This window comes from Apteryx mantelli, chromosome 17 (genome assembly GCF_036417845.1).
Source record: "Apteryx mantelli isolate bAptMan1 chromosome 17, bAptMan1.hap1, whole genome shotgun sequence".
Lineage (NCBI taxonomy): Eukaryota > Metazoa > Chordata > Aves > Apterygiformes > Apterygidae > Apteryx > Apteryx mantelli.
In genome coordinates, this window is record NC_089994.1 from 12,414,472 (window position 1) to 12,629,674 (window position 215,203).

A 215,203-nucleotide genomic window follows, 5' to 3' on the forward strand; every position below is an offset into this window, starting at 1 on the left:
TTCTGTTTCTCCCACATCGCTTCTGTGCGTTTGGGGTTTATGTTGTACTCTTTAATTAACCCAATCATTTTTCCCAGGCTATGAAAACCATTTTTTTGCCTTATTTTTCCTTGCCTTTCAAAGGCCTTTTGCTATAAGGTGCTGAGCACTGTCAAAATTGGCAAAGTTCCTGATGGATTCTGTAAGACAGAGCAGTAGTGCTCGGTGCAAACAGATGCTTGAGAGCTTTCAATCAATTTGGCGAAGAGCTTGGACTGCCTCCTGCCATTGCCTGAGCCTGCGTGTGTCAGCAGGGACCAGCGCAGGGAACACTACATAGTCCACGCTAGGATGCCGGAGCAAATTTCCCTTACAGGTTGCCCCAACAGGACTGTTTTCTGCAAGGCATGTTGGTGGTGCTCCTGCAGTAAAGCCCTGGAGTGGAAGAGGCAAATCCAGCCAGTCTCACCCTCAAAAGCTCCCATGCGTATCTCTGGGAAAGGCTTGCAATGATTACAGTCCAGATCGGCTCTGAAGCATCTCTCACACCAGTTGGTGCTGGCTGCTGCTGAGACAGCAATTAAGGAGGGTTGTTAGAGCGCTGGCCATCCAGGCGCAGTGGGACACTGACAGCTCCCTGCTTTGATGGTAAGTCACAGTGTCCGATTGTCAGGAGCTTGCAAATGAGTTGTACTTTGTGCTGGGGTTGCCAGACATGCCACATCGCCTCCACATAATGATCATCGAATACTTGTTCATGGAAATCATCTTCTTCCTCTCTCTCTCTCTCTCGCTCAGCCACATAACCCTTAAAAATGCTACTGCTGCCAATGGCGCTTTTCCTAGGCGCTTACACACTTTTTCCCTCTGTGTTTTCTGGTCTCCTCCTGCACTTAGATCCTCGGTGCCAGTGTTGAGGCTGTCAGCTTGGATGAAAGTCTAACATGTCAGCAAATGCTTCTAGCAGCTTACCTCATTTCCGACCATTCACAGTTACTCTCCCCTAAAAATAAAGATTAAATTACTGCCTGCTCCTTTGCAGCGTATCTGAGAGCGTCTCACCAAGCATAGCCACCACCTTGGCGTTGTTTCCAACACCTGCCTGACCTTTGGGTTTGAAATTCTCTAACTCCGGGGAGCAGAAAAGGCTGCTTCGTCAAGAACAGTCATTGGCTTTATCTGCAGGGAGCTGAAGGAGATTTCATTAGCCATTTTAGCCACGATATCAAAATTTAAGAATTTGTTTCAAAATTTTACTGTTTGCCATAAATAAACTAACTTCAGCTGCCACATGACAGGAAAAACCCTTTATCAAAAAGCCTAAGGCTGGTATCACACAAGCCTCTTTTCCCTCCTCCTTCCTCTAGCAGATGATAGCTCATCTCTAGGAAAAATAATTCATTCTAATTAAGTAAGTTGAGGAATATCTCTAAACTGAGCATTAAATTTGAAATTTATTATTCTTGATGTACAGGACATTAAGGTTGTGGTTCACACTGGACTTTAACTCATCGTTCATCCACATTAACATAGAGCGCAGCAGCAAACGCGAGACTAAGCGAATACACAGGTTTGACGTTTAAAGCCACCACTGAATCCACATGACAGCTAATCACTGCGTAGAGTATTTCGACTGTGTCTGATATGTGCAGCAAGCCATACTGGACACTAGGGCCTTCTCCAGCAGTCACCAAACGATGACCCCCCCCACACACACGCTTCCTCCCCAGCCTGCCCAGCAGCGCTCTGAGGTCACCCCCAGTCTCCGCTCCTGCACACCCAGCAGCTACAAACGGTCTGCAATCATCAGCAGCGCTGTCGTCTTTCTAATTCTCCTCTACCTCCTCTTGAATTCGGAAATTTTAGAGCCATGCAACCTGCATTGCAGCGTGAATTTTTGTACGTCAGCTCCTCTGAATTAGCTGGCACCCATTCAGCTCCAATGCAACTCCCATTGGGAGCCTAGCACAGGCTGGACCAGCAAACCGATAATTGACTTTTGGAAATCATTGCCACAGGGAGCCGAAGGTCAAATGTGTGAATGGATTTTAAAAGGCACTAGCTAAATTAATGGGAGACTAGGATAATCAGCAGTTATTAAACGGTGGCCCTGGATACTAAGCTAGAAGGACCTTTAATCTGATCTTTTTCCAGACGTTCTTATACTCCTGAGACCAACCTTTAGCAGACTGCTCCACAGCTGACTTTCTGCTGGGTGCTCTCGCTGGCTGGCAAATGGCCGCGTTATCGGCCAGAAATCTTTCCTTGCTCAAAACAGCCCTGAACCTGCCAACACTGCGCTCCTGCGAAAAGCAGGTTCCCCGGTGGGAACTGCTGCACGGAGCTTGTTTATTGAGGTGCCGCAAATAGGTCAAGGATGTGCCCTCTCCCCCCCCCCCCCACAATGAAGGCAGCTAATTAAATGCACAAATCCAATAAAAATAAATATGCCACTTTAATATGCCGGTCCAGCTGTTCCCCAAGATAATAGGATGCGAGTCGGTTGCTGTAGCTACGAAGATAATGGCAAAGAAAGCCAGACTGGCCCTGGAGAGAAATAGCACTGACACCTAGTCCCACTGCCATGCGTGCTGTGAGATCCCTCCGCTGCCCTGGGCCGCTCCGACGCTGTGCCTTCACCTGCTGAGACACTAGCGGCACCTCTTCCCTGGCCATTAGTGCTCTTTCCTTGTTTCCTTACTGCTTTTGGCCTAGTACTGTTCTCATAACAGTGACTAATGGAGCTTTTGGAGCTTCCGAGGGGTTTGCCGTGCGGTAGGACTGATCTTCCCACCACCATCACGTGCCGGCTCCCACCGGTGTTACTCCTATTTGCTCCACCAGCGGTGGGAAGCAGCTGGGGTGTTGTGACCCCGGCCCGCGAGCTGCAGCGCCCGGCCCCGCTCTGCGGCAACCCGCCTGCGCCGTGGCACAACGGCGAGCTCTTCCTCCCCGCGGAGGGGAGTGGGGAGCCACGGAGTTCATCCGTCACATCATTGCAGATCAACGCGGAGGAAAATCTCCTCGGCTGGGCTTTTGCCACTTGATTTGATCACTCTACACCGTAAGCAAAAAAAGGAAAGGCAAATGAAAGCAGCGATCGCACTCAACACGGGGTTTCCGCAACCAAAGGGATAAAATCCTCCCGCCATCGCCTTTTGGCTAACACAGCAGGCTGGGCTGGGCTGCGGAGGCGGCTGCGCAAGGAGAAGAGCAAGAAGGACCTCCCTCCGCGCGACGGAGAAGGTGCTGCGCCGTGCCGGCAGCGCAGCCGGGACCCAGCTGCTCTGATGTGCGCGGGGCCGGGGAGGCTGCGAGCCGGGAGCCAGGCCTCCGCGCCGGCAGCACTTCCCAGCGAAGCCTTGGGCGCACCAGTTCAGAAAAAAAGAAAGAAAAAAGGAAGAAAAAACCTGGCTGCGGGGCGGCGGCCAGCCCGGGGCAGGGCCCGGAGCGCGGCGCGGCCCTGTGGTACCTGCGCGGAGGCAGCGGCGGCGGCGGGCGCAGGGCGCGGAAGGAGCAACGACGCCAAAGGCCTTGAAGCAGCCGGGCTGGGCACCGCTGGGGCTCCTGCGGCGGGAGTCGCGGCCGCCCGCCTCAGCCCTGCGCGCCGCTTATTGCACGCAAGGAAAAGACAACAACGCCATGCTGGACTTCTTTTTAAGCACTATTAATAGCAGCTGCCGCTAAACAAATAATAACCCTTCCCCGGCCTTTTGTGCTGCCTAGAAGCCGAACCACCACCCCCCCCCCACACACACACACACGCAGAGTTTGGGGTGGGTATTTGAAGCTGAGGAGAACGAAGCACCTGAGTTCTCTGCTCACTCACTTTGCCACCACGGTAATTCCACCAAGTCCACAGGGGGGGAAAAAAAAAGCAAAACAGGCCACAAGTTTTTTGGGGGGGAAAAAAGGAAAAAAAAAAAAGAAAAAAAAAGCAAAGATAAAACAAGATGCCACGAGTTCCTGTTTACAGCAGTTGTGCCGAGCGTGGGACACAGAACTGAGCACATCCATACCACAGACAGAAATTAAACAGAAAATTGAACGTTATGATTCAATTCTCACCTAACAACAGCTGTAGCAAGACCAGAAAATGGAATTCCTTGGCTTAGTTGTCATGACGATACTCTTAAAAATATATTTGCCATATGATAAACTCTCACTGCCTCCATGTGACTAAAGTGTACACTTTCCACTTGCTGATGCTCCGGCCCCATCTGCCCCTATATTAACGTAGAACTTGCTTCCAGAGCAATTCCAAGACCTAGAGATTATCCTCAGCTGCTGAACGTGAAGGCAGTAGGCATAAATGTGGCACTTTGTAAAGCAGTTGCTATAATTAGTTTTTGAAAATAGCTCTACTTTGGCAACTTCTCAAACTATATCATTTTATATATATATATATATATATATACACACATATATACACATATATATATACACACACACACACATACACACATATTGTATATACATACACATATTTTTATATATGTATATATACTTACATTTTTCATTGCTAATATACTTGTTAAGCAGTGAAAAGTATTAATGTTCATAGCAGGAAAATTAAATGCAAATGCTATCACCCTCCTTAAAAAAAAAAAAAAAAAAACACCCTACCGTATCCTTTTTTTCCCCCCAGTACCACTACTTGTGTGCTGGCCTCAGGAACGAGCCTTCTAGGATGAAAATGCAGCACATTCCCTAGGGTATAAAACTGTTACTGAAGATGATGATACTTTCGGCCTCATTCTTAAAACTCACATAACATGATTAAACAGTAATTTAAGGGAGGGCAGGGGGCAAAAAAAAGCAAATTGGGTGTCTCCGAAATTCAGTGTCATCTTTATTTTACAGAAGTCTAATAGTTAACTGGGCATTGGGGTGGGGGCAGGGGAGGGAAATCTCTACACGTTCTCCTCTATGAAATGCCTCACTAATTTATCTCCCCTCATTGCCTTCACAGTAAATATGTTACTAATAGCTATTCCAAAATATTGAACCAGAAACTAGAGAAAGTAAGGCAGTAAATGATTTATTTAATCAGTGTCCGAAGGGGCCTAATGCAGTTCAAAACTGAAAAAAATGGGGCTATCGCCTGCTGCCCCGGCAGCGCTGGCGACGAATGCGCTCGGCCCCAGGTTGGGCTGGTTTTCGTGCCTGCCTGCGATCGCAGTGACAGCTGCTGTTAAACACCATTAACAGCGAAAAAGTTCTAACAACATGAGACAGCGAGTTTAGAAAAATTAATTAGAATTTAGCTAAAACTAACCAGAACATGGCAGCTGACGGCAATAGACGCCCAGCGGCGCCGTCCCACCGCCGCCATCCAGCACGGCCCCGGCGCGCGCCTCCCGCTGCACGAGGACGCCGAGCTGGAAGCAGCTCGCTAAACTTCGTCAGGGTGTGATTCAGCGAGCGCTTTGCTACTATTATCATCGGTCTCCTCAGCTGCAGCAAGGGGAGAGCAAGAAGAGCAAGGCCCCGGAGGGCTGCACGCGTGCGGGCGTCTCGCTGCCTCCGGGCGGGTTTCGTGCTCAGCGCCGGGTCGCTCCCGCAGCCCCAGACTGCCAGCACACGTGCTTGCTCTTCCCGGGCTAATGCCAAACCGCGTCTCCCCCCACGAGCCGCGGGAAGAGGCGGCAGCGCTCTCAGCCACTCAGCCCGTCCTAGCCAGCTGCCAGCACGCGCAGGAAAAAACGCGCGATGGAGGCTCAGACACGTGGAAAACTTTCGAACCGTTCCCGACAGACGAAGTGCCGGCTGCATTGCACCGGACTGAACAACTCTTGGACAAAGCAGTATACAAAAGTAACAGCAATCCCCACGTTTTCTACCTTAAAACACAGAAGATCACTTACTTAATTCCCGCTTAGCCCGGCTCCGCTGCCGGGTGGCTCTTCGTTGCTGCACTTTGCAGACACCGGCCGAGGAAAGGAGCTGTTATCAAAGCCTTCGCCACACTGATAGTCAGAAAAATGTCTCATAAAATAGACCGAAAATTCAAAATAAAAATTAAACTGGGACATCAATAAAAAGCTTAAAAAAAAAAAAAAAAACTATTTTGCTTTTTTTTTTTTTTTAATGACTTGAAAGAGCCTAGAGAAAAAATAACATCATGGGGCAGCCCCGTGTCAGGTCCGTCAAGGGCGTTCTCCTGGTTCAGCTCTGTCCCACCTTTATGTTTTCATGTTATAAATGAGCAGTCAGAGACCAAAGCACTTGATTCAGAATTAATTGGGACAAAGTTAATGTGGGAATAACTGCCACAGCTAAGGGAAAAGGAAAAAAAAAAAAAAAAAAAATAGAAAATAGCATGCTACCATGCATGTCGGAACTGATGGTTTTACTGGAGAAATTATTATTGTCAGTGATTTATGGAGAAAACAATCCTGTGGAATGTATTTTAAGGCAGTAGCTTGGCCGGGAGCATGATAACGTTGTAAACCATAAGAGGAAAACTTGAGCCATTTAAAAACAGCTGGGGAAAAACGAGAGTGAATTACTGCTTTCTCTCCCTTCCTAGTTATTTGTTGTCTTAAATAAATAATATGTGTGTATGCATTTGTAAATATATTTCTTTATATTTTTTTTTTAGATGGATTTTACAAGTGGAAGAGCTCGGAGTGTTGCCATATTAAAGAATTAAAAAAATAAATAAGTAAAAAAATCCCGTGACTGTTTACAAGCACCAGGCAGCGCGAACCAGCAGGAACCGCGCTGCTGCAGAAGATGAAGGGCAGCGTGCCGCAGCCGAACGGCAGGACCCCGCAGGGCCGCGGCGCGCGGGGACGGCAACATTCCCGCCAGAAAGCTCCCTCCGTGGCCTCCAGAGCTGCCGGCCCTGCTGGGGCAGTCGTGTGCCTGCAAGAGGTACGTGCACACGCGTCTCAGCGCTGCAGCTCGCCACGGCGCCCGGACCCACCGCGGACGAGTGCCACGAGCCAGCGCCTCGCAGCCGGCCGTTGGAAGGAGCTGACCGGGCGGCACCTCCGCTAGACCCACGCTCCGGCTGTTCCGCGGATGTCCGGAGGACACCCGAAGGTCTCACCGCACAGCGAAAGGCAGCGGGAGCTGCCTCGTCTTTCGGCGGCGACAGGCGAGAAGCTGCCCGAGCGGTTTGTCCTGGGAGCTACGCGCACCGGTGCTTTCCGAGCGCCCCTGGGGAACGGTTTGAGCTCTTCCCAACCCGTTTGCAGGGTCTGATGGCTCCTCACTGGGTAGCTCCTGTTTAGCAGCGGTTCAAGACCAGACCCTCGCATGGGGCTGCCCTTCTTCCACACCTACGGATTGCAAGCGAGCGGAGCTGCCTTTACAGTACTGGCTAACGCAGGGAGAGAAAGGCCACAGTGGGACCGCCAGCATCCCGCAAGGCCAATAGCCTCATCGTCATCATTTAGTGGCAAGGTAGTATTTTTCATAGACCTTCACCCTCCTTAGGAGAGGGTAATTATCCGTACTCTTGGTTATCAGGGAGCATCCAGGACAGCTTTTTCTGAACTCCTTTTTAGGGTTCAGGTCAAAGCTCATGTTAAGTTAATGGAAAAGCTCCCGCAGACTCAAACAGATGCTGGAACAGGACCTAAAAACCAGGTGGCAACTTTAACCAAATCACCACACTGAGCACTTGCCATCGTCTCCCTTTTCTAAACACGCCCAGCAGCTGCGGCAGGCTGGGTTTTGTGGGTGCTGCATCCTCGCGCTGCCGTGCACACAACCGCACGGGTGCGTTTCCCCACGGTCAAGTGGCCCCAGGCAGCTCCGCTCCGCACAGCCGCTTCCAAATGTTTTGTATGATCCCTACCGTTACCTACTGCTGCAGGTCCCAGCGGGGAAGAACGCAAGACCTTGCTCTCCTGCTCGCAGATGGATGTCTCCTTGCTGTAAGGCATCTTCATGAAGATTTAAACCTCCGAGTCTTTCACTTGGCTCAGATTAGGAAGAACTGCAGGCCAGACCCAATTTAAGCTAAGTGCCAAAGGATAAATCCCTGTAAACGAAAAGTTATCTTTCTCTGAGCAAGCAGAGTGAGGAGATGTCCCCATGGCTAGTTATCCCCAGCACAACAGAAAGCAGCTTGCACTTTGCCAAGAAATAGTAGTATATGTACTTTGTAGCGAGAGCTCAATCATACAGGGAAAGACAGCATTAAAACCAAACTGTGTTTCTTTTCCTTCGATCTGCTTTAGGTGTCTGCCTCGGCACGAGATGACTGAGATTCTCCGCAGGGGCAAACTACCGCTGCTCCGACGCCCCTCGACGTACCCGCGCCCTGCGGGCGACGTGCCCTCTGCCCGGGAAGCAGAGCCCGGCAAGGCGCCGTCCCCAAGCCACACAACCCGCAGCAGGTCACCGGTCTCGCTGTCCACAGCCCCGCTCAAAGCCTCGCTCATCTGGCGTCTGCAAGCGCAGAGCTGGTCCCGCTCCTCCTCCAGCAGCCGCAACCCGGCTTGCAATGACTCGCCCGGCACTTAGAGCCGCGGGCGCGTTGAGGGCTGGATTCCTGTGCCTGGCTCTGCCTCTGCAAGCGGCCGCTGCCAGGGAAGCCCAGCGGCACGGCAGCCGAGGGCTAGGGACAAAACCGGTCGATTGCCTTGCTAGCTACACTGGCTTTCCTAATAACAGCAATAAAGCTAAGCTATGGAAAATGATGCACATGAAATGGTCAGGTGCTCTCTACAATTGCTTTCACTGAAAGGCTGTATGGAAAGCATCAGCGACCTGCCCAAGCTCTGTCAGAGAACTCAGAAGTGGGAAAGACCTCTTTGGGGCAGGTCGGGAGAAGCCCCGTCAGCGCCGCTCCCGGCTGCAGCAGGACCGCTCTGCACACCGACACGTCGCGGGAGGCTCGCGCCTGCTGAAGGGAGACACGACTCAAAGTCTAAGGTACATTTAAGCAGCTTTCTAGGAAGATCTTTTTCTCCTCTTTTAAAAATATGATTACCATCCACTATTGTTATGAGACCTTAGCCCAACATTTTTCCTGCAAATCACTGAGCAGGCTGGAAGCTGAAGAACGGGAGCGTCTGGCTGACACGGAGAGCGGCAAAGTCATTTCACCCTTCACTGAACTCCTGCCACTTTCCCGGGTTTGTCCCTCAAAAGCTTCGCACGGGGGCCGCGGCAGCGCAGGCTGCAGGGACGCCGCCGAGCCGGCGTCCTCCGAGGACGGGGAGGGAGGGCAGCGTCCTGTCCCGTCCCAGCGCAGGGCCGGCCCGGCCGCCTCTGCTAAACATCTGTCCCGCGCTGCTGCAAGAGCAGGTCTCTGCCAGAGCAGCTCCCCGGGAATTTTCGCGGCCTAACAGCCCCCTCGCTAGCGAGCTGTCGGTGAGTAGCATGAGTTATTTTAATGGCTACATCACTTCAGACAAAGCCGCCACCATCTGCTCTACCCTCTAATTACAAATGCAGGAAACATAATTCACAATCAAATCACATGAAAAAGGGAAGGAAAATGAGCGATTAAAATGCACATTTAAGCCCAGCAAATCAACCTTCCCTTCCTAGCTGCAGCGCATCCACCGCTGCCCTCGCCCAGCACAGGCAGGGTCAGATTTAGTCCAGCAAACTGGGGATTTCGACCTGCTGTTTCACGGCCAGCAGCTCCCCCACGCTGGGTCCTTCCCACCTCCAGGGACGCTCTCCAGCTCCAGCCTGCCGCTGCATTTTCTGGTGCCCTGCTGACCCTCAGGATACGCTTTTCGGAGCGAGCGGTTTACCTTTCCACCGTCATGATTCGAAGTCTCCTCTAAAAGACTCGGGTGCCTGTCGGAGTCAGGGTCGGCACTCGGCAGCGGCCCAGAGCCCGGGGAGGGCGCTCGGCTCTGCTAACGGAGAGGGAAACGTCGCTCGGGGACCTCAAAGCTCTGCAGGATCTGCAGCGCCTTTCCTTGCGGCGCACTGCCGCTCTCGCACGGGCTGAGTCGCCCTCTGCTCTTCCTTCCCTCCAGCCCCGGCCCCAGGCCTGGGGAAGTTTCTCCCCCCCCCTTTTCGCGGTCCTCAGCTCCCGCACGGGGCTACGGGAACGGCCCGTGGCAGGGTCCCGCTGCCCCCTGCCGCTGCGTGACCCCAGAGCCGAAGCCTCACGCACGCGCAGACCCAGCCTACGCGTATTGCAAATATTTGTCTTAAATGTACGTATGGATGTGACAGACATGCTACGGTCCGGCCAGCCCCGTGCGCGGATGGGGAGCCCTGCAGCGTGCTGTGGGTCGGAGCAGTTTCGGGGGGTTCATTCAAACTCGCCTCTCTGCAGAGCAAAGCTCCAGCAATGCATGAGCTGTCACAGACCCAGGCTGAGCCAGGGTCCCTCGCTAGATCACGTTGCTAAATAATTTCTAATTTTCCCTTTAAAAATTCCCTTTGAAGGCCTACTCCAGTAACTGTCTTCCCCTGCCTGCCTTGCCTTCCAAAGCTGTACCACAAGCTCCTCATCAGCAGGGAGAGCACAACGCGCTGATATTATTTTGGAAATGTTTCAAGGCTTCGCAATAGTTTTACAATACCTTGCAGCAAAGCAGCAGATGGGATTCTGGATTAATCAATACACAAAGCAGAGCCAAGTATAGGATCACAGAGCTGAATTAGAACAAGAAATAGTAAATCAAAGGAAAACAGAAGTACTATCAGTCCTGTGAAGCAAGAAGCTCTGTAACTTGTTCGGCACCCTTTGCAAGTCCTTACCGTGAGGTCGGTATATTGGAAAAGGAGATGTTTCTCCTCCTGCACCAGGCAGCTGATGGGATTTCACAGCGCGTCACCTCACCGGCAGCTCCGCAGCCTCCTCCCTCGCCGAGCAGCGTTCACCACCAGACACACAACGGCTCCTCAGCAATTTGCGAACAGGGCTGAGACAATTCGCAGCTCTCAAGGGTTTTGGGTCAGAGTCGTGACAAGGTCTCAACGAAAAAGCCGTGGGTCACATCATCACTGCTGGCAGATGGGAGCCGGTGGCCAGGAGATAGACTGGACCATTAACAGCTGGGTGACCTGGCTGCAAAGCGTGTGGCACCAGCTCCACGCGTCGGAGACGAGGCAAAGGCAGCCTGGTCCCGGCCGGCCCCAGCTGCCTGCACGGTGCAGGGGCACCTGCGACCTCTAGTCCGCTCTCCTTTACAGTTACAATCTCCTTAATCAGGACCTGGAGAGACACCATGCCGCATCTTGCCTTTCCGCTAGAAAACCAGAGAGGTCCTAGCCGGGACCGATGGGATCTGTTCGTCCCCTTTTCTTAATGATCCTGGAGAACAGACCTTGCACCCGACACCGCTCACATCAGCAGTCAGCGCCCATCACCTCTTATCTCACGAGAAAAGGGTTTCTTTTTACCTCGTGCAGGTTATAAAAAACAAACAGAAGACGTACAACAAGTTATATATTCAAAAGAGATCTTTTTAAGTGACAAACTGCAGCTGAACTGTAGCTACAGTTATTATATAGAAACAGACATAAAAGTGTAATGTGGAATAACACATTTTATCACAACCATTCAATGAAATACTGAGTCCATGCAGCTTATTTATTATCTTACTACAGCTCTGACAGATCTACCACAGTTTCAGATTAATCTGGAGTTTTATTATATAGTTATTTTAATCTCACTTTGATAATGGGACCCCAAGCAGTGATAAAATAAAGTAAGATCAAGTTTAGATATAGCAATGATGAATGGTGTTAGAAACACCTAAAGCAGAAACAGAATCCAACTATCATCTCCTCTATTTTTGCTCTATATTTTATTTATACTCAGTAGAAACCCATCAAGAGAGCCTTTATGATGCAGTATATGAGGGATTGAAGGGGTAGTTCCTACCGGGTGGCTGGGATGAGTGTTTAATTGGATGTTCCTCTTTCTTTCCTTATTATTTATCTTTATGAGCGTTTCTCACCCATCATCAGTTTGCAAGCCAGAAGAGACCATCAGATCATCTCTTCTGAACCCATCACTGAATATCAGGCATTACCCTGCTTTTACATACTCAGACACACATTTTGCTACGGTAAAGCACTTGTTCAGGCAGGAGGACATCAGAAGATCCCCCTCATAACCACTGAAGGAAGGTTAGGATCCGTCATTTTTAGCCGATGCACAACTTTCACAAAAGGTATGAGAGCGACAGCACAGGAGCCCAAACCTGTCTGCCGTGCGCGGAGCCGACCGCAGGCTCGGGCGGCACAAGGCCCCAGCGTGCCAGCACCAGCCCGGCCCTGGTGGGGCAGCTACGGGATGGACGAGTCGGCCAGGCTCTTCCCAACCACCGCACAGCGAGCAGAGCCTTTCACGGGGGTTTCCGGCACTGTGATCTCTTTCAACACTTGCTCTACTCTCCCTGGTTACGTCACATGCGTTGTCTTGCCATGAGGTTTTTGGAGAGGGAACTGCTTCTTAGATTAAGGGGATCTCCGAAGCATATATTCAAGTGCTACCCTGAATCAGGATATTCTCCTAAATGGGGACCTAAACGTCCCAAATCTTTGGGACAAGCTTTAAAACCATATGAAGGAAATGCCACACGCGGCCACTTTCGGAAGAATCAGGACAAGGTTGCCCGCTCCAGTTTGCACAGCAATACAACGTGGGTAAGGAAAGCACTCACGGCCATGGGGTTCATCACTGATGCCTGTCACACACAAGTCACCCAGCCCACAGGACAGTCGCAGTCCACCTTTTCACAGCCCCAACGTGCAGTGCGGGAGGCAGCTTGGAGGAAATCAGCACCGTGGGCTACACGTCTGGCCACCTCCTTCCCCTGCCTCGCAGCTCCTGCCGAAGCACCCTGGCAGACGGCCCAAGCAGGAGAAAGGGAGGACGCTTGCCCAGGCCACGCAAGCGCACCTCCTAGCACCTTGCACCACGACGTAGCCTGGCTCTGGTTTTCTTTCCTCCCTGCCCACTTTTGGGCAGCCCCCTCAGCCGGTGAGCAGACGTTACCCGCAGCCCTGGCAAGCAATCCTCCCGTACGGCACAGCGGGATCGCAGCGGGACAGTCCCTTGGGCACGTCGGCCACGAGTCCTGGCAACTCTTACGTTTCCCTGATTTGCTGCGGAATTTAAGGCGGTTGCGCTTCTCCGTGCAGGGGTTCGTGATCCAGCTGGGGCAGGCACGTGTGTTTCCCGGAGGGCTCTAGGGATCGAGGCCCCCGTTTAAGCCGGTCGCTGACGGTAGCTGCGTTATATTAGACGAATGCACATAACCAGGCACGCAGGGGCTGCGCTTTGGCAGTAGCCGAGCAGAGCCGCCTGGCCCGGTCTGCACTGTCCTCTAGTGGCCACCAGCTCCCATTTACTGGCCCAGCTCACACCCAACAGGGCGGGGGGGCTGCCCCAGGCAGCTCGGGGTCAAACCTGCCCTCGGTGCCCCAATTTCAGCCCAGCGCCACTCTGCCCTTGCCTTCCCCATCGCACTGCACCCTTCCTGCACTGGGCCCCCCCGTACCTCCTGCTTGCCCCCTTCAGATGAGCCTGGGACCGTAACGACTGCTACAGAAACCTGTGCTAGCCGTCGGCCAGGCTCTGGTTTCATCCTTCGCCCCCAAAGCGGAGTTGGGAGAGGGCAGTTACCACTATTTCTCCCATTCTTTCAAAAGCTGGGTGCTGTCCCCGTCCCCATCCCAGCAGGCAGCCAGCCCTGCACGGAGCAGGAAAGGGCTGCTCAGCTTTCAGGGGGCAGCTAGATGGGAACGGCCACCCCGATGGGAACGCAAGCCCCAGGCAAGTCCTCCACACGCTGCTCTGGGCTTTGCAACCTGATGGGCCCAACCCGGCAGGCTCCAGAGGAGCCATGTAGCCCTCTGAGAAGTTCATCCTGGTCCCCAGCACTTCTGGCTCTCTTCAGGTTACACCAGTAATTCAGACTGCGAAGCCCAAAGCCCCAGTAAACCTCGGCATAAACTGTCAAAGCCAGCAAGCACCCCGAGGAGGGGGAGCTGGGGGCCCAGCCTCCCACTCTGGCATGGAGCACGGAAAGGAATTTTGCTGGGAAAACAATCTCTGTTGCTGAATATGAAATAAGGAAAAAGTTTTAAGTAAATTGGGTCATAAATCTGCTGATAAGCTGAAAGGGAGTGAAAGTTCCCATCAGCACTCGTACCCAGTTCCTCCAAGATAACAGGAGTTCATTCACTAATTACCTTTGAGAAACTGAGCCCTCAGCCAAACATGGTCCATAGGAAACATTTTAACCAGGCAGGATGCTTCGGAAGTCCTCTTAACAGCAAAAAGCTTCACAGCAGAGGGCTGCATTTCTGAAGGAGCTACAATTACTTTAGACATGATGTACCGAGCACAGGAGGCCAAGCAGTGGCACAGGCTGCGAAGCAGAGGACCTGTCAGTGGATCTGTTCCAGCTCCCCTTGGCTTCAGCAAGGCTCGGAGCAATCCCATGGAGTGCATGAGGCTTTCGAGTGGTCGGACACCTTTCAGGCACACATCACACACCGTCGCTGCAGGCCAGCCCACAGATCCAGCCAGACACAGTTAATTGGAGCCGCTCCGCTAGGCTCCCCGTTAGAGCCCCGTGGCACACGCTGTGCAACCATCCAGCAGTAACAACCCCCACGCAGACATCCATCCCTGCGGCCGTCTGCTCACGGCTCCCAGGGCTCGCACAGCCGAGGCGTTGTGCTTTCCACCTGCATCCCTGTTTGGGAAGGTTCCTGCAATAGCATCGTCCCCCCAGGGCTGAGCACTGCGGGGAAGGGGGGCTGCTCCTCATCTCCTGATCTGGACGTGTGGTTAAGGTGCCTGAGGAGGCCCCTCACCCTCGCCTCCCCCAGTGAACCTGCCCACGTAACACAGCAGCGAACTTCACCTACGTCACCAGCTCGCGGTAAGGGCCGTGGCCCAGGTCTCAGGTGGGCCTTGGGGGAAAGGCTGCACACCAGCAAAGAGACCTTCGCGTCTTCCAGAAGAGGAGACCAAAGACCTTCCACTTGGGAACTGCAGTTGTTCATCATCGTGCCCCTGTCTCCAGTATCACAGCACGTGGTATTGCCTACCTCCAGCTGAGAGGACTAAAATGTAAATCCTCACTCTCCCATCCTGTAAGAACTGATTTGGGCAAAAGGCATGTGGTGATTCATTCGCTTGCTAGCTCAGAGCAACTCTTTCCCAACAGCAGCACAAGAATCCCCCTTGCCACCCACCTAAACGTTTGATAAAAATTAAATCCAGCCACCCATGATTGATGCTTCTCCTCACATAAGCACTCCAGCCCCGATCTGGATAATGTGTAGCGTTATTAAAGCATCAATTATCTTTAGCGCAAGCGGAGCTACATTAGCAGGACTGCAGTCTGTTCATTTTGATAAGGTTTGTGCTGTTCGTTTATCAACAAAATGGGGATGCCAGCAGGCCAAGAAGCCTTCAGCTTTTAACTCAGGCTGGACTTGATGCTCACATCCTCTGCGTGCGCATCATCAACAAGAGCCTCCTAGTCGCTGGGTCTATTTCTCCGGCAGAGAGGAAGGTTGGCACTACAGCCTGCGAAGAGCTAGTGCTCATCTTTGGCAGGCACCCTCCGGCTATAAAACCGAGAGTGAGTAATCACACTTGTTCCCCGGGCCCCAGCAGTGTGCTTATGCCTGACCGACAGCACTCCAGATACCCAAGCAAAGTGGCCAGAGACCTCAGCCTTGCTCCTAAGTGGTCCATGTTCCCAAACAGCTCAATCTTTACTCCTCTCCTGTACATATGGGATGCTCACGTAGAAAATTACGGGAAAGCAAGGCAGTTACCTCTGAAGCTAGCCATAAACTTGTGCAGCTGGAGGCGCCTTTGGTCAACTCTGAATAGAAGTTTCCATCTGCAGTTTCTCCCTTTTGGCTCTACCCAAGGGCTCCAGCTCTCTCTCCTTTTGCTGATGCAAGCATGGCCCACGGACAGGGCTACAAACCTCTGCAGAAAAGCAATCCTTTATATTAACAGACCTAACATTTCCTTCATAAACTAAGATAGACTCTTGGCTTATTAATAACAGTAAATCTTTCAGTCCGATAGACTTTGGTTAATGAACATTGACTCCGACAGTGCTGGAAAAGACTGGTGTCAGTTGAACTGATATCCTGAGGTCCCTCTTTGTCCGGGCAGGGCTGTAAATTACCCACGATCTCATTTGCTTTTCAAAATCAGGCAGTAGAAAACACAGTGGTTACGGCTCCACTGCAGCTTTCACTACCCCAGTGCTGGGAAACAGTTTTAATGCTGATAGCAGCTGGTTAGTAAAGCCAAGCATTTCTTAAAGGTTTATTTTTGAGCACTTGGAGCCTGCGGTTCGGGCCCCTTCGGAGCTCAGACAGGATTTACCAGTTCACTCACCGTCCAGCTCCCGTATGCCGGGAGGAGGGGGACAGGCTCTAAGCCCCAGCTTAGATGAACTTCAGAGGAGCAGAGCTGGTCCCCCAGGTGGTTAGGAAGAGAGGCAGGGGGCACCTGTTGGGCAATTCTTAACTCAGCTGAGATGCTTGGATGGATGCTGTGAATGAGAGATATTTTACACACACAAGTCTAGCTTCTTGGAGGACCGTCAGGGTCCTGGCCTGCAACCAAGTGTACTTATGCCCAGCCGTGCTGGAAGAGGGCAGGCACTGACACTGACTCTGCCCCGGAGCAGGGATCCCTTTACTTGGGGCAAGCCTGCTCCAGGCCTCCAGCTGGCACAAGCGCTTTTCCCTCTATTTCTGGATTTAAACATACACCTCCCTCTATTCCCCCAATGAATATCTTTAAAGTAAAAATCTAAGCTGATTAACACACACGCCGTGGTCACCTGGATGTTTAACTCACAAGATAAATCTCATCACACTCCAATGAGCGGCTCTATCTTTTACCTTCAGGCTGAGATGACTTTGAACAGCCTGTAAATGAGTGGAAGCTCAAGAAAATAACCAAATGTAGTCTGCTGCAACACAGAGAGGCCTTATCACCATCCTCGGATGGGGGAAATGAGGCAGTAAGGGGTAGAGGAGGGACTGAGGCAGTGTTTTCATAAAACTGCCTTTTGTGCTCAGTGAAATAACTCAACAACAAAAAACAAAACCACCCTCTCCCTCCTCCCACATCTGATAAAAATCAAATAATAACAGGAGTGACTTATGTGCTCTCTGCCTGGTACTTGAATCTGGCCTTCCAGTTAATATACACTATGATTAAAGCATCTATAATCTGCAGTCTGTAGAGACCTGTGGAGCAGTAGCAGCAGCGGGTGTGCAGCCTGATAAGGGTTGTTCACTCAGTGCAGATGAAACTTAATATTTATAACTGCTGACTTTTTTTCCCGATGCCTCCTATTGGGGGGAGGGAAGTCAAAGTTTAAAGATAAAAGCTTGATAAAACCTAGGTGGAATGTTTTTCAAGGACAGGCAGGGTCTTAAAATTATCTCCACGAAAAGGCTGGTTTAAGACAGCTTTTTAGGCAAGCACAGCACCAGAGATTGGGGCTGGAGTCTTTAGAAGACCTTCCAAGCTTTAAGCTGTGTTCCTCCAAACAGGGAGGCTGTATGAGTTCCTGTACAGCAACCATAGGCAGCGCGGCTGTGGCTGGGCCTGCTTCGCATCACCACAAAATAATTACTGAGTCACATCAGGTCAGTTACACACACTTTAAGTCAAGCACTAACATGATTTCTAACTTGGCACCTAAATATGCAGCGAAATCTGAAAGCATGCAGTGTTAGCCTAGCCCTCCATCTCAACACCTGTGAGAGCTGCAGCAGGCTAGCACACAGGGCACCGGGAACGCACCTTTGAAAACAAATAAAAATAATAAATTCCCTTGCTAGTCCAGGCAAGTCAGTGTTAAATGCAATGCAGTGCTTAGGATCTGTGGTTGCTGAAATGTTAAAGATGCAGGTGCCTTCCCAGTCTTTGTCCTGTTTGTAAGCAATATCCACTTATTTCTAGTAGCATCCCTGTTCCAAGCGTACAGACAATACTTTAGTCTGTGGCCATTTGGTCTGAGATACAAGGCTCTGCCCACAGGCAGCAGCAGGACATAGCACAAACCAGAGCCTGCTGCTCTCCCCCAGTGCCCAGCAACTCAGTCTGCCTCACACACAGCCTGTTTGTCCGGCCTAGGAAAGCCCAGGATGACAGACAGACACGCATAGCTTGAGCAGCTGTCAGGATGCCACGTTAACAGAAGGACACTGCTCACCATCCTCCAGATACAAGAATCCAGCCAATCCCTCATTTTCAACACCATGAGAACTTGACTGGCCAATGTCCAAATAGTTTAATTTCTATGCAGTATAAAAGAGTCACAATACTGCAGAGTGTCAGTATTATGAAAGCTTTGAATAACGTTACCCCTCAGTAACTTCACAGACATAACTGAGCCAACCTGAGTAAAATAAAAAGATAGAGAAGTGTATTTTTATATTTCCAAGGTATATAATTTAATCTGAAAGATGGTACATGTACATACATCTTTCTAAGGTACTTAGGTGGTCCTCAGTACTTTCAGAGCACTTCAAAATGTTTGATAAACACATACACACAACATACATATGATATAGGGAAACACATTTTAGAGCTGAAACACAAGGCTTTGGGTGAACCTGAACTGAGGTCTCTCAAGTTGTAAGCTAGCATCTCAACCATTCTACCTTCCTACCAGATACCAGAAGTCAAAGGATAAAGAAAAGCAGGTTGGCCAGGGAGGAGACAGACCTGCTCTTTCACAAAGCAGAACAACAGAGAGTGGGATCTTCAAAAAAGCAGCTAAGGATCCTGAAATCCCCCCACTTGAATTCAAAAGACAGTGGGTACAGCTCTATACTCTGGGGACATGTTCAAGACATGAGAAAATGATTTAACTGCAAATATATAGTCCTTTACCTATTTATTGTTTGGATAGTATGAAGAAAACTGGATGAAGAAAACCTAGTGCCTTTACAACAGCTGCAGTTTTCCTAGACTTAGGCAGCCTTGTCTGCCAGAAATTAGCTTGCTTTGGCTTCACTTTCTTGACTATATTTTTCTCCTTTACAAATTAAGATTTCAAAATACTGTAAGCAGAGCTAAAGTCTAGTGAGACAAGAATAAATTATTAAAAATGATAAGAGGAAACAAGTACTCAGTGAGTCTGTCTATTCTTAACAAGGAGTGCATCTGGAACCAAGGCAGAATGCTTAACATCTTGGGAAACACTATCAGAAGGAATTTCTGCATCACTTCTCAAAATATAGGAAAAATTCAAATTAACAAAGTCACCTAGCATCAGTGGACACTAGTTAAAATTTGATTGGCACCTGGGTACACATTTGCCACGGTTCCCACAACACTGCAAGCTGCAAGCAAAACTACATTAAGCTGCTTATCATTCTGAAGCAAAAAATCAAGGATTAGACCTACTTCCCACTGCTCTCCAGTTGAACAGGTAGATCCCTACAGCAATCACCAAGATTATGCCCATTTCCAAAGCTCATTTTCAAATTAGGCAACTTTACAGCATGAGACAGATGTACATGAAGGAACATATGCGACACGTCATAGATGCAATTATTGAGCATAATCCGTGAGTTGTTTTTGACAAACCTAAGCTTCCAGAGTCTGGAACATGGGAACGTTAAGACCAGTACATGGAAGTTAAACATCTCTGAAGAGGTGAGTGTAAAAGTATATATAAAATATTTATAACTAGAATATCACCAGGTGTTCACAGCTATACATTGAGGTCACTTGCTACAAGTAGGTTGCCAGCTCTAGTGTAAAACTAACACAGCTGGAAAACAAGAGCAGCTGTCAGAAGCCACACCTTCCCTCAGTCCCATATGAGGGCAGCAGGATGGTCTGTCCATGTAGTCACTGATCACAGCCAGCACCAGCCGCCTCGGAGAAAAGCGCTGGAATCCCAGACATGAACACCTCCAGAAAACTTCGCTCCGAGGGAAAGTCCCTCCCAAGCATCAGGCAGCAATATGCAAGAGTGAGAAACAAGCAGCCAAGAGGAAAAGTCCATCTGTGGGTGCTGGCAAAGGTCACTAAAGAAGGCACCATCTTTCTCAGGCAGTCCACCTCTCACCACTTGGAGATATTTCAAAACCAGAAATATCCAGTAGAACACGTGTGCTCTGTGCATGTCCCCAAGGTCAACCAGTTGTGCAGATGTGTTTATTAGAGATCATATCACTCTAAGGTAAAGTGCTCTGCAAAGATATCATTCTTCTTCCCAAATAAACCTCTCACTGGCTCAAACTCCAGGGGCACATCAGTGGTTGTTTTCTTTACTTCTCTATCAAAAAGCTACAAAGAAAAGAAAGAGAAGACATTGGCAAAACTCAGTAGAAGCTCTTCCTCCTGGTTGATATCAGTTCTCACACTAACTTCTAAAAAGATCTAGCAATAAGTCAGGCCTTTCGGCCCTTTTATATAAAAGCCAGCCCTGTCACCATTGATGCCTTCTGCTCCTTCATTTAACAGACATTTCCCTGGCTCAGGGTAACCAAAAGTCAGCTGAGTTCCCTCCCCAGCAGCAAGGCTGATGAAGGTGGCTATGGAACGCAGGAACCAGTCCCTTTTCCTCTTGTTCCACTCTTTAATGCAAGCACAGCAATGCTACCTCATAAGCAGAGAGCTCCAAAAGCCCTGAGATGTCGTCCTCTATTTCTGACAGCGACTGGTTCAGGATAGCAGCTGCTTGGGCCACATCTGGGTGATAATGGTTTTGTAGAGACTGCAAAAGCAAGACAAATAGGAGATGCTCTAATGAGCAAAGGATTAACAAACACCCACTTGACTTCCTCCACAGGTATCTGCCTCTTTGTTAGTCAGATATTCAGTGACCACCACATTCTGGCAGAGGAGGCAAGTTTACTGTTCTGCACTACTATAAAGCTCCAAGAAATCCAGATTCCAGCCATCCTTCAAGCATATCAAAGATCCCTTTCCACCTGGGACACATCCAGCTCAATATAGACAGATTCTTCCACAGACCATTCCTATGGTGCATGACACAGTTCTGCCACCTCCCATGGCCCTGATGCTGCATCTGAACTCCTCCTCTCTCTGCTTCCAGGTCCCAATCAACACTCTTGTTGCTGCTTCAGCCCCTTATGCAAAACCCTTGTAGTATTTAAATGGGAAATGATAATCCTGCCAAATGGTTTTAGGGTCACTGTAAAAATTTAACCAATTCCAGCCTTCCTACACCATCCTAGAAATAATCCACATGAAAGGTGAAAGCTATGATGTTCTTTAACATTTTTAATGCCATTTCTACAGAATGGCCTGGCTATAGCCAATTAATTTCCGTAAGGGCTCAGCAAGTTCATCTCTCTCCTCCAAGGCAAATGAAAAGCCTTACATATTTGCAGCTGCTTCATGAGTTTCAGCTGCATGGTCAGACAAGTGCTCACATATCACATACTAATTAGCATGTACTAATTCTGCAGTGTGTGAAATCATTTGCCTCCTGCACTAACACAGAAAAGGGTGCAAAGTAACATCATGCACAGATGTGCTTTTTTAAGCTTACGTACCTGTAGCTCCCAGAGGGAGCTTTCCAAAGCCCTGCTTTCAGATGGCTCCTTCTCCTCCATAATATATGGATCTTCTGACAAATCTAAGGAGAGGAAGACGCAGGGCTAATATCTCCTGCACGATGTAAATAACTCCAAACGGAGCACAGCAGAGACCCAGAGCAGCACTGCAGCCAGAGCTGTTTAAGACAATGTTCCCGACACATTTAGGATCCAACAGCAAGCTACACACCTCAGCAAGGCCCAAGAGTCACTGAAGCTCTACAGAATCACATTATTTTTAATGAGCACAGGAAGTAAGACACAAAGAACTGGAATGGTCTGATGCAAAAGACATCTCAGGCAACTTTAAACAGTCATTACTGATGTTCAACGCTAATCAGTTAAACCATGGACAGATGAAGAATAACTCAGGAGCCTGTTAAACCAATGGGCTTAACAAACACTGTAGGTGGAAAACGAGAAGGTATCGGATTTCTGCATTCAGTTTATTTCTCATTTCTTTGCTTAATAGAGCGTTGAGGTGAACAAGACAAGCGCAGTGTATGGTCCGGCTGTCTCAGCCCTTTAACACTTGGAGGTAGCCTGAATCAGTGTGCCTGGCTCCAAGCACCGTGTGCCTGGAGAACCACACAGAGGGCATTCTGCTTTGAGGCAGGGCAGCCAACAGTGAGGCCCATGGTCAGAGAGAAACGACACAGATGGGTGTTCACAGTCAGATGGAGAACTTGAAGGAGCAGCCTGCAGGCTTTCTGCAAAGCCAAGGGACAGAGGCATCCTTCTAAACCTTAGAACTGGGGCTGGGATCTCTCCTTCTCCTCCAGGGGAATCAATCCTGCTCTCCATGCTATCTAAAGGCAGGACACAAAAATCCCCTGCCCACCTTCCCTCTTACCTTCTGGCCCATTAGGTCTGTGTACTAACACTTTGCATGCTGGGTGCCTCCGAAAGAGATTACAGATGAAGGGAATGACCATGAGTAGAGCTTCGGGAGGAGCAGTGAGGGCCAGCCGGGAGAGGCGCTTTATAAATGCTGCTACCAGGTATGCCGGCAAGTGACTTTTGGAGAGAAAAGAGAAGACACCAGCATGTAAAAGTCCAAGCAAGTGAGCCAGCAATACCATCAACCCAGACAGCACATCAGGTAAAGGATCAGCAGGACTCTTCATATTTTTGGACTATGGAATGAAGAAAGGTTGTAAGCAAAGATACCCGGTTCCAGGCAGTAATACATCATCTCGTGTGCTGTCTGCAACAAGTTTTGCGCAATTCCTACTTAATGTATGAACAATCTAAATCATCCTGTGATTCAATCCAGATGTATGGCACCATCCAAACACATGCTGTAGCCAAGCACAGCTCTTGTACTTGACATACGGTCACTCACATTGCAGTTTTTATTCAGTCATTTTATAATTCTGAGCACTTGGGCAGGCAACCTTAATTATATTCTTCTAATGCATTTTTATGGGTTTAATTAATACAGGGACTGTGGTGTTAAATTTATGTAATACTTCCAGGACTAAAGCAAGCAGTGCATCTGTCAACAGGGACATAAAGCTGCTGTAATGTATATGTGCAGGATAGTTCTTATTTCCATGGTAAAAATGCAAATTTATAACAACAATCAGCTGATACAGGCACTTCCTTCAGGTCAGAGGAGCTGGGATGAAAGACAACAAGTTTCAGCCACTCAGCCTTCAGCCCTGGGGCTCACTAGACCTGCAAGGCTCAACAACAGCACCCAACAGTACACTATCATATCTTATTACTCACCCCAAAGTACACTACGAATACAAGGAGGTTTGATATTAAGCGTCTAATGCTGAACTGTAAAGTATTACTCTTGGTTTATTTTATAGCTTATGAAATGATGGCAACTGAAGTATAACCTTGAATGACCAGTTGCTTATCTAGTTTCTTCCCTGTGTATAAAAAATTGACAGCATCAAGACAGGCTGTCAAACACTTTATGTTTCAGTGTTGTATCTTTGCAAAGACATCAAATTATCAACAGCTTTAGGATCCCATGTCTATTAAAAAAAAAAAAAAAAAAGACTGCACGCTATTTTTCCATATTCATAAAGTCAGAGAGAAGAATCATCACTTATAGCCAAATGGAATACAAATCAAAATACATCCATAATCATTTGCAGATCAAACTCAGATAACATACTGCATTTTTACTTTCTGAAACTAGATGGGCATGTGAGAAATCTTCAAAAATAGCACATGCAAAATTACACAACACTAAATCACACTCTTGGATTCAGTTTTCTCAGTAAACAAGACTCCAATCCAGTAGGCACACTGAAAACATTAAATCCAGACATGTAGGGGACTATTCGAGAACAGTCTCTGGCCAACAGAAAAGCAGAAGAAAACATGTGAACATATATAATAAAGCTGCTACTTACGATGAAGACAAAAACAGATCAGCCAAATGGAAAAATCGGGCTCGATACTTCACATGATATATAGAAGGGTCTAAAAGACTGTACAGCTTTTTGTAAAAGTCTGGATATTCCCTGTTTAAAAAACAAAAAGGAAAAAGATAGCATCCATTGCTGATTAGTAATGTACAATGGGACTGCATTGTGCCTAAATGTCTCTGTGCATTCGTTATAAATGACCCCAGACCATTGCTGTGCTCTGGAGGCTCTGTTTAGCTTTCTTTTGCTCCCTCTCCACAGTCATCACTTGAAAACATGCTGTAAGGTGAATTTCCTGCTCTTGCAGTGCTGCTAAGCTTTTTTAGGGATGTGAAGCTATATCCACTGACTGCAGTGGTACAGAATCCAGTGAAAGGCATGCCAAAGACTACAGCTTTACTGTGAGATCAGGTCAGCCAAACAGATTTTCAAGCGCCAAGCAACCACAGTCTGGATGAGAGGGTATTTAGGCTCAACTGAAAAAATGGTCATACTATCAAAAGAGTTCAACATCCGAACAGCTGAGCCTCTTGTGAGGAGTTTGGCTTTCTCTTGGGGGAATTCCAAAGCCTGAAGACCTGGAGAATCCATTTCAGTTCCTCTTATATAAAGACTTAAATGCAAAAACCCACATTCCTTTAAACATGATGTTCTTTTTACTTACAGATTATGCTGATGAATCAGAATAAACAATCCATTTAAGGCTAGGAGACTGATTGCTCCACCTGTAAGAAAGCAAGCAGATATTAACACAATAAAAAAAAAAAATCATCACCTGCAACTTGTTTTTGTTACAAAACCATCACAGAAAGGACACAGTACTCTGAGAACCTGGAATTAGTGCCAGTGTGACGGCTGTGAAGGAACAAAAGTTCATCTGAAAGCTTCCAGAGGCTCAGAAGTTACTTATAAAGATTAAGTTGCAGTTTAGAAGAATAGACTCTGAAGGACAGAGACACAAAAATGCTGCTCTCATCCCCAAGAAAGCCACACTGGGGAACAAAAGTCCTCCTCAGAAAGGGCATTTCTGTAGGAAACTGCACATTCCATGTCTGGATGCAGTGCAGACAGCAGCAGTGCTGGCTGAACTCTACATTTAAAATAAATCACTTCATTATTCAACTCTTTCCAAAGCTTTAAATATGATCTTCCTTACAAGGAGCAAGAACACTGACAAGCACAAGTAAAAACTTCTCACTTCCAGGGACAACCCTAGCTCCTTAGCTTAATTCCAGCCAAAGGTATAGGGGTGGGTCTGTGTGTGTCTGTGTGTTCTGTCCTGAATCATCCCCCAAAGAAGCTGTGGTGTTGCCTCCAGCAGTCCTTCCCGTCATATCTATGATGCTGCAGAACCCCACAAAAGATGCAAAGCCAGTTTTTACTCACCTATGCCGTAGGCCACTGTCAGGAAGTCTATCATGAGAGTGGGTTCATTCATATAAGGCAGAATGCAGTCATGCAGAATAACAAGAACTTTTTTGTAAAGGCCAGTGGGTAGCTGTGAAGGACCAAAAAAAAAAAAAAAAAAAGTCAAACAATCACTGCAGGGAGAATTCAAAGAGCAACAGCAATACATGCCTGCAATAGGCAAGACGGAAACAAAAGAGAACGTGCCAGAACAATATAGTATGGCGTGCAGCAACAGTTCCCAAATGGGAGAGGTTACAAGTGACAACTGATAATTAAGTTAAATCACAGAAGTGGGCGCTCACAATTGAAAGCGTGATCGCAGCTCAGAGGGAAAAGTGGGAGGAAAGCAGTGAAAGGGCTTAGGAACCTTTAACTTGTAAACAGAGGTCTTTATACTGCAAGTCACTCCTTAGGAGCAGACTTGTTCAAGGTGGAAAAAAAGGCTGAGAGTAAAGAGAAGAAATAAACCATATATGAGGTCATGCTTCTGGGCAGAAGAATGATGGAACAGAAAAGGTGACTGGGCTGTAAGCAAAAACGGAAACATGTTCTTATCTAACACTCAAAGCACAGCAGGGTCTTACAAGGAGCTCCATGGAAGGCCAGGCGCAGTCTCTAAGGACAAGCCGTTAGAAGGCAGTACAGAGCAGTGACAGAACTAACACTCACCTTGTGCTTCAGAAAACTGAGCCACATCTTTTCAAACGCCTGCTTGTGTGCCTTAAAACAGAATTGCAAACAAGAGATTAAGCACATTGATGTAGATAAAGTTTTACTTTAAGTAGATAAAAGTTCAACTCTGAAGCATCAACTGAAGTTACCTGCAGCTTTGACACTTTCCACTCCTCCCGGTTATCTAAGAAGAAAGACAAAACAGATGCTGAACTTGAAAAGGATGTTAAAAAAACCCCAAAACAATAAGATGACCCTTGTTTTACTCAGTCCCTTGAAAAGCCTCATATTAGTTATTACACATAAAACACATAAAATTGAGCCACGTAAAGCCACATAAAACTCAGCAAATACAATTTTAACCTCAGGCCCAATTACATACTTGGCTAAGAAGGGACTAAGAGCAAGAGGAAAAGGAAGCTACCCTCAAAGCAAGGTATCTAAAAATATGGTCTGAAGTCCTTGTCTCAACACAAGGCCATAACAGACCCCAACTTAAACTGAGGAATGTGGATTTTTAATACTGTTTAGAATTATCATGATCACAGAAGCAAACATATTTCATTAGCAAATGCTAATAAAGCCTTTGTACAATACAAGTCTTAGGCATGCTTTTCCCTTTCATACACAGTTCATCAGGTGGAGCTCACTAACCTTGCTTCACCATAAACTTGACCATGTCACGCTCTTTGTTTGGCATGTTAATGGGTGAAATGAGGGAAAATATGTTCTGCTGGTAAAACGGCAGTGGCCTCTAGGAAAAAAGCATACATTCAAACATGAAGTCCCACAACAGATGACAAAACATGCTGGATTTAATACTGCTCTATTTCCCAAGCACTGAATAGATTTAATTAGGAAAGAAAGGGAAAGGAAAAATGCTGATGGCTAAACTACATACTGTTTTCTTCTCTATTTCTCTCTTGTTCTAAAATATTACTCATTTGCCTAACACAAAACATAGGTCTGAACTAACTCTAGTTTAACAAAACTGGCGGATCCAATTAAAGAAAGGCTATTCTTGTGCATCAGAGAGAGAACACAATTAAAAGTTCTGTTTGTGCCACCCAAATCACTAAGATTTGATTAAAACAAAAGCTACAGCCCAAACCATGAGATTTTGCAAGAACAACAATAGATGTTTCTTGAACTACCTCAATTTCAGACTGAGGACAATCTTACCCAAAATTGGCACACATTGTGAGCAAGAAAGATGAATGCATTCAAATGAGCACTCATTTCTCTCGCTTTCAAACTCTTTCCATATACCACCAGTCCCGCATTTCACCCACAAGATAAACCTTCCAGAGCAAAAGTTTTCCAGACCCACCTCAATGGCAACACTTTGTTACCTCTTTTGTCTTCTGCATGACTTGTCCAATACTCTCAGTGACTGCCTTCATCACAAAGTACCGAATGTCATCATACTCCATATATTCTTGGAAGCGAGAGATCAGGAGTGAAGCATCCTCATTTAAGGGAATTAATCCATCAACAACTATCTAGCAGAGGGTTTGTAAAGGAAAACAGCAAGTCAGTCTCTTACAGAACTGCAGCAGACAGCAAGCTGTGATGGCTTAGCACATCCCTCTGTCATTCTGAAATGTAGCTAGCAGTGCTGCGTCCTGCTTGCTCCAGAGCACATGTGCACAAGCTGTTTTGATAGACCCTCCTCATCTTTCAGATGGGCCCCTCCTATCAAAAACAATGTTATTTAGAAATAACACAGTGGCTGAAGCAGGGGCAATACCTTCCCCCTCATATCCCAATGGCAAGTAAGGCCAGTGAGTGTGACAAAGCCCAGAGCTGTTACCTCATATACGGGCAAGAGTCCAGCTTGTCCCCACACAGGGCAGTTGCTCCCACATTTGCAGGATGTCACCTGAGCAAGGGCAGGTGCTCCCAGGAAATTCTAGGTCTCAGTGTTCCCTCTGTAACCCCGTATCTTCTCCCCTGTGAAAACCTCCCACTTTGAAATTTTAGTCCTGGAGAATGTGAACACTACAGGTTTCTTGTGCCATGGAGCAAACAACAGCAGGAACTTCTGAGTTCTGCAACTTACCTTAAGAAGTTCACGAGGAAAAGTGAAACCCCCCTTCCACTCTGCTTCGACCAAAGGATGTTCTGCCTCCAACTCAACAAACTTCATGAGGGTACAGAGTGATAATTCCTTAAAAGAAAAAACAAGAAAGAAAGAAAGAAAACACACCTCAACAACAAGGGCTGGTGGTCAGACCCGAAGGAGGCAGTTTATGGGTCTGCACAGAGTCGGAAGGACGAACTAAGGTGTTCTTCACCCAGAGCTGCAGCCCCTTCCCGGCAGGCTGCTGCGCCGAGGTGAGCTAGAGCACTGGCACCGTCCTGCAAGACCACGGCATCGCGCCGCCACAGCACCGAAGCGGCCCGCGCCGAGCGGCCGCGCACCCACCTTGACCTGGAAGGAGCCGTGGCCCAGCAGCTCCGACAGGCAATCCAGGCAGCTGCTGTACCGGTGCCGCATCCAGACCTTGTACTTGTGCTCGGCGCTGCAGGCACCTGCGAGGCGAGACGCAGGGAGCGCGCTGGGCGGCGGCGGCGGCGGCGGCGCCGTCAGGGGCCTGCAAAGGGGCCGCCGCGCCGCGCGGGCCGGGCCGGGCGCTCGCCGCGCCGCCGCGGGACTCACCGGCCAGGGCGGCCTCCTCGGCGGGCAGCCGGCCCACGAACAGCTCCCCGCGCTCCAGCAGCGCCCCGAAGAGCCGGCGGCAGGCGCGCACGGCGCAGGCGACCGCCTCCTCCTCCTCGGCCTGCGGACAGCGGCGCCGTCAGGCGGCGGCGGCGGCGGCGCCGACCCGCGCGGGCCCCGCCGCCGCCGCCGCCGCCCGGCCCGCTCCCCCCGCCCCGGCCCCGCACCGCCAGCAGCTCTAGGATCTCGAAGACGCGGTTGGCGCCGCCGCGGCTCCCCAGCACCGCGTCCACGCAGGCGGCGACCGCGGCGGCGTGACCGCCCGCCTCCGCCATGCTGCCGCCGCGCCGCGCCACACCGCGCCGGCGGAAGCGCGTGCCGCCGGGGGGCGGGGCGTGCCGCCGATGGGGTGGGGCGTGCCGCCGATGGGCGGGGCCTCGCGACCCCACCGCCCCGCGCTGCGTCGGGCGAAAAAAGCGGTATTTTGCGGCAGGAAGCGGCGGGCGCCGCGGCGGGTACAGACGGGCTGACACGGAGGTGTTATAAAAATGTACACTTTATTACACCTTCAGGTAGGATACATCACTAGTCCTTACAATCCTACTGGATCAAGTACAAATGCTTATGTTCATAAGTTATTTACAGGTAGACTTCCTAACACACTCCCGGGAGAGAGACACATTGAAAGGAGGAAAAAAAAGTGATTTTTATCTTCATCAACTGACCTAAACAAGAAACAATTGCCTCTTTCGACACCAAATCGGACCAGCACGACGATGCAGGCAGCAGCGCTCCCGCGGCTGCCGCTGTTCCCTCACACACGACTTCCATGCACATAATAAGAGCTAAACACTTAAAAGTAAAACTGGGGCTAACTAAGCAATGTTTTTGGATGAGCAACAACATACTGTACACAGTGTCAGTTATCTGTTACCATTGCATTCACTTTGCATTTTCAACTACTCCATTGCCAACATTATTAGCTTTTCTGCTAGTAATGAGGTTTAGGTAATGGCACAAGACAGTGGTTCAGCAGGGTCAGGAGAATATTTGTTCATGCACAAAGTTAAAAAAACAACAATGCCCCCCATATTTGCAGACCTGAGGGTCCGAGAAAAATACAATGCAGGAGAAAAGAGGTATAAAATTAAAAAGAGAAACAAAATCAGGAACTCTGCCTGACCCAATGTTACATTCGTGATCTTAACAGAACGGGGCGTCTATCCTACTTAAAACAGAGGACTTAACCGAGTATTCTTTCTTGTTTAAGCCATCTGGATTGCTGGATACCTAGAGGTGTGTACATATAGCAATAAGAACAAAAGATATGTTTTCCTTGCCTGTAAATAGGCTCCCCTCCTAAAATAGTAAAAAGATCACAGAATGAAAAAATAATTTTAAAACCACTTCAGAAAAGGAATGTTATAAACTTGTCTGAATTTTACATGTCATGCAGTTTTATGGCCAAAGTAAAACAAATCCATTCAAGCCACCAAGAGCTTTTTGATTACTCACTCTGCTGTTTGCAAACAGAGTTTGCTTTTCAGCAATTTTATGCAAGAAAAGTAAAGAAAATCCCCACAGTTCTATGCAGCTTTTTGCTTGGATTTTTTTTTCCATAACAATAAGGCAAACTGATTTGGAGGAAGAGGCCATGCTCTATTCACATCCAAAATACCCACCTGAAGATACATTCATCATTAGCTTTAGTAAAAGAATAGTACAAAAGTTAGATCTTATTCTTTACACAATTGAAGAATTAGTCTTAGATTTAATTTCACTATTCTCCCCTTCCCCCAGCCCCCCACCCGCCAAGCTGAAAGCAGAGTAGAAAGTACTGAACATTTAAACATGTTGCAAGAGCAGAATGAAACTGAGAGATTAAACTTCATCTGTTTGAGATTTTCCTTTATGGAAGTCCCATGAGAAACAGCTATGGACCATTTGTTTAGCTGTATCTACTGAACAATTCTTTTACAAAAAATGGGCTACACTTTAATACACATCTACTATCAACACAGTATTTACTCAGTTCATGCCTAAAATATCCATTATCTTAAAGTGAAATATGAGAATGAGCGCACAGGTTGGGTGCTTCAGTAAACTGTACACAAAACTACTAACAAACATTTTAAAAGACTTACAAAAATGGAGAATGAAACATTTTTTTTTCCTTTTAATTACATATACTTACAGGTTTTCACATTTATTGGCTAAACTTTTCAGGGAGCACTTCAAATATAAATTAGTTCCTCCAGAGGTATTTACCTCAAGCGAGAACAACATGCAGCTTTTATAGATGGAAAATACTTTGCTATATTAGCCACACTTGGTTCTTTGAATGGCTTCACCATGGATATTGAACACTAATCCAAATTATAGCAAAGAACTGCATATTCCCACAGGCAGTTTATGGTATGCTAACCTAGATGAATTGTACTGACATTTACGGCATATCACCATTTTACTTTTGAGTAGCTGGGCAGAATTTAAATGTAAGTAATGTTTGCTTTATCTGGTTTGAATGAGCACAGAGAACACTGGCAGAATGTATCTTGTACAGATTTTGAGTGTTAAACAGTTGCTAACATGCTGAAGTTTTGTGAGAGTTTCCATGTTTAAATGTTCACCAGCAAAATCCTTCTGTTAAAAAAAATAAAGGTGATTTGTCTTCATTTGGATGTTTGAAGAAGCTTCTCACTTTGCCATGGCTTAGCAAACAAGAAATGCTGTATTTCCCTGCTTATTGCGTTTTAATCACTAGTTCAACTTGGTTTAGTAGGTGCCTTTAATCTGACAGTAGGCGTCCTCATTTGTACTTTTGCTTGCTGATTTTGGGCTTCAGACGTTGCTGGTGTCTGTGCAGGATTCTGTACACCTGGAGCCTGAATCTGGGGAGATGCTGTTGTCACAACTTGCTGTTGAATCAGTTTCTGCTGGACGACTTGAGCAGTAGCAGTTGTTGCAGGAATCACTTGAACCTGCTGCTGACCTGCTGTTGTCTGAGAAAGCGTCACAGTTTGGGGTTGAGCTTGAACCTAGACATTAGGATGACAAGGCAATTACAAAAGGATAGCTGGCATTAAACAGTGTTCATAAAATTTCTGCACTACAGAAGCGCATCTTATCTGTATGGGAGTTTGTTCTCTTGACTGACAAGCATCCCAGACAAAGCAGAAAGATGTCTGTTGAAAAATAATCTAAGGGCTTTTACTGACTAGAGGGGAGAACTCAACTTGGGATGACTGACGAGGTTTCTACTCCCTGCTGTCTCCCTTGCCCTTGCAGCAGTCACATCTGAGGTGCTTATCAGTCAATTTAGAGCACTTTATCATCATTATAAGATAAACAGTCACAGATTTTGTTCTGCCTTAAAAAACTGCACTGTAAACTGTGAGAGATTAAAAGCTGATTGGCTCAGATTTCTGTGCACTGCGGGCAATAGCTCCATCAACCATCCAAAGTTAAATCATTCCTGCCAATCAATAACATAACAAGAGTCATGCCTACTGCTAATGGTCTGAAAGACATTGTTTTAAACAGTTAAATGAGCTTCCAGGTAGTTAGTTGAAGGGACACCGAACTGTCTCATCCTTCTCTTGCCCTAGCCCCATCTAGTACCACACCACATTCAGAGCAGATACTCTACCATTCTGACTTTCGTGAAGCACTTGACACAGCTTTGGGAACTGGAACAAAGCAATTTGTAACCCTCTTTTTGTCCCAATTTTTGTAAAAGAATTCACTCAGTTGACATTTCATTAGTTCACATTAGTTCAATTCTTTGCTATGTGACTATACATCACAAAAAAATTTTTTTTTTAATTTTCAGCTCCAGAAAAATACTAAAAAGCTGTTTTCAACTTATCTAGAGTGACAAACAAACATTGCTCTAGCTAGTAAATTTTTACAGACTAGAGGATATACAGCAGCTGACTCAGTAATCACATGATTCATTTTTACAGGAGGGAAAGATACTTGCTACATTCTCCAAAATTACTGCATATGGTACATATAAGGAAAAAAATATATATATTCCCAAATAAACGAGCTTGCTATAAGGATCATGCCTCTAGTGCCATATTTGTCATGAGCAAGACCTACCTGTTGGGAAACTGAAACCATCTGTTGAATGTTGGCAACAGTAGCCTGTTGCTGGACCACTTGTGGAAGTTTTGCAACCTTTAGTGACATGAAATAAAGAAAGATGTAGTCAAAATAAAAAATGGCTAATAGCAACAACACACCATACCATCAAAACTGTTACTAAGTTTCCAAAGTCCAGTTCATGGTAAGCTGCAGGTTGTCATTTTCAGTAATACCATACTTTTGTAAAAAAACAAAACAACAAAAAACAAAAAAAACCTTTTAGATTAGTGTTTTGAGGAACTTAAGTAGGATGGGAAGAGTCACATTTTCACTCTTAATTAAACTGCAGTGTTAACTGCAACATACTTTCATTTCCTCCACTAACTATATAAAATTAAAGGAAGCACAGAAATTCTAATGGCCTACTTTATCTTAGATATACTTCTGAAAGAGTAAGGTTTCCAATTCCTAATTCCTTTACTTGTCCCTTGGTTAGACTGATCTGGTTGTGCAGAAAAGAAGACAGCTGTCAGGAGGCAGCAGCAGAAAATGGGAAGAACTCTGGCTGAATGTTCCCTACTAAATACAGTTGGAATACACTACTTAATAAAAAAGAGTGACATAATTTACTTCTTTCAAAGAGGAAAGGAGAACTTACAGGTCAGATGGTTCCTCTGACCTGCTAACAAGGTTGCAAATTCAGCATCAATGAATTTTATTATAAAGCCAATTTATACAAACATATAACTAGAATTAGTAAGAGCAGGGGCTAAAATGCTAAGTCACCTGTCATCTTTACTATTCTCCAGTCATGGCAGAGGTTAAAGGTGTAAACCTGTGTTACCTGTACCTGAATCTGGGCCTGCACTTGTTGGGTTCCACCTGGTTTCTGGGTTTGGGAAATTGGAGTTGTCAAGAACTGTGTTTTAATGGCAGGCTGTGTAGTATAAGTTACTTTCTGTTGCTGTGATGTCTGCTGTTGGGCTTGGACTGTAACTTGTTGAGCATTTATCTGCAGAAGAGGAAAAAAAGCATTGCTGTCTACAACATTTATATATATTTAAAGAATAGGTATGTAACTGATTAAATTAATTATATTTAGTTACTGAAACAAAATCCTCTCAAGCTTAATAGTAGTAAAATGAGTACTGGGAGAAAGCTTTCATGCATTTATACAAGCACTCTGAATCATTTAAAGCATTTACTGAAAAGGTTCTCACACACACACACACACTTCATGCAGGAATACACCTCTGAAAAACCTATAACCTACAACAAAACCACACTGATGGCTGATTGATAGCAAAGTCCATGAAAAGATGACATTTCAAGAAAAAGCATATTTTGCATGGTGTATATCATAAAAGGTGAAAATCTTTGGGAATTTTCCATATTTGGCTATATTAGAAGAGCATAAAGAGAATCCTAATCTTTGCTACTTAAAACGGAAAACAAACAGAACAGTTTGTGGCATGAAAAATCAAACCAAACAATAGTCTTATAGGAAAAATTATTAAGCACCTGACAACACACATGAAGAAACTGTTCTCTGTACGAGAACCAATCTCTTCAGCTATACTTACAATCCACCCACAGAAATGTTAACTGACTGTCTAGGAGCGTCGTAATTCAGAACTGAAGCGTTACAACTACAGAAGCATTACAAAGCTCAAAGAAAGAGCAGACAGTAAATACCTTTTGCTGCACAGTAGCTTGACCCTGTGCAACCTGAGGCTGGATAGCTTTCTGTTGCTGTGCTGCTTGATGATGCTTAAGTTTTAGAAGCTGCTGGACATGCAGTGGCTGTGCAACTACTGTCTGGCCTCCTGAAAATTACAAAAATAATTAGAAATGTTAAGAGCCTTCATTTTACTGCTTCATCCCAATAACCACAGCTTGCAAGCACAGACTGTGTTTTTTATAGACTTACACATCTGCATAGCTCTTAGCACCAATAAGCCACTGATTTTAACAGGAATAAGATATATGATTTTGAGAATGGAGTAAAAACATTCTTTCATCTAAGGGCATAAGTATGCTAAATTGTGTTCTAACTGTAACAGCTACAGGAAAAATTCTGTTCATACTACAGGAGATAGTCCTGAAATAAATACAAGTTTTCGTATCTCCATTTTAAATTTAAAAGAAGTGATGAAATTACTATGGCTTTATTTTAAAAACTGTATCTGATTGCCTTCTCTTATGCACAGATTTAAATTTAAAAGAAAAGGGATTTTAAATTATACTATGTTTTAGCAAGTCTCTCTACCTACCTGCTGCCTTCTGTGGCTGCCCAATAGCAACACTAATTCCTGCGACAGTAACAGGGAGTGTGGTGACTCCCGCAGATGACACAACAGCAGCTGGAACAGACACCACTGGAGGCTTTGCCAAAGCAACCTGTGCTGCTTGTGGAGTTTGGGCCTGGATCTGTCCTTGCGCTTGGAGCTGGGAAGCAGGAACACGAGTCTAAGCAGTAAGGAATGAAGATTATTGTACTGGCAAAAAAATATTTGCTGCATATAACAGGTTGTTTTAAAACGATAGTTGTAAATGTTTCTGAATATAATTTCTCCTTTATACTAACACCAGCTGACATTGTGTCTAAAGTGTAGGTGCACTTAAAAGCTATTTGTGTTAGTTGTATCTTTTGTACTGCATAAGTAAAGGGCATTTGTGTACACAAATGACCAGCATCCAGCTCATTTAAATCAGCAAAGAGAATTAGGTATTTAAGACCATTTCTCAAAGTCAAAAACAACTTACAAGACGAGCAACTTGCAGGTTTGTCACAGTAGTGCCTGTGAGAACTGCGCCAGGCCGAGGTGCTGTAACAGCAGTGAGTTGTTGAGTTTGCTGTTGCTGTTGCACTTGTACTTGTGCTGTTTGTTGTTGGGCCCCTTGCTGTGTCTGCTGTGCTGCCTGCTGCTGAGGAAGCTGTAGTTTCTGCTTCTGCAACTTGATCAGCTGCTCCTGCAAAAATAAAACACTTTCGTTGTTTCCAATTTTTTATATAACTACCAGAATAGGAACAGAGATGAAGCTGCAGCTTTCAAGGAGAAGCATTCTATGCCAGACTTTAATTAGGAGCAAAGAGCTAAGAATGCAGCTCCTTTATACAGTGGGTCGCAATGCTTTATATCCTGACTTACTGCAATAGTGGTACTACTTGAAATGGCTACTGGGCTCCCTGAGTTCATGAAATTGTAGAAGGATCAAATTTAAGGAAGAACTGCCTTTCATTCTAGTCCAAGAAAACGGGTTACAATAAACATCATTAATGATGCTTGCAGTAACAGTGAGAGTAACATCCCATGTTACTTCAGGAACGTTTCCTCACCTGTGACAATTTCCCTACAGTTTTTATTTGAGCTGGAGACTGGGCTTGTGCCTGAGCTTGAATCTGTGGCACTTGCACCTGAGCAGCCTGCTGCTGCTGTTGCCTGAGAAGCTGGAAGTGCGCAGGGGTGATTGTTTTGCCAGAGATCTGGACTGTTGGCGTAGCTGTGAATAAAGAGAAAAAAAAAAAGGTTCTGAAGGAAGAATTTCAACATTCAATTTAATTCACTGATTTCAATTGAAAAGCTGAGTTGTTAAATGCATATTTTTCTGCTCCAGCACCGTTTGTGGTCTGACTACAAATAAGAACACATTAGCATAAACATGATGAAAAAGCAGAGTAAATAATAAATTATATATTCCTTTCTTCATAATGGTTTTTAGTTGAGGCAGTCAATTCCAACACTGTACTGCTAGTTTATTAATAATCATTTTTTTAATTGTAATGCCTGCAGACCAAGCAATTCTCTACTGCAACACTTTATCCAGAAATACTCACTGGAGAAAAATGTAATTTGAGCAGCAACAAAAAGCAAGTTAAAAATTGTAGCATTGTTTAATAGTGCTGCCAGCAATTACAGACTTTCAATATCATGGCTGGTCAAGTGGTGGTCAAGTAAACTATAAGAATTCTGAGGCTTTTACAGACCCTAGGGAAAAAAAAAAACCCTAAACGCCTGGTTATTACCTGGTGTGACCTGAGTCACCAAAGATCTTGCCTGGGTCTGCACTGGTGTTAAGTTTGTAGTTACTACTGCGGATGCTGTCACTGATGTTACCGCACGAACCCCCTGGGTAGATGCTATCGTCACCAGCTCGGTGGAAGCAGCAGGCGCTGCTGCAGTTCGCTGCTGGGTATGTACCACTTGTGCAGTTGCGGTGCCTCCCGAAGTCTGAAGAGGAACAAAGTCATTATTGCTCACAGTTTTCACACCTCACATAAAACTACAGAATCTTCTGGAAACAGACTGTACAGTTTTAGAAACAAATACAAAAAATAAAGCAAAGTAGGCCCAAATCTTTCTAACATACCTATCTGGTCGGATATGTATCATAATCAGCTTCTTGTTAAATCTTTTTCAAAGAGGCTGATCACCGAGACCTTAACCACACTACAGAAATTTGATTTTACTACCTTTCATATTTTTATCTTCTACAGTCTTATACCCTTAAAATAATAATAAAGATCATAATTAACAAAGCACAGAACAATTATAGGCTGGAAATGACAATGACATGATCCATTTTCTATGACAGCACTCGTTTATGAACCATTTTTAGCAGCACTATCAGTTAGGTACTATGCTCTGATAAGCTGTCACTGAGCGTTCTGATTTTTTTGGCAGGGAAGAGGGGTTGCATACAGAATCACAAGAAGCACATGAAGTTGGCAAGGAACAAAGTTTCTGATAACATGGAAAGCTAATGCAGAAAACAGATATGCTGATACAACTTGCAACCAAAATCAGACCAGGGACACAACTAGCATTGCAATCTACTCACAGTCAGTGTTCCGGGTATAACAGGTGAAGCCAGGCGTTTATTGATGGGCTGAAAGGTAGCAGCAGGGACTCCAGCAACTGTATTCACTATGACATTTCCACTCACTGTAGCTGAAAACAACCCAAGATTAAACATGAGATTTTAAAAAATAAAAATCTGAATGTCCTCTCATCTCCAATGCCCAATTATAAAGTCTTCTTACCAGTCTGTATACTTGTCCCAGTAACTGCTGTTTTGATTGTGCCCGCCTATTTAGAAGACAATTGAGGTAACCGTTCAGAAAACAATAAAAAAAATGAACATAGCTCTTATGCTTCTGTGCTGTTTAACGCAATGCTCTTTGCCAGAAGTGAGAATTTAAAAAAAATACAATAAAATGCATAGATACTTCTATTATTGCTCAATCATTTTACTTAATACAATTTATGTATGTGTTAGGGGTGTGCCACACAAACAAGCAATTGGAGAGCAGCTGAATGGTAAATTTAATATCATTTGACATCCTCTATAACAAAATAAGGGAGTAATATGTTACTCTGGCACACTGCAGGTAACAGCTCACACACAAACATCACTGAGTAGTTGACACGTAGTGACACTTGTGGGTCATAGCCCTTTCTCTCTCTCTTTAATAACTGCTGTACTCTAGACCTTCAACAAGCAAATTAAGATCACCACTGCCTGCACACATTAGCATGCAAATAGGGTGGGCTCTAAAAATACAAGCCTCAGACCTGGCATCAAATTCATTAAAACAGATTCTAGGCTTAAAGAAGCCATGAAAATTTTGCATATCTGCACTAATGCATCCTACAGTGGTTGCATTAGGACCTACAATGGTTGTAACATTCCACTTCCCCAGCAAAGTTTAATTTACTCAACCTTTGTTTTTAGCTACTTTAGCAAAATCTTTTAGCAAAATTATTTTATGCTGTTAGCCACTAAAACCATACCCAAAAGTCTCTTTATCCTCCAAGTTCTCTGGATAAACATTTTTTATTTACTGTGTAAATGTATTTGCTCAGACTTCAATTAATGTCTAAACTTAATGGGATATAAAACCTTTGCAAAGGACATGGCTTTTTTTCACTCTTGAATGCCAAGGTCTACGGCAATCACGATATGAACACAGTCTTAATAAATGAGCAAAAAAAGATACCTGGCATATTCAAAACAGAAAAACAGTTTTTGTTTCACTATACCAACCTAAAATTCTCACCTTCCGAGCAAAAAAATCCCATGCAAATATGATACACAAAGAAGAACTGAAATTACTATATCAGAGGCACCACGCCTTCCCTTTCTTACCAATACTGCTGTGTTGGCCACAGTAGTTACCGCAGTCTGTACTACCGCTTGCGGCTGCTGAACTACCTGTGCCTGAGCCTGTGGCTGAGGCTGGGCTTGTGCTTGCTGTACGGCTGGTTGCTGAGCTTGCTGCTGGCCAGCTTGTTGCTGCTGAGGTTGGGGGCCTGTCTGTTGCTGTGCCCTCTGCTGTTCAGCCAAAGCCTAGGAAATCAAAGTGTGAGCTTCACAGTCTTCAAAACAGTGCACAAAACAATTAGGATGTATTTTTTTTTTAAAAAAAAAGCTTTCATTCTAAGCATGTATTATATATGTGCATGCAGATAGAGCATACAAATCTGACTTCACTGTAGCTTTCTAACTCCAAGTTACACGGTCTAACTAATTTCAAACTACAAGCTGCGCACTCGTGGTTTTATGGCTTAGAACATAACACAAGCAAGTGAATTTACCATCAACAAGCCAGGAAAAGTATCTTCTGAATAATAAAAGAAAGGAGAATACAAAGCAGGCAAGAATAAAACAAGGGTGGAAGGGTTTTTTTTTGTTTGTTTGTTTTTTAATGTATTTTTCAAAAAGGTGCTTGTAACTAAAAAATATGAACCTGACATACAGGCCCAGGGAAAGGTCCTGCTTCAAGACTGGATATTCAAACCCTACTATGCATGCAACTTGCACCTGCCCGTGACACCTACTGTACCAGCAAACTTCTCCCAGACGTCAGCTTTTCTCATACTTCCTCTACCTCTTGTCTAGTTGTTTAATTACTGCAGTTATACATATAGCTGACTGTACCTTTTTCTCTTTTGCAATACGTTCTGCTCGGAGGGATGCAACTTGAATCGGAGGAAGTGGTTTATCATAGTTGATTCCACTACAAACAATGATAAGAAAACAAAGCATGCAATATTTTAGAAATAAAAACTGAAAGTTAAAAAAAAACACTTTTTATTTAATCTGTAACTCCTTTAAGACAGAGTGCCCACCTTTCTGCAAGCACAGATGCATGCTTTGGATTCTTCTGGAAAGGATTCATGCCAAGTCTGAAATTGAGCAAAACTGTATTACTAGAGACAGAAAAACCTTAAAAACAACATTTAATTTCACATGTTTTAGAAGATTACACTGCAGTTTTGGTGAGGTTTTCATGGTATTCCCATCAGTACTGGAGCCTGCATACAGATAAACATTTTAAGGAAGACTTAGAGTAAATATTAAATGAATATAGTAAAAGTTACTGTAGGAATATACATAGAACAGAATGTGCTACTAAACGACATTAACATCAGAATGTTTGCAATTCAGGCAAATGGAAAGTATAGTTTATAAAGTAGATGAAAAAAAAAACCCAATCACAAATGAGTGCCTTTTTGCTCTTAATCACACAAAAGAAATTAATGCCATGAGTAAAAGTTAACCCAGATCCATGAAATACAATGGTGTTCCAATGACACAAGGCCAGGACACAAGGAAAGAGTTCAAGAGCAGAGAAAGAAAACAGTAGTTTGAAACAGAATGTGAAATAACGGCTGGTTGTGAGAGCAATTCAAAACACAGTATCTTGAAGATCTGTGGAAACAGGGAGTTTGGATGATCCCAGTTAAACTTACAGAGGTTTGATAGGTGGACTTCTTTTCCCTGCAATCATTTTCATCATCTCAAAATGATTAGTATAAAGTTGCGTGTGGGTGGCACCCTCATCTTGAGCATATATCTGATTGGTGCGAAGGGGGCGACTGTTTTTAGTCTAAAAATGAAAACAAACCAACTTTTAATTGTGAACACACCCACACTGCATTTTGTCTATGTATAAACACATGGTGCGCTTGTAGATTATTTAAAAACGTACTCCAACATATCTATCACAGACTGGTTTCTGCCTCGTGTCACTGATAACTTACTGTTACACAAAACTCTATGGGAAATATATAAAAAAAAGCAAAATAAGGAGCAGTTCTCACGGTCACACTGGCATCAGCACTTGGGGACATACAAAATGGCAAACTCTAATTTGAAAAAGAATCTTTGCTTTAGTTTAGATTTTGCAAGCTTAATTCAATACCCAAACCAAGAGCCCATTAGTTTATAGTTATTCATAGCGCACATGTAGTATAATAAAACCATCACTGCACTGCTCTCCTAACAAAGCTATGTTAACATCCAGCACACCATGCCATTCTAATATTTGGCTTCTCCTAAGCAGCAACTGCCAGTCAGGGACAAACCTGCTTATTAGTCAGAGAATGGGACTATGGTCAGAAGTTCTAGACTCTACACCCAGTTCTATCACTAAATTGCTGTATAGTTTGGAAGAAGTTGTTTATAATCACTGAATTTATTTTTGTTTCTGTAGCATATTATCCCCATTTACAAAGAGGTGCTTCAAGCATTAAATTCATTATATATTTATAATCCACTTAGATCCTATCATGGAATACATTCTTACAGATCTTAAGTATCATCATAATAATCAGGGTAAGTTACATGGTGGTTGTTAGATGGAAAAATACCCACTACAGTTTAAGTGAAATCACAAACTTCTTGTATGATTTAAAATTTATCTATCAAATCCAAAAGCTGAAGTCTGGTGTCAATCCACTGTATCAACAAAGAAAGGAAAAATAAATTTGGAATTTTAATTGATGCTTCAGAACTCAAGTAACACTCAACATGGATCTCATATGAATTATCTGCCCACCTCCATTGCTGCTAAATACCACAGTGTCTAGATTTGATTTTGAAAGAATACCAATGCACACCTTATAAATACTTTTTGTCTTCTTTTTAGGATTAGCTTCGTACATTAGCTGTAAAATAAGAAGGAAAGTTAGATGATCTTTTGTGGAAGATTTTGTTCAGGTGCTTTTTCTTTTCAAAGAAATCACATAAAATAAGTGGAAATCCTGATGAGGATAATTTTATAAACTTTTAAAAGTTATTTATTTACACTGTTGAAACATTTAACAAAAACAAGTGTTTACAGAGATAAGGAAAAAACTCTACAAACTTAAGGTATAAAAGACGCATCATTTCTATGTAAACTCACCTTTCCTTCTTCCCTTGGAATAATGACATTTTCGTATCTGTTTCGGCATTGTTTTGGTGAGCGATAGACTCTGCTGCACGAGTTAACAACATCACTAACAAGGTCCCAATTGGGAGTGTGTGCTGGTGATACAACGGCAAGATTTAAAGGAAGCTCCAGTAGCTGCTTCACTGCCTAGAAGAGATAAAGGTACAAAAACTTCAGATGACAAACCATTCCAATCTTCCAAACCTACCCTTATCTGCATGCATCCATACACCATTACTACAACGACACAAATAGCTTGCAGCTCAGGCCGTGGGTTCACCTATGTTCACAAAGAATAAGTAAGCGTAAAATGCTGTTATGCAGACTAATGTGCAACAAAACACTTGGGGATCGGTATAAGAGGGGCATAGAGCTGCCATTCAAGTGTTGCCCAAACATGGGCAGAACTTTAGTTGCATTACCCAATGTCCAAACACCACAACTAATGTAGGACATAACAGGAAGTGGTCCCTAGAACAAAACTAGGACATATTCGTGCATTACGTAGTTTAAGTTTTAATTTATCCTTAAAGGAACACAAGTGATACACAATCTGCTTCAAATTATGTTAGCAAAATGGCAAACTAGCCATCAGAAATTAGAAATGACCTTGAAGAGACAATGTGCAGAAAGAGCCATTTCTGAAATTAGAAGCTAAAATACAATACATTAAAAAAGCAGAAAGCGCAGGTATCGTCTAACCTGCAGAAGTGCCCAGTCTTCACTGATCAACCACTCAGGATTATCCTGTCCAGCCTCAGCAGCTGGTTTGACAAGAGTCGGCAAAGGCTTTGCAAACTGTGTCTGTTGTTTCAACAAGATGTTTTTCTTCTGCTCTTTGCCCTCTCGTCTCATTTTCAACATTCCTGGAGTTGCTCGGTCAAAAAGTGAACGAGGAGGAATAACTGTTTCTCCATGACGTTGCTTCTTCTTCCTACCTGCAGCTACGATTAAAAAAAAGACATTCTTAGCAAATGGTTACTACCTTTCTTTGATTTTCTGCTATTTGTAACAGCAAACTACTCTTTAAACTATCTAAAAATGTATAGAGTATTCTGCACTGCTTCTTAAAAGCACACTGTCCGTAACAAAACATAACAGCCAGAGCCTTTGTAAAGCAATACCAAACCTGTCCTAATTCACACAGCAGAACATTTGTTTTTTAAAACTGTCCTTTTTGAAGCAAAAATACCCACATGTCTAAATAGCAAGACTCACTATAAGAACTGGGGTTTCCTGTGATTATATTGCTTTAAGACCACCATGAGACAAGAATTTTTATCTCTTCAAATCTGCCCCATTTGATTTTCTCAAGGCCAGACATACAGTCACAAGGAAAAAATCATGATTTCTTACCAATAGACCTCATAACAGTTTTGAACAAATATTTACCAGATGGATCTGTTTTGTGTCGTTTACGTTCCTTCCGGACATACACTGGTGGCAACTTTGATTCTGGAATTGGGGTGGTATCATACATCAGGCACATAACAGAATCAATATAGATATCGTTGTCATCTTGAGGTGGAGTGGGGGGAGTCCAAAGCTATACAGAACGTAATTTGTAGTTAGTGCAATGTATTAGCTAATCATTGATCTTTATTTCTCAAAAAATAAAAAGCCTATTTTGACCGCCTGGTGTTTCTTTTACGTACTGGCATTATTTCAGTTTGTCCATCTGGACCTTCGTAGACATATTCCTACAAAACAAAAAGAGAATACAATTCAAATGATCTGACTGAACCCTGAAGGAAAAGGTATTCTCAGAATAACCAAGAAGAAATACAAAAATGATCAGGAGTTACTTTGTTGTATGCATCCTCCCGAGTGTAGGTGAGAAGTTCTTCTTCATCCTCCCAAAGCATTTTTTGCTCCTTTTCCTTTAACACCTTCATATGCTGAACTTCCCATGCTTTCTTTGCAGCTTTCAGTTCCACCTAGGTGAAAGCCAGGCTCATTATAAACTTTATGCAGTAATAGACACTGGATTAAAAGTTGTCGATTTGTATTTTCATGGACAAATTCCTTAAACTTTGATATTTTCAGGCACAGAAAACTTAAAGCAATTTCTTAACAGATGCCTTTCATAATCACTTAATAAGAGATTTTTTTCCATCACTGTGAGGATCTTTAAACCTTCAAAATAATACAAACTCAGAATTTGAGTTAAACAACAAAGACAACCAGAACATAACTCCACAAATGGATACCTGTGCTTAACTTTACTCAAACGAGCAGCCTCACTGAAATTAATGAAAATTTTCCCTGCTATCAACAACAACAGACAGTTGCTGAGCTGTGCTGAAGAATGTTATTCCTATTTTACAAATAAGAATTAAGAACTCGCACCTCCTTAAAACAAGAGAATCACAAGAAGACAAGTTCCCTGTAAGGCATTCTGGTGCTCCATAAGTATACTAAGCAAGGTAAGTACACCCAGAAGTGCCTACAACAAACCCAATGTCTTTGGAGGAACTTCCACTTCACATTGAAAATATAACTCTGCTAGTACGTACTGTGATAGAACAACATGGAATAGAGAGATTTGTTGTTTTACCTCATTCAACCTTGGCTCATTCTCATCAACAGAAACGTGGAAGAGCTCTAAATAATTCAAAGCATACTTCTCAATTGGAGTAAGCTGAGAGAACACATTAAGGAAAAACAAGTTAGTATTGCAGAAAAAAAGAAAGAAAGATTAACTGAAGGAGAGTGCTTTAAAGCTCTCCTTGAAACTAATCTTCCTTTCTACTGGCTTAACAACTTAAGTCAGTAGGAGATTTCCCATCATTTTATTGAGGGCAGTATCAAATCCATAGAAAATAAAGCTTCTTTAAGGCAAGACTGCAAAGAAATTGAGATATTTGAACTAAACATTACTTTTTAGCCAAATATTCACGGAAAGGCATGGTACCTGATCCACAACAGCAACTAATTCCTGCAACTGTGAGGGCTCTTCAATGTATTTTGTCTCGCAGAGCTCTGAGATTAAAGGTTCAATGCTTGACTCGGGTCCTATTTCTTGTACCTGATCATTTGACTCTTCATCCTCTTGTTCAATACTGTTGAGGGCCTTTCAAAAACACGTATTTTAAAAATAATGAAAGCTTCAAAAAATGTGGAAAGAAACCCAAAGAGAAGTTCACTAAAGTCCAACACAAATGTCTGCAATAAATCTCTGCTGAGGCAGGAGAAACAGTCCCCAAGAAAGTATACTATTCAACAGTGTGCTTTTGTAATTTTTTGGTAAGAAAAATGAAAAAAAACCCATCAAACTAACAGAAAACATTGATAAAATTTACCCAAATAAAAAAGATAAGGCAGCTGTTTAATGAAAACGTCACACTGCTGTATCTTCTCCCCTCCTCACTAACATATGTGTTAATTAATTACCTCTATGAATGGTCTTGCAACTTTAGGTGAAATGTTTTCTGCTGGAGATGGCTCTTGAGGAAGTACTACAAATTCTTCTGCTTTCACTCTAAATCCAGAATCCTCCATGGGAGAATGAACCTCAAACAACTCCTGAATTGTTTGCTTGGTAATTAGAAGAAGAAAAGAGAAGTATGTTCAGTTTTCAGGACAATTCTGTTTTTTGGGTTTATTTATTTATTTTACTTGAATTAACTTAGGTTCATGTGAACTTACAAACTATATACTGATTAAAGAAAAAATAAACCTCTATCTATTATATCTGGAAAATTGTCCATTGTCTGTTCTGTAATTTTCTCTTGTAGGACTATATAGAATAGAATATAGAATAAAGTGCTAACAGATAATTTACAATGAAGTCAGATATACATGCTTTACTCTCTGGCACTGCCATACCAGCAGTGGCAGAAGAGGATGGACTAGCTTCATCAGTGCAGTCACAGTCATCTGCACCTTTAGACCAGCAATGGAGAGCCTAGGTCACCAAATTTTGTATCTCACATTTTTAAAGTTGTTGAAACTTTTATGCTTGCAAGCTCTGCAGAATTCTGTAGCCAGACAGAAGTCAGAATACATTAAGTCACAAGGGTGATGCCTATGCATCACTGTGCAAGCAACAGAGCATTAGCAGATAGCGCCACATTTTCTCAAATACTATCTAACACCTAAATTAAAGCAATCATGAAATCTAACATGCTTATCTATCAAATCCTAGTCCAAACACATTTCTAGTAAACTCTTATCAAACACTCCAACACAGGTGTTTGAACATATTTTGAGTATTAACTTACCTGTGTTAAAAAGGCCATTGAATAGTCATTTCCCTGAGCAGCTACTTCTCTGATCAAATCCTTTGTGCTATTTTTCAAAAGCTTCTCTTCTACAGAATTACCACTGACAAGCCTAAAAAAAAATTAGAAAACCTGATAAGCCATTTTCAAAATAGCTTTCAGAAACCAAAAGAGAAATTGCCCTCAGAGAATAATATTGAATTTGTAAATGTGGTGGTTTGTGGGTTTGGGGGTTTGTTAGGGTTTTTTTTTTTTAATTCTAGTACAGGCAGAAAAAACCGCCACATACTACCACCTCCATTTTAAAGAACTAACCTTACATTAAAGTACGTTAAGGAAAAGTCATTGATCTACAAGCGTTACCTGTATATATGGATGTCTTTACATCTCCCAATTCTGTCACACCACTCCTGAGCCTTTGCATCCATCACTGGGTTTAGATCGTTGTCATAGAACACAACAGTGTCTGCCTCAACAAGGTTGACTCCAGTGGAACGACTGTGAGAGGAAAGGATGGCACAGAAAATGCGCTTGTCTCTGTTGAAACTTTTCATCAGCTCCTACACAAAGGCAATAAAAGCAGGCAGTAAATAAAACCATACACCAAAATAAATTCATCATAGCCTAATAAAAAGAAGACAAATAAAAAAATCAGTGTTTCAAAATGAGTAAGAAACAAGGCATATTTCCTTACCCATGCTATAGTGTAGAGAGCACTTACTGCTGTATGTGGACAACTGTTAGTGCAAACTTACCTGCCGTTGTTCATGGTTAGCATATTCGTCAATCCTCACAAACGTGAGGAAATGGAAATTCAGGAACAACTCCAGTATGTCCAACATCAAAATCATCTGTGACAAAATCAGCACACGGCGCCCTTCAGATTTCAACTTTTGAAGCAAGATAGCAAGAGCTTCTAATTTTCCTGTATTTTAAACAAGAAAAACAATAATGGTTACCTGCTGCGGGACAGCAAATGACCAAAATATTACCACCAAATGTCCTCCTTTACCTGAGTCATACTGCACCAGCCGGAGGTCAGGGAACTGTAACAAGTGTGGAGTTGTAATCTGTTGCAACTGATGCAAGTGTGGAGCTGCCTTCTGCTTAAGATTGTGCTTAAGGACTTTCAACCTGTGACTGTACGAAGGGGGAGGATTTGCTACATACAAACACGGGGGAGCAGCAACTGCAGCTGGCAATACAAAGAGAGCCCTGTGAAAAGCATAAAAGCAAACACCAGGTTAGGAAACAACATACAAAATGATCTCTGTGGCAATAATCTTCAGCATGTCAACATGGTAACTTCACTCTGCTGTCTAAACACCCTAGATACCCTTTGTTAACGTTACAGGTTGCTGAATATCTTCAAAGCATTGGTGTTTTCTCTCTCTTTTTTTCCTACCAGCTTTGATGATAGCTTCTGTTAAGCTGTTTGCATTGTGACCACTGTATTCAGTGATGGAGCTCAAACACAAAAACAACAATCATACCAGACTTACTAAAAACTATTCAAAAAAAGTTCTTCTACTTGCATTGTATGTTCCCAAGGTACTGCAGTGATTTGCTCTGCACACAATCCATTAAATGCCAGCTTTAGCTACACTAGCTTCTGCCTAAGTCTCTGTTCCTTAATTCTTGCTGGCTGGATCCAAGCCTTCAGAGGTACCTAGTCAAAAGTAAATTCAAAGCCTGGGCATGCAAGCTGAAGCATGATCAGCTGAATTTGGACCTGAATTAGAAATAAGGCACTGAATATTGCTATCACAAATACCTTAAAATTAAAAAAAATCTTTATTTTAATGTTCATATTACACATCATTTATTGTTAAATAAATCAATCTAAAGCCTTGTTCCTGTTCATTGGCTTGTTTGGTTTTGAGCTGTTTTGAAAAGAGCTATTTAGGAAGTAACTAAATGTGGTAAAGGCCTATGAGGCAGTCACACATTACCTGTTAACAACATCCTTTAAAGATTCTTGTTGCTGAACCAAAGTCAGGATCAGTTCTTGCAACGGATCACTTGGGCCTCTGGAGGCACTTGAAGAAAGGCAACAGTTCACAAAGCCAGCCCACCTCCAACTGTTATCTTCACAGGAACACAGCTGAGGGAGCTTCCTTTCACCAGTCAAAGAACAAACACTCAACAAGTCTCTGCCATACACCGGGGCTTTCGAACAACGGCGTTCATTGCCAGAAAATATTCTGTCCAGACGCTCCTTCAGAAGCCGGTTCTTTTCTTCATATGTTTCCTTTGCCAAAAAAAAAATATTTGCTGCTTATAACACTTAGGAGTTTGAATTTCTTTAGAATGAAGCTATCAGGATGAGAGTCACGTGTGTTTTATATCACCACCATCCATGCTAGATCATAACGACTATTTGGATCCAAACACAAGATAAATTTTGTATAAAATTTGAGGATTACATTTAAATCCAATGCATATTAAATAAAAGGTCAATTTCATTTAAATTTAACATCTTATCAGTTTTAATAAAGTACATTTTCATAGTTTTGCAAAAACAAAATTCATCATTTATATTTGGGGCATTTCAAATAATGCATTAATATTGATAAGGTGCAGTTTCTTGTACAATTTAATATATATTTGATGTTTCCCAACATTTATGGGCTTATCAAGTAACTTTTTTAAAAAAGTCATTAAGATTAGAAATCTATAACATTTCCCCAATTGCCTTTGTGTTAGAAACATATGGAAAATTTGATGATTCCCTTATTCATGCATTACTACATAATTATGATATAGCCCAGTTATAAAATTCTGTCTCCCATCACAGCACAAGCAGTCTGTTGGCTGCTGTGGAGTTTATAAACCAAAATTTAAATTCAGTATGGATTATAAATGAAAACGCATCAGACTTGTCAACCTGAAACACTTGACAAAATTTAGTTCTACCTATACTATAATCATCAAAGCTACTAATTAATTCCAACTTTGTGAGCTATAGCTTCCAACTATCATATGGACATAGTATCAACCCTGAAAAGTTGTGTTTACCCAGGAAAAGTAAGTGAAGTACCTGTGATTGTCCATGTGTAGAGACCGGTTTTAATGCTGCTCCCATGTCACCAGCTGACAAATTAGTAACTGCAGTTCTACCTGGAATACAAACTGAGGATAAACCTAGTGTTTATATATTTTTTTGAAGATAGTTTTCATTATTGTTTTTAATAAGTAGACATTTCATAGCTACACTAAGTCATCAGTGCAGACAAGCTCTCAGTCTAAACGGCCTTTAGGTATTGCAAATTTGTACTTATCTATATGTCAAGCATCTGACAGATACTAACACCAACTTTCACAAAGATCCAAGAAAGATCAAAACATAAAAACAATGGAATTTTACTTTTCTTTTCACAAAGATCTGTTGCATCCACAATTTAGTCAGAATGGCATGTATAATACAATAGATACTAACATTTAAAAATAATACGCTAAACCAGAAATAGGTTGTTCTAACTTTTCTTAATTAAATCATATTAATAAGATCTTTCAGGGAAAATACTGATTCAGTACACCTAAAAAAAAAAAAATCAAGAAACTATATAATATGACAGAATCTCAAAGGAGCATTTTTGTAAATTAATTGCTAGCAAATGTTTTCCCCGACAGCTAACTGAATAAGAATATTATGAGAACATTACACACAAGTAAACTATTCTAAACTGCAGTAACACCCTTCATGTAGTGGCTGACAACAGACACTGTGTAGCGGTTACTTTCCTGATAAAATATAGAGGTTTCTATCTCAGCCAGACGCATTGCTCATCAGCACTGGTTATTTGTTATAGAAAAGCAGCACAACCTTCTACTACTCAGCGTGAAACTGTATTTAGTAGTGAATCAATATACTGACAAAGAATTGCATTCAAGTTAACTAGCAGGCACTAAATTTTATATTAAGAATAACAGACTCCGAGAAGCAAGCAGAGGTTAGAGCTTTGCCTTTCCAAATTTTTATTACAGACAAACAAGCTAATATCAGTATCCGGCATAAATCTGATTTTACTACATAGCTACATGTGAGCTCAGCAATTATGGTTTCCAATCACCCATAGAAATGGAATTTATTTGGCATTTAAGCAAAATTCAGGAAGTATTTTCAATACGCTTTACATCTTCCTTCAAAGATGAATGGCAATTTTTTTTTTCATTTTACACTTGAAAACAGCATTTTTGCTACTATTACTTTTTAATGAAGCACTCTTTTTACCATTGTAAAAGTAATAAGATGCGTGGGTTTGTTTTTGTAGAAGTCTTACATCCTGAATTATCAATTTTTGTTGTAAATTGTAGCCATATTAGGAGTACCTGTAATGTTACTGGAGGATGAAGCATTGAGCCACAGATCTTCCAAACTATGACAGAAATTATTTACCATCCCACAGCTGGGAGACTGTTGAAGTTTTCTCTCCCTTCTTATGATGTGATGTTTACTCTTCAGAAAGTCAAATATGAACTTCAAGGGCACATTTAATACATCAAAAAGAAGCAGTAACAGGCTGTTTTGAGGGACTGGTTGGTATCCAGAGACAATTGCAGCAGATGGCTGTTTCCAGCGAACAAAATCCTGGCATTGCATTTGTCATCATTTAGCAATCTGCTGTTTTGCTATAAATGCATCCTAGATAGCAATATCTCTATTGTTTTTTGATCAGCATCTTGGTTGTGTTTTTAAGCAAGGAACTGAACACATTTGCAGCAAGGCACCAACCAGCTCAAGCACTATTTACAGAGGGAAAGGGAAAACAGTAACTTGACTAGATAGAGAAGCAAAGAAAATTAGATAATAGCAAAATCAATATGGAAAAACAGAAAAAATTGCTGGACATTCCTTGTCAGTATAAAAAATAATCACCTAGATCTTTCTTTGAAAGAAGTAACAAAATATTTCAAACTCACTTCTTCCCATAAAAATCTGACCTAAGACAGAACTAGTAAAGAGAAATTCTGAATAATTAATAAGGCTTCAAGTTCTCCCAGGTTTGGGCTAAAAATTTATCCAAAACTCCAGTACAGATTACTCGCAAATCACTAGTCAGAAGGAATGAGATTTCTCTCATAGTATACCTGCTTGTGAACTCAGCCTTCAGAATTGCTATCTGTAACAATTTGGAATATACATCAATGTGATTTTAGTAGTTAAACATGTATTTAGAGACATTTCTTCAGGCTAGAAAACCTACCTTGCTGTGTCACTGATGTGGAAGTTGGCACACCTGCTTGATGCTGGTTTCCTAAAGCATTCAGAGCATTCTGAACAGTTCCAGCCTGGGAGACTGTCTGCATGACAACTGGACCCTGAGGTCTCAAATATTGCTGACCTGGTGCTGAAACAATTTGAAGAACACTTCCTGCAATGGAGGAGTTAAAAAAAGAAATTAGACTGAATAGAGTGGAAAAGAATCAATAGCGTTCTCTAGCAAAAGACACTACTGGAACAATCAAGCTTATTGTATATCTGATCCAAAGCAACTAAACACAGATTACCACTCATACAAGGCAAAAGGCGACAAGGAACCTAGGCAGCTGTTCTCTCTACAAAGTATTACCAATAGGTCATTACTTCTCCAAACTATGTTAAATTTTCTTAGATGAGTCCATTATACCAATCTGATTTAAAGTTTCCTAATCTCTGATAGAAGGAAAACACCTAAGTCTTCGTAGTTACAGAGGAGTTTCACCTTATCAGGATATCATTCTAAATCTAGGTATTTTACATGGAATTTGAACAAAATCCAATCAACTAAAAAAATCCTCACTTAACATTCCCCCCATTTACTTTGTTGGCCAAAACTGAAGCTGCTTCTTCCACAGAGAATCAAGTTTTCCAGGTTCTTTTGAATTTGGCAACACACGTAACACCAAGAGGAGTAATTTGAGAGCAAAAAATATTGTAGGTGGAACATTCAGGTGATGGTAATATCTGGATCAAAATACAGAGGTACACTGATCTTACAGCATTATCTTTAACGTTTCAGAACAAACTAAGAATGTCCTCAGTTTTGTCTATCTCTGCTCATCAAATAGTTTATCTAAAATAACACCTCAGTTTATTTTAACTGCGTGGCATACATGTGGGTGCATATTCAGTAATAAAATACTGAAATACAATATACAAAAATAAAATAACTATATCGTTCATGCATTTGACATGCATCTATTTTTCAAGTGAGAACTACCTCCTTATACCCGTCTCACACAGAAAACAGAGCAGAACAGTACAAGCAGTGGGGGAAAAAAATCTCCTCAAAGTTAAGTTACCAAAAACTGAGCATTCTAAGCACTGGAAAACTCCCTGGTTTGAATTAAATACCTTGTAACTGCAGGGGCTGCCCTGCAGTGAGCTGGCGAAGTTGACTATGTGACAAAGTAAACTTGTTCCCTTGAAACTGCAGTGTTACAGGAGTCTCTGGCTGAGCGATTCTGCCTTGTGCTCCTGCTATAGAAGCCAGCTGGGCTATTTTTACTACCTCACCACCTGTTAAGGAGGGAAACAAGCATTAAAAACACAAAGGGGGGGGGTGTTGTTCAATATTCACAAATCTAAGGTTTGGTTAGTAAACTGGTGCTGAAGCGCCTTCCATGCATAATTATACTTAGTGCATCAAAAGTGTCATATAAAAGTTAAGCAGGTATTGTTTTCTATATTTGTTGGACAAACTGGAAAAAAGCTGATTGTTTAAAAGCTAAGAACATCAACACTTTAGAAGTTATAACTTCACTTTCATTAGCAGAAAAGGTTAAGAGCTACCTGAAAACTCATGTGACACTTTGTAACAGAACAAATAAAGACACTAAAGTGATTTTCACTGCCTTTTCAAGAGCATCAAGAAAAGTTTAAGGAAGAGACAAAAATATTCACACATACAGCAATATAAATACACATTTAAAATAGTCTGAAGATTAAAATTTGCTGATGAAGCATGATTTATATTAAGCGATCTGCACTTAGACAAACCAAAAAGCTTTAAAGGGACAAGGATCAAGCTTTTTGTGATTTAAATGCAGAAAGGTTAGAGGCATTTAGCACTAACTATTATGATATTGAGGAAATATTGACATGAAAATTTAGCTTTTGTAAAGGCAGTGCATTACCCCAGAGATAAAATTAATACATCAGTGCTCAGTATTCTATATACATGCTAATAGGCAGTGCACATACAACCTTAAAGCAAAGCCTCATTGCTTTTCTCTGCCTAACAGTAGCGACTTTCCTCTCTGCGAGAGGCCTTTAGCAGATGGATTAGTGTTTAATATGAAAGGAATAATTAGGATAGAGCTAAAACATTTGGTCGGAAGGAAGTCTCGCCAGCAGAAGAAACATGCAGAAATAGGAGATTAAGTTGACACCACTAATGTATGTCCACAGCAATTCTATTGTTTCTTATCCAATTTTCGATTTTCCTTGGTCATAAGCAACGTAGTGAACAAGGCTAATCAGAAGAGTGAAAAAAAAACAACGATTCTGTACACATTTTAGGGTGCCTAGTAACTTAACCTCATTGTAGTAAAAAGGTGGGAGAAACCTTGAAAGGGGAGGCCACTTACTAGGCAACCGTGCCTGGGCCTGAGAGGTGAGTACCAGCCTCTGAGGCAGCACACTCTGTTGGATGGTGTGCGAGGGGGGCTGGGGCTGGGGCTGGCCCAGCTGGGAGGCCTGCGCGGTGGTCTGACCCCGCTGCTTCGCAGGATTGGCAGTGCTAGTTGCTGTGGTGAAGGTCGCTGCTGGCGGGTGTCTTGGAGCACTGGTGGAGGCCTGAGTTGTCTGAAACTGTGCTGCTGCCGCTGCAATCAATAAGGTTTGTTTGTGCAAGCTGTTAGAGGTTTTAACTCCACTGTTTTAAACAACCTGCATTAAAGAGAAACCTTCCGAGAGGATATTAAAATGGCTACAGGAATGGCTTTTCCTTACAGACTGGGATTTTTATCCATACCTATTACTCCATCCTATTTTTACAACATTATATATTTGGTAAGTATCGTTTAAAGGCTAAATACATACACAAAAGCACTGTAAATTCCCATGTTTGACAGAACATTACACATGATCTGGGTTTAAATACCAACTGTCCCATATTTATTCCATACATTATTAGTTAGGTTACACAAAGCTTAGTTTTGCATTATACTGGCAGATCAAACTGTACAAACTAGTGGGGAAATGTACTGGCAATTAGTTTGTTGGTATTTTTAAGCCATTAGTATTCTAGACCATTAGGCTAGAGGGGAAAAAGAGAGTTCTATTAACAGACTAACTTGTATCAGTGTATTTAGAGGTTTATGTAATCAACATAGCATTAACTCTCTTACCTTGATTGGAAGAAACTGTAGCTATGGGTGATCTTCCTCGTACTTGTCCCTGCTGAGTTACTGTTGCTGTGGTCACTGTGCGTTGTACTTGAGTGCTTGGAAAAACTACCGTCCGGCCCTCAGGTTTCTGACCATACTGAACTGGTTGAAACAACCTGAAAAGAATAAGAAGGTCAAAGCCTATACAAAGATCACAATTTGGCTTTTAAAATTAAACTCTGTCAGCAAGTGGAAAGTATAAACTTCTCCCTGGTGAAGTTTATAGTCTATCAATTCTAGTCCATCAATCAAAAATCTGTCAATGTTTTTTTAATAGAATACATCTCAGGCTATCACACTTATATCTTCATAAAGTAATCAAGCCTACAGCTTCACTGAATCTTTTAAGAACAGCTATATCAGGAAAATACAGTTGGCTTCACTCACCAAACTTCAAGAGCAGTAACAATACTAAAAAAAAAAAAAATTGCAACACCCTTGTAAAGCCTATATCCAAGAAACCAACGACCAAAACCAGGCTCTTTTAAGACCTCGAAAGAACTTCCAGCTGATCATACCAGATGCTAATCTCTTGCTGACAGATGGCTGATAAAGTTGGCAAGACTCACTTCGGAAAACTTAACATATGAAAATGCCACAAAATCAGTTTGCTAAGCTCCAGAAAGAAAACACTTACTGCAATGCATCCAGTTAAATACAGGAAGAATTAAAATTACTGCAAATGGCTTAAATGGTCTATCCAGAAATCTAGAAAAAGAATGGGGCCCTCATACCATTTCCAGAGAAATGTCAACATCCCTGCAGGTCATCAGACAGCTATTTTTCATCAGAAAAACAGCTCCACATTACTTCAAGATCACTGGTTCCATAAGAGAGAAACACTCTTAAAAATCTACTGTTACAAGACTTTATATGTCTCTTATAACAGTGCAAGCACAGCTAACAGTTTTGAAGAATCATTTCCAATACTGCAAAACATTTTCTTGCCTCACACAAGGACTCTAAGAATAAAATTCATCTACTGGTCAAGCTTTGGGAAATCCACAAACAAACTTCAAATGATATGCCTCAAAAAATATTAAAATAGAATCCATAGTTTTAAGATAAACAAGAATACAACTGAATAATAAAATAAAAGCAAAAGTCTGAGGTTTTGTGTGAGATATAGAGAGATACAGATAGAAGTCTGTAGACAAATCAGAAGTAGTACATTTTCCTTCTTTAATTCTAGCTAAATGGAGGGCAGTTGTACATACCTGCTTGGTTTGAGCTTCACTGGGTTGGGCCTGGGTGGTGGTGGAGGGGAGCTGTAGATCTCTTCAATAAGTTTTCTAGTAACCTTTTGTTTTGGCAATGTTTGTGCTTCATAATGAGTCATTCTGTTTTCCACTCCAATCAGATCAAAAAGAGACAGGTCTGATTCCTAACGAGCATTGTAAAATACGATTTATTATTTTATGTGATGATACATACAATTAAGTACTCTCCATTTTCTATGCTGAATTTGAAATAAATGCTGTAAGTTTAAAAAGAAACTATTAACTACTAGCAAAAACTGTCTAGAAGTTTTGGAAACACATCTTAGGCTGGTAGACCCATTTTAAGCATCAGAATAGATAGAAACAGAATTGAAATCACTAGTCAGTCTTACAGAACTCAATGCAACTCACCATTTTACAATTCTTCATATACCATAATTTCCAAAGAACCAGGTTGAACTCTTAGAATGCATTTGTTGTCTATGGAACTTGAATGCCAAACTAAAAAGCATCCATACACATTTGAGAGTAGAAAAATACTAAAGATGGAAAATAAGAACAGCCAAAAATTTTGGCTCATCTGCTCTGTCATTCATCCTTCTCTTTAATGAAATTATTTCTTTTTGTTTACCCCAAAGAGGGGGAACATTAACGATAGTACAAATAGCAGTACTTCAAATGAATTAACAGAAGTGTACTAATTAATTAACTAAAGTGTACTAAAAGGTCCTGCTCTCATTAGCTACCAAAAGCAGAACAAAAATTACAGAGCCTGGTAAATATGCTCTGTGCTACCCAGAGTGGTTTTGGTGTAGGAAAAATCCTTCAGACATGAGTATGAGGCAAAGCAAAGCTAGTTTCTCCTTGACCACATAGTTCATGAAAAATTACTGACTACAAACCACTTGAAAACCTCAAATTACTATCAAGAAAAAGAGATTCAGAAAGTATGCACTTGGTATGTATGGCTGCGGAATATTGCATTCTTTCTATTTATAAACTTCAGATAGACTGATGATGTATCATAAAATAATATTAAATACTGAAATTCTACAAGGGCATTAAGAAAAAATAGTTTACTTTTTACTCACCTTCCAAATATCCTTTTCTAGGGCATTCAGTACCAGAGACGCCGTTCTATATTCCAGTGTTTCTGATACAAAAGAGGTACTTGAAAGCCGAGGATTTATCAGATCAGGGTGATTACAAATCCTTTGCAGCTGCATCAGGACATGCAGGACACTGACAAAGTGCCCACTTTTGAGGGCTTCTTGGGTTCTATCAAATAATTTGTACAGAAATACATCAATTTAAGCACAGCTTTTATAAAACCATAAAGAGATGCCCTTAAATTGGCAAGGTGAGAATCTGAAGTGCAGTGTGTTATGCAAAAATCTTCATACATGCTTAGGTTTTATATAGGTCTTTCCAGAGTATCTTAAGTAGCACTGTAGTAAATACAAATTTGGAAACACAAAACTTAGGGACCAGTGCTATCCTAAAGTCCGATACAACCTAACCAGCTTCCTATCCTCCACACACATTTTTTTGTTTCTGTTTCATCCCTCCACCTATCACAAACCACTTGATACCACAGGTAAAGGAGGGGGACGACACTTTAGGTTTTATGTAATAAAGAACACCTTTACAAATCCTATAACAAAATAATGACAAAATTGACCATTATAACTTGATTTAAAGGTTCTAGAGTTAAATGTATATGTTTGCCATTAGGCTCATAACAACACTAGCTTGTAATTTTAGTTTACAATGTAATCATATTCTATTCACTAGTCATGATGGAAAAATTCAGAAAAACATTAAAACGCTCCCAATCACGACAATCGTTTATCATCTTGCTTAAGCACCAAAAATGAGGGCGCTTTTCATCTATTGTTTTAATTCCTTACCCTGGTTGCAATATGACATCTTCATACATAGCTTTTTGTCGACTGGAAAGACGACACTTTAGCACATGTTCATATTTCTTTGTTAGCTGCTTTTCAACATCTCTCTTTGATCTTCGCAAAATAAATGGCTGAATCATCTAAAACATTTCATAATTGAGAAAAAAAACCTCTCACTTCAAAGATGCAGTTTTACAAGAGGAAGCTAAACCCACTCACATCTAAATGCATTTAATATGATAAACCTCATATACGATATGTAATTACATTGCTACGCACACCATTGTGTAAGTGTTATTTGTTCTTTAATTTCTGCATGCCATGCTTCAAAATCTAAGCCATGTATTATTTTTAAAAGAAATCTCTATCTATACTCTTCTGTCCAAACTGACCAAAGCAGTAAGGAAGCCCAATAATTTTGAGTTAAACCACTTTTTATTTTAATAAATCAGTCATGTTTAACCACTGTAGTAGGGAAGATGAGAAAAAATAACAACATACTCTGTGTAACCTGATGACCAGTTTATGGCAATAATCCTGGTTTTCCTCATTAGCTGCTCTTACTGGAAAATCTAGATAAGGTCTGGAAATTCCTGGAATCAGAAAATGTACCATGGTCCACAGCTCCATCAATGTGTTATGCAAAGGAGTGTCTATCAGAAGCAAACGATGCTGACTGTGAATAATAAAAGAAGATTTTTAACCAATATAGCACCTAGATAGCATCATTATGAAAAGGAGACGAATATTCAAACACTACATTTACTGTAGTTTTAGGACTGTCAGATACACAGAAGAAATAAGAAGTAGTGTTAAAAAAATTAAATCTAGAATAGGTATCTTTTTAATTTTTAATATGCTATCAAGCTAGCTTCTTCATTGCAAAGTATCACAACATATAAGGGGATCTTTTTGGAAGCACAGAGTATCAGCGAAGAAGAGTTCTAGTGGTATGTTAGTTGCAAGCATGAAATGCTGAGCATGCCTCCGAATCCTGACTTTCAACTGAAGGTAGCTCTAGTTAGTGAGCATTGGTAAATAGCACAGGAATTTGGGCAACCCAAATGTGAGTTTTCATACAGTTCTCTTGAACAGGAAAACTGATAGGACACGAAGAAAAAAACAAACAAACAAAAAAACCCCCACTTCCAATAGCAAAATGCTCTACTCCATACCTTCGGAGACTGAAAAGTGCCTCCCAGTGTTTCTCCGTCATGTTCTTTATTTGTTGCATTTCATCTACTATTAAGTATTTCCAGCGCATTTTCATAAATGCTGGGTGGCCTTTGAACAGCTGTTTGTAGGAAGTGATACACACATTAAAGCTGTTGGGTTCCATCCATTCCTACAGAAAAAGAAAGAAAGAGTTAGATAGAAAAGCTAATGCAGAACTCTCAAGTATCTTACAACCTGCTAATTATTAATTAGGAACAGAAAAATATTATGATCCAAAGCACTTTAAAAGACAGTCTTGGTCTCTGAATTACAGTCAGTTCAGAAAGCAAGCTAAGTATTGTATGTATTGCTCAAGACCAAGAGAGTTCCAAAAACACCAGAAATCCGGAAACTGACAGATGTGAATCTCTGCAAAGCAACCTACAGTATTAAAAACTTCTTATAGCAGGATATAAGGAACACAAAGATAAATGCAGCTTAAGGGAAGATTCTCACCATCCAAAATGCAAAATACAGCAGTGTAAAAGTTACAAAATACAGTACCTGTCTCTTTGCCCTAAGTTCTCTTTGGCTACCAAAGTAGAGAAGAATTTTCAACCCTGGGCACCAGCGTTTCAGTTCCAGCTCCCACTTCAATATGTTACAGCTCCGTACAACAACAAGATGAGGACCCCAGTTACCTACAGAAGGTAAAACACAGCAGTTAGCAATAGAAAGAGACTCATGATAATTCATGAGACTTGTCTTCTCTCCTGATTTTTTAAGTGCAGTGTACTAAATTCATTGTTAAAAGTGAGACCCAGTAACAACACAAATAGAACTATTTTAATGACTAATCTATTCTGTCATTTTACAGACCCAAAGTACAACTTGTGTACCTAATAACTAATTTTCCCCCAATTACACCAACTGGTTGAATAAAAGATATTCCACACCTCCACAACAAGCTTTGCTTTACTTATATTGTCAAAGCAATCTGGCTACAACTGTACCAATGATACTTGAGATGACATACAAGGCACAGATGTCCAGCTGCTTATATTCAATCCTTGAATTTAACCACCTGGGGCCATCTGGTCATTAAACAATTGGGGAAGATTTTTTATATTTTTTATACTAGTGAACTGGGGCTTCTGAAGGACTTTGTCACCTAGAAGGTAACAGAAGATTGATCAAACAGTATACTTAGCAGGAAGGCACCCTTATGTCACATTTAATATAAGAAGGTTTTTCTAACATAATCGTATTGTGTATGCTAACTAAAGTCTGACAAAAATCAACAGAAAAAACTGACCCAAGGCTACGATTCACAAAGATAACGCTGGCCCAGCACCTGTCTAAAATTGTGAGAGGTAAATTAAGTTACCTTCATTACAAGCTAAGTGTGCAAAAAAGGCGATCACTTGCACCGTTTTGCCAAGCCCAGCCTCATCTGCCAGAATGCCATTGAGATTCTTCTTGTAGAGCTTTGCTAACCAGTCAAGCCCAATCTTTTGATATTCTCTGAGAGGCCCATACAAAAGGGATGGAGTATTATATTTTACCTGTAACGAGAATGAATTGATACTTTTTTTCTGATTTAAACTCAAGGACTGTGTCATAAAGTGTACCCATTTTACAGTTCAGTAACTAGAAAAATATTTATTGTTAATTTGTTCTTAAAATCTGCCAAATCACAGGAAGGCATTCTTTATGTAGAAATAAACACACAGAGTAGCAGGAAACAAGGAGTTTTACCGCTGTTGTTATCCTTGAGCTGCCTTTAGGTAACAGCATTTCTGCTGCAGCAGCAACTTCTGATATGTCTCGCATATGTTTCTTTGGGGGACTGGATCTGTCTATACCCTTGTACTGGTCAATGCTGAGAAGTGAGTCTATGAGGACAACTTCCTTCTGAGGACTCTCCCTGTCAGAGATATGGTCTTCCATTTCTATGAGAGAGAAAAATTACACTGGTATTTTAAATAAACATAAGGTTACAAACTAGTTACACAAAGGAATTGAGATGGCTAGAATTCAGATAGGGATCTAAAAGGAGGTAGCTAACTTTTAAAAATATGAAATGAAAATAGCTTAAACACAGGAACACATTCTGGATATTCAACACTAGCCAGGCTAACAGGATCATTAGTTTTTTACAACTTCTAGGGAGGTCCTCTCATATTTCCTAAAATCTACCCTCAAATCTACAATTCTTTCATCATGTTAGTATAGAACAGATGGCAACTGTGTAATATTAGCTAGCAATGAAGTATGCCACTTTATTCAGTGTAGAGAGGCTCTTCTATGGCTCAGTACCGTTCCTGAGACTCTCTCACACATCATGACTTTAAGACAGGCAAATATTATTCTCTTTTCACACATTGAGAAATGAAAGAAAAGGAAGAAATTCTTCACAGATGATTGTCCAAAAATATTTAGCAATATCAGGAATAAATCTAATTTTTCTAACACTCATTCCAAATACTTAGCCAGAAAGCCACCATACTTTCCATTTGTTCTTGTACAGAACACTGTTCTGCACTTAAAAGTTAGAATAATTTAAAATGTGATTTGCTCAGTGTTTTTTTTCCTCTAGTACAAACTGTCTTTGTAAAAGAGGCTCTAACATCAGTCAATTTATTTCACCCTATATGTCAGCACCTTCTTCTAAACAAAAAATAACTTACCTTCTTCACTGCTATCCTCTTCACTGTCAGGCTTAGGCTGGGGCCAGTGAAAATTTTCTGCAAAGGCACCTTCGTACATCTTTAGTAAATCATCCAAAGGCAATTCAGCTAGAAATCATTAAAGCAAATAAGTTTAAAAATATCAAAACCTTGTTACCATCAATACCAATGTTTTTAACCTCATGACATCCATGACTATTACATAACACACTAGTCCTCTATGCAGAAGTTAATTGAAGAGGTAATTATTAGTTGGAGGATGACAATATTTATTTAAAGATCTGGATTATGGAGAACACTTGCATTACACTGAGACTTGCAGCATGACTGAGTAGTCTGCTCATCCAGCTTGCTTTCTACTGTATTATAAACTCACTATATAAACCCACAGTAAGGTAGTGGTTGGAAAGGTTGGGGCATCAAATCCAACTGAGTGGCTGAATGACAATCAAAGACTTCAAAGTCTCTAATCGGAGTAGTACCTCAAACCTACCACAGAATCTCCACGATCGCTTGCTTAGTCTGTTGAGGCAGAAATGTACAAGCTGTTGTTGACCAATCAATCAGGAAACACCCTCATTAGGAACTTGGCTGACTAGCCAAGAGTTATAATGCTTCCAACTGTCCAGTTGGCTGCAGCCACTAAGCTGCCAAACAGACCAAACAATCGGATTTGGAAACTGAATACTGATTGCCGAGCAGGCCTAGCTTAATGGGAACCCTGCCACTAAAAATCAGCAAGGTTTTTACCATGATAACTGAAACAATCCCTACAGGATACTTTGCATACATCAAGCTCTGCATAGCAGTTGTTGCTATGTTGCTAATGGAAGAGGACTGCTAGCCAGAGCACTGTTGTCCCTAAAAGCCCCTTTCCTTTCAAGTATTTATACCTCCAAGATCAGCACTTCAGGGCCCTTTCAAACTTATCAGGTGTACCACAAAACCCTGAGATACTCAAAACAGTTGATACAATTTTCATGTTTCCTTACACATCCCTAACTGGGAAGAAGCAGCACTGCTCACAATCAGAGTTCTGATGAAACTCATTACGCTGACAGACAAGTACCACCACTTGGTCAATCTGATACACTTTTGTTTTTAAATGTTTATCGTGGGCACATAGAACTTAGGTTGGGAGTCTTCTGGTGTGAGGTTTTAAAGTACGATGCATGGAGAAATACTTTTTCTCAAGCCACATTGCTTGACAACTAGTTAAGTATATGAACTGCTTTACAAAGTACAGATATCCATCATCATCCCATAAACTAACTGTTACAACTTCCTGTACAGAAAAAAGAAAAATACAGATTATGTGACTGAACATCTGAATGCATTCAGCTTTTCATCTGATAACCCCATTCACAAATACAATAATTGCTATGTGTTTTCACATGTTATTTCAGAGCCCACAAAGAAGCAGCAAGCTGCATGCCTACCTTCTTTGGCTAGGTTAGACAATTCAGTTTGATGGTTTATATTTCCCTCTTTAGCTTCTTGTTCTTCAATTGTTTCTTCTTCATCTTCAACTAAAATCAAAACAAATGCTAACTGTGGCATTCAAATTACACAATAATTCAGAAAGTTTGTAACCCCCCAAACCATACCAGCATAGGACATTATGAAAGTTAGTAGGATTCAAACAGCATGAGATACATGGAAAACAAGAAAATCTGAGAGAAGCTCTACCTAGGTCTTAAAGACAAGTGAAAGCACTCATGCCTCAGGACAAAGGCAGTCTTGAAGTGTTAAGGGTTAGTTGACAATGGTCCCCAGAGATAGATTATTTTGGAGCTATAAACTGAGAATTTTTTTTTAGTCAGAAATATGACATACAAGTCATCACAAGAAAGTCACTAAAGCAGATGGATTATCCAGTCTGAAAGTGTCAGAAAAACATTTAAGATTATTAGTAAGGTTTGAGAAACAAAGGAATGAGGAGAGAAAGAATCAAAATCTACCAACAATGATGGGAGTTTGTTTCCAGTGAAAATTTCATTTTCCTTAGTCTACTATCCAATCTCTCAAAAAAGTGGATGAGGGTTGATATTAGGTTTGCAAAAAGTATTTGGTACATGCAGTAAAGAACTGAAAATCAATGGTTTCAGGATTTTATTACATAACTCACATACCGCACTATGGACACACTATTTTGAAAAGTGATTTACCTTCCTCATCAGTCAAAGATGTGCTTGCCTTTCTTTTCCTTCCAGATGATGACGTACCCTAGCATTAAATATTTGAAATGTTTAAAATCATAGAACACAAAGCTAGGGATTTTTTGTTTTTTTAAAGAAAGCAACAGGTGCCTTGCAATGACAGCAGCTAACAGACACTTAATGTCTATCAGCATTTTCCCAGTCATGGAAATAAAACAAAAAAAGGTATCTTGGACTACATTTACAATATCTATGTTTAAACCAATAATCTTTCCCCCCCCTTTTGTTTTTAAACTCTCATCTTTAGTATGAAAGACAAAGAATAAGATTTTTGACTGTGCAATCTGAACGGTGTCAAGCCTAGGTAAAACATGTGTGACTTCAGCAAGATCAAAACTATGCAAATTCATTTTGGAATTGGAGCATATCTGTTCTGCTTTACCTAATGACCTACCAGCTGCTGTCAACCTGAACTAGCAATACCATGTGAAAAAGCGCAGTGCTGCTCAGCCTGATCATCTCAGGTTCAGAAGAACTAGAGCTGCATTAATGACTCTCAGCAAGACATTTTAGCTTGGTTCAGTTATACAGATGTGGATCCTCTGCTTCTGTATTGAAGGTGGTTTGCAATCAGCCACTTCAAGTGTCTGTAGCCCAAATTAGTCCGCTCCAGTGTGGCACAGAATAATAACACAAACTTTCCTTTAAAAGTACTACTGAGGTACAGAACTTTTATCCAAACTGGAATCAAGGACCAAGTCTTCACTAGTCAATAAAAAAGTGATATGGCATAGGCTTGTGCACTGGCCTACAATTGTTCACTCTCAACTGTAGCATGGTTTGGCCAGTACAAATTAACACTCTCACAGACAGTACTAGGCCACAGTTTGGCTGATAACACATGCTAAAGCTCGTTCCTAACAGGCAATTCAGATGCAGGCATTCTGCTTCGTGAGAGGCGAGCATTTCAGCAAGTGGACATCAGCTGTGCAATGGCAAATGGCTCAGGGCCACAGAACAGTCCCTGGCTTGTTTTCTTCCAATCGCACAAATGTAGCCAAGAAGTCCTAGCGCACACTTCATCTAAGGCAAAGGATATTTAAGTTTCATTCAGTTTGATTCATTCTGCAACATATACCTACGTACCACAGAAGGTAAACCATGACATAGGCTGCAGAACAGCTGAAAATGAGCTTTCATGCTTCACAAAGTTTATCCTTGGCTACAGTAGAATAAATTCCTGCCTGAAACAAAGTCTGGCAATTAATTTATGAAGTTTGTGGTCTTACAACCTTAGAATGACTGATTCAAAATCACTGAATAATTATGAACTCTTCCTTTAAAAGGCACGTGTCAACCACAACACACTTCCCCAATTCACTGTTAAAGATTATGGTTCATAACCAAAAATAATGATATTTGTGCTAATGACTATAAGTTCAGTTGTCATTAACTGCATCAAAATCTGCTTATCATCGCTGTGTATTTAAGGAACATATTAATTTAAATTAATCCGATGTTTTTAAGAAACAAAGACTTACCATTTCACTTTCTCTTTCCAATAAAAGGTCTTCTGTAGGTTTTGCATCCTTACCTGGAAAATTATTATACTTGATGTATGCATTAGTTACTTAGCAATTTTATATTTCTTAAGTTAACTTTTGATTGCATCCAACAGAAAACACAAGAACCATTAACAAAATCTAACAGAAAAACAAAAAAAATCACAACTCATAGCTCACATCTGTTCAGAATCTGTTATTAGCATCTATCAGTTCTATTGCCAATAAGATGAAACCCCAATGTAGTGAAATTATACAGAACAAAGGCACAGGAATTTATACTGGATTTCTTATGAAATGAAATACAATTACCTTTCTTTGAAATTTTCTTTAAATTCAAAGCTTTTTTCCTTTTCTCTTGAAATTCAATTTGCAGTTTTATTTCAACAACCTAAAATGTAAATCAAGTTTAATAAAGCATTTACATTTTATAAATAAAATACTGAAGATAAAAAAGCAGTGACTTACACAAATATTAAAGAGCCAGCATTTTACCTGTTCGATGTTAGACCAGAAGTATTCTATTTCTCTAGCAATTGATGCAGCAATTCGCCTTAGTTTATTTTGTTCTTCCTTTTTAGCTCGCTCTTCATTAAGTTTCTTTTCTTCATGATAACGAGCCACAGTTCTTACCATCTAAAATGCCATCAGAAAGGCTGAATTAGGTTACCTCAATATATAGAACATCATGTTTCTTAAGATTATATTAGGTAGCAGTAGTTAGCTGTTGACCAAAGTTTTAATACATCTAGCACTTACCTCCAGTGTGTCTAATTCCTACCATGTCAGTAAAACAACAGACAGGAAAAACAAAGGGAAAAAGAAAGTACAGGAAATATAACTAAGCAATCCAGCAGGGAACTCTTAATTCACTGTTCTCTCTCAATACAAGAATTAGAGAAAATCTACTGAAATTAGCAGCAACCATATAAAAGAAAACCTTTTTCAGACAATACATATTAAGCTTAGAAATCACATCTCGATATGTCAGAGACCAAAGGTAAAATGAGTTCAAAAAGAGAGCACATACATGAATGAAAGACAGGTCCATCAGTGACTGTTAAAAACTGATTCAATTGCAACTGGTAGCTCAGGAGATCCCTAAAATGTTGACTTCCAGAAGTTTGAAGGATACTGCCAGGGGAAGGATCATTCCATATTTGCCCTGCGCCTATTTCTCCTATTCTTAAAAACCCACCATTTGTCACAAATAAAGTACTTCAAATCCAGATTCAAATTATTTTCAAAATGCAGATCTGCATTCACAAAATAATACATCTATTTTAATATTATGCTTCTAAGGAAAAGAGTCTGAATTTGCAGCGCTTTGGGATATACAACAGAAAACAAAATGGCAAATTAAACTAACGATCTTCAGTTCTCTTCACTTCCCAAAGTTGGTCAACAAATGTTTCAAAAGAAAGTGAAAGATTGCCGGAATCCATAGCAAACCCTTGTTTAATATATGTAAACAGATTTTACATATTTCATCTCAAACCAACCCAATTTTCATTCCATCACTAAGTTAATTATGCCCACTCTGCTGCTCTCTTCCCCTACAGAAACAGTTCTATACCTTGCTTCCACTGCTGCCCCTAGAACTCTCTGGTTTCTCCTTCATCTTCTTCTGAGACAAACAGAAGAACTACACAGAGAATCACACCCAATGGAAATGATTTATGAAATTCTATATTTACTTTTCATTGAGGGGAGTAAGTGATACGTGAGACAGCCATGATGGCCATCGTTTTTAAATATGAGTTAACATACATACTGAGACCCCTAAATAAGTTATTTTATTTCAAGAGGAACAAAATCCACAAAACCCCAAACTATTATTTGCATCTGAAATCAACACAATTATCAATTCAGTGCCAAATGCTAGATTATCCAAAGCTAAAAAAGGCTTCTCCATTAAGTTAAAAATCAGTGCTTTATACTCTCATCACTTTTTTGCATAGAAAAAACTGTTTAAACAGTTTTGGTACAAAGTTGAATGACACCAAGATTAATTGTTTTGATTCAAAATGATGTGTTTTTCAAGTACCTTCTTAGCAGTTGCCATCTTCCACTTCCTCTCTTGAGCAAAATCAGTTGCCATCCACTGCATTTCTTCCAGCAAATAATCCCAGTGAGATTTGGGTCTTGGGGCCTCTTGGAGTTTAGGAAGTCGCCTCAGGGACCATAAACCTTCCTTCCTCAGTTCTGCTATTCGCTGATGGATTTGATTTTCCTTTAAAAAAAGTACATACCATTACAAAGAAGCTACGTGATGCACCTGCAATAGTAGCCAAATATAGAAACAATATTTGCTCCAACTTCATCAATATAATTGAGAGCAAAAAAAGTGTAACAACATGACACATGCATTATACAAATCAAGTCTGAATATTCTATCAATGTAGGAATTACCAGACTAAATTCAACTTATGCATAAAGAGAATCACAGTCCTTTAACATGTATTACAAAAAGTACCTTGTTAAATAAAAGAATGAAGAGGTTCACTGGACAGCACAAAAAGCAAGGTACAAGACACATGTAAAAAGCAATCAAATAATTCTTTTTTTTATAAATTGAAATTGCAGTTGTATTCATCCACAGAGAAACACAGAAGAGAATAAAGACATCTTCATTACTAACACTTCTTAATTTTTAGAAAAAACAAGTTCTCTATGAAGTTCCCGTTAAATAAGCAAAACAACATGTCTCCAGTTTATTATAAATATAAATAAGGCTGCAGCTGCCTTGAATGACTAGATAGAATCAATACAGTAGAAAGAGAAAGCATACAACTCTGAAGATTTATCAGTCTTATTAGCATTTGCGACTTTAACTTCTTTGAACTTTTCTTTAACTTCTTCTGCATAAAAGCAAAACCCAGTAAGTAAAACAACTTCTAAAACGTCATACACAGAAAACATCCCATCTTCATAACTCAAACATGTAACTTATCTGTGTGTTAACTGTTTATAAGTTCCCCCCGCCAAAAAAAGAAAGAATCTTACCAGCTTTACTTGCTCAGCAAGCTTGTCTTGAGAGTTGTCCTGTGGTAATACTGCTGCATTCTGAGCTGGACTTTGTGTTTTAGGTGCTGCTGCTACTGCTAAGCCTGGTGGTTTTGAGGCAATAGGAGATAATGACTTGTTAGTTGCTGGAGACGTTCTGTTTGTTTGTACTGGATATGCAGAAGGCGGCGTTGTGCCTGAGATGGTTGCTGGCGCAATGGATGAGGTAGGCGGTAGCGTATTTGCCGTAAGTCTCTGAGAAGACTGAGCAGGATCTGCAGATGGTCGTGTCAGAGTCACAGTCTGCCCAAGAAACACATTTGTTAGTGATGAGTTTCGCGTTCGATACTGTCTTAGCCTGCATTACAGCAGAATGCAATGCTGACCTAACTTTAATTCAGTAAAAAAATTTACACCTGCATTTTTGTAAGGAAAGGATTTTTGTTTGTAGGCTATGTCTAAGTGTGTTTGTCCAGTAGAGTTAAAAAAACATTAGAATCTTTCACATGTCTTCAGGAAGATAATATTGGTATATTTTACTGTGCATTGAAATAGACATATTTTTACCCCAAAAAAGCTCATATACCTGTTGCTGCATTGTAGCTTGTGGCTGTGACACTTGGTTTGGTGTCTGTCCTTGTACGTGGATTGCTGGCGGCACCTGCTGCTGAAGTGGTGCTGGAAGTGGAGCAGAAGTCAGGGGTACACCTTGGGGCTGGATCTTCACCTGAATCTGGGGCTGAGCTGGAGATTCCACTATCTGTGGTTGCTGCTGCGAAAGCTGCAGTGCAGCTGGGAGAGATGTCATGGGGACATTCGCGGGTTGCAGTCGCCCTGGCAGCTGCGGTGGTGGTGTATGCAAACTTGCTGCATTCTGCACCGGAGGACCTTTAGATGGGTCGTACTGTTGTTGACTCTGTTTCTGTCCAGTTAGCTGTACAGTTTGAGGAGCGGGAGGCATCCCACCTACAAAGCAAGAGAAAACACACACACAGATGAAATTAAAAGGTCCAGTGCTCTTTACTAGTATAATGAGGAAGTCAACTGCAAGTAGACTGATTTGTTACTTACTTTGCCACAAGACACCATCACTTGAAAATACCACATCACAATCACAAAGTAAATCACCATTACAATAAACAGCAAAGTTTTTCATGCACAGGACTACAACTAAAATTTGGAGCACAGCTATTATAAAAAACGTGTCATTAAATGTCTTCTGAGTTTCCTATATTTAAAAAGAAAAGGAGTGAAGAGCTAACAGGAATTTAACCTGAAATAACAGCATCAAGTCTAAATAACATTTAGTTATTAATACATTCACTCTAACATATGCTCTAAAACCTAGCATGACTACTGAATAAAAAAAATTGTCATGTATGTTGCAGATTAGGAGGTTTCCTTTTCACAAACCATTGGCTCAGTTCCAGGATTCTCAGATTAACCATTCTGCATCAGCACCTGTGACGTATTTCCATGCCCACATGCACCTTTGGAGCCCGTCACTCAGCTCCTTAAACAAACCAGGCATTGCATACCAAGTATTAATTTACATGGAGAAGTATGTGGTGGGGCTAGGATCTTGGAAGGCTGGAAGCCCAAGTTTCTAGTCCCATCACTAACATCTCCTTGTTAAATTAATGTGCAATTGGCATGTGGTGACACAGTACCTTGTGCCGTTGGCATTAGCTGTTGAAGAGGAACTCCTGAAGCCACACCCGGATGCTGAAAAACCATCCCATGACGGCCCACTTCAATTCGTGGTCTCTTAGACGAATCTGTGATATTCAAATTCCATTTATGGCATGGTATAATGGAATGGGTTCAGTTTTACAAAGCAAACTACTACACATGATTTCAACATCAGCTCAGAAAGCTACAACTACTATGCATGTGTAGCATTTATGAAGAACATGCTCCAAGGGCAGAGTCCCTTTAACTTCAAGTTGGCCATCTCCAATCTTCTTAGCTAGAATAACCAATCTAACAATGTTTCTATGCTTGCCAAATCCAGTCCTATGTATTGTGAGCGGAGTGCACTCTTCACACAGCACCATTCACAATAGATAGTGCTAACGATCTGGCAGTTTCCAAGGTGAGGCAAAACTGTATTTCAAGAGTTAGTGAACAGTGGGCTTCGTTAACTGTTTGGAAAAAAAACAAAACAAAACAAATTAAACTGAAAATCTGCTTGAGAGGAACATACCTGCTGGCACAAGTGCTTGTCTCTTAAGAGCTTCAATTTCTATGGTGCTCACAGTCCCCGTAACAGGAGTTACTGTATGTGTTTGCTATTGGAAAAAGAAAAGAAATCACAGAAGTTCAATATGTGAGTAGTCTAGCACAACATTTAAGTTACAAACAGATGTAAAGAGGCCACTGGAGAACGAATTCTTCGAAACAGTTGTATAATGAAGAAAATAAGACTGATCCAGTATCTGCTAGAAATTTTGTGCCCATATTGCACTGATACTTTTCCTTCAGTTTAAGTTTCAAAACAGCAACTAAATTGATGAAGCTAATTATATATAATACACATTTGAATTTTTTTTTAAATTGTATCAAATCCAAGAAAACATAGCATGTAAAAAAGTAAACTTGGTCAAAAGTTTTGTGATTTTTTTCTATAAATGGAAGTTTTCATTAATGTATTACTCTTCATCATTTGCCTAATGCTTCAATGATGTCATAACAACATATTCGTATAGCATACAGCTGCAATAAAAAGCTGACATGACAGAAATTAAACATTGTGGCTTCATTACAGGATTAAATGGAAGGGAAATTAGATGAGGAAAGAGCATTTATATCAAAACTAACTGTATCAAAACTAACGAGGTACAAAAATAAGAAATAAGAGTCAAAACATTTGTGAAAGATAATCCTTTTCATTCTGTGTAAAACATCAGTAACACAGAAATTAATTCTCATCTTGAAGACAGTTTAAGCTTACGCAAGAGCCTCCACCATTGTCACTCTCACGATAGAGTTCTATGGGAGTTAGCATTGAAATACTTCAGGAAAAATTGCTAAGACTCAAAACATGAAATAAAAGAATCTCAGCCAAGTTACAAGTTCCAATTCCAGTTTTGCAGATGCTAGACTTGTACTTGTTTGCACAGCAAGCAAAAAAAGTACGAAGAAATAACTTTATGTTGAGAAACAATCTTCCTAAAAAGCTACTGTCACCTCAGAACACATTAGAACTTACTACACATTTTGCCTGAGGATAAATGTCACACAACTATGAATTAACAAGCCTGGAAGAGCACTATGAATACTGTGATGGAAAAGAAATCACAGGGATTTGATTCAGCAAGCTGAAATCTTATTCTGTAGGATTATGCAGTGCATTAAAACTTTTTGAAATACTACAATTAATACTGGCAAAGATGGCAGAACCTAGACAATTCTTTCAATACCAGATTCAGATGGCAGATTTAGATAAAGGATTTTTTAAGCAGATGAGTTCGGATATATGATGATTTCCATGCTCTTTGGGCCCTCAGCACTACTAGCAAGTACTTAACAATGTTTGGCAGTGTTTGTACAAGCCCAGCTCTCTTCAGTAAGTTTTGAAGTCCTATTTTTAAATCCTCCTCAATACCTAGCCATGCTATATCCAATACTCCACAATGAAACTTAGTATGAGGAAAATAAGGGCTATCAATAGAAAGGGCTTAAAAGATTCTATTAGAAAATACAAAGAAGGCCTTTACGTAAGTCCAAGCCAATGAGCTGATTTACCACTCAAGTTCTCTAAGTGCAATTTGCTGTTGGTAAGAGCCTCCACAACATACATGTACAGTGAAGTTTTTCCAAAAGTCTTGTGAAAACTTATTATGACAACAGCTTTTGTATCATTAAACATGTCCCTAGCAAAGACAGCAATTTCCCCCAAAAAACTTCTCACTTATTCACAGTTCCTTTATTCTCCATTTTTAATAGAAATTCTATCAATGTAAACTAAGCCTAAGTAAACACCACTCTACACTGAAATAAACTGTAGTAGTCACAACTACATCTTCAGTGTTTCTTCAAACAATATTAATAGACAGACATCCTCACCTAAAATGACTGGGTTTAAAACATTTCTTTTTGAGCAGAATACATCTCATACCATTCAGATTGCATCAACAGCTAAGAATAACAAAATTTAATACTTTTGCTGCTGTGAGGGCATTTGCGGTGATTCTAGTGATACAGCTATACTGTTAAGATACGAATTTTAGTTTTAAGAATATTTGACCCATATTCATCCTCAATGGTCAGCAGTTCACTGTCATATCACACTCAATATGAATTAAGCTTTCAAATTTTTTTTCTCCCAAAGCAGACATGCAGCATATTTTATGTCTAATAGCCAACATCTGGCAGAGCATCATACACAGGCATTTACAGAATTATTCAAAATAACTTCACAAAAACATGTTTTATATAACACTTCTGAATTAATTAACAAACCCAGCTTATTTGCTGTTTGCATCAAATGCCTTCTGGGACATCAGTCTAAGAAGATATGTTCTCCAAACTGCTTCCAGTGCCATTTATTTCATCTGCACTTTTACTCTGGATGATTGTATTCTCACAGTTTCAGGCTACAGCTCCACTTTAGGATTTCTGACTAACATTTTCTTAAGCCTCCCACTTGTCTGCATTATCATCACCTAATTTAGGCTAGACACTTCAAAGAGCAAAGATGATATGTTTTTATAAATTGCATTCACATACCACAAGGTATGTGGTAGGACTAAAACTGTCCTAAGTTTAATTAAAATAACAGTTTTCTGGAGGTCATGATTATGCAGCATGCCCACAAAAATCATCTTGAGTGCTGCACTTATGCACTCAAAATTGAATGACAATGCTGATCAGGATACACTACTTGTCTATAAGCAGTTACAAAGAGAAATATTTATGGAAACAGATGATGCTTCCTGTTAAAATTTTGTGCTAACAGCTATTATCACAAGTACATAGAGTTTTGTATATGTCTAGTATGTACCTTCCAGTTTTTCTAAAACAGCTTTGAAATGCTGTAGTACTTTGGAAACTACTTTCATCATTGGTTTAGCTGGAACTTAATGATAAGCATAATCACTATAAGAAATAACCTGACACAATATTACATATTTTAAACAATTTAGATGAAGCCTGACTACCGAAGACTTCCAAAACAAGTCAGCACTGGCCATAACAAAGCTCTCGGTGCAAGTCCCTTTACTAAGCAACTCATTTGTAAAATACCATAATGAATAACCCATTTATAGTATATGGGAATACCATCAATTTTACATTGCTTTTAACTCTCCATTTTCCAAAAACTAGATGAAAGTAGTGCAGACTGTATGGCTTTTATGGTAGAGATCAGTAATTCACCCTGTATCATTTGTTATTTAAGTGTATGTAATTGAGCTAAAAGGTAAGCATTTTAGCTGTAGGGGAACTAGCGTATATTACTTCTCTGGATACATAAGCAATGGTGTCCCAGTAACACAGGGCTGGCGGTAGTTGCATACACCCATACTACCTTGAATCTAAAAGTTGCATCATCAGTGATCCACAAAAATAGTAACTGATTACCACATTCTCCCTTTGTTTTGTACATTGTTCCCTCATTCAAAAATTTGTAAAAAGTACCTATAAAATAAAAATAAGCACTTCAGTTTCTTCTTGCTATCATTTAAGGTAGAGCTAATGAAAAGGTGTTAGTTATTTAAAAAAACTGGCAGAGGCGTTATTGTTGTTATTTGAAATATTTCAGGGAAGGTAAAACCAATACCTTCTGCAGCCATACTCAAGACCTTTAATAAATAAAGAAAAAAAGAAAAGAAATTTAGAAGAAATCCACAGTTACAATGCCACAGACAAAAGAATCCACACTACCACTATGCAGAATGCACAAATGAACCAAATGCATTAGGGAAACAAAAGACAAACAAACCAAAGTGAAAACATTCAAGCCGAAAGTTAATGAAATAAGCCAGCAACTTTGAGACAGAGATTTAACTTCCTCAATGTTCCATTAACACTGATGCATTTTAAGATTGCAAAGATCTTCTTTGTTTTGTTAGATGATAAGGGATGGGCTCTTGGGAAAATTCTAATTTATCTAAGAAATACCAAATCTGAATGAAGAAAAAAAATCTGGGATGAAACTACATTTTTAGAACCATTGAAAAGTACCTGAAATGGTTGCTGCTGGGATGAAAAAGCAGCAGAAACATTTGGAGGAAGCTGGGTTGCTATAGCGACAGGAGTACCAGTCTGCCCATCCTTTCCTGTCACAACCTTTACCTGAGAGAAATATTTTGGGAAAAAAAAAAGGGAGAATCATTTTCTTTTTAAAAGTTTTTCTTCTTTTTCTTTTTTAAACTGTTCAACACACTTGTTTTTGACTGATGGCACCTCACTGAAGAGGGGATTATAAGTAAATGACCACCAGTGCAGCTTGGTTTGAACGCAGGCAATTTTTGAAGAGTTCTGTTTCACTTTTAGTAGCAGAACAGAGCAAGGCCTTGACTATCTATAGTGACCTCTCACCACTGGAAAGCTTTTCTTAAATCCAGTTCACATAAAAGCGTGGTTTAAGTTTAATGATTGTAGTTCCTAATGGACAACAAATTAGCATGACAGACAGTTTGAACTTAAGAGAGCCCCAACATTTAATTAAGCAATGAGCACAGCCACCATTCGCTCTCCCCCATTAATTCCCAAAGTGAACAACCTTTCCAGGCAAGGGATGAAGTGCATTGCTTTAGCAGAAAGTGATAAAGAGGGGGGAGGGGGAAATAAAAGAGAAGACGACAAAAAATACAAAGAAATAACATACTCAAAAGATGTCTTAATCTTTCAAAAGGATTCATCATTTGAAAACACTGAAACAACTTGTTGTTGCAGTCTGCAATATTTTCCAGCAGTTAAACTGACAAGCAGCTTTCACGAACAAGATGATCCATCACAAGAAACTGTTAAGTACAGCAAATTCAAAACCCACAAGACTGAGGGGCAGAGTCTCAACTGATGTAAATTGTAGTAGTACCACTGACTTCAATGAACCTATACAATTTACATCCACTAAAGATCTCAAAATTTGCATACTACAGTTAAAAATACCTGTTTTTCAGCTGACAAACATGCAAACCAACAAGAACACCTAAACAATCTGACAAAATACAAGCCAAGTGAAAAAAATATTGGATAGCCATTGTCAATAAATTATAACAGGCTAGTTTTTAAGTTCCTAGATATAGAAATAAACGATTCCTTTAAAATTATCAATAACTATCATAAACAGAACATATATATATTTTTTCCTCATAAAGAACTTCAGACCACAAAACAATGAACAAGTTAAACTCCAGCAGTTACACAGTTAATATTTCCTGCAAATTCCAACTGAAGATGTGACCACTAATGACTTACACCTAAGAGTCACCAATTTTCACTGAAGACACTGATTTATAACAGATATTTCAAAGCAATATGAGTTTCTTTACAGAACTTTTTTTTTTTTTAATACAAAAAAGCAACTGCATACCCACACATTTCCACAAATTTTAAAAGGTATTTATGAGTGCCAAGTGGTGCTAATTCATCAGTTATATCAGCACTGTTGCAACCACTTACCATACAACTGGCACGCTCTGCACAAGAGAGGCACTGTTCCAGCACCCAAAGGGGTGCTGCGGGTCAAGACTAACATGAATGGGTACAAACATGAAGGAAAGCTGCACGGCATCTGTTTGCAGCAAGCTTATTTCAAGTCATTTGCCATTAATAAACAGTGGATTAAAGTAATTTAATTATTTTAAACCTCTGTGTAAATAACAGAAGTTAACTTTTTAATGTCCAGGCTATAAATGCTTTTTCTTTTTTTTTCTTTTTTTTTAAACCATTCAGGCTGCAATATATGCACAAGGTTCTAAGACGACCTAAATAAACTGATGCCTTACTGTGGATCCATATACATTATGATTCACATAATTAATGAGAATAAATAATTAGAATTCACAAGAGACAAATAAAGGTTTAACCTCTTATGAGACTTTTTGCTTTTTTTTTTTTTGGTTTGTGTATGACTAGTGAGTGAAATTTAATTTATGATACATAATCATTCTGATAGCTTAAAACAGCTTCCACAGCAATGCCAAACTCATTTATGTTTTATCTTACCTATTTCACATACGGGACTTGCATACTAAACTAGGACAACAAAAGCTCCTTGCACCTCTCTGAAGTACTTTGCTTTTAAATACATACATCTGATTGCATGCTCAAACCAACCTGTAAGATAACACTACCTAGCAAAACTGCATTCCCTCAAAGCATGCATTTAAAAAAACCCTGCAATACTACTTAAAGTAAAAATGATTTTTCACATACTCTCATACTGTCTAATACTTCAGAATCCAGGTGCAACAACTTCCTCTACTATTTTATTCCAAAACATTAACCAAAAGATTTCTTACCTCATCATTGATAACCTCAGATTGTTCCTCCTCTTCCTCCTCCTCCAGATCCAAGTCATTTTGCCTAAGGTATGCTTGCAGTGGAACACAATGTTTCTTCTTAAAAGCTAAAAAGTCCATCATATTCCCTTGAAGATGTTGCAGGAAAAACAGTTCAATCAAACATTCCTTAAAAGTTTCCTTAAGCATTTCCATTTGCTTATGATGATGATCCAAACATTGTTTTCTCATCTGAGCAGTCTCTTGATTGGCAGGAGGAATCTCCTCCAACTTTTTGGGTTGTTTTTTCACTGCCGTATTAACTGTAGGAGCAAGAGGAAGATTTGACAGTCCCTGTGGTACCGTGGCCCGTGAAGGACTTGTGGGAGGAGGTGGTGATGTCATTCCAAATGCACTAGGTCCTCCAACTCCTGCTATTAATCCACCAGAAGTCCTGTCATAGCCAATGGGTCTACTCAGCTGCTGTCCTTGAAGCACTTGTTGCTGCTGCTGCATAAGTTGCCCTTGGATAATATTGCTGATTTGCGGAGGCAAGCTGGTAGTTGTAATATGACCTGGGCTAGTCAAAGATTGCATGTTTGCTCCACTAGCTACAGGACTTTGAGGACCCAGATGATGAATAGTGCCACCAGACTGTGAATGAGGTTGTGAAAGTCTGCGTTCTCTTACGGTAGCAGGCGTCCCAGAAGATGGAAGCTGTACTTGTGCTGCAGCTCCTTGAGCAATCTGTGCAATTCCTGGTCCTTCTTGATATACGAAGTGTCCACCATTTGAAGGACTCAAGCTGATTTGTCTCACAAGTACGCTAGCATCTACAAAACCTCTAGTGGGGCTCTGGCTGCACATACCCAGGCCAGGGCCTGGCGTACCCGCCCGAACACTCGGTAATGTTTGCACTGGCACAGGGCTCGGCTGTGTAGGGCTTTGAGACTGAACTTGTTGAGGCAGCGGTGATGTGACTTGAATATACGATGGGGATCCATGCTCAAACCGCCTCTGCTGAGGACTAAACTGAAAACTTGGTGATGTTGGATTTGGAATTGGCAAAGGGGTAAGTGTTATCTGCTGGTTTCCTGAAGCTACTGGTCCAACGTTTTGTAGCGTGATGTTCACATTCTGCCCAGCTACTGGACTTCTGCTCATTATAAACTGCTGTATTTGGTAACTGGGGGACTGTGGTGCAGATGGGCTTGCTGAAGGTGCAAAAGAAGCTGCAGGGGACTGGGGTAAATTTGTCTGTTGCTCCTCTCCCTCACTGCCTGTGAAGGATCTGGACCTCTGGAGCTGACGCTGAGCATTCTGAGGACCGTTACCATGGTGCATTATCACTGCTCTAGAGTTTTTACAGTATATTCTAAAGAAATATACAAAAACAGAAATTCAGGGAAGGTAAATACATTTCTGTAACTGAGAGAAACTATTAGAATACCTTCTAGTAGGAACTTAGTTATTCTGTCTTTGCAGTTACTTAGAAGTTTTACGTTATCAGTCAAGTTTTCTGAAATCCTCATCACCAGGAAAACTTACTTAAATCCCTCATACATTTCTCTAGCTAACAAAATGCTATTGAATAGTTTACAAATGATACATTCCTCTTAAGCAGTCAGACTGACTTTAAATGATTAAAAACACTTTTTCCTTTTCTGTGGAACTTCAAGAATGAAAAGTCTCCACTACCAAAAATACCTACTCCTTTTGTGCTCTTTATTCCCAATGTTTCAATGTTTTACCATTTAATACTATATTCTCCAAAACACAGCAGCTGCAAAAATGTAAAGTAGGTTTCATCAATAATAATGAAAAATATTATGAAAAGTGGACACAGACTACTCAACTTTATTATTCTAACTATTGAAGAAAATATAGATGTTGCATGAAAGATCTCTTTTCCAAATGATCTGGAAGTTTGAAAAAGTATTGTACATGATATTTAATTCTGCATTCTCTTTCCTTCAGAACACCAACACTTTAAAAAGATAAAAATCAATCCAAATCTGCATTTCATTTAAAATGCTGTTTATTGAGCCAAGCTATCCAGAGATTAGAAAGCACTCTGATTTTGAGGTTCAGTCACTTAGCAAAAAAAAAAAAAAAAAAAAGTCCATTAACATGCACTGACCAGCAGACACAGTGCTGGGTGTCACGCAGCAGCAAAAGAAAAAGGAAAATTGATTTTTCTCAAAATTTCTCTCATATTTTGAAAATAACTGTTCCTTGTCAGTATTTCAGGCCAAACACAGACACGTATGCTGCCATTTGCCCTTGCTTCTAACTACATTAACTCCCAACCCCTCGTCACAAGTGGCCAGAGGCAGTATATATCAACATCGCAGCACGAGCAGAAAGGCATGTGTGCAGTAATTGGATGTCCTGCTACTCTTCCGCTCCGCACAGTAAATTGCCACACAAATCTCTTCCCCTGTCCCGGGCTATCTGCGGCAATCTGTTCAAGCCCTGGGGACGGGGATATCCCTTTCCTGGCCGCAGGAAACGGTCCTCTCCCCAGGAAGGTGGGAAGCAGAGCAGCGCTGTCACACACGTGCTGTCTAACGGCAGAAGAGGAAAGGGGCTACGGGCGGGTGCAGGACCTCACGCTGCGGGACGGGGCCAGCCCGCACAAGGAGCCAAGCCCGTCTCCGGGCAGGTCTCACCTCTCCCGGCCCTCAGAGCTTAAACCAGCGCAGGGGGGAGGGAGAAAAATCCACTCCTTACAGGCACCTCTTCCGAAAGATTTAACAATGCTGCAATACTTAGTGGTGCGGTGACTCTTTCATGACACCGATACCAAATAATTAAGATCCAAATGATATCACCTATCGCTGGTAGCAAGGTCTTATTATTTTAATTGCCTGTACCTCGGCAACGTTTACGGCCCGGGTGAAAACACGTAATTACACGGTGATAGCGAAGCGTCGGCGGCGCGCTGCCTGCCCAGGGAGTCGGGAGCTCCTTTTGTGTGCGCAGAGGCGCCCGCCCCGCTCCGCGGACCCCGCCGGGGCCCGCCGCCCGCCCCGAGCGCGGGGCGCCCCGCCGCGGCGCAGCGGGAGGGTCCCGGCGGCGCCGCCGCCGCCGCGGGCCCGGCCCGGCCCGGCCCTGCCCCGCCGCGGGGCACGGCGCCGCGCGGAAGGCCCGCTCCGCCGCAGCCTCCCCCGCCGCCAGGACCGGCGCCGCCGGCCCGGCCTCGGGCCCGAGGCCTGCGGGGGGGAGGCGGGGCGGAGCGGGGCCCGGCGCGGCCGCCCCCCGCCGCCCCCCGAGCCCGGCGGGCCCCACTTACCGCGGGCGCCGGGGCCAGACTTTCCATTCGCTCCTCACAGGAAGCGGGGGCGGGGGGCGGCCGGAGCGGCAGCCGCTACCAGCGCCGGCAGGAGACAAACCGCGCCTCCTGCGCCTCGCTCCAGCGCCAGCCGCCCGCCGCGCCTGCGCCGCCGCCCCGTGCGCCTCTGCGCATGCGCCGCCCGCCGCGCCTGCGCGTGGCGCCCCGCCGCCCGCCGGGTCGGGGCGGCCGGGGAGATGGCGGCGCCGGGCGCGGGGGGTAGAGGCAGGCGCCGGGGCCCCGCACCGCTGCTCCCGCTCAGCGGATAAAACACTGGCGCTCTCCTCCCCCCGGCAGCGCGGCCCTCCGCAGGAAAGGCTCGGTGCTGCTCCCGGGGCGAGCGGACACGGCTGCCCTGGAGCAGGGGCAGGAAAGGCCCGGCCCGAGGGAGGCAGAGGCGCCGCGCACCTCCTGCGGCTGCAGCAGCTGCTGCCCGAACGCAGGGGCAGCGGGCAGGGTTCGGGTCTTAGCAATCATCAAAATACCACTTCTGCCCGCTGAGGAATGACGCTCAGTTCAGATATAGCAGAAAGCAGGTTTTATTCCGCTGTTTTTAACATCAGCTAATGAAGAGTTCGTTGACGCTGGAGTGCGGGGTGTACGCGAGCTCCGTTTTTCAGGGGCTGACGCCCTCCTGCAGACTGCCGTCAGGACGACTTCGACAGTGATTTCCTTTGGATCGTCGCTGCTGAAGCAGTTCTTTTGGTCTGATCACCAGGACTTCGTTCCTGGAACTTTTTGTGATTAAATCTAAAATTATATGAGTACTGGTTGCTAGTTGAGGGTACAGAGTATTCACACATCTAAGATAAAACTGAAAAGAAGTGACAGAGTTTACAAAGAAGATAAAAATTCTATGAAGTAAAATTCATTATATTTAAATAATACAGCATCTGGGGATATACTGTTTTCTAAAGAGTAAAAGACTATTCTCCCATCGTTTTCATTTATTTTCATTAAATTTAAAAGTGAGCAATGATATTTACTGAAGATTTAAGAAATTTATTTTCAATAGCAGAACATGAAATAAAAAGTAAAAAGTTACCTGACATAAGCTAAGTCATCAGAAGTATCTCTGCACAGTTGTCATCAGACTGATGGTTACTACAGCTGATGCTGTCAGATGTTTCTGCTTGAAAAAACTGACAGCATTACAGGCTCTCTAGCTCTGCTGGAATGGCAGGTACTACAGGCGTTTGCTGTAATATAGCTACAGCTGGAGCCAGCATACTTTCTGAAGCCTGTAAGTTCCATAAAAATAAACTGTTGTACTTTCAACATTACAAGTGTTTTAAAGTGATATAATCACAAAAGAGAGTGTGAAGTTTTAACAAAGGCACCCACTGAGGGAGATAGGTACACTGAACAAGTACAATTATACTAGTACCATAAACTGCATCTGTTTCGTTCTATATATGGACTGCCTTTTCAGCATCATAAAATCCAACTTGGGCTGAAGGCGAAAATTTTTTGTCTATGATTATTCTTTGAATAGTATGCTTACATCTTTGAACAATAAGACTAATTTTTAAGTTACATTTAGGTCCATCACCAATGATCTCAGCTCAGATAAAACCAAATAGTCCTGTTACACGAAGTCCCAGTTCTCTCTCTTTGCCGAGAGAGGCCTACACACGCAGTCTGTGCTTACAGATTCATTGATGGGATTCATTAAACTTAGAGGAACACTTATCTCTGCATACTATTTTAGGAATGAATTGAATTCATCTGCCACATTGGTAATCATAGTCTGCATTTTTGATTCTCACCTGTGTTTCTCCCTGTAGTTGACACTGGATTTGCTCCATTTTTTGTTCCTCATCTTGCAGCTGCTGCTCCTGCAGTTGTAAGCGTATTTGTTCTTCAGTCAATGCCTATGATAATAGAAGTAGAGAGGGGGAGGGGCTAATTGCATCAATAAACTTGCTTTTATTAGTTTTAATTCTTCATGGTAACAGTCATTTTTGCACTATTAAGTCCTGTGAAGATTAATGCTGAAACGAATTCTTAATTGTCTGTAATTGCAACAGAAAATTCTGACTTGACAAAAAAATTATTATATATCATGGCTGCCTGCTTCTGACATTGCTAAAATAATAATAGTAATAATAATGAGATGAACACAGAAATGTAAGGGAACAGATCTGGAATTAATCCAGAAAGACAATTGATTGCTTATAGCTTTGATGCACTGGCAAAGGGGATCAAGCACTCAAGAGCCCTATTGAACAGTTTTCCAAAAACCTCGTATTTTTTCTGACTCCCAGCCTTCCTAATTATTTTTATATGCAGAAGGCAACTCATATTGAAGAAATCTTACAGAATGGCATAAACCTGGAAAAAAAGAATGGACCTTTTCCCTCACTGTCACTGGCTCTGTACAGATGGAAATAACCTCAGAAAGACAGCAGCTTCTTACAGTTGTCTGCACAAGTCTGGAAATAAACATTATAAAACTACAAGATGTTTAAATTTCTGGCTCTGATCTAGTAAGGCACTTATTTTTTATATATCTTTAAAGAACTGCTCACATTCTTACTATTACAGTGCCTGCGCTAAAAAGTCTATTGGACAATCACCTCCCTGAGCAGCCACTTCTTGAAACAAATATTAGTACCTTTCTTCAATGGCGTCTCTTCCACAGAATTACCACTTATCAGCCTGTAAAACAAATAAACTCGTTAAATACTGATCCCGATAAAACACTGAAACTTCTGAAATTCAACTGCTTCATGTCTAATGAAACGTGCCACAGTGAAGACCTACACCTACACTAGTTTAGAATCGGTCAGATTATTTTCATGGGAAACTTTGTATTCTTTTTCAGTTTTATAGAAAGAAAGTTCTCTTTCCTCCTCAGATTTCACGTTTTCAAAACACTAGGGTCATTTAAGTTCTTATTTGCAAAATGCCTGATAAACAGTCTCTCCTATATAGGATTGGATTTTTTTAAAAACCCTTAAAATAGCAGGATGCTTGCTAACAGACCCCACCCATAATTGGCTTGAATGAAGTCCGAAATCTCTTCAATTTCACTTTCTAGCTGAAAACCTCTTGTGAAGAACAGATACCTGCCCATTGGTGTAAGGTGAGCAAAAGCCTCCCTCTGCTCTCAGCACCCCCTTCCAGGAAGGGCAGCAGTCATTCGAGAGAAGCTTTCAAACATCTTGAACTACATGAACATCAGCTCGCAAACATCAGCACTAGTTCATTCGAAATCCAGTGATAGATCATCAGTAAAGACATTTATCATTTATCAAGCGCAGGAAACACCCACAGATATTAATGTTCTTTTTGATAGTCCCGACTCAGAAATCCAGATGGCTTACAAGATGAAACGTGGGAGGGAAAGATGGAAATAGAAGATACAGTAAGGGAAAGGCCAAGGTTTTCATTTTCCCTTTACTTTGAAGGCAAGTTTTTTTGCATATCAAAGATTTGATCCTACCTTTAAAGGAGAAAAATTTTACAGAAGCAAATGACAAACTAAGAGGACGACTTCAGCCAAAAATCCTACTCTTTCTCCTAGAAACATCTTCCCTCTATTTTCAATTCTAAAATAACTATACTATTTCTCAGTGCAAAAGTCACCTGTATACATGGATATCTTTGTCTCTCTCAGTCCTATCACACCATTCTTTAGCTTTTGCATCTATCAGTAGATTTAAATCAGTATCATAGAACACAACAGTATCTGCATTTGCATGGCTGACACCTGTGGAAGGAGTGTGGAAAGAAAGAATAGCACAGAAGAATCGCTTGTCTTGGTTGAAGGTTTTTATCAATTTCTAAAATAGAGAGAAAAACAACTTAATTACAACTTCACATCAATGCAAGATAAATCTCCAAACAAACTTTTTTAAAAGAATAAGAAGATCAGAAAAACTGCTTGCTTATTACCTTCCCAATCTATATTAAGCTTGCCTACATTTTAAGGTATCTGGGAGCCCACATTATAGATGTACATAACTGAAAATTAATTTATGCACCATTAAGAATCATTTATGTACCATTTATGGTGCAGTTGACCAGACTAAAAACTACAAATCTAAAATAACAACATTGTGTCCTATGACTGGGCACACCTGATTGGGTTATTACATTCTGTTCATGCTTCATCATTTTTCTTGTCTATTGACTAAATTGAATCCCTTCTACTGTGCTGACGTGAGTTGCCTTAAGGCAAAGTATTTCAGTTAGGTTTTATACTGCATCTGACAGAAAGCATAACAATGAAATTTGACATCAAACAAAACAAAAAAAAAAGATAACTGAACCATATTGTTAATGTTTGCTCAAAGCGTAGGCCCCAAAGGATATTGAAAATCTTACTGGGGAGGGAAATGAGCATACTTTCAATTTATCCTCAGGCAATGCCAGGGCACTATACAGAAATAAAGCCCCCTGGAGTAAGGCTGAGGAAGTGCCAACACAAAAATGCAACTACAGTTAAAGTACTAACAGTGTAGCTATCTACAGACAGAGAAAACAGAAGCAATTAGTCAAAAATGCTATTGTGAAATTAAAAAAAAAAAATTGTATTTCAAGCATGAATTACTCAAACATACAACAACCTATGGCATACCTCTTGGAAACACCCTGGATGCCACATCAAATAGCAATATAACTGACATATGTTGTACATAGCCATTCCTGTGCTACAGTTACATATGTATTTTGCTTAAATAACAAATGGGCTTATGGCTTTCCCAAATTGGAGACCCAAATAAATAACTTCCCTCTGGCATTTTTCCTCCCACTAAGAGTGTCTATTTGCTATTAATTTGAGTAAGAAGTCCTCTCACCAGATAATAGATAACTTTGAGCACCACTCGCATTAACTGTTATGTATGTGAGAAAATGGAAAAGCTCTAGTATATGAAACGTTGGAATCATCTGCATCAAAATCAACACACGATGTCCTCCTGCTTTCAGCTTCCAAAGACCGACAGCCAGAGCGTCCATCTTTCCTGTTTATGAAATAAGAACTTAATGGTTCTGCACATAGCATTCAACAATTAGAGAACATTAGCACAGTTATATCAATTTTTTGATTCATTACCTGAATCATGTTGCACCAGCTCGGTGTCTGGAAACTGTAGAAAATGAGACCTTGCTATCTGCTGCAGCAGACGGAAGTAGGGAAATATCTGTTCTTTTAGATTAAACTTGAAGACCTTCATTTCATTGCTATATGAATGAGGAGGATTTGCTACATACAAATATGGAGGAGCAGCAACTACAGCTGGCAGCATGCACAGAGCTCTGGAAAATGAAACAAGACTTTAATATATTAATTTTTAACAGCTTGGGCTGTTAACTACTCAAGAACAATAATAAGGCAGGCATCTGCACAGAAGCGTAAAGAAATTGGCTAAAGGTAGCTGAAAGTAGATCGGTAAAGCTTTATGTCAACATGAGATAAAAGTAAAAATGCTCGGTATCAGAACAGGACAAGAGAAAATTGCCACTATCCCTAAAGTTACAAAGATAAGCCTCTCTCTGAGTTACAACTGCCATTGTTTTTGTAAGAATTCACAGAAAAATACAAGATATGTCATACCTGAAAATAAAGTAGAATTGCTACGTAAATAATAATTGCTATGGAACTAGTAAGAGTTTTAAAATCTTAAAATGACCTAAAATTAGATATCAGGGATGCAAAAGTAGATTCAGCATATGGGAACTCAGTCTGCAATAAACAAGAAAAGATAATAAAGTACCAAACAAGGCAACTCTTATTTAGTATTTTACAGTATTTTACACGAATACTTGTTTTTGTGAATAATTTGCATAGGGAAAGATGGTGTTGTATGATAGTAAAATACACCTACCAAATTTGTGCAAAGGCTGCAGATAGATTTGTCTCAATTACCTAGTAACAATATCCTTTAGGGCAATCTGTTACTGTTTTAATGTCAGAATGAGTTCTCGCAGCAGATCCTTTAGGTCCTCTGAAGTACTTGAAGAAAGACAGCAAAGTCAGACCAGCTCCATTTGTTACTCCTGGCAGAACAATGCCAAGAGATTTTTCTTTCACTAATCCAAGAGCAAATTCTCAACAAGCGTCTGCTGTACAGAAGGGTTCTGGAACAACGACACTCATTCCCAAAATATATATTTTGTCCAGGCATTCCTTTAGTTGTCTTTTTTTATTCTATGATAGCCTTTAAAGTCAGAATTCTTTTCTGAATATATTCAGAAAAGCTGAAAGCAAAAAAAAAACAAAAAAAAACCAAAACACCCTGAAGCAAAAAAAAAGGGGGGGGGGCAAAAGAAAGCTGAAAATTAGGATAACTTAATTAAGGTGTGAGTTCTATGAAGAATATGAAAGGAGAAGTGAATAACATAAGAGCAAGAGCTGAAGAATAGAATAATGTATCCATGATACAAAGACAGATGTTAGGTTTGATATTTTAATGAAAAATAAATCTGTTTTCCTATGCCTGTGGCAAAAATATAATGGGTCTTTCATACTACCATCGGAGAGTCTACTAGAACAGATGGATGAGAGACCTGTAGACTGCAATATTCTGCATGCTTTAACAAATTAAAAAGTGCCATCTATTTCAGCAAACAGATATGCACACACGAATCTTGTAAACTATACATTATTTGTGATCATGTATATACCCTGTCATACAAAGGATTAGTATTGTACTTGAGTTGGACACCAGAGAGTAGATACTGATTTAGATATAGTGCTCAAGTCATCCACTGTCATATTAATAAATTCATTTGTCCAGGAAAGCAGTTAGACAAGAAAGATATTTTAATGAAGGAAAGTGATTTAATTTCACAGATACATGATATTACAATATGAGGATATTCTGTATGTCTCAACTAGCCACTCTATTTCAAATGGAAATGATGTGAGATAACATGTGAAACATGTACTGTCAATATTAAGGCATTGGTTTTAATGCTCGACTAAACACCACTTTGTATCATCAAGTTCACTGGAAATATAAACAAAGGACATTTAGAAAAGCAAAGGAAAATATGAACTAGGATACTTATCTCCTAAATAATTTAAGAACTAAGTTTAGACAAAAACTATGGAACAAGCACAACTGGATAAATTATAAATACAGAATACTGTTTTTCATCCTATATTTTTCAAATACTGTTTATGCTTCTTTTCACCTTCTAAAACAATTAGATATAATTAAACACAGAAAGAAGAAATTACTGAATGCAATTACCACTTAGCGTAGAACATGATTAGTCTGCAGAGCACTATGATTATACCATGTTCTTTAATCTTTAGGCTTGCCCATGACTCATTTAAAAATAACCTACCAGTAATCAAGCTCTCTTACTGCAATTGGAATGCTTCCTAATTTTAACAATGCCCGAACAATCAAAAACTACTGAAGAGATATACCTGCGTTGAAACAGGATGTCTTTATACACAGGCTTCTGCTGATTAGAAAGAGTACATGTCAGCACATGCTCGTATTTCCTTTTTAACTGCTTCTCAATATGAATTTTGGACCATCGCAAGATAAAGGACTGCACTACCTAACAGAATACAAAATAAAATTTCCCAATTGTATTTCCACAAAGGAAGAGATACTACTATTAAAAGACTATCTTCAACAGATACATACTCTGTGCAGTCTTATTGCCACTTTCTGGTAGTGATCCTCACTCCTTTCTGTAGGAGCTATCTTCCTAAAATCCAGGTAAGATTTGGAAATCCCTGGAATCAGGAAATGTGCAATGGCCCACTGAGCTTTTAAGGCAGCAGGCAGAAGCAAGTCCATCAAGAGTAAATGATGATGACTGTGAACAATAAAGATAATAATTAGAATAAGATTTATCTCATAAGTTATATCACAGCAAGAAAATTAAAAAACAAACACTGAAGTTATTTCAGAAAAATAACTGATGGACAAAAGCAAGAAGAAAATTTTTAATGAATGCTCCAGACTTCTGGAGATTGAATATTTCATCCCAGTGCTTCTCTGTCAGATTATTACCATTTTGCCTCTCATCTAAAATTAGTTATTTCCATTGTATTTTCATGACTGCCTCATAGTCTTTAAACAATTGCTTGCAGGAGGCAATACATACATTAAAGTTGCTGCGTTCAATCCATTCCTGCAACATAAAAACACAAAAATCCTGCAGCCTTTTTGCAGGATTTCAGAGTAAAGATTATTAAATGGTTCCTCTTCTGGTATTAAAAAAAAGATTATCTTGCACTTCATCCCAGTGCAGTTCTTCAAAGCTTTCAAAATTCCAAAAGAGAAGAGAATGCTCAGTTTCTCTCTCTGGTTGTGATGTTTGAGAACATTACATAGAATAACCTTAACAGAAACCGTTTTTTTCCTAAGAGGAAATACTTCTTCTATACAACACAGTAAATCAAGTCTCCTAGCTGCACAAAAGAACTGGCAATGAAAAGCCATCTTTCCTCATACTTCTTTAAATTGTTCCTTGGAAGAGTTTGGACAAAACTATGTGAAAAGCCTGTTTCAGAATACCTGTATTATATTTCTCATTATAAATTATCAACAGTATTCATAGTCAATGGATAAATTCTAAACTCTAAGATTCATGCGTGTCAATCTTTAGGTAAACTCTATCCAGAAGTATCAAAATGATTATGTATTGGATCACAGAAGCTGCCAAATCTGTGAATTAACATCCTAATATTTGCTTTCAAAAGCACATAAGGTTATAATTGCAAGAATGAAAGGAAAATTCATGGAACTAAAAAAAAAAAAAAGAAAATGCCCAGAGCTATGGCAAATTAATTCATTAATTTTCTTCTGCTCTGCTCAGGTCACAAGGCAAGGAAGAGTTATTACATGATTTATATGGCCCAATCCCAAAACATGAGCAAGAACTGAAAAACTGCAAGCACATCAAAGATACATCGCCATACAGGACTCCATCAAGGGAAGAAAGAGAAAAGTAACCAGAAACGATGCATCATCCCAAAAGGAGAGCCAAAAGACATATGCTGTAAAAACTGAAAAAATTGTAGGGAACTGTGGAAGTTGGAAAAATAAAAGTTAGAGGAAAAAGACCAGGAAGAAACGTATTTTGTAAATAAATTAAGTGAAGCCTTCAAGTCTAAAAACAAATACAGGGATTCTAAGCTACAAAATACACACCAAACTTCCTGTTGCTTCTTCTGGATAATGCATCATTTTCTCATCAAAAAAACAGATAAATTCAACACATTTGTTTAATTAAATTCTGCAAATACTAAGATGAGGTACACATCACTGGAGCAAAGATACAAGTCTCCTATACAGAGATTAAGCACTGGTCAAATACAACTGTATGCAGGGTCATCATGCCAGTAAATAAACACAACCACTAGCAAAAACATTGACCAGCCATCGAAGCAGGTTTTATTGGTAAATATCAAACACTGGTTATGAATCAGCACCCATGAAATGAAAAAATATCTCATTAAAGCAATTATCTTTAATTACAAAGCTAAAGACTTATATTTGGCAGTATATACTTTACCATAAATCATTAATATATGTATTAGACATATCAGTGTTATTTTAAAATTTGTGTCATTGTTTTAAGATAATAGTTATCAAACTTCTGAAGCCATCAAGTGTGCTTTCGTAGCTACTGTCTCTAAAGGAATTCTTTTTATGGCAATACAGTAAACGTTACTCATTAAAGTAGCCCCACTGGCGTCATCTCTACTGACAGCCATGACAGTCCTACAGCAAGATTCACTTCTGGAATTACCAATCTTCAACAGGGACTCAAAAACACCCAATACCTAAAGCGTGAACAACATTTTAAATTCTTGTTTTACTATTATAATTGATTTTCTCACATCAGAGGTATATAAATTCACATTATCAGTAATTGTTCTAATGCTACAATTATTGAAGGATTTAAAGGTCACACTCTAAAAGTTCATGAAGCAGAAAAATCAAGTAAGAGATAGAGAATACAAATAAATAGGATATTATCATCCATAAAAAATTAGATGAGTTACATTACACGGTTATCAAAACTGATCAAGACATTGAAAAAGATTAAAAAATAAATAAAAATGCTCCTGCAATACCAAATCTATAAGCAAAAAAAAAACAAACCATAACAATATATAACAAAGCTATTTGAAAAAAAGCTGAAACAGCTTCTGCTAAGAGGAAGAAAACCTCTTTAACACCACACAAGATACGTTTATGTTTTATAGTGCTCCAGATAACCGGACACTTGTCCTGGTGAGCCCACCAATTTCGGTCCTGCCCGAAATAATGTTTCGGGACTAAAACAAAATTAACCTAATAAAACATAACCTAGCAGATCTCACTGTCAATAAAACGGTGCGCTGCTCTATCGCTCACAGAGCTCTAACCACGTCTGCCTTCGATCTCACTCTCGGGTTGCCGCTGTTCTGCTATGGAAACACGTGTTTTCCACGGCGCAGGAGGCGGCCTCCCAGCCGGCCGGCCGCCACACAGCGCTCAGAGCCCCGCAGGCCGGTGGCCTCCTGGCGCCCGCTAACGGCCCGCACGCGCCCGGGCCCGCGTTCACCCACCGGCTCAGCCTGTACCGCAGGCGAGGCGCCGTCGCGGCCGCGCTCCGACCGCCGGGGCGACAGCGGGCACCCGCCGGCCCTGCCGCGCTGCCCCAGCGGGCGCCGCGGGAAGGGGGAGCCGAGAACCGCAGGAAGGCACCGCCCTGCGCGGCGGGGCGGCGCGACCGCCCGCTGCCTCGGGCCCCGGCGCGGGGGCAGAGCCCCCCTCAGCCACGGCACGGGACGCGACGGGACAGCCCGCGCCGCCCCGCCGCGCGCCGGGCGACACCATTCCGGTCTCCCCTGGGGGGGAGGGGCCCCCCCGGGTGATACCACTGCGGGGGCCGGCGGAGCGCGCACCGCGCGGTCGCACCGCCACAGGGATGGGCGGGGCCGCCGAGGACGGCGCATGCGCGCAGCGCGCCGCCGTTCGGCGCCCCCCCCCCCCCCAAAGGCGGCCAGCGCCTGCCGTTAAGTTGGCACAGAGGAATCGGGTTCCCTTAAAATGCAGCCTTTGGCCTCAAACGGCCCGAAAGCCACGGTACAAGCACCGTAAAGAGCCACAGGGGACACGTTTCCCGTGCGAGGTCCGGCCGGGCCGCCCCCGGCGCGCTGCTCTGGGTCTGCGCCGCCTCCTCGTCCCGTTTCCGTAACACAACTTACTTGCCCTGGGTTTTATTTCGGAATGACGGTGCTTTAAATTAAATTATTCCTCCATCAAGCGCAGAACATTGATTCATTCAGTATTCCAGAAGATTCAGTTTTGGACTCTGCACCACTTTTTTTTTTTTAACTCAGTTTCTGAGCCATAAAGCCATTTAACTGCACTGAAATCAGACCTGAAACACTGAGTTAATAATTCCCACAAAACAAAATAGTACACATGCTAAAAGGTAAGAAACATCCATTTTTTTATTTTGTTTTCTCCAAAGGTTATAGACAGAAATTCCCATTGATTTCAACAGAGACACAGGTGTCAGTTTGGGGGGCTTCATTACAAGCAACAAAGGTATTTCTCTCAGATTGACATGGACAGAATGAGCTTTGGAGAGAAGACTTAGGTCTGGATCAATTGTACAAACTAACAAGGGATGGAAATAAAAGTTGATGTAGAGTCCCACTAAGGGATCTCTTACAGTCTCGCTCTGATAAAACAAACACAGAGCAAGGCCTTCAAGATAAAAATGTAAACTTCAGCTAAAACCCAGAAGAAACAAACAAGCAAATCCTTTTTAAAGGACAGCCTGCTCTGACAAAAATAATTTCTAGAAGGAGCCATAAAACTAGAGGCCTTGGGCAGAAATCACTGAATAAAGGAGCAAAGAGTCAACAGCTCCAAAAATGAGCTATGACATTCAGTATGGACCACAAGGTTTGGTTCACATCCTTAGGCACAGAGTGCTGACCTGTGTCCTGAGCTGGCAGGACAACTGTGCTTGTTTGAATATCTAAGTGAAAAGACCACTGCTTTTCTACCCTAGGAATTTGTCACAGAAGACGAGCTTTTATATTATGAAGCAAGTCTCCATACAAACCCAACAGGGGATGTTTATCAAGCGAGCATACTAAAGCCCAAAAACTTGGAGAGACTATTCCGCTCTCACCCCCTTCCAAAGTGTTCTATGGTTAGGGAGGGCAGAAGGGCTGCTAACATTACTCATTTTTTCTCCTACCACCTCCTCAGAGAGTTGTAACCAAGAACCAGAACTCAAGCCACAGTTGAGGAAAGGAGAGCAAGAACTCCAAAGTGTGCAGATCCCCAAAAAACAGAAAACAAAAACTGATTCCCAGAGGAACACAGTCCTTAGACATGTGCTTCCCAAATCATTGCACAAATTCCTCTATTTTGAGCAGCTTCATGGGAAGTGAAAATTCACACAAAGTGAATGCAAACTTGATTAAAGCCCAGAGAAAATACAAACCATTCCTTTCACAAGTTAAGTTCATTCAACCCAAAAATCTAGCAGATGGCTAGCTAGTTTCCACCAAAACCAGAAACATAAACTAGCAGCAAAACATTTAGTGATCCACCACAGGCAACACAAACTTTCACGGCTGCATGCTTTGGTTTGCAATCCTAATAGTTAGTTTCCTCCTTAAATCTCAACAAAAGCTCTATGAAGCAATTCCTCAGGCAGGAAAGGTCCAATTACATCTGTAGCTGCGGATCTATGTTCTTGGGTCTGCCCAAGTATATAGGCAATACTGGGATGACAACATCTTCCAAATAAAATGTCCGGTCTTAAAAATACATGGTTCAGTCCCCTTTCCAAAATTAAGAGCTCTCACTGAGTAAGGAATCTTAATTCTTTTTAGGCTTGCAAAGCTTTAGAAAACATAGAAAATTTGATTCTATGGCAACAAAATTCAGAACGGTTGACATGATAATGAATTGCTAACCCATGCATATTATTCCGCAAGAAAGTCATGAATGACATGGAAAAATAAAATAAGAACTTAACAGTGTTTAGAGATCAGGTGAAGAAAACTTTAAAACCCTCAAAAGTTCATGGAGTCATAACTGCTTAATAATAAACAAAAAAAGAAAAAATGTATATTAAAATGTTTTGCCCATCTGTATGTAGAGATTATACGCATTTAAAATACTATTTTCCAGGTAAACATGTAATAAAAACATTATTCAAATAGCAATTAAGATTTCTTGCATTACAAGATTCTTTTCGAAAGCCTCTTTCTCGTTACATTATTTTCAAGTATTCCAGTCAGGTGAATCAGTCAGTGGTATAAACAGCTTTTTCTTTTTCTTCTGCAGTTTTCCCCACCCAATTTCTCCTGGGCATGTGATTCCTGTTCTGCATGCACACAAACCTCTGCTTTACTGGATTCTTGGATTTAGAAAGGCCACTTTTTTCTAGACAAAGCAAATTGCAAGAGGTAAGGGTCCCAGATCCAGCCACTTATTGGCTTACTCAGAATCATCATCACAACCATCACTGCCTTCGAAATCACTGCTGTTCTGTAAAGCAAAAGGGAAAATGGTTTGTCAGTATTTCATTTATTTCTAGTGATTTACCTAAAATCAAACACACTGACTTTAAACTTCTCCAAAATCATAAAGAAATGGGGAAAGATCCTAACTTCATGGCCATCTATTATAATAAACTTGTGTGATGGTAAATTAAGTTTCTTGTAGCAGACAAATTGTACACTGGATTACACTCACCAGCAGAAGTCTCTTCAGTTATGTTTACAACTGCATGATTACAACGTGCAGTATGTGGGAAACTTAAAAGTGGATAACAGCATGAAATGCTGATGTTCAAAATAAATGCAGGTGAGACAGACTTGTAGGTGCTTTTTTTCATTCAAGTCACTCAAAAGCTACATTTGTTACATTATCTAAAGCTGGATTTGAGAGTTTTGCTCACCTGCTGCAGACAATCATGCAGAATTTACATCCAAAATGTACTAGAGATCACAAATACATTGTTTAAAAATAAAGTCAGTTGTACAGAACACTATTACAAAAATACTATAAATATTAGCAAGTTACAAAGGAACTGGTCTGAAGTCTGAGTTCTTAACCGGGAGCTACTCTTTCAGGAGTAAGTCAATATGATGGGATAAATTTGGGTGATTTATGTTAACTTTTTAAAGCCAGTATTTTGACTGAGGAGATTGGAATCAAGGGATTGATAAAGGTTAGTATCACAACATGACTGTAGTTATTCCTTTTCTCCAACCACCACTTGTTGTAAACAAAAAGAATACTCCAAAGCCCATGAACTTGATATTGACAGTTTAACATCCTATTACAAAACAAATTCTGAGAGACTCATAGATAGTTGTCTTCATAACAGCGAGTATAGCTCAAAGTGAAAACAGCCTGCAAAATCTCCAAGGAGTCTGTTACATGAGCCCTTATTTATCCTTCCCCAGACAGCCTGTGGTAATTATGACTCCAAAACTCTATTTGCTTGAGTTTATCTAAAGCAAGCAGACCTGTCTCCTGCTAGCAATACCTCAGTGATTTTGAATGTGTCAGCAGTGAGCCCTGTCAACATTATCAAGACACCTGAGCCAGGTAAGCACTGTCTGTGCCACATGATCTCTTTGGGTCCCATTTCACCAAACTAATGCGGCATTTGTTGTAAGCGTTTTACCTCTTGTCATGAGTGTTCTCCATACAGCACTACACTGCAGAAACACAATTACCAGAATTACAAAAATAACCCTGAGAAATTTCTGGTATCTTGCTTGTGCTATTCAACCAAGGCTGTAAATTTTATTTTACATGTTGAAACTGTCTCAAACCAAAAAAATGGCAGAGACAGATAAGATTTAATCTAACCTTCTTTGGAGCAGGACCATTCTCTAAATAAAATGAACCTAATTTTAAAGACTCCATTAAACTAAAAAAGTCATTATTTTCTTCTGAGTTGTACTTCACTGAAGTTTTAGCCCTGCCTGTCAATTTGTTCTTCAAGGATTTGCCAGCTCTCTAATCAAGAAAACTTGAATTACAAAACTGTTAAGTATCTTTGAGTCATCAAGTCCAATACTCGCCTCAGGCACGGCTTCCTCGAAGTTACATCAGGTTGATCAGGGATTTGTCCAATCAAGGACTATTGTATTTTAATTGTCACTCCAGTGGTTGTCAATTAAAATATATATATATTTTGTGAGTTTGACTCAAGATTCATTGCATCATTTCCAACTTCTAGCATGCCTCAAACATCTTTCCTCTCTTTTTTTTCTAAGCCTACTCTACATTCAACAGATTTACTAGAGAAATAGTTCTTTAACTTAAACTTAAAAGTTTCTTTTGGTTAACCATGTATTTCATGCTTCTGTTTTATAGTGCATTACAGCTGACAGCAGTTCCTGGTGTCAGGAATCAGATCCCACAACATCCCATTTTACTTGCTAGGAGTTTTTCTGATGACTGATTTTGAAGCTCATAGTAGATGTACTTTAAAAAAGGAGGTCCTAAATTTCCCCCCCTATTCCAAACCTTATTTAGGTGAACAGGGCATTAGACAAAATTAGAATTAGCCCACAGAGAATTCACATGACCAGCAGGTATTAAAAGGGTCACTGCCAACCTGAAAACTAGTCTCCATTAAACAGATTCACAATAGCAAAAGCTAGTTATGTGTCCACGATCTCTGTTGTCAATTTGTGATTCTGCAAGCAAATCAGTCTGTGTTTTTGAACATTTCTTTCTCCTCCCTCAACTGCCCCATTCAAAACACTGCCAAAATAACACTTTGTATAGTTGTTTCCACTGTCATCAAGTGCACAGAGACTGAAAAGATAAAACACATTTCAGGCTCCAGATAACTGTCATCTTCCATGGAAAACAAAAATGTTACCAAGGGAAAAACCATTTTAAGTAGACAGCTTCCCTTTGAAAAGTTGATAGCTTCAATCATTACCTTTGAATTTTTGTTGTTAGCTTGCATCCCAGCTGCAGAAGAGTTGAAGTCATGAATGGGAAGGGTGTTCAGCCAGTTCATCATGGATTTCTCCTCCCTTTCTGTGTTGATAATAGTAGGATAGATATACTGCTCTTTGAAAACAGCAATCTTCTCCTCTTCCTCTCTCCACTCCAGTGGCTCATGCAGCCCATCATTTCCAAAACGTCTGTTGTATTTTTCAAAGTGTACTCTTTCCAAGACCAGCCCAAGTCCTGGAGCTTTGGGGACATCTACTTTCTCCTCTCCCCAGCTGCGCTCTATGATAGACTCAGCAGCATAACCTTTCACAATAGCTATCACCAGCCCAATCATCTTCCTTATTTGGTGCATCATGAAACTCTGACCTTTCACTCTGATCACTGCAAATTCTATGTTTTCCCTCACAAATGGCTCTCCACAGTACATTTCCATTATGTATCGCTTGGCACTGGGGTCCTTGGGTCCCTTCTGAGACGTAAAGTTGTGGAAGTTGTGGGTTCCTTTGTAACAAGCAAGCAGTTTGTTGACTTTTTCAAGGGTTTCTTTGTTCAGTCGATAAGCCTCCTCTTGCACATCATGGTCTTTATGGGCAAAGGCAAATGTTGGCAGCATGTAAGAGTAGGTTCTGGCATCGCATTTGTTCTTGGAGTTGAATCCCCCAGTGACTCTCTTCAGCCCTTATTTTAAAAGTAACATTAAGTTTTTGAATCAGTAGGTTACAACCTGAATGTGATAGTATTTTTAAAATAAAATACAATAAAAATACAAGATTTATTTTATAGGACACTAATTTTAAAATAACAGAAACATATGGATTCAGGTTAAAATTATAATGGTAGGGGAGTGACCTTCTGCAGTACAGAGTTCCTCTTTGAAAACATTTTCTTTGCCTATTCCAGTATCCTTACCCAGAATTCTGATGTGAGAAGGAAGATGGTTATTGATCTTTTCTAGGATGTCATCTATTAGCCTGACCTTTAGTGACACAATCTGTCCAGCTGCAGATACACCCTATAAAAACCACAGAAAACAGAGGTAATTATGGACTTTGGAAGCTCTGGGGCAGCACCTGCAGAATTGAAATAGTTTAAGAATGAGTTTAATCCCTTTTTCTCACTAGTCTTTTCAGGCTGAAGTGAGGCAAAGACAAGACTGCAGGCAGAAATGCAAGTCAGATTACTCCTGAAAGACCTCAACTTCACTTTTGTACAGTGTTTCCCCACCCCATATTTGAAACTAAGTTAACGAAGAACAAGGGGTTTGCCTAAGTCACAGAGAAGCCAGCAGCAAAGCCATGAACAGGCTCTTTTCTTAGTTCTGCATTTCAACCACAAAAACACATCCATTACCTTGCAGCTGAGCTGTATGATTTAATCTGCTGGTGCTGTATAGCCATATAGCACCTTAGCAATCTTAGACAACAAAATATTTCACTTCCTTCCATGACATCTCACTGTATTTAAGCATGAACTGAAAAGAAATTACTTATTTATACATAAGATCAGCCATGAACTTCAGTTCAGGGCTAGAACCCCACTGTGGGAGGCTTAAGAATGACTGAGATGCAGCTTTAAATTCTCAAGCTCCACACCAACCAGGCAGCACTAACAATGAGGAGCAGCAGCAGGTTGGGAGGCTGAAGCAGATGAACGTGATAGAAATGCAAACGGACATAGTCAAAACATGAAGCACCAGCTTTACAAACACTATTCAATCAATGCCCTGCACTTTCTAGATAGTTATTTGTACTTAACTTTAATAGTGGATAAAGGAAGAACAAATAACATCCATTCTGAATAATATTTACTACTGGATCGCACTCTAGACAACACTTTACCAGTCAATCACATTAGCACTGGCTAGGGTACACCACATTTTACAAGAGCACAGGCCCCGACCAGCATACCTTATCTGTTCGAGCACATCGCTGAAAAGACATTTTCTTCATATTTTCCCCATGGTTTTCTGGGATGCAGCCTGACTGAACGAGGGCAGATACTAAGTCATCTTCAATTGTCTTGAACTGCGAAGATCCAACATTTCTCTGAAAGAAGAGGAAAGATACAGTAAAAATAAGAAATAGAACAAATAATAATTAGGTAACCCTCCTAAAGATCACCACTGAACAATATTACATTGTTACAATATTCTTTAATGTCATCCTTTCACAACCCTAAAAACACTGCCACACTCTAACAAAACTACCCATACTTTACCGGAGATTGTTAATAAAACACCTACATTCTCATTTAACTTTTGCTACTATTGCAAGTAAAAGGGCATTTCTAAAACACCTACATTCTCATTTAACTTTTGCTACTATTGCAAGTAAAAGGGCATTTCTAATTTTACTGTGGAATACTTCTGCAATTTTTTTGATGATTCACTCACCTTTGTGCATGAAACAGCACCAATGAGATACTGTTCCAGGGTACAGCCTGGAACACTAACCACTGCTGCTCCAAACCTAGCACCTGCAAATTCTGCTTCTAGAAATTAGATTTAATTCTTTTGTTCAGTTAGCCTGAGCTCTTGTATGAGTCAGACTACAGCATTTTCCAGCATCTTCTGCACTAAACTTGTAGATGAGCTATAACAGAAACATACAACTGCACTTCCCTGCAGTACTGCCAAGCACACACCCTCCAGCACACACCATTCAATTACAAGCGCACTAAAGCTGATACACACTTACACAGATGTGGCCACAAGCATAAGGTTTACTGCAGCTGAACAAATCTACTTTGTTGCATAAACAGGAAAGACTTGTCCCCTGCCTGTGTTCAATCATTATCAATTATCCCATGGAGCTTTTAAAGCATGCTTCAGGAATGTGTATGGAGCTTGCAGTATGCTGAGCGGAGCAGCAGATGGAGCAATATCATCCTTTTGCTGCTGTGTGCCACAAGACGGGACACTGTGCTGGCTGCTCTAGCGCAGGGGCACTGGTAATAAGCCGGTATTGTCAATGCAACATCCCTTTTCCTCCACATGCAAGCATAACAGTGTTGCATCAATATTCCCGTTTCTAAGCTGCTGTAAGCCACGACATTACAAAGCATCAAAAGAGGACAATTTACAATGTCTTCAAGTACAAACTTAAAAATCAAGAGAAGGCAACAAAGATGCAGATTTGTTTCATTAAAATATGCAGTTCAGTTCTCCAGAATCTGGATGTTTTGCATAATGCCATGAGACAACCTGAGGCCCAACCTAAAGAAAACTCAGCCCAACTGCTCTGAAATGTAAAGCTTCAACCAGGAACTGGAGAACTGGTCCTAAGGGGATCATGAAATAGCACTTCAATCTTTGACAGAACTGCAGAGCCAGTGCTTTCAGTCTCCTCCAGAGCCTTGGTTTTCTAAAAGACTTGCTGTTGATGCTCTAACATGAAGGCAGATCCACTAGAATCAAACATCAGAAATGTATGACTTTTTTATTCAAGCTACTGCTGCGCCATTTGACTCCAGGCTTGGACTGTACCTGCACCAGCTTTTTGAAGCTGCAGCTGCTTCCCTACTCAATCATTCTGACTACAGCTGTAGACCTGGCAGACTCTAAGAAAAGAAGGCTGCATTGTTTTACTAAACCACATACTTGCATCCCATGGTAGCCTTTCCCTGAATATGCCATCAATAGCACAATCTTCCTTTTCGGTGATTTTTTATTCTGATCCTCTGCATCCTCCTCATCCACATCTCTCTTCAACCTTTTGGGTTGGTGTCCATTTTCTTCTAGCTTTTCAGGCTCCTCACTGCTGCTTGTCAGTCTCTTTGGCTGGCTGGCAACCGCTGCCCTCAACTCTTCAGCCATGGTAAGAACCTGCAAGGGGCAGAAGGGCAGATGGGACTCAGTAAGAGATTAAAGAATAAAGTGACAGTTCCATGCCCAAGAAAAGCAGGACATAAACATAAGGACACGGCCAGGGTCGTTCCACAGGCCAGTGGCAGAAAAGGCAGCCACCCCCTCACCTCTCCTAGGCCACACCACCCCCACAAAGCTGCCACCATGCACTGAAGAAGAAAACCACGGCCTGCCCAACCTGGCACACATCAGAGCCCGCCACTGACAGCCTCAGCCTCACCGACAGCGCACACAGCTCGACGGGCTGGCTGGGACCGTCTAAGCCGCTAAAAGCGAGAGAACTTAGAAACAGCAGAAGTTTGCTTTCAGGCAGAAGAGCAGACGGGCACCACAGGCGGGGAGGTGACGCCAGTTGCCGGCCGCCCGCCCTGGCTGTCAGCGGCACGTCCTCCGCGGCGGGCGGCGGCGAGGCCCCCTGCCCCGCCGCGAGCACCGAACGGAACGCGCCTCCGGCAGGTACCTACGTGACGCGGCCGGGGCTGGGGCCGGGGCTGGGGCCGGGGCCGGCCGCACGCCGCTCTCGCCGGGCGGCACAAGCCCCCGCTCACCGCCCTCAAGCCGCAGCGGAGCAGCAGCATGGCCCCGCGGGCGGGCACACACCCCTCCCCCCCCTCCTCCTCCTCCCCCCGCCCGCCCAACGGCCGCGCCAACGGCCGCGCAGGGGCGCGCGCGCCGCAGCCACCGCCACTTACGCGGGCGCTGCGGAGCGACGGGACCACGTGGGCGCGGCGCGCGGCTACGGCAGCCGCGCAGGGACGCGGCGCGGCGGCGGCGCTGCCGGGAGGGGGGCGGGGCTGCGCGCCCAGCCCGCGCGGCCCCTGTGCGCGCCGCGGGCGCCCGGGTGCCGCTGCTTCGCCTCGAGGCGCCGCCGCGCGCCGGGCTGGGCCGCGCTGAGGGGCGCCGAGGCCCGAGAGCGCGCGGGGGCCTCTGCCTGCGCCCGATCAGCCTTGCGGGTGGACCAGGCCGCTCCTCCTGACAGCCCCGTGTGGGGGAGCTAGCGCTGCTGGCGGCCACCGTGAAACGGGACCGCGTGTCAGGGCAAGGGGGGAGATGCGTCACCTAGCGGAGCCCGTCGCCCGTTAAAATGTGGGGCTTCCGCTCTCGGTGGGGTGCGACATCAGCCACCATCTCCCCTCCCGTGCAGCCTCTGCCCGCAGCGGTATCGGCTGCGGCCGAGCTGAAGCACCTACTGCTTCGTTTTCCCACCGGTTCTTCCTCCGTCCGGCTCTCCCCGGCGACCCTTCTGCTCGCATCTACAGCACCTTTACCTGTCTGCGCGGAGGTGCTTAGCGGGACGGCTTGGTGCAGTGGGCACCCTTGTCAGGCGGCAGCATGACCCCCCGGAAAAGCCAGGCGCGCCTGGAGATTGGGCTGTCGAGCTACGAGCTCCAGCGGTTTGTAGGACCGAGCCACCCGAAGAGAGCGCCGCTTCCCCGGCGCGGCTGCGAGATCAGCCTGAGAGAGCTGCGTTTATTCGTTCAGCTGGAAAATGGAATGGTTGGCAGTTCCAGGCAGGCCGGATTATCAACTGCAGACTTGTTGTTTCTGCTAATGAGGGGAAGAAATGCTGCACGTCCCTTTCTGAACTGATACATCCGAGTTATTTCAGGGGTGGCATGGGACAAAGGAAGATTTGTCACATGTTCCCAGCTGTACTTTGTTTAGAGAAGTGATAAAAGATAGCCTGTCAAATAGGAGCGCTGCTGCCGATGGAAACAGGAATATAAATTTCTGTATTGCTCAGACCAGGGTGTCTCAATCTTTTTTGCCTCATTTCCTTAGGAAATGAAGCTTATGCAATCACACTGCCTATCTGTCCACCAGCATCTCTTCCTTTTCCTTCCGTGAAGTGGTTTCTGAATTTGGCCCATTTCAGGTAAATTTGATAGAGGGACAAAGGTCTCAGCAGACAGGAAAATCAGAGGCTGAACAGAAGAAAGATTTACAGGGATGTCCCCACGAGGGAAGAGGCAGTGGTGTCTCAGCCTCTTATCCACTCAAATAGTAGCCAAGGAGCCTCCAACCAGTCAGTGCAAGCTTGGCTCTGACCCCATCATGCCACATGCTGCCTCTTTCCCAAGCTAAAAATTCAGGCAGGTGGGAAAGGGCTGGACAAGGGTACTCCAAGGTGCTGGTTCCAGTTAAGAGTTGTAGGACACAAACGTGGCCTCGCTACTTCACTGATCGCAGAATGACTTGCTTCTTAGTGTGAACTCATCATCATAAACAGTTACGAGCACTTGATGTCACCTTCTTGCTCACGGGCCACAGGCGCCTCTGGTGCAGCATATGGGCCTTTCTCCGTTCCCTGGCCTTGAGGTTTTCTAGCACTGCAGAACTGATGAGCCAAGAGCAACATTACTGTGGGGTGGCAGCCCACGGGGGTCCCAAATGAGATTAGGACCATGTTGCAACTGCACATCCAAGGAACACATTTCCCTCAAGGAGTTTGTAGTCCAAATAGTCCAAATGAAGAAAGGATTTGTGTCCTGTTGGACTTCCACTTTTCATTTGGTCGTTCTGTAACAGGTAGATAACAAAGGCAAGGAGAAATTAAGTGACTTGCCACTTTGAGTCAGTTTTGTGGGAGTCTGCACTGTGAAGCTGGTACCTGAGGGATGCGCATGTGAAGCAAAAAGGCAGCAGAGACAGTCTGCAGTTTCTGGGCTGGAGCAGAAGGTCCAATTGCAGATCACTGTGTGAGGCCTGCAAAGCCAGTGCAGCTGCTTGGATTTGATTTGCAATACACAGCCCAGCAATCATCCAGCATCTTCAGAAATTAGCGTGGGGGTTAACTCCTCTCACATGCATAGCCAGGACTAAACTGGAATCAGTACAAACAATTCATGAAGTTCCCTGCTGTTTGTGCGAGGAGCAGAACATTTCATGCATGTTTAATAGGACTGATAAAATTAAAGTACATTGCATGGTACATCTGCTTGGCCCTAAGTGAGAGTGCTGCTATCAAGTTTACTCAGCAGTGAAATCAACCCCATAAAACCTTTCTAGCTATACAAGTGAACCTGGGGACTAATGAACAGTTGCACCTTTCAGCTAGCCAGCACTGGAAGCAAAATAGTTACAGGGAGAGGAGGCAGACGTTAGAGTATATTAATTGTTTTTGTATTAGGATACTTCTTTAATGACACCAGTATCAATCCTCACTTGAGTTTGGCTTATAAGAGTACTCTAGAAAGTCCTTCAGAACTTTTTCTGGGAAAATTCCTCACTGCCTCCCTCTCTGAGACTCCTACCATTCACATGGGCTGTCACAGGCAAAAGCCTGGCTCAGTCTCTGCCCCTCCAGTGCAGCCGCTGAGCACGGAAATGAAAGCAGATTTTGAACCCATCTGACACAGATGATCATCACAGATGGTGAGACCAAACCCAGCAGAAATATCCCAGTTATCGCAGATGCAGATATCCCACCAGCAGATTTAAAACACTGGTCCTTCCCCTGCTGCCGGCGTTGGGCTCGGCAGACTGAGGAAGGAAGGGTGGAGCTGGCCGGCGCGTTCAGTGCTGGCTCTGCCTGTTGAGGGGCAGCGGAGCCGTACCCTGCTCCCAGCGCACCCCAAGCTGGCAGAGTGACCACGCTGCCCTTAATATCTACGGAAATGCTGCTTTTGACTTGAGAAGAAGCCGGGTCAAACTAGCGGCCTGCAGCAGGAGCTCTGATGGGCTGCCTGGTTGTTATTCGTTAACGGCATCGTTGTCGTGGTGCTAATTAGTCAGGGTGACACCCGTGCCTTTTCCACACGCACAATCCATCGCTATATTAGTGAGCAGAACATGCCTAAAGCAACATAAGGCCAATCCTTTACTCACCATCACTGCTGGGTCTACAAATCAGAGAGGGGACAGAGCCGCCCGGAGAAGGCGACGCGCTGGAGGGAGACGCAGGGGGCTCAGGGCGTCCCGCAGCGGGGCCTGCTGAGCCCAAGGCCCCCAGGTGAGGCAGGACGAGCAGCCTGCAGGTGGGGCTCTGACAGCACAAACCAGCTTCTCCTCCCCAAAACGCTGGCCCATGCTCGTGTGCCTCCTTTCTGCATATTTTCCTTAGGAAACCCGCTTACCTCCCCATGCACTCCAAGGAACGCGGACTAAGCTAAGATTTATGTCAAATAGGTTTGCTTCAAATTTTCAAAGAAATATAATTTTCTAAGTCAACAAGAAAAGCTCTGAAGAAACATCGTGTTTTGAAGGAATCATTTTCTTCAATTTGTTTTCTGTTGAAGGGAGGGTTAAAAAAAAATCTGTTGAATTGATCTTTAATGAGCTGAAGGGTCTTTTTTTAGAAGGGGGCAATGCATTCATTAATCTGCTGTAGCAACTGACTCCAGCAGAGGATGAAAATCCACAGCCCTTCTGTCCCCTTGAGCAGTGGCTGGGGTCAGGGGATAGTGTATTTCCAGAGACTTGCAGTGGAAAGAGACTCACTGCAGCGCTGGGAACATAAATACAAAGCAAACTTGGGGTGACAATTTTTCTCCTTTCTTTGGGCAAATATTCTTTGCTGCATGGCACCCGAAGGCCAGGACGTACTGAATGTTGTAGTCATTAAAGGCTAAGTACCTCCACGGCCTTGCGAAGTGGGCACGCACCGCACTGCGGGGGGCTAGGACTACCTCAGCCCACGGCTTCCCGGCAGGGGTGTAGCAGGGCACTGGCTGGAAATGAGCACACAGACAAAACCACCGGGAATCCTTTCCTTTTAGCCGTGGAGAATTTTCCCCCTTGGGAACCAAGAACTTATCCCTGCTGAACTGCACACTGAATTCACTGCACTAGATGCTGCCCTCTGGGGGAGCTCGTCTCCACCGCTTTGGGACACCTTTACACCCTCCCCCTCCATTTGGCTCTGTAAGGCTTGTAGCAGTCACTCTCCATCTTTTCCTCTTGTGCTGAAGATTGAGTAAATATTTTTGAGTTTTAAGTAGGACCTTCATATTTATAGCAAGGAACCATAAAGTTGAACAGATTCATCCGTCCGTAGCTAAAAGAATGGACCATCTTTGAAGTTTCCGGGCAACCACACCTACCACTACAGAACTGGTGGCTTAAGTCTAGCTCTGACAGGCGATTTGAAGTCTTTGTGCCCTGCTCTGAATACTCATTCCAATACCTGCTTCTTTACAAGCCTATCAGAAAAGCAATGTGTCACGTCTTCCCTTCCTCTCCCCCACGTTGTGTCCTGCATGCAGGAGTCTGAAATCACCCGTGCAGGAGCTGAGCATCTTTCCATCCAGAGCGAAGCAACCCACCCTGCTTAAGCAGTGAGAAGACAGAGTTTGAGCACACAACATATTGTGAAATATCTGCCCTGAACAGCTTGTTCCTGTTGTGCCATCTCTGACAGAGCCCCACCTCCCTGCCCATGTCTTTTTCCTATTAACGTCACCACTCAAGAGCTGCAATCCATCATTTCAAGTCAAGTGTTCCTTTACCACCAGATACTCTAAATCATAACACAGGCCGGTCCATTCTCACTGGGAAATGACATACCACTGCCTAAAACAAGATCTGAACTGTGAGAAGTTTGGAAACAATTCATTTGTAATTGTCTGAAGATTACCTGCAGCAAGAACCCTAACAGACTTGTAATTCCACGCCACAATGAATTAATGTGCTCTCTGTCGATGCAAGCAAATACTCACGCACATCAGATGCTGAAAAGCAGCGCAAGTCACGAACCACACGTGCCGTAGGTCTGCGAGGTGGTTGCTAGCGCACGGTAGACTCAGGCACAACAGGCTGACTTTTCTTGCACCAGAGCTTTAGATCTGACCCATATTGTGGGCAAAGACAGCCGTGTCTAACAACCTGAGAGGTGACTGGGACCAACCCCAGGGATCCCTAGCAGTAGCACTTGAGTCTCAGTGAGGGTTAATGAAGGGTTAACCATGAACATTTGGAAACTCAGCTACCCTTTTTCCCTGCTAAGGAAAGAACCCTGTGTTTGGCATTATCTTCTTGAGCTCATTCTTAGAAACACGTTATTTAACACATTATCTGAGAGCATGCAAATCCCCTGTCAGGTCTCAGCTGGGGTGGGGAGGGTGGGATCTGATCTCCAGTGTCCCTAAAAATGCTGTTTTCAGAACAGAACTGCACCAGGGAAATTTGTATCCCTGCCCTATGTGCCGCCATTCCCCACCCAGGGAAGGCACCTATCACCAACACTGCATTTATGGTAATACGTTAGGGGTGTAAGAGCCTTTTAAAGTCCTGCTGCCAGAGGTGTCTCTGAACAGCATTAACTCCTCCTGCCCAAAAGAGCTATATTAACATATGAGCTTTCCTGCCACACAGCCCTCCACAGCCATTAAGACTTCCACAACTATTCCGGACAGGACTTCCAACCAGCACGCACACCATAAGACTAGCCAAAGTGTCACAGCAGGAGGAGAAGAGGATGTAAAGCTGAACACTGCTGCGAATGAGTTAACTCCCCCTAAAAAAATAAAGTTTTAAAAGGAAAAGAGTTGGTAACTAAAATTGGAATACTTGATCTTTATATCCCCTTGGTTTAAAAAACACCCACCCATTTCTGCTTCCTTGATGTCATCAGGCTACTTCTGATCTTTGATAGCTGAATGAGCATGTTTTTGCTGACGTACATACCAACAACTAAATATAAAATATGGGAACGATGCCAAATGCACTGAAAGAATTGCTTGGGCTTGTTTTCAGCTAGAAATCAACAGCTACATAACATCACAATAAACGTCTAGAAAGTTGTGCAATTTTCACTGATGCTTTTAAGCTTTTCAGGCCTCATGGATTAGAGCTTTTAGGAGAGACTGTTTATTTCTGTTGTTAAAGTCTTTCCTGCCAGCACTTTCCCTCCTTTGCTCTGCTGCATGTGAAAGAGTCCTATGGATTCAGCAGAGTATTCCCAATCCACAAGGCGCATGTGGCACACAGTGATTTGCCTTTTATTTGGCTATAGGTTTTCCATACGAACCTTTCAACTCCCTCATGGACAGCTTCAAAAGAAACATCTCCCTTACCTTCATCAGGAGTTTGTGAACTCGTTCTTTACCACTATCCCATGCTGCAGGGAAAAACGCACACAAGGGTTTTCCCACAGAAGTGTGCTATGTGTATTTAAAAAAAAAGAAAAACCAAGATCCAGGTGTGCTCAGCTGCCAAACTTAAAGCTGTATCATTCGCTTTGACCAGCTTTTCAAGGGTTGCCATATGGGTCTTGCCCAGCTTGTACCACAACAGCATCTCCATCACTTTAAGGTGCAGGCTCCCAGAGCTGTCCTGACCACCGATGCCGCTGCAGCGCTGGGCAACTCTGCTGGGGAAACAAATCAAGTCTCCTCACGACTGAGCCAGCGTAAACGACAGCTTAGCAGAGCCCAGTGTTTCCAGGCAGGCGCGTTCTCACAGAGAGCACACGCGATGTCCAGTTCCCTTGGTGGGAAAGGCAGGGATGGGAAACAGAAGTTATAAATAGGGCTGAGCAAGAAAAAACAATTCCAGCTCACGTAAAACTAAGATTTTGAAATAAGATCTTTTCTTACAAAAAAACAAAAAGTCCCATAACTGTATGGGGGGGGGGTGCTTAGTCAAACACGGGCTGGGAGGCAGCAGTCTCTCCCCTGGGATGCTCAGGCCAACAATAACATTCACAATCCAGCAAACTGAGTTTTGGGAAATGTTGATGGAATTACTGTATCAGTCTCCTTCTAGATTACGTCTCTATTACTTAGTTTCTGTAAGAGCGGAAGGACTGGACTAATTAATACAGGAACTCTCTCATGTCCCAGTTGCAGGGCTCAGTTTTTCAATGCAGAATATCCCGATTCAGGCAGAGCAGGGTCTACAGCTACCTGCCTTGTACCAAAAGCCAGGGCCGAGCCTCACGGTAGCCTCATCACAGGGCTGCATGGCTACTCGCATGCATTAAATCACTCGCTTGCTCTTAAGAAGGCAGCATTAAACCGTCAGCGTGGTGGCCCTGTGCACGCGTGTACAGCAGCATTCCCGCAGGGCTCCAGGCTGCTCACGAAGGAGCCCTACCTCAGCCAGCGGATGCACGTGCAACGAGATCGGCAGGGCCTGGTTTATTCCTTAACGCCCAAGGGCCCGCACAGCTCAGCCCCGGCTATGAAAGCACAACTGAAATCTCCTTGGGCTGCTTTATGGCACTCCTCGCTACCGTTATTCAAATGCCTCATACGCCACAAGGACGTCATAATCCGTAATTTCTCAAAAGAGGCACAAAGAAAGCAAGGCCAAAAGTATTCACAAATTTTGGCTGTTCAGCTGGGAGTGCTGCTCGTCAGGGTTTTTTCAAAGCGTTTACTGCTTGCAGAGCACTTCTCTCCTGGGAAGGTCGGCTCCAACAGGCAGCTGAGAGGCGCTTGCCCCTCTGCACGGCCCCGACAGCCCTGTCCAGTTCCCTTGCCCGCAGCTCTGCAGGCTCACAGCAGGGGCGTTTCAAAAGCCTCCTGTACTTTTTGCCGTTTTCAACGATTTTTTTTGCATGTCTAGGTGGGCAAGAGAAAACAAAGCCATGGGCCATTTGTTCTGTTAAAATAACAAACTGCAACAAGCACAAACCCTGCAGGGAAATGTTTAATCCAAACTGGAAGTACCAAAATCTCATCATTCCTCCAACACTTCATCTGTAAGTACATCACTTACACAGCAATAAGCTTCCTGACTCTAATGATAAAATAAAGCTGGAGTTAAAAATAATGTATAACTATCGATTTGCATGAAAGCAACAATAACAACCGACGCTCATTCCTCACCCTTTAATACGAGCATCAGATACCTTCACCAAGTGTCTAGTAATAAACAGCTCCAACAGGCTGATCTTGCAAATACTGAAACCTGGGTGAAACCTTATGCATCCATCTGAAGGGATGGGCAGGGTCTGTTACTAACTCACCATCACAGTGCTTCTACAGCTAGCAGCAGGAGCGCATAGACAGATAATAAGGACAGACGAACTAGTAATTACGGCTCTAACCTTGACACCGGGTTCAATTTTTCCACCTTCAAAGACTTCATGTGTGGCTCTAAGCAACTAACCTTTCTTGCCCCAAACTTCACCCTCTGTGAAAAGGGGACAAGAGCACTTCCCCCCCCGAAAGGCAAGGCTGGCAGAACAAAACATGTTAAATACTGTACTCTGATACTGCACCAATGGAAATTATATCAGCACTGAAAACAGATAGATCACTAACAATTTCAAATCAATTTTATTTTCTTAAATTGGTGTTATACAATTTAAAGCCAAAAAAGGTCACACAAAACACAAATAAAAAAAATGTCAACAAAGTATCAAGCATTACCGTATAAAGAACAACATCATACGCTCTCACAAACCTGAAGATACGTGTTATTAGACTGAGGTTTCTTGAAATCTATTAAAGACGCTACACACAAATGCTGCAACAGTAACAAAGCCATGACAATAGCAAGTGGACTACACTAGCAACTTCAATGTTTTTCTCTCTTTTTATTTTTTTTTGCATTCCTTGTTGTCTACAAAGCAATAAATATTTTTCACCAAAAAAAGTTGGTTTCACGCTACATGCAGTTAGATAAAAAATAAAGTCACCAAAGTGATGGCAAAATAAATCACCTGTCTGATTTGTTTTTCTTTCTTTTTTTTTTCCTTTTTTTGTTTTTTTAATTCAAGCACAGTGGCTAAGTTTCAAGTATTGAGAGAAAACATATATATATACACATGTATGTGTTTCTGTGCGTACATATACATACACACACATACACACACATATAATTGTATGTATATACACAAACACATACATATATATATTGGTTGTAGGTCTGTAAACCACAATTTTTTGGAGCAGTATATATTTGTATATATTGAATGTGGACAATTTTGATACATTCAAGTAATTAAGTACAGCTGGAAGGTTAGTGCTGAGCTTGCCACATACATGGATCATTAAACCCGCGGCATAGACATGAATCCCGGGCCATGCTTCTCCTCGGCTGGAAGCTATCGGCGTGCGCTCGGGGGGCGGCCGTGAGGGTTCAGGCGAGTAGCAGGCGTCTGTATTGCGGAGGCAGTCCTGGCTTGGTGCTCTCGCGCTGCATCCTGTGTACCTGCAGGACAGCCCTTGCAGAACTGGTAAAATCCTTCTGGAAGCAGTCTGGGTCTCTTCGGCATTTCTGGCTACAGGCTGGGGGTTTTTTTGTTGGTTTTTATTTGCTTTTTTAGGCACAAGCACAAACAGCCACAGAAGCAGCAGGCTGTGAACGGATAATGTAACGGAGGCCTGATACTGAAGCATTTGTGTAAGCTACACTTAAACTTCCCTGGTGGGGGCAATTGAAAGTATTTTTTAATTTCTTTATTAGCATTTCTGCTCTGCGATCAGAAACATCCATGTTGCCAAAGATGATGCCAGCTCAAAAGTCAATTAAGTTGCTCCTGAAACCCTCGTAAAGTATCACACTGAACGTGCAAAAATTGAGAGAAAAAAAGCAACGAGGACTTAACCACCATGTGCAAAATATTGTTAGATCCCCAAAAACAAAGCCTGAGGTTTCGAGTTGCTTTCAAAGATACTTTTCTGCCCAGCGCTAACAAAATACTGCCACGACTCTGATAAATTAAGAGACACACACATGCGCACGCAGACAACGGAAAGGCAGCCAGCTCTCCTCTCCCGCACATGCTCACAGCACCCGAAGCCTCAACCAGCACTCCAGCCACTCGCACCCGCAGTCTCATTTGGCTACAGAGTCTCTTTAGAAGAAATGCTGAACATAAAACCGAACACTACAAGATTTCTTTATAAAAATTAAGCAGCAAATAAAACTTTTTTAGAAAATGCATTTCCAATTGTAAGTGTGTAGGATCTTAACGCCTGTTCTTGAGCTCTTAAAAAGCACGGAGCTTTATATTAACTGTCCTTAAAAGAACACTTAAATAAAAAACAAAACAAAACAAAATCTTGGTACTGCCAGACTGCAAGTCAGCTTTGCCTGGTGTGGAGGAGGAACAGCACAGACTCTGCCGTGCTTTTTGCCTCACACTCACGAGATACAGTACAGTTAAATACATACAGTTACACACAAACCCTATATATCAATATATATTCACCCTTAGGAATACATATCAATATATGCACACACGTAGTGCAATCGAACCACCAGGAAACGAGGAAAGGAATAAAAAGAACAGCATTCCTAACAGTCGTGATGTTCCTGGGTTGTCGCGTGATGCAAAGTCAACTTCTCAAAGTTCCCATAGTGTGTAAAGTGCTCCTTTGATTCACAAAGCTAGTGTTTTCAGTTCCGGGGAGGGCGGGGGGGACAGGAAAGGGGCTATCGAACCAACAGCTGAGAGCAGGACAGCGCTAGTGCTTCCTCATGGTAGATATGTACTGAGAGGCCGAGCTGAACAGCCAAGTCTTTAACCTTGACCCCGCTGAGCCTGGGGACCAAGGGAGGAACGGATTCATTTTGGCTTCTTACGAACACAGGGACGTTACGTGGTGCGTTGGCTTCTGGTTTTCTGCGCAGAGTCTCTTTCCCTGCATCGTTTGTCCATCCGGGCAGAGAGGCAATCCACGTGACAGCCGCGGGAGACGCGAACTTCCCCAGCGGCAACGTGTTTCCAGCCTTGCTCAGGAAGTCCACAGAAGGTGGGAGCTAGTTCAGCAATAAACGGAGCTGCCTCCCCCTCTCTGCCACACAGCATGCACTCCAAGGCAAAAACATGTATGAGAAGGGACAAGGGAGAAAAGGGAGGGGAGCCTTGGGTTGCCAGGAAGCTTTAAGATGCCTGGCTATCAGCTGGGGTAGGGGAAAGTACACAAACTGGCCTTGATTTCTGAATGACACCCTCCAACATTAACTGAAGCCAGCAGTTTCAGCACATCCATTGCCCGCAATGGACACAGCACTGGAATACCCTGTTCTTAAACAAGAGGGATAGGCAGTCTTTTCCTTCAAAGTGCTGGGAAGAAGTGGAATTATATCCTTCATCCCCTCTGCCAACGAGGGAAACCTTTCCACATCGGCTACGTCTTCACCCAGACTTTTGGACAGGGAAGTTTTGTGCTTGCTGCAGTCACGCATCCCCACAAGAGAATCCAAGTCTGTGGAACAACTTCCCAAAGCCTCAAAACACAAAACATGGAGCAGTTCATCCTCCAGGTCTCCTACTGCCAGGATCATTTCCCGTCACAGCAGCAGGCCGTTGGAAACAAAGTGATCAGCCGGGGCGAGGTGCGTGGAGGGGATGAACCTTAAAATCAGGCGCAGAACCCCGACAGCAGAGCTGACAGCCTGCGCTCGATGCACAGTTTGCCTGGGAGAGAAAAAAAAGACACAGGAAATCAACTTCGCATTCTCCTGGCACTATGAACACTACCAAAATATGCTGGAGTTGATAAAATGTGAGAATTTCAGCTAGTGCAAGCCCCCCTTCTAGAATCATTACCATGTACTGACTTATTCCAGGTGAGGATCTAACCACAAACACCCTGCTGAGGAGTGGAATAATCAGAGATCCAACAAAGAAAACCAGGAGGCAGCAGTTTTAGTGGAGGTATCAAGATGTTGGAAAGGACCACTGTCTGCCACTACCAGTTTATTCATTTTAAGTTAATGGAGTGGCTTTTGCCAGCAACCAAGGTGGCTCAAGGTCTCAATGCCATTTGTCATGGCTTAAAACTGAGAAAACAAGTACAACCTAGCCCAGCGTGATCAGTGCTGGATTCTTGCCTGCACCAGCCTGGGAACAGACTTTTTCAAAAGCTTTAGGTTTGCTGGAATTCATTCCTCTACCATGAAGGCTTTCTTATTTCTAGGTTCATTACTTTACTTTTCAGAAATAAATAACCAAACACACATGTATCTAAGATATAAAATGAAAAGCATACCTAGTACAGCCTACCAGAGAGCAACTCACTCAGGGAGCTGGATATCAGTGGGGGAAAGAAATCTATTAGGTGCATGAACCAGAAATTTGTATCTCTGGACAAAAGATGTGCTTTAGGTTTGGTAAGAAACGGTGCCCTAGAAGCTACTTAGCATTCCCTATTCACTCAGCCATCCAGCACTGTACACCACCTGCCAATCCCCTTTGCTCTCCTTCACTGAGCCTCATGTCAGCTGTTAAAAGTTGGTGATAATTAACTGACTGATTGCCTGTGAGCCAGAAATCTCTTCTCTCATTACCTATCCAAGAGCTCTATCTACATGCAAAACTAGGGCAGCCTGGCAGCATTCAGGGTGCTGGCCCATGAAACGCATTCACTAGCCAGCAGAGGGAGAGAGATGCAGTTTGCCAGCTGTGTCTTTTCCCTTCTGCAGCATTGACACCATCGTGGCCTACTGCTGACGGGCTGGTTTAGCTGTGATGGAGCAGAGCTGAGGGCAAGTCAAGCTGCTCTGACAGATGCTGGCTACCCCCAATCCCCGCTGCCTGCCTCCCATAGAGGGAGAGAACACAAAGATGTCCAAACCCCAGCCAGAAGGGCAAGGAAAGTGTGCTTGGAGCAAGGGAGGTCAGTCCTTCCCACCACGCATCCGTTACTCGCAGAGCCTGCAGCAACAGAGAACAGCACCCCTTCGCAACAAAGGCACTGCCTAAGGGAGGCGACAGCATGGATCAGCAAACAGAGGGATCATCTGTCTCTGGGAGAGGAAGCCAAAGGATGGCAAGCAGGCAAGGGTTCAGTTTTCACTGCTACAGTCACTTGCTGATGAGAAAAATGTCTGCTGCCTTCTTAGCCAGGCCTGGGGCAGGCGAACCCAGACAGGTGAGCAGTCCCATTTTAGAAGTCATGTGTTGGAAGAAGCCCTCATCATGCTGATCAGCCATCTCCGCCTGACAGCCACTGCAGTTTCACATTCCCAAGCGCTCTGTGCAATCAGGCGGATGGTTCCGGCTGGAAACCAAACCCAGGCCTTTGCTGCTGCCAAACCACTTCCTTCAGCAAGTTCTCCCATGCACCAAAAGCTCAACAAAGCTCTGGCAACTGCTGTGCAGGGCAGCTCTCAATATATGGCTCAGAACAAGGACCTGCATTTCCAAGTTTTCCCGCTGGGAAAGCAGGAGGCCTGGTGGCTAGGAGGTATTACAAGCCAAGAGATCTCCACTATATCCACTAAGATGTAGCCAAACATAAAAAGGATGCTGGATACTGAAACACCTGATCCATGCAGCTAGAAAAACACAGCATGGTCTAGTGAGAAACCAAGCAGTGAGCACTCACATTTAGTGATGTTTTCTATGTCTCCCTGTTCAGTGATGATGTTCAGGAGCCCCTCCATCAGCAGCAGAGCCTTGTGGTACCTCTGTGCGCAGTCCTCTCTGTGGTGGAACATCTCATCCAGGGCTGCAGATTGTACCTACAGGCGACAACCCCATGGCAAGAGCTTACTCCCAGACCAGAGCCAGTTCTCCCAACAGTGCCCCTCTGCTGTGTGAACACCTCCTTGTCCAGCCCTCCAGGGGCTGCACGTAGCATCAAGAATGAAACCATCTACTAAGGCCACGGACAGGAACTGTTAGTGCCCGACCCTTGGCTCTGTGCAGACCCTGTTTCCAGGCACTGTATGGTTATTACCATTTGCACAGCATAGCTGAAGATGAGCTTCTCTGCAGTGATGCTGTTGATCCGATCCATGAGTTTCTGTTTGTCCAAGAAGAACCTCTGGAGTCTCATGTTGAGGCAGTGGCAGGATGACACACTGGATTTATAAAGCTCATTCAGCTTCTTCACAACTAGGGCAAAGGAAGGAAATGCTTTGGGCTCTACTTCCAGTTCTCCCTGTGCCTCCCATTCCACATGCACAGGACTCCATGTAAGCAACTTGGAGCCAACTGGGTTGTATTAAAACCAAATATGAGACCAACAGTGAAGTACCCCCTACACCAGCAGGGCTTTGTCTTTTTCCTGTCCTTTGTCACCCTCACCAGTCATAAGCCTGCACATGGCAACACCTACACATATGCCTAGTTCACCTGAGGCCAGGTCTATTTTTGTTTCTTTCAGCTGCCACAGGGTAGAGCAGTTTGCACAGTGCGAGATGTCTCACGCATCACCAGAAGCAATAGACATGCCAGATACAAAGCTTCTGCTACTTGATGGGTGATGATGTGCTGTGAAAAAGTATGTGACTTGCATGAGAGCTGTTAGAGCTGAGCGTGGATGAGCAGCACTGACTAAAGAGTAAAGCCAGGCTCTCTTGGGAATCTGCTGTCAGGTTAGGGACTGAAAGACCACCCTTGCTCAGAAGGGACTTGAAAGTGGGAAACCCAAAGCTCCTAGATGAAATCAGGAGGGCGAAATCAAAAACTCCTTGAGAAGGGTTTGTGCTTGAAAAGCCAAGACAGACTTTATTTCTTAAAAAAAAACAAATAAAGCAATGTCCTCCTTCATAAAATTCAACCAGAACTCTGGGCATTGCCCAAGTTACTGCAAAAAAGCAGCAAGCTGTGGGTAGGGACCCTGCCTGGCGCACACTGCCAGGGACACTCGGTGCGACCCCTTGTCACATTTCCCCACTGGTTCTACTGCCCATGGGACCAAGTTACCTAAGTACCTTGAAAACCCTCTTGTCCTCACTGCTCCTTGGAAAACCTCAAGGGAGCAGTGCTGTGTGGGGAGAGAAATAAGAAAAGAGAGCCTTGCCCAATTCCCACACACCGAAGGAAGAGTGCTGCTATAATCTACCACTACAAATCTGTCCATGAAGAGGAACAATTTGTTTGCGTTATAATGACTTTCCCATTAGTCTGGACATGTGAAAGATGTGTAGAGAAACCTGTGTGTTTTGCTCCACAATGCTCATTACAACATACACGTGCATGTAACTTCTGGGGGGGGGTTATTTGTTTTTTTTTTTTGTTTTTTTTATATACACCCTCTCCCCCAAGTCAGCAGGGGTACTTTCAAAGACTAAGCCCTAGGGAAAGGAGGCTGAGGGGTCAAGAACTTCTTGTGCTTCAAAAATCTCCCTCAGTATTATAATAATGGTAGTATTTAAATTATTTTTTTTTTCTAATCACTGAATCACAGTCAGCTCACATCACAACCAACAACAAATAAGGCAGTCAGATGCAAATGTAAGGCCATAAGAGACCAGCAAATAAGCGACTCTGGCATTACCAGCATTTTACTTCCTGTGTGTTCATTTCACTTGAAAATCATCATTGCCAAGACACATCTCAGTTTGCCAAGTAAGCACTTACTAGGATGTGCACTGTGCAGTTAAAGTGGACTTACGTCCAGTGCAAATAAGCATCTGAGACAGAGACGTACAGGGAGTCAGATAAGAGATATTCCCCTCTCACTAATTAGCACTGAAGATTCACAAAGGAGCATGAGCAGGAGTTTGAGTTCTAAAGTACACGAGTATAAAGAACACCCTGCAAGAAAGGCCTGGCCCTGCAAGGGGGCAATGAGGAACAAGCACACACGTTCTACGCGTTCAAGCACACACCCCTACACATGCTGTAGGGGTTCACACTCACTCAGGCTTCTCCCTGCCCTTGTGGTGCTTTGAATACTTCCATTTCAGGCAAATCTGTTGTACCGCAGCCCCTTACCTTGCTTGACGGTGGAGGAGAGGCACAGCTTGCCAGCTTTGATCTGCTCTATGGCTGTCTGCAGGCCAGAGGACAGAAGCTCTGCTACCTTCAGGTACAGCACTAGCTGCTCTGCATAGCTGTAAAGAAAGCACATTGCAATGCAAACAGATCAACAGGACAGTGTAGTTATAGCAGTGAGCGTCCCAGAAGATTTCTGGCACATAACGGCAGTGCTGGAAGTCCGGCACTCTCCCTAGTCCTTACCTCCACTCCCGGCTGAGGAGGCTGATCTGGTCAGCCACCACACTCTCCTGGAGCTGGTACTCGGATGCCACTGAACTGCTCATCTCGCTGGAGCTGCCTTTAAGGGCAGCAATTTCCATCACATAATGGACGAAGGCCAGCGTGAAGCGGAGGCTGCGCAGGATGTCCGTGTGCTCTTGCTGTTGAAGGGAATGCAAAGGTGGGGTTACACCGGGAGAGCTGGCATGGCAGGGAGGGCCGCTCACCTAGCTGCAGTGCCAGTGACTCATCCAGGTTTAAAAACAGTGACACATCAGGCTTGAAATCCCCCTGTACCTCTCCTTTGGGAAGGCACAGTCAGACTCAGTGCTGAGCCCACGCACCACACCAGCTCCTCCTCCACATTAAAAGGAGCAGTGACAGCCTCAGGCCAGAAATCTACAGGCGGTTCCCTGGGGAGGCTGTTGAGTCTTGCTCCAAGACAACCCGCTCCCTTCCCAAGGAGCGTTCGCAGCTCTGTGCGACTGCTTTGGAAGTCAACCTGGAAGAGGGAGAGACTGCCTGCACCCTGGGCCTAGCTTTGCTCCCCATCATAGCAACGCTGGTACAAGCAACTGAGGGTTTCATGAGAGTGTGGAAACCTCCTACCTTAAGGAAAACTGCAAACAAAGCTTGTCTCACCCTATACCCCAGCCCTCACTTAGCTGTGGTCTGTACGTGCTTCCAGCTCAGTGCAGGCGAACCCTGCGTGAGGCGCTCTGAAGGCAACAGCAAGGGCAACCTTTTATCTGCAACTCCTGTCTAGCCAGCGAGGGAAGAGAGACTCTCACACAAAGTGCTATGCTCATTTCAAAGCAGTTTCTCCTCTGCTATTACAGATCAAAGGGTATTATCCCATTTCTGGGAAGCTGCATTGCTTAAGTCCCATGCAAGCTTTTTGGGGAAGTTTGTATTTGTGGAAAAACTGAGTGCTCGTGGGTCCTACCAAATGAGTTGCTGTCTGAATCAAATGCAGCTCCACTGTTTGTACTTTGCCTCTGCAGAAAAGCAGCTAACCTGTTTAACCTTCAAATATTTAGTGGGTTGGTCCTCTCAAAGGAGGACTGGTAAGGATCTTTCCTACATGAATTTGGGACAAAAATACGCCTCAAGTTCTGCTTGCTTTTGCATGCTTTGGTTTTTTATTCACTGGCTCAGGCACTTGGCTGCTACGGCAGCTTTGAATATCTGAAATACAAATCTCTCCTCCACTATCTTGCTACCTGGACAGTCTGGTAAGGTAAGGAAGTGCTACCTCCATCTTCCTCTTTTCTCTTTAAAAGCAGATGGGGAAGTCAGCAATTAAGTAATTGTCAAGTCGTATAAGAAGTTTGTGGCAGAGCAGGAAACTAAACTGAGATCTGGAAGGTCTCAGCCTGGTATCTCTAACCAATGCACAGTCCTTTCTCTCTGCTTATATAGTTGGCTTCTATTAATTACACTGGAGTTCCTGGCCTTGTTAGGCATTGCAAGAGTCTTTCCTTCCATGGCCAACTTTGTATTGTGCTTTTGAGGCACTGCAAAACAAACTTTAAAACCTAACCTTCAATTTGCCTCGTCTGCGCCTAAGGAAACTTTTTCAAATGATAGGAGAATCATCTATCTGAATATAACAGCTCTGCTTGAGATAAACAGGGCTGCTTAAACAGCTAGATTTCAATGCCCTGAAAATGTCAGCAGAAAGCAGAAAATCTGCCAGGTTTGCGTTCCAGCCAAATCCACAGAGCACACAGGGGTCTCCAAATATGCCGAACAGGTTTGGTGCCGGGAAGGTTGTGACATGCAAATGGATTGCTGTGCTCAGCAGAAATGACAACCAAACCAAAATGACTCACTACAGGCATGAGAAGCTGAACTGAGGGGTATGAATGAGATCAAGCCGATACTTTCTTAGGATACTTCTCTTCAGACCTTGAAGAGCGGTGGCAGCTGGCAGAGCCCCATACTTCCGGGACTTTAAAGAAGCATGATGCTTAATTAAATTCACTACTATTGTGATCACATCAATGTTGAAGTCCTAGCCCTGTGGCTCTGCAGGTAATTAAGCAAACAAATGCAATCCAATGCAAAACTGAGAAAAGTTTGAGCTAAACAAAATCTGGAACAGAAGAGCAAACCCACATCCTTAGAACAATGTATGCAGATCTCTGCGGTATCCAGGAGATTTTAGCAACAGCAGCAAAATTTGGATACAAAGAACCTTCCCCAGTCCTAGACAGCCCAAGGAGATAATAGGAATAGAGCTGAAACCATGACCAAATCTGCCTCCCACCTCTATTGCAAATGGGCAGCCTGACCTACATCTCAAATATATCTCAGCTACAGAAGCATCTGCTCTGCTTCAGCCTCACTTTAGCCTGCAAAGAAGGGGAGCCTGGCAGCCCTTCAGCTTCACAAGCTGGTTCAGCTGTTCTGGTGCAGAATTTCCCCCCTCCCTGCCATAAGCAACGTAAGTGTCAGGTTAATATTTTTTTCAGATCCTTTCATTAGAGGGTTTATCACTGACTGACTCCCCAAGCAGACACAGAAGGCAGCCGTTTGATACACTAAGCTGCTCGCTCTCTCAAATTAGCTGTTACCAATGCTGAGCCTTATAAAAGGGAAAAGCCCCAAACCACCCAGGTTTTCTTCAGAAATGGTTAATACAGAACGCATCAGATAACTGATGTTTCCAACCTGCAATTTTGGCTTTGGAAATGGCAAATTATATCCCCAGACATGGGCTGTCCCAAGGACTAAAGTATGAGGCTTGAAAGCCACTATGCTAAATGTGTCCCGGCTTTCTGCGCACTGTGCTGGCCTAGCTCTCCTGGAGCCAGTTCACACCGTCTTTGAGATTGACTCCCTAGGCTGCAAGGACAGAGTCATCTGATCTTTGGATTTGCTTTCCTTTTATTCTCCCTCTCCTTTGCCCCTAACAAGACCCTGAGATATACCCACCTCCATGAGTGTCTCTTCAGGCAACTCTGGTGCCTCAAACGTAACAGCACCTTCCAAGTTAGCTGTGATCGGATCAGCAAAAGCGTACCGGAGACTTGAAGGGCCTTCAACAGCATCCCCACCAGTTCCCATTGCCAAGTGTCTGCCAGTGAATGAGCCTCCAGAACTGAGAGAGCTGGAAGACCCCACTGAAAAGGAAAATAGACAAGGAAATTAATATTTTAAAACTAGACCAGGTATTCCTCATCCAGATTGAGGGACAACTGCCACTATGGGATACAGGATCCCATCTCTGACAGGGGTCAGCAACAGACACTTTGGAGGACGATGCAAGGCCCCTGATCCAGAACAACTACTCCCCATGTAAGCTCCTTATCATCTCGGCTTACCAACTCAAGCACATTTAATGCACCTTCCAGAACATTTGTCATTCACAGAGACAATTACGGAAGCTTTCTTCCTCCCTCCCCCCGCAAGCCTTTCTGAATTCTGCTTCAGTATCTTGGGCTTATTTTATCATATGCCACCATAGTCAACTTCCACATCACGGATCAGCATGATTTGAACCATGGGTCCTTAGCCTTAACGGTATCACTGAATGAGCACCTCTGATAAGTGAGGTTTATCATAGTTTTAAAACATCAGCAATTTAGATGGATACCAGGAGAGCTTTCCACTGCGTTCCCCACACTTCTGCTTCCTTCTCTTTTCAAATAGGAGCCTGGGCACAGAGTAAGTGACTTCAGCTGCACGAAGACTAACTCAGAATTCAGGAAACCCTGTCCAGTGTTGTGTCCATCAGACAATCCTCTAACATCATCTTTTTCCCCTCTTGACCACTGAATCCACCCTACAAGCATATCATATATAAGAGACACATACTTTAAAAGGAGCTTCTGTCCCTGGGCATTCATGGTACATTCACCATTTCCAGAGGGCTTCACATCCCCTGAGTACGCGCTGCCCAGCAGGAGGACGCTAATCCCAGCCACAGTACTGTGCTAATTCCACCCAGGTGATATTCTCCACTGTCACTGACCATTTGGGTAGAAGGGACACATCTGCCTCTGTGAATTTCATTGCTGCCTTCAAAAGGTTCAACAATATGATACGCAGTTGAACGAATGACCTGAGAGGCACAGTCTCCTTTCCTCCCAAAACTCTCTTACATTTAGCAGCCATACTTCAATGCTAAGCGGACATCAAAAGACTGACACAATATTTCCAGATCTTTCAGACAGAGGAAAGAACCAACAATATCACATTCCAAGTATCCTGTATTTCCAGGACACTGCTCACAGAAGTTTTTAATCACGATTTATGAAAAGGCTCTGCTTCTGTATCTGTCAAGCAATCTTACTCATGGCTGGCACAAACACTTGGGGTACAGAGTCTCAACTTGCAAAGTCCCCTTCACTTCTGCGTGTTAACTATAACAAAAGGAGTTGTTGCACTGACAAAGCTTGCCAAGCTGCACTGCTTGCACAGTGTCTTGGCCCAATGCTGTGCATGTGTTTTAGGTTCACTACCTAAACAGCCTTCTCTTCCAGGGAGCCCATCTGAGATCCAGTTTTGCAGGCCTTCAAGCATCCAAATACCAACCCCCTAAAAACTTGTGCTTGGATCTGCTTCCAAGTTGCCGCAAAAGCAATACAGGAAGTCTGATTTCTCTATTCATAACATTTCAGTGGGAGCTAGAGGTCCTAGCACAATGGGGTTGCTACCTTGGCTACAAGCCAGTCAGACACTTTGTAAGAGAGAGTCCCTGCCCTACAGAGCTTACACTCAAAACAGGCAAAACAGAAGAAGGATTATGATCCCAACTTTCCACAGACAATCAGGGATCTGAGTGGTTTTAGTTAAGAAGGAAATCCAGGCTACAGCCAGGAACTGAGCCCATATGTCCCCCATCCCAGTCAAGTAGTTTATTCATGGTTACATCCAAACCTTCTTTGTGGTAATTAAGAACAGCAGCATCGACTACATACAGATGAGGAACAGCCAGGACAAAAACCCAAACAAGCCAAAATGCAAACAGAAGTGTCCAAACATTTTCTTAAACTGAAGATGGACTCCAGCTCCTGGACCCTTTACCCCAGAAGGGCCAGTACCACAGCCTCAGCTGCTGGCTGATGAGACCAGAGTGCTGACACCTCAAAATGATGGATCTGCCAAGTGGGAATGCATTTTCTCCTTTTCCTACATAAGCAACTCGGGGCATAATTAACACCACTAGTACTTTTGCATAAAGAGCCATCCTGGCCCTTTCCTAACAGTACTTGTGCATTGGACACGTTCAGCTGTTACAGCTTATCCAAAACCCAGGAGGAAAACCATCAGAACACTATCTTTACGACTGCTGACCTATCAGCAACCACTGGGTCTATGAACAGCTGCAGCATTACTCCTGGAGTAGAGCAAAACAAAGTAAAAAAAATAGTTTGCCTCTCTCTTCCAGCACTGGAAACCAAAATGCCCTTGCGCCTGTGCAAACAGTTATCAGCAATAACTGGGATGGCAAGAACCAGCACGAGAACCTCAAAGGCATTTAGACCAGCTGAGCTCTGCGTATCGCACTCTGACCAGCCCTCTGCCACTGCCGGCGTTCGGCAGCAAGAAACACAGCACACAGCTCTGCCTTCAGACATTCTCACTGCAACAGGCAGGTATCAGCCCTTTACCTGAAAACATCCTGGTCCTCGTGGTCTGTGGGGGGGTTGTTCCACTGGGAGGGGATCCGACAGTAAAAACCACTGGGGATGGGCTGGCAGAGCCCCCAGCCCGGGCACCAGAGTGCAGGGTCCCTCCGTAAGCACCTGAGGGAGCTGGGGAGACAGTTGAAAGGTGCAGACTGGCATTACAGGAAAGTTACTCGGAGCATGGTGTGCCTCACCCAGCAGCTTCATGTTCCTGCACGCTCCCTTGAGAGTCCGTGGTTGCGAGCCCAGGCCAATGCTCCCTTCGGAAGCATCCCCTGAGAGCACAACCAAGCCAGGCTGGCATGTACCGCAGGACGTGAGCCTGGGCAGCGTTACGCATCGCTGCAGCTGTTCTCCCCTCCTCACTCCCCAACCTGCAAGCCCAGGAAGGCCCACCCTTGCAAAGCCATTCATATTCGAGCCGCCTGGCACAAAGTCCCCACTCCCATGTGATATCACATTCAGAAGGGGCCAAGAGAGGAAGCCCTGCCTACAAAAATCACACCGCTAGCCAGCAATTACACAGCACACGTAACCCACAGACCTCGGAGCCTTCCACAAAAGGAAGCAAACATCATTACACTCTTCACACACGGCAGTCACTTCCTACACCAAAAGCCATCAGATAAGAAGCTTCCCACTCATGGGAGAGACGCAGGGAAACCCTTGCCCCCCAGCCCGAGCCAGGACATCCTGCCAGATCTGCCTGGCCTCTCCCGCTACCTGCGATTTCCATTGGCTTCTCGTTGTTCAGGCTGTCGTTGCTGCCAGCTTCCGAGATTTGTGCCCCAAAGGCAGCCTTGAGAAGCAGGTCAGTGAGCCTGCCTGTGCTCAGTGATCTAAAAAGAGGACAAACAACACAATTCAGGAAGTCATCAGCAAGTTTGGGGCAGATGCAAGGTTTCAGTTAACTTCCGCTCCAATTTGTACCACTCCCAGTCCACAGCCATTTAACACTGTACAGCAAATGGTCCAGAGCTGACATAACCACAGGCCCATTCCTCTTTTAACAAAGCACCTGAAGCCTCTCCTGATACTTGCAGAAAGCTTAGGACTACTGTAACTAACTGCAGCAATGCAATTGCTGAATGCAGCATTACCATAACACAGAAATTCTCTTTAATGGAAGACACTGAAGTTAATTTCTTCCCTTAAAGAACAAGAGCCTACACGCCCCAACAGCCAAGCCTGGAGCACTTTGAATACCAGAATCCATGATCACTGGAGAAAGCTGCAAACTACAGATACGCTGGTAAGGAAAACTAATGTGAAGACTTGAGCAGCTTTGCGTCCTGCAATGGTCACGACAGTCACTACCTAGCTTTCAAATGGCTTTCTGGCCCGAAGACCTGGGCCCACTGCTTGGTAGACAAAAAACATCTCTCTGCCTTCCTGATACAGAGACAGGCTCCAAAAAGAGCAAGGTACCTATCTGCATAATTGCAGGGAGTCTGGTCTAATACCCAAACCCTTGATCCCCGCTTGATGAAACCCTGGGCAGTAAACACAGTGTGAAGCTGCAGGCAATCTTTTGCATTTGAAAATCTAGGCCATGGCCTGACGCTGTAGAGGAAGACTCTAAAATCTGCATAACATCTGCTTGCAACCCAAGGGTGCTAGCAGATTACTGCAGAACATTTGTAGATGCTACATTATGACTTAAGAAGTGCTGGGGTTTGAAATGTATCCCATTCCTCCTGCGTTAGGGAATGAAGCACCACAGTATTTCATACTTCACAGCAGTCAGTGTAGCTCACCTGCCCTTGACCTCTTCCACAGGCCTCAATCCCAAACCAGTCTGCTGGCAGTGGAAATGACCCATCTCCTTCAGATCTGGCAGGGTCTTGTTCCGTGTTGGAGTCATCATGACCCCCTGATGGGCCAAGAGTGTGAGGAGATTCTGGGAACTTGGGGTTTTGGGAAACTCAAAAGGGGACACAGCCTAGGGAGAAAAAAAGAGAGAGATCTGTTTCTAAAATCAAAGGATCAAGGTTCTTTCCCCCCCCCCCTTTTTTTTTTTTTACTAAGATTAAACTGTACACTTAAAATATGCCTGAAATAGGCAGAAATCCCAGCCCACACAGTTACTTGCCCCCAGTCCCAGAAAAACTAAAATGAAAGCAGAAAAAATCCTGCTGAAAAATTGCAGCAGCCTAACACAAGCAGAGAGAAAATGCTGTCACAGTGCCAGCTTCACACGAGACACTGGGGCTGCCACCTGCTTAACTGTCTGCCACCTCCACTGGGGATTCCTACTGGGCACACGCCTGCGTGACAAGCCAAGTCACTGAGTGCAAATCAACCTAGACACCACAGCTCACTAATGCACTTGTGTCCTAATCTGGGCAGATCCTTTTCTGTGCCTGTTTAAACCCCTGGACTCTGCTCAGATGGCCAAAAGCATTGCCAAGTGAGACCTGACCACTACGAACTGGGGCATCACCACGTTTCACATGGATCACTAAATAGCTCTTGAAGAAGGGTGAACAGCAGGTGATAAATCCAGGCTGGAGTTATGTGATCACACAGTGGTTCAACCCCAAATAATCCACCAGACCAAGCTGAGACAGACCCAGAAGTAGACTCCTAGAAATACCTTTGTAGGGGAGCCCAGGATAGTTGGTAGAGGGCTTCTCTGCATGAATTCAGACAGCTTTGGTGAGGATCTGAGCTGCCGGCAGTGCTGCAAGCCATGCATCTGCAGCGGCTGGCTGACTGGGGTATGACCAAAGTGAGCAACTAAAGGATCAGAGTGCTGCTTGGTTATCTTCTGCCTGCAGGAATGCAAATCTGACAGGTTGGGTGCACTGTGGAGCCGGGAACCCATCCCTCGAGGAGAGTGTTCGGGCGCTGAGGCACCTGGAGGGCACAAACACAGCAACGAACCACATCATCCCTTGGTACTGACACAAACAGCCAGCCTGATCCCAGGATTCACCGCTAAGACATCCAAAGGGGTAAGTTTGTATCAGGGTTCCTCAGCCTAAAACCTTCAATGGATGCATACAGATGGCATTCTTATCAGCGCCACAAAATTTCTAGGCCTGATCAGGGTTTGTGCTACAGGAGGAGCAGACACGAACAGCAGTGACAAAAAGCATGGCCGTATTTTTTCTTTCACTGCAGCCCTTACAGTGAAGGACCACGATTATCAGAGCTCAGCAACAAGGAAATTACACATCAAGCATGCCACGTGGCAGAGGGGGAATTCAGGATTTTCAGAGGGCTTTCCTCTACTCAATCCACTGCCTTCAGAGTCCCAAATTAGTTTCTGTGACAGAGGATCTGTCAGCACAGGAAGAGACTGGGGGACAGGACATGAATGGAGTAATCCCTGCTCCTGCCAACACACAGAAATCCTGGTTGGCCAAGAATCAGGAGAAGCTCCCAAGGAATGTACCTGACCTTGAATGCTCTTGAGACTATGGGTCTGACCTTATCCATAGGAATACTGAAGGAAAGTAAGCACCCCAACGTACCAGCCACAGGAATCCGGTTTCTCATTTCTGCTCCAAGAGAGGAGGGGATAACAGTCTGGCTAGGTTGCTCGGGGATCGTTCCAACTTTGAGGGAAACACAATCAATAATTTTATTCAGTGTTAAGTTTCCATAGACAATAACAACACTATGCACCACCCATTTTATAGGAAGACACTAGTCATCTCTCTCCTTCTCAGCCCTAGCTGCACAGTGAAAATATCAACAACTCCTGTAAAAAGGAGAAAGAAAGCTCTGACTGGCATTAGATTAGCCAGTTTTAGTCTGGCTTTGCTGATATTACTTGAGAGAAGTAAAATATGAAGAGGCCTGTATTTCCCCACTAGAAGATTTATAAATATAGGATTGGGGATAGAGAATAGCTAGTTACATCAGAGTCCATTCCTTTATGGAAACCAGCAAATTGCATCAGTTGCACGCTAGGGTTTTTCTTATCCCCTTCCACTTGAACCGCTTGTTAGCATCTGGATCAGGCTACCAGTTATTCAGATAGCTACTTCTCACTCCAAACAACGGAGTTCGGGCCCTCTCAAAGCCAGTGAGAATTTTGCTCCGACAGCAATTGGGTTCCATTTTTCTCACTCCAGCCTGAGCTGGTAAAAAAAAATATTTTGCACTTACAGAAGCCCTCTTCAGAAGATTGCAGAATGTTTCATGCAAACACCAAAACAAAGTTTGTATCTTATGAGGAAAATATGCATCTTCATTCTACTACAAGCCAAAACACTTGTCAAATCAAAGAGCCATGAGAGAACCCAACAATTTCAATTCCCTATTACCTGGCAGCGACAGCTGGTCATAACCTCCTGTCTATGGAAAGGACATACTTGATTTTATTAGGGCAGCAATATACCTGCTGACAGCTTACCTTGCGGAGATGGCATAAATGGCTTGGCACCACCGAAGGAGAGCTTCCTAGAGCTGGGCACAGATCCATGCTCTCCAGCATAAGGAGGGGAAGCACCAGTTTTAGGAAAACCAAGAGGGCTTGTACTGCTAGATCTCCGGACCGTCCCAGACCTTGTTGGAAACAACAGTAGTACACAGATTACTTCAGTTGCCAGTTAAGAAGAGCAAGAAAAACGGTATCACCAGACACTCAAACCCAGGTACTTCCACAGAAGTGGATCTTCATGACTGTTTATCCTGGATCAAAATCCCACTGTACAAGGGTTATCATCTTAATCTACATTTACGTAGTCCCAGTTCTCCAGGGTTTCAATCCAAGCAAAATTTCACAAAAGAAAAAAAGAATGAGATTAGCTTAAATGCAAGCAGGAAAGCCTACCAATTTTTAAAAGTCATTTTTGGACTCTTCCAGACATCTAGAACAATTCTGAACAAGTCACAGCTTTCTACCTTGCCATATCCAAGGTGTTTATTTTAGCTACTGTCTTCATAACGCACTTGGAAGGTTTTACTCAAGTGTCCCTCCTGTGCTGTGCCACATGCTCCTTTGTTAGAGCAGCCTTTTAATCAGGAAGCTCTGCAAGCGCATGCTATACTATGCAGAGGTAAGCTGTGCCAAATGAACTGCTCCTTAACAAAGCCTTCATTCAGATCGGGAGAGGAGACAAAGTCAAACCGAGTAGTGTGTGGCTGTCAGATCTAAACCAGCTGTGTACTACCCAGAGGAATTTCTCTCTAGGTTGGGATATTCAGAACTGCCTGGGCTCCCAGCTCCCTTAACTTCTTGTAAAACCTCACCTTAGAGAATTAAGATTACTTTAATTTGCACAGGCCACACATGCAGGAACCTCAAGTATTTCCCAGTTGCTACAAAGATACAGAAGAGGGAAACTAGAGTAAGGAAAAGTCAGTGCAGCCAAACCATCACTCTGCAGAGAGATGGGAATTTTGTATATGGGGTATTTCTTAATATTTGAATGTTTCCATCACATATTAAGAACACGCACACAACCCAAACTCTGCTTACTGAAATGCCATTCTACCTCTGCAGGCTCTTTCACCAAGATTCCCATCACACTCATCTAGACGAGAAAACACTTTTTTCATCAGGTCCTTAATTTTACTCTCAATTCAGAAACAACTTTTTCCTTGTTAAAAGACTATTGATCTCAGCCAGTAGGTGGTTTTTTGGACAGGAATCATTGAACCTTTTGAAAAAAATTCTGTGCTCAAGTTGCTGAAAGATACTATCACCAAGGCATCCCTCCTCCTCTCCCTCCAACGCAGTATTAAGCTGTCCATACATACCCGAACAGAAGAAACAAAGGCATATGGGTTTTAACAGTACAAACAGGACTAACTACATTACTCAGGAATGGCAAAGTCATCTTGATGGAGTGTCACTACATCTACTCAACAACACTATCCACTCTATGTTTTACTTTACGCCATGTTTCAGAAGTCTATTTCAGTAACTGAGTGAGATTTAAGGGTTTAATTCTCCTCCTCTCCTTCAACGTCTCACTAAGGTGCCTCAGTCAGATGAATCCACACTCCATTCATATGCTAGGGAAAAATGGGAACCCTTTAAAACTTTAACCTTAATAAATTCCCCGTATGTCAGGTTGCTCTCTGTTTTAACACTGTTAAGTGCCTGGCCCTGAAGCAAAACAAATGATTATACACATATGTCCAGATGCTTTTGAACACGTATGTGCGCACAAAAGGGAACAGGAACCTAGCAAGGTGAAAAGACTCTTTCTGCCACTGAGATTCTAGGCATTTCTCCCCCCACCTTTTTAACTCTCCATAATATGAGCCAGCCAAAGGGCTGAATATTATCTATCATGAGCTTTCAGAAAAACATCCAGCTGATTGCAGCTGCTGAAAGATGTGGAATGTCAAACACCACCCCGCAAGACATGGCATAAGCAAGCAAGCAGACGAGCAGGACAGGTGATGTGGCCAAAAGTAAGTGCGCATAATTACCACCTCAACAAGCAACATATCTTTCCACACACAAGCTACATTACACAGGCGTACAGCAGCCAGTCAGATGACAGTATCAGTTTTTCAAAAACAGTGCATTTCAAAGTTTTAGTCAAACGATTTGCCAAACATGACTAGGCATTTGGCTGTAATGCCCTATTTGATACTCCTGATGGAAAACTGGAATCACGTATTAAATGCCTGATGAAGTTTTCCCCTTCCATTCTTGAAGGGTGTCTACTGAATTCGGTGATTAGAGGAAGTGATGATGAGAGATAAATATGGCTTCCTAGGGCAGAAAAAAACATGACGCCAGTGATTTTGAGAAGATGCTAAAAGCAGAGCATGAATCATCTGATTGCGTCCATTCCTCGAGTTCCTCTGCAGGGACGATGCTAATCTCATCTCATTACACTGTGCTGACTAAAAGGAGCAAAATATGACAGTTGATCCCAGGCTGGTGGCTGCAGGCTGTGATCTGAACGCAGCAGCCTGCCACCGCGCCTGGGGTAGGCACGGCATCCCTAGGCACATCCTCCACATGCTCTCCAGTGGTCTCCCTTCATACATTACGTGGATATCCAGGACTTTTTTCTTAGGCCCAATGCTAAAAGGGTCCACACGTTTTGCCTTAAGTACAGGGCACCTGAGAAATTGGAAGAAACTTACCAGCACAAAACCTGTCACACACTCAAAGAGCTAAACGTAGACTAACACTGGCACAAAACAAGCTCTTTACTGATCCCTTATTATGACCAACATGTAGTGTCCACTTCTGTGTGAACTCTGAATAAGCCTTACCCTTAAGAAGGTTGGCTGAAGCCTTATCTCAGGCTGGCATAGGCATTATTACCCTTCTGGACTGGTTAAAGTTAGCTTTCAGGTATCAAACTAACTCATCCTGAAAACGTAACCCCCCACCCTGTGGAACCTCATAGACATACACTTTTATTTGAACGTTCTCTGCCCTTACTATACAACCTCTCTTTTACGACCTGGGCTGCCACTGCTAACCCAGATCTCAAAATTCTAAGAACCATGAACTACATGTGACAAAAGACAGAAGCCTGGTGTTTCATGGAAGTACAATACATTACCACTGAACTCAGGAAGTCAGCTCTATGGTCCAAGGCTGACATCCGGTTCTTCCTGATGGCCTTCCAAAACGCACGTTCTACCTCACAGGCATAAATTGCTCATGACTTAATCAAGCTGCATAACCACATTAATATGCAACTCATGTAAGACACATCATCTATGGCATGACTAGCTACAGGAACAGATGAAGGTGAAGTCAGGTTAGTGTTGCTGCCCCATTAATTTTAGATGTTTTTCTCAACTTTTTTCTTTTATAAAGTCATCTGCCAAATAAATCTCTCCACTTGGACATCCAAGCCACATCTAGCATGAGAAAAGCTGTCAGACTCAAAAGGGCTCAGCCTGCACTGAAAGTTCATAAGAGTCATCACACACACACAGAGAAAAAAAATTACAGTACTTGGTAATAAATAAATCATATCATCACTACAAAAATACCCCAATACTAATGTTACCACATAACACATACTGTATTAGCTCCCTACAGCAAGGGGGAAAGCCCATTGCCCAGGAAAATTTTTATAGCGATACAGAGAAACTGCAAAACATGCCCCAAGGCATAATACAGTGGCTGCTACACTGCCGTCACCCCTCCTCCCCACCCCGCAGCACTTACCGCGGCGAGGCGCATTGATTGGGAGACTGCAGGTTCTGCTCAATCCGCCTATAGTTATGAATTTGCGTTGGAACTGGAATGGGCACAGAGTGTCCGTACTTGCTGCTAGAAAACTGACCTGGCCGGCTGTTGAAAGGAGACAAACAAAGCCGCTTGTAAGGGATGGACCTTCAACTGGGTAACTGGAGGTATGAGGTCTGTAAAGCAACCGTACGCAGGGAGCGTCCCTTTCACTCCTCTCCTTGGGTTGCGCGTTCCTACTGGGAGGTAGTTCAAAGTCGTATCGAAAGGAAGTGGCACCACACATCTCCTGAGAACGTGCACCTCTCTTCCAGCGCTGTTCCCACCCACAAACTGAAGTTAGCACATACATCCAAGCACACCACTCCCTTCTGGAAAATTGGAGCCCAGCTATTTCAAGCCAGACTGGCCTAATTTTCAACAGCTCAGATCCACAGCCAAAGAGCACATCACCGAATAAAGGCTAAATGTTCGTGGCTCACAAAATACGCCAGCAAAGATTTTTGTTGCCAAGACCAACTTGCAATTCATGCCGAGGCATTGCTGAAGCAATGGCATCTCCATGAGTCTCGGCATGCCAAGAAGAGAACACACACTTGTGGTGAATATCAGAGTATTTGCAAGTTAACTACAGGGTGGAGAAGGCAACTTAGGAGAGAATAAAATCGGAGGGAAGGGGCAGGGGCTATATACCTATATGCCCATCAAGGTCAGCAAAAATATCACACACACAAAACAGGACAGGCCCATTCTGTAGACTTCAGACTCCTTTCTAGCTCCATCCAAGCAGGTTAATCAGCTCATGTCTGATATCTGCTCCCTCTGGATGACAGCTTCCCCTATTATTCTTAGCCTGTGTACTATGCTATACTAAAACCATGCAAACACACACTTAACTAAGTAGCTGTACTTAAGTCTTTTCCCAAAGGCTCCAGAATTCTAGGATTAATTGCCATGGTAATGTTATTTACAACTGCCAACACCAATTGCAGGGCTGTTGCACAATTACAGGAGGATCTTATTGGTAATGAAGGCTTCTATAGTCTTCCTTGTTGTCAGCCTAGGACACACACCTGGGTCTGCCCCTTAGAAGCAGGAAGTATTACTTCTCCAGGTATAACACTTGGTGCGGAAGTCTTTTACATAAGGTGAAGATGAAAAGAGACATTTAACTCAGCAAGAGGGCATGTATTTGCAGAGGGGGAGAGAGAATAGTCGTTTTATTCGGCAGTTCAAAGTATCCCATTACCAGAATTTCTTTTTTTGGGAAGGTCAGCAGTGCTTTGTGGTTTATGGTGACAGTACTCAAAGCTGATCTGCAGCAGTGTGTCTGCAGATCTCCACAATGGGCACATGAAGATGCTCCTTAGTCAGAAGAGAGCCAATTAACAGAGATATCTTTCATCAAGGCTGAAAGAGCAAAAATTGATTCCAATTTCCTCCTACTACCCTCAACATATCTGTTGATTTTCTGAAGTTCTGTATATTCTTTCTTGTGTGTTCTTACTTCTTCCACCAAGAGAATAGACTCTTAATCCTACGTCAAAGAAAGCTTCTCATTCAAAAACACTGAAGCTGTGGTGCAACTCATATCTACCCTGGCCTCCTCAAACCAGAAGTTTCTAACCAACCCTAGATTACTTTGAAAAGATATACCTGGAACATGCTCAAACATAAGCCCAGCAATAGAAAGGGAACAAATTCCCTCGGGAGAAAGGAAGAAAAGATGACCAGCAATGAAATTAATTCTTTACCCTTGAGTACTTCAGTAGAACACCACAATCCCAACCAATACAATTTGAGGACTTTAGTTTGCCTCTAAAAGGCAGCATGGAGGCCTTGATTCTTCACTGACATAAAATAAAATAAAATAAAGGCATCCAAGGCTCCTGATTGCTCTGTGGAAAGCTGAATTTCTGGGGTCCCTGCCTTCCATCAGCATAAAACACGGAGCCAGACAGACAAAGTGAACGGAACTGACCAAGAAATCTGAGGGTCAACATCAAACTTTACTTTGAAAATATCCAGACTTTCATCATAAACTTCAGACACTCTCTCTTCAGTCTGGCCAAAATCATTTCGTGGAAGTAAGCTCTTGAGTGAAAGGATCCTCCCTCTGCCCAGGAGTTATATCAAGTCTTCACAGAAGCCAGCTTCCTACACTGGGTACAAGTCGCAAATGAAAACATCCAAGCTAACTGACATAAATTAAATCTGCTAATTGGCCTCAAGTCTTAAATGGACCATAAATTTGCAAAGACCAAGAGATAAAGCAGGGACAGGGAGTTTAATTACTTGCCAGTAATTAAAAGCTCTTTGAAAATGGCATTATATCCATTGCTTTGGGATACACCCAAGGAAGTATCTTTCATTGAATTTAATAAGCATCTTCAGCAAGGAAGTGCTTTTAAAAGAAGCCCAACTGTTAACATATTTTAATTCTGTCTAGTCCTTACCCTCTTAGTTAACACCAAGGAGAGCTGCTTTAGAAAGTACAATGACATCCTGAGGAATAGCCCTTGCTTTCTGTCCCAGTTGGGCTGCATCCAGTATTGCTTGCTAGCCTAGAACCACACATGAAAGGGAGAACTCCTGCCTGCTAGTGAGGGAGGACAGAAGGAGTAAAAATTAGGCGTCCTTTGTGCTACTGAAGCCAAGATCTGAACGAGGAGGCCTCATGGCATCTACAGTGAAGGGCACTGAAACCCATGCTAATAATAAGGGTGCACCTGGATAGCACCAGTTCAAATCACTTTTCAGGGGCAGATCAAAGATCATATTTCACCCTCTGAATTCAGAATGGCTGCTCCAGTCTTTCACTACTTGTTTTATTCCCCATCCTAGACAGGATAGAAAGTAACTTTTCAGGGTTTCTTTAAAGCAAACAGAAAAATGGAAACCAGCACTAGAGGTTTTGGCACCTGCTCCAAGAAGCTGCTGGAAATGAGTAGGAAAGACAGGAGAGCAGAAGTATCTTTAGATCACAGCCACTGGCAGTGACTTTCTACCTTCTAATTCAGTAGAATACAATTAGGCCAACTTGGTGAAGAGAGCAGGGAACAGTGAAAAGGGGGTGGCATTTGTAGTGATCTTCCATGCATTTTCACTCACTGCTGTCCAGAAACAAGGCCAAATCTTTTAATCAAGACTGATCCCCAGAATGCAAAATGATCAGTTAAAGAATAAGCTGTTAAAAAGCATAGCAGGCGATGGCATAAGAAGCCTCACACAATTAAACTCCACACTGTGGTACATGCTGGCCAATTAATCTGATCACGTCAGCAAGGCTTTGAGCTATATTCTTCTCCCTTGTATTTGTATGCTTTGAGGCTATGCTTTGTCATTTTCTGGGCTCTGTTTATGTGAAGAGTGTTTTCAACACATAGCTTCATACTATCTTTTTTTTTTTTTGAAGCTTATCTTTTTTTTTTTTTTTTTTTTTTTTTTTTTTTTTTTTTTTATTAAAGAGAAGATTTTAGGGTCATCCCTCCTGCCTGCAGTGTAAGCTCCCCTCCAACTCTCCTCCCCCAACAGGTGCCATATTGACAGGACAGAATATGAAAGCTGTCCTGCTTCCCCAGTTGGCAAGCATGAGGTGGGCAGACTCTGCCAGCTCTCCGTAAGCTAACCACGCACCCTACAGCTTGAGAGTCGCTGGAATCGCCTTCTACAGCCCACTAACATGTTCTGAACAAAAATGTGCCTGGAACCACCGGCGGTGCTGGGCAGCTGTCATCCAACACATTTCTAAAGGCCAAAGCTGAGTTTATTGCAACTGGTTTAGTTGGAACTAAACCTGTGACCAAGCCTATTTGCATTCCTTACTCCAACTCCTGCATCCCTCATTACCAAACAAGGCCCCTATAGCAGCAGTATTTTATACACACGTAGTGCAATGAGCTGTTTGGAGCCTCAAGCAAACTGCAAACAACTAAGCAGGACCAGGCCTGCCCTTCAACAGCAAGGAGAGATGAGCAACACTCCTCCACATTTGTCCTCCTGCCCCTTGCCCAGCAATTCAAGCCCACAGTAGTTTCAGCCTTAGCTAATATTTTGTGCTCCAAATCACTGCATGAATTGAGGAGCAAGAAACTTAGCTGGAATATTCATCTCCTCTGCAGGCTAAACTCAGAAGGGGGACTAGTAAAACACATGCGCCAGTGGGGTACATTTACTCTCTGCTTGAGAATATTCTCTGTTTCCCCCGGGAACAGAGTTAATTCCAGCTCTACTACATTCTCTCTTGGCCCCTCCTGAGGGCCAGAAGGAGGAGAGACAGGCTCTGCAATTGGGACTGATCAGTCCCCAAGGCTGGGAGTTTCTCCTGGGTGTTTCTTGTAACCCTTTAATTCAAGAAGAGATATGGGCCTTGCCCAACACTCCCAAGATCTGTAAAACCCTCTCCTGGAAGTCAATGGGTTTAATTAATCAATGTTGGATGGTCATCACTGAACAGTCTTTCTTACCTGGATGGGCTAGGAGAACTGCTGTAAGGGGGCGAAGGAGATGGTGTCCTTCCCTGGCTTTCCAAGCCTGCTGAAGTTACCAGAGAACTCCTGGAAAACAAGACAAAGAACATAGCTGTTAGAGCCTGGGAAACAGCCCTGCTCCCCCTTACAGAGCACAGCAATGGAGCTGTGTCTGCCCAACACCTTCTGCCAAGCCTAGTCATAGGAGCCCGTGAGGCTGTCATGCTGCCCCACAATCTGACATTCAGGTCCCAGATGTTGATGGTATGGCAGACTTTTAAATGACTGACTAGCCCTTTACACTGCATTTCTCCTATGTCATTTTAAGCTGGCATAACAGCCTTAAAGCAAATGCAATACAATTTAGTTCTGGTGGAAGATGAAGTTAAGTGTAAACAAATATCCACTTAAAGTTGTGTATGTTCACACCAGAATACACATGTTCTAGTTCTTACAAAACATATATATTTGTATTAGCACAACTCTTCCTAACCCAAGGAACCTAGTGAAGTTTCACTGTGATGTTTGTCTCTACAACTGCTTTTCCAATTGTGAATTTGATAGGGAGTGAACAAAGACAGATGAAATAAACAGCAAGAGAAGAACAGCACCTGAAGATAAAGGCTTCTTTTCAGTATTAGTTTGGAAAACTAGCACTTTCACTCTTTTCATTCCCTATTTGCAAAACTAGAGGGATGCAGCAGAAGGGCTATCTGTATACTGTCTGCATCATGGAGTCTACTGCTACAGCAAGTTTCTAGGCTTTGGATACAGACAGGAGAAAGGGATTGGGATCTTCACCTGGCAGATCAAAAAATGGCATGCCAGCATCCCAGGCTGTGTTCCAACTCAAACCTCTTCCTGTGCCAATACTCACACAGTGCTGAGAACAAGATTGGACTTCAGTGCACATCCAGGCCCTCCCTGTTTTCTCTCTATCTCTGAAATTTCCTATCTGCAAGGGCAGAGGATTTGAAAGATATCCCTCTGTTACAAACACTACTAGGGCAGGAAGCTTTCTTCCATCTTGTTCCCAAATATAAGCACAGGCAGTCCTGTATCCATATTTCTGATTCAGACTTAACAGCGAAAACTGAAAATTGATCAGAACCAGCTATGCGACAGTTATCTCCAAAATGAAAGTTAATTCAGCAACATCTTCCCTCCATCCACCAGAACCCCAAAGTATCTAATGCACAGTATGCTCCAAAGGCTGAGTAATTTCAGTTGCCTAGGTGCTCTTACCCGCTGTACATCAGGCTGTCTTGGATTGGTTTCCCTCCTGCAGCCTCAGCAGTTATATCACCTACGGAACACGGATGTGCAGAGACATATTAATCTGAGATCCATTCAGAGCAACCGAGATTTTGTGTAGAATTTCCTCCTCTCTGAAGACCAGCTAAGTTACTTCTGAAGTCAGCATTTTGCCAAATTCATGCAGGCTGAAACTGATCTATGTCTGTGGATGCTGCTGATCCTTATATCCTGAAGTTCTGGAAAATTTAGGCTGAAAGGGGGCCTCTTCTTGGAAGATGACCAAGCATTGACAGAGTTGTTTGGGGCAACAGGTACATGCCAACTTGGTGCAAACAATTAGCTATTTTGTAAAAGCACAGGGGTATTATGTTGCACATAGGGCTTGGGCGCATCTGTGTCCTGAGTGGCAAAAATCCAGGGCAGTAACACGAGCTGACAGCTGGATACGTAACACAGGGGAGCTCACACCTTTGCCAAAACATCTGAACATGGGAAACCTGAGTAGCACCAGACACGTCTACCCTGGTCCTATTGCTGTTCCCAGGGAGGAATATGAAGAACATAGAGCTCTTCCTTATCATAAAGACTGCAAAGCAGAAATCCGTCCATCACAGACTCCAGGTTGCCCCCTCAAATTTTCTTTGTTAATATGAGTGGTGCAACTGTGGAAGGAAGCATCACAGCAGTTACCACCAAGTCCCAATTCAGCAAAGCACCATACTCATGGTCAAGGTTGAAGAATGTCTTTCTGCTGGTTAAGTAAGACTTAGGATAGACATACTTAGGTGCATGGCTGAACTGGGGCCCTGGCCTCTATGCGCATACATATCTTCACACAACTCATACAAAAATATAAACATATAGAGGTGCTAAAATGAAATTCAAGATGTTTGAAGAAAAATCCAACAGCTTTTTATGTTTCTTGGGTATTTTTGAAGTATAAAATGCAGTCTGCTAACTGAAATCCTGTCTTGGACTATGCTGCTGAGTGAAACTGCAGACAGGATGACATGGGAACAGCTTCTCTGAGAAGAAAACATTTGCCTGTGAGCCTACTTATCTTCTTTCCCAGGTGGATTTCCAGGTTCAATCTCTTACTCAAGCCCCCAAATAGTCTTTATTCTCAAATCCTATCTGCAAAGATAATTAATTACAAAATGTCCTATGAAACTAATCAGTGAGACAGATGTCTCTTCCAGCTTGGGAACTAAAACATTCCTATTATTCAGTCAAAATGTACAGGTTTATCAGTGTTTTGACTTTCTAGCAACGATCCTTAACATCCACAATACCCTCTGGCAGAACTTCTGGTCCACCTGCAAACACATTTCCCAGAGACCAACTTACTTGAGAACTGTGCTGGGACCATAACGAAGTCATCTGTGTCACAGGACGAATTCTTACTGCTGCTTCCAGCAGAGTCCTTAGACCCATGCAGAAAGCCAGGAGAATCTTGGGTAGGAGATGTCAGAGCCTTCTCTTGCAGCTGCTGCTGCATCTCTCCAAGGGACTGCTAATTCAAGAAGAAAACAAACACTGTTTGCTAGTAGCACAGCTACTTCATCATTCTGCTGGATCCTCTAAATCGAGCTGTAAAAGGCTACAGACAACATTCTGATGATAAACCAGGGCTGCCACTTTGCCAGAAGCAGCTGTTTACTGAAAAGGAACAGTCTTTTAAGTCCACATCAGAACACTGCATCTTTTGTTACACAGAACATAGCACCAGCATGTCAAACACACCCCAGATAAGAGGAATTCACTTGAGGTATCGCATCCCTCTGCTGAGGCTTTCTGGATCAATCATGCATTTTCCACCAACGCAATTTAGTAAGAAACAGAGAAGAGCTTTAAGGGATTTTTGGTTGTTCTTTTGTTTTGTTTGGGTAAACAATATGTGCTTGGTCTCTGCTGACACTTTAGCAGTAAGCAGCACTCAGGAACATGTACATAAATGTGTCTGTGCTGTTAGGACAACCCTATTTTACCGTAGTGCTGATGACGAGTTAAAGACAGGCCTAAAGGAAACTGAGTGTTCAATAGACAAATGCCTCTCAGGCATCAGAGAGGCAGGACAGGCCTTAGACAGCCCGTTTCTTCTCTTCCTTCAGCCAAATGATGGGTAGCCCCACAATCCTTACACCTTACAGACAGATGGAGGAGGCTGGGTGGTTTAAGAAAGCCTTAAGACAGCTGAATTACCTTCTGAGCAGATCATAAGCAATCTTTATCCTAATGCATTTTTAGGCTGAAAAGATTAAATCAGCTTTCACTTGGGCCCTGTTAAGGCCTTGTTCCCTCTCCAAAGTCTCTCCCCATAGCTGTGGGGACCCTCCCTCACTGTACATGCAGTACCTACCAACAGGAGGCAACCTCCCAGCTGGCAGAGCTGTCCCTTTTCCACGCAGCATGCTAGCTCTCCTCTGCCGGCACGGCATTTTTCACGTGTTGAGCCAGCCCACCTCCGCCAGCAAAACTTCAAAATGCAGACCAGGTCTGGCCCACTGTACTTCTAACATGGGAAACCTCACATCTGTCAGCGAGTTTGTACCACCCTTGAGCTTCCCAACCAAGAACACTCAGAGTCTGCTTTTAACACCATCTAGCCATCCCTGGAGCCATGAGGCCCTCCGCCAGCCCTTCTCCCGAGGATTGCAGGCAGGACAGAGGCAAACACAACTCTGGCCCTCAGGGATATGATTGCGTGAGGTTCAGAGGAGGGCAAAGCTCTCCTCCTGCCCAGTCCACGTCTGAGAACCTGCAGCAGCTTCACCCACACCAGGTGCCATGTTGCTGGAAGAGATCGTAAGAAAGGCTCGGTCATGGCACTCCCTGAAGCAAGCTGAGAAGCCTTGGCCCAGGGAAACAGAGAACAAAGCAGACCAGCAAGAACCCCAAGGGAGAGAGAAGAAAGTTCACTCCTTCACCCTTCCTCCATCCATCACACCACCGGCATTCCTCAGTGCAAAGAAGCCAAAAGGCAGCTTTCACCAAGAGCCTTTGAAAACAAGCTTTCGGCTCAGCGAGCTGCAGGAATGTCACGCTACTGGTCAGTTAATATTCTGCCCTTCAGAAAAGTTTTCTTCATTTCAGGTAACCAGAGGAAAAAAAAAACAAAACCAAAAACATCAGTTCAGATCAACTCTCACAAGACCACCAGACTGTGGCCAGTCTGGTCTGAGCACATGGCTTTGCTGAACAGGCACCCGTGGTGCCTGGGGATGGTGGTCAGAAATGAGGAGGGTCACCTTTCACCAAAGAGGGGTATGCTGTTACACTACCAAGACTTTGCTTAAGTGCAGAGAGCTTGCAGTCAAATCACCAGGGCTAAACCCTGAACTAGTGACTATTTTCAGGTCCCTTCTATAGCAGGCAAGGCTAACTAGTGTCATTAACGTCACCTTCTTTCATAAAGGCTTTTCACATAATAGACAACAACAAACTACTACTTCCTTGTGAAGAGGAAGACAACTTTCAGGATCCAAACCCTAAAAAAACTACAGAAGACACAGCATCAAACCCAGCCTGAAATAAGATGTTTGGTAATTTGCACCAGATGACAGCAAAAGCCGAGGCCTTATTTCAAAGGAGCAAGCAGGGAGACCATTAATAAGTACCGTACCCTCTGAGCTGTACTTACAGGAGGCGATGCCAGGTGGGAAGTAGAAGAGCTGCTGGAGGAACTACCAGAGCCTGAACTGGGATAAGAAGGCATTGGCACAGAAGCAGCTAAAAACAAGGGAGAGAAAACAAACCAAAAAAAAAAAGTTGTCAAAATTTAAGAGCAGTCAATAACAAAAGGTCTTTTTCATCTTTTCTCATCAGATTTATCTCATGTACCAGAGGATGACAATTAATGGAGAACAGGAGTAAAGTCAGCATTCTGTCCAGTTATCAGATTTGCAGATTTGTGTTACAGCTGACCTATAGTTGGTGAGATGGTTTCTGCCTAACAAGCCTCCAAGGCATCTTTTCTGTACATCTTTCCCTTCATTTGCAAAGTGGAGTTCTTGATGCCCAAAAAGTCGTTTGGGCTTCCCAGGCCGCATGCGATGAAAAACACAGAATTAGTTATTCCACAAGGAAATTGTTTATTGTTTCCTATAACCCAACGCATTCTCCCTGGGTCACCTCTTCTGCAATTTGAAGAAGCTTTGCTTGTTTATCTCTCCTTGTACAGAAATTGTTCCACAGCACTGGTTATTCTGGCATCACCTTTGCTTTATATTTTATTGCTCAGGATCAGAATTGCACATTTTATTCACTTTATTTTTGAACTAGTTTTTGTAACCCTCGCAGAGGCAGAAAGCTCATCCTGAAAGGACCAGTTAGCATTGACCTTCAGGCAGAAAAGATGATTAAGGCACCACAGGAGAAAACAATATTTAACTCCAAAGAGTTGTGCAAGTGAGGTTCAGTAAATAATTTAGAAGAGCTCAGCTCAGCTGAGGAGACGAGTCAAAGGTAACACTGGCTCTTTAACAGACTACTTTGCAATATTTAGTGGTTCAAATTCCCAGGTCTCCCAGCATGATACTGAATGGTACAGAAGTTGCAAAAAGAGTCTTTTACTAGGCAGCTCAAAGTCAAATTATACTCTCCCACCATTTTAGTATTTTAATAATATAAGACAGAGACCAAAGGCAATGCTTAAGTGAGGAGAGGAATGTTTTGCTTTGCTTCTCTTCCATTGCGCTGGCAGAAAATTAGAAACTTGTACCAGATTTCTAACTTTACAGAATCTGTTCTAAATGACTCCATGCTTAATGCAAGGAGGGGTAATAATACCTAGAAAGAAGGATGCTTCTGTTTGAAGTAAAGCTACCTCTGTCACTAATTACATTAGCTACTACAAAAGGAACCAACTCTACTTGACCAGCTAGAAAAATAAAAGCACATCTCTTTGCAGTTAACTGTTGAAAGTGTTTTAGTGATAAAAGAATAGGAAAATATGCCTTTTAATGAAAGGTGTTACAGAATCTTTTCATTCAGTCTAAAGAGGGCTAAATGACGACTAGATCAGTGTCTCCTGGCACAAACAGGGCAATCAGCTAGATACTGAATTCCTCAGTCTGACAGAGACACAACAAGATCCAACAACAGGAAAACAAATCCAAAGTGTAGACTTAAAACAAAACATGCGTTTTTAACATATGTAATCAACCACTGGAACAGTTTAGCAACGGTCACAGCGATCTCCTCCATCCTTTGCAATGTTGAAAAAGAAAGCTGAATACTTTTTTCAACAAGCAAGTTCTGCTGCAAATAGGAAATGATCCAGTGGAGCCCTGGGGCTTCTGCGATAGTAAGTGCTAGCACGACTGCTGCTTGTGACCCATGTACAGTGACATATACGCATGCACACACACATGTATAACAGCAAGAATGGGAGGAAAAAAATACTGACTGGCAGGAATGGCTCTTCAAGATATATATGGGGGAGAAATTACAGTTCTAGGTAGAGGCCCACCCCATTACTTGCTCTGCCACGCATCTTGGCCTATCTGCCTCTCAGCTTAGGCCAGCAATAAGGAGTTTCATCAGAGGCTGAGCCCATCCAGGGAAGTCAGGCAGGTGAAGGGAGCAGAAACTGAGATAGAGGTGCCCCAGAGGAACACGAGAAGCCAGGTCAGATGAAGGGTAAGAGGCAAAAGCACTAACGAGCAGAGAAGAGGTAAGGGATGCCTTCCCATGCTGTGTTACAACACATTGACAGTGTTCACTCGCAGCAGTTTTGCGAGCTAGGTCCACACACAGATTTCTTTCCAAAGCTTTGCAAGAGGCTGCCTTTTACCCTTCACATCTATCCTATGCTGGATTTTGTGCCATCGATGGGACCATGCTGTTAAAACACACTGCCTTGGCTCTGGTAAAGGAACAGGGGCTGTGGTACCTGGAGATAGGAACACTGCAGGACAGAGGCTTGGCAAGCTGCATCACCAGCAGCCCAGGGCTCAGCCAGATGTTGCTTTTCAAGCACAGCTGGTTCATAATTTCCACAATCAGGGAACAAACCCAGGCATCCAAGAACTTGCTTGTAGAATGGAGAGCTCTGTCCTGCCTTTATCTACCTATATTTGATCACAGAGATACCCCCCCAGAGTCTACAGAGCAGTACCTAGTACCTTCCCTATATATTTAAAACCAGAAGTCTGATGGGAAAGTCTCCCCATTTTTATCCTGTGAACGGCTACAGAACAACTCCATTATATAGACAGCCTTTCCTATTACACAAAGGACTTTTTAAAAAGAGGTAAGTGATTTCTGAACTGTAGTCACGTATCAGCTGCAATATTTGCTTCACTGTTTATTTTTTTCCTGGAATTAGTATTTTCATTACAGTCATGTCAGGTCTCTCTCAAGGTTCATTCCATCCTATTTTTGATTTTGTTTATTATTGATTTAAACCTGGCTAGATTTGAGTCTTCCATTTCTGTCTGTTTGCTTTGGACAACTTTCCATTAATCGAGGAGAAAAAAAGACAAGCAGGCAGACTTTTCCACTATGAAGTGGAACTCAAAATTATATCTGCATTAAGCACAACTTTAGATGCAATCTGTTTAATCATATTAAAGAACAGTAACCTCCCCAAATCAACATTGTAATAGGGGGAGGTCCAATTCAAAAGATCCCATCACTAGAAACAAAGCGTTTGAGTCCATGCATGTAGAACAGTGAGGTTTGGCTCTGACAAACCATCTCTGACCACCATATGCCTGTTGGTGCATTTTTTGTGGTGTCAGCCATACAGGACAGCTTGAAAGCAAGACACTTGCTTCCATCTTCTCCACACACCCAGGCACTCCCAGTTTAAAATTAAAAAGGGTGCAAACACTTGGCTCATCATGTTTTCAGCTCAAGTCTGAATGCAGGGAATGTTAAGATGAATTGTAGGCCCCCACCCAAATCCAAAAATTGCTGGATTGCAATTGTAATGTAAATAAATCTGTTCTCATAATTGCCCTCTCCCAACTTGTTCCAGCAACAAAACAGTCATCCTGTATGTTGCATAACCAATGTCAACTGGTTTCAAAATGGGAGAGCTAAGAATCATAAAGACAAGCCTGTGTCCCAGCTGCATAGATCCTGATACAGGACTGGATCCTATGCAAGAGCAGTTGCACTCTATCACATACACTCCTGCAAAATGAACTTCTGACAAATCTTTCTACAAGGAACTCTAAGTTATCTTAAAAATATCTGAGCCTCAAACTTTATATATATATATATATATATAAGGCTTTGTTTGGAATCCAAATCCAACCCAAACACTGAAGGGATGCACTTTTGTGATTATCTGGATTCAATCAAAACCAGTCATCAAAAGTCACTCTTAACTGCAATCTGACAAGTCTGACAAGGCAATAGTTTGAGTGCAAAAACGAAAGGCACTGGTTTGAAAAAAACAAACTTCCTTGCACTTTGAGTAAAAGAATTGCACCATTAAAATCTTTTATATGCAAAAGTTATGGTCATTTTTTGCTAGTTTTTACCTGAGCATTTTATGCACAATATGGTTATAAAGATGATAAAAGTCAGATGTTCCAGACACTGAACCATTTCACTGGCATTATATATTACGCTTATGAACAACAAGCGTTCACACTATATATTCTCTTGAGTCAGAGTAAAGGAGATACTAGTCTACCATTCATTAAAGACAAGCAGAAAAATCTCCAGAATATTTTGCATGGGTACCAAATTACATTGTGTTTACCGAGGGAAGCCTTGCGCAAGCATCTAATTATGCCTTCTTATGCATTACTGCTGTAACACTACCCTGTGCCACATGCTGATCAGAGACCTCACTACAGACAGACGACATCAACTAGACAGTGTATTTTAAAGACTTTATTAATATTTTTACATATCTAAAATACATGTTTAATCACTGGTACAAAACCCACAATATAAAATATAAATAAACAAAAAGTCATAATTTAGTGTCTTAGTTAATAAAGTTAACAGAAGTTAGTCAACAAAACTCAAGGCCTTGAACCACTCTTCAGGCTAAATCCTGTGGCAAACAGGCAGCTTTGCAGTACACCCTGGATGTCAGAAGACTTAAGTACTTGATCACTAAAGAAATGAGATGAGAGGAGGGAGGACAGGAGAACAAACATCCCTCCAGACTGCAGAGGACAGGATGTGCCTGCCAGAAGTGTTGCATTTGAAGATTGACGAAAACGTCGATTTTGCTAAGTGTCTTGAAAAACATGACAGTTTGTTTAAACTGGGGTTTAAAACCCTCCAGGCAGCTTCAAAATTATCCACTTAAAATCTTGGAATTCTCAAACATCATTCTCCTGAATTCCAAAATTTTGTTATATTAAAAAAAAAACTTCCTGCATAATTGCACGAGATGGTGTACCAAGATATATCAGAACAGAATAAACAGTTTATGGCTCTTTATTTTTAATCCCTGTGTTTTGACCAGATCTGGATCAGCCTTGATGGGGCTCAGAAGCCTAGGTTGTGTTCTCAGCTCTGCACAGCGGTGGCAACTCCTGTTCTGCCTCTGCTATCCGAGGGTGAATCTGCCTGCAGGGGTACAGGCCATCACGCTCTGGTTGGACTGCAACCTGATGTGGAAAGGAGGTGGGTGGCTCACTAAAACTGGCTTAGGACCTAAATGCACCTGCAGTGCAGGCACATCTGAACTGGAAGCTCCTCTAGGCAAAAGCTGCACAGTGGTCCCCGAGTTTAGCTGAGGTCTTGGTGCATTGGTCACTTAACAGCTACTATGCTGAAACACAGAAGCTGGTACGGATTACCTAACAACCTTCCTTAAGAGAAACTTGCACACCCAAATGTTACTGACTTAAGTCCTGCTTTCACTGAAGTCAGGGTAGTCCAATTATCAGGTCCCTGGGAGAACAAAAATACAACTGCACACCGTTTCTCCCCCCAACTCTCCATTACAGGCCTGAGGATGCCGACAAACAAATCCAGTCTGAGCATGATTCAGATGCAAATGCCTGCCCCTCCTCCTCAATCCTTCCCACGTTCACAGTGCAGAGCCACACACTTAGATGAAGCAGCACGATAAACTTTCGTACTGGTCTCAGTTCTGCATGCAAAGCCAGGGAGCTAGCCCCTGAACAACTGTAACCTTGTTAAGTCATTTACTTCATCTAAAACTGTGTAAATATTAAGCACGCTACCACGTTAAGCAGTGTCCCGTACATCTCGGACGAGTTCTAATTGAGATCACTAACACAGATGTTTCCTGACACGCTGGCTCCTCTCTAACCTACTTAGGAATCAAAAGACCATAATTTCCACATTCAGCCTTTCTCATCGAGGGTCTTCGCTGCACTTCCCAACTTCCCAGAGGCCTTCATCTATCACTACCATCTGACAGCAGCAGAGACCTCCAGAGCAGACTACTACTATCTTCTCAAGTAACAAACTTCTACCAGTGCACAACAGCTTGAAGACCTCCAGCAATGAAGAGATACTTCTCTCACATTTTTGAGATCAGCAATGGTGTCTCCTGCCTGGAGAGGGCTCCAGGTTGTGGACACAAGCCTGGAGGTGGGGACCAACAGGGCAGGAAAGAGGTCTGGAGTTAGGAGAGTCCTTACCTACCCGTAAAGGTGCCCTCTTTATTGGGCCTTCACCCCATGCTATTAACTTTGGTGCAGCTGGGGGCAAAGGCTGAGCTAGGAGAACAACCCTCTGATCATGACGGTGCCTCTGGTTTCCACACAGTGAAGGTGCAGGAGAAACTGGAAACTGAGGCCAAGTCAGGAGAATCCTTTCCTGCTTGCATGGGGTTTTCTGTTCCCCAGGCCAATGAAGCAATGGAGCAGCTGGAGGCAGGAGATGAGCTGGTGGGCAGGCAAGACAGGGCTGAGGCAGTCCTTCCTTGCCCACAGGGTGATCAGGCTTTGAAGGGCTTTTACCACACAGCAGTGGCATAGCTGGTGCTGAGAGCTGGGCTGGCTTAGGAGAAGTCCTGCACAGGCAGAATCCTTTCCTGCCTGCAGAGCAGCCCTGTTTTACAGGATTAGCCCCATATCTTGCTAGTGCAGCTGGAGATAGGGGCTGGGCCGGCTTGCAAGCACACCTAAACCAGAAGCGTCTTTTCCTGCCTGCAGGATGGTCACCTAAATACACAGTTAAAAGTTTGTATCAGGAACAACTGAGAAGTCCTGCTCTGGGACCACCAAGGCGTAGGCAAGAGGTTGTCAGGTGTAACAAGGGTGTCAGACAAGGGGGCATCCACCACAACATGCATCCAAGAGAGGCTCCGTGTTCAGAAAGCATCGAGCATGCTTCCTCTGAAACATCCAGCCCCTGTAAGTTGGGGTCCCCAAATCAGCCACTGCTGAAAACCTTGGCTCTATCATTTATTCAGGAGATTAAAGGCCCAGAAGGATCCTTCTAGGAGGAAGGAGGTGACTACATGCAATTCTACTAGACCAAGTCTCTTGGCCAGAAGAATATTATCCCATACATTGGCAGCAATTCTGTATTGTTTTCTACTGAAAACAAATCTCTGAATCACAGTATGTGCAGTAGGAAAATTTCAAAAATTTTGGTTCAGAAGAGGAAAGGAAGGATTTTCAACGGAAATATGTCTTTGTCTCAGCCAGTTCTCACAGAACACCCTAAACAAACCCCTCTAAAACAAAACTTAGCAGATTTAGCAAGAATTTGGAGGTAAATCTTGAAACAAGATTTGGTAACTGGAGCCTGTCATTTCACACAGCCAACCCAAGGTACCACCTGGCCTAAAGTCATACCAACAATATTAGTTTTCCTGCACACTATTCACTACCATTAATTGTCTTACAGATGTAGATGAAAGACAAGATCATGCAGCATAATCCTGTTTACCTACAAGCATCCCCACTGGCCAAGCACTTCAGAGAAAGCAGCTGAATATATTTCAAAGCTAGATTTACTTCTAACTTTAAGCTTCTAAATAGCCCCCAAATCCTCCCTTTGAAGATAATTCAGCAAAATTAAATACATTTGTTGGCAAAACCTGGACACAACACTGATGAAACCTCAATCCATGCTTAAATAACCCAGAGAACAGAGAGGTCTCTATTTCTTTTTGAACTAGAAGCAAAGACAGACATGTCACAGTTCAGAAAGAATAGTAATTAAAATGCAACACTTACATTTTTTCATAGAGGCACTTGCATCCAAGAATGGGTGATGGAAAAACTCATCTGGAAAAAAAAATAAAAAAATCAAGAACAATGACTCAGTGAAAGGAAATGACTATAAAAAGTTTACAAAGCAGTTTAAAAAGCATAGCAGGTTACAGTATTTTTACAGGGAAATTTTTTCCATACAATCTAGTCAACTTCCATGGCTAAGTGACTGACTGCTATTGCATGTAGTACTGGTCTAAGAATACAGCCTTGGGACTAGATGCAGGACCTGCTCAAGAAAAACTGAAGGGAAATTATTTGGAACAACAAACTGCTATGCAAGTATGAAGGAACAGCGTCTCCTGTGCTCCCAGCCATCTCTGCAAAATCAGCTTGGAGGGGGGGGGCAGGGGACAGTAGATCAGATGGGGCAGTTACACAAATGAAGAAAGGGAGAAAAAAACCTTTGTCAAAAGCATGGCCAAAGGACATGAAGGTTTGAACCTTGGGACTTACCACCAGTACTAATGGCTTTTCCTTCCGCACAGGGCCTTAAAGACCTCAGTAAGATTTTGCTGCAAGCTACCAACCTGGGCTGCCAGGGAGCACACGCTAAGTTAATTAAGACTGCTCCCCTGTCTTCCAACAGCTGCGTTACACTTGCAGGAATGGGAATTGGTTATTGAGGGCCAAAGATGACTGGGAATATGTTGAGAGCTGGCATTAGCATGTCTGTGCAGCTGTGCCAAGAGGCAGAGATGGAAAGCTCTCATCAACAAAAGGGGAATCCTAAACAACAAAGCAGCACTAAAAGGAGTCAAAATCCCTGGCTAATCAGGATGGCAAGTCACCTTAATTGCAGGGATCCAAGAGCGCTATATATTTAATCACACCAGACTGCTACTAATTCTACAGAAGAGGCATGATGGGCAAAAGAACTTCCACTGAGTACGTCTCCATCATACACATAGCTGAGCCCATATCGCACTTAAGGCAGAAATGGATTTTCTAACAGGCTACCATGGAGTTACGAGCCCAGAACTCCCTTTCTTTTACACTAGGCACAACAGCCATTTCTCCGATCACCGTGGGAGGGTATTCTACCGATCCACATTGAGAAAAATTTCTGTCCTGGCTTGCCTGAGACCCTTTACAGGTTTTCATGCCCTCACAGTAGCCTTCCTGCTCAACACTCCTCTGTCTTTGATCCAGCGCAGTTCATCACTGACTCCTCTCCAATCTTGGCCAGCAACTCAGTCTTTCAGAAGCATTAATCATGGATCAACACTGATTATTTAGCTAGTTAGTGGCAGTTCAACTTGTTTTCCCAGCACAGATTTCCTGTTGCAACACCAAGTTTACAAACTTCAGCATTCAGTAAACAGCTCCTCTTTAGCCAATGAGTTTTCCTGATTTTTTTTTTTTTTTTTAAACTTAAACAAGCCCTCTCTTCCCCACTCCTCCTTGCAGGGCTTCACAGAGTACTGGTTTGGTGTTCAGCACAACAGAAATGATAGAAATCTCTGGCAGGGAAGCTGGAATCTCCCAGATTAGATCTGCTGTGGATGGAGAACATCCCTACTCCGATGGGAGCTCCTCGACTGCTGCGTTTCCGACTTCTCCTTCAGCCCACTCCTCTAGACGGTATCATCCCCTCAGCTGAGCTGATTCATCTGGTTACACAGCAGCCACGGAGTGGGTGGAAATGACCATTTCTTTCATTGTTCTCCTTCCCTCCTCCAGACTGCTTATTATTATTGCAAAGCAAAATTAAACAACCTTACTTATAAACATCAGCAGGAAACTTGCCACTCGAAACCCTCCTGGCTGTCCCCTAGATAATCTTGAAATTGCAAAGACCTCTGCTTCTTAGTAGAATAGCAGCTGAGATGAGCAAAAAGCAAATGAAGTTTCAGCTTTGTGCAATGCTGGCACATGAATCCCCTAAAACCTGGGGGGAGCTCTGTGGAGGGCACTGCGCCCATCTCCGGAGGGACTACAGAGGGCCTCCAGGAACAGGTAGGACCACCACCCCTAGCTTCTCCAGGAAGGCTGCTCTGTAATCATCCCTGACCCAGAAGCATACAAGAATCTTAACTGCATAGGGTACGGAAAGGTAAAGGACCACTTAAAGACACCGACCATCAGGCAAAAGTAGATCTTTCATAAACAGCAGAGGTGAATAGAGCAGTCCATGGTTAGTTTCCTGGTGGAGAGACAAAGCACCTGTCTGCTGGGAGCCATCTAAGGGAAGAGGGAAATCTGCCTTGGGCTAGACCCTGAGCTGCTGCTCTACATTAACACTTTGGGTATAACCAGCCAGAGACAGCAGCTGAAAATATGACAATAGCTGGACACAGGGAAGCGCTCTCATTTAAGTATTGCTACTATTTTTGCAAGAGGCATAATCTAGAGGACTCCCAAGCTGACACTGTCTAGGGAAAGGAAGACGAGTCCATTCAGCATGTGCACAACAGAGTCTCTGAGCCCTCAGGAACGCAGAGGAGTTCAAGACCTGGCACCAGGAGACACCAGGGAAAGGAAAACAGTTGGGTAGTTGTGTCACAAGCAGGGAGGAAGCTCGGATGCTTCAGGAGAAGTGAAGAGTCAGAGGAAAGGAGGGAGCAGTCAATGAGGAAAAAGGATGCAACTGGACACTGAGGAAGCATATTGGTTTAAGTCAGTCGTGGGTCTGGTGCTTGCTTGCCTCTCAACTCACAGGTGTTTTAACATCACATGGGATGTCAGACTGAGGCTGCCTTCTATAAGGCACAAGGAACATCTCAAATATAGGCTTCTATATAGAATATATAGGCGAACTCTCTCTGAGAAACAACTACATCTTACAAGGAGGCACCAATCTGTACTGGATAGAGAAAGATCCCTTGTGTGATTAAGGGCAGGCAACAATCTCAGTCCAGCAGGATGTGCTGTATCTGTTGTCCCCAGTGAAATCAAAGCATATTATCTCAACTTCCCAAGTATTAAGAGACACTGACTCATGAAGTGAATTCCCAAGAAGCATAAAAACAGCTTATAGTGGGCCAAAAAGGTTTACTAGACTCAATTTTTGACAGCAGGGAAACAGGAACCTTAAATACAATTTCTTTTGTAAGGTAGAGCAGTGTGATAGAAGATGCAGAGATCCACAGCCCAGATAGAGGAATTGCAGTAAATAGTGAGGGGCACTTGTATTCCAGTCAGTCTGCCAGTTAGCTTCAACAACTCCCTTTTGAAAAGGCTTTTCTCATTTCTGCATCCTAGTAAACGCTAGTCCTTTACATTCAGCGTTGGATAATTACGATCAGTCTCAGTTAATACACATACTTGTTTTACCCAGATGATAGTTTCCCCAGAAAGGCTTCCCTGATATCTCTAATCCAAAAAATAAACAGAGGCTGCAAAACAATTTCTCTTCAACTAGCAGGTGTTGTCCAACCCACAACAATCTACCTGAGCAGATAAGCAACAACCTTCCCCCCACCTCCAAAAGACAGAAGTATCAAGTCCTTTTACACCACAAGTCTGACTTATTCTCAGAAGAAGGGAAATGCACCTGGGCAAAAAGTAGCAAATCCTATGACTTGCTGCAATATTGCCCAGCTGATATTTAACACAGATCTGCAGGCTTCAGCCACAGCAGCCTTGTTTCAGGAAAACCACCTAAACAGGCTTGCCCAGTGCCAAACCTTATTCAAGCACTGAGAAGCTGGGGGAGCAAACTTAGCTGTTCTGCCACTGGCGCTGAATAAGGGAAAGCAAAGCTGTTCACTGCTGTTCTCTTCCTCTGCTCCTGGTGGCTGACACATGAACAGGACCAACCTCCTTGGTGAGAGACACTACTTACATCCTGATTTTTACCTAAGAACAGTCTAGTCTCTATCCTTGTCCAGGGAGGGGGAAGACAGAGTTGCCTTTAGATGACCTGGTCCTTTAAGAGACTCTAAGAATATTTCCAACTCTGCCTGCTTGCCCCTAAAACATGGCTCCACTAGTTCTTCAGACCTTTTGGCTTAGCTAAGCACATCTGGAAGAGGCTACCAAAACCAGAACTGCCTGGCTCCTATTGATTGTTCTCAGTCAAGAAGGAATTAGTCATAAAAAAAAAAAGGGGGGGAGGGCCCTTAAGAAGGAAGTCTCCATGCCAGCCAGGTCAGTGCAGGGAGAGCCAGGAGACTGCCAGCTGTGAGCCCTGATGAGCACCAAGGCATCCTTCCACAGGAACCTGGAGGAGGGAAGGGGCCGCAAGGCCCTGGCTTGGATTATTACTGCAGACCCAAGGAGAGGGAGGATATCAACTGAACTATCTATTAAATGGATGCAGCTTGCAGCTTTGGGAAGATATTATGACAGAGTAAGAACAGGGGTGCAAAGTTACATATTTCACCAGGTAGCACACTTAACGCAATAGAAGTTGAGAGAGATTACAAAATCAGAGGCCAGGAGAGGGAATGCAGGCAGAAAAGCATTTGCCAAAGGCATGCCAAATCTCTGGGCTTACAAAACTTTATTGGAACCAGCACTGACCTTTCGAGCATATAATAAAAACACAAGATAATGCAACCTTCCAGGCAGGTGAAACACACATGCCACCAATCTGGATGCTTTAGCAGCACCAGCCACAACTATGAAGATTTGTGCAGTGCAATGGCACAAAAAGGGGAAGGCAAAGACAGGCAGCAGAACTAGAACCAGAAGGGAGTCTCTTACCAAAGTCCATGCGGTCCTTATGATTGCGCTGCAAAAGGCCCAGCAGCAGCTGCCTTAGGTGGCTTGATGTCTCTCTGGGGATGCTAGGATTAAAAACAAAAACACAATAAGAAAGTCTCAGCCTAATTCAGCTGCTTCTACATATTCAAGAGGGCAAACTGCAAATGCAAACTTGCTTTGTGCCTGCTAGGGTAGGAACAGGAGAAGTGCTCACTGGAGACAGGCTGAACAGGAACACCTCTATTTGCATCTTTATTTGCCTTTCACTTCCCATTGTCATCATTAAAACTATGGCTAATCTAGCTTTAAGGGGCCTCTCTCATGAGCACCTGCAGATCCTTCCCTTCCATAGTGGTGCCAGTGTCATCTGTCTAGTACTCAGCTAAGTCCATTCAATGTAAAATATGTTGCACAAGATAAAATCTGTTCTACTCATTCTAATGAGAATAAGGAGATCATTAAAAATGAAGCAGTTACTTAGGGGAAGCTTCCAATTAAGGCATTGGTGGTGAAGTTTATCACCAATTACTACCATTTTATTAAGGCATTTATTTTCAGATGCAGCTTATATTAGACCAGCAAGTGACCTTTGTCTATTTGCTCCCTTGTTATACAGTGCTTATTAATCGAAGGCCACTAAGATCAGAGCATCTGCCACCCAAGCAAGCTAAAATTAGTGCTGCTATTTCCCCACTCTGCAGTAGAGCAGAGAAGGAAATACACTCTTCAGTGACCATCACAGCACAGAGGAGCTAGTAAAACATTGCTCTCTCCCTCGCCCCACAAGCAGATGGGGGAGAGGGAGAGGCCACGGCAGTTCTTCATAACTTGGGTATATCACACGAAGCAGGGAATAAATGAATGGATTAAGGAAGGGAAAGCAGAGTTCGACTCTTGCATAAGTGGATTCAGCTCTGCTGACTTTCCTCGGTAACTAGAAGCGCTGTTAGGGGCTGTAACAGCGGGGCCCCGACTGCAGCCACAGCAGAGCTCTCCAAATTAAGCGTAGGTGGCTCCAGCTCCTTTCGGTATTAACTGTTTATCATGGCTGTGCCCAGCAGGGCCCCCACAGTCTGCCAGGCTTTTCCCTCCCCTCACGCAAGGGTCAGCTAAGGTAACGGCATGTGCACTCAGCAGAGCAATTTTAACCGCGCGAAGCCCGAGCCTCCTCAGCAGAGCAGCACGTGGCTCGCTCGGGCAGGGCTCCACCTCGCCGGGCTGACATCACTCCCCAGCCCGCGACCGAGCCTGACCCACACGGGGAGACACGACTGCGCCTGCGCCTCCTCTACCACCTCCACCCCTGCCGTGGACCGGGTAAAAAACAGCTGGGGCAAGAGGAAGGGAAAAACCATGCTAGATAGCATTAATAGAATCTTGTTCAGCGGGGAGTGAAACTAGAGATGCTGGACGAGGTGTGTATTTATAGGCTTGAGCATTATCCGGTTATTTTTCTATGAAGTCCTAGGCCTTGCTTGTGCAGGAACTCGAGCCCAGTGATTCCTAGAACATAGAGAGTCATGGCAAGCATTCATCATCCCTGTTTGTCCTGGAGGAGCTGCTTTTCTACCCTGACACAAAAACAGCTATAGCTGCCTTTCCACCCCGACACAAAGAGAGTTACACGTCTTCACAGACTGACGAAGGAGGAGGCCAGGAACTCTGGAAGGGATGCAGTTAAACTGAGACTTAATCTGAGCCAAGAAAGAAATAATAATAACCTTTTGTCAAGAAAAGGCGTGCCTCAGAAGCACGCTGCATAACAGAGTAACTCAATATACCACAGCTAGCAGACTCTCCTGAAAAATACATTAGCGCGGGAGACCTGCAGTCCTCGAGTGCTATCGTCATAATTTATTTATTCATGACACATAAAACACTCATCCAAGATGAGTCCATTTCCCAGCAATGACTTTAGCTTTTATACGAATTTAAAGCCAAGAAACAGGCAGGTCAAGTGGTAGACCTGGGAAATCACAAAACAGACTGAAGACAGTGCAAGTTAACAGCCTGTCTGCTTCCTCTTATCTCACACCTCTAAAATGTCAAGCTTAGCTACCCTACAGCATTATTTTCCAAGGCCATCCTGTTAAACATGAGTAAGAGAACTGCCTCCTTCCTCCCATGATCCAGAATATACTTTGCCATGCAAATGAGTACAATCAGTGTTAGTTACTTAGATCAGCACTATTAAAATCGAGAGGCCTTTGGGCTCGCTCCTACTGACAGGAGCTCCCCACCTCAGAACGGCATTTCACCAGCCAGCAATCGCACCAGCTCGGGAGGTGGAGGCTGCTGGTGAGGCTTTCACGAGCTCTTCCTCCCCACCCCATTCCCAAGCTGGAGCACACCACTTCCCCTGGGGATGCTGGGAGGTGGGTGCCAGCCTGCCTAGCCCCAAGGAGAATGAAACCAAACACTGGCACTGCTGCAGTCTGAGAACAAGGTCTCTGGAGCGGTTTCATGTTTCATCCTGCGTTGGCAAGGCTAGAGGAGGCAGTTTATTCGTGTTTACTCAGGAAATAGCACAGATTGCAGCTCACGTTAAAGAGACTAACGAACTTTGGAAAGCAGGGGGTCAACATTAACACAAAGGCAGCCTTGGATCCGAGTTCTGGGGTAAAACAAACAACGGCCTTGGATCTAAATTTTGGTGCAATATGGTAGTTAAAAAGCAGAGGTGGTGAGTGAAAACGGTAAATACAGTGTGTACACAGAGTGTTCAGAACAAAAAGAAAGGATTAATCCCTACAAGAACAGACATGCTGTCCTCTTACTGCTGAGTTTTCATTTCTCCTCTTGGCTGCCTCCTACCACATGCTCCACAGGCCAAAGTGGCAGCAGGGCAGCACGGTCATACCAGCAGGAGGAAGCTTTTTAATCACAGGGATTTATTTCTCTCCTAGTAAGAGCAACTACCTCAAAGGTGGGCACCCATTTCTTTTTAGGCCCTTTATGGGAAACGGGCTCTACTTTCTTCCCACACAGACTACTTGGCTCCATCTACATGGTGGTTGTTTGGCTTTGAATTGTCTTGTTTGGGTGTTTTACTCCATCACATGCTTTGGTTCAGTCCAGAAAAGTATGCACATGCCCAATATTTAATCCTGATTGGAAGTTCCCCCCCCTCCCCAAATCAAAAAAGGAAGTACTTAAAGGGAAATTAAATGCACAGCACAGGTCATTAATAAGAGCTCTGGCTTCTTGACAGCTCTTTCCACTATCTCTCGGAGCTGTCTAAACTGATAAGGAAAAAGCATATACAGCAACTCAATGAACTTCCTGCACGTGTGGCTGCATTAACAGCTCTGCCAAATGGAAGCAAATTGTTTAAAAACCCCTTTCAACATTTGGGCAGGTAACTTGTAACTTCAGTCCTGTCTCCACACTAGGTTGAGATTTTAACAGCAGACTTGAGGTTCTGCCTTAAGAGCTCAGAGATCAAAAGAACAGACCACAGCAACAAAACCAAAATATACTGACAAATCACCGCACTCAGTGGCAGCTAGCTACTTTGCTAGGTAACATATACCCCTGTAGGATGAGGGCAGATACCTTCCCTGTATGCCCCTTGGAAACTGCAGTAGTGTCCATTTTTATAGAGGTTATGTATTTTCTCCTGTCAGTTATGATGGACATGAGCAGTTGCTGTCCTGACATGTGAAAAACGGGAATGCAATCTCCAGTCAGGTATGGCAGGTTACAGGAGAGACTGCAGTTTGGCTGCTTGCATGATTCAAGAATTGCCATGTTTTCTTCCTAAGAATCATTTCCAGCCTCAGGGAAAACCATACCTGGAAACAGACCATCAGTTGGCTCTTGAAATCACTAATGGCTGCTTCTAAATAAACCCTGAGTCTTTGCAGCATAGGAGGGAAGGAATATCTGAAGAAAGGGAAAGAACCAACTCTGGCAATTGGCTGCTGTCTGGCTTGCTCTGGGCCACATCACTGCTGAATAAGGAATGGAGGAAGACAGGTGGACAAATATTTTACAGTTATATCCCTGAGCAACGAGCCAGGAGCATGAGGGGACAGGTGTAAACACAGTGTAAGCAAGTGCAAACAGTGACACTGGAAGAATACTTACTTCGGCATCAGCATCTTGTTTTTCTCATAGAAGAGACGAAGATCCTGCGGGCTGCTGGCCTATAGAGGAGAAAGAAAACCAGTGTATGAAGCAGTTTACAATAAAGGGAGAGGATTAGTATTTTCATTGCACAGTTACTCTGAAGAACAGAGGCAGCTTTGCAATTGCTGAACCAGCACAATGAGAACCTGCAGCCTGCTTTAGATTGAAAAGCCAGTGCTATACCAGAGCGAGAATACAGTATTTCAGCCTTCCGCCTTTTTGTCCCTGACCTGATTCTATTTTGCTCTCCCCTTCCGAGAGCTGAGCTTCATTTCAGCAGGTTCTGATGCTCAGGTCTAAGCTGGCCTAATAGCCTCACCCAGGAAGCCAAATAATTGAAGACGTGAGGACTGCCAAATGATGAATGGCAGCTCCTGCTGAGAACATGGATTAGTGCTGCAGTATTTAGAAAAGGGGCAGGGAGCATGAATCTGTGTAGAAACCAGGAACACAGGGAAACAGCAACTCAATTAGACTTTTCTACCTTAATTCCAGGAAGCCAGAAGGTCTCAAGCCACAGCCTCTATTTCTGCACAAGAGGTTTACAATCGCCAGTGTACAAGTACAGACACAAAAGTCTCATGTCTCTTCTCCTTTTGATTTTATACACCGAATAATATAGGACCACTAAACCAACCCAACTGTCTCAAGCTTCTGTGCTTAGGCAAAGTCTCTTTAATAAGGGCAGAGTGGGCTGGATGGTGTGCCACAGACATGAAGGTGCATACAAACAAGGAGGGAAGATCAAAGATTTGTGTGCGTTATTGCTGCAGCAGTGTTTAGGAAAGGATGAATGAGCAGGCAACAGGCAGCTCCTCCTGAATGCTCAGGGCTGAGAGAGAGAGAGAAAACACACCTCAAGCCTTCCACCCACTTCCATTTCTAAATTGGAAGCATTTACGATCAATTAAGATGCTTAAAATGGCAAATCAAACAAGCCAATCTGCAGATGGCCATCAATACCAACACCACAGCAGGGCTGAAAGAGCAGTTACACAAGATGCTGTTTCAACATCACCTACTCCCTCTGGCTGAAGACAAAAAATTAAGTTAAGGACAACTGTGAAGGCTCAAGTACAAAGCTCCAAGAAAAACCACAAGGAGAGTCTCAAAAGCTGCTGACATCAACAGATTGGTGAGTATTGATCAGGACAACACTTCTTGCATAGCCTAGCAACCAAAGCTCTTCTACCGATTTGTACCAACAGCATACGATGGGCATCACTACGTACATGCAGACACTGGCACAGAGTGACTGGATTCCAAGCAGAAGGAAGAACGAAAGATCTGGTTTTCCTCTCCGCAATAACCCACCCTCTGCTGTTCAGACTCAGCAGGGACCCAAACAGGAGGTGCAAAGATATTATGTTCTTCACAAACCATTAAACGACTGCTGTTCAACAGAGCACGTTGTTATGCAGAAGTAAATCCGTGCAATGGCATTTCCAATCACTGCCAATTTAGTTCAGTAAAACTCCAGTTTATACCTTTCCCCTCGCAGATCTTGCCCTGTAATTAGATCCTTAATATGTGGCAAACTTTAATGAGGCAAGTGTCCACACTGCACCAAATGGCTTGGCAACAACACTCCGCATCATGGAAAACTAAGCCGAAAGACACACATACAAGGAGGAACACAGTTCCACTGCAGGGAAGCGAAGTGCTTGCTCACATCAGAGATGCACAAGCCTTGGCCGCTTTCTCTGTTCACTTCCTCTTGCAACAACTCGATTGTTTCAGAAACACAATGAACCTCTGATCTATTTCAAACACTGTTTTGTCAAAAATTTTCCTGACAAGAAAGACAGACTACATTAAAAGAAGCACATATGCAAAGCCCAGTTCATTAGAGAGAGGGTTTCTAAGCACTAGCTTGGATAGAAACAAAATCCTCAATAAAGTCTCCCCCCCCTGCTTTTTACCACCCCTTTCCCACCCCGCCAGAAAAAGGGGGTGCTGTTTCTCCACATTCTGCTTTCTCAGGACAATTCCCACTTGTTCTACAAGGACCACATCTGTGGCATCAGGTCTCTACCCACCCAGACCACGCTTTCTCACTAGGGCTGCCCCCAAGAGCCCACAGTTCAGGACTCTGGAGCTCAGGTCTCTGATGTAGCCGGCTGCCTGCTGGGGAATAGAGTCATTTTAGCAGATGCCCAGCATCAGCAACTTTGTATCACCACTAAATTGGTAAAAACAACTGCATCTTCACATAACTTCATTACTCATCAACTGAGTCACACAATTCTGCTCCTAGCATCAGGCTCCCAGTAACTGCCTGGACATGCCTGTTGCTTTCCTGCTGTTAGCACCCGTTTCATAAACCACTAGTACCTTCAGTCACTTTGCTCATCTCTTCCTTCAACAGGCAAAATTTCTCTGTGGATCATGGAAAACGCAAAAATATTTACGAGATGTTAAAAATGCCATTTGAATTCCTACCTCCTGGAGCTAAAGACTTCATTTGAAATCTACCTTTCAGGCAGACACACAAGAAACCCACATTGGAGCCACCTAACAACTGGACCATTCAAGGTACACAGAGACGGCTGCTACCTGTAGGATAGCACCCATCTGTCAGAAAGAGGGATGCAAAACGGATGGCTCAGTTTTCCCCAAGAATAGGAGAAGCACCAGCAGGCCAATTCATGCCCTTGTCCCCTCCTCTCATGTTACTATGGAGCAGCTGCATTAGCGCAACCAAGTCTTTTTCTGGTTATCCTTTCTATATATAAAGACAATGGGACAAATTCAACCCTGCCAGTCTGTTACTCTGTCCTGAGCAGCAGTGGAAACATGTTTAGCCAATAAAGGCATTCAGCATAACCCTGCCAAATCCCATGGGGTGCTGGCTGCCCGAAAGTGAATTTCACCCCTAAAGCACGGGGGTGTTTCATCTCAGCGCTGGATTTGCTGCACTCAGGAAAAAGCTGGATGCCTAAACACAGGGCTCAGTCATAAGAGAACCACAGGCTTTCGCACACTCAGTGGGCAGCATCGCCTAGTCAACATTTCATAGCAGCTATAATGTCATCTGCTCTTTCATTTGAAGTCCTTCCTTCAGCATTCTTGCTGATTTGGGGTGCAGAGAGTGGATTCAGATACGCTAAAAAGAAAAAGGAAATAAGTAATGACATCTCTAGCTTCATGGTTTTGGAGAAGAGCTTGAAAACCTGCTGCAAATGCCTCCTCCCAGTGCAGTCTTGCAAATGAATTTTTAAGATTCCTGAAACTAAGCGGCTAGCACTCAGGGCATCCTTAATACAGGAGTATCATAAAAGATCCTGCTTTAGTTGTCCACGGGTGTTTTCTCCCAACTCCCAAAAGAGCACGATCAGGCCCACAAACACAAGGCCAAAAGCTAATGGCTAAGTGACTACAGCAACAAGTCACTCCACTATGTCTAATCTTGACATAGCAAACTACCAAAGAGACAACAATTTTTTTGCCTCAGCAAGGAATACTTGTCCTCATTAACACAGGACATTCCAGAGGAACAGCTTCGGGAACATAAAAGCAGCCTGCCTAACAAAGAAACCAGGAGTTTAAATTCTGGGTATAAAAAGCTCCCTTTCCTAGTTTTCCTGAAGGTCCATTTCACAGCATAGCAGTTGTTGTAAGTGACACATAATCCTAGTATTTGTGGAGGCAGAATTAAGTTGGAAATAAAGTGGACTCAGTACACCAGGCTTGGAAATTAATTTTTCATCTAGCAGCTAGCTGGGATAAGACCACAGGCACACAGATTAACTCTTTCAGAGCTGCCAGACTAGGCAGCAAAACTTATGCATTTCCTCTCTTGCCATTCCCCTGCCTCTCTTACATGGACACAGCTCAGTATGTCCATAAAGCATCTAGGAGAAGATTCAGGCAAAGGCTAGAATGGTGATCCACCAGCTTTCACAGTCCCCGGCTGGATCTGATGTCTGGATGGAGGCAGTGCCACTGCCAGATACAGCTTGAACACAGAAGCCGTGTGTGTGCGTCTCCTCACCTAAGAGCTGCACAATTTTTAAAGGGGTGTCACAATGAAACCACCAGGAACACTGGTGCTACTACTTCAAAGAAAAAAAACAACCACCCCCTCCCAAGACCGAGCTCATTTAACTCTAGTCATACTTAAAACATCATCTGACAAGCACTGAATTGGATTTGGGGAGATTTCTTGACCTTGTAGGCAGAGGGGAGAGAAAGATTTGCACCTCTAGTTTTGCTTGTTTGTCACCTGCCTACATAGACTTCGTCTCTTCAAGGTGAGCATTGGGTCCCACTCTGTCAGCTCAGTTAAGCACAAGAGATCACTGCTAGAGTCTCTAGGTGTTCTCTGACAACGGCCAGCAAGGCCACAAAATGCACAGTTCAAGTCCTCAGTGATGAAGAGCTGCAAGTGCGGGCCACTTACTAGGCAAGGCACACTAACAATTCCACATTAATATAGTGCTCAGCAAATCTGTTTATAGGGATTTTGAATCCTACTAATCTCATCCTTCTGGCAGTCTCACTGTTTGTTTATGGGCATGTTTAATACAAAAAGCTCCTTAAGACAGCTTTACCAGCCATCCTACCAACCGTCCACATTCAATAGCCTCAGAAGCTTCTTGTCTGCACGCAAGGAGGCAGGAATAGTTTTGGGAAGTTGCCTTGGGTGACCCAGCTACAGTTAATTTTAACTTCGAGACAGCTAGAAATCATATTCACACACACACATCTCTGCCTTGATTTACAAGCACTTTTTTGATTGACAGCTGTCTCGGCCCTTCCACATATGTTTGATCTTTTCTCCATCCAACCCAGCCCCCTGAAGCCCATTCTATTTTTAGACTGCTCCTTCCTCCTTGCTACAGATAATACTCAAGTCCTTTGGGTTTGCATTCCTGTGAAGTTGCCCAGCTGTTCACACAGTGAACAGCTAAGAGCTTAAAAGCAGAAGGTCTTAAGCTGTGCTCCAGGTTCTGCTGGGATTCCAGTTAGAGAGTGCAGAGGTGATGTCCTTGCAAGTGTGGGAGGGACAGCATTGTGGGGATTTAGTCTGAAGAAGTCAATGTCAGAAATTCAGTTCCCGGCTGCCCTGTACAACTGGGTCTGCTGGTGGCACCACTTGGGACTGCTCTCAAGGTGGGTGGGGAGATAACTAGCCGATTCCAAAAGTGGTGATCCCTATCCTCCACGGGCTCCCCACCACCTCTCACCACAGATCCATCACCTCTGTCCACCACCTCTCTCTCCTCTTAAAAGCCCCGTAAGCAATGACTTCTCGCCTGCTTGGAGACCATCAGCCATCACAGCAAATTCTTACAATGCAATCTAGCTAAAGAAATAAAACAGGTTAACTTTTAACTAGCTTTCCAACATCTGACCTAGACAGGCTTCATTCACCTGAAACTTGCAGCTGGGAGAAGGCAGTTTGTAACACACATGGTCAAAACAAATAGATGGCACATGGAGGGCCATCTGGGTTGAGCTTTTCTGTCTCCCTGATCAAACAGATCCACAGCTGTTACTGCACTAACAAATAGGGCATTTTCTTTCAAAATACAAACCCCAAAAGAGCAAAGGGCACTGGGAAAAATTAAAATAGAAAAACAAATACCCCCCCCCCAACAGATGTCAGATGTACGTGTGAAAGAAAGGTATCCAGGCAGGCAGGCACAGAACAAGGATCAGGACCGGCTGGGCAGGGACCAAAGTGTCCCTTTATTGCTCACTGCAAGGGCAGATCGCCCTCACTCAACCAAAGGGACACAGGCATTACAGGCTCGCTCTCACCTCTGTGAGCCTGAGGACACACATACAGGCAGACAGAGAGCTGATATTTTTCTGACCACCTTCCCCCTCAAAACCTTGGCTGGAGAGATGAATGATGCTGACTAGTATTTAATTTTATTTCCTGTGAAAAATCCTCTCTATAAGAACAAATATTCTCAGAAGAACATTTCTGTGACATGCTTCACTGACCAGTGATAAAAGCCACCTACTTCTTTTCAAAGAAATCAGATGCCCCAGGGTTGTAAGTGCAAAACAGCTGTGATAAAGTCACCACATCAGTGATACCTAAATGATTACAATGAGTAGGATATCAAGGTGCCTTCAGAGACCAAAAGGCTCAGTTAGAAGAACAAATCAGTGCAAGACTCTCCCATGCATGCAGGGTCAGCCTTTGCTTTTTCTACCCCCATATTTTTTTCCTTAATGCACAAATATTTATTTTCTTTTATCTTAACAGTTATTTCTCCTCTCTTAAACAAAGATATCAAGACTGACAAGTGAATGCAACCAGTAAGTGGGAGCCATTCAAGAGTTTCCATGTACTTTGTAGGGGTGTTTATTTATATATAAATATACACACACACACGGAAACGAAGTTTTGCTCTAAATACAGAGCAGGGGGTGGGGGAAGCAAAGATCAGAAAGCATGGGCATGGAAGATTCTTACAGCAATGGGAAATAAAATATCCTGAAGGAGAAAAGACTTAACACTGATCTAAAACCAAAACATGCCATTAGTTTACTTTCGTATTTGCCCATTCTTTCCTGCAACAGATTCAGAATTCAGTTTATCTTTCCTGATTATGCAATTTCACATGAGACCTTGAATGCCTATGAAATCCTAAAGAGCTGTTGAGCTAAAGGTCAGAAAGTCCTGCAGTTCATAAAGCTTGGGTTATTACATGAGCACAGAATTTTCCTCCCACCACTGACTGTCATTTTTTAGCTAGGGTGAAGCGATGTCAGACTTGGAAAAAAGTAAATAAAGGCCATAGTTCACCCATCTGGTATACCTGATGTAAGAAGCTGAAAAGCTGGTGCCGATGACACTAACTCAGCATGCAAATTTGAGGTTTGGTCTTATTCTGTATTCCATGGACCAGAAAGAAATGAGCTCTACAGAGCTCACAATTAAAGACGTGAAAAAGTATCAGCAACCCAAGCATCTCTCTGCTACGATGTAAGCCAGCAAGGAAAAAATTGACAAGTACAGTACTTCAAAATATTGCTTGCAAGGGAGAGTCTGAAGATCTCATTAAGAGAAGTAGAGCCATGGTCAGCATGGAAGAAAGTAGTAGTATGAAGTGTATTCTGTGACACACTAATGATTGGGAAAGAGAAATGCACTAAGTCTGGATTAACTCCAGCTACATATAAGATTAAAAATACGTGAAGTAATCCTGAAACAACTTGCATAAGGCTGTGGTGAGTTTTCCATCATTTAAAAATTTTAAATCAAAGAATGCCTTTCACAAAGATATACTCTAGCTCAGCCAGAAGTTGTAGCATGAATTACAGGGTGCAGTTTAACTGGATTGTGTTATATTCAGAGGGATTTGGACTTGATGACCATAAACATTTAAGGCTGGAAGGGATTGCTATGAGTTGACAGATAAGATCCTTTTGATATGACCCTATTTAACTACTTCAAAAACAAAGCCAGTTCAGCTGCAATACACCACTTGTCACCAAATCACCCGTAACATTAACATGCAATTACAGTCTTCCTTATTGTCCTTGCATACCCAACAGAATTATAATTGTAAATTATATTCTGAGCACAGCTGTAAATAGAAATGAATTTTAAAGTGTTGGCCTGAAAACACCACTGCTTTAACTAATCCAAGATAATTTTCTGCAGGGATGACCTTTGCTAAGGGCTTACGTCCAGAAGATACATTTCACGGAGACACAGCCTAGAGAAAAAGTGTCATCTTCCAGTAACACTTCCAGAATTACAACATATAAAGCACCACACTGTCGGTGTGGTGGACAGCCAGACCTCCACGGGTCTACAGGGCTAAATATAATAAGTGACAGAAGCCTTACAGTAAGTGGATTTAAAAAAAAAGTGAGAGAAAAAAAACCCAGAAACATTAAATCTAAGCAACTTACCTGAAAAGGAGCCTTTCCTGTCAGACACTGATAAATTATGGTTCCTATACTCCAGAGGTCAGCTTTGGCATCATAGTGCTGAGACATGATGACTTCTGGTGCCTTTTTGGGGAGAGAAGAGAAATCTGTTTTATAAAGAGACTTTTTTTTTTTTCCTTTTTCGGCAGCTGCAAGAAAGAACCAGAAACCACCAATATTCTTTAAAAAACCCCGAGGCAGATTCCCCAATAACTGGGGAAGATCTCCTCCCACCTGGGAAGACCGTAACACTACCTCGACATGGGGCATTCCATATCTAAGATGGGGCAGCAGAGATTTTTGTTCAGGCAGACAGAAAAACCCAAACGAAATGACAACATATCCCCACAAAACCTGCACTGTTCTGCCTACTGTGGGCAAACCCAGTCCATTCCCTTCTCAGGCAGCCATTCTCTGCTGAATCTAGCTGTACCCAGAAGTCTCATTGTAATGGCACAGACGGACCGTCCAAAGCAAAGCAAGTAATAGGTAAACCAACAAGGTGAACAAAGGCTCAAGCTGCACAGGTAAGCTCCGGCCTCTGTCTCAGGCAGCATCACATCAAGCATCTTCTTCATTTAGCCCAAGATGGCAGGATATTAACTATGCACCAGAACCCACTGCCAATGACATAGTTGGGGTTCAAAGGCAGATCTGTGTTTCACTCCCGACAGCTCGAGCCCTGCTGGGTCTCAGAGGCTGGTGTCTAACCTCACACCATGCCCTCAATTGCTCTCTCCCAGGCTCGTTCCAGAAGCTGGCTCTGCAGACTTGCACTGCTTCCTCGTGGTCCAGAAGGCAACGTGCCCCAGGAACGGCAGCGGAGGAGAAGAGACAGACTGACAGGCTCGCTAATCCCATACGCTTAAAAGAACAGATTTCACCTCAGTGCTGCCAGCACAGAATGGGATCAACTTTCTAGCTCTGCCAGGAGGAAAGGCCACATGTAATGGAAACAAATGGCAGCAAACAAGTTGTGGACCAGAGCTTGGTCAGCCCCGAAGGGAAGCAGGCATGACACTGAACAAAGCCAAGGAAAACAGGACATGAACTGTGCACAGAGGTTTCACATCTCACAGGACATGGGTCATATCATGGTTCAGACACAAAGCTCATTCTCATGCTGGTAACATGCTTTTCTTTTTAACAAAAGAAAATGAAAAGAACAGCTATGGGCTATGAGCTGAGACAAGCAATATAAGAGCCTGCATTGCTAGCAGATGTTCCCAGGGCTAACTCACAAGATCCACAATAGCATTAGAAAGAGACTTCAAACACCAACCTTAAATCCCAGTTTAACCCTCCCTTGCCATCTTCCCTCAAATCCTTCAATAAACAGAGAACAACATGGAACTTTCTAAGCTTACAAGGAGTCTCCAGAACTCTTAAAAAAAAAAAAGTCATCAAGAGTTCCCCTCCAGCCCTTTCAAAAATGAGCTGGGTGTTTTGATTTACTTTCACAAGAGACTCAAAAAGAAAAAGCATCACTAAAAATAGACAATTCAGGAAACTCTCACCAGGAGGAAAAAAAAGTGACATCATCTACACATATAGTATAGTCAAGTAAACATCAGGTTTCAAAAAGAGAGAGAGAGAGAGAGAGAGAGAGAGAGAGAGAGAGAGAGAGAGAGAGAGGAAGTCAGCTTTGCACAAGTTTGTATGGTGGAACAGACTATCAAACACACTATCGCTGTGCAGTGCGGCACAGTCCAGCCTAACTCTGTGTCTGAAGAGTTCAAACAAAACTTAAGGGGACTAAACCATGTTCAAAATCAGGTGCTTGCTTTCCTCAGGGCATTTCTGAAAATTTCAACTTAAACTGATCCACATCAACTCTTTACTTTGAGCTCAGACACCCACATCCCTGGGAACTATTACACAGTTTGTTTTGACATTTTTATTTCTGGCCTGGTTTTGTCATTTTTAATTTTACTGTCCTGATGTGATGCTGAGATATTGACTCTTTCCATAAACACAAACGAGATCACCTCACATCCTGGTCTCAGGGTAGAAGATACAAAGGAGGTGACAGGGATCATTTTGTTTTTTAAACACATCTATTTCACAAGCAAAGAAATCATCCCTGAAGCAGCTGGTTTGGTGAAAGAATTTTGGGGGGAGGCACAAAATGTGAATTGCAAACAGAAGCAGGTGAGCTCCATTTACAGAGTTGCATGTGCAGCAAAACATATTTAGCTGCCAGTTTAAAAACACTCCAAGAATGGCAGGATCTCCACCTGAACTGGTCCACAGGCCCAAATGGATTCTGTGAGACCAAAGAGTAAAAAGGATTGGGAACTTTACAAAACTGCTTCTAAACAGGGATCTTGATGCTGATGCTCGGGGCTTGGCAAGAGTGACTGGAAGGCCCAAGGTGAGAGGGGGTTTTTGGAACCACTGTCTCAAAAAGGCCTGCTGAAGCACAGCGGCTGAGGCTCCTCTCCAAGGAAGCAATGCCTCAGAGACAGACCGATGTGTGAAACATCATCCTGGCCTTCACTCTTTTGTTGCTGCTTTTCCTGCAGCAAAGAGGAAACATTAGATTTCACTTTCCAGCACCTTCACTGGACAGGCCCTGGCCCTCTCTCTGGAAGATTCAGTTGTTGGGAACAGAGAGTGATCAATACTCTTGTCTTGTTTGGTTTTATTTATCAACAGCTCACCTGAAAGTTAGATGACAATACAGTACCACAGACACCTGTCATCTGACATTACAGGCTGCTAGGATTTTATGAACCAGTGTAACAGCTGTTTTTGACAAGTAAACAAAATTCCACTTTTGCAGGAAATTTAGAGAAGGAGGGGGGAAAAAAAAAGAGAAAAAAAGAGCAGCTACCCTGATGTCTGTCAGAAAAGGCCTTGCTGCTGGAGGAGCGGAGCAAGAACAATACAGAAAGACTCGTAAGCAAAACTCACTTACCATGTACATAGGTGAACCACACAATGTTGCTGCCATCATGTTATTCTGCAGGTATCGAGCAAACCCAAAGTCAGCTACAAAGAGAAACAAAGAGGTGGGTCAGGATCAGGCACCAGTTCTAAAGGGTTTGCACCTTCCTCAGCAAACTGCCCTACTCCCTGTGAATCCTTGCAGCAAGTGAAGTATTTCATCTTTTCCACAGGACTCTGATAACTGTATCCTTGAACAGTGACATCCTTGTGTTAGTTATTAATGCACACTACAGACATTAGAAAAAGGGAAATGAAGCTACAAAAAGTATTCAGAGGAGCAAATTCCCTCCATTTCTAGAGATCAGTCACTTTTTCTACATCCATTTGCCTGTATTCCAAAATGCTGGCTGACAGAAATTGGTTACAATCTCTTGACTTCAGTGAGAGTATGTCAATTCACACTAGCTAAAGCAAAACCCATGATCTACATATATGTCAAAGCATTAGCAAATCTCAAAGACTTCCACATCACTAATCTGCTGCTACCTCCACTTTTGATTTGGGGAACTGAAAGCTCCTCTCCACTGAAAAGACTGCAGAGTAACAGACATCCAGCAGAAACCACTGCTTGCCACCACCCACATTTCTGGAACAGACCGATTGAAAACTGTCTCGCTCTGTTCCTTTAGCATAGTTTCAATAATGATAACTCTGATATGAAGAGAGAAAGTTGAGCCGTTAGTTCACCTGGTAGCTAGAAAAGCCAGGGGCTATGAATACCAAGAAGAATTATATCTGCAGGTTACTCAGCATCTGATCATATGATGCTTAGAGGTTCTCTCAAGGTTACCTGATATTTCAGGCAAGGAGATTATTTGACACAGCTGTTTACACTGTCATCTGTCACTAACAGACTGGTATGGTTGCCTATACTCTCTCCTGGACCACGTACTACTTAGGGAAGCGGGAGGGAGCAGGCACAGGGCATGACAAGCTGAAGAACAGCCGTGCTCGTGAGCTAGCGTGCTGTGCCAGGCACCCTCCTGCCTGTCTCCATAGCTCCAGTCACTTCCACCTTCCAGAGACCTCTGCATTTCAGCAAATGCTTCAGCTACAGCCAAATGGCAGCAATGTTTCAAACAAGCTTTTCCACTGAACCTCATTTCTCAGACAAACAAAAGCATTAACACTTTCTCCACAGGACAGGGTTCAGGCAAGGATTAGTTTTATCTAACTGGCGTCAGCTTCAGCTTGTGAACTGTAACATAACTGGACAAATGTCAATGTATTGAGAGTGATGTTATCTAGCACTCATTTCATAGGGACCACAGGGGACATCTGTGCTCAGTGACTGGATTTTTGGAGCATTTGTCCCAGCTGCCAATCCATCTGTACTGCTTGCCACCCTCTGTGCCTAATATGCCAAAATTGAACCTCTTCAAGATGCAGCTGAGAAGCCTTCCTCTAACTCAAACAGTGGAAACAACCGTGCCTGACGCCCATTATAATCTCTGAGGCCAGCAGCTAGTTTTAGGCCTTAAGACACCAATATTTTACCTCAATTCTATTAAATGCTGCAGACAAAAATCACTACAGGTACTCATTTGTTGGCAAGGCTGAAGATTACAAGTCAATTAGGGCAGAGTGGTATTTGTTTTTACCAAGTGAGGCACCATTCAAGCTGGGAAGACTGGTCCAATTTACTTTGCATTAGTCTCTGCCCTACCAGAGCAGAATGCTCTTGCTCCTACTGCTTGGAGACAGACTGAAGCTAGCTGAGCTTGGTTATTTCTAGTAGAGGAACTAACAGAGCAAGCTGGAAAACCTTAGGGCATATTAAAAAGCATAGAAATTCTTTTTTTCATCTAGACAGTTCCCAAAAGAAAAATTGAGGCTTGCCATTTATCAGTTACCAAACTCTCCTGAGAGCTCTTAGGGTGACACTTGTAACAGGGTCTTACCAATCTTTATGCGAATGTTGTTGGGATTTGATTTCTTGCCTCCAGCATAGGAAAGGAGGATATTCTGTGGTTTCAGATCCCGATGGATGATGCCTTTGCTGTGCAGCATTTTCATGGCACCGGCTATCTGCTGGAGAAAGAGCCTGATGGTGTCTTCACTAAGTGTCCGCATAGCTAGGGAGGAAACAAAAAAGACACTCAGATCAAAGAATCATAATGCCAGTTCTCTGAAGAGCCCAGAGGGCAGCTTCTCCGCAGCAATTAGCCATAATTTGGCATTTTTACTTCCATATATAGCTTTTTTCTTCACCACACTAATTTCTGAACAATTACTACAGAGACTAGTACTAACAGAGCTTTGCCTTCCCTTCTCCCCACAGCTTTATACACACTGCGGTCAGGGCTGTTTCAGCCCTCGGAGTCTAACGGTGGTCAGGCTGAACTCAGGCCAGCAGTGAGCAGTGAACTTGAGTTATCAGCTTGGTCCAAAAATGACATTTGATGAGTTTAGGGCTTCAGAGGCAATTCAGACAGAGTCAGGGTGCATGACTGCTAGGCATCTGTAACTTAGGCATTCGACTGAATCCAAGGCTAGGCCTAACCTTGGTGCATCATCACCCGCTAGGCCAAACCATAATGCTAATTCCCCATGCCAGTGTTCGGATGAACCATAGCTCAGTGATACCTAACAAAGTATCCCTACCAAGCGGTCCCTGCAAACTCCAACCTGACACTCTCAGTCTTGCATCCACAGGTATGCAGCAAGACTGGCTCAGAACCCTTTTTAAGTAAATATATTTTTAAAAAAACATTAATCATCAAACCCTTTAAATGTAGAAGCACCGAACTGCACTCTTCCTGTGAGACAGGCTTCCCAAGAACTGTGGTGTGAAAGCTAAGAAATACTGAAGGGATTAAAAATGCCCAACAGGCTCTTGTAGCCAGACTGACACGACGTTAGCGCTAGTTATTTTAAGAGCCATATGTATGAAACTCTTGCCAAAGTTAGGAGCAGTCTGCTGAACAAGCCGCAGGATCAATAGTGCTCATGGCCTGCCTCGTTGGCAGTCACTGAACAAGTCAGACAAAAAAAAAAAAAAAAAAAAAAAAAAAAGCACCATTCCACTCAAATAAACCATCTCTTTTGTAAAAGCCCCCTGTAAACTACTTGGGACTTCATTAGTGTTATTCCAGCTGCTCTCTAGTAAGACTTTATACCAAGCCGGCAGGAGCTTCAAAATGCTACCCTACCTAGTCAGCTAGAAGGGAGGAATCCTTATGAAAACACAGACGAGGCTGCAGGCAGCTTTAACACAACACAGGAAATTAAAAATCTAACTTTTAAAATATGTGCATGGGAAACAGCAAGGGACAAAGGTCAGTTAAACAGCATTTAGAATAGAAAAACTCCCACCGCACCCAAACTTTACTGTTCTAGAAGAGGCACAAGCAGAGCTAAAATGTCACCGTGGGTACCAGCTGGTCCCGGATTCATACACGTGACACAAGTGCACATGTATATAGAGTTTCCCTCTCCTCTCTGGGCCTTTCCCCCCCCCCATGAACTGGCACTCAGCTGGAATTCAAAAGACTCCTGTGCAAGAAGGGGGGAGTCTGTGAAGGGATTTTAAAGATCAAGAGGCAGCTGAGACGCAAGCCTACCAAACCTACTTGCATCTTCCCCAGAAAAGTACTGCCTCATCTGCAACAAGGGTTTCCCCATGAGTGCATTAAATGACAGACCTCCAGCTGAAGTATATCAGGGTAGTCATTTGTGTACCAGTTTGTCTACTGAAGGTCTGGCATCATGGCTTAGCTGTGCTCAGTCTTCTGCTTCTAACAAACAGTCTCTAAAATATTTCTACAATTCCCTTCTCTGTGGTCCTTGCACACTTCGCATTCCTACCCGCTATTTGTCCTCGCGACACACAAAATAGAGTCCCAAGTGAACTGAGACAGGGAAATTATCCAGGAACAGCTAAAACAGAGACACTGCCTTTAAAGAAAGCAGCAAGGGCTCCAAAATTTTTTGCCCAATTCAGTTCAGGCCCAGGAAAGGACAGTCTGACTGTACCATTATCTCCCAAACAAGAAGCAAGACTTGAAACTTGGCAGTACTTAACATTATCAAAGCCAGATAATGAACTCCTGGCTAAATACACCTTGCCTCTAGCAGAGGAACCGTATTCTTTAGAGCCTTGTTCTGACCTGCAGTTCCAACAGCATGCCACATTTTTAAGGTGTTACCCTCTTTTTTATATGGTTTTGTGTTTATAAGAATCTAACACAGCGCTAGCCACCTTCCCCCAGCAAACACGTTAGGCTTCCTTAATGAGGGCTCTAACCCCTTACACTGAAAAAAAAAATTAATACCAAGGTCAGAAAATCCATTCATCCAGAGAAAACAGGGCCTCTAAGCTTCCAGTTTCTGCAGAATTTAAGCTTTTCCACATAACAGAAGTTCTGTATGAAGGTCTTAAGCTTGCAAAGATATTTCTTCTCTAACATGAGCAGTTTCTAAGCCCGCAGACAGATTCCCCCAGTGCATCTGCTGTCTTAGGGAAGCTACCAAGCTGCAGTAGTGCAGCGAGGCAAGAGCGTGAAACCAAGAAGCTTCCCTCAGTGACAGCAAAGGGGCAGGCAGCTACTCGGGGAGTGCAGGGAGATACCCTTTTACCTCCCTCCACCAACAGACTCGCCATAACACAGAAAAACACGAGGTCTTATCTCTCATACTCAGCACATCAGTCTAGGGAATGGCAGCAGTGATCTCCAACTGAAGGACAAAGAAATAAATACAACTGACACTTTTGGAGGCTTCAAGAATCTCTGCAGAGAAGGGCCAAAAAAACAACAACAAAAATCCAACAACAACAGCAGCCACCACAGACAGATTCTTCCCAGAGACATGTCTTTCTGATTTACTTCAGTCTTACCAGATTTGATTTCACATCAGATTTTCTTTCTATAAAGTCAGAAAAAGCAACATCAGCCATATTCCACTAGAACAATTTCTGAAAATCTGAAACATTCAGATATTGGTCAGCCAAAGGTCTTCTAGCCCAACTACCCATCAGCAGCAGGAGGGACAACATACAGAAGACTGCCGCAGTTTAGGTGCCAACAAAACAAGTATAGAAAATGCAACCGTTTACTCTTTTCCTGCCACATCCTAAATGTGGAACTTGTACTTCTGTCCCTACAAGAAGGGGCCAGCTCTCATCTTTGCCAGAAAATTGTCCACATTAAGCCTGCACTGAAGCCTGGGCATCCCCCCGAGCATCTGCAGTCAGCAACACGTTCTTGCAGGGAACACTTTCACAAGCCTGACTTCGCCACTACTGAGAAGTAATAATATCCCTGTGTTTATTTTCGTGGGCTGCACTTCAGGGACAGGGCACTCAGCTTCCTGCCCTGGGAACGGCTGCTACATGGGTCAGGAGAGCAGAACAAATATTTGCAGCCGGTCAGCGCAAGGGCTGTGTGCCTGATAGTTCTTGAGACACAGGAGAAGGATGAAACCACCTAACAAGTGACCTGGAGAGCATTGCACAGCGATGTAACGACCACTCAACCTGCCAAGAGGCTGCCAGGTACGCTGCGGTAAACAGGCCTCGATAGCTGATCCAAGTGTAAACGTACTGGAGTACACTTGCTGCAATGTTACATGACAACATCGTTCTCAAAAAGTTATTTAGGAAAAATAACTTCTCTTACCACAGGTGTCACAACTATCTCTTTAACATGGGCCCAATCTAAATCACATTGAAGGCAAAGAAACTAAGCTGACTTGTTTGGGGCCCATCGTGCCAGCTTATAACCTCACTGGGCTCCATCCACCCTGAACGCCAGTAATGTGACCCTTGTAAAGTCTTCTGGACACACCAGAAGACTTATTCTAGATAGATCTATTCTTATCATAGAGACTCTTAATTACCCTGCTGTAGGGAGAAAAGTTGTACAGAAATGCCTTACACCTCTGCTTTACAAAAGAGCCCCCAAGATCATTTGGGATTCAATAATCTAAAAGAAAATTTCACCTCCTTATGTGTTGTGGTCTAATAAAGAAACACTAATCTCTGATGTGAAGTTTTCTTCACAGAGACGGGTTCTCCAGGAAGCAGTTTTTTAGAAAGATCAGGAATATGCACTTATGAACTGTTCATAACTGCCTGTGTCAGTGCCAATTCAGAGAATTTAAAGAGGGAATTTTAGATCAACCTGATCTGACCTCCCGAACATCAGAGGGCACAGAATTTCATTCAGTTACTCCTGTAGTGAGAACAGTAACTTCTGTAATACTTTCCACAGCTCTGTCATACACTGCAGAGATCTGTCACGCTCAGCTTCAATGAATTTTAAATGAAGCCAACATCTACAGAGATCCATCAGAAAAGGAAAAGCATCGTAACATTAAAAAAAAAAAAAAAAGAGAAGCACACAGACTAGTTCTTTTCAACAGAACACATACAACCTTAGGAAGCTGTATCAAAGAGATGAGGCTGACCAATAGAGAAATCCAACACAAATGCATATTGCATTGAAACGTGCACATATGCACATCTTCCAGTTATGAAGACAAGGAGAATTAGAGTGCCTTTTGACTCAACACAGAATTACCACGTTGCCTAATGCCTGTAATTAGAGGGCAGAATGGACTGGGAAGCTTACAAGCATCTCGTTCAATGAGAAATGGGGGATTTGCATGTGCAGCTTGTGTAAGTGTTGCAGGAACTACCAGCAAAAACGTCTGAGGAGTCAGTGGGAAAGTAGACCTTGCAATTAAATACCATCATGCAATTATTAAATAACTGAAGCAGCTCAATAACTGCTCAGTAGAAATGAGCCTCCTGCATACCAGTAAAATACCCTGGAAGAAATTTGAACTTTCCAAGATAAGCTTCCAAGGATTTTATAGACAAAAACAGAGATCAACCTAACTTTTTAGAATTAACTCAAAGTAGGATGAAGTATTAGCCCAGGCAACATTCAAACTATTCATGCTGGGGTAAAACTGAATTTTATTTGGCAAATATAATTCATTGTCACTTTCTCAAACTAGCCACCAATTTCCTGAGTAGTTTCATTTGATAAGCAAGAAAGTGAGCTTTATTAATAGTCCAGTTAATTGCACAGCATGCCACACTTTTGTGAAAATACCATGCTGTACACACACAAGCAGTAGTATGAATAGGTAGATTTTCTCTAAAGCCATGTCAGGGGCTTGCCATTCAGCCAGAGCCTCTGCTCCCATTTATATATGCAGCTTCGGCAGCAAGTGTGCACAGCTCAGTGCTTTACCATCACTGTTCTCTTCATGTGCATGAGAACTAGATAAATCCCACGTACGTTCTCAATGGACTATATTTAATGTCGGGGCACAAAAATCCCATCAATTCAGTCACTGGAAAAAAGTCACAAAACAGGTAGAAGCCTGCCTCTACATGTAAACAACATCTTGGACACACAGACCTGGAAACTTTGGAATTTAGGTTACAGAGCCTGGAAGAGTTAGCAGAAAGGGAATCCGAGCTCACCCATTTCCCCCAGCTGACTTCCACTCCCAACTCATAATTCATTGCCCATTCTCTATTTAAAACTTGCCTGGGTCCTGACAAAACTAAAGCTTGACTATTTTTTAAAGGCATTTCATTATTTAAATTTCAACTTGCATTCAAGTTGGAAAAAAAAAAAGGTATCATATACAAAAATATTTTCACTTGATATTCATAGCACTACGAAAGAAGCTCTTTAAAGCACAGCAATACCCAGTGGATACAAAACACTATCACTTAACTAAGACAAAGCACACTAAACCTGAACTTAAAAACACAAGTGCCTGTCATTTCTGATTCATCCATATTTTAAATAAATAAAAACTTATGAAATGCAAAAATATCCCTTCATTTTTTTCAAGTACAAAATCCTTTCTGAAAATAATAAAAAAAATCCACAAACATAATTCCTTACTGTGTATGAATAGAATGTAACACAGTAGTATCAAGCCTGAAATAATCATTCTAGGGATACTAGCTTTTAATCCTTCAATTTAGCTTTTAATCCTTCAATTTTCACAGTTTCTAGGCATCATATACCTTAAATAAAGAGCCTGAAATATTATCTAGCTGACTTTTAATTTTTACAATATGAACAGCTATATTTAACCATGACCCACAGCCACACGAGAAGTAAGATTACTAAATATGAAGAGGCAACTTAAATCCTCTAGTTAATATGCAAAACAACAAGAACTTTTTTTTTTTTAATGGGGGTAAAATACAGGCTTGTGTCTGACTGCAGCAAAGCAACTTGTTAAACATGTTCTCCTCCCACTGCTTAGGGGATTCATGTGGTCACTGGAGAGGTGCTCAGGTGCAGGGCGATTTTTGCATAGGCGGGGATCCTGTTCCTGTGCAATGGGCTGCTCTGAACTAAAGAACAGCTTGCGAGACTAAAGCCTTAGTCGCAGTTGGATAATCCGCAAAGCGCATTTCATTCAATTTGATGGCAAAAGAGCTCTTCAGTCTCATTGAAAGCTTCCTCAAGGCACCCCAGATACAGATATCTGCTTACTGCACTGTGTTATCCAAAAGATCCTGAAGTTAGTATTTTTTGTCACCCTCACAACACCACTGGCTTCCAGTTTACACTGGACAGAGCTGTCTTTAATAGATGTGGGGACATCCTTAGGGGAAAATTTAAAGCAAATCAAATATATTCTTGGAACCTCATTTGATCAAACCCTGCAGATACAAGGCTTGAACAAGTAATTTTTTCCAGTGATTGAGAAAGAGACAAACCATGCCACTGGCAGAGTTAAAATATGTTTTATCTATAAGGCCACTGTAACCAAAATAGATAGGTAACTGCTGACAACAGTCCATACCCTTCAGCCATTACTGACCTACATAACAAAGACAAGTCATCCCACCTAACTTTTGTTTTCTTTGTATATTTGTATTGTTTTTGTTTGCTTTGTATTCTCAGTTTTCAAATTATTATCAAGGGTGAAGCTTTTAGAAGAGGAGCAATGATACTCTGTTTATTTTTCAGGAACTGAAAAAAAGATATCCCATCTGCTTACTTAGATCTTCCATAAACTCCAACAATTTTAACAAGCTAGAACAGCTACTGTTTCCTTCCAAATACAGAGGGTGTTCTCCATACTGCTGTACTTACTGTGAAGATAGTCTGCCAGGTCACCACCGTTACAGTACTGGAAAGAGAACACAAAGGTCAGTTAGCATGAGGGAAAGCAAAGATTAAAAAACAAGGCAGCAAACTTCTCTAGGATTGCAGGCGTCTCATAAAATTTAAGTATAAACAAACACACATATGACAAAATGTATATTCAGAAGATGATAAAAAAAATCATTCCAGTAGCTTCCTCTTGTCACATTTCCCCTGTATGTTAAGTTGCATTATGATATACCAGCATACATTAGCTTTTGTATGTGTGTGTGAACATCCACGCGCACGAGAGAGAGAGAAAGACAATGAAAGCAAAAACAAAGAAGAAAGGTCACCACTTGAAAGACCAGCGGAAAACTGGTTGAGGGAAAACCTGGGAGCAGCTACAGAGGAATACTGAAATTCTCCATATTATGTTCCATGTCATTAAGGAAAGTCAACAAGACTTCAGAGTGAAGACCGCAGAGGAAACAAAAGGTTTACAAGCTCTGCAGCCATACTATGTGGAGACAGTTTTCCTTCCATGAATCTTGAAGCAGGTACTACCCAGTAACATCCATTTTACCCTTGAGATAAAGAAGTCTGACTGATTAAACCTGTGTCAGCATGACCTTTGACAGCAGTAATATGAAAAATCCTGCTGGCTGCTAGCTTCACCCACGCTGTTACAGTTCTCACAGGTACGCAGGTTAGCAAAAGCATCACAGGTCAGACTGAGCAGAAAGCACTACTTGTGTGACAAGTTTAAAAAAGGCACTCACCTCCATAACCAAGTAGACAGAGTTTGCCAGTTCCTGGAGGGGGGGGAAGAAAAAGGGAACAATAAGAGAACAATTTCACACCAGTTTAAACATGTTATTCCTTTCTGAGTGTGCATCCATTTAACAAGGCAAATATCCCCTATTGTGGCTTGGGTCTTCATGTTCCTTTCCGACTCTTGGGATTAACAGTGGCATGCAATGCGGATGCTGGCACGCTACCTCAGAGTCTTAATCATTTCCGTATTTAACATGGCCCTTTACAGTAGGTATGCCCATATGAGCAGCACCAGTCTGAATGATGGGATCGCTCAAAACTTTGGGGTCTGCATTTCAGCCTCCTTGGCTGAAAGGTGCTTAAGATCCTCTTTGGTTTAAGGGGCAGGGGAGGAAGAGAAGGAAAACAAAACAAAGCTGCCTTCAAGCTGAGGAAGTTTGGCTCTAGTGTTTGGACTACATAGGAGGGATGCAAGAGATGTCTCTGGGGATGTTTCTGAGTAGCTGCATACCAGTCTGGCCCTTGTTTTATTCTAATAATATCACACATCAGGAAATGGGAGACCAACACTTCAAGTGGCTGACAGTGATCAGACTTTTATTTTAGGTCTTACATACAACGAAGAGAACACACCACAATTATCCGTTTGATACATTGTGCCATGTAGGGCAAGAACGCAACATTGGATAACCAATTTCTAAAAATGCATTAGAGTGCTGATAAATTTAACAGGGCACTACTAGCAGGTGGCTAAGACTTTCTGGATCATCATGACAATCAACGTCAGCACCAACATCCAGACCAAAAGCTGATCTTCCAAAGTTTGCTATGGGTACTGCACTACGATGCTTTTTTCAAGCTTGAAAGTTATCTCCAGCCTTAGCTGAACTTCTTCACTGGCTCCCTGTCTTGGGAAGCATGTACAAGAGGTGCCCCACAAGCATATGGCACCAAGGAGCAGTATGGGGAAGTTGGGCTGCTGGGCAGCAAGGGCATTGACACGAGTGACTGTCAGCCACTGCCTGGGCAGCATTTCCCAAAGCCGGGGCAGAGAACAAACACGAAGACAGCCACATGTTTTAGCCCTTCTACCCCAGAGGCTGAATAGCTCAAAATGCTCTTGCTGAAACAGAAGTCAGACAGAAGAAAGCTGGGCAGACTTACTACACAAAAGCCTACATGCTAAAAATCACTCCCCAATGCAAGGCCCCATCCTGGACAACTGCAGGCAGCAGTAACTTGCCTGTGTGGAGAAGCACTGAAAGCAATGGCAGGGCAAAAGGCTTCCCTACATTTCCGTAGCTCCAGGGGAGCATGCCTTTGCTTACAGGCCGCTTAGGCACCTGCCTACCCAATTCCTCCTCTAACCTTGACTAAAATTTCAAAAAGTCCCAATATCCGTGCTACCAGTGTTTTAGTTTTCAACGAGCCTCCACTGTCTGCTCTCAGCTCCATTCATCTTGGTCTGCCCACAGGATTCACCGCCTGTCAAGCCTGCAGCAAACAGACTTTGTCGGCACCTCAAACCCTCACCACCTTCCATCATTTCTCTTGCAGTCCTCTTCTAACCTTACAACATGATATCCAAGTTTCCAGATGAGCGCTGCAAGACTGGGTGGAGGAAGGATGGTAAGAGGTTAGGAACCTGAACTACCTGCAATTTGAAAGATTCAAGCCGTAGTTGCATGCAAAACAGGCCGCCTTCCCCCAAACGGTGCACGCAAATATCTGGCAGCCCAGCAGCCTAATGTCAAATGGTTTCCCTGGTTCAAGATGGTCACCAGCTGCAGGGGTGGCAATTCCCGACTCTTACAACTATTCTCACTACCAAGCCAAGTCGAATTTTTTAAAAGGTCCCCTTGTTTGTCCTATAAGCAGTTTTATGTGATACTTCAAGAGCGCCTTTGTCGCTTTTCCATGAATGACAAGAACTGCATTAGACCAGGCCTTGTTTTCCAGTTCCCACATTTACAAGAAGCATGTGCTAAGCCATCCACTTTTACACGTGCTTCAGACGAAGTGGGGAAACAGTCTGTGCTTAAAAGCACTAAGCTGGGGAATCAGCATAGGCAGAAAACCCCAGGTATCGTCACAAGCTTCAAACGTGACAAAACACTGGGGGAAATTTTTCAGAAGCATTCAAAGCCCACCAGCTCCCACTGACATTAGTGGAAACAGCGGAAGGTCAGGATTTATGAGCTGTCCAGGCCTTTCACTTCTCTGTGAACTCCAGTCACGGACTAACCCCAGGATGCGAGGATATATCAGAAACTGCCTTGCAACCAGCTGCTCGGGGAACGAAGGTGCAGCTGCAGGGCACAGAGCTCAGCACAGGGGAACTGCTGAACACAGGGGAAGTCGCTAAAGTGTTTTTTGCAGCCCACACGGAGTTCATCACTGCCACAAAATTTCTCATACACACTTCTTGTCTAAACACACTGCAGTCACCGCAGGTCAGTACCTCTACCCGTTAATATGTACAGTGCCAGCAGGGTTTGGGGAAGCTTAGTATACTATTACCTGTACAGAAAATGAAGGGGAAGTTCGGCTTATAAAAGCTAAATCCAGAAGATATTTGTAATAACTTCTTAGATATTAGCCAAGAACTAATGCTCACTGTACAGTTTGGCTGTTTTCCCACTTCATTTAAAGCCACTGCAAACAAACATAATAAAGCCAGTCATTGATTTTTGGCCAGCGTGTACACATAAGCTTCTAATGCTTTAGGGACTAGGGTTAAATAAGGACACCCAGATAAGGGAGACATTCTGCTCAACTTCCCTAGCAGAAAAGTGACCTTCATACTTAAGGTTTTATCCCACCAACACAGGGAGGGTGAAGACACAAGAGTGAAATGCTTGCAATGCGTCTGGAAGGCAGCAAGTAGGTAGCTGCCCTGTCCATCCACTGGCAATGGTCCTCACTGCCCATTCAAGTTTTATTAGGCAGCATTCTTCCATTGACTACATTTAATACAAACCTCATGCAAAAGTTGTGTTCAGCATCTGTCATTTCTGATGAGAACAGAAACTGTGTTCCTTCAGTTTGGAAAAAGACCCACAAGCAAAACTGGAAGCATGGGTTTCATCCTGGCTACACCTACTTCAACAAATAGCATAACACAATAGGAGAGATCTGTACAGCAAAACAACTGGCGCCGAGGACTCAACATCAACGCTAACTACATTTCAGGGGTTTTATTTCAGAGTAGCTCTACTCAACTCCCATGGTCCATTAGCAGTTGGAAGCGCCAGGTGCACTCCTGAGCCCATCTTCCACCTTAGCTTCCCCCAAAATGAATCCGGCCCATGGACTCCGAGGCCATGCTGATGCAAGCCAAAGTGCAGGGAGCAGAGAGGATTGGGAGACTTGCTGCAAAAAAGCGCTCCTGATCCGAACCAACACCCTGCTGTACACACAACCACCGCAGCAGCAGAACATTTACCGACTGTGTTTCCAGAGCACAGCTGCCTGCAGCAGGGCTGAGACAACTTTCACATTTGCAGCTTCAGCATTTCAAGGATCACTTACTGGAAAGATATTTGTAAGAGTTTTGCCACCTAAACCAAGCATTTATTTTAAGAAGGCCTCCAGAAACAAGCTCTTGTTTGGAAAAAGCCTTCAGCCAGTAGCTTACTTAGTTACAACAGATACAGCTGTTCAAAGAGACTTCCAGTTTCCTCAAATGGGCCAAAGGACTTCTTTCAGGCTGATTCAGCAGCAGAGGCTATTTCTTTCCATTTTTATCCTTCCACAATATTTACGATTTGTTCATTAACAAAACAAGGAAAAATGCTGCAAACAAAACTTTGCAGCCTACCAGCCTCTTTGAAGAGAAACAAAATGCCCAACCTACTCATTTCCACATCAGTAACCAGAATGATACTACAATTTGTTGCATTTCTGCAGAGGCTCATGTCCAAGAAGCGCTACAGGCAATTCACTTTGGACCTCTTACTCACACATGCCAGTCCATACAGCGATGGCTAATTCTGTCACCAAATGACCTCAACTACGGGAATGGCACAGAACCACCCCCCTAAATCCTTCCCTCATCACAGTCTGCAGCAGTGCCCTGACTGTGCTCCACAGCAGCACCAAAAGGCCTCTGCCAAAGACATTAAGCCGACAATTAATCAGTCTGGATCATTGCCTGACTTGTAGCTCTTACAGCAGAGGCCCCAGCGATGAAGTTACACTTTAATTGAGTGTAAAAATAGGCAACAGCCTCTACTGTCTACAGCTAACGCACATCTGCTAGCAGAGAACAAAGAAATGAAGAAGCTTAATTTAGCAGTACAGAAATCACCCTCGGAGAGCATGTTGTTAAAACGCCTCGCTACGACACTGCAGGATAGCGTTATGGATGTTAAGGCCCAGCAACTCAGTCTCCCTTTAAATTCTCTCTCCACCCAGACTGGAAGGTGGCATGATCCTCTTCTTGGAAAGTGTGTGTTTAGGTGTGTCCAAAGGGAAATGTCTGGGTGTACCCACAGTTAGTCATCCTCCTACCACAGCTTAAAAAGTCTGCGAGAGGAAACTTCTTCGGAGAAATCCTCCTCTGCACTCTGCCCCAGCCTGGGCTGCTACCAAATTTAGAAGGCTGTTAAGGAGGGAGAAGGAAGGGGGAAAAAAACCAAAACAATAATAAAAAAACCCACACCCAACCACAGTATAATTTTAATTACACAACACCTCCAAAACTCTCAGCAGTGCAGCATTTTCACCAGTCTGCATGAGACTAGTATTAATAGGACGACAGGGTAAAAACTTATGAAAGAAAGGCTTCGACCCCACAGAACTAGCCTCTTTTCCAGGAAGACTGGGGGATGCAGCACGAATGCTTGGAGGCTCCACCGTTACGCCCACGAGCACAGCACGGCTGACAAGGCTCCTACTGCTTGCAGGAGAGGAGTCTCACAGGCTCGAGCCCTCAGAACTGTTTTTGTTATTCTCCTGCAGAAGAGCGCACCGCTGCCTGCCTTGTTAGCCTCCCTTGACGCCCAAGGTTCCCGCTTTGCACCTTGCAGAACGCAACCACCACGCGCTCCTTAATCCTGCCCCATCAGCAGCACCCAGAGCAGCTGCCAAGGAAAGATAACCGCTGCGCGCAGATCGTGGTAAATGGGGCTAGAGCTCATCAACTGTACCAACAGAACAGAAGCATAAAGTGAAGCTCAGGGCCTGACCTGAAATCAGAAGATAAACTTGACAGCAACTGAAAGCTAAAGGGACGGTTTTTCTAGTGTCACTTCCCCTGCTCGCTGCAGGATCGCAGCGGTACTGCAGCAGGGAGGCACGCCGCACCCTCCTCTTCTGCCAGCAGGATCTCACGGAGCCAGGGCTCTCCTGGCCAGTGATCACCATTCGCCTCTTTTCTGAAAGTGGCAGTGGAGTCACGAACACGGGCTGCAAGGTGCAAGAATTTTGCTCAACAGAAACCAACTCCTAGGCCAAGGTCATCCAAAAAAACCTTTAGTTAACACAGTGGTTCCCAAGCTGACTGGGCTTGGAAAACAGAACCTAGGATTCCCAAGAGAGGAAAGAAAGGTTCCAAACAGTTACGTTTCTTAAGTGCTATTTTACTGCAGCTCAGACCTTGGCTTGATCAGGTTAATGCCTAAAGAGGGAAAGAAAAACCTTCATGCTAAGCAAGGATTATCTCTTGATGCAACTATTTGAATATAAGGAAGATAAAAGACAATACTAACATTCATCTGAATTGTGGGAGTATCTACCAGTGCTTACCCTTCGCAAAATAGCTCTAAAGCAAATAGCTGAGTTAGGACTTATGACCTCATATGCAGAAAAAGTATCTCAGAGCCTTCTGTGCTACACTGCTCCCCAGCCCTGCTCCCCCTCTTCACTCTTTCTGAAACTCAGCAGTAAAGAATTCAGGAGTATTTCTAGCAGGTTTCCAATTCAGGAGAGAACAAATAACTGAGATGAAGGAAGAAAAAGAGGAAAGAAGAAAGTACTCATTTACTGTAGTATAATCTCCCCTCTGCACAGAAGCACAATATCCCAAAGTGTTTCTCAAACCCAGAGACAGCTTTAAGGACAGACAGAAGCAAGTTCTAGGACAGACCTTTGGGATTCATGTCTTGCAGCCTATAAGGTCCTGCACCACAGCAAGCTAGCACACTATAAGGAACCAGTGGCTGCTTTCCTCTTGTGTAAGGGCTATACCAGAACAGATAAACTTTGGGTTGTGGTATCAGTCACACATAAGCACAGTCCAGAAGACTACATGGAAACAACTAATATAGTCACGCAACAGCCTGCTTCATGTCTTGGCCTGTTTTGGCAGATCCAGGTCCAGCAATAAAACCTACAACCACTAAAGTCAGCAGAACTTTGACTTCCCAAAAGAATGAGGAGTCCCAATTTTTTAAATGCAGATCCTAGGGGGTAAGAAGCAAGACCCAGAGAGGCTCACAGACTTTTGCTTTGGCTCTGACCACATTGTGCTTTCTATAAACTTCTGTCAGCTTGCTCCAGGATTTGGAGCACCAGTTGAGATACATGACAAGCAGAAGTGAGGTCCTGCATCACCAAAGTGGTTTATGGACAGCTTTGCGGTAGGTGGATTTTTGTAGGATCAGGAGAACAATAACGCAAAGGGTCAGTGCTGTCCCATTGCAGACACTACAGTTCCCTCCACTTACGAGACAGATGAACTGCTCCAGGACAAGTCATACTTCTGTGCAGATTAAAGACAGCAGGAAAGTTTTCCTCTGGTTCTACATGTGTTTCCGGAAGGGAGGGAAAGTACTTCCCATACAAATAAAACCCCAAGGTAACTGCCCTCAAGTTTGATTGCGTGACACTGGGGGGTGGGGAGGAAGTGCCATGTTCATCAATGATAGGACTGCTGGTAGAACAGCTCAATCTTCAGGTTCCCCAAAGAACCTTCAACACCTTCCACTGGACACAAGCTTTCAGCAGCTCCCTTCAAACCAGGGGCTCCACCGCCCTTCTGTCTCCAGGCCCCTGCAAACTGTTGTATGTGCCACTGCTCCACTGACGGGACGTTCAGCTGTGGCTTCATAAAGGTTTGCTGCAGGCTTTCAACAAAGCCCTGACACTCAAAGCAGTTGTTCAACAACTGAGGACTACAGCACTCGCAAGAGCTCAAACAGGAAAACATGACTGTCAGAGCCAGACTGGGCCTCTGCAGAACAAAGCACTACAGCAAGTCAAAGCTGAAAGCAGCATCTGAGACTAACCACAGAAACTCAAATATAGGATTAATGTCATAATAAGAGCATAGAGAAAAAGTGGCAGCTTCCACTAGTCACACACAGAACTTCAAGGTGAGACCAACACCAAAAAAACCCATGCATCACAGCAAATTCAAGGTTCACACTGCTGGGACACACGCAATCACGCTCTGTCTCAGAGGTAACACGGTGTCAGCTGCACCAGTTGATGCCCCCAGCTGGCCAGCTCTTCGGGAGGCACTGCTGCCTGGGAGCACGCAGTGCACGCTGCATCTGCATGCAACAGCTGCAGTGCAGCAGCCCAGCAAGGCTAAGAGACTGAAAAAGCAGCAGCATTCTGCAAAGTTGGGACTTTCCTTTGCTCTGATAATGGAGTAGGAAGAGTAGTTACTCCTTTGCTAACAAACAGAATAAGATTAGAAGATTCTTCAAACAAAAGCAAGTTTCTTTTTGCAAATGACAATGCATTATGTTAATGCCCTCAAGAGAGGGGGCTACAGAATTCTAAAAACAATGATAAACTGAAGATCTGATTTGCTGTTCTATATTTATTCATCTCCTTTCTGTATTACAGTCATACTATAAAATGAACATTTAAGGTTTGATTCCCCATTACCTTAAGCTCAGTCACATGCACTGGAATGAAATTCTTGCATACTGTGAAGCTGCATTTTATGGGCCTAAGAGCCTACACAAAGAGCAGGAGCGGGAGGGAGCGCTGCAGGTCGAAGCAGACAACAGGGCAGGCTACAAGAGCCAGGGTCTCCCTCCCTGTTCATGCTGAGCATTTCAGTTGCAATCGCACACTTACTGAGATACATTCAAATATAAAGAAAGCCACCTAATCTAGGAGTTCAATTTTAGAACTGAAGAATGTAGTTCTACTCAAAGTTGGGAAAGGCTTGTTTTGTTTAATGGCAAATCCTAAACACCTTTAATCTGATATCCTGCGAGATATTTTAAGCAACTGCAGAAATTAAGGGCCCAGTCCCCACTGGATTTTCCATGGCAGCTGCATGACTGACTGACCTTTGCAAATCTTCTCTTATATATCCATTTACTTCATATTTCATTTACCAGATTTAAGAGGAAAAAAAAAATTGTTGCAGCACAAAGCTGTTACAACAAGGAGTTTAAAGAAAAAAGCACAGGTTTTTCTTTCAAACAACAAAAGTTTTCATTTAAGAGAAAAATACAAGAGCCAGAAGCCAGATTAACGTGGCCTTAAGACCACAATATTTCAAAAATGAAGAAAATGTCATATGCTTTAACATATTTAACATGTCAGCTACAAGAGCCAACTAAGGTTTAAAAAGAAAAAAAAAAAAAGTATCGGACCCAAACAAAAAAGCCTCCAAAGAGAAAGATACCCAAATCTCTGGTTATGGGTACAGTGACATTAAGAAACACACAGACTGGGTGCTTTAAAGCCACTCACTCACCAGCACACCAGGGTCTGCTTCCCAGCATTTTCCCCTGCCTTACACCACCTCACCCCTCCCCAGCCAGTGCGACTCGCGCCGTTTCCCATGCCACCAGGGCGTACTCAGATGGATTTGCACAGGCTGGGAGGCCTTCCCTTCTTGGAGAGGTAAGATGCTTTGCTAAATAGGATCCGTAATGACTTAAAATTGTGCATCTTTCATTCCCCACAAGTGATACATACCGTCTGGTTGATCTCTAGTACGCCAGCTCAGCCGACCTAATTCCTCCTGCCATTCTCATGCGAAGGGACAGCCCAGACAGAACATTTTTGCTCTAAGCAACCAGTGATGCCGAGTTTGATTCATTTCTATCAGCTCCCCTTGAAACAACCTTAGGTCTGAAGAAAGGCAGCTTTGAGATCATTGCTTTGCACTTCAAGAGCATCTCTATGTTTATGGCTGTATTCAGGGCTTGCACTTCATAAAGCAGGAGACACCACACAGTTAAAGCACCTCTTTGCTATATGCTAAGCACAAAGGAGTCTCTAAAGCTGTCTCTTGGCAGGGTTCTTCCTTGGATTCTGCTGGGAAGCTTCATTATTAAAGTTCTCAAAAGGGAACTACAACAGCCAGTGAAGATAATTAAGATGGCTTCTCTTAAGCAAGGTATGTTTAGGTCTGTACCTCAGAAACACTGCCTTGTGAAATCACAGCACTCACACTCACTCTCCATGAGTGCTACGTGAACATGATTAAAAGCAAAAAAACACCACCAGAAACAAACATAGGTGAAAAAAAGTATATACTTATTTTGGAAAAGACTTCTCTCCTTGACTTCGCACATCAGAGAAAGCCGTCTCTGCTGACCACCCTCGTGCTTTCTCGTTTCCCGTTGTAGGCCGTGTGATGACGGCAGTGCACCTCGTGGAAGAGACGCCCCTGCTTCAAAGGGCCAGGGCTGCTCTCTGAGCTTTCCCAAAGCAGACCTGAGCTGCTCACTCAGACTCCTACCACCAACACTGACCCACACTTGCTGTTTGCTAGCCTGCCTGCTGTGCAAAAGCTTTTCAGTTGGTAGCAACAGGTAGGAAAACAGCGGGTGCAGAAAAGGGAGAGGAAAGAAGAGGGAGACACATGAGAGAAGTGATTATTCTCAATTCTCTACACGTGCCTGAGCATTAAGATGAGCCTTTGCAACACACACTTCTGTTTCACTGCAATTTCGTCACATAGGGTCCAGTCCAATCCAGTCACAAAGTTAAATGTATTAACTGGGCTTTGGTTTGGACCAACAGATATTTGGTAGAAATTCAAACAGTGGTTCTCCATCTAAATTCAGTCCCACGCAGGGGTGTTTTTTCCTGTCAACATGATTAGGGGGCACCTATTCCCAGGCACCTTCCAAATCTCCATAGCCCTGCTTTGCCCACTCCAGCATAATGCTTTCACTCATCACAAGGATTTAAACAGTGGAAATTTTCATAATGGAAACACTGATGGAGCTTAAAGAAGAGCAGCATGAATAGTGCCTCAGCAGTTCCCAGGGCTTTGCTGTCAAACCGTGAATACAGCCTACCAGTTTCCAATTACTCTTGGGAAACGTTCCTTAATCTCTCATTATAGTCTGAGTAATGCTACCTTCCACAGGAGCTTTAGAGGCCATTAACCTTCCACATCGCTGGCTCTTCCGTGACATCGTCATCATGTGAGAGGAACACAGGTACGTGCCTTTACACACATGATGAGTAAAACAGTGATCATAATTTCAGAAATGCAGCAAGACCACTCCATCTAAAAAAAGCCCTATGACTCCTTCAAGGTCTATATTTAGTGGTCAAAATTTGCTAGATGTTCCTGTGACCTGCTCCACAGGGTACCAGCTAGGGAAGCTGACATAAACAGAAGTTCAAGGCCATAAAATTCTCTGCTTGCCATAAACATAACCATTTTGATTCACTAAACTCTCATATCTCATTCTGCAAAACTACTGACGGAGGGCAGGTTAGATTTCCTTCCCCCTTTCCCCTTCTATCTCCAAATTAAGCCAGATCCAGTCTTCAGTAACAGAGTGATTCCCTTCAACAGATGCAAGAAAGCTGACAGAGCCATATAGCAGACACCCCATTCTTGTCTACAGCACAAACAGAAGCAACATTGCTTGGCAATTCAGAGGAGCCTGCGCTTCACACCCACTCACAAGGCAACTTGCCAGCTTCACTCAGGGAGGGAATTAAAAGCGGACTTAACCAGGCAGCCTGCCTGACCTCAGGAGTGCGATCTCCCAGACACAGAGCGTCTTAGTCATTCCAAGTGTCTCCTGAGACAGGGCACCAAAACAGTAATGCCCGAGGAGCAGAAGATCTCGCATTAGGTGGCACGAGAGGTGATGAGGCAAGGAGGTGACACTGCAGCAAGCATTGATTCATCCAACATCACACATTATCAAAGCACTGCAGCAAAAGCGAACAGCGCTGCAGGGCGCACCAAAGGACATTGCCACACACAGAGCTCCAGAGGTCTCTGGAGGGACAGCAGGAGGCACGTGCACAAGATGAAGCCTTTGGCTGCTAGTTCACGTGTCAGAAGAGGATGGTGGTGCAGAGAGCACAACCGAATGCCAGAGCCAAACAGCTGTGACCCTGCTGATCACAAGGACTCTCTCTACAGCAGCAATAGAACAAGCCTGTTCTTACTTGGCTCCACTCCTTCCCAAGACCAGCCCTGGGTGACTGACCATTCAGCCCAAGAATGCTTGTTCTGCCACCCCATGCCTTAAGCCATGGGCACAAGAAGAAAACAAATAGTTTGGACTGCAAGGACTCCATGTTCTGTGTCTCTTCTTTAGGAGTTCCAGGTGATGTAGCCTCCCCAGTAGAAATATTTTTGTGAGCCTTTGCTGTAGAAATGAGTTAAGCATCTCTAATCTCATCCCTAGCTGCTGAGCCCAACAAGCCAACTGGACACAAAATTATAGAAGGCAGACCCTCAGTTAATCTGATCTGAACTAGAAGCAAAAACACAACAGCGCAGAGCTACGTTTCTACAACTAGTCCATCCCACCTAAGGGATGCCAAAACTTTAAGAAACCAATACCCATACAAGCACAAGTCCCAGCCAGGCTGCTTCAAGAAACTCAGAACACAGCATACAGCCAAGGAGAATGGGAAGTAAAGTTATGCTTCTTCCCATTTCACCAGGAAAAATCGTCCTTTGGATATTAGAAAGGGTTATGTCCAAGAATGACATATTTTCTACAAGCCCAGAGCTGCTAGGCTAGGACTGCTTTGCTCTGCAGTACTAGAATAAACATGGCCCAACACCAACACAGTCACATGTGAGATCTTCAGCTGGCATCTACATAACCAACCCTCCTGGGGCAGGAGGCACAGCACAGGGAAGAGAACATAGCTAGGACCTCCCTTTGCCCCAAATATCCTAGTTACATGTAAAAGCCTGCTTCTTGCTAGTGCTGGAAAAAGCAGTCCAGTGCACAAGATTTACCTTGCTATCATTGAATCCTCTTAGCTACTTCAAGTGGTCTTTGATCACAGATTCAGATTCAACATCCAGTCTCGCAAAAAGATTCCAAAATACATCCCACACAGCAGACCAGTTACTGCTAAGTTTTCAGTATCAAAATGAATGAAGAGTTGAGCTGATCCCCACAGTTTTGGAATCTATGTTTTAAGAAACCTCATTTCCAAACCAAATGCTCATGCAAGTGAAATCATCATTTATCTTCTTATTGTCATTAATTTCCACCTTAAGCAACAAGAGCTCATTATGCTATATTTGAAAAAGAGTCAAAAAATTCCTGCACTCCAGACATCTCTCTAGACTACTGCAGTCCAGAGACCCTAACTGCAACCGCTCTGCAAGGCAACCGAGGGGTGAGGGATTGTTTGGCAGCAAGTAATGCACCCTGCATATGGAGGAATCTAGTTTTCACTTTATGCCAAACACCTCTTGGGCCTAGGAAAGATCTGCAGCACAACTCCATACAGACACTAGAGAGTACTTTCTAAATATAAAAATGCAATAAAACATGATTTATCTGCTTCTTGAGCAGGGATTCTCTCATTAGGCTCCTAGACTAGTCACAGCACCTCTCATTAATACATGAGCACATAATAATGGAAATATGCATATTTTATTTGGTGAGCCGTTCTCATGTAATGATATTGCTCTTAGGACTCCAGTGAGGGGATCTATAGAAGTCCAGACACTGTACCTTTATGCATTAAATATTCACCAGTGTCGCTTCTTCCTAGGAAGCTTCTTTCTTTGTCATTATTTATGAACCAATATCACAAAGATGCACGAAACAAGAAGGAACACGGCAACTTTCCCAGATTTGAGGGATAAAATAAGTGCCAGGGAGTGAGCTGCTACATGAAATATCAGTGTTGCAAGTGCCTGTCTGGGGCAAATCTGGCATTACATCAAAAATTTTAAAGTTGTATTAGGCCTGGTTTACATTTTCCTGGTTAAAAGTTAGTGCTAACGAAAGCATCACCGAGTGTAATCACTTGCTTACAGCCTTTGTGGTTTTCGCAACCATTTCCTTGTGTGCAAGGAGCATGCAAGTAAAAGTTAAAGTCACTGTTGACAGGAGGTGCGGAGGAAGGGAAGAGACAAAATACAATAATGTAACAGAAAAAGCTGCAGGGCAACATTAAGATTCACAGGAACTATTTTTTTCTTTTTGCCCTATGAAGTTGTAGTAGAAGAATAAACCTCTTCAGTTTTAGAAAGCCTAAAAATAACAGCTCAATTGACTGCAACTATGACATTTTCAAGGGTAAATATATACATAAATATATAGGTATCTATGAATGAAGCAATTAATCTTGTACCAGAAGAACAAGATCAGTAAGAAACAGTCTTTTCCACAGTGTAAGGAAAGGTGGGCAGGAGCCAGCCTTCCACAGAATTTGCATTTACCTTTGCAGATAGCTTACTCTCATACAACTCCTGAACAGATACAGAGCAAGGCCAAACACTCAGGTGCAATACACACACAGTCGATGTGGTGGACGGCATCAGACTGCGTGCGATTACAGATCACCTTCCACCAGAGTAGGTACCTTGGTAGCACCGTGTAGCTTCCCAACACAACTTAAGTCATATCATTTTGCCCAAGAAATCAGATTCCCTGTATGACCTTGGGTAGTCTCTGACAAAGCTGGTAACACAACACAGGCTTGGGCATGCCCTGAAAGCAGGACCACTCCCGAGTTCCTATTTTTTTTTTCTACATCTTACACAGTTTCTAGCAAACATCTCAACAGGCTACACTGCTATATATAGAATTTAACTAAAGCTCTTTTGCCATCACATGAGAAAAATGCATTGTCTCAATCATAACAGTTATGAACTCACTACTTTAGGTGGAGCATCTGAGCTGCTTCCTATCAGGCAGTTATTTGAGGCAGGGAGAGGAACAGGACATGAACAAAGGTTCTGAAAGATCTGCAGGAAGCAAATCCAGCAGTATAATACTTCATGCAAATGCAAACTATAGGGGAGGAGCAGAAACAGCCACATGCTCCCGCAACTGAAAAATTATGGAATAAGTAAACTTAGGAGTACAGAGGAGGAGAATGAAAAATATGAGATCTAATGCCCCAAGTGCCCCTTGCCCAGCGGAAACTTCTCCAGCTCTGTGCTACTCTGCAGCACCATAACAAAGGAGGTCACTCCCTTAGGACTTTGCAAGACCAGCTCTAAATCCTAGTTCACAAAGCAAAGGACAGGTGGTCTCTTGCCCAAAGGATATTTCCAAGAACTGCTCCTGTCCCAAATGCCTTTGCCTCTCTCCCAGGAGAAGCCTAAACATCCCCCACGTCCATCTGCCTTTAACAAAAGCGATGTCAGGCATTAAACACTTTCCAAGAACCTGGCCTCCAGTAAAGCCCCTGCAGGACCTTGCCATGACCCTCTGTGCTGGCAGAGGCAGACGCAGCGGGTGACACAGTCCTGCGGGCCACAGAGCGAGGGTGACGCGCGCAGACTACAGCGCCCAGAAGGCACTGCAAAGAGGCTGCACCAGCCAGCCGAAACTGGTGCTCTGGGTGACGCAGCGGCCACCCGAGCCAATCCACGGGAGCAGCAGGAATGTCAACAAACACGGCGGCCTGGAGGCCACGTGATATCGGGGACAGGGCAAGCGGCTCCAGATAAGTCACCCAACAGCCACCCGGGTGGCCCGACTTGTGCAGTGGAGCCAGCAGTCACCACAGCCGTCGCTCATAAATATAAAACCTTAGGGTGGAACAAGTTCCCCTGACTTATCACACTCCAGCCCCTCAGTCTAGAAACACAGGGATTCCATTTTATGCTTTTATATCCTGCAGCAATTTTTTTTTTAAACATCATTAATGTTGGATAAAACATGCCTCATGGCCCAGCAGAACTTTGTAACTAAAAGTTCAAGGAAAAAAAAAGTCATTGAATAACTTGAGTTTCAGAGCAGATCAGTTCCAGCCCCTTAGCGTAGATCTTCAGAGCTGACTTTGTAGGAAAAAGCAACTGTGGGAAACCACAATAATCTAAAAAAGTCTCCTGCAATTTTTAACACTTATTGATTGCCACAAGGACAACAGAAAAATGTAAATGATAATCCTGAGAAACTGAAGACAAATCATATGCCACAACGTCATGCTCACACTATTTCTACATCATCTATGAAAAAGTAGTATTCTTGGGAGTACAGCCAGACTGGGGGGGGGGGGGGGGGGGGGGAGCAGGCATGCCCAGAACTACTGTAATTTTATTTCTAACATTTTAAGAACTTATGACCTTCCAAAACACAGACATATTCACCACTTATTGCATTTTACCACGCAGTATCCTGGGAGAAAACTCCAGCAGGAGCTCCCACCTCAACCTCAGTTGCATGAGAGCTCTGTGGTCCAGAACACAATTAATATATGATTTGCTCAGACATGTTTGTATATCTTTCCCTAGCTTATGAGGGACTTTTTCCCAGAATAGGTATGCCAGATTACAAACATCTGTTAAAAACAAACTCTGCAAACTCCACTCAGCCTCTCCCAAATCTAGAATGCTTTGCCATAATTGAATGTATTTACCTGGAAGTCATACAAAGCAACGATGTTTTCATGTTTCAATTCCTAGAAAAAGTAAGACAAAGACAATAAGCTAGGAACAAAGAGGATATATAACAAAGACTCTGAAGAAAATGATTCGTTCTACCTTTACCTTAAGGATTTTTATTTCCTTGCCCAGCAGAGTTTGAGATTTCGCAAGGTTTTTCTTGTTAATGCATTTCACAGCTACTTCCAGCTCAGGTTTCTGAAAGTTAAAAAGTGCATGTGTAATTTAAAGAGATATGTAAATTTCACCATTAATTTACATTAAGATAAGCAGCCTCTTAATACTACTGAAAGAAGTGTCTTGCAGCATTAGTAAAGGTCTCTACTTTATATCCTAATGCATATCCCTCACTTGTTCTGACTTGCCCTTTCCTGAATTATGCCTGTCAACCCAAGGAGAAAAGCCCAAGGTTGGGGTTTTTGTTATTACTTTACACCATGATTATCCTCTTAGTTAAGCACTAGAAATAAACACACTGTGGGAACCAGGGCTTATCCCGAGCACTAATGATGGAAAATCCACAGATGGATTGGTTTCCTTTTATTTAAGGGTGAACGATTTCCCCTCCTCTCGGAAAAAAAAAAGAGGACAAAGATGGAACAACTCCACGACAACCAAAAGACACTTCAGAGACGGTCCTGGGCTGCTGGGTGGTATTTTGGGTTGTTTTTTTCCCCCTCCTCGTTGGGGTGCCCCTCCCCCACCCCTTTTATTTTGGTTTTAGGGCGAGTTTTTTGGCGCACAGGGTGTTTCTGTGGGACACAACCACGCGCTCCCTCGCACAGCCTTTGCCTGCTCGGGTAAAGGGACACAAGGTTAAGGCCCGTCCCAGGTCCTGCTGGGGCCCGAGCCCCGAAGACACCAGGGTACAAAGTAATAATAATGATAGTGATAATAACACCACCACCAAGACACATTTCCCTGCTCCCCAGAGCGGTCCGGGGTCCGGCAGGGCGGCCGAGGACGGACGCAGCAGCCCAGGGCCGGGCCGCCGTCGCGCCAGGGCGATGGGCCGCGCGCGACACCCAAGCGGGGCCCGGGCCAGGAGGCAGAGGGAGCGGAGGAGGCGACGGCGATGGCGATGGCGAGGGCTCACCTCTTTGTGCCGGCCCTTGAAGACGACAGCGAAGGCCCCGTGCCCGATGAGGTCCTTCCTGCTGAATTCAAACTTTCCCACCGCCTCCATGGCGCGACGCCGGCGGGCTTCCAGGGCGGACGGAGGCGGGCGGCGAGCGAGCTACGTCGCGGGGAGAACTTCGGAGCGCAGAGGCGACGGCGACGAGGAGGAGGGCGACGGCGATGAAGAAGCTCCCTTCGAAAAACAACAACAACAACAGCAGCAGCAGCGATTAAGCCTCCCGCTCTGGAAGCGCCCCGGCGGGCTGCCCGCTCCGGCGGCTCGGGCGGGAGCCGGGAGCGGCCGCGGGGCAGCGCCCCCCCCCCCCCCCCGCCGCCCGGCACCTGCCCCTGCCCCGCCGCCGCCGCCGCACCTCTCCTCCGGCCAGGGGCTGCCTTTTCCTGCAGGCGGGCCGGGAGCTGCTCATTGTTAGCGGCCGGGGCGCAGCGGGCTCCTCAGAAGCGGGCCTCCCCCATCCGCTCCTCGGGACCGACCGACCGGCGCAGCTCGCCCCGCCGCCGCTGCGGGCGCCTCTGCCCGCGCCGAGGGAGGGAGGGAGGCAGGCAGGGAGGCGCGGCCCGGCCCGGCCCCCCCCGCCCCGCCCCGCGGGCGCGGCCGCGCCACCTTAAACCCGCGCGCCGCCTTAAGGTCAAGTCCACCTTAAGCGAGCAGTCCGCCTTAAGCGCCAGGCCACCTTAAGGGCCGCTCTGCCCCCCCCGCCCGCTCCCGTTTGTGCACAGCGGCGCCGCGGTCGCCCCGAGGGTCCCCGCCGCCCGCCCGGGCCCAGCCCGGCCGCCGCCCGCGCCCGCACAAAGCCCCGCGGAGCGGAGCGGAGCGGCGCGGCCCAGAGCAGAGGCAGAGCGCCGGCCCCGGCGGCGGCGGCGCAAGCGCGGTGCGCGGCAGCGGGGGAGGCCGCGGCAGCGCGGCCACCTGAGGCGCGGGGGGCCGAGCCGCCGCGCTTAAAGGCGCCGCCGCCGCCGCGGGACAGCGGCCGGCAGCGCCGCCCCCGCGGGGGGGGAGGGGGGAGGGAGGGCTTCCCGCCGGGTCCCGCCGGGCCCCCAGCCTGGCGTGGAGCTGTCTGCACCCGCTGAAAACAAGGGTCAGTTCCGGGTGAATTCCTGAAAGTTTAGCACAAGACCGTTGCCGTGTGGCCGGTCGCGGTGCCCAGGCCTGGGTCTGCCCGCGAAGATCCCCGCCGAGAAGCCTCTGCCGGCCCCGGCTCCAGAGCCATCCGTCCGCGTCCGCTTGGGAACCTCTCTTAGGCCGGCCCTGGCGCCAGGCATCGTCCGCGCACTCGGGAACCTCTCCTAGGCCAGCCCCGGTGCCAGGCGTCGTCCGTGCGATCGGGAACCTCTCCTGGTCCGGCCCCGGTGCCAGGCGTCGTCCGTGCGATCAGGAACCTCTCCTGGTCCGGCCCCAGCGCCAGGCGTCGTCCGTGCGATCGGGAACCTCTCCTGGTCCGGCCCCGGTGCCAGGCGTCGTCCGTGCGATCGGGAACCTCTCCTGGTCCGGCCCCGGTGCCAGGCGTCGTCCGTGCGATCGGGAACCTCTCCTGGTCCGGCCCCGGTGCCAGGCGTCGTCCGTGCGATCGGGAACCTCTCCTGGTCCGGCCCCGGCGCCAGGCGTCGTCCGTGCGATCGGGAACCTCTCCTGGTCCGGCCCCGGTGCCAGGCGTCGTCCGTGCGATCGGGAACCTCTCCTGGTCCGGCCCCGGTGCCAGGCGTCGTCCGTGCGATCGGGAACCTCTCCTGGTCCGGCCCCAGCGCCAGGCGTCGTCCGTGCCCCATGTGCCCGGCTGCCATCTATCCGCACCGGCTGCGCCCGCGGGCCGTTCCGCCGTGCAGGGGCGACCGCGCGCCCCGCTACCAGCCCTGGCCTCCGTCCCCTGCTCCGGGCCGGGCGCACCACCGCCTCCCCGGCCCTCGGGACCCGCTAGGCCGCGTGCGGACAAGCCTCCCGGTTTGCCCCATCTTCATCCCAACGTCCAGGCCGGAGAGTGTCCCAGCTGCACCCACGAGAATGGCTTCAGGCGTCTCGCCGGCAGCGCTCCTGTTTGCGCGTTCAATTTAAAGCTTACTTTGTAACATAAAGCTTACTTTTTACACAACTGCGCGATACCGATTTCCGTTCAGTCTCCAGCCCCTCTGCTCCGAAACAGCCACGCTGGCCCGCGTGCTCCGGCAGGCATTAGCATCGTCTGCCGCGGCTCTGTGGGCCGCCGCTGTCCAGGATTTTGCATTCACACGTCAGCGGATCACCTGAAGTTTTGCTTTGCCGTGATGTGGAAGCGCACTGCAATGCCGGGCGCACGCCGCTCACCCGCACCGCTGTGCTGGCGGGGCCCCATCGCTGCTCATTTGCATCCCAAATTCCAGCGCGGTTACTGTGTGTTCAGTGGAAATTATGAAAGTCACAAGGGTGTTCCTCAATGTGAATTTGATAGCGACGTGTCTTGAAATAGCCTTTGAACCAAAACAAGACTAGAGGGCATTTGTGATTTCAGTGCTACCAACCCTCAAAATTAAAAAAATGAGATTTGCTTTAAATACAATATACTTAAGCTATCTGCTTGCTCACTTCTAAGCCTGCGCTGCCCATGGAGTTTACATTTTCAAGCTTTTGTCTATCATCAGAAGGGGTTAATTCAAAAATTAACCCAGAAACTGGGTAAAATTAGCAAGCATCATAAAACTTGTAATAAAATCAAGCTATTTGGCAAATGACAGGCACAGGAATTTGCTTTACCAATTGTTTAAAAGCCACTATCTCTAATGCAGAACATAACAGTTGCAAAAGTTTAAGTCAGGAAGTGAAGAAATTGTTTTGAAACTTAGATAACTTCTAGGTAGGCAAAATCTTGTATCCCACTTCACTGGAAAATAGCCAGAGCGCCATGGTTAGCATGTCTACTCTTGCAAGAAATGCGGTAAAATCTCTAGTGACCACAGTCATTTCTGCTTTTATTTTTCTATCAGCAGAGATGCATGCAGTTATACTGCAAAGCAAATGAGGAAGTGGATGAGATCCTGCTGCTCAATCAGAGGCCAAAATATCACAATAATGAATGTTCTTTGTTCTGTACTGCATGTGCTCACTTGTTCTTCCACATGCTGATGGCTGTGAAAAAAATGTTTAACTTAAATAAGTTTTGATTAAACATAGGCCCTAAGGAAGCTTTCTGCATGCACTTTTACAGCAGCATACAGAACCAGGCAGCAAAGTGAGCCCCTGCTCTGCTGACACTTTATTTTATTTTATTTTTATTGTTAAAATAAAAGGATTCGATTATAAAATGGATTTGCTTATAAAGAAGTCTGAAGACTCACTGGGTATCTCTCCAGTGAATAATTGGAACTTCAAAGTAGCACAAAAATTTTGACGGTACTCAGAGGCCTCTGCAAGGATCGAGACCGAGCTGTGCTAGATGCCACATGCACACATGAAGCATGGCACAGTCTTCGTACTGACAGCTTAACATTTATAGCAGTTATACGGTTCTCAAATCTGTCACCCAAAAATAGGATAGATTTCAACAGTAAGCAAACTTTTACACAGATATAAAAACTTACTCAAGGACAACTAATAGCGTAATGGCACATGACAGCAGATATAATTTTGAGATATTTGGAGAGCGCTCTGCAGACACATGGTATTAGCAAAAGTTTTGTACATTTTGGAACGAAGAGGGCTGAACAGCTTTTTAATTAAAAAATAGAATTCCTCAAAAACTTTTCTGTGGTTTGCTGGTTAAACACTTATGCAGTATCAATTCTGCACTGATGTCCAGAATTTAGCGAGAGTACATCTAGGCCAACATCCAACACATGCAAATTTTGTTCTCCTCCCACAGTCTCCTGTTCGCTAATGGTGTAAGTACTACCACCACCATGTATTCAAGTGCTTTCTCAGATGGAGGCATTCATCTCTGAGGGCACAGAATATATAGTCCAATTTACTAATGCAAAACTTCAATGGGGGAAGAGCTACAGCTGAGATTTACGATGGGTGGAGAAAAATATAAACATACATCCAACTGTGGGAAACCTTAGAGTATTTTCTTGAAATTCTTTTGCAAGTTAATGCCACGTCATTCCTTTTTGTAATTCACACATGAAGACAGAGCAAGGAGGCAACGCTTACGAACTTCAAGAAGGACTCCTGATAACTTGAAGATGATACTCCTTTCCAATACCATGTTTTAATCAGTGGTCATAAATACGGCTGTTTCTATTCACAGGAATCCAAGAGTGCCCTCCTTACCTCGTAGGGCTACAGAGGTATGATACAGATATCTCTGACACCATCTCTACACTGTATAATTGGTTAAAGCTACAGAAATACAAGAGAATTATGCGGGAACAGCCAAACCAGCTATTGGGACAGAATAAAGATTTCTGTCTAGGACTAAATCATTCTCATCACGGTTCAGCCTATGGAGTAAATTACATGTGCACCTATCCAGCTGTTGCTCAAGGTGTGACTGAATCTCGTGTAGATACAACTGCACGGGTCTGAAACCAGCTAACTCTTACACCAGTAACCCGGTGCCCGGAGCAGCGTAGGGCTCGTTTTGGACTGCAGCGCCTGCCTTGGCAGTTGGGTAGGCGCTTGGGAGGGCGAGTGCGTGCTAAGCTGCTTGCTGCTGCGTGTGCTGTGCTGTGGGTGCCAGAGCTTCCACGGACACTGACATGGGGCTTCGCTCTCCTCCCCACATACCCGAAAAGCAGGATGTAACCATTTGGCCACGTCTTCTCTGACATTTATATTTGCTCCTATGTAGCAGAGGAAAGACCTGCGCTTGCATATCGCACAGAACACGTGCCACGTGCGTGACATGCTTTTTAATGCCTTCCTAGACAGTTCTGGCTACTGCAGGCATCAGCTGAGGGCCAGACAGCTATCTTTCCTGAGATCCTAACGTTGCTTTTCTAGTTCAGCGACTCCATCCCCGTATTCCCAACGGCATCTGATGAGAGACCAGAAGCCTCACAGTGGTCACCCACAGAGTTAAACCACTGTATCCGGGAGGGATGAGGAAATCCTTGGCCAAATACAACTGTAAAGAAGAGGTTCTCACCTTCACTCTACCTCTCCATTTTGAAATCAAACTTCTGCTAGACGGGGAGGGAATCTCCAAGGCTCCTTTGTAAACTCATTACAGCGATGATTACTGCCTCACAGAGGCAGCAAGGGCCCAGGAAAACAAACTGGTGTTTTTGGAGGAAGAGAAATGCTGAACTCTAAGGCTTGGGCACGTGAGCAAGCTGTGACTTAACAAGATACTGCATATGCCTGTTACTGCCTGTTAATTGTTCGTGCATCTCTTCTTTACATGGAGTGAAAGGTGCTGGCTTGAGCCTTTAAAATGAGCTTTAACTTGCATGTGACATGGTTGTAGGTGCATATGGAGGTAGTGCTGCTGCAGGGTAATTAATTCTTCTCATAGAGCTGGGTGCATTGCCACTGGAAAATTGTTCTCGGTATTTCATAGCCAAAAAATGGACAAACTAGCATGAGTTCAGAGAGAAGTAGCAGGAGTGATGGGGTATGGCTTGATTTCAGAGCACATCTGAATTAAAGCAGATACTGTATTCATGCAGGTTCAAAATCTAATTAAAACTGAGACACTTTAAAGCAAGTTAAACATTTACTTTCTGCAGACAGCCTAGCAGTTGAGCATAGTCGCCACAAATGTTTGGGCAGAGCCAACATTAACCTGAATGCTGGAATATTTGCCAGGTTCATCAGGAAGGAGTAAAGGAGCTGAATGTGCCATGCTTGGCTGAAAATAAGCTTGGTGGAAGGAAGGCGTGTAGGTCTGCAAATATCTAAGTGGTAAAAGTAAGTATTAGCATTAATGGAATTGAAGACAAGCTGTGGGCTGAATTTAATGAAAAACTAAAGTTACATCTCAGTCTTGCCCATTTCAGATGCCTGTTACTAAGTTTGATTCTGGCTCAGTTACAGGCGGGTAAAACACAGACTGACAGAATTGCACAAAATCCCGCCAGGATACCTGAGTTTTGAACACAGCAATGTCATGTTGCATTTCTAGAGAGGCTGAACAAGTAAATTAATTTGGAGCCCCGAAAACATATGTAAATTTACAGCAGTGGTGTAAGCTATGTCAACAGTATTTGTTCATGCCTCACTCAAGATCTGCAGAAACAACTTTTCATAACTCTGGTAAAAAGCTTTTATCTTCAGGAGGGATCCCCCGCTCCTGGCATCAGCTTTTGATCAGTGAAACTGGAGACACTCAATTAAGTGACAGAGTTTAAAATCAGCTCCCTACTTTTCACAGTCAGCAGCTTCCCCATGTCACACACACAGCTGAGTCTAAGAGATTTAGACAGTGAGGTGACATTTACACATGCAATAACACAGCTGGAAAAACTGGATATTTGAACTAAGCTGCAAGGAGCTCAGAGTTTTGACTGTATTCAATACAGGCTGCTCTGGTAGAGAGCTATGGTACCCAGCATCCCTTCCGCACCGGAGAGGAAGACATGCTTTCCGTGCACTTCCAAAGCCCTGTCATATTATGTTCTGGATTTATTTACGCTGTGGGCCCCGGTATTGATTAATGCTGTTGGGAGATTTAACTAGCCACTCAATTATCCTGGCAGGCCAGGTCTGAGATGTTTTATTACCCCCCTCCCCGCACATACACAACCGGCTAACTGAGCAGGTTTTATGAATTATTGAAGGCAGTGTTTTGATGTACTCAGCAAGGTGCTCTGGCAAGGGGCTTCGTCGCTTCCCCTCGCGTTTTAATATCGGATGCACTTCAGCTCCTGGCAGAGGGCTGCGGGCACTGAAGGCCGTACTCAGCGTTCAAATCTGTTAGCGCTCGCATCAAGGACCATTACCCAACCTGCCTGTCAAACAGCTGATTATAGCGAAAGGAGGTTTGCCATAAATAAGAGAGTCTGCAAATCCTCCACTCACAGCAGTGGATTTTCAGGCTAATTGGAAGCTAACTCTTGCCAAAACGAACGCCGCCTGTCGCTAAATCAGCAGGTATCATCGTGCACTTCCTTGCAAGAGGAGGTGTCCATCACAGATAGGAGCAGATCCATCCTCAACACCCTCAGCCTTGCTCCTTACCCGCGAGCACAGCTGGGTCCGTGCCACCCACGGGGCCCTTCAGGTCGCAGGTGTGTTGGGAGGGGATGCAGGCCTCGCTTCTGCTCCCACCCATGCTCCAGGCCCCCTCCAAAACCCGCTCAGCAGGGTCCTCTGTAACAGCTTTAATGTGCTTTAGCAAAGGCCTTTGCAGCTGTGACCTCTGTGTTAAAAATAACCGCTCACCTCGCGGAGGGAGGAGAAGTAGCATCGTGTCCCGTGTCTTCCATACCTGCAGTCATCTCTTTAGGAGGCCAGAAGAAGGCTGCTCAGCCTGCAGTCTGCGCTTCTCCCAGGGAGGGCAGCGGCAAGCGAGGGGTGAGATGGGGGCAGGACTCGTGCGGGGGAAACCCCTGGGTTTAAGGAGCATCTCCTTCTCCTGGAGAGAGCTGGAAGTCATGTCTAGGAAGAACTCCTCAGTCCAAGAAAGTTTTTCCAAACTAGTCCAGATGGACAGTGAAATCACATTTATCACCTCAGGCATCTTAAACTTTCTCACAGGCAGACTTAAGATGGAAAGCACCTATGAACACTAGAAAATATTAGACACCTGCAGTGATTTCCTAGAATGGCCTGTATCTGCCCCGCTACAAATCAGAGGCCTTGGTATTTTTCCTACTTCTAAACCTGCCTGCAGGCAGGTAGCTTTTTTGTGCCCTTTCTCCACTGGCTCACGGGAAAGAGCAACAAAAGTGTGTGCGCTCATAGGAACAGTCGCCTCTTCCGCTCTGGCAGGAGCCTGGGAAGTGCTGAGACCTGCAAAAGGTTAAAACTGTGGTTCTCAGATGATTTGAGCAGCTGAGCAGTCTGGGGTTTGGTCCGCAGCACCGCTGCAAAGGGGCTGGACCTGCACCTGGGGACCGCTGGCTCTTTCCGCAGGGCCCAGCCTGCGCAGGATGGCTAACTGCTCCTAGCAAGCTTTCGGCTGGGTTTTAAAAGAGAAGAGGTGTCCGGAGGAGACTGCTGGTAAAACTTTCCTCTCGTTATGACTAACTTGTTTGGAGGTGTCTACGTTTTTACATACGCCAGTAGAATATACAATTTCGAGCCAGCGTTGTGCCACTCAGGGCCTTACTCGCACTAGGTAAAGACAGGCGAGAAATGATATTTCTGTACGTACAGATAGAGGTGTGCAAATAGCAGCTGTTTAGGCTGCGCCAGCAAGGAAGGTCACTGGAGATAGGACATGAAATGAAGTGGCAGTAAAGGCACCCTCTCTCCCTGACGTCTATCTGCAAGGTTAGGCAAGGATGGGAGCAGCCTGCCGGGGCAGGCTGAGCGCTGTCATCGCTGCAGCATTTTGGGAACAGCTTAGGCAAACATCTGCAGGAGCAACACGTGCAAGGTCAATCCGTGGCCTTCGACAAGGCTGCAATGTTCAGCTCTTGCCCCCTTTCCCTGACACATCTTCAGGGTACGGATTTGGGGCAGAGGCTGGACTCTCTCTCCGTAAAGCCCGGAGCCGAGCAGTTGCTCCTAACTCCGGCCAGCGGACCTTCGAGATCATCGTCCCGTTCTGACTCCTACTGATACAAAGAGCGAGCGCCTGGGAAAAACCTGGCTCTGAAACCCGGCCCTTCCTCTGGACCTGTTATCAGCCAGCTTTCTCAACAGACAAGGACAGGCTGCTTCACAGAAATGTAAAATTAGGCACAGATGCCCAGTGATTCTGAACATTGCTGTTTGCAATAACAAATAGCTGGGATCAGTACACGCATTGCAACACTCCAAAGCAATGATCCCTTGTCCTGGCACATTTCTAGGAAGTCAGAGAGGGAGAAATTCTCCAGCACAGAAGCCTATAGCAACAAGTAACAGGGAAGAAAAGTTTTCAGGGGAGCATCAGAAAAGTTTCCTTAGTGTTTGGTGTTTTCAAATGCACTTCATGAAGAAGGAAAAAAAAAAAATCACTGGTCTGCTAAGATGTCAGACCTGCCCATATTTGTACTCCAGCACTTACTGCACTACAGCAAAAGGGAAGAATTAAGGTGAGGGAGACAGTGAAATAAAGCAGTTGCTTTTAACCTGAATTTTGAATTTCTTTCCGTCTTTTTGCACATCTCTGTGAGCTCTCTACTCAATGAATTCATACAGCAATTGCCCAGAAACACAGTTTGGCTGAGGCACTTGATTGGGTTTGAAGATATCTGGCCACAGACTTCCCTCCTGACAAACCAGAGCCACATTTCTGAACAGTATTTAGTTTAGTATTTAATTCCCCTAAGTTCCTGTTTGTTCCTCTTTTCCTTTCTCTCATCTGTGTGAATGGCAAGGTCTTTAAAGACCTAATTTCTGTACTACTTTGATTTTGACAGTGACTGTAATGCAATAATGGTAATGGTTATATCCAATTGAAGATCAGAAATGTATGTGTCTCAGCAAAGCAGCCCTGATGTCATTTGCCCTTTGTCAAATGCAACAAGCTGCAATCACTAACAAAGACAAGACAATAAATATCTGAAGGAAAGTAACAGAAAAAAATGCTAACCACAGTTTAGAAATTCTCTGTCTGTGGCGAATGCTCCCCAGGGCTAGGTACAAGCTGTTTGAGTTCTTCAGCTAATAAAGCCATAATTAACCCTGATGTTTCCCAGCAGAGGACTACATTTTTATTGACACTGCAAAATGTTATAGGATGCCATCATGATGTATATCCAGGCATTTGGAAGACACCCATCCCAGCAGTGCTGGGCAAGATCGTTCAGAGCTATAGAGGTTTTCCATGACTCATTAGATTTTAGTCAAATGTTCCATGACTCATGCATTAACCCAACAAAACAAAAGAGAAAAAAAAAACTATTGGGTTGTTGGTTGACAAGAGCTTGTTTAAAATTAATATGGTGTATTAAGCAGGACAGCAACATCTCCTTTTTGATAACGGAGAAACTCGTAAGAAAGAGTTTATCCATTCACTTATTAACAAGGTACCTCAGCTGAGATTATGTAATTAGGACAGGACACTTTTTGCAGCTTTTAGGCTTGAGTAGCAGTATTAATATAATCCAATTGCAGAAAACATAACCAGTTGCAACAAACTATTAATACTAGTTTATATTTAAATGCAGTTCCCTTTCATGCCAGTGCAAATAAACAAAATTAATTAGGCAAATAAATATACACCAGAATATAGCCTTAAATGAACTATATGATAAAATACTGTAACTGGGTTAACTGGCCCCCTTCTGCCAAAATATTATACATTTGCTTAACTCCATACCAGGAGTAGTCTGCTCTGGAGCTGACCCCATGGACCCCATCGCAGGGGAGTCTGAATGAACTCAGGACTTCGGAAATGTGGATTCAAGTAGCTTTGCAATGAATTTCCTAGGAATCTCTGGGCAAGTAGTTTGTCTACCTGTGCAAGTATAACGGTATGACCATGTTGGTAAATTAGACTGTAGACAAACGTCTCTAACCCCTCTACACTTCTGTTCTCTCTGTAAAAAGGGGTGGGTGGAATTGCAGAGCAGAGAAGATGAAATACATTGAATATTGTGGGATTTTGTGGTAGATTGCAGTAACGGAGGCCATAGAGGGCCTGGGATAATACATGTTGAACAAGTATAAACTCCAGAGGAGCACAAAAGGTTTGGCTGTGGACAGCTTGTCTACTGGAGGACTTCACAAGGGGAAGCGCCCCATTATTTTTAATGTGGTGCTCGGTCTCAATCTGACCTTTAACATTTCTGGGATCCTAATGACCTATTTGAATCCTCTTGTATAGGCATAATAATGCAGACCTAAGTCCAGGGAGCAGTGCAATACATTTCCCATTTAAAACATTGCAGTCATTTTGGTTTAAATAATAACACATCCTGTATTATTCCAACAATACTGATTATAAGTTAATAGAGATTTTCTTCTTCAGAAGCTACATATGATGGATAATGGGGAAAAACAGGCAAAAGAATACAGTTTAAATGACATTTGAGGAAGAGAGGAACACTGGAAATATTTGTTTTAAGAAAGTTGCTTTATTTTTTTTGATGATGGCTTTATCCTGTAGTTTATAAAATTAGGGTTTGTTTGGCATAACTTCCTTCAGATCTCAAGGTTTATATTAAGGAACAAATTTTTATATCAGCAGTCTTAATCTCTTAAACTAATATAGATAGCATCTTTCACAAAATAAACTATAAGCATTTCATATTCCTCAGGTCATATGTTTTAAGACTAGACTCAACCATTCTGAGGATCTGGTTAAGGCTAGCCAACAGGCTGAGGAAGAGATCTGACTTGAAAGATGTGTAACCACTGTGGCATCAGGTTAAGGTGTCACAGGACACCAAATTAAGGCCATGATGAAAAATCTGCTGATGCCTTTATGGTTGCAGACTGTTACATAAGGCACTGACACAGAACCAGCCATTAGACGTGAGTAGGAGGAACAGCCGTAGCAAGACGCACGCTCATTTTCTCCCGTGCATACATATCTCATTCTCATCATTGCATATGAATGAGAGTCGGTAGGATTAGGCCTTTGTAAATGTGATGTTTAGCTTTTCTTACAGTGAACTTCAGAAGAAGAGTCCCTCTATGTCGAAATAGGACACCCAGCCCCACATATCTCCTAACAGCATTTAGGCAAACCCAGAAACAAAAAATACACTCGATACAATCAAAGCACAAACAACATGCATCACTGAAAGTCAGCACCGTCACTGAGGAGGAGGGTTGCAACCCGCAGACCCACCAGTGCCAAACCGACCTGCCTAATTTGATCGGAGCTGTGGTTGGATTCAGTTAGCAAGGCCATATGCAAATAGGCCCCGGAGCAAATTATACCGTTTTACCAATGTAAGCGCGCTCTTATCTGAATCACAGAGGATCTGCTGTTACATAATGAATCGAGTGTCCTCCCTATAATCATTCAGCCGGCTCCCCATGATGCAGGAGAGGCGCGCGCCGCCTGCATCACGCAGGAAACGTCCAGGCTCTCCCCTGCCGTCAGCACGGCATCAGCCACGTACAGGCATCGCTATGCGCCGCAGAAGCGGGGAATTATTTAGCGTCCCCGCTGATACATGCTAAATAGCGCATCGCATTCTGGACTTAGGCTGGCCATTCGTTGCTTTTCTTTAGCAAAGCTCTTGCCGGCCCTTTAGCTTTTAACATCAGACTTACCAGTGTCAGGCTATTTCAGCTTGAATGCCTCCTCACTGGAGCTCCAGAGGCTGCAAGGGTGGGCGAAGAACCACTGGGCGGCTAGACTACCAGGTAGCTGAAATACTGGCCTGATTACCCCCGGCAGGGGAGGAGAGGTGAAAATTTCAGGAGAACATGAGTAATGAAGATGTTCTAAGTTCACAGTGGGCAATGATTATAGCCAGCATTAAGCTTATTTTGTAGCTGCACAAAGTCAGTGACTGACTTATATTGCTGATTTACATAACGTCTGCTTTTATTTGCTGTTATCCAAGAAACCAAGGCCTCTTTGATGTTTATGCGCTAACTCCATTAAAGTGCAATACCTCTTATCATGCAGCTCATTGTAATGGGTTTGCTGTGCGCACGTGTTTTCCAGGAAGTTTCTAACTGTACTGGCTGTGCTGATTGCAAGAGCGGTTATCAGTCAACGGTTTTTAAAGAGACATTAATATATGCAACCTGTCTAGTGGGTGTGTTTTAAGCCTAAGTTTCATGTATTTATGTTAGAAAAAGGAAAGATATCTGGCAAAGTTTTCTCCCTGCAGCCTTGTTGTCTTTGACCTTCACCCAGGGCCAGTGCTAAAGATCTAAAGATAATGTGGGATTTAGTACTCTGCTACTTCACTCCTCAAATGTCCCAGGCAGGGAACATTAGGGTCAGGCACAGTTAAGAGTGAATGCAGATAAACTGAATTTCAACATTTCTTATGTGGACAACGTAGAGTTTACCCACTTTTTACTGTGTGCCTGGGATACCTACTTTTTAATACATACTTTTATTACATCTCTGATAGGCACGACTATCAAGTGTCAGCCTGTGAGCCTAGAAGCAAAACAGAGCTGAGCACTTAGCAAAGCAGGCTACTGGGAGATTCCTCAGCTCTTACGCGATCTCAGAAGTGGCCTGAGAAGGAGGGAGCTTCAAGAGCCTTTTTGGAATTGATCCTTTTTGGAAACGGAGAGCAGCTGGAGCAGGCTTAAACAGTGCTTCTTGTCTCTGTTGCATGCAATGAGTATGATCAAAAAGCCGGAAAAAACCTCGTCTCTGACACTAGTTTTTACTGAAACTCTTGAGATTTTAAGTTTTCAGTTGTCCCAGATAGAGGTCATTAAACTTGATGTTATAATATAGAAATTAGAGGAGTACTTCATGTTGTGTAAAACAAAACACTGGAGATATCTTTCAAAGTACAGTATAAAGAGAAAATAATTACAGAGCGTATTTCAGCCTGAAGAGTCATTCTTTTAAGTTTCAGGGTTAATAAGCTCCCGATAAGAAGTTTCTGAGCCAAAAAGCACATGGCGGGACTAGTGGAAGATCCAGAATTAACTTGAGAAGGCAATCAGCTTTTGTCAAGCAAAGGAAGTTGTCCAGTCCAGACTGATGCTAGGAAAGGCTGGCAGGCTTGTAATGCTCCAGACGTAATAGAGGATCCACAGTACTATAGAGGAAGAGCCCAAAGTCCACAAAGGGGAAAAAAACAAAAAACAAAGACACGAGAACAGCACATGCAGTTCCCCAAGCCTGGGCTATTGACACGCGCCATCTGGTCAGAGATCAAGCCTTACCGCAGATTACATCATTTTTGCAAGAATTTGAAAAAAAAAAAAAAAACAGTTGCATAGCCTACCAAAAAATGGAAAGGTTCCCAACTTAGTTTACAGCCAAAGTGTCATCAGCACGTGACACAGAAGTGACCCAGGTAGAGTACAGACTAGTCCCCGGGACAGAAACACCCACTATCGATTCCTCTGTTACGGAGTCCTGCTCTTGAAGCAACAACACCATTAAGCTGCATGGAGGCAAGGAGAGTCCGCAAGACAAAGCCGCATGGACTTCCTCAGGATGTCTCAAACTGCAGAGATCCAACTCCTGGGTACTTTATGCGGCATTTATTTTAGCATAACAAGACAAAGAAAATCTCTGTCATTGCCTTGACTCTTGTTCACCTTGTCCTTCTGCATTAAAGCAGAGTTTACCCCATGTAATATTGCCATACCGCTGTAGCCGGGGCACGGGATGGCCAGACTTCCAGGTTCCCTGTGGCTGGTAGGTTGGCATGTGAAACCCCGTAGGGCTGGATTACACCTTCCCTTTCGTTATTGCCCTAGTTTTCAACAGGCCCAGTGACGGCAGCACAGCTCCTTTTCTGAGGAAGTTCAAACTATATCATTTCACCCTTCCATACCTGGGTTTGCCATGTGCTGAAGCACAGCAGCCTCCCAGATACTAAGCAGCAGAGATGTGAAGCTTATGAATTAATCGTTAGCCAGCTTCTGTCCCAGGCACTAGGGCGGAAATCGGAGACAGAGCTCCAGGATTCATGGTGAAAACGCAGTTCTGCAGGAAACGGCACACAAAGACCAGATGCTTCATTTGACACACAGAAACCCTGATGACTTTTTTTTTTTTTTTTTAAGGCCTTATTTCAGTCATGCTCATCAGTCATTCCCCCAAATTAAAACCCAGCTGCTAATTGCAGGTGTTTCATCTTGGTGAGGGTGTGAAGCTAGAGCCAGTATGATGGAAATCCTGCACTTGGCACCGGTAGCTTTTGCTTAAGCTTGTCACTTATTGTCTGAATGGAAAGAGTAACAAGTGAACACAAATATTTGAACTTCTCTTTGTTCCTGGCAGGGCTCTTGCCGCGGACACGTGAGCAGATAGCGCTCGTTTTTGCTAGGACGGGAGAAGCAATAGAGACGCAGCCTGGCACGAGCCAAAAGCAGCACAGAGCAGAGGCAGATGTTATTTCCAGTGCTGTGCCTACGTGTGCAGGGCTGGAGCACCAGCGCGGCTAGTTTTATCACACCAGGGCTAGTTGCTTCCTGGAGTCTTATCAGGGTTTAGATTGAGGATGGTTGTTTACCGTGAAGGGCAGCACAGGGCAGAAATGCCAGTGGGCAAATACTCTGCTTGTGGGTGCACGGGCAGAACTGAACCAACTAGCAAAACGTCCCAGATCTGAGCAAAAAATCCAGGCGGTCCAAACCTGGGTCGACCTCCAAACCGCTGCAGCCTGGTGGGGGCTGGCAAGTCACATCCCTTGGAAAGGGACAAAGCATTAGCCAAGACACGCAGCAGCCTTCAAAATACTGGCGTTTTCCCATCGTTATTTCAGTTTTCCCATCTTTCTTCCAGAGCGAGGGCAGGAAGAGCACTGCAGCGCGCTGCCCCAGCCCCGCGGGCGGCAGCCCGGGCTGCAGCTCCCCAGCCTTTGGGCGGCCGGCCGGTCCCCACGGCCTCCCCGTGGGTGGTGCGGCTGCAGAAACGACCCGCGCCGACGGCTGCACCAGCCCTGCACCCCACGGCTCGTCTCCCGCAGCATTCGAGGTGCGTCTCCGGGGCCCAGTACAGAGCACTGGAGCTACGCGTAGGGCTAGTTTGTCGTTACAAGTAGTTATGGTGCGGTCACCTTGCGTTTGGCTCTGCAGAAACCCATGCAAGATGTTCCCCCGTCCCCAAAACACAGCGGTGGGAGATAAGGCCTTTATCACCTGCCAACCAAGAGGCCATAAGGAGACGTGGTTTCACTGATAGCCCTACCGCAATTTAAGCAGTCTGCGGAAAATCAGACAGGGCCTGCCGGCCCATCGGTCTGCTCGCCTGGCTCCCGTCCCGCGGAGGGAAGCCCGAGAGCGCCGAGCGAAGGATGCAGAAGGCGGCCCGCGAGTTAACTGCCCTCTGCAGAGGTTAATGACTTGCACTCGCGCACGAGCCGAGGCCTCGGCCAAGGAGCGACAAGGGACAGCATTGTGTCCCCGGCGGTTGCTATGCCGGCTCTCGCGCGTGCTGCTGGATTTAGCCAGCAAATCAGAAGGGGCTGCTGTTCTCCAATTTAGAATACAAGTCTTTAATTACAAAGCTTGCAGCTGATATAAAGGGCAAGATTGGAGTCAATTTTTAATGCTTTTCCAGCTGCTCACCACACACTAATTCAGCATTTTTTGCTTACCACTTAATTTAGATTTTTGTCTGGGCATTAAAAAAAAAAAAAGAGAGAGAAAGAGGAAAAAACCTCCTCGGCACTCATGACTGCAAATGGGGGGGGGGGGGGAAGGAGGAGATGGAGTCCAGTAGCAAATACAAGAACTCATACTTTAGAAACCCAACTGGGAGGAGTTCAATTGCCTGCGATGAGGACTTCAGTCCTCAGAGGGCAGGACATCATCTTGGCCGCTCTGCGCAGAAAGAGGGGTTCAAACAGCTGCACAGACTGGTGCCCTGCTGCAGCTGAGCTTCTGCAGAGCTGGGATCAGCAACCCAGAACACCCATCCCTGAGAGTCTGATGGAGATTCACCGATGTACGCTTGAATTATTTCCGAGCATCTGCTGGAGCTCTTCGCATCCATCTATGCTAGCATGCTCCAGTAGCCGGGTTCAAGTGAGGCCAGAGTCCTGGCGCCTGACGGAGCGCGATACTTGCACTTTCTCTCTGCAATGCGGTCACACCCCCAGCAGCTCAAATGCAAACACCTGCATAGTCCAGCCTAGTCCAAACAAACCGGAGATAGCGCGTGTGTAAACACAGGCGCGTTACAAGGACAGGCAGACAACCACCCAGCTATGCCTTCTGGTGGAATTTGTTCGCAAGTATTTGTTTGCTCACCCTTAGTGACACGGAGAAGTAAGCAGGGAGCAGATGTGAATTAAAACACAAAATCCTGACGTGCTCACAAGGCTTGGGATGGAACTGGGGAGTTGGTGCACTCCCAGGAGCATCTCTTATGCTTTGGGAATGTGGCAGAGAGGGAAACAGGAGCCTGTAAAATGGCCCCTTCAGATATTTGTCAAGCCCATTTTCTCTTGGCAGCCTCCTGTTGGGACCCAAGGAATTACAGGAAATACTAAAGGATCAACATCTCTTGGCAAGCACTTGCAAAGTCAGCCTGTTATCAGTGTCACTCTCCAGATGCTTATGGAAAGAGAGAAGTTATCCTTGAATGGCTTTTCCTAGGACTGTAAGCATGCCAGCTACCACAGCCAGGATCGCATCATGCTGCCCGCACCAAGGGGACTGGTAGAATAAGGCAAAGACAGAGCCCTGCGCTTGCAGCAGTGCAGGAGGCGAGGAAGCCTGGCCTGGCTCCCGGCAGGGTGGACAGCACTGTATAACCAGATCACCCTTGGCAATGTATGGAAAAGTACATTTCGCTTCGCTCGTGAGAAATGGCTTGTGCCAGCGAGCGACAGCCGAGCAGAGCGCTGGGGCCGTTCCCCTTTGCAGCAACGAAGGGAGCGACAAGTTTCGATGCACTCGCAGCAGGGCGGCTGAGATAAACCGTACTTCATAGCTGCAGTGACGGAGAGGGCAGAAGAAAGTTCTTCCATTACGTCACTGCTACCTTGCTTGACCTAAGGGTTGAGAATAACATTCAGGCTTCACCGCCTCGTGCTGCCAGAATGAAGCTATTTAGAGGCAGACTTCCCAGGGCAGCGGCGAGCTTGCTCCCCTGGCAAGCACACAGGGAGAAGGAGTGCTTCGAGATGTGCAGCCCAGCTGCCATCAGCACCCCTGAAGGAGGCAGAGGCCAAGGGGGAGATGACTTCACTCCTATAAACACAAGGAGAGTGTTTGGCATGTGTTTTGCCGACTAGGATTAGCATGGGCCTTCCAAAACTCTACTTGCCCGAGCACAGCTTTTGCTTAGGGGCTTTCTGATCTCACTTGTTTATCCTGGGTGTACATCTCCAGGAAAGCCTTCCAGAGTCAACAGGGATGAAGGAAGTGCATTCTTGGCAAGCTGCTGTCAGCCCCCTCGTTCAAGTCAAGGCTCAGCAGCCTACATGAGGCACTGGTGTTTCTTATGAGAGTAGGACAGGATCTACATCCAGCTTCCCCTTTCAAGCAATCCTGGGCCCCAGACACAGGCTTCGCTACCTATATAGCGGCCTTCAGCCGTTTCAAGAGCACACACTGCAAGACAGAGCCCCTCTGCAGGCTTGGGCAAGGAGTGGGGTGAGTTAACAGTGGAAGCCGCAGGGTGATGGTGAAGCTGGGTCCACAACTCTATGTGAAGTCTCGTTCATTGGACATATTGAGTTCCTGCCTGCTGCAAGCCCAGAGCTGGGCCTCTCACTTGCATAGCTGGAGAGCAGCACCATAGCCTCTGCAGCCCCACCAGGCTGCAAGGTGCCCTCACAGGGCAAGGACATCTCAGAGTCCCCCATTGCAGGGCCCCTGCCCTGGAAGAGAGGCTGTGTGAAGATCAGGCATGGGAGTGCTGTGCAACCTCTTGCTGAGCACTAAAACCACTCTCTCCCTGGGAGGTCAAACATCTGCACCCCTCTAGGGCACAGGGCTGGAAAGAGCAGGAATTCACCCCCATGCACGGCTACCTCCAGAGAAAGAGCCAGCTGAGCATCCAGAATTACTGCCAGATTGCTCTGGTCTTCTTCATGGTTTCTTTAGGCATATTTTCATTGCAGCTGGAAACTGTGCTGCTGCCAAGCAGACACATCTGGACAGAAACTTTAAAGCAGCACCACAGACATCTGCCAGACTCCATGTCATGCAAATCACCCTTCTGTAACTGTTCCCCGATCACTCCAGTCCTGCTGTCACCCAACCTCAAATCCCCAGGTCAGACTATCGGAGGTTTACTAAATGTGATGTGGGGTTTTCAATCCTCATGACCCAGGGCTCAGGTCATGATACCCTATAATAGGTGGTGGTCACTGGCACTGCCAACAGGGAGGAAGAAGCAGAGGTGCAAAGATCTCTTCAACCACCAGTGCCTGCAGAACTCCAGGATCTTCTTTCCAAAGAGAGGATCGACTCCAGTCTGACCTGTGCATTTGTGATGAGGAGTAGAACTTCATGGCAGCAGATGAGGAGAAAGGGCAGATGAACACAGCAGAGGGAAGGTTAAAGTAGGTAACTGCTGTAAATCATGAAGCCTTTCACTTCTGTGTGCTTAAAAAAAATAGAGTGGTTAGGAGCCTGGGGTTGAGCGCACCGATGACATTTCAGGTAAGTTCTAGCACAGCAAAGCAAATAATTGGGGCAAAGAGTTACCTCTGCTTGCGTGAAGCCCCTCCCCAGGAGCTCTGTTCAAAGGCAGGGTTTCAAGGTGCCGCCACCGTTTCGTCACAGCAAGCACTCATTGGCCAGAGTTGCTCCATTACCTGGCAACTTCAGAAGCAAGCAAACACGACCCGCAGCACTCCTTACTGACGTCCAGGCACCGGTGTGCTGCACATAGCTGCCATCTAAGTCAGCTGGGGGTAGGAGGGCAAGGTCCCAGGAACAGAGGAGTTGCAGGATGTGAAATGGGCTTGGTGCTTGAAGACAGGTCACAACGGACAAGTCTCCACAGGAAGACCACCCATCACCATAATTTTCTTGTTCTCCCAGACAAAACCAGCCACAGATCCAGAACAGGCACTAATTTCTTCAAACTGGCTGGGCAGAGGAAGGAGACATTATCACCCAGCTGCCATGTAACCACCAAGCTCCCTGTCCTGCTCCACAGGGAGAGCACATGCCAGGGACCATCCTTCAGGCTTGGCTATTCCTGCAGTACAGCAGATGTGGCAAACAAGGCATTTTCTTTTAAACCCAGTGGAGAGGCCCTGCATACAGAGAGGCTTCTGCAGTCATCAGCTGTCCTCCCCCAAAATCTCTCCTCATTCTGAGGGACAAGAACACAGCCAATGTCTGATCCCAAGCACAAGAGACCCTTTTGCTCACAAGGTTTCCAGCTGCAGAGCACATTGGTTTAGTTTGTGCTTGGCAGATGTGGAGTAGGAAGGCCTCTCCCCAAGACGTGCATTTCCTCACATGAAGTCCAAAGACAAGTTACTGCACTCCAAGCAGCACAGCCCATGAATCTTCAAGCAATTCTTTGCAAAGCTTGTGAAGTTTTGTCTTCACCGCAGCAAAGCGGCCTCATTGTTAATGCAATGGGCCAGCTATTCCCCTTGCCAAACCATGCTTGCTGAAAGTGGCTCTGAACAGGCAGATCGCTATCCCAGGGAAAGCCAGGCCTGGGCCTCATTTTTTGATTATTTTGAGTGTGCAGCCAAGCTCAAAGCCATTTAAAATGACAGGTCCTTCTCTATCACTGAGCACGAAGCCCAAACTGCTCTGATGAGACTACAGAGCTGGCAACCCGGTGCTGAGTTAGGGTTTCACTGTTGGCAGGGCAAAGAAATCTAGCCAAAAGTTTGGATTTTTTTTTTAATTTTTTTTTTTTAAAAACACTGAGACCAGAAGTTTAGGTGGAGGACAGGGAACTACTCTGGCAGCTCTTGCAGTAGTTTTGTTAGTACCAGGAGGCCAGTAATCACTTGCACTGCAGAAGAGCCAGAGACAGCCCCTCTGTTTCCCGGTTTACAGCCTTAGCACATCCCTGCAGGAATCCCCCACGTTATCATCCAGCTTTAATACTCATTCCTATTCTTAGCCCAAACACCTCTAATAGACAACTTTTCTGCCATGTGTTCCTTGCTTCTGGCTCTCCTGTATCCCTCCCGTGGCCTGAGCCAACTCCCTCAGGGCCAACCAGCTCCCCCATCTAGAAACATCAAGGAAAAGCAAGCAAGTGACCCATGGCCCTGAGCTTACCAGGAACTGCCGGACCATGGAGAGCCAGGATCAGCCGCCTTTCCTTGGACAAGGCATCCCCCCAGCTGACTGCTGCTCACAGCAGCACTGTCCCAGCACCTGGCTCCTACACCACGCTCACATGGCAGCAGAGATGGAAAAACCAAGGCAGCAGGACCTGGAACAGTCTGGGACTTGCCTGCTCCCAACCACCATCTGCAAAGGAAAGATAGCTCCACCTGGGAGCGGTGGCAAGGCAAGCAGCTCCCTAACCCTGTGCTGATGTAGTGCATCATGCAGACAAGCTGCACCTGAGCCACAGGACTGATCCCTGCTCCTCCAGCCCAGCTATGCACGGGCATTTTCTTATTAAACTGGGGGCTAGGGGAAGGGTGAAAAATCTCATTCTCAATAAAACAGTAGGCTGCATTTTAGAAAAGCCCTTTGGATTACAGGCTGAGTATTCCCTTCTGGCTGTGAGGGGCTGCGGAAGGCAGGAACCTTGTGTAACACAGACATCGGTTGTGCTTTAAATTCGCAAGTAAAGATGAGTCTCCTCTTGATGACTTTACTGTGTTTCTTAAGATGTTAAATCTTAGGTCTCATCCGAGATTTTTTTTTTTTTTTTTAATCCAGGCATTTCCATGACTTTGTCAACTGCTCCTACCCACCTTACTCTTTTTTTTTTTTTTT

General features: G+C 43.9%; 5 protein-coding genes and 1 non-coding gene across 31 annotated transcripts; all 6 read right to left on the minus strand.

The window, feature by feature from the left end:
* Positions 1-18,353: 18,353 nt before the first annotated feature.
* NOC4L (nucleolar complex associated 4 homolog) lies at positions 18,354-28,982 on the minus strand. Of its 3 annotated transcripts, XM_067307027.1 has the most exons (15): positions 28,866-28,982; positions 28,639-28,759; positions 28,405-28,511; positions 28,039-28,146; positions 27,329-27,478; positions 26,631-26,730; positions 26,126-26,160; positions 25,974-26,024; positions 25,281-25,392; positions 24,559-24,619; positions 23,880-23,990; positions 22,358-22,521; positions 21,463-21,545; positions 20,544-20,657; positions 18,354-20,227 (listed from the first exon to the last, which is right to left on the minus strand). In XM_067307027.1, the coding sequence occupies exons 1-15, from the start codon at positions 28,971-28,973 to the stop codon at positions 20,111-20,113; spliced, it is 1,542 nt and encodes a 513-aa protein (XP_067163128.1). In that variant the 5' UTR covers positions 28,974-28,982; the 3' UTR covers positions 18,354-20,110. The 3 variants fall into 3 exon arrangements, with proteins under 3 accessions (XP_067163128.1, XP_067163129.1, XP_067163130.1); XM_067307028.1 differs by lacking the exons at positions 18,354-20,227; positions 20,544-20,657 and having other exon boundaries at positions 21,469-21,641; XM_067307029.1 differs by lacking the exons at positions 18,354-20,227; positions 20,544-20,657; positions 21,463-21,545 and adding an exon at positions 21,562-21,723.
* A 194-nt stretch (positions 28,983-29,176) lies between these two features.
* Positions 29,177-80,080, minus strand: EP400 (E1A binding protein p400). Of its 13 annotated transcripts, none has more exons than XM_067307257.1 (55): positions 79,988-80,080; positions 76,714-78,067; positions 74,429-74,539; positions 70,449-70,533; positions 69,913-70,020; positions 68,829-69,208; positions 68,243-68,545; positions 67,284-67,469; positions 65,732-65,872; positions 65,549-65,627; positions 65,216-65,268; positions 63,684-63,741; positions 62,955-63,044; positions 61,516-61,623; positions 60,584-60,777; positions 60,213-60,390; positions 59,390-59,526; positions 58,846-59,015; positions 58,172-58,346; positions 57,674-57,810; positions 56,855-57,041; positions 55,761-55,927; positions 54,505-54,659; positions 53,743-53,979; positions 52,508-52,672; positions 51,378-51,545; positions 49,211-49,302; positions 48,123-48,421; positions 47,183-47,385; positions 46,926-47,095; positions 46,534-46,730; positions 46,171-46,282; positions 45,341-45,484; positions 44,862-45,020; positions 44,505-44,588; positions 43,753-43,884; positions 43,603-43,647; positions 43,340-43,493; positions 42,650-42,891; positions 41,921-42,094; positions 41,634-41,681; positions 40,485-40,621; positions 39,861-39,917; positions 39,670-39,748; positions 38,878-39,078; positions 37,772-37,817; positions 37,570-37,679; positions 36,755-36,959; positions 36,068-36,231; positions 35,494-35,700; positions 35,001-35,196; positions 34,423-34,553; positions 33,572-33,739; positions 32,743-32,820; positions 29,177-31,676 (listed from the first exon to the last, which is right to left on the minus strand). In XM_067307257.1, exons 2-55 carry the CDS (start codon positions 78,034-78,036, stop codon positions 31,404-31,406), a joined length of 9,402 nt encoding a protein of 3,133 aa, XP_067163358.1. In that variant the 5' UTR covers positions 78,037-78,067; positions 79,988-80,080; the 3' UTR covers positions 29,177-31,403. The 13 variants fall into 13 exon arrangements, with proteins under 13 accessions (XP_067163358.1, XP_067163359.1, XP_067163361.1 ...); XM_067307258.1 differs by lacking the exon at positions 79,988-80,080 and adding an exon at positions 79,569-79,590; XM_067307260.1 differs by lacking the exon at positions 74,429-74,539 and having other exon boundaries at positions 33,578-33,739; positions 49,211-49,314.
* A 469-nt stretch (positions 80,081-80,549) lies between these two features.
* Positions 80,550-90,758, minus strand: LOC106497618 (E1A-binding protein p400-like). Of its 9 annotated transcripts, none has more exons than XM_067306879.1 (10): positions 90,561-90,757; positions 87,640-87,814; positions 87,414-87,550; positions 85,089-85,291; positions 84,832-84,996; positions 83,742-83,814; positions 82,644-82,687; positions 81,796-81,900; positions 81,072-81,267; positions 80,550-80,776 (listed from the first exon to the last, which is right to left on the minus strand). In XM_067306879.1, exons 2-8 carry the CDS (start codon positions 87,793-87,795, stop codon positions 81,890-81,892), a joined length of 789 nt encoding a protein of 262 aa, XP_067162980.1. In that variant the 5' UTR covers positions 87,796-87,814; positions 90,561-90,757; the 3' UTR covers positions 80,550-80,776; positions 81,072-81,267; positions 81,796-81,889. The 9 variants fall into 9 exon arrangements, 6 of the variants coding, with proteins under 6 accessions (XP_067162980.1, XP_067162979.1, XP_067162978.1 ...); XM_067306878.1 differs by lacking the exon at positions 83,742-83,814 and adding an exon at positions 83,618-83,741 and having other exon boundaries at positions 81,072-81,155; positions 90,561-90,753; XM_067306877.1 differs by lacking the exon at positions 83,742-83,814 and adding an exon at positions 83,618-83,741 and having other exon boundaries at positions 81,072-81,168; positions 90,561-90,753.
* LOC136993590 (small nucleolar RNA SNORA49) lies at positions 84,313-84,450 on the minus strand. The gene has a single exon (XR_010885964.1). It is a non-coding gene; the product is annotated as a small nucleolar RNA SNORA49 (small nucleolar RNA).
* A 668-nt stretch (positions 90,759-91,426) lies between the features above and the next one.
* PUS1 (pseudouridine synthase 1) lies at positions 91,427-100,522 on the minus strand. Of its 2 annotated transcripts, none has more exons than XM_067307172.1 (6): positions 100,516-100,522; positions 99,557-99,781; positions 97,866-98,003; positions 96,868-96,970; positions 95,939-96,636; positions 91,427-93,516 (listed from the first exon to the last, which is right to left on the minus strand). In XM_067307172.1, the coding sequence occupies exons 2-6, from the start codon at positions 99,770-99,772 to the stop codon at positions 93,466-93,468; spliced, it is 1,206 nt and encodes a 401-aa protein (XP_067163273.1). In that variant the 5' UTR covers positions 99,773-99,781; positions 100,516-100,522; the 3' UTR covers positions 91,427-93,465. The 2 variants fall into 2 exon arrangements, with proteins under 2 accessions (XP_067163273.1, XP_067163272.1); XM_067307171.1 differs by lacking the exon at positions 100,516-100,522 and adding an exon at positions 100,288-100,350.
* Positions 100,523-109,028: 8,506 nt separating this feature from the next.
* ULK1 (unc-51 like autophagy activating kinase 1) lies at positions 109,029-194,196 on the minus strand. 3 transcript variants are annotated; one of them, XM_067307299.1, is made up of 29 exons: positions 194,058-194,196; positions 193,664-193,879; positions 192,673-192,765; positions 192,543-192,584; positions 176,807-176,839; positions 176,034-176,070; positions 168,855-169,028; positions 166,922-166,995; positions 163,984-164,085; positions 156,061-156,119; positions 151,972-152,054; positions 147,286-147,336; positions 139,791-139,879; positions 137,498-137,660; positions 136,139-136,199; positions 134,891-134,980; positions 130,404-130,529; positions 126,660-126,811; positions 125,773-125,856; positions 124,890-125,152; positions 124,051-124,235; positions 123,017-123,132; positions 122,276-122,419; positions 119,595-119,782; positions 116,637-116,815; positions 116,391-116,509; positions 114,406-114,563; positions 114,052-114,187; positions 109,029-112,139 (listed from the first exon to the last, which is right to left on the minus strand). In XM_067307299.1, the coding sequence occupies exons 2-29, from the start codon at positions 193,751-193,753 to the stop codon at positions 112,084-112,086; spliced, it is 3,147 nt and encodes a 1,048-aa protein (XP_067163400.1). In that variant the 5' UTR covers positions 193,754-193,879; positions 194,058-194,196; the 3' UTR covers positions 109,029-112,083. The 3 variants fall into 3 exon arrangements, with proteins under 3 accessions (XP_067163400.1, XP_067163399.1, XP_067163401.1); XM_067307298.1 differs by having other exon boundaries at positions 137,498-137,663; XM_067307300.1 differs by lacking the exon at positions 130,404-130,529 and having other exon boundaries at positions 137,498-137,663.
* Positions 194,197-215,203: the final 21,007 nt, after the last annotated feature.

What these genes read in the sequence shown, in the direction of transcription:
- NOC4L (XM_067307027.1), bottom strand. Translation starts at nt 28,973, where the DNA reads ATGGCGGAGGCGGGCGGTCACGCCGCCGCGGTCGCCGCCTGCGTGGAC. An exon ending in AGATCCTAGAGCTGCTGGCG is followed by an intron (nt 28,760 to 28,865) that starts GTGCGGGGCCGG and finishes CGCTGTCCGCAG; the next exon opens with GCCGAGGAGGAGGAGGCGGT. An exon ending in TCATGCAGAAGACAAAAGAG is followed by an intron (nt 26,731 to 27,328) that starts GTAACAAAGTGT and finishes CTTTTTTCCTAG; the next exon opens with AGGCCACTGCCGTTTTACCA.
- EP400 (XM_067307257.1), bottom strand. Translation starts at nt 78,036, where the DNA reads ATGCACCATGGTAACGGTCCTCAGAATGCTCAGCGTCAGCTCCAGAGG. An exon ending in CCCAGCAGCAACCATTTCAG is followed by an intron (nt 70,534 to 74,428) that starts GTACTTTTCAAT and finishes TTTTTCCAATAG; the next exon opens with CAAACACATACAGTAACTCC. An exon ending in GCAGCCACAGAAGGCAGCAG is followed by an intron (nt 34,554 to 35,000) that starts GTAGGTAGAGAG and finishes TGTAATTTTCAG; the next exon opens with GAGGCCAGACAGTAGTTGCA.
- LOC106497618 (XM_067306878.1), bottom strand. Translation starts at nt 87,795, where the DNA reads ATGGACTTGCTTCTGCCTGCTGCCTTAAAAGCTCAGTGGGCCATTGCA. An exon ending in GACATCCTGTTTCAACGCAG is followed by an intron (nt 85,292 to 87,413) that starts GTATATCTCTTC and finishes TTCATTTTCCAG; the next exon opens with AGCTCTGTGCATGCTGCCAG. An exon ending in GCTGGTGCAACATGATTCAG is followed by an intron (nt 84,997 to 85,088) that starts GTAATGAATCAA and finishes TTTCATAAACAG; the next exon opens with GAAAGATGGACGCTCTGGCT.
- PUS1 (XM_067307172.1), bottom strand. Translation starts at nt 99,772, where the DNA reads ATGGCTGAAGAGTTGAGGGCAGCGGTTGCCAGCCAGCCAAAGAGACTG. An exon ending in GATGTGCTCGAACAGATAAG is followed by an intron (nt 96,971 to 97,865) that starts GTATGCTGGTCG and finishes TGGTTTTTATAG; the next exon opens with GGTGTATCTGCAGCTGGACA. An exon ending in TTCTCACATCAGAATTCTGG is followed by an intron (nt 96,637 to 96,867) that starts GTAAGGATACTG and finishes TTTTAAAATAAG; the next exon opens with GGCTGAAGAGAGTCACTGGG.
- ULK1 (XM_067307298.1), bottom strand. Translation starts at nt 193,753, where the DNA reads ATGGAGGCGGTGGGAAAGTTTGAATTCAGCAGGAAGGACCTCATCGGG. An exon ending in GACAGCCTGATGTACAGCGG is followed by an intron (nt 134,981 to 136,138) that starts GTAAGAGCACCT and finishes CTTGTTTTCCAG; the next exon opens with GAGTTCTCTGGTAACTTCAG. An exon ending in ATTTATGCCATCTCCGCAAG is followed by an intron (nt 125,857 to 126,659) that starts GTAAGCTGTCAG and finishes TTTCCCTCAAAG; the next exon opens with TTGGAACGATCCCCGAGCAA.